At 43.2% G+C, this 252,458-nt stretch overlaps 2 protein-coding genes, 1 non-coding gene and 1 pseudogene across 3 annotated transcripts; 2 read left to right on the forward strand and 2 right to left on the reverse strand.

The window, feature by feature from the left end:
* The first annotated feature begins 6,915 nt into the window (after positions 1-6,915).
* Positions 6,916-17,508, forward strand: bri3 (brain protein I3). The gene is made up of 3 exons (XM_078240621.1): positions 6,916-7,343; positions 7,848-7,980; positions 17,054-17,508. Exons 1-3 carry the CDS (start codon positions 7,205-7,207, stop codon positions 17,184-17,186), a joined length of 405 nt encoding a protein of 134 aa, XP_078096747.1. The 5' UTR covers positions 6,916-7,204; the 3' UTR covers positions 17,187-17,508.
* A 15,557-nt stretch (positions 17,509-33,065) lies between these two features.
* On the reverse strand, positions 33,066-161,555 carry baiap2l1a (BAR/IMD domain containing adaptor protein 2 like 1a). Its single transcript, XM_078240619.1, has 14 exons — positions 161,252-161,555; positions 158,439-158,514; positions 136,844-136,930; positions 111,981-112,042; positions 111,307-111,378; positions 109,287-109,424; positions 100,551-100,703; positions 99,493-99,642; positions 95,089-95,230; positions 93,340-93,538; positions 86,125-86,193; positions 63,847-64,024; positions 42,311-42,351; positions 33,066-39,596 (listed from the first exon to the last, which is right to left on the reverse strand). Exons 1-14 carry the CDS (start codon positions 161,300-161,302, stop codon positions 39,524-39,526), a joined length of 1,491 nt encoding a protein of 496 aa, XP_078096745.1. The 5' UTR covers positions 161,303-161,555; the 3' UTR covers positions 33,066-39,523.
* Positions 161,556-184,674: 23,119 nt separating this feature from the next.
* LOC144510937 (U2 spliceosomal RNA) lies at positions 184,675-184,843 on the forward strand (annotated as a pseudogene).
* Positions 184,844-214,416: 29,573 nt separating this feature from the next.
* Positions 214,417-214,615, reverse strand: LOC144510951 (U2 spliceosomal RNA). Its single transcript, XR_013500717.1, has one exon. It is a non-coding gene; the product is annotated as a U2 spliceosomal RNA (small nuclear RNA).
* Between the last annotated feature and the right edge of the window lie 37,843 nt (positions 214,616-252,458).

Below are 252,458 nucleotides of genomic sequence, written 5' to 3' on the forward strand. Positions count from 1 at the left end.
GGAGAGTCTTTAAATTAAAAAGGGCCCACTCTAAATTGTTCAGCACAAATATTTGAGAGGACAATCTCAAAATGGGACAGAGCCCATTCAAGCAGACCATCTCAATTGGGTGAACTGTCTCTAAATGGGTCAAAGCTCACTCAAGGACCATCACTAAAGGGCCCGTAGCCCACTCTTGTAGAGGGAACATCTCTAAATGGGTCAGAGCCCATTCTTCAGGAAGGACCACTACTAAAATAATCAGAGCCCAATGTTGGGAAGAAACCATCTCTAAACGGATCAGATCCTAGTCTTGGGAAGAGACCATCTCTAAATAAGTCAATTCCCAGTCTTGGGAAGGGACCATCTCTAAATAAGTCAGATCCCAGTCTTGGGAAGGGACCATCTCTAAATAAGTCAGATCCCAGTCTTGGGAAGGAACCATCTCTAAATGAGTCAGATCCCAGTCTTGAGAAGGGACCATCTCTAAATGGGTCAGATCCCAGTCTTGGGAAGGGACCATCTCTAAATGAGTCAGATCCTAGTCTTGGGAAGGGACCATCTCTAAATGAGTCAGATCCCAGTCTTGGGAAGGAACCATCTCTAAATGAGTCAGATCCTAGTCTTGGGAAGGAACCATCTCTAAATGAGTCAGATCCTAGTCTTGGGAAGAGACCATCTCTAAATGAGTCAGATCCCAGTCTTGGGAAGGAACCATCTCTAAATGAGTCAGATCCTAGTCTTGGGAAGGAACCATCTCTAAATGAGTCAGATCCTAGTCTTGGGAAGAGACCATCTCTAAATGAGTCAGATCCCAGTCTTGGGAAGGGACCATCTCTAAATGGATCAAATGCCAGTCTTGGGAAGGGACCATCTCTAAATGAATCAGATCCCTGTCTTGGAAAGGGACCATCTCGAATTAAGTCATATCCCAGTCTTGGGAAGGGACCATCTCTAAATGGATCAAATCCCAGTCTTGGGAAGGGACCGTCTCTAAATGGGTCAGATCCCAGTCAGGGAAGGGACCATCTCTAAATGAGTCGGAACCCAGTCTCGGGAGGGGACCGTCTCTAAGTCGGACCCACTGGCTGAACATGACGCCTCCAGCTCCTAGCCAGCGGCCTGCTGCTGCGGGCTCCGAGCGGCACCGTGTGAAATTCTCACCATTCAAGCCGGACTCGGCTTCCGGAACCTTCTCTCTTGACAACAGCAGCGACGCCACCGAGATCCCGCCCCCCCGGCACACGATTGGCCAACGCCGCTCTGGCGACAGCTCTGACTGGCTGATCAACTGTCAATCATACGTGATGGCTGCGCGCTGACGTCACCGGTGGATCCACGTGCGTCTGCAAGGCCCCGCCCCCAAACAGCTGATGTTGAGGGAGAGACTTCACCATGCAGCCTGAGACAGTACACAGGGACATCACTGATGATGGAGATACTTCACCATGCAGCCTGAGGAAGTGCATAGAGACATCACTTACAACCTGGTCAAATAAAATAATTGGGGAAATGCTTTTAAAATCAAAAGTGACAGAAATTCTACAAAAGAAACAGTGGCATAGACATGCCAACCTCAGCATCTCAAAATTCAAAGACAAATTCTTTAAAATTCAGGAGATTTAGTATAAAAATCACCAGTTGCTTATTGTTTCCAGACATCAACGAATTCAGATCAACAGTTGGTTTATAAACCTCCAATTATTTAATCTCTAACAGGTCAGAGATCTTTACACATACTGGATTATAACATCCGAGAATCATAGAATCTCTACAGTGCAGAAGGAGGCCATTTGGCCTATCGAGCTTGCACCATCAACAATCCTACCCAGGCCCTATTCCCGTAACCCCATTATTCACCCTGCTAATCCCCCTGTCACTAAGTGGCAGTTTAGCATGACCAATCCACCTAACTCGCACATCTTTGGACTGTGGGAGGAAACCGGAGCACCCGGAGGAAACCCACACGGACACGGGGAGAACGTGCAAACTCCGCACAGACAGTGACCCGAAGCGGGAATTGAACCCGGGTTCCTGGTGCTGTGAGGCAGCAATGCTACCCACTGTACCACCAATGAAATGATTTAGTTATATTTTAATGAGATTTTTTAAAAACTGGAAATGCTGGGTGTATGTATGTCCTGATGTCAGATAATTACCATCTCAAACCAGTGAGAATCTAACCATCTCTCCTTGACATTGAATGGCATTACTATCACTAAATCCTCCACTACCAACATCCTTAGGGTTGACAGTGACTGAAAACGTATAAATATGCATATGTATAAATACACATGGCCATTTCAGAGCATGGTACAAAAACAGCAAATGCTGTAAAATCTCCGCAAGTCTGACAGCATCTGTGGGGTGACTCTATCATCCAGACTTGAAATCTTGGGTGAGATTCTCCAGCCTCCCAGCCACGTGTTTTTCGGCAGTGGAAGGAGCCATGCCATTCGCTGGTGGTGGGATTCTCTGGTCCTGCCGCTGTCAATGGGATTTCCCATTGAAGCCACCCCATGGGAAATCCACAGGCGGGGGTGCACTACCGGCAGAACCAGAGAATCCCACCGACATGAACGGCCGGAGAATCCCAGTCATTAGCTCTGTGCTCGCTCCGCAGATGCTATCAGATCTGCAGAGATTTTACAACACTTTCCGTTTTTGTTTCAGATTCCAGCATCCACAGTAATTTGCTTTTATCGGAGTCCGGTACACATGGCAGTGCCCGTAGTGGAGTGAGTGAATGTTTAAGGAGGTGGACGTGGTACCCATCAAGCAGAATGCTTTGCCTTGGAACAGTGCTCATCCAAGTGAAGATTGTTTCATCACACTCGGCACTTGAGCCTTCTCTTTGGGGAATCAGGGCTAAGTTACTCACAGTAGAATTCCCAATCCCTGATCTACTAATGTCATCACTGTATTTTTATGGCTGGTCCAGTTAAGTATTTGGTCATAGATAAGTCCCCAAGATTTTGGTGGTGGGAGATTTGGCAATGGCAATGCCATTGAACATTGAGGAGAGATGTTTTAATACTCTTTTGTTGGAGACTGCAGGGGACTAGTAGCCATACTGATAATCATACTCACTGAAAGCGTTAAAAGATTCAGTTTAGCAGAAAAGTCATACACACTGCTAGCTATGAGTAAGTACTCAAGGGCACAAACTGTAGGCCGTTAATTCTCAGGCAGAAACATCGCGGGTGTCAACACTCATAGACTGTAAAACATTCAATTCGTACAGACAACCAAATGGCCTAAACATAACATAGGGAGGCAACACTGTTCACCGCTTTAACATAGGGTTTGTTTATCTGTCAAACCTCCCCAGCCTGAGAGAATTCAATAAGCATCAGTGGCCTTATATAAGGGGAGGATAATTGATTTCTACAAGTCAGACACAAGTTGTTATGTTAAGGACCAGATAGCATATTCATACCTTTGCACCACTAGTAATAATAAAGTAGATTTGCACATGTTGTGATTGGTTGGTAGTATTCATACCTTATGTACGATGTAAACCTAATCAATAGTTTTGAGTGGATATAGGTAACTTCTATACAAATGTACGTCTCTGATTGGTATATGCTATTTACTTGTATTGAATCTGGAAGTATATCGGGTTGTGTAACTCTGTATCCAGTTCTCTGGACGATGCCACCAGCTGGTGTGTTGGAGCCCTTGCTATAACTGATAAATAAAGGCTGATTTTAAAATTTTGAAATTCTTTATTTGGTTACTTGAGGGGAACAAGGTCTGTAAGCAGCTGGCCATCACAGCACCACAACAGAGACAGTAAAATTCTGTGGCAGAATTGTTACTTTGCTACTCATCAACCCAAGCTTGAACGTTGCCTTGCTGCATGTGGGTATGGACTGCTTCCTTACCTGAGAAGTTTGAATGGAACTGAACACTATAAAATCCTCAGCGAACATCCCTATTCCTAACCTTAAGTTGGAGGGAAACTCATTGTTGAAGGTTGGGTCTAGGACACTGCCCTGAGGAACTCCTGCAGTAATGTCCTGGGGCTGAGATGATTGACCTCAAACAACCAAAGCCATCTTACTTTGTGCTGGGTCTGACTCCAGGCAGTGAAGAGTCTTCCCTGATTCCCATACCTAGAAATAAAACAGATATACTAAAATATTTAAGGTAGTAATATTTGCTGACCAAAAAGCCTTGGCTTACTTTTGACAATCATGTGAATTTTGTGCAGCTTTGTTCCTATTTCCCATGATGTTGGCACACACGTCATTAACCACAATGTAAATGTGGAATTGCAATCGATGTGTCTCTGAGTCTCCTGACTTCTCTGTTACTCTCAATAACTACAAGGCGGACTTAAGCTGCTCGCCTGCTTTGTGACCACATGATGCATTAGATCTGGAATTAATCCTTACTTACGTAGGGTGACAAAAGATTTTGCTGATTATTTTATGTAAATGCAATTAGTTTACTAGTTAATTTTTTTGTATTGTGTCCTCTGCAGTTGCATTGTTCAACAATATTCTTCTTAATTAAAGAAACAAACAAAGCAGATATCAGGGTAAAGTTGAACTGTTTCCAAATACATGGAGCTTTTGTCTCAGACATTAAAAACTAGATCCTAAACATATGTTTTTGGATTTGTCTACAGATTGGACCTTTTTAAAGATGAGCTATTTGTTGCACATAATGTCCCTTTAATATAGTGTGTTGGCGACTTTTTTTTCAAAAAATCTACTTTATTCTTAACAGTTGTAAAAATACCACCAAATTAGGGCAGGAACCAGATTAGCATATTTAAATAAGCACTTAAATATGCTTAATTAATTTGAGACCGGATTTCCCCCGCTCCTGGATCCTTGGGCACAGTGGGAACCCAGCGAGAATCACAGTCTCCACAAACGGAGTCCAGGCATGATGGCCACCCCAGGGGGAGGGTGAGGGGGTGGTTTAGAGGCCATTGAGATCCCCAGGTGATTGGGGACATGACTGGGCAGTGTTCATCTGGGAGTGCCAACCTGGCATGAAAGGAGACGCAATGGGAGGGCCCCAATACCGGCAATCCTTGATGACAAAGCGGGTAGGGAAACATGTTTTCAATTATTTTGGGGAGGATCCCAATGTCCATGGGGGGAGGGAGGGTGGGCCTCAATTTCACTTTAAGATTGGAGTTCGTTTGTGGGCCCCGGCCCTCTCAGAACCGGTGCAAAATCCGTGCACACTCAGGTGTCACTGTGTAGAATTTGAAGTTGGTGAATGGAATGCCAATCAAGGAAGCTGCATTGTCCTGAATGATGTCAAGCCTGAGTGTTGTTGGAGCTGCACACATCTAAACAAGTGCAGCATGTTCCATCACACTTGTGCCTTGTAGCTGGTGAACTGGCTTTGGGGGAATCGGTAGGTGAATCACTTGCCACAGAATTCCCAACCTCTGACCTTCTCTTATAGCCACAGTGTTTATTTAGCTGGTGGAGCTAAGTTTCAGGTCAATGGTGACCCCAAAGATGGGGGAATTCAGTGATGGTAATGGAGGCAGAGTGGTTGGCACTGCTGCTTTACAGTGCTCGGGACCTGGATTCAATTCCGGCCTCGGGTCACTGTCTGTGGAGTTTGCACATTCTCCCCGTGTCTGCGTGGGTTTTCTCTGGGTGCTTTGTTTTCTCCCACACTCCAAAGATGTGCAGGTTAGATTGACTGGCAATGCTAAATTGCCCCTTAGTGTCAGGGGGATTAGCAGGGTAAACATGTGGGGTTACAGGGATGGGTGGGATTTTTGTCGGTACAGGTTCCTTTTGCACTGTCAGGATTCTGTGATAGGTTCTCCATTTTTTGGGAGATGGGTCATTGCCTGGCATTTTTAAAATTCATTCATGGGATGTGGGCGTTGCTGGCTCGGCCGGCATTTATTACCCATCAGAGTCAACCACATTCTCCTGGAGTCAAGTGTAGGCCAGACCAGGTAAGGACGACAAATTTCCTTCCCTAAAGGACATTAATGAACCAGATGGGTTTTTATGGTCATGGTTTCATGGTCATCTTTAGACTTTTAATTCCAGATTTCTATTGGACTCAAATTGAAGTCCAAAGATGTGCAGGTTAGGTTGATTGGCCGTGCTAAATTGCCCCTTAGTGTCAGCAGGATTTGCAGGGTAAATACATGGGGTTACGGGAATAGGGCCTGGATGAGATTGTTGTCGATGCAGATTCAAATGGCCTCCTCCTGCACTGTAAGGATTCTATGATTCACCATCATGGGCGGCACGGTAGCACAGAGTTTAGCACTGCTGCTTCACAGCTCCAGGGACCTGGGTTCGATTCCCGGCTTGGGTCACTGTCTGTGTGGAGTTTGCACATTCTCCTTGTGTCTGCGTGGGTTTCTTCCGGGTGCTCCGGTTTCCTCCCACAGTCCAAAGATGTGCGGGGTTAGGTTGATTGGCCGTGCTAAAATTGCCCTTTAGTGTCCTGAGATGCGCAGGTTAGAGGGATTAGTGGATGAATATGGGGGTAGGGCCTGGGTGGGATTGTGGTCGGTGCAGACCCGATGGGCCAAATGGCCTCTTTCTGCATTGTAGGGTTTCTATGATTTCTATTTGCCATGGCGGGATTGGATCCTGGGTCCCCAGAGTAGTTCTCTGGGTTACTAGTCCAGTAAGAAGTCTCACAACACCAGGTTAAAGTCCAACAGGTTTATTTGGTAGCAAATACCATAAGCTTTCGGAGCTTGCTGCTCCTTCGTCAGATGGAGTGGTCTCTGGAGAGTGCTTACCCCAATCTAACGCCGGCATCTCCACATCATTACTAGTCCAGTGACAATAACACTACCCAACTCCTCCCACTGAATGCTGGGAGAAAGGTCCCCTTTAAGAAAGGAGGTGGAGTTAACGCAGATGTTTATTTAAAGCGACAAGGGAGGCGGCCCCTTTAAAGGGAGTTGCGGAAGTCGCGCTGTTCGGTCATCACATGACACGCGTCTTGTGACTTTGTATCGATTTGGGGAGGGGGGATTTCCCCGGAGTGCGCGCGCTGAGGCCAGTGTAACAAACCCGGGAGACGGGGCGGTGATTCCCCTCCAGGGAGCGGCAGCAGAGGCTCAGTGTGTCCACCCTCCTCCCCCAGCCCAAACTCCCTGCCGCCGGGAACCTCTCCCCCACCCAGAAGCTCCCATCCCTCGCTCCGGGGCTGAGAGCAGCGCTTGCTGCCCGCTGGAGGCTCCGCTTGTTGCTGCTCCCTCTCTCCACCCATGGATAACAAGCCCCTCTTACAGGAGAGGCCGCCCGCGTACGCTGCAGTGCCAGAAGGGGGCTACGACTACGGCCAGACCTACGGGAGCATCCCGCCGCCGGGATACCAGCCACCCCCATACTCTTACCCAGCTTCAGGTGCGGCCTCTCTCTCTCTCTCATATCGTGGGCACATTCACCCTAATACTGGATAGGAGCCCCAGCAGACTAGTGAGGGGAGACTGCAGGGTGGATATGAATTCTCAATTCACCCCACCGAAATATTCTTATAGCATCTGTGCTGAGGGTTTAGTGTTGGTAGTTGCATTTAACAAGGGGCAGGAAAGACGGTTAATGTTGTGTCCAGAAACGGAAGGAAAATGTAATCTTTAAAGCATTTAAGATCATGAAGGTTTCACAAGATTAACTGGGGCTGGTAGTTAATAATGAAACTGGATATTCCTTAATCGTACTATGTAGTTTTGTAATTTAAGTGTTCCAGTGGTTAACACTGAAATGTTGCTTCAATCTCATGGTAATTATTTTAAAGTATTTGCAAGGCAAAGTGTTTTTTGGGGGGGGGGGGGGGGTGAAGGGCTGTAAGGCATTGGCAATATTTCACCCAACAATCTGACAAACTAATGTTCCTTTTGTGTTTTGTAGGGTATGTATCTGCTGCCCCTGCAGGTATCCAGCCCCCTGTCTGCCCAGGGTCAAACTACTCGAGCACTTACACCATTATCCAGCAACCAGCAGCAGCTTCTGTTGTAGTGGTGGGTGGCTGCCCTGCTTGCAGGTAACAAACTTAAAATCAAAGCTGTACTTGTCAACAACAAAAAAGTGCTGAATGAGTTCAACTTTGACCTGCTAAAAGTTGTCAATTTTGTGGTGTTGTCATGTCTTAAAAAGTTATGGTGTTTTTGAACAACTTCCCAACTTATGACCAGTGTAGTACATTTTTCTTAAAATGAGTGTTGCTCTTGTAAAGCGGGAAACCCAGCAGCCAATTTGCTATGAGTGATACAATATTTACTGTCTCTGAAAGTTCCTTGCCTATGGTATTACTTCAGGCCCAGTTTTGAAATTTGTATCTTTCTGGGGGTACATTCCTTTAATTCATTCATGGGATGTGGGCATCACTGGCTAGGCCAACATTTATTGCCCATCCATAAATGCCCTTGAACTGAGTGGCTTCATCTGACTACTTGGCACAGTGGTTAGCACGGCTGCCTCTTGGCACTAGGGACCTGGTTTCGATTCCTGGCTTGGGTCGCTGTCTGTGCTGAGTCTGCACGTTTTCCCTGTGTCTGTGTGGGTTTGCTCTGGTTTCCTTCCACAGTCTGAAAGATTTGCTGGTGAGGTGGATTGGCCATGCTAAATTCTCCTTCAGTGTACCCGAACAGGTGTCAGTGTGGTGACGAGGGAATTTTTACTAATTTCATTGCAGTGTTAACGTAAGCCTACTCATGACACTAAATGAATAAACACGTAGGCCAGACCGGGCAAGGACTTTGAACCAAGTGAGGTTTTTATGACAAATCATCAATGTTTTCCTGGTCATCCTTGGACTTTTAATTCCTGGTTTGTATTGAATTCAAACTTCACCATCTGCTGTGGTGGGATTCCCCGGAACATTACCCGGAATTGTACCACTGCCTTGCTACCCCCTCCGTGATAGTGGATGTACAAATATACAGACCACGCTGTAATCCATTGCCAGCACTCTGTTAAAAGTGGAATTGAAGTGGTTTTATTGTCTGGAGGTTGGTATCTCAAATCTCCAGTGTGGCTAGAGAATGGAATGAGCCCAGTTGTTTAATCTTTTAAAAAAAAAAAATTAACCTCAAATTAGAATTTGAGGTTTCTACTTGCGTGGTGCAAAGTTGGGTTGCTATTTACCAGACTCATGTAGGAACCTGGGCTTTGTTTTTTTTGTTTTCTGCTCCCTTAGGCAGAGAAACCACGACACACCCTCTTTCCATTCTGGTTTCAGATTTAAATTCAACAACAGGCTAGTCTGGAAACTTGACTGTGCTCACCATGTAAATAGAGACTTTTCAATTTAGTTTAGCCCATCTCTGCTTGATGTAGCAGTCTTGGCTTTTCTTTTGGGCTGGTACAACACTGGGAAATCTTAAATGAAATTTTTCTCCAGAGCACAAGAGACAGATTAAACAGATACAGAAGTGCAAAGCCCCTCTGCAGCAGAGCAGGGTTTGACTAAACCTTCCCCTGCAGGAATTGGAAGATTTGTCCTGATGATACATCAGTATGCAACCCATGGGATTATTAATTTAAGTACACTTTTGAGGTTGCTAGCTGTGGCTTCATTATAATAAAGAACCTCAATGTCAAATCATGTTAGATGGATTTACAAATATCATTTATGTTGGCTGGAGCAGTCTCACTACAATTGCAAGTGCCTATACCACTGAGCTAGCATCACAATAGTTATTTTCAAGAAGTCTTGAGGCTAACAAGTCAAAAAATTCCTGTTGTTTTGGACTAATTTGATTCCCTTGGTGTTAATCTTTTGCATAGCCTACTCCCAGTGTACCAATATGTAATCGCTGAGTCCATGTGTATTAATCCTCGCCAAGACATGTTGATCCAGTAAAATTGAGCTTTACCCGAGTGCCCATGATGCAGCTTGGTGGAATCTTCCAACTGCTAATGTTTGGGTGCCAGTTATAGGCCAGATTCCCCTGGTATCTCAGCACACTTACCCAGTGATTTGTACAGATGGGGAAGGCCCCAGATCAGGCCCTTGGGCTTTGTTCAGTTTGTTGGCAATAACCTGAAGTAATTACCCTGCCATTTGGTTCATCATTGGGATGTCTTGGGCAAGTGAGTCTTTTAATGCTTGTATCCTTCTGCATTTCAAATAAGTCAGATTAGTGGAAGCAATTCTTTTTGAGGTAAACTTAAAGAAAATATTTGAACATGTTTATTGACTGATTTTTAGGTGTCAAGGGATTTGCCTGGATGTAGTTGTTCAGGTATTTCTCCAGGGCCGACCTTGTCCATTTCTAATTTCGAGGAATTTGCTCAGTAATGTTAGAGATTTTTGACCCGGGTTCGAATCCCGCCATGGCAGATGGTGGAATTCGAATTCAATAAAAAAATATCTGGAATTAAGAATCCACTGATGGCCATGAAACCATTGTCGATAGTCAGAAAAACCCATCTCGTTCACTAATGTCTTTTAGGGAAGGAAATCTGCTGACCTTATCTAGTCTGGCCTCCATATGACTCCAGAGCCACAGCAACGTGGTTGACTCAACTGCCCCCAGCAATGCGAATGTCCCATGAATGAATTTTAAAAAAGTTTTGAAGATGCATTGTTTTATATGAAGTCTTTGTTTTAAAACTAGAGTTATATAACTACAGCACTTTGCCCCCCTGGACATCTCAATGTGCTTTGCAACCAGTGAAGTTCTTTTTGAAGTGCAGTCACTTTTATAGTGTAGGGGAAAAATGCCAGGAAATTCACACAGCAAGATTCCACAACCAGCCAATTCTTGCACAGCCAGATCCCACAAACAGCAATGTGATCATGACCAGAATATTTTTGTAATGTTAATTGACACTGGAGTAACCAAGGCACAGGAGAACTCCTCAGTTCTTCCAAATTGTGGGATCTTTTGCACATGTCCAAGTGGGCAGACGGTCAGGATTTAATGCCTCATCTGAAAGATAGCATCTTTGACAGAGCAGCACTCTGTGCTACTTTGGAGTGTGGATTCTTCTGCTCAAGCCCAAAGTGAGAAACGTAGAAAATAGAAGCAGGAATAGGCCATTTGACCCTTCGAGCCTGCTCTGTTCATTTTGATCATGGCTGATCATATTCAATATTGTGATTTTTCTCCACCACCCCCCAATCCCTCCATAATTCCTTTAGCCCCAAACTTGAACATCGGGACTCAAGGCGAGTGCGCTGGTATTGGGAGTGAGACTATTCCAGAGTCTGTGAAAAGTAGTAAATTAAATTCTATGAGTTCGGTAATACTCATCGGCCGTGTATGCCAGGGACCAGGGTTGACTCCTGGTCTCAGTTGCTAACCAAGTTAGGTTTCTGTTCATGATCAGTAACTCATGATGCATGGGTGCAGGATGATTAGGATTGGACTTGGTTGTGATATCATTAGGCACCAGCACAGAGCATCACCTTAGGTGTGTGATACATACATGCACGCACGCATACGTATTATTTTTAAATGAGGGTTTCTTCCTCTACCACCCCTTTAGTGCAACTAGACCTGGGTGAAAAACAGTTCTCTTCCACTCCCCTCTAATCCTAGCAGTGAACATTAAATCGCTGCCCCCTAGTTATTTACCTTTCTGCTAAGGGAAATGGGTCCTTCCTATCCACTCTGTCCAGGCCTGTCAATGTTATACAGCTGAATTTAATTTCCTCTTTTTCCAGAGAAAATAACTCCAGTTTATTAAATATCCTAAATTAACAAAGTCTAGTAACGTTCTACAGTCCCAAGTGTGTCTATTGCCGTGCCATAGAACACCACAGGAGGGAGTGTATGTGAAAGGGAAAGGGGTACTGGAGGGGAAGGGGGTGGGGGGGGGGGGGGAGAGGAGAGAGAGACAGAAGAGGGGATGGCAGCATGGGGATGAGATGGAGGCTGCAGACAAGGGACACTTGTATTTAGACCGCATCTTTCACCGCCTTTGGACATGCTGAAACGCTTTTCCAGCTAGTGAAGTACTTTTCAAGCAGTTGTTGACTGCCATTTTTCCTGCATTACAACGATCAGTACACAGCAAGCTCCCACACAGCAATGTGATCATGACCAGGTAATCTGTCTTTGTGGTATTGCCTGAGGGGTTAAATATTTGAATGTGAAAATGGGAGTAAGCCCCTGCTCCTGGGTACTTCCTGAGTTTTTAAATCCAGCTGACAGGACCTTTTATTTAACATTTCACCTGCAGCTCTGACAGTATAGCACTCTCTCAGTACTGCACTGAAGTGTCAAACTGGATTTTAAACCCAGGTCTCGCAGAGTGGGTCTTGAACCTGCAAACCTCTGAGGTGTACATTATCCTCTGGCTGCTGCCACCTGTGCTATAAGAAAGACAATAAATTTTGGCAATTGCAATTTGTTTTTGCTGCTGGGATCAAATCTAGTGAAACTTGGCATGTGGGACATTGTAATGGAGACAGATTTAAGGAAGCTAGTTGTTCCCTAATGAGTGACTTCCTTTTGGATTGTATATGTGAAAGTTGATATTTGAACATGTTGAAGCTGACATCTGTAAAGTGAGGAGTCTGGTTGAGATTTTGACTGTCCACCCTGCAGAATCCAAGGCCCTGTTTCTGAACCTGAGCAGCGTCGAGAGAAGTTATTTTCCAGCTTTCTCTGCTTCAGACATCCTGTTTAATTCTCTGTCCTGCAGTGGCCTCTGACCTCCTGTAATCATTGATTGTTCTCATGAGCTTTACACAATGCCGATTCAGAGCTATTTTTGACTTTCGCATGGACTGACTCACTGTCATGTGTTCTAGATGCCATTTTAGAGATTGCTTTTCCCCAGGGCCTATGATGAGGTTTTGTACAAAAACATCATTCTCCTCACCTTCCTCTTCCCTTTATTCCTTCCTCCATCCATTTGTTTTTCTCCTTTTTTTGCTCTCCTTCATTGTCTCCCCATTTTCTCCTCAGCTCTGCCCCCCCTCCTCTATCCATTTTTCTGTCTTGCCCCTCCCAGCACGACTCGCCACTCCTGTTTTTTTATTCCCTGATCTCTCTCCCTTCCTTGCCCCGCCTCTTCTACTTTCTCACCTGACCCCCACTCTGTTTCTCTCTGCTTTGTTCCTGTGCCCCCCACCTCCCCTTTTGCTTTTTCTCCCATCATCCTGCACCTCTTCTTTCTTTCTATCTCTATCTCTCTCTCTTGTGCCCCTGCCCCTTTTTCCCTTTTGGTGTCACCTTCTGCCTCTCCACCCCCATCTGTTATGCTCTCGTGCCTTTCATTCTCCTGTCCCTGTTCTCTCACCCTCTCCCATCCAACAAAGCACCATTTTTCTCTTCCGTCGCCCTTCTCTCTCCTCCTCCTCGTTTCTTGCTGCCTTTCGCTTCCCTATGCCAACACCCCATTGCACTCATGCTCTCTCGTTCCTCTCTCCTGTCCCTTTCTTGGTCTCTACCACTTCTGCCCCTGCTTTTTTTTCTCTCCCTCCCTGTCCACATTCTCATCCTTGACTGTTGTTGTCCTGGATTCTCTTCTTTGCTTTATTGCTCCCTTGTCTGCAGCCTCCAACTCATCCCCATGCTGCCATCCCCTCTCTTCTATCTCTCTCCCCCTTCCCCTCCAGTACCCCTTTCCCTTTCACATACACTCCCATCTATGCCTCTGGCATGCTTTTTCTCTCTCTCTCCTGTGCTTTGTCCCCTTTTCTGTCTGTCTCTTGTTTTCCTTGCACTCCCTCCCTCTATTTCTCCCCCTCTGCACTGCCCCCACCACAACGTGGTCTTGCTCCCTTCTCCCTCGCATCACTATGCATCCACCCCCCCTCATCCCCCTCCCTACCTGATTTGCTCGCTCGCTTTCACTCTTAATTTTGTGGCCTCCAATAAAGGTTGTGCCAGAAGGAACTTCCTTGTTGATCATCTGACTTCTTGGAAATTGGAGAATTTAAAACTGAAACCTAAAGTCACATGGGCAGTGAGTTCACTGGCTGTGGTGTTTTCCTGCGATTCACTCCCCAAGCTGTGAATAATGTTTGAGTGCTATTATTGGAACTTTTTAAAATCCAAACTTAACTAAACTCAATCAGCACACAACCTGCTTCATAAATAGCTGTGTTAAAATGTTTAATTTTAGCTTCTTGACCAGGAAAAGATGGAAGTTGTTTGCTGTAGAGTCAGTTTTACAGCATCAAATGAGGCCCTTTGGCCCATGTCTGCTGGCCATCAAACGCCTAATCTATTCTAATCCCATTGTCCAACACTTGGCCCTCTATTCTAGAACTGAGCTTGTTTATTGCTGGGTGTGTATCGCTTTGCTTTCCCCGTGTTGTCCACCGTAGTATTCCCCACAGGATTGGTCTAGCTTTGTCTTGTGCGTTTTGTGGATGAATAAGAGGATAAAACCACCCAGGATAACGCACTGCTTTGACTTTAAAGTGTGTTCAATCCCCGTGCTGAAGTATTCAGCCCTTTGCTGTAGCTTCATCGTTTTCTGATTCCTATTTTATTTCTAACGTGTTGAGAAAGCTGTCGCTTAAATTCCTCCTGCAGCTCAGCATTCTAATAAAGCATGTTTCCTGTGTTTGCATGAATGCGACAGCGTTTGCGTGTGGTTCAGTTGTGCGTTTCCTCAAACTTTGTGGTCTGTGAAGTGATGGGTGCTGACCATGAAGATCGAGGGATCAGTGTGTAGCCAGAGCCTTCAGTCTGGCCCAAATCTCGGGGATCGCCAGGTGTCCAGCAACAGTGATTTCTTTAATCCTTAGTGCAGAAGGAGGCCATTTGGCCCATCGTGTGCACACCAACCCTATGAGAGAGAGCACTCTACCTAAGCCCGCTTCCCCCTCCCTATCCCTGTCGGTGCATGTGAGGTGCGGGGTCTGGCTGCGTGCCAGGTCCAATCCTGTGGTGGTATTTTGGCCCAGTTGGGGAGCACATTTTTCCGGGGAGGAAGGTTGTCATCTTATGTCCAATCCCAGGACTTGGGCACATTATGGTTTGTGGATAGAGAGAGAACAGAATTGGGTTTGGCTATGATTCCTTCTGCAGTCAAATAACACATTTACATTGGCACATGATCAGTGTTTGGAAAAAGAGGTAATGCAAAGCAGAACACCTGGGAAATGTGCATTAGGAAGATCCAAGGTTGGCAGGGATGGGTAATACCAGAACATGGATATGCAGTAGCTCCCAAACAATGTGCCGCAGCACAGTGGCGTGAAAACTATTCAAAATTAATTAAATTAAACCTAACCATTGGCTTCAACTCTGGTTGGTGTCTCCGTGACCCGATTAACCTCTAGCCTCCCGTGTGTGCGCTGGCCAGGAAAGCGCAGCACGTGTGCTGTATTGATTTTTAAAAAAATGTTGGTCGCGCCTGACCAGTGGGACTTGGAGCTGACGACAAAGGCACTATGTGCCCGCTCAAGGGTGCAAAAACCCTGGAAGAAGCGGGAGAGACTGAGGTTAGAAAATGGCAAATGCTGTTCTGTAAATCACAATATTGAAACTATGTCAATAACTTGTTTCTAGTAATGTTTAGATATGAGACTAATATTATGCAGAGACGTCTGTGCCACACTTCAGCTTTCTCCCCTTTCTTTTATAATTGTTGCTGCTTTTTTTCTCATTTTTCTACCTGGGTTAGCACTCAAAATATTAAATACAAAAACAAAATACTGCAGACGCTGGAAATCTGACACAAGAAAAGCTGGAAAAACTCTGATAATCAGGCAGCATCTGTGGAGAGAAGCAGTCACGTTCATGTTGATGACCGACCGGTTCAAGATATTAAATCTTGTACGAATTGGATAAACCATTTGTGCAGTGTGTTTTTAATGAAATCAAGGTTCCCTTTTATACAGTTTACATTTATATTGTGTTTACATTTTTCCAAATCAACGGCCCAGGTTTTGTGATGGCCGGGACAGAAGCTATAGCAGTGCCCAGCGTTGTTGTGGTGGAGATTAGGTTTTTGGCATTCACACATGCAGAGCAAAGCATGAAAACCCACGTTTCCAGATTCTCTCTGGATTTTCCATCCGCGTCGCCATTCTCCATGACGGTAAACACAGGCTGGAAATTGCCTCAAGGTATTTTGCTAGATGGCAGTTGGGAGAAAATAGACATGCCTCAGAAGTTTCTTATAGTGTAGAGGTGTGCTGTGTCACAAAAGGCTGGGAACCACTGCTCTACGGGACAGGCAGTGGAGGGCAGGAGAGAATTCAAATCAATGGAGAAATATTGTTCAGAGTGCAGCCAGCCAACCCTCAGCAGGAGGACAGATGATTAGCAACTTGGGTGAGGTGCCCAAGGATGTTGGGTTAGTGATGAGAAACTATTCCTAGGAACAGCCTCTGCGCCTGTCCCACTATTCAAATGGACTGCGGCTGATCTGTCTCCATTTAGCTGTCTTGATTTCTTATACCTCAACATCCTTGCCCAATAAGTTGCTGAGTTTATTTATTTGTCACAAGTAGGCTTACATTAACACTGCAATGAAGTTACTGTGAAAATCCCTTGGTTGCCACACTCCGGCACCTGTTCAGGTACACTGAGGGAGAATTTAGCACAGCCAATGCACCTAACCACGTCTTTCGGACTGAGGGGAAACCGGAGCACCTGGAGGAAACCTGCACAGAGACGGGGAGAACGTGCAGACTCCGCACAGACAGTGACCCAAGCCGGGAATCGAGCCCGGGTCCCTGCCGCTGTGAGGCAGCAGCGCTAACCACTGTGCCACCCTGCATTAAAAATCTGTTAGAAATTGTCAGCTGAGCCTCCAGCCTCAACAGTTTTTGTGGGGAGATGCTCCTCTATCTTTTATGTGAAGGAGTACTTCCTACCATCCTCCCAAACAGCCCAGATCAGTTTTTAAAAATGTTTTTCCCCCTTTGTTCTGGACTGCCTGCATCAGGGTAGATAATTTCTCTTCCTTTACTCTCTCAAATCATTTTAAGTATTGAAACACCTCATTTAGATTACTGATTAATCTTCTACATTCAAGAGACCACACGCTAATCTCCGCAGCCGATACTGCAGATAATAGGATTACATGGAGTATCACTGAAACTGCATCTGTATCACTTGGCATGAATTGATTGATATGGGAGGTGGGGAGGAGGGAGTATTGCCTTTTTAACTGAATGTGTTTGTTTAATCAAACAGGGTTGGCGTTCTGGAAGATGACTTCACTTGCCTGGGAGTGCTGTGTGCAATATTATTCTTTCCGATTGGGATCCTATTTTGCTTGGCACTGCGACAGCGGAGATGCCCAAACTGTGGAGCCAGCTTTGGCTAAAGTGGATCAAAGTGACCAGCCTACCTGTGGCCAAAATTTAAATAATTTTTTTTACTGTAAATTCTCCACCATTGTGTATAAACGACAGATGACTTGCCTCCATTCTGTGATTTAGTTTGCTAGCGATTTGAAATGTGATCTTTAAGAAGACGAGCATGACAATTGAATACTTGCAAGTGACGATAATACTGAACCTCACCCCCCCCGCCCCCCCAACCCCCACGTTATAGTTGAAATGTACAGGCAAAACAAACAGATTCTTCCCTTTACTGATTCCTTGAATTGCAACTGAAAATGCGACAATTAAACTTGCATCCCCATATTACTTGTGTTTTTTTAACTAGTGCCTGGTTGCTGAGCAGAAGTATCATTAACGCATCGGGAAAGCCTTTGCCCACATGAATTGTTGAAATGTTCTCACCACCTTCTATATCTCTACTGGCCGGTACTGAATTGAGCAGTGCAGATGGAGGCCTATCGCCCCCATTGTAGACTAGCTATCCAATTAGCCCCTGTACCCTTCAACAGCCGCAGGTGAGGTGACTGAAGATTGGAGGGTGGCAAATGTGCCTTTGTATAAGAAGGGCTGCAGGAAAATGCCTGGGAACTACAGGCTGGTGAGCCTAACATCTGTATTGGTAAGTTAGGTATTCTGACGGACAGGATCTATAGGCATTTAGAGAGGCAAGGACTGATTAGGAACAGTCAGCATAGCTTTGAGTGGAAAATCATGTCTCTCGAATTTGAGTTTTTTTTGAAAGGGGAACCAAGAAGGTAGATGAGGGCAGTGCAGTTGATGTTGTCTACATGGACTTTAGCAAGGGCTTTGCCATGGTACTGCACGGTAGGTTGTTGCGTAATGTTAAATTTCACAGGATCCAGGATGGGGTAGCCAAATGGATACAAAATTGGCTTGATGAAAGGTGGTAAAGGGTGGCTGAGGGTTGTTTTTCAAACTGGAGGCCTGTGACCAGCCTCGGGGATTGGTGCTGGGTCCACTGTTTGTCATTTTACATTAATGATTTGGGTGAGAATTTAAGGCATGGTTAGCAAGTTTGCAGATGATAGCAAGATTGATGGCATAGTGGACAGTGAAGGAGGTTATCTACGATTGCAACTGGATCTTGATCAATTGGGCCAGTGGGCTGATGAATGGCAGATGGAGTTTAATTTGGATAAATGAGCTGGTGCATTTTGGTAGATCGAAACTGAGTAAGTCCTTCCCTGGTAACAGGACGTTGGGGAGAGTTATAAAAGAGATCTAGGTGTACAAGTTCATAGCTCCTTGAAAGTGGAATCACAGGTGGACAGGGTGGTGAAGAAGGCATTCGGCATGTTTGGTTTCATTGGTCAGAACATTGAATACAGGAGTTGGGATGTCTTGTTGAAGTTGTACAAGACAAAGGTAAGGCCACACTTAGAATACTGTGTACAGTTCCGATCACCCTATTATAGAAAGGATATTATTAAACTAGAAAGTATGCAGAAAATCTTTACCAGGATGATACCAGGACTTGATGGATTGAGTTATAAGGAGAGGCTGGATAGACTGGGACTTTTTTCCCTGGCGCATAGGAGGCTTAGGGGTGATGTCATAGAGGTCTATAAAATAATGAGGGGCATAGATAAGGTAGATAGTCTATCTTTTCCCAAAGATAGGGAAGTCTAAAACTAGAGGGTGTGGGTTCAAGGTGAGGGGAGAGATACAAAAGGGTCCAGAGGGGCAATTTTTTCAGAGGTTGATGACTGTCTGGAACAAGCTGCCAGAGGCAGTAGTAGAGGTGGGTCCAATTGTCTTTTTAAAAAGCATTTAGTTTTGTGGGCAAGATTGGTGTAAAGGGATATGGGCCAAATGCAGGCTATTGGGACTAGCTTAATGGTTTAAAAACTGGACAAGTTGGGCTGAAGGGCCTGTGTCCATGCTGTAAACTTCTGACTCTACCCCTTGTCCTTTCCCAATGGTCTTTTGATTTGATTTATTATTGTCACGTGTTGGGATAGTGAAAAGTATTGTTTCTTGTAGAGACAAAACTCAGTGCTCAGTGTTCATAGGGGAGAAGGAAAGGAGGGTGCAGAATATAGTGTTAGTCATAGCTAAGCTGTAGAGAAAGATCAGCTTAATATGTGGTAGGTCCATTCAAAGGTCTGATGGCAGTAGGGAAGAAACTTGAGTTGGTTGGTATGTGATCTCAGACTTTGTATCTTTTTCTAGGTGGATGAAAGTGGAAGTGTCTGGAGTGTGTGGGATCCTCGATTATGTTGGCTGCTTTTTTGAGGCAGCGGGAAGTGTAGATGGAGTCAATGGATGGGAGGCTGGTTTGCGTGATGGACTGGGCTAAGTTTACAACCTTTTGTAGTTTCTCGCGGTCTTGGACAGAGCAGGAGACATACCAAGCTGTGATGCATTGGGGAAGGATGCTTTCTATGGTGCATCTGTTTTTAAAAAAAAAAAATTGAGTTGCAGCCAACATGTGGAATTTCCTTAGCCTCCTGAGAGTCTTGCAATTTTTCTCCCCATTTGACTATGGATCCAACTCCCTTTTGAAAGTTACAATTGAATCTATTTCCACCACCTTTTTCAGGCAGCACATTTTGTACCACCACAACGTGCTGCATTTATTAATGCTGCACTTTCAGGCTAGTTTTGCCAATTACCTTAATTCAATGTCCTTCCTTTGCAGTCCCTTTTTGTACTCTTATCAAAACCACTCATGTTTTTGAACACCACCTAAATTCTGATGTTCTTTGAGATTTATCAATTTCAAATAACCTAAGAGCGGCCCTTTCCAAAGCTTCAGGCCCATGTCATTCAAATGGGACAATCTTAACAAACAAGAAATGCAAGCTTGAATAGAATGGGGTTTTGTATGCCAGGCCTGGAATGGAATGCAGGACGGTTTCCACAGTTAACTTACCATGTTGTCAATACTGGGTCACTGCATGCTGATTCTGCAGTTATTTCTGTCACAGTTTGCTCAGGTCAAAGTCCATGGGGGCCCATGTTTTCCTCTCCTGATCAGTTATTGAAGCAATTTTCTTTCCAGGCCTTGCTGTGCTTGTCAACCAATGGAAAGGTTGTTCTGTGCAGAATGGATTGATTTTTTTTGCTCTCATGGTATGTTAGTTGGGGGTGTACCTGGAGTTTGGTTTGTACTTGGTGCTTTTGGCAAAAAGCCAAATCACTTTTGTGCACACGATCCTTTGAATAGAAATAGCAAAGGGTGGTTTTCCCTTGCTTGCTTATACTTATCAGGTTGGCACAACTTGTCTGTACCAGCATCTCAAAAAAAGGAGCCTGACAACCATCACTGAACCAAGTGTGAAGTCTGTATATTGTCACCCTTGTATCTGCTACCAAGGAAAGCAGAACAAGCTTCACAGCCTATGTAATGATAAGGCTGTCTTTTTATATATTTCAGTTTCATCTGCCAACTCTACCCTAGCAGAATTTAAATAATTACTTCTGTAGGTTCCCGTCTCCCCTCCTGAGGTTTTTTACATCTGTAAATAGAACTTGTTTGCATAAATTGACAGGAGTAATCCCTGAGCCATTCACTCCATAGTTCCCCTCCCCATCACTTGTGGATTCAAGGAGGGTGAACTGCAACAATTGTCCCTGCGTGGTGCAAACGTAAAACTAGAAAGGTGGCCAAACCATGGCTTACAAGGGAAATTAGAGATAGTATTAGATTCAAGGGAGAGGCACATAAATTGGCCAAGGAAAACAGCAGACCTGAGGTTTTGGAGCAGTTTAGAATTCAGCAAGAGTACCAAGTGTCTGATTAAGAAGGGGAAAATAAGTGAGAGTAAGCTGGCAGGAATGTAAAAACTGACGAAGTTTCTATAGGTATGTGGAGAAAGATTGGTGAAGCCAAATGTTAGGTCCCTTGCAGTCAGAAACAAGGGATTATATAATGGGGAACAAAGAAATGGCTGACTGACTGAATGTGGAGATGCTGGCGTTGGACTGGAGTAAACACAGTAAGAAGTCTTACAACAGGTTAAAGTCCAACAGGTTTATTTGGTAGCAAACGCCACTAGCTTTCGGAGCGCTGCTCCTTTGTCAGGTGAGTGGGAGATCTGCTCATACAGCAAACAGGGCATATAAAGACACAAACTCACATTCGGACATTTGGTGTATGTGCTTGTCTGAGGAGCTAATGGTGCGAAGCTACCATCTGTCGGATTATGACTGAACGCATCTAAGTCAGAATCCTGCTTAAACATGTGTCTTTATATGCCCTGTTTGCTGTTTATGAGCAGATCTCCCGCTTTTGACAAAGTTCCACATAAGAGATTAGCATGTAAAATTAAAGTGCATGGGATGGGGGCAGTGTATTGAGATGGATAGAAAATTGATTGGTAGAAAGGAAAGTGTAGTTTTTTCCAAATGGCAGGCAGTGACTAGGGAGGGTACTATAGGGATCAGTGCTAGGACTCCAGCTATTTGTTATATATATTTTGATTTAGATGAGCAAACTAAATGTAATATCTCTAAATTTGCAGATGAGACAAAGTTGGGTGGGAGGGTGAGCTGTGAGGAGGATGCAGAGATCCTTCAGTGTGATTTGGACAAGTTGAGTGAGTGGGCAAGTGGCAGATACAGTATAATTTGGATAAATCCACTTTGGTAGCCAAAACAGGAGGCAGGTTACTATCTGGCCATAAATTAGGAGAGGGGAATGTGCAAGGAGACATGGGTGTCCTCATACACCAGTTGCTGAAGGTAAGCATGCAGAAGCAGCAGGCAGTCTAAAAGGCAAATGGTATGTTTGCCTTCATAGTGAGAGGATTTGAGTACAGGATTAGGGATGTCTTGCTGCAATTGTACAGGGCCTTGCTGAGGCCACACCTGGAATATTGTGTGCAGTTTTGGTCTCCTGATCTGGAGAAGGATCATCATAGAATAGAATCCCTACAGTGCAGAAGAAACCATTCAGCCCATTAAGTTTGCATCAAATCTCTGACAGTATCTTACCCAGGCCCCCTCCCCTGCTCTATCCCTGTAACCCCATGCATTTACCATGGCTAATCCACCTAACCCACACATCTTTGGACTGTGGGAGAAACAGGAGCATCCAGAGGATGCAGACATGGGGAGAACAGTCACCCAAGGCTGGATCTGAACCCCGGAGCTGTGAGGCAGCAGTGCTGCCCACATGTTGCTCTAGAGGGTGTACAGAAAAGGCTTATCAGACTGATCCCTGGCAAGATTGATCTTTGGAGATAGGATTGTATTCGCTGGAGTTCAGAAGAATGAGGGGGAATCTCATTGAAACCTATAAAATTCTAACCGACCTAGACAGGGTAGATGCAAGAAGGATGTTCCCAATGGTGGAGGTTTCCAAAACGAGGAATTTGACAATAGGAAGGCATACCATACACAGCATTTGCAGCTAAACCTGGAGTATTGTGCACAATTTTGGTCCCCATATTTGAAAGATGTAGTGGCATTGGAGGCAGTTCAGAGGAGGTTCACTGGATTGATTCCAGAGATGAGGGGTTTGTCGTATGAAGAGAGATTGAACCGTTTAGGCCGATACTTTCGAATTTAGAAGAATGAGGGGAGATCAAATTGAGGTATACAAGATGGTAAAAGGTATGGATAAAGTAGATGTGGAGCAGATGCTTCCTCTTTTGGGGCATTCTAGGGCAAAGGGTCATAGTCTTAGGATAAGGGGTAGCAAATTTAAAACCGAGTTGAGGAGTAACTACTTCTCCCAAAGGGTTGTGAATCTGTGGAATTTGCTACCTCAAAGTGCGGTGGATGCTGGGACAGTGAGTAAATTTGAAACAGATTTTTAATTGGTAATGGGTTGAAAGGTTATGGGGAGAAGGCAGGAAAATGTGGATGAGTTGCATATCAGCCATGATCGAATGGCAGAGTGGACTTGATGGGCCGAATGATCTAATTCTGCTCCTATATCTTATGCACTGAGGATGCAGAGTAGACTTGAGGACAGATGAAATTTTTTTTCACTGTGTGGTTAGCCTGTGGAATTCACTGTCACAAAAAGCAGTTGAGGCCAAAACATTGTATGCTTCCAAGTTAAATGTAGCAAAATAGTTGCTGGAAAATCCCAGCAGGTCTGACAGCATCTGTGGAGAGGGAATAGAGCGAATGCTTTGAGTCAGAATGACCCTTAGTCAGATGTAGCACCTGGGACGAATGGGACCAAAGGATATGGGGGGGGGAAATGTGAGATCAGGCGAGTGAGTTGGGTGATCAGCCATGATCGTGATGAATGGTGAAGCAGGCTTGAAGGGCTGAATGGCCTCCTTCTGCTCCTATTTTCTATGTTTCACCCATTTTTAAGCATGTTAGCTGAAACTGTAGAGATGTGAGCAATTTTTGGAGAGGGGCAGAGAAAGTTGGGAGGGTTTGAGGGCAGAAACATGAGATCCTAATCAGCAGACATACTGTTGATTAGGTTTGGCAATTCGCACAGCTGATGGATTAGGCTGTGCACTCTGGGAAATCTGTGCTGAAATCTACATGATATTGACTCGCCTGGTGATTGATTGCAATAGATTTCCCTTCTGTGAAGATGTGATAGCAATAAACATGGCTGAGTTTTCCTGCTTCTGTCCCATCTGCATGGACTTGCTCTGGATCATGGCTTCTGATTTTGCTACTGGTGAAAGGAATCAAGAATTTGATGCAAACTGATTCTTAAGTTGTGATGGTTCAAAATTAGAGGGGCCAATGTTAATGAGGCCCAAATAAGTGAGAGATGAGAAGTACTTCTCTCCCATCTAAAACATTTAATCCCCGCTCAGTAACATCTTCTAAAATAGTGGGGTTATTATCCCATCAGGAACAGGATTTGGGATGAAGGTAGATGGGGAAGTGGTTTAGTGGTATTGTTACGTGACTAGGAATCCAGAGACGCAGAGAACCAGGTTCAAATCCCATTGTGGCATTTGAATTCAATTAAAAATCTGGAATTAAAAGTCTAATGACCATGAAACAATTGTTGATTGTCTGATTCACTAATGTGCTTCAGGAAAGCATCTGGGGACTTGTGCTAAAATTGGGAGACAGTCTGACATTTTCAGGAATCACACCTTACCATCAAGTGGTGGTACGGTGATATACATATAAGAGGAAGTTATCCTGGGAGTCCTCAGCATTGATGCTGAAGTCTCATGGCACCATGGGCCAAACCCACTATGCCAAATGTGGGCAAGGAAACATCCTGCTGATTATCATGTACTGTGCCCCACCAGCTGATGAATCAGTGTTGAATAGTACTTGGAAGAAGCACAAGGTGGCAATGGTACAGAATGTATGCTGGATGGGGGAACTTCAACAGCTATTGCTAAGAATGGCTCAGTAGCACCACTACAGACTGAGCTGCCTGGGTCTGAAAGACACAATCCTGTTGCCATATTGAGGATACCCTCCCTCATGGTGTGTGGCACTACCACTGTGGTAACAGATCTATCAGCAGCACACGAGGGTTGGTGGAGCAGCGAACAGTGTGCTGAAGGCTGGTGGAGGGGAGAAGCAAAGATAAATTGGGCTGGAGCACGGGGCGAGGAGCAATGGTGTTGGAGCCTGGTATCTGAGCAGTGGTGGGGGGCAGGGGAGATGTGCAATCTCCCACTGGGTGGAGGCCAGCGCCTGGACAGAGGAACAATGGCAGGATCCAGTGGCTGGGGAGCAGAGCTATATTGGGAATGTAGTGTTAACATCTTCTAAATAAAGCTCTTCGTTTTGGTTGAACCACCAAGAGCTGCAGACTCAATCTTGAATTCACCACTTAAAAATTTGGCATGTCACCAACTTTTACAGATGCACCATAGAAAGCATTTTCTCTGGTTCTATCACAGTTTGGTATGACTCCAGGTCTGCCCAAGACCGTAAGAAACTACAAAAGGTCATGAATGTAGTCCAATCCATCACGCAAACCAGCCTCCCATCCATTGACTCTGTCTATACATCCTGCTGCCTCGGCAAAGCAGCCGGCATAATTAAGGACCCCACGCATCCCGGACATTCTCTCTTCCACCTTCTTTTATCGGGGAAAAAGATACAAAAGTCTGAGGTCATGTACCAACTAATTCAAGAACAACTTCTTCACTGCTGCCATCAGACTTTTGAATAGACCTACCTTGCATTAAGTTGATCTTCTATAGCTATGACTGTAACACTACATTCTGCGCTCTCATTTCCTTCTCTATGAACAGTATGCTTTGTCTGTGTAGTGCGCAAGAAACAATACTTTTCATTGCGTACTAATACATGTGACAATAATAAATCAAGTCAAATCAAATAAAACTGGTGACAAGGTAGACAAACAGCATTTGTAGGCATCCGAAAAAATTAAAATTGTTGCTACACGAAAGCTGACGACAGGGGAGCTAAACAACTGCTGCAGCCAATGAAGGAACCGAAAAATCTGCTGTGATTGGCAAAAGTCGCAATGGCGAACCAAATTTTCGATGTCTTTGTACCCGGCCACCAGACATAGCTCCTGGCCAACATCTTTATTTTGGTTTGTCCATTATGTGTGCTATCTAGTTCCTGTAATACCACTACCTGAGACCCCAAAAAGCGAGACCTCATCTTCACAAGTGAATTTGTTTTTTCTCAGTTCGTAGGGTTAGAGCTACTCCACTTTTATCATAGTATCAACCGCCGACTTTGGACAGTGTCCCTCTGAATCCAGTTCTTAATATGATTGGATGATATGGCCAAGGTGTCCAGAAATCTTAAAGCTAGGACAATCTACTGTGGCACTCAGGATGGAGCCACAATTCTAAGGAGCGGGAGTTGACTCAAGAGGATCAGCATTGGAAATCAGTCAATGCTGAAAACATCACTATAGGGCAACCAAAAGCAGAACCACCTCGATACTCTGGCCGAAGCAATGAGTGGAATTGATTTATCTTCATGGAGTTGGTGGCTATAAACGTATTGGTGAAACGTTTTCACCCCATGCTGCCAGGTCGCCGCCTTCAATTTGCGAGTATCATTTTTCTGTGTTGTTTAACATCCGGGAAGCGAAAGCGATTGGATAGTTGGTGCTGTCTTCCATTTTGTGCTGGGTGGCACCTATTCCATAGGGCCAAGTTAAGATTATCTGTTTGTCTAGGTCAGAATGAACTAGTAAATTGGGTGATTGTAGAGTCAGCTTAACCCTTTCAAAGGCTGTTTTTGTTGGTCTTCCAGGTGCAAGTGCTGGTGTTTTTTAGGAGATAGTGCAGAGGCGCTAATATTGTTGTTAGATGTGGCATAAATTCATTGTAATAGTTGACCATACCCAGAAAATACTTGAATTCTGCGACATTTATCAGAGTAGGAATGTCCCTGATTGCTTTCACCCCATCTGTTAAATGATGTAGGCCTTTGGTGTCAACTTTGAACCCCAAATATGTGACTTCACTAGCCTGAAAGGTGCATTTGTCCCTTTTCAGTCTTATAACAACAACTCTAAACCTCTTAAGTACTTCCTCCAGGTTGGCCAGCTGCTCTTTCTCTGAAGTGCCCGTCACCAGGATATCGTCCAAATACACCACAACTTTTGGGATTCCTCCATTATTCGTTGGAAAATTGTGTATGCAGACTATATGCCAAAAGGCAACCTTGCATATTGGAAAAGTCACTTGTGTGTGTTGATTGTTGCATATTTTCTGGAGTCTTCGTCTAGCTCAAGTTGTAGGTAAGCATGGCTTAAGTAGAGCTTTGTGTTTGTGAGCCCCCCACCGCTGACTTTGCATAAAGGTCTTCTATCTTAGGTATTGGTTACTTGTTAAGTTGGGCTGCTTGGCTTATGGTGAGTTTGTAATTGCCACAGATCCTGACGGTGCAGTCCGGTTTTCGAACGGAAAGAATGGGGCCTGCCTTTTTGGAGAACTGTACTTACCTTGTAACTCCTAATTTCTCCAAACTTCTCAATTCAGCCTTGACCTTCTGATGTAGAGCATATGGAATGGGCTTAGCTTTAAAAGGTTTAGGTGTGGACTCGGGGTTGCCATAGATTTTGGCCTTCACACCTTGTATCTGACCGAGCTCATTTTGAAAAACGTCTTTGTACTTCCACAGAATTTCTTGAAAAGCGCCATTGGTAATTTAAAAAGTTTCCAGCCAATCTATCTTTATCTGTCATAACCAATGAGGCTGGGCATCTGACCTTCCACAACAATCATGGGTATTTGAGCGAATTGGCGTTGATACAAAACCGGTGCTGTTGTGTTGCTTAATATCTGTAGGATTTCCCCCCTTTTAAGTGGCTACCTTGGCAGCCGTTCTGCTTAGCCTTAGAGGTTGGATTCTTTCGTGTAAGTACTTTAGATCTGTTCAGCCACCACCGTGGCAGAAGCACGTGTGCCAACCTCCATACTCAACAGTTGCCTATTCACCATAAGCACTATTTCAAGGGAGCCGTCTCGATCAACTTAACCATGTTTAACTTAAATCTTGGATTCTTCCTCTGCTTTATTCACTAGAGTCGGGAAAAGATATTGACTATCTACCTTGTCTATGCTCCTCATTATTTTATAGACCTCTATAAGGTCACCCCTCAGCCTCCTACGTTCCAGAGAAAAAAGTCCCAGTCTGTTCAGCTTCTCCTTATAACTCAATCCATCAAGTCCCGGTAGCATCCTAGTAAATCTTTTCTGCACTCTTTCGAGTTTAATAATATCCTTTCTATAATAGGGTGACCAGAATTGCACACAGTATTCCAAGTATGGCCTTACCAATGTCTTGTACAACTTCAACAAGACGTCCCAACTCCTGTATTCAATGTTCTGACCGATGAAACCAAGCATGCCGAATGCCTTCTTCACCATTCTGTCCACCTGTGACTCTACGTTCAAGGAGCTATGAACATGTACCCCTAGATCTCTTTGTTCTGTAACTCTACCATTAACTGAGTAAATCCTGCCCTGGTTCAATCTACCAAAATGCATTACCTCGCATTTGTCTAAATTAAACTCCATCTGCCATTCGTCAGCCCACTGGCCCAATTGATCAAGATCCTGCTGCAATTGGAGATAACCTTCTTCACTGTCCACCATGCCACCAATCTTGGTGTCATCTGCAAACTTACTAACCATGCCCCCCATATTCTCATCCAAATCATTAATATAAATGACAAATAACAGTGGGCCCAGCACTGATCCCTGAGGCACACTGCTGGTCACAGGCCTCCAGTTTGAAAAACAATTCTCTACAACCGCCCGACAGAAGCCAATTTTGTATCCATTTAGATACCTCACCCTGGATCCCGTGAGATTTAACTTTATGCAACAACCTACCATGCGGTACCTTGTCAAAGGCCTTGCTAAAGTCCATGTAGACAACATCAACTGCACTGTCCTCATCTACCTTCTTGGTTACCCCTTCACAAAACTCAATCAAATTTGTGAGACATGATTTTCCACTCACAAAGCTGTGCTGACTGTCCCTAATCAGTCCTTGTATCTCTAAATGCCTGTAGATCCTGTCTCTCAAAATACCTTCCAACAATTTACCCACCACAGATGTGAGGCTATCTGGCCTGTAGTTCCCAGGCTTTTCCCTTTAAACAAGGGCACAACATTTGCCACTCTCCAATCTTCAGGCACCTCACCCGTGACTATCGATGATTCAAATATCTCGGCTAGGGGACCCGCAATTTCCTCCTGAGCCTCCCACCACGTCCTGGGATATACCTCATCAGGTCCCGCAGATTTATCAACCTTGATGCGCTTTAAGACTTCCAGCACCTCCTTCTCTGTAATATGTACACTCCTCAAGACATCAATACTTAATTCCCAAAGTTCCCTAACATCCATGCTTTTCTCAACAGTAAATACTGATGAGAAATATTCATTTAGGATCTCACCCATCTCTTGTGGATCTGCACATAGATTACCTTGTTGATCCTTAAGAGGCCCTACAGTCTCCTGTGTATGTATTTATGTATTTGTAGAAGCTCTTTGGATTCTCCTTTGCCTTATCTGCCAAAACAATTTCGTGTCCCCTTTTTGCCCTCCTGATTTCTCTCTTAACTCTACTCCTGCACCTGCTATACTCTTCAAGAGATTCACTTGATCCCAGCTGCCTATTCACGTCATGTGCCTCTTTCTTCTTTTTGACCAGGGCCTCAATATCCCGAGTCATCCAGGGTTCCTGACTTCTGCCAGCCTTGCCCTTCACTTGAAGAGGAATGTGTTTACCCTGAACCCCGGTTAACACATTTTTGAAAGCGTGCCATTTACCAGACGTCCCTTTTCCTTCCCACAGACTCCCCCAATTAACTTTTCAAAGTTCCTGCCTGATAGCATCAAAATTGGCCTTGCCCCAATTTAGAATATTAACTTTTGGGACAGACCTATCATTCTCCATAGCTATCTTAAAACTAATAGAATTATGGTCACTGGTCCCAAAGTGATATGCAAATATTTAGCACAGCTGCCTCACAACGCCAGGGACACGGGTTCAATTCTGGCCTTGGGTGACTGTCTGTGCGGAGTCTGCACATTCTCCCTGTGTCTGTGTGGGTTTCCTCTGGGTGCTCTGGTTTCCTCCGACACTCCAAAGATGTGCAGGTTAAGTTGATTGGTTACGATAAGTTGCCCCTTAATATCAGGGAGATTAGCAGGGTTGATAGATGAGGTTACCCGGATAGGGCTTGGTTTGGATTGTTGCAGGCTGGATGGGCCAAATGGCCTCCTTCCACATTGTAGGGATTCTATGAAATATACCTCCTGGAGCGAAAAGGTTGGACAAGCCTGATCCAGAAGTACAAGGCCAGCAGACATATGGGAGCAGCACCACCTGGAATTTCTCCTCTACGACCCACACCACCCTGACTTGGAAATAAATATATTGCCGTTCCTTCACTGTTCATAAAAATGCTAGAAACCCTACAGTGCAGAAAGAGGCCAGTTGGTCCACCGAGTCTGCGCCGACCACAATCCCACCTAGGCCCTACCCCCCATATCCCAACATATTTACCCACTAATCCCTCTAACCTACGCATCTCAGGACTCTAAGGGGCAATTTTAGCATAGCCAATCAACCTAACCCACACATCTTTGGACTGTGGGAGGAAACCGGAGCACCCGGAGGAAACCCACGCAGACACGAGGAGAATGTGCAAACGCCACACAGTGACCCAAGCCGGGAATCGAACCCAGGACCCTGGAGCTGTGAAGCAGCAGTGCTAATCACTGTGCTACCATGCCGCCCACTGTTGCTGCACCAAATCCTGAAGCTCACAGGTGGAGAAGGTGGTGAAGGCATATGGCATGCTTGCCTTTATAGGACGGAGCATAGAGTATAAAAGTTGGGGTCTGATGTTGCAGATGTATAGAACGTTGGTTCGGCCGCATTTGGAATACTGCGTCCAGTTCTGGTCGCCACACTACCAGAAGGACGTGGAGGCTTTGGAGAGAGTACAAAGGAGGTTTACCAGGATGTTGCCTGGTATGGAGGGGCTTAGTTATGAGGAGAGATTGGGTAAACTGGGGTTGTTCTCCCTGGAAAGACGGAGGATGAGGGGAGACTTAATAGAGGTGTATAAAATTATGAAAGGCATAGATAGGGTGAACGGTGGGAAGCTTTTCCCCAGGTTGGTGGTGACGTTCACGAGGGGTCATAGGTTCAAGATGAAGGGGGGGGAGGTTTAACACAGATATCAAAAGGACATATTTTACACAGAGGGTGGTGGGGGGCCTGGAATGCGCTGCCAGGCAAGGTGGTGGAGGCAGACACACTGGGAACGTTTAAGACTCATCTAGATAGCCATATGAACGGAGTGGGAATGGAGGGATACAAAAGAACGGTCTAGTTTGGACCAGGGAGCGGCGCGGGCTTGGAGGGCCGAAGGGCCTGTTCCTGTGCTGTATTGTTCTTTGTTCTTGTTCTCCCTCCCGAACAGCAATGGGTGTTCCTACACAACAGGGAATGCAGTGGTTCAAGAAGGCAGCTCACCACTACCTTTTCAAGGGCAATTAGGGAACGGCAATAAATGCTGGCCTAGCCAGTGATGCCCACATCCCCTTAGAAAAGTAATCACAAACTGTGGAACATTGATGTTTTCTAAGGTGTTCTGATCTGGGTAATGTCATGCCAGCAGGAGCAAATGATTTTCAAGACAGCTACATAGGCATTTTTTCACATTTGATTACTTGGCATACGAGAACAATAAGAAACTTTACACAGAACTTTCCTAAGCTTGCCTACTGTATGAAAGGAGAGATTGTGATGTGTCTTTTCCCGCTTTCTTCTGATTTTATTTCAGTAAGACCACCTCCAAGAATTGTCTGTCAGTGAAAGAGCTGAGCACTAACTTCCAGTGCTTAGGGCTCAAAGCTGAAGGTAAGGCCACCCAAGTCAGGAATGCACAAGAGGTCAGAATTAAGTGCTGATACCTTGGAGGGCTGTTTGACGGAAGATTAAAAGTAGGGAAGAGTGAGGCTATGGAGTGATTTGAAACCTATAGATTTTACAATAGGTTTTGGTTAACAAGAACCAATATAGGTCAGTGACCAAAGGGTTGAAGGGTCAACAGCACTTAGTGCAAGTAAAGATATGGGCAGCTGTTTTGGATGACCTCAAGTTTACAGAGGGTAGAATGTGGTAGAGCAGCCAGAAGTATGTTAGGGTAGCCAAGTCCAGAGGTAACAAGGACATAAATGAAGGTTTCAGCAGTAGCTGAGCTGAGATGGTGGCAAAGTTATACAATGTTATAGAGGTAGAGATAGGTGGACTCTGATGGCATGTACAAATGGTTGGGAGTTAATTTCAGGATCAAATATGGCACTGAAGTTGGAAAGTCTGGTTTAGCTTTGGTTGGTTGCCAGGAAGGGAGATGGATTTGACAGTACTGTCCTACCCACCACAGGAATTGTAGCGGGTGGGGGTGGACCATGCAAAGGTTCATTGACCTCAGGTGGGAATTTCCAGTCTTGGGGCGAGCATGGCCAGAAAATCCCACCCAGGATCTTTCTGGTCTGTATGATTCATCTGCTTTCCTCCAATTCTGTCTTGTGCATCCTCAAATTTCATTGCTCCCTCCACTGTTAGCAGCCATATCTTCAGCTGTCTAGCTCTGGAATTCTTGCTGTAAAGCTCTCCTTTAAGATGCTCCTTAAAACCTTTGACCAAACTTTTAGGACAAATCACAAATAGCTCTGTGGTTTGATATTAGTTGTGTGTGCAACAGTTGAAGTGTATTGGATCATTCTTACTATATAAAAGGTGCAATATAAACACAGATCATTAAACTTGCTGGGCCATCACAAGCCTAATGTATGTATATATGTAAACTCTGCTAATTCAGGATAAGTACAAGGGATTGAAGAATAGTGTCTGCTGCTGTGCAGCAAGCCTAGAAATGTCCCAGATACTCAAATTGGGGCATATATATTTATCACTTACGTCTACATGCTGTTGACCCTGCTGCTTGATCAGACTTTAATTGAGTGCTCTAAATATGTCCCAATTGGAACTTTGGGTAAAAGAGAAAGTTCAGTATTTAAAATACAGGGAGAAAGAATTTGGAATAGGACTTGTATTCCTTACAAAACCAAATTAGACCAATTACCTTTCAACAGATGTGAATTACATCTAGCCTGTGACCATTTGGAGTTTAGATTCACTTTCAGTTGTCCTGATTAGCTATACATGGATTAGTGCCCTTGTAAGGCACAACAGCAGCCCCTTATATTGATCCACCAATGTACCTCAGGGTTTAAAGAGAGTTTCACATTTCACATACATTATGCCATGTGCAACTTGGGTGTGCTTGGAGCAGCCACTATGGAACATGGAGGAATTTAATTTCCTTTCATTAAAATTAGCACACAGAATGAAACAAAATCTCATTTTACTTAAAAGTCAGAGTTTATGATTATAAAAACAACACTTAGCCCATACACTTACACCAAGTTATTTTACTTTGTTTTGCAGTAATCAGAAAGTTTTAAAAGTACATAACAGAACAGAGTTAAATTATAAACATCAATTCACTGAAAGGCAGGTTTGAGAAAAAAAGTTTAAACCAGGAACAGGAAGAATTCCCACCAGTCCTGAAAGTACTTTAATACAGAAATACACTTATAATTATGGTTTTATTAAAATAAAAATTGAAGTAATGATTGATTATTGCACTTTATAAGACCTTGGCACCATTTACAGTACATTCTTCAGCATTAGATCACTTCAACCTATACAAATTAGGCAATAACCTTGTAGAATCATATAATCTACAACCTTCTTTGCTGAGTACTTCCCGACTGAGAAGATAAGATTTTAAATCAATAGAGCTTGACATTTTCTCTTCCCTGACCATGACGGAAGTCAGTTTAGACAGGACGAATTGTCTTCTGCTATTTCTTGCATAAATACAGCCTCCTAAAGGAAGATTTATTGATGGATCACCGCATGGAATAAGAAATGTCATCATGGGAGGAAGGAAGAAAGTCTTCTAGCATTGCTCAACTAAAGAAATACTAATCAGAGAGCTTTGTCAATGGCAGTCATGGAGACATGTCCTATGGTGAAAGCAGCTTGCAATTGGTAACCGAAGACCACACTATTTTTTGGTTCTACATTAGTATCACTCCTCTGTCAAACATCAAAAATACATTTCTTTAAAAAAGTATCCATTTTCTATTCATTAAACGGGCATGGCATTCTGTAAATGTGGAATCAATTGTAACTCAATATTGGGTGGGATGTCAAACCATAATTTCACCCAATTCTGTAGATTTCCTGTCCGGTGGCTTTGTTTAACATTAGTCTTGCCATCATTTCTATTTATCTGACTTAGGTTGTCAAAAAGTTCTCATTCTTGAAGTTCGCTCAGAAAAAAAATTAAATTACACACCTCCATTTTATCCTCATTGTCCCAGAGGTAGCAGTTCAGATGATTAGACAATATATATTTAGAAAATGCAAACACCATTAAATGGCAGTAAGCAACTAAGTGTTGAGAAACTACTTCATTTAATACTTCAGAGTCAGGAAATCTCTGGTATCCTGCAAGTAGTCTGGCTAATAGAGTTACAAAAGATTTCTGGTCATAAATACACCTATACTGTACACTCCTTAATCACATAAGTCTATATGTATATTCAGATTGGATTTAATAAGTATTAACACTACTATGCAAAAATACACAATCATAGATGCACACAACAGGTGCAATTTAAGGTTGTAATAACATTTTAACAATAATTGAGATCACTAAATATCTGTACAACTAATTATGCAGTTATCAAAGAAAACTCAATATGTATGCTCAGTTACAAGAATATTTATATATATATATATACACACACATATGTATAAGCATTATATATTCAGCAGCTATTTTTGAATATGAAGTTGAGGGGAAAATAAAAACTGGGTGTTGAAATGAGAGCAGATGACTTTTCCGAAGTTTGACCCATCAAATCAGTCTAAATAAATATGTATTGTGTACTTAAAGCTAGAATTAGTTTTCATGCCAACCCAAGAACTAGTATTTATATAAGTAGCCCAGTGGAGTTTCCTCCCTCATTACTGAGAACCATCATGAACTTATAAATTTCAATTATTAAACATTTTGAATATGGTTGTGTAATCCATATAAAATTGGTATTTCAGGCTATGCATGTTGCCCCGTGTCAAGTTTTAACTGCCCTGTTCTAAGGCGGCTTTATAAATCTGATACTATGTGTGGTTTGTAAATCAGAAGTAGGTACTTTTCACTATCTTACAACACAAATACACTGGAAGCTGAGATTGCTGCATTTGCAATGAACCTAAAAAGAGGGCAATGAACTTATATTAACAGCTGCATTCAGAGCAAGGCCAGGCGAGCAGTTTATGATAGCCCACTAAAATCAGTATTGTAGGAGTCCACGTAGATTACTTTAGCTCCCAATGCTGGTTTTATCCTGATTGTTAAGTAGTTACAGAAACTACAAATCTTTGTAGCTACAGTGAACTCGTGGCTACAGGTCAGTAATTGAATCCTAGTCCCAAATGTCTTCAATAAGCACAATTCAAAGTCAAGGTACTAACTGGACCAGTGCAGCTGATCTGGTTTCCAAGCCTCAAATGCCTGTTAGCAACATGGAGATAATTCACAGTTGCAGATGTTATGCTGACCTCGACTTACAATTTGGTGACTAGAAAAGGGAAATTATACATCGAGTGTCTGAATCAGTTTTCTTTCTCTTCATGGTTGGATTGCTATGGATAGTTCAGCAACTCTATCGCCTATCCTGCTGAAAACAAAGGACATCTTACATTCATTTAATATCCTTCCTGTTCTTAAGATGTCCGAAAGTGTTCTACAGTCCAATAAACTATTTTTGAGGTGTTGTCTTTTAGTCAGACTAAGCAGCTACAGTGAAGTCCCAGTGTTGAATGACCTGTTAAACTATTTTAGATGGTATTGGTACATTCCAAATATTAATTAAATTATTGCTCTGGGATTCCTGCAAAGTATAGAAAAACCGAGGAGCTTTTCATGTCATGTTAAAAATATATGTACATGACTGACCCCAGAATGACATTGTCCACAGAGCTGCTTTTAAATGCAGCACACAGGGGACCGAAAAAAAATAAAGCCCTTTAACACACAACTACTAAAAATATTTAAGAGACTTGACAGGATACTGCTTGAAAAAAATAAGGAATACATACATCAGCTAAACATTGTGCTCAGAGCTGCAGATTTGTACAAATTTCCATAGTGGCATTCACACCATTTGTATTTGTGGAGCTCAAGTTTAATTTTGCTGATAAAAAAAATCTTTAGTTGCCGAACTCCAAAAGTTTTCTTCAGTTTGGGGTTCAATCAGAATTAGCTTCAACAGTCATACAGCTTCATTCAATTGTTGCTGAGTATTTAAAAGGTTAGTCATGCTGTTTCATTAACTCTGCAATGTTGTCACTAGAATGTCAGGAAAATGTGACAGATGAATAAAGTTTTGACAACTCTGTCCACTTGAACTGTGAAACACAAAGCAGTACAATTACAATAGTTAGGAAGACAAGAGAGTGTACTTTTAGCTGTCTGCTACCAAATGAGGTACTGGTACATACAGCCTTGTTGATGACGGGGTAGTTGAGTGGCAATACAAAAGCATATTGTTCAGCATTAAACCATATTACTTAATTGAGATATTTGCCATAGAATATCAATAGCAATACACCAAACTGTATTATGATAAAACTGCACCCAATGCACTTTATACATATTTTGCTGGATTATGGGTGACTGTGAATTACTATTGCGGCCCCTGTTACTTTTTCCTCAAACTCCTGACTGAAGGAATAAACTTGAATTCCAGAATTGTCTCTTTAGTACTGTATTATGGAGCTAAGGATTTAAGCTTCATCCCTTCATTTTAATCACATTTTGAGTATTAAGCAAACACTTTGGTTATTGAGCCACATCACTTCCAGCTCAATGGGTGTTGTGTGCTACATTTCACTTTATTCTCCAAAGGCAGATCAAAGTCTTGAAACAGGATTGATACACTGTACCTTTTTAACAGAGCAGTGCAAAGATGGATAAGGCCGATTCACTCTGCTCCCATTGACCATCTGGGAATATTACCCAGGTTTGTTCTGGAAGCAGAAAGTTTCTATGTTTCTATAGAAGTGCTGCAGTCATCTCAAAAGCAGGGGAAGGAATGCAAAATGGTGATAGAAAACTTGCTGAAATGCATCAAGTGCAGTTTGCCCATCCAAACGTCAAGAGCCAAAATGGAGCAGATCTCATTCCTGGGTCTGAGTTTAACCTTTGGGTTAGATGCTTCAAGTAGAATTAGGTACATGTGAAGGTGATGGCGATCATTACAATTGACATTGGAGCAACAATTCATGAAACAAACAGAATACTGATTCGGTTAATAGGTCAGCTGAAGATAAGTCAGAGGAGGATTTACTGGGAACTGAATGTGCTGCAATCAGAGCCCATCAACTCAGATTACCAGTTGGTCCTCAAGGTTCAAAGAGTACATTCAAACTCCAGATTTGGAGTGGAGTGGGGTGAAATGCAGCAAATAGCCTTAAGGTTCATTTTCAACATCGTGGACTGAGCTGCGAGGGAAGGCCAGTACCACTCGTCCTTAAAGATCCCAATAGAGAAGAGGCCTTACAGAAGCATGAATGATACAAAAAGATAGAAATAATAAATCCAAAAAACTATCACAACATAATGTCCAAAAGATGGCATAGGTTCAAACTTATTAAAAGGCTAATTTAAGGCTGATTTGCCACTTGGAGTATTCAACACGAAGTAGATATCTAGGCAGGAAATGGGGACGTGAAAATTTTTAGTTCCTTTAAGAACTATTTAGATGCAGCTTTTCTTTCTTTAGAGGTGAGCTAAGACTGGGGGGGGGGGGGGGGGGGTGGAATATCTTATTTACCTTGCAAAGTTCATTGTACATCTTGAGACTTTTGAGTTTATGGATGTATATCTCATCTTTCCACCTATGCATTCCTGTCCTCACTGGGTCACTGGCTAAATTTACACTTTTAAATCAACAAAAGGCACATCCTATTTCAATTGCTCCATATTTTACAATAGTTGCATTTTGGCCTGAACGCACAGTATTGATTGTGTTCTTTTCTTTGCCACATTTTCATTGCATCTCTAAAGATGATGGAAGTATTATCATCGGGAACTACCTGTTACATTTTAGGTACCAGACCTATTGTAACCAATAAGGCAAAACACTTCCATGAGTGGAAGAAATGGAAGTGGCAAACACCTACAAAATTGACGTCCAATACTTCTATACCAAGCAGAGGTACACATACATAACCACCATAATTTCAAACTGAGTGCACAAACTCCAGCAAAGCTACAGGGAGTGTAATGTCATACACAAAGTCACAGTAATTGCTTAATCTCTGAAGTGCTGCAGTGGATTTCTTTACTTCTGATTAAAGGCAATGATCAGATTTTCTTATTGGAATCTTGTAGTTTGTTACATGGATTTTATCTGACTACCATTGGGAAATGCTGTATGAATTAAGAACGCAAAACACACATGCACACACAAACAGTACTTTAAAAGATCTCAATGGCACTTTTTATAAATAAAATTAAAAAATCTACAGTATTAACCCATTAAATATAATTTTTCTTCAGATCAACAAAGCTTTGGCCGATACATTTAAATACACCATGAGTGGATCTGCTCAAGTGTTTTGGTTTTAGGAAGAGCTAAATTTGGTTGGGCTGCTACTGCAGGATGTGCATGTAAAAAAAAATCATAAATGGAACAGAAAATGTTGGAAATACACAGCAAGCCCATCAGCATCTATAAAGAGAAAAAGATGGGTCAGTGTTTTGGGTGGCCTGGGCACCACAGTCAGTTCTATATCCAAAATGTCAATCTGAGTCAAAACTGACCAAATCCAAAAATATTGACACTGTTCTTTATCTCTATACAGGTGTTGATGGACCTGTCATCATTTGCTGTAATTATTTTATACTTGCATATTCATAATTACTTAAATTTAAATGGGAGGAGAAAGTGAAGGATCTTCTGAATTTTAGATGTTATGAGTGAAGATGAGTTAATGAAGCCCCCATCAATTTTAAAATGACTCCTGTCAGATGGAAATAAAAGGATTGGGAGGAAGGGGTTAAGAAAAATGGTTTATGGAGGGAGCAAAGATTGGAAAAGAAAGTAAAAAAAAACACACACATATTCATCCCTGAGAGAAGAACTGAATAGGTATAGTCAGTTGACATCTATGTCTATGGCTTCCATTGCTGACATCAAAACAAAATATGTTCTAGTCTATCACTAGTTTCAAAAAACACATGCCAGTGAGTTTGAGGCTTGTTTCTGCAATATCAGTCATAGCCTGCATCTTTTTAAATAAGCAATCTCTGGAGTCATACCTCCCATGTCCAGCGAAACAATGAGCAAGACATTAGTTTATTCTCCCCAAAACAACTGTTTTAACTAAATATTAAACATCAAAGGTGAATAAATTTCTGCTCAAACTATAGTGCACAATCTGGTACATAAATGTCTGATACGTCAGGGTTTTGAAGGCAACAGCATTTCAAACAGTGAACTTGTCCTAACAAAAGTTTCCCCCTCACCCCTTGAAAGATTTAGCGATGAGATCCACTCAATGTCATTCTCTTTCGCCAGTAAGATCTTCTGTCCCACCATCAACTGTGTAAGAGCGCTTTTGCAGTGATTAATTTGGACAATAGCATAGATAACTGACATTAATTGGATAATAAACTGTAGGTATAGCAGTTTGTACAGAAGGCATAATTGCTTATATAACGTTAACTTAGAATGGCATCTGTTGGTTTCAATATTTCATGACTGATACAAGGGCTACAATTATAACTTGTATACTAAATAACTGGTGCTGATCTGTCATTTGTTATCGTTGGTCGGAGCTTTATTGTAGCAAAAGGATTTCCTCCGCTGAAATGGAAGAACAAAGCATTAAAACATTGACATATTACTGACACAACTAAGACAATATTTCACTAAAATCACCAAGGAAACCTTCCTGCAAACATTGTTGTAGTTTTTCCACACAGAACGTACAGTGTGTACTAATGGCATCCTAATATAAAATGATGCACGTTATACAAAAGCACAAAGTAAAGCACAAAAATACAAAGTAAAAACACAAACATATAAAATAAAAACACAAAAATGCAAATATTACGTATTTCTGCATACACTCCACCTGCGTTTTAGGATTATTTTGATATATATGTGCGCGATCTTAGACACTTTTGTGCAGAGTAAGGGAATTGTTGCCTTGAAACAGGATTTCAAAGGGAAGCTTTGTTTCAAGTTGTGAATCTCGTCATTACTGCAATCTTTATTTGTAGATTTAGTCACGTGCATGTGATTTGAAAACTTTATTTTGTTTTCTCATGGGGTGTGGGTATTTATTACCCATTCCTAGTTGAACTTGACGGTGATGGTGTGCTGCTTTCTTGAACTGCTGTAGTGTGTGTTATAGATTCAACCGCAGTGCCATTAGATAGGGTGTTCCAGAATTTAGACTCATTGATGACGAAAGAACAGTGAGTGAGCTCTCAGTGAGAAAGTTGTGCAATTTGGAGGGGAACTTGAAGGTGGTGGTGCTCCCATGTCCTTTATACTATACAGTAGAAGTCGTGGGTGAAGGAGAAGGGAAGTTGTGGTGGGGGGGGGGGGGGGGGTGGGAAAGAGAGAGAAAGAATAGTATTAAATATTAAACTCAGTTTTTAAAAGAAAACAATGCTTTTAAAACATTCCATCAAAATTTGACTTGCCTATGATGCCCACATCCCATGAAAGAATAAAAGTTTCCATTCATATAAATATGTCCAAAGATATGCAGATTTGGTGGATTGGCCATGGGAAAAAAATGTCCCTTTCCCAAGATGTGTAGGTTAGATGGATTAGTCATGGTAAATGTGTAGGGTTATTGGGATAGAGTGGGGGAGAGGGCTTAGATAAAATGCTCTGTCAGAGAGTCAGTGCAGGCATGATGGGCTGAATGGCCTCCTACACTGTAGGGATTCTATGATTTTATGAAATATGAACAAATCTACCAAGCAAGGTTGCAGTAATGACCCAAGATTAAAAGACATTAAACTAAATTTTCCATTGCATTGGTATATACATTTTTTTAAACTTTGCCTAAGATTGCAAATATGTATAAATATACATCAGAGATCTGTTACACTTCTTCTCTGCTCTCTGGTAGAGAGTTGTTCAAGTGTCTTGTGTAGTTCTATTGTCAACAAAATGGACACTGGCTTCAGGCCAGGCAAAGAGTTGATCCGGAGCAAGGCAACACATTATACCATTGAACATGGATTAACAAGGGCATTTTAAAACAAAAGCAAAACACTACAAATGCTAGAAATCCGAAATGAAACAGAAATTGCTGGAAATACTCAGCAGGTCAGGCAGCATCTGTGGAGAGAAACAGAATTCTCCCATTTTGAGACTAAGTGCAGTGGCAGGCAGCCCTGGCAGCACCTGTCCCACTGACCAGAATAGCAGGATCCCGCACCATATTTAGCACTTGGAAGCCAATAAATTATGCACAAAGGAATTCACTCCAACTTGCCTGGCAGGCCAGCAGCTCATTCATCCACCTACCCTCAGCTGGTGGGTTCGAAGGTCCTGGTGCTAAATTTAAATACCAGTCCAATACACTTCTATCATTCTCTCCAGCCCACCTGTTTCCATGCAGGATATCAGCAACCCAAAGGGAAAAGACTTAAGAAATCAGCTCCTTGATTCAACGCCCGCCCCCCCCCCCCCCGCCCCCTCCCCCCCTCACTGCGAGGTGCCCATGCCCCTCTTAGACCTTTACCCACTGCTCTGGTGTCTTCATCCGTCCCCTTCTAGTAAACAATGTGGTATCCCTTTGACTTTTTGACCCCTCGTTTGTGCACTTTTCACGCAGCCTTGTCGGGGACCAACTTCCCTCCCCTTAGTTCTTTCCTCTATCTTCCTTTGTTCATCTTCTTCATCATCTCCTTTGTGTGCTATCATGAACCCTCACCTTACTCCTCTCCCCCACCCCTTACACAGCCCTCCTTCCACATGGCCCCTGTTTTCTTAGTTAGGTACACCCTCCCCTTGGAGGCAGGAATTGCCTGCTCTGGCAGAATGGTGACAGTGCATCAAGAGCAGTGTAGCACTCTGGCAGAAAATTGTAGCACTCTATCCAAACTCTCTGGTAAACTGAGGACTGCCTTGTGTATGCCACTCATCAGCCGATATAAATTCCCACTGGTGCGATGCAAGATTGAAAGGCTTGATGGGAGGCTGGTGGGCAGCTTTTTAACGAGCATCCATGAGATGCAAATTAATGTAAATGGAATTTGCGCCACCTGCCAGTGGGAAGAGCAAACTGCCATTTGGAGAATTGCAATGGGATTTTACGCCAGCAGATTTCTGACTTTTTGGCTCCCGCCAGATTCACTGTGCCCACCCACAACCAAATCTGCTGTGGGCTGGTTGGAGGAATTCCGCCCAATGTTTCAGGTCGATTCATCAGAACCGACGATGGGACTTAAATCTAAAGCTTTAACTGTTTCTCTCCATGGATTCAGCCTGACCTGCCGAGTATTTCCACCATTTTCTGGGAACATTTTATGTTGTAGTAACATATCCCTTACCTGAGGAAAGGTGGTTTCATGATGCCATTCGGCTCTGAACTCTGCAAAAACAAAAAGAAAACGGAAGCTTAATGTTGCATGTCAGCAAATAAAGGGGCGATGGTTTTTAAAAAAAATGATAACTACATGCGCCACATTTACAATCCATGACAACTGACATTGGTAAGCTGCTGCTGCTGAGGCTAAAAGGATGTAAAGTACTTGTATGTAATGTGCTTTGGGACATTTCAAGGTTGTGAATGCAAGTATAATCAAGATTGTAAAATTGGGAACATTGTTTAAATGTTGTTAACACATGAACCTTATCCAGGAGTTACAGCTGTAATTGTTCTCCAACTGACAGTATTAACAATTGACGGGGAACAATTAGACCCTGTGAAATTCAAGCAAACATAGAAAGACTCCATTTAATAGAGTTTTCCGTGACCACTGGATGTTTCAAAGCATTTTACAGCCAATGAAGTACTTTCTGATGTGTAGTCATTGTTGTAATGTAGATAGAAAACTTAGCTTGTCCACTAGCCTTGTGGGTAAATGAACTATTTGCTATGGTACGGAAAAGGAGACCCCCTGTATGTGCTGGTCACAGTCAGGGTAGAAGAAAGAATGCTACAAGTTGTCCTTTTGAATAAGGCAGGAATGTACAAAAGAGTCATATGGACTTGAAATGTTAACTCTCTTTCTCTCTTAAAATATGCTGTCAGAGCTGCTGAGTTTTTCCAGCATGTTCTATTTTTATTTCAGACTTTCAGCATCCGCACTATTTTGTTTTTAAATGTATAAAAGGATGTACAAAATTCCCACTCCTCATCCAGTAACCCTTACCAGAAAGGCTCCAAAATGTACAGCAAGACTGTACCCCAAAATACAACAGCCCGCCAACAATCTCTGCCTGGGCACACATGAAGACTAGCTACCTGGGTGATTTTGTGAACACTTTTGGAAATATATTCAGTAGTTATCAAAAGAGGCAATATGGCAGGCCAGGGTCATGAGGGTGGGATGTGGGCAAGGTTGGGGGCAGGATGGGGGTGCAAATTTATGCACTGGGATTCCACATGTAACCCCTGCAGCTGAATTTATTCTGAAATTGGATTTAAACAGATGGCAATATCATAGATCATTCCATATATCATTGTTCCGATTTACATAACTTATAACCTACCACTATCACTCCCACTGGCAGGCAGCTCCTATTTAACCAAGGTTATTCTAATCTTGAAAAGATAAACAAACTGGAAGAGATATCCAGTGAAATATGTGAATTTCATTAATCAACTGGGCTTGCTCATCTGTTTTTCTTTTTTTAAAAAAAAAGACAGTAGTTTCAGAAGAATTACCAACATATTTCTAATTTTTTTGTTGCTAAATTATCATTGTGGTACCCAGATGTAAATTACTAAAGCTGAGTGTTTGAGGATTAGAATTAATATTACTGGAGGAAACCGTCACCGGGAAACAATAATGGTAATCAAGTTCCCTCAGTCCAAGTCAGATGCCTTAATGATGCCACTGGTATTTGCTGTTTAAACACAAAAAAAATCGAAAAGGATGCCAACTTATAAGGCCTGATTGTTACAACTTACTTTGTTTTAATTTTATTTGGTAGGTAGTGTCTATTTCGGTTAAAGTAGGTCAAATTCATTCCTATGCTGCATGCTCCAGTTAGGAAATATAGAAACAGAAGGCTGCCTAAGGACAGTCCCTCCCCTCCTGCAGTATAGGTTTTAATCACAGGAGGGCAGCATTTAACAGAAGCACCATGTAAATCAGCTTTCTGAAACAAACAGCAACAAATCAACTTCACAGATATTAAAACCTGCTTTTCCACAGCAGCTTGCTATAAGCTTTTACAATTTCCAATTCCTTAATCCTAATCACCACCTCTCCAATCTCTGTACACCTCTAATCTTCACTAGGGCAGTCCCAGGGCTCTCTGCTTCTTCTTTGAATGGAGGTCCAGTCTCCATCTGCCATCACCCTCCTCCTGGCAGAACTTATCTTAGCATTGCACAACTTTCTCTTTTAATTCTCTTTACATCCTTCAAATAAAAGGTATTGCTTTGGAAATCCCCATGGGTCCTAGCCTGTTGTTTTGTGGCTATGTGGAACATTCTTTGTTTCAGACTTACTCCGGCCCTCTTCCTCACCTCTTTTCCCAGCTATTAATGACCATTTCCAAGTCTCGCCCTGAACTGGAAAATTTCATCAACTTTGCTTCCAATTTTCACATTTCTCTCATCTCCACATGGTCCATCTCTGACTTCTCTCTTCTACAACTTCTCAGTTTCCATTTTGGGACAAAGCTTTCAACAGATATTCATTATCAGCTCACAGCTATCTCAACTACACTTCCTCATATCCTGCTTCCTGTAAGGACTCCATTCTATTGAGCTTCTGGTGTGTCACCCTTATTTCTCCCCTACTGTTGTTGACAGGTTCCATTCCCCACATTTCTGCTCTCACCTGCTCCTCTCTCTTCCAGAAACACAATAGGGATCCCCTTGTCCTCACCTTCCAACTCACCAGCATGGGTATACAATAGATCAACCTCCACAAAGATGCCACAACCAAACACATTCCTCTTTAAGGAATCCGAAAGATTAATTCCCTCGTTTACCCCACAATCACCCCATCACTACCTTCTATGCAAGTGCAGGAGTTGCAACACCTGCCTTTTTACCTCTCTTCGCTCTCTTGACAGTCCAAGGTCCCAAACATTCCTTTAAAGTGAAACATCGATTAGCTGTACTTCTTTCAAATTAGTATACCGTACTTGCTGCTTGCAAACACAAGAAATTATTCGGCCCATCATGACTGTGCTGGTCCTGAGGACCTAGTTCTTGTTCCTGTAGTCCCACATTTTTCTCTTTCAGACAGTAACCTAGTTCCCTTTTAAAAGCCTCAATTGACCTTGTCCCACTACGCTCTCAGGCAGCGCATTCCAGATCCTTATCACTTGCTGTATAAAGAGGTTTTTCCTTATGTCGTCATTGCTTTCTTTAAAACCAATTATCTTAAATCTGTGCCCTCTGGTTCTCAATCCTTCCACGAATGCGAACAGTTTCTGTCTATCTGATCTGTCCAGACCACTCATGATATTGAAATCTCTATCGAATCTCCCCTCAACCTTCTCTTCTCCAAGGAGAACAGTCTCAACTTCTCCAAACTACTGATATAACTGAAGTTCCTCATCCCTGAAACCATTCTCATGAATCTTTTCTGCATCCTCTCTAATGCTTCACATCCTTCAGCTGCAGAGTAGAGGGATGGAAGTGAGGTTGAGCATGGTGGTAAGTGTTTAGACTGCAGAGTTTTTTTTAAAAAATGACCTTTTCGCAGTTTGTTTTGCAGCAGGAATCATGCCTTAAAGATCTGTCTGTTAGGCCATGGCCAGCAGTGGAAAGAAAAGTGGGGGCTTAAAGGAGTCTCACAGTTATTAGCACTCAGTCAGACCGCCATAGCAGCCATTGCGGCCTTACAGCTCATGGCTCCAAAATATCATCTCGCGACCTAGTTTTGGAAAAAATGCTCCAAGCCTCTAATTATAAAGTCCAGGATGCTATATATGCCTTACTGACCACTCTCACAACCTGTCCTGCTACCTTCAATTTTATATACATGTATACACCAGATCCTTCTGCCCCTGCCCTTGTAATCTTTTCTACAATGGGGAGAATAAATGCAGCTTAGGTGACTGTTTTGCAGAATACCTCCGTTCATTTCCCAAGCATGACCCTGAGCTTCTGTTCTCCTGTCATTTTAATTTTTCACTTTGCTCTCATCTGTCCTTGGCATCCTACAATGTTCCAATGAAGCTCAACACAAGCAATTGGAATGCACCTCATCTTTTGTGCCAACGTTGTCTACCTGATACGCTGCAGGAAAGGATGTCCCGAGGCATGGTACATTGGGGAGACCATGCAGACGCTACGACAACGGATGAATGACCACTGCTCGACAATCACCAGGCAAGACTGTTCTCTTCCTGTGGGGGAGCACTTCAGCGGTCACGGGCGTTCAGCCTCTGATCTTTGGGTAAGCGTTCTCCAAGGCGGCCTTCACGACACACGACAGCGCAGAGTCGCTGAGCAGAAACTGATAGCCAAGTTCCGCACACATGAGGACGGCCTAAACTAGGATCTTGGGTTTATGTCACACTATCAGTAACCCCCACAGCTTGCCTCCTGGACTTGCAGAATCTCACTGGCTGTCCTGTCTGGAGACAATACACATCTCTTTAACCTGTGCTTAATGCTCCCTCCACTCACATTGTCTGTATCTTTAAGACCTGGTTGGCTGTAGAGATTCGCATTCTAATCAGTATTCTGTCACTTGATTTTGTGTCTCTGTATGCCCTGTTTGAGAGCAGATATCCACTCCGTCTGACGAAGGAGCAGCGCTCCGAAAGCTAATGGCATTTGCTACCAAATAAACCTGTTGGACTTTAACCTGGTGTTGTTAAAACTCTTACTGTGTTTACCCCAGTCCAACGCCGGCATCTCCACATCACCTCATCTTTTGAGCAGGCACTTTACAGTTTTTCCAAATTCAACATTGGGTTCAACAATTACACACTGAATTCTTTGCCTCCATTTTGTTTCCTTCCTCTTAATAATTTTGGTTTTCCTCCCATTTCTCTGCCATTCTCTCCTCCTCAGGATACTTGTCATTTGAAGATTGGAGGTTAGCGAATGTTGTCCCATTGTTTAAGAAGGGGAACAGAGACTTCCCCGGGAATTATAGACCGGTGAGTCTCACTTCTGTTGTCGGCAAGATGTTGGAAAAAATTATAAGGGATAGGATTTATAGTTATTTGGAGAGTAATGAATTGATAGGTGATAGTCAGCATGGTTTTGTGGCAGGTAGGTCGTGCCTTACTAACCTTATTGAGTTTTTTGAGAAAGTGACCAAGGAGGTGGATGGGGGCAAGGCAGTGGACGTGGTATATATGGATTTTAGTAAGGCGTTTGATAAGGTTCACCATGGTAGGCTTCTGCAGAAAATGCAGATGTATGGGATTGGGGGTGATCTAGGAAATTGGATCAGGAATTGGCTAGCGGATAGGAAACAGAGGGTGGTGGTTGATAGTAAATATTCATCATGGAGTGCGGTTACAAGTGGTGTACCTCAGGGATCTGTTTTGGGGCCACTGCTGTTTGTAATATTTATTAATGATCTGGATGAGGGTATAGTTGGGTGGATTAGCAAATTTGCTGATGACACCAAAGTCGGTGGTGTGGTAGACAGTGAGGAAGGGTGTCGTAGTTTGCAGGAAGACTTAGACAGGTTGCAAAGTTGGGCCGAGAGGTGGCGGATGGAGTTTAATGCGGAGAAGTGTGAGGTAATTCACTTTGGTAGGAATAACAGATGTGTTGAGTATAGGGCTAACGGGAGGACTTTGAATAGTGTGGAGGAGCAGAGGGATCTAGGTGTATGTGTGCATAGATCCCTGAAAGTTGGGAATCAAGTAGATAAGGTTGTTAAGAAGGCATATGGTGTCTTGGCGTTTATTGGTAGGGGGATTGAATTTAGGAGTCGTAGCGTTATGTTGCAACTGTACACAACTCTGGTGCGGCCGCACTTGGAGTACTGTGTGCAGTTCTGGTCCCCACATTACAGGAAGGATGTGGAGGCTTTGGAGAGGGTGCAGAGGAGGTTTACCAGGATGTTGCCTGGTATGGAGGGGAGATCCTATGAGGAGAGGCTGAGGGATTTGGGATTGTTTTCGCTGGAAAGGCGGCGGCTAAGAGGGGATCTTATTGAAACATATAAGATGATTAGAGGTTTAGATAGGGTGGATAGTGATAGCCTTTTTCCTCTGATGGAGAAATCCAGCACGAGGGGGCATGGCTTTAAATTGAGGGGGGGTAGTTATAGAACCGATGTCAGGGGTAGGTTCTTTACCCAGAGGGTGGTGAGGGATTGGAATGCCCTGCCAGCATCAGTAGTAAATGCGCCTAGTTTGGGGGCGTTTAAGAGATCCGTAGATAGGTTCATGGACGAAAAGAAATTGGTTTAGGTTGGAGGGTCACAGTTTTTTTTTAACTGGTCGGTGCAACATCGTGGGCCGAAGGGCCTGTTCTGCGCTGTAATGTTCTATGTTCTATGTTCTATGTTCTATTTTTATTACCACTCCCTTTGGCTCTCCACCAGCAAATACTTTATTTAATCTCCCTTGTCCTCCACCCTATCACAGACCATCCCTTTTGCTATTTTTCCACCCTCCCCCTTTCACCGCCAAGGTCAGAGATTTTAAAAATAAACAGGTTATTAACTAAATAAAATCAATAACCTACGAACATAAAAAATCTGAAATACCCTTTCCACGCATTGCTACAGAAGGAACTTCTGTGCTCATGAAGTTCTTTCAAAGGCACAGTTGCACATTGCCCAAATTTATGGCCTGTGCCACATAGAAGGACAAGAGCTGCTGGTGCCTAGGAATACCATCACTTGCGGGTTCCCCTCTAAATCACACATCATCCAGATTTGGACATACAACATGATTCTTTCATGGTCAAAATCCTGAAACTCCCTAAATAACAGCACTGTGGGAGTATCTTCACCTCACTGACTGCAGCAGTTCAAGATGAAGGTCCATCATCAATTTATCAACTGGGGATGGGCAACGAGTGCCAGCCTTGCTAGTGATGTCCATATCCCAAGAATTATTTCAAATAAACCTTGTAGGTTTGCAGCATCATGACCTATGCCACATTTACTAATTTCATATCAGCCTAATAAATAATCCAGACAAATGGTTTCAAAAGACTGTAAATACTTCTTTGCATTTCATAAATGCATAAAATTAAAGTCAAATGTACTAAAACATAAGCACAAAGTAAATTGTAATGGGTCAATGCTGAGAGACAGGCAGGCTGTGAAAATCATCTCATAAAAGTGCTTCTTGTCTAAGATAATTGCCTCAACACTTAATTTCAATATATGGCCTTAAAAAGTATTCTGTGTGTTGGGAAACCAAGATGCCAGAAATTGCCACAAATGAATTAACTGCACGATTCTGAAGCTAATTGGCAAGAGAAAGGAGTGAGAAAGATTACTTATCTTGTAGGATTGCCTTGATCCTCAAACAACAAACATTCTCCACACAATGCTGGAGTGAACTCAACATTCAATTGTTCTGTTGAAACCATATAGTGGGGGACATCTTTAACAATGTTTTCAAAGCCTTTAGTGGATTGGGACCAGGTCTACAAGACTTTGTGGCAAGAGGTTCTGTGGCCCTATCTGTCATCAGCTGCATTGTAAATGGTCCTGACGCTCTAAAGAATGGTACTATTAATGGCCCCCATTCAGCTCATCTGAGTGCCATTCTGATAGATGCTGTTGCAGCTTCAAATGGGAATGATGAGACCCAAAGCCAAGCCAGGTAGTGGTAAAACTCTCGAGTCATGGACCATATGCCCAACTCTGTGACATTCACTGCAGACGTCTGTTGTTGCCATAGACTGAAGCCATGCGTCCTAATGTTTGAACTTGATAAAGGACTCCAGGATTAGGATCCCAATGTTGTCCTTCCCATATCTAAACTGCAGCTGCAATATGACCATTGAATAAACAAAGGAGTGATGTGTGGCAGGTCGATGGAATGGATAATGGAGTGGACATCTGTTGTTCAATTTATCAAGTAGCCCAGCTCAAACTCTCCACAGCTACCAGCAACTAAAAAGTCAAAGACTCGAACCAAAGGTCCACACCAGATACAGGAATGCCAAGTATCAACTTCAAGACTCTTTCACCCCAACGTTGAATCATTTTGGCTCTTTGTCCAAGATATTTGCCAGAGTTTGAATCAATTTAAGGATACCGTTATACAGTGAAGCAAAAAGGGAATATAAAGACTGCATCACTGCACTGGGGGTAATTGTAATCTCACCAGATCAAAATTCACAAAGCAAGGTCTAAAGGATTCCAAAATCTGGACAGAAGAACACCTGCTTGGCAAGTGCAGCAATTGTAGAAGAGCCCATCTTTCAGGCACCCTCGGAGTTACTAGTGTCATCGCTGACTTTTTACGGGCTTATCACAGAAGACTCAGCGCAGGTTATGATAGTTTATTCAAGCATTTGCAGGGAGAGCTGGTTCAACAAGTAGGTGATTTAAACTCTGGTGTTTACAGAAAACTGCATAGCTTTCTACCATGCTTTGCACTTACACAGACATTGTACAAATTTCGATCAGACATTACACACAGATTTTACCAAAAATAGGCACATCTTGTACTAGGCACACATTTACACCTACACCCTCTGCAGAGGCTCCTAGCTTATCTTGGTATTCCTACTGCCCATAGCTCTATCTGGTACTAAGACAATTGTTCTTGCTGTCTGACTCCAGGACTTTGTTATCGCTGAAGGAGTCAGCTAATACAGTCCTTGCGAGATGCTAGGCGCAACTACAGATTCTGCTGATGTGTCTTTAAGTTTTATGAAGGTCAATTGCTGTTAGAATGTGCTTGATACTGACTTTTGCAGCAAAAGGATATGCTGACTCTTTTTAACAGAGATCTGTAACTCTTTTCTATTATTTTATCAATTCTTAAACCTCACTACATAATCATATTCAAATTTCAACCTTAATTATTTCCCCTAACACAGGGGATGCACGTAGGATAGGGCCAAGATGATGTGTTGGGGTGGTAGTGGTAGAGGAAAAAGACAATGGTCTATAGTAAATGAAAAGGGATATGGATGCCTCCCATGACATAAGTGGTCCTTAAAAAGAACCTGCATTTTCCAAACTGAAGCTTCAATGTAAAAGCCATCAAGGAAATGTCCAGATCACAATGGCCAATAACTTCAGTTTTAGGTTGGAAGGCAGGATGGAGTGGGAGTGGGGGGTGGGGCGTTGGAGAAGAGAGAGTAAACAGAAGGGTCTTGTTGTTGATTGCAGATCATAGGTGAAGGCATGCTGAAATTCCTCCATGTTCAGATAGCCTGTCATCACACCCACAAATAAAGAGTAATGAACCAGATAAGGTTCCAGCAGGTAATTTACGTTAATGGAACGATACACCAATATGGCTGACCTTCAGGAAAAGGAAGAAAGGAATGCAAAAAAAACCCAAATAATGCGACATAGAAATATGGTGGCTGATTTTGCAAGAAAATAATTACAATTATTCCTGAAATTAAATTGATGATATGTAAACTATTTATTTTTGGAAGGTACACTAGTTAAAGTTTATCCAAACATGTCTACCAGACTGACTGTGCACTGTTCTTACAAAATTCAGTTAAGACGTAATAACTCTCAGGGAACACGACAATGAATTAGCAAAGTCTTTCAAATGGTGAAAACACAGAATTTAATGACTTAGAGTGATGAGGAACTGGGTGCTTTATTCCTATGGTGCATGCCTTTCTACATTAAACATTAACTAACAGTTTTATAACGTTGAAAAATTTGGTTCTCGTTTCAGACAGTCACCTGTTCATGTCACATGAATCTTCTGTTGGACTGCTAGCTAGTGGCTGTGCCAAGCACTTCTTTTCAATTGCAATAAATCCTTAACGGATTGATAAAATAATTACAGGCAAAGGACATCTTGATCCAAATATCAAGACTCCAAGTTCCCAGCCTAATTGATCACTACAACATATGCAACGGCTCAGTTTTTAAAAATGTGTTTCTAATATCTATTTAAATACTGAATTCTGGATTTGGATGGCCAACATTTACAAAATTATTATATTACAAACAATGCATCTTAAAACAATGCAAGGGTGTTCCCTCTTGCGAGAACAACTCGCGTGTGTAGAGTGATGCTTGTGAACATTTTACAAGTTAAAATTTATATGTTTTATGAAATTTGCATGCTCCAGACGAGTAACGTCGGCACTTGGGAGTATTTCTATTTTGGGTACTCAATGTCAGCATAAAGCATTTCTAGGTCGTACACAGGACAAGTCAACCCCAAGCTCTCTTCTCATAAATATGCTCAACTCAAGGCTCAAAAACGCATTCCTTAAACAAGTGAGAAATTGTGTATCTTACTGCACTAATCATTCTTCTCAGTGAGATTGCAAATCTATGTCAAATTGCATTTGGAGACAACTGATTGCCAACACTTTAATCTACTCACTACTCCAGATTGAAAGCACAGCCACAATTTTATCCATAGTATGTACATAATTTATTTTTGCTAGGTGTACTCAGAAAATTTGTGCAAGGCAAACCTGAATAATTTACACAGAAATTTGTAATGGCAATACTTTAATAGATTTATATGTACTTGTTGAAAAAGTATTCATATCAATACAAATGAAACTAATTCGCTTTCTCTATACTTTCTCCATGTCCCAATGAGTAGCTAAAGTATACAAACCTGTAAGATCCTAATGTTTGGACCCTGGATCTTTGCTGAGTGAAAGCTACAATTGACCTCAGAAGTCTAGGTTGATGGAAATTAAACACTGGGCTGGGGGTGGTGCAAGGAAGGGAGAGGAATTAAAGAGAGGAGAAAAAAACCCCAAAAATAAAATAGTTATCAGATCATCTTCCCAAACAGCCGACTCTCAGCAGTACAGAAGTCTGGGGGAGGTCATTCATCCTTCATTTGATGCAAAGCCCAAAGAATTTAGATGAAAGGTGAAGATTGAGGCCTTGATACATATGGTAGTGTACATTATTCATTATCTGAGAACTGTTAAGCTGAGAACTGTTAAGCTGAGAACAGTATCATTCTTCAATTGGCTACTGGGAAGTTCTACCGACATTACCTCCTTTTCGAAGTCTCAGACCATCAGTTCCCCAACAGCTTAGTGAAGATTGTCATCACTAATCTGCTTTGCTACTAACGTTTTATTTTTCTTTCTGGCACAAAACAGATTGGGGGACAGGTTCTATGCCAGCAACCTGAAACAAGCTCATTGAGAATTATCAGAAGATACTTTTACCGTGCCTATCTTCTGTTCGCTGAAGTTCACAAGATGTTAGTTCAAACTCTGTTTAGAGATTCTTTTCCTAGACTCGTCATTTTTATATGGTTTGAAATTTAAAATCTTGGTGATATTTTCCAAATCAATGGAAAGTATAAGCTGGTGCAGTGTACAACAGGCTGCCTATTCGCTACTACAAGCCTATTTAGGCTGCTGCCAAAGACCAATTTTACTCTCATGTTGTTTGCCATTTCAAAGGATCCTACACTACCATAATTAATCATAACCAGAAGCAGGAGCTTGCCTGAGTGCAAGTGGAAGTTCTATTCTTTATGACAATCGCAGTTAAATTAGGGAGAACTACATCAATTTCCATCACATTCCTTTAGAATAGCATTTGACTTTATCTTGAGACGTCTTATAATTTAGATCAAAATGTGCATTTTTCCAGTTCTACTTTGTAGTACATTACCTTTCAAATGTTTTGTCTATTTTACAGAAACATGCACAACTTGAAAGCTGAAAGTTGATGGGAATGATAGCATATCTAAAGGTGCAGATTAATATTCTGGAAACGCGAGTTCAAATAATAATATGGCAACAGGTAGGCAGGGAATTTTAATTATTAATAAACCTAGATTGTTAATCTTATCAACAATGATCATGAAACCACCAGCCTATCATAAAAACCCACCTGGTTTACTAATGCCATTCAAAGGAGCCCATCCTTAACCAGTCTGGCCTACATGTAGCTCCAGATCTATAGCAATGTGGTTGACTCTGAAATGGCTCAGCAAGTCACTCAGTTGCATCAAACTGCTGCAGAAAGGTTGAAGAATAATAAAACTAGACAAACCACTTAGCAATGATTTAGACACAGGCACGCTGTAAAAGCCTCCTCATTAACATCTGGGAACTGTGTCAAAATTGGGAGAGCTGTCCCAGACTCGTTGAGCCACAATTTGACAACTCACCACTCACCTGAAGAAGGGGCTTAAGGCTCCGAAAGCTTGTGGCTTTTGCTACCAAATAAACCTGTTGGACTTTAACCTGGTGTTGTTAAGCTTACTGTGATGGTATTGACAGGATTGATCACCACATAATCCTTGTGGAAACAAAAACCTGTCTCCCTTCATCATGTTGTACTACCACTGTGCTAAATAGGACAGATTCAGAACTGACGTAGCAACTCAAAACTGTGTATCCATGAGGTATAGTGAGCAATCAGATGATTGTACACTAATTAGTACCATTCTCAATTCTTTAGATAATGAAGCAGTCTTTGCTCACATGCAACAAGACCAGGACAACATTCTAGTTCGGGCTGAAAAGTAACATTTGCATTACAATGTAATGACCATATGAACTAGGAGCAGAAATAAGCCATTCAGCCTCTCGAACCTGCTCCACCATTCGATAAGGTCATGGTTGATCCGATTGTGGCCTCAACTGTGGAGGGGGTGGCATGGTGGCACAGTGGTTAGAACGGTTGCCTCAGTGCCAGGGACCCGGGTTCGATTCCCGGCTTGGGTCGCTGTCTGTGCGGAGTCTGCACGTTCTCCCCATGTTTGCGTGGGTTTCCTCTGGGTGCTCCAGTTTCCTCCCACAGTCTGAAAGACATGCTGGTTAGGTGTATTGGCCATGCTAAAATTCTCCCTCAGGCGCTGGAGTGTGGTGACTAGGGGATTCTCAGTGACTTCATTGCAGTGTTAACGCAAGCCTACTTGTGACACTAATAAATAAACTTAAAAAAAAACTCTACTTCCCTGCCTGCTCCCACTAACTGTCTTGTTAGTCAAAAATCTATCTACCTCTGCCTTAAAAATATCCAACAACTCTACCTCCATGGCTCTCTACAGAAGGGAGTTCCATAGAAATTCTCCCCTTTTCCATCTTAATTGGGAGATGTCTTATTATTAAACTGTGTCCCCTAGTTCTAGTCTTTCCCACAAGGCAAAACATTCTTTCAGCATCCACCATGTCAGGTCCTCTCAGGATCTTAAAAAAAATAATCTCTCATTCTTCTAAACTCCAATAGATACAGGCCCAACCTGTCCAACCTTTCCTCATAAGATAGAGCACCCCATCCCAGGAATCAGCCCACTGAACTTTCTCAGAGTTGATTCTAATGCAATCATATATTTTCTTAAATAAGGAGACCAAAACCGTATCACAGGGAAATCACCGGCCACAGCTGATGCTTTAAATTCAGCCCTGGTACACCATAGGTCCACAACTTTAGCTAATGGGTTTTCACCCGTGGAACTGTTCATGAGTCGACGGCTGTCTCTTTGCTGCAACAGAACATGTAAACCCAACATTACAGTAGCTGACAACAAAAGAGAGTGAGCAACATGGAAAATGGTGCATGTGAAAAGCAGAAGAACTGGTATAACTCCAGTCATAAAGTGAGCAATCAGATGATTGTACACTAATTAGTACCATTCTCAATTCTTTAGATAATGAAGCAGTCTTTGCTCACATGCAACAAGACCAGGACAACATTCTAGTTCGGGCTGAAAAGTAACATTTGCATTACAATGTAATGACCATATGAACTAGGAGCAGAAATAAGCCATTCAGCCTCTCGAAAGTGAGAACCTATAGATCAGTTAGCTTAACATCTGTCATTGGGAAAAAGCTAGAATCTATTATTAAGGAAGTTGACTTTGGGAAAATGCTAGAATCTATTATTAAGGAAGTTATAGCACAGAACTTAGAAAATCCTTTCTCCCTCCTTTCCTGAATTAGGGGTATGCTATTTTCCAATCTGATGTAATCTTTCTAGAATCTAGGGTATTTTACAAAAATACAACCAATGCATCTATGTGTACCATTCACAAGATACAATATTTTTGGCAATGAGTTAGTGATCCATAATAGTAAGAATAGCAGCCGGGTGCCAGAGACTCTGTACACCAGATGGAATAATCAGTACTGAAGAGGGATGAGCATAATTAGTAGCTCATCATGTATATGGGTGGATAGTGTAAATGAAGCAGTTTGAAGTAACCTCCCAGAGTCAAACCACAGTTACTCAAAATAACACGCAAGACCATGCAACCAATATGTGAGACATGGTAGCAGCATTAGTGACACCAATCTAACGAAGGGTTGGTCCCATTGACACAGCACCCATGGCAAGAAAATGGAAGAAAACCTATTAGAAGCAAAAGTCTGAAAATCTATGAGGGAGTCACAAAGGAAAGCAGCAGCCATGTAATCACTGAGCAAGCAGTCAATACCACTACCCAACCCATCTGAAAGCCTCAAGGGCCTGCAGAGAGACCAAAATTGGAAGTCATGAAGAAAAAACTTTCTAAGGTATCGAGCATCAAAGAGCAGAAACCACCAAATAACTTAATTCCTCTAAGCCGTAAAGCCTATTGCTGACAACGTCCATCAGAGGCACAGGGTAGAAGAGATCACCACAAAACTGTCCCAAAAGCTTTCAGTGTCTATTTTACTTTGAAACAGAAGCTCGTTGTCAAGTGATTGCATTGCAGAGATCAAAAACCAGGGGAATCTGTTGAAATTTTTCTTACTGACCTATATAAGTTAGCTAATTATTGCCAGTATGGGGCATTGAAGCACAAACTTGTTCATGACTGTATGTCATCCCAGTCTGCAATGAAGAGCTGTCTGATGTTTTGCAGACAAAAGTTTAACTTACGCTGCATTGATTGGCTCAGTACACTAGGCAGGCTGAACTTGGGAAATCGGCCTCTCATCCATCGACACATCAAGGCTTTAGACACGTCTGACACTTGTTCAGGCTCAAAGACAGTCACCCCACCCATTCAAAAGCTGCCAAAGGATGGGAAACTCTATGGCAGCCACCCTAAGGTGCTTATGTTACAGTGCAAAGCAGCAGCCCAGACAACAAGATTGCCTAGCAGGGGGCAAAGAGTACTTCCAATGCAAGAAGACAGGACACTTCAAGTGGTTCTGTAAATTTAAAAGCTCCACTAAGGGAAGAAAGCAACAGAAAAGATATGACACACAAATCACTCAAAATATTGGGTATAAGCAAACAAATACCATCACAGATTACCTTGGAGAAATAAAGGACCATGAACAAGACTTTTAGTCTGCAAGTTAAAGGTTTTACATTTAAGCTGGATGCTGGAGCTTGTGTTTCAATACTGGCTGATCATTTGGCATGGCGCAACACAATTCCTGTCCAGCTATCAAACATTAATCTCAAGGTCCAGGTGGAACGGATCTGCAAGTAAAAAGCTAGATCATTGCCACCTTTCACCACAAGGGACGACAGATCACAGACATCCTCTATATCTTGCACAATCAAAGCATCTCTTTACTCAGCAGAAATGTATGTATGCAACAGGGAACTCTGCAAAAAGTGGACAATATTCTACAACAGGACAATCGGACTATTTTCCACCAAGAATTCCCCCAACTCTTCAGGGGCTTGGTAAGCTCAAGCATGAATACCATATTACATTGCTTCCAAATGCTACGCTGATATGCCTATTTACACCCAGGATGGTACCATATCCACTGCTCCCAAAGATTAAAGAGAGCCTTGACAGAATGTTACATTGAGGTGTCACAGCACCCATCACAGAGACAACCCAGTGGAGTTCAGGGCTTGTCACAGTCCACAAACTGACTGGTCAGCTTTGGCTTTGCATTGACCTCATTCAATTCAACAAAGCAGTTGTGAGAGAAATCCATCCCATGGTGTCAGTGGATGACAGCTTGGCAAAACTTGCCAACAGCATCCTCTTAACTAAACTTGACCCTAATAGTAGGTTTTGGCAAATATCCCTTGACAAAGAGTCCAGACTGCTAACCTTTATTATGCTGTTCGGTTGCTTCTGTTTTAATCACCTTACTTTTAGGATATCAGCTCCGGAGATATTTCAGCAAACCATGTCCAATATTCTAGAACGCAAACAAGGCATCATTTACCACATAGATGACATCTTTGTCTATGGAGCCACAAGACAAGAGCAAGCCCACAGTGTTCAAAGGTTTTCAAAGCCCTACAAGAGGCAGGTCTCATCTTAAATGCGAATTGTGAATTTGCCAAAAATTTCAAATTTGCCAAAACTATCAAATTCTTGGGGCACATTCAAAGACAGGGCATATAGTAGACTCAAAATAAAAGCCAACAGTGACTTTCCACAGCCTGAGGGTGTTATCAATGTCCAGAGGTTCCTCGAATTGGTCAATCAGGTGACAAATTTATTCAAAGTTTAGCTACCATCACAGAACCTTTAAGAGGTTTTTTACTCATGGGCCAACAGTGAACAGACCAACGCATTTTGGCATATAAACAATATCTATACACTAGCACATTATGATCCAACATCGTCCATAATGGTGCTTGCTGATGCATCCTCATTCAAGTCCAGAAGAATGGCAACATAAAGCTTGTATACTTCACCTCCAGAGCGTCAACAGAAACAAAGCAATGCTATATAACCATAGAGAAGAAAGCTTTGCAGTGATATGGGCAGTGGAGAGATTCTCCAACTACCTGATGGGTTCGTCTTTCTAAACAATTACCTTTCCATAAACAATTAATCACCCTCTTGAATTCCACAGAGATCATTAAAATCCCCCAATGCATCCAAAAGTTCAGGCTTGGTTGATGTGTTACCAACACACATCCTGTGTATATGACAGGGAAATCACCGGCCACAGCTGATGCTTTAAATTCAGCCCTGGTACACCATAGGTCCACAACTTTAGCTAATGGGTTTTCACCTGTGGAACTGTTCATGAGTCGACGGCTGTCTCTTTGCTGCAACAGAACATGTAAACCCAACATTACAGTAGCTGACAACAAAAGAGAGTGAGCAACATGGAAAATGGTGCATGTGAAAAGCAGAAGAACTGGTATAACTCCAGTCATAAAGCAAAGAATATATCCCAAAAGTAATACCAGGTCAGAAAGTCTGGATTTGGGACCATATATCTGAAAGCACAGTCCTCCAAAGAAACGGACATCAGTCTTCCTATCTCATTCAAACACCGGGAGACCCTTTGAGGAAACAAAAATACCCTCTTTGCATTGGTGCTTTTGAGAACGCAGGTATTTCATCACCATGATTTGGAATGAAGGTCTGAAGGATACATTAATCAACCTGCAAAATGCTGACTCATCCACTGACCCAGTTAAAGACCACCATCTCCATCGTTCAAAACAAGATCAAGGAAAGTTGTGAAGACACCACAAAGATTTAACTTGTGAACACTGGTGGGAGATGGTGGTAGGGTAGAGATAATGTAAATAGTTTATTAAAAAAATTAAAGAAGTTGATATTATACTTGGGGGTGATATAGTATAATGGGTTAATTAAATAGTTTTGGTAATTAGTAATGTATATCATGATGTAACAGTGACAGCAGCAGTCGAATGCAAAAGACTCTGTATAGCAGATGGAAAAGTCTGTCCTCAAGGGTGTGCGACTAATTAGCTCATCGTATAAAATAACGTAAAGAAGTTTGTAGTAATCTTCTGGAGTCAGACCACACTTACTCAAGAAAATGTAGACCACACAACCTACATTTAATACATGCAGCAACTTGCCAAGACTCCTATGACAGCAGTTTCCATACCTGTGACCTCTACCACCTAGAAGGACAAGGGCTTAGACACACACTCACTAGCAAATTCCTCTCCAAGCCACATACCATTCTTACTTACAACTATATTACTGTTCCTTCATTGTTGCTGAGTCAAAATCCTGGAACTCCCTCCATAACAGCACCGTGAGCGCAACTACACCATGCAGCAGTTCAATAAGGTGAAGCACCATCACTGAATCATGGGTAATTAGGGATGGACAATAAATGCTGGCCAATAAATGCTGGCCTTGCCAAAATCACTTACATTCCAAGGATTAATAAAAAAAAATAATGAGCTGATGACAAGATAGAAAAGGACTTGGTAACCTTTGATTAAAAACTTTAAAATAAGAAACCCCTTTCTCTGGACGGATATTATTTTTATAAAAATAAAAAATACATTTAGTGTCCTAGTTTGATAATTTTTTGTTTTGAGCAAAATTACATTTTCAATTTGTCCTCTGGATGTAAAAATACCGTAACGCAGTTACTGAAAATAGCACGGGTAATGAGCAGCTGCTGCTTCTAATTATGACACATGAGAATATAAAAGTCATTAAACAGAGCCCAAATATTGTGGTTTTCACACCAATGTGTAAAGGACTTCCTAATGGTCTGTAACTGAGTAATTTTGGCTATAAATATGTCTACCAGCCCTCCAGGCAGGAGCATGATGCAAGCTGACCTGAAGAGGGGCAGAAAATGTAACCTAATCTTTCAAAAGTAAAACCTAGAATCAACTCAGAATTCAGACTAACTAAAACTACTTAGGTGTGAACGGAGAACTACTTTCCGTTTCACTGAAGTCAACTCTTGCTGAAATATTTCACATTTCTAGCTCTGTGTCTTAAAGTTGAAGTTTCATTTATTAGTCACAAGTAAGGCTTACATTAACACTGCAATGAAGTTACTGTGAAATTCCCCTAGTCGTCACAGTCCGGCGCCTGTTCGGGTCAATGCACCTAACCAGCACGTCTTTCAGAATGTGGGAGGAAACTGGAGCACCCGGAGGAAACCCACACAGACATGGGGAGAACGTGCAAACTCTACACAGTGACCGAAGCCGGGAATCGAACCCAGGTCCCTGGCGCTGTGAAGTAGTAGTGCCACTGTGCTACCATGTTTACAAATACTCAGTTGATACTGGAACTGGGCAAGAGCGCAAGAAAAGCCTAATTAATTATAAACACCATACGACCAATGCTACTGAACTGGGATCTGCATTCCACACCATTAAAATGGATGTCCATCTCAATAAACATCTCCCTTTTCACCTCTCCAATAAACTTGCTATACATTCCATAATTTTAAAAATATTTTAATCCTATTTTTATCAGATACTTGTTCATTACGTTTTTAACCTTTCTATCCATTGAATTCTGCACTCTCAAGTATTCCCTTTTTATCAGCATAGAATATATTCTATTTTCTGTAAATATGTTGTCTGTATTTACTGTACAGAAAAGAACAAAACATTCTTTTTACTTGGCCATGCACTAAAGTTTGCCATGAAGTTGATTTTATCATTGTTTAAATTTGGATAATCAGGCGCCAGACACAGTGCTGCAATTTTATGGCACTCCCTTATATGCAAATTACATATTCAACTCAAATATTGGTTTTATAGATTTGTAATGGAAGTTGAAACTCTCAAATGGTCAACTCTGATCTGATGGCCACCAACTTCCTCAGCTTGCAATGTATGAACAAGCGAACATATGAATTAGGAATAGGAGTAGGCCACTCAGCCCTTCAAACCTGCTCTGTCATTCAATAAGACCATGGCTGAACTGATTGTAATCCCAGCTCCACATTCCTGCCTACCCCCAATAACCTTTCACCCCTTGTTAGTTGAGAATCCAGGTTTCAATCAAGTCACCTCTTATCCTTCTAAACTCTAATGGATACAAGACTAACCTGTCCAACCTTTCCTCATAAGACAACTCAGCCATTCTTGGTATTAATCTAGTAAACCTTCTCTGAACAGCTTCTAACGCTTTTACATTGTTCCTTAGAAAAAGAGACCAATACTGTATACGATACGCCAGATGTTGGGGGTGGGGGGGTGGGGGGGGGGTAAATCTTACGAGAAAAATTCTAAGTCCCGAACGAGCATGAAAACAGAAAAGTTTCAGATCTGCTTTTTGGGCGATTCCAAATCTGGTATTTTAGATATCTGCACTCAAGGGCAGAAAAAAACCTCAAAATTCATTTCTCGCCAGTAGGGGGAGGGGGCAGGTCTTAAATCAGCAGAAAGCTGGCTGAGATCAGCAGAGGGCACCATTGCGCACGTGCAGGTCTCTCTGCTCTGAGCAGCCGAGAGACCTGTCACACAGCCTCTGCTGCTGTCAGCTGACCTCCGTGGCCTAAAGCAGGCCTCCCCCCTCCCAGCTATTGTGGGGTCCTGTGACCTATCACAATACACTCCCCACCCAGACAGATTGACCCCTGCAACCCCCCTCCGCCTGGACCGATTGACCCCCGTGGCCCCCACCCGGACAGATGGACCCCAGCAACTCCAACCCCACCCAGACTGATTCCCCTACCCCCACTGATTGCAATGCAGAGTGGCAGTGGTCCCCACTCCCTCCCCCCACTGATTGCAATGCAGAGTGGCAGCGAGTGTCCCCCCCCCCCCTCCCCCGATCTGCTCCCCACCAGTAGGCCCTGCCCCCTCAGGCCTTGCTCCCTTGGCACTGCCTGGTACCCACTGGGAAATGCCAGGGTGCTCAGTGGGCAATGTAGGGTGCCAGGTTGGCACTGCCCATGGGACACCCCCATTGCCCCTGACATCCTGAGGGGTACTCAATGGCTTCCGGTTCTACCGACAAGGCCATTATGTCTGGTGCCCGCTACTGGGGACCAGCTGTGATTCTTGCTGGAGATAACCACAGAGGCAGGTGAGCGCAGACGATTGATTCCCAGGCTCGCTAATCACATGACAAATATTTGTAAATTAAATTGAAATAATTTATTTAGCCTTGTGGCAGAAATGGGTGCAAGGCTGATCACACCAGATATATCTGATGCCGATAAGATCGAGAGAGGCGAGAAATCAGGTGCGAACCTGATTTTCCAGCTCTCTTGCAATCTTACCGGCTTGCCCCACCCAACAGGGCACGATGCTAAGATCTCTCCCGTGGTCTCACCGAGGTCCTGTACAACTGAAGCATAACCTCCCTACTTTTGTAATCAATTTCCCTCACAATAAACAGTAACATTCTATTAGCTTCCCTAATTACTTGTACCCGAATACTAGCCTTTTACAATTCAATCACCAGGACAGTCGGATCCCTCTGCACCTCAGGGCTTTGCAATCTCACACCATTTAGATAATGAGCTTCTTTTTTATTCTCCTTGCCAAAATGGAGAATTACACATTTGCCCACATTGTACTCCATTTGCCAGATTTTTGCCCACTCACTTAACCTATGTCTCTTTGCAGCCTCCTTACATCCTCTTCAAAATTTACTTTCCTATCTATCTTTGTGTCATTAGCAAATTTAACTACCCTACCTTCAGTCCCTTCATCCAAGTCATTTCTATAAATTGTAAAAACATTTGAGGCCCCAGCATTGATCTCTATGGCATACCACTCATCACATCTAGCTAACCAGAAAAAGACCTATTTATTCCAACTCTGTTAGCTAACCAATCTTCAAACCATGCCAATGTTACCCCCTATACCATTACTTTTCTCGCTAACCTTTGATGTGGCACCTTATTAATATGTTGAAAGGATGGGAATTCTGGTCAGTGATGATTTTGTGCTCAAGTCTTTGAGTGGAGCTTGAACTTGCAACTTTCTGACTCAAGAGGCAAGACTGCTACCACTGAGCCATGACCCATAAACAGGAGATTGCTTTTGTTTTCAGCATGGGATTTCAGAGAAATTTGTTTTGCTTTTGTAATACTGGTATACGACAAATGACTTCAAGAAACAAATGACAATAGTTCTGGAAGTAAATGCAATAACAACCTTATAATCATTGTTATTTTGATTGGAACATTTGATCTTTGATGGGTACTTACTGAACTTGTATTGTCTGGTTGGGGTATGATTCCTCTGCCTGGTGCACTGCTGTAAGAGTGGAATGATACTTCTTTGTTGTGATGTTTAACTGGGTCGGAGATGTAATCCGGAGGAGGTAGGACAACATTTGACCTCTCTGCAAGATTCAGAATGCTCATACTCCGCGCTGGAGCTGCACTAAAGCAAAGATAATAAAACAAAAATTACAAAGTGACCATTTCCATTTTTACAGGTGTAGTATACAAAAGCAATAGGGTAGAAAATGTTAAAACAATCAGATTTTACTACTGATCCAATAGTCCAACATGAAAAGTTATAAAGTAATGTATACATGCTACAGAGTTCCCTATCAATCAAATGCAGATCACGTGTTGATTATTTTGATAGTTCTTTTATGTGAATATCCAAGTTCTAACACAGAGTACATCAGCACAGCCAGTCACGGTTATGTAACTTTGTCTTAACTAAATGCTAATTTCATTACTATATTTAGTTTGCGAAGGCCCTGGTGTAATTCCAATAAAAAAATGAACTCTGGCTGTTTGTACTATTTAAACTGCTTTTTGTTGCATTATCCTTTGATTACTGAAATTAATCCCCATGTCACAATCATCATTATGCATTATGAGATAGAACATATACTCAGGTGCATGTTATATGCAAAATGTATGGTACATATATGGGCAAAACTTTGAAAAATAATATTAAACACACTTAAGTCCGGAAACTTATAGAAAGTATTATTTAAATTATTGAAATTTCCAAAGAAGAATTAATTCCTGTAACTCCAAGTTGGAGTCAACTACCCGGGGAGGGTGTCACATTGCTTTGCATGTGACTTTCAATTAGACCTTTGTCACCCAATGTGCTGTCAAATTAAACATTGTTTGCTTAAGTCCCTGAAGGAGGCCACACAAATTATCACAGAAAAAAATGAGACACCAATGATTAACACAGCAACATAATGAAATAGGTTTCTAATAGAATCATATAGCACAAAAGGAGGCCATCCAGCCCATTGTGTGTGCTGGTGATTTGAAAGCACTATCCAATTAGTCCCACTCCCTGTGCTCTTTCCCCATAGCCCTACATTTTTTCTCTTTTCAAGTATATATCCAATTCCCTTTTGAAAGTTACTATTGAAATCTATTTCCACCATTCTTTTAGGCAACACATTCCTAATCATAACTTGTTGCTCCTATTAACAGAACATTTCTAGTTGGGTATCAAGCTGTTGAATCTTCAATGCATCCTTCAGGGAACTGGGTGGCACAAGGACTTAGCTGCTGACCTTTTATCCCTGGAACTGATGGGATTAAAGTCTCCCTTTTCTGCAAGGAATGAGTTTGGGCAGGGTGCCTTTCATAACAAATGGAAAATGTTTATTATATTGGTGCAGTGTGACATAGTTGATCTGAGATTGAGGATGAGCAAATTGCTAAGATTCCATTCCGCATCTGGCTGTGCTATACCTGAGCTGGACTGCTTGATGCTGACGCTGGTGTCTAGCACCTTCTCTCAACTTGAGCACAAGAAATGTCCAAAAAAGAAATAAACTTTCCCAAATCATTGTGTACCAGAAGACATTCACACAAATGGATTGTTTTCTCACAGAAACATATTTCACAGAGAGAGGTGATGTGAAATGAAATGTGTTCCATGACTGCTACAATATGCCTAAATATTGTAAAATTGATTTAAGCTTTCATTGTTAATAGTTAGGGCTCCACAGGATTCCTTAGTATGCTGTAAAGGGATAGACTTTGTGAAGTTATATATCAAGTTACATGGAGTGTTTATCATTGAATCGACGTAACATTCACACCCTACAAGTTCCAGGTGCTGGTTATTCCAAGAGAAAGTCTAACCACTTTTCTTTGACATCCAATGGCATTACCATTGACAAATCTTCCATCATCAACATCCTGGGGTCACAACTGCCCAGGTACCAACCACAAACACTGTGGCAAAAAGGTCAGAGGCTGGCTATTCCGTGCTGAGTAATTCACTTCCCAAATCTCCAAAGCCTGTCCATCACCTACAAGGGCACAAAATCAGTAGTGTGATGGAATACTTTCCATTTGTCTGGATAAGTACATCTCCAATAACACTCAAGAGGCTTGACACCATCCAGGACAAAGCAGCCTATTTGATCGGCACGTCACCCATCATCTTAAATATTTACTTCCTTCACCACTGGTGCACGGTATCTGCAGTGTGTACCATCTGCAAGATGCCACGGCCTCTCTGACAGCACCTCCGAAACCTACCTCCTCTATAGCCCAGAAGGACAAGGGTAACAGGCATTTGGGAACACCAACACCTCAATGTGCTCTTATAGTCAGTGTTCTAATGTGGAAGTATACTGCCATTTCTTTATTGTCACTGGGTGAAAAACTTGAAACTCCCAACCTAGAAGCACATGGAAGTACCTTCATCAGATGGATTCCAGCAGTTCAAGAAGGCAGCACATCACCACCTTCTTCAAGGGCAATAAATGCTGATCTTGCAGTGACACCCACATCCAGTGAATGAATAATAAACAAACTGGTTTATGCTCCACATGAGCCTCTTCCCATCCAACTTCGTCTAACCTTTTTAACTGTTGCTTTTAGGCTGGTAATTACATGTTTGTTCAAGATTACATTTGATTTTTTAGATGACATTAAAAGGCAGGATTATAGTTTTGAGTGATTACAGTGTTATCTGACTTGCTCAAGCATATCGCAGCCTCAATACAATCCTAGCTTCTCTCGCCAAATGTGAAATGCATTCTTCACATCACCCCCACCCTCCAGTCACCACAGAGCTTTCAAGTTGGCACTTAAAATGTAGATTGCATCTTTACATTATACAAGGTTAGAAAATGAAAGCCAATAATTATCTACAATTCCATTGAATTGCAGTTAACAGATTGCAACATAACAATGCAATTGTTTTGATGAATGAAAATAAAGACAAATTAATAGGCAAGCCCTATGTCAGTCAAGATCCACTGAATATAACTTGGAAACAGAGAAAGGGTTAAGATTTCCAAATGTTCAAGAGAAGCATTCCTTTAAAATCGATGTCCTTATTAATTGGAATGAGCTGTATTACCTTATGATGTTTGCGACTCAGGAGATTAAAGCACAGTGATTAATGAAATGCCCTTGACATGATTACTCATATTAAGCCACCTCAGTCAAGCAACACCATTGTTACCAGATCTTTTTGGTTGTATGTCCCAGATTTTCAAACTGAAGTCCTGGGATATTATTTCTGCTGTTGTACATTAATTTTTAAAAATTATGCAAACTACAACAGCTCTGGATAGCTGGGACAATTAGCAGGGTACATCATGGCAACCCAATCTCCTCCCTCTGCTTGTTTTGTGACCCTGTTGAAGATGGAGCAGGGCTCCGAAAGCTAATGGCATTTGCTACCAAATAAACCTGTTGGACTTTAACCTGGTGTTGTTAAAACTCTTAAGATGAACTCAAACATTTCTTATCCTCGTTATGTTAACCCAATACATCATAATAAATAAAAGCTCAAAAACGATTTTTCTTGTCACTGGAGTAGTGGTAAAAACAGAATGTATAATAATGAAATTTCCTTTATCTTCAATGATTGTCAGCATTGAGCTCTCAGGTATAGCTCAGCCAATAAAAGTAAAGACCCTGTCCAATGCGTTGGAAGCTCCAATTTCTTTCCCCCACTGCCCCAGTGTGACATGTCCATTTTCCACACCAGCCATAGGGACTCTGTTAGTGTTGCTCCATAGTGGTTTGGATGGAGAGGAAAAACCTTAACAGCGGTTCTCAGAATTGTTACGGCATAGGAGGCCATTCAGCCCATCATGTCTGCAGCAGTTCTCCAAGGCCAATCTCCTGCTTTCTCCCCATCATCCTTCACCTTCTTTCTTTTTAGATGACAGTCTAATTTCTTTTTGAGTGTTTCAAATGAACCTGCCTCCATCACACTCTCAGGCTTCTTTTCTCCAAGGAAAACAGTCCTAATTTCTTCAATTTACTTTCTTAACTGATGTTCCTCATCCCTAGAACCACTCTCTCCAATGCCTTCACATCTTCCTAAAACTGGGCACAATATTCCAACTGAGGCCAAACTACTGTTGTATACAAATTTAACATAACCTCCTTGTTCTCGTACTCTATGCTCCTATTAATAAAGCCTAGGATACTGTATGCCTTATTAACCATGCTCTCAACTATCCTATTACCTTCAATGACTTATACATGTATACATCCAGGTCCCTCGGCTCCTGCACCCCCATTTAGAGTTGTACCCTTTAATTTACATTGTCTCTCCATATGTTCTCTTTGCCAAAATGTACCATTTCACATTTTTCTGCATTAAACTTCATTCTACCAACTTGTCCATGTCCTTTTGAAGTTCTACACTATCCTTCTCATAATTCACACTGCTTGCAAGTTCCATATCATCTGAAAATGTTGAAATTGTGCCCTGCACACGAACATATGGGACATAAATACATATTAGGAAAAGCAAGGATCTCAACATTGACCCCTGGGGAACTCCACTACAAACCTTCCTCCAGCCTGAAATATATCTATTAACTACAATTCTTGATTTTCTGTCACTCAGCCAATTTTCTACATAACTTCTATCATAAGCATATGTTACCTTGCTCATCTTAATTGCTACCTACTTTGTCATCTGGATTTGTTTGTCCTACTTCTCTCTTTCATAGGAACATAGAAAATAGGAGCAGTAGGCGTTCAGCCCTTTGAGCCTGCTCTGCCATTCAATATGATCATGGCTGATCCTCTATCTCAACACCATACTCCCACGCTTTCACCATACCCCTTGACACATTTACAGTCTAGAAATCTATGTTCTTCTTAAATATATTCAGTATTTTGGTTCCCACTGCCCTCTGTGGTACAGAATTCCATAGGTTCATCACCCTCTGAGTGAAGACTTTTTTCAATTCAGTCTTAAATGCAGGTGGAGAAGGTAGTCAAGAAGGCATACGGCATGCTTGACTTCATCGGCCGGGGTATTGAGTTTAAAAATTGGCAAGTCATGTTGACGCTTTATAGAACCTTAGTGAGGCCGCACTTAGAATATAGTGTTCAATTCTGGTCGCCACACTACCAGAAGGATGTGGAGGCTTTGGAGAGGGTACAGAAAAGATTTACCAGGATGTTGCCTGGTATGGAGGGCATTAGCTTTGAGGAGAGGTTGGAGAAACTTGGTTTGTTCTCATTGGAGCGACGGAGGTTGAGGGGAGACCTGATAGAAGTCTACAAGATTATGAGAGGCATGGACAGAGTGGATAGTCAGAAGCTTTTTCCCAGGGTGGAAGAGTCAATTACTAGGGGGCATAGGTTTAAGGTATGAGGGACAAGTTTTAAAAGAGATGTACGAGGCAGATTTTTTACACAGAGTGGTGGGTGCCTGGAACTCGTTGCCGGGGGAGGTAGTGGAAACGGATACGGCAGTGACTTTTAAGGGGCGTCTTGACAAGTACATGAATGAGATGGGAATAGAGGGATATGGTCCCTGGAAGCGTAGGGGGTTTTAGTTAAGTCGGGCAGCATGGTCGGTGCAGGCTTTGGGGGCCGAAGGGCCTGTTCCCGTGCTGTAATTTTCTTTGTTCTTTAAATGGCCTACTCTGAATCCTGAGACAGTGACTCCTTATTCTAGACCCTTCCCCCAGCCAGAGGAAACAACATCTCTGCATGCAATCTGTCCAACCCTGTAAGAATTTTATACATTTCAATTAATTCTCTCTCATTCTTCTCAAGTCCAGTGAACACAGGCCAGTTGGTCCGATCTCTCCTCATACGACAATCTTGCCATCTCAGAAATCAGTCTGGTGAACCTTCACTGCACTCACTCCTTCTAGGGCAAGTATATAATTTCTTAGATAAGGAGAAAAAAACTATACAGAATACTCCAGGTGTGATCTCACCAATGCCCTGTGCAGCTGCAGCAAGACATCCTTGCTCTTGTACTCAAGTTCTCTTGCAATGAAGGCCAACATAGCATTTGCCTTCTAACTGTTTGCTGCATCTATTTGCTTGGTTTCAGTGAGTGGTTAGCAATGACACCCAGGTCTCTTTATACGTCAACATTTCCTAATCTATGAGTATTTAGATAATATTCTACCATTTTGTTTCTCCGAACGAAGTGGATAACTTCACATTTAATTGCATTTGTTAAGTATTAATCCATTCACCCAACTTGACTAAATCACCTTGAAGCCTCTTACATTCCCACTAAGTTTTGCATAATCAGCAAACTTGGAAATATTACATTTGGCTGCCTCATCCAAATCATTAATGTACATTGTGAATAGCTGGAACCCAAGCACTGATTCCTGCAGGATCTCACCGGTCACCACCTGCCTCTTGGAAAAAGACCTATTTAATCCTGGTGCAACATCGTGGGCCGAAGGGCCTGTTCTGCGCTGTAATGTTCTATGTTCTATGTTCTACTCTGTTTCCTGTCTGCTAAACAATTTTCAACCCATGCCAATATATTACCTTCAACCCATGCATTTTAATTTTGCACACAACCTCTATTGTGGCACTTTATCAAAAGCTTTCTGAAAATCCAAATACATCACATTCACTGTTTCACCCTTATCTATTCTGCTAGTTACGTCCTCAAAAACTTTTGAGTGAACGCACCTTGAACGTGTCCGAACTCTCCTCTTCAGTCCACTGTTCAGCTGCCATTTTTCCTGCCAACTTTTGACTCTAATTTATTTGGCTCATACCTGTTCTTACCCCATTGAAGTTGGATTGCCCTCAGGTAATTATTTTTGCGCTGAATTGTTCTTTTTCCTTTTCCACCATCAGCCTTCTATCCCCTAAATCTTCTCCTATGACACTTGATCCAGTTGGATGACCTCATTCCTAAGAGCCAGGTCTGGTAGTCCTCTCTCATTGGACTGGCAACATATACAGCTGTAGAAATATTTCCTGAACACACCCTAGGAATTCTTGCCCCTCATTGATCTTTACACTCCTACTATCCCAGTCTATATTTGGATAATTAAAGTCCCTCCTTATACCTTCTCAATAATTTTTGCACCACTAATTTTCTTGCAGGTTTGTTCCTCTACATCTTTTCCATTTGTTGGTGGCCTATACATTACATCAAGCAATGTAACTGCATCTTTTTTGTTCCTTAGCTCTAGCCAAACAGATTCTGTTCTTGATCCACCTGGAACATCCTCTCTCTCTAGAACTCCAATAGCCTCCTTAACATCAATAGTACCATTGCATCTATCCCTCTCCCCCTTTCTTTCCTTCCTGAACAATTTGTATCCAGGATTATTTGACACCCAGTCCTTCTCTTTGAGCCAGGTCTCTATTATAGCCTCAAGATCATATTTCCACATGGCAATCTGCATCTGTAACTCACTAATCTTATTTGCATGCTCCATGCAGGCACAGTAACTCTGATTTAGTTATTACCTTCTCCTTTACTCTGAGCCCACCTATTAACTAATTTATTCTAGAATCATCGAATCATCATAGAATCCCTACAGTACAGAAGGAAGCCATTCAACCCATTGAGTCTGTACTGATCACAATTTCACCCAGGCACTATTCCCGTAACCCAACATATTTACCCTGTTAATCCCCCTGATACTAGGGTCAATTCAGCATGGCCAATCAACCTAACCCGCACATCTTTGGTCTGTGGGAGGAAACTGGAGCACCTGGAGGAAACCCATGCAGACACGGGGAGAAAGTGCAAACCAAAACTGTGCACAATACTCCAGGTGTGGCCTCACCAATGCCTTGTTGAACCCGGGTCCCTGGCACTGTGAAGCAGCACAGTGCTAACCACTGTGCCACCATATCGCCCCAAATGATCTAATGCTATCTATTTCTCTCAATATGCTGTACACCTTAGTATTTCTCTCTGACATTATCTCCTGGTTCCCACATGCCTGCCAAGTTATTTAAACCCTCCCGAAAAGCATTGACAAAATGCCCCACAAGGAACTCAGTCCTGGCTCGATTTAGGTGCATTCCATCCAGCCTGTACAGATCCAATGTCCCCCAGAATTAGTCCCAATAGTCACAAACATTTAAAGCCCTCCCCCCGCACCATCTTTCCAGCCACACATTCATCAGTTTTATCTTCCTACTTCTATACTCACTTGTGCATGGTATGGAAGTAATCTGGAGAATACTAGTTTTAAGATCCAGCTTGCTGCTTTCCTGTCTATAAGTTCAGAAGATATAGGAGCAGAATTGGGCTATGCGGCTCATCGAGTCCGCTCCGCCATTCAAATCATGGCTGATATGCTCCTCATCCACATTTTCCTGTCTTCTCCCCATAACACTTCAACCCATTACCAATTAAAAATCTGTCTAACTCCTTCTTAAGTTTACTCACTTTACCAGCATCCATCGCACTTTGGGGTAGCGAATTCCACAGATTCACAACCCTTTGGAAGAAGTAGTTTCTCCTCAACTCTGTTTTAAATTTGCTACTCCTTATCCGAAGGCTATGACCTCTCATCCTAGAATGCCCCACCAGAGGAAGCATCCGCTCCACATCTACTTTATCCATACCTTTTATCATCTTATTATATACTTCAATTTGATCTCCCCTCATTCTTCTAAATTCCAGAGAGTATAGGCCTAAACTATTCAATCTCTCTTCTTACAACAAACCCCTCATCTCTGGAATCAATCTAGTCAACCTCCTCTGAACTGCCTTCAATGCCACTACATCTTTCCTCAAATAAGGGGACCAAAACTGTGCACAATACTCCAGGTGTGGCCTCACCAATGCCTTGTATAGTTGCAGCAATACTTCCTTAGCTTTGTATTCTATTCCTTTAGCTATAACATGCCAAAATGTCTAGCTTCCTAAGCTCTGACTGCAGGACCATATCTTTCTTTCTGCTTATGTTGTTTGTACCAATGTGGACCATGACTGCTGGCTATTCACCCTCCCCTCTCAGGGTGCTCTGCAGCTGCATGGTGCCACCCTTGATTCTGGCCCCTGGCACACAAACCATTCACATCTGCAGTTGCAGACACACCTATTGCCCTTATATTATCCTTGAATCTTAGTAACTCCCCCACACGGAATTCATTGCACGGTTACATGTCGAAAATCATCCCTGAAGTTACCATACATCAGGTTGTTCATATTACTGATGATAGGTGACAACATTGAAGACGGCAGGCTCTGAACCTTAAGGTGGATAAAAACGTTTCACAAGTTATCTGACAAGAGTGGGAAAAAATGGTTAACTGACAACAGGGAGGAAGAGGGCGAGAAAGAGCATTCAGGATTCTGCACATTCACAAATTAAATTGAACACAAATGAAAGGCATTGCCAAAGTATATTCACAGTAAGAAGTTTAACAACACCAGGTTAAAGTCCAACAGGTTTATTTGGTAGCAAAAGCCACACAAGCTTTCGGAGCTGCAAGCCCCTTCTTCAGGTGAGTGGGAATTCTGTTCACAAACAGAGCATATAAAGACACAGACTCAATTTACATGAATAATGGTTGGAATGCGAATACTTACAACTAATCAAGTCTTTAAGAAACAAAACAATGCGAGTGGAGAGAGCATCAAGACAGGCTAAAAAGATGTGTATTGTCTCCAGACAAGACAGCCAGTGAAACTCTGTGGGGGTTACAAGGAGACAATACACATCTTTTTAGCCTGTCTTGATGCTCTCTCCACTCACATTAAGAAACAAAACAATGCGAGTGGAGAGAGCATCAAGACAGGCTAAAAAGATGTGTATTGTCTCCTTGTAACCCCCACAGAGTTTCACTGGCTGTCTTGTCTGGAGACAATACACATCTTTTTAGCCTGTCTTGATGCTCTCTCCACTCGCATTGTTTTGTTTCTTAAAGACTTGATTAGTTGTAAGTATTCGCATTCCAACCATTATTCATGTAAATTGAGTCTGTGTCTTTATATGCTCTGTTTGTGAACAGAATTCCCACTCACCTGAAGAAGGGGCTTGCAGCTCCGAAAGCTTGTGTGGCTTTTGCTACCAAATAAACCTGTTGGACTTTAACCTGGTGTTGTTAAACTTCTTACTGTGTTTACCCCAGTCCAACGCCGGCATCTCCACATCAAGTATATTCAGACAGCTCTTTTCAGTGTGTAACTGCGGGCATGGATTTTTGATGAGACATGCTTACCATTGGTCCCACTGATATACAAATGGTAACTAAGAATTGTCTTTCCAATTACGAGAACAAGGACTATTATTGCAGTGGTTTATGTCTCCAGTAAAACATTACTTGAACTACCCTTTTTAACAAGGGCAATGCAAGACCAGCTACCGGAGTGTCAATCACATGGCAACCATAACAATTCAAAGTGCAAGTGCCTCAAATGCCCAAATTCAAACGAAGAATGCAGCAACCTCAACAATTATGTATTAAAAGTCAAAATTCCTAGCTGAACTTTACATTACACATCACTCCGATTGCATTTAAAAAATGTATTTCAATACAAAAAATTAAATGTTTGCAAAAGTATTATTTGTCATTATGAACCCAAGTAAAGCCACTCACTTGTTTATAAAAAATAAAGCACAGTTGCTTGGTATGCATTCTTATTTGGAAATGTACATCACTCCCATGGACTGGAATTTTTATAACAAAATATTACAACACAATTCCGAGATACTGAAAAAATGTCGAGTCATACTGATAAAGCACTAGATCTTGGAAAACATTATCTTTTAAGTATAAAATTGCATTTTATAAATTTCAAAGATGCCAAAGAAAAATTACATTAAGTTATTTTGAAGGAGCCACATGGAAGAATTATGAAGCTTTTCACTCATCAAACTCACATACTTTAAAGAGGGGCTAGAAATCCACCAAAGGGATGTTGGTGACATCTATGCAGTGACTATTCTACTGTAATAATTGTTTTGGAGAGGGTGCAGGAGAGATTTACCAAAAAGGAACCACGGACGAGACGGTGAGTTGAAATAATCTAGTGAGTTAATGCCGAATGCACAACCAGAAAATGTGTTGGAAGCCGATTCAACGATAATTTTCAAAGAGGATTTGGACATATACTTGAAAAAGAGAATTTTGCAGAGTTAAGGGAAAAGAGCAGGGATTCGAGACTAATTGGGTAGCTCTTGCTCAATAGGTCACATAGCATCTTTTGTGGTGTATTATTCTATACTTGTGCTCATTAGAATGCCAACAAAAATATGGGATGCCAATCCCTTGTGGGTAAAATAGCACAAGAGGCAGGATGAGCCTTTAAGTGGACCTCAACAGGCCCATGGGCGGGCAGCCTCCTAAAACCTGAGACAGGTCAGAGGCAGGCAGTTAGGCAGCAGGAAGGCAGTCCCTCAGAACATTAAACTACATAATGTATTCTATAACAAATTATACACGGTTTATAGTTTCCTCACTGCAGTATTACAGTAAAACATAATTTATAAGGTTCTGAAAACCAACACCCAATCTCATTTTGTGTTAAAAATAGGTGATAACATTCCAGCTAGCTAAAACAGGATTGTGAAATTTAGCATTCGGTTTTATCTAAACTTAAATGAAATAATCTAACTAGGAGTTACAGGTTTGCAAAGATTTCGTAAAAAGGTGTATAACAAAGCAATACCAATTTTACTGTTATTAACTTTTTCTCAAAAGCTGTATGCAAGCTTTAATGATCAAATAATTGTGTTAAAAAAAAACCAACATTGTTTACACTTTGTGCAAGTTTGCTTTATCAAGCTAATTTGGCCAAACTGGCTTGAAGAGATGTAATCAGATTTACTGGAATGTACAATCCAGAGAACATGGGGTTAGATCATTTGTTCCAGCATGACGATATGTCTAAACTCTTTGTAACTGTTGTTTCAGAGACATTCATTTAGTACTTTCAAATTAACCTTTGTCAAGAAAGTTATTGACTATGGACAAGATACAGCTATAACATTACTACTACGAGTGAATCATCATGTCCTATGATGAGAGATTGACTAAAGTGGACCTATATTCCCTAGAGTTTAGAAGAATGAAAAGTGATCTAATTGAAACATACAATTCTTAAGGGACTTGACAGGGTAGATGCTGAGAAATGTTTCCTCTGGCTGGGGAACACAGTGGGGGGCAGTCATTAAGACGAGGAGAAATTTGTGGACTAAAAGGGTTTGAATCTTTGGAATTTTCTACCCAAGAGAGCCATGTGCAAGTTGAGTATATTTAAGACAGAGGCCAGTAGATTTTTGGCTGCACAGGGTCTGAAGAGATATGGGGATAAATTTCTCTATAACATAACTAACTCTTCCTGTCCCAAGCGGCAAGGGACAGACTGCTCCAGAAATTAGATAATGGAATAGGGCATTATCATTCACACAAAATTTGTGGAACAGAGATGGGAGCAGAGGGCATAATCTTCCTGTCTCTTTTGCTTTATAAATTGGATTTTTGAATATGGGGTCTTCAATAACACTTTCACGTTTAGCAATTGCACTATATTCCAGCTTGTTACATAGCTACAAATGTGTGCATAAAGGCTAGCTGAAAAGAAAATCTTTAAAAATCGGATTCCATTTACTAGCCTAGTTGCAATGACAAACTAATATTTCCCTGCGCTTCTCTGAAATAGGGGCACGGGATCTTTTAATTACAGCCACCTGATGAGATAACAGATGGGGGCCTCAGTTTAATGTTTCAATGAAAGACAGCACCTCTGACAATGCCACATTCTCACTAGTATAGCATTCGATTGTTAGCTTGACATTTGTGCTCAAATCCTGCCGTGGGACTTGAACCGACAAGCTATGACTCACAGGTGACAGTATTATCCACAGAGCCTTTGCTGACATACAAAGTTTTTGTTTTTGTAAATTTAAAATGCTTCTATGTAGCGCCTTGGGATATTTCATGTTAAAGGAGCTATAGAAATACAAGTTGTTGTTGTTGCTGTTAGACCTTGTTAGAATTAATTGCAAAAACTTAAATACAAAACTGTAGATATGGCTTTGCCATTTCAGGAACTGGTTTAGCAATCAATTATAAAAGGTAGACATCAGGCATGTAGTGAAACAGGAATAATTAATTTAGTTTATACACCTACAACAGTTTTATACAGTATAATCATATTCATTACCGATGCAATGGATCTGAAAATTGCTGGTTTATACAAAAAGGGAGTCTTGCTGTCGGCTTTCTTTTTAATGTTTAAAGGATTACACAATAATTATGGTCAACAAATGTTTGGGTATGGTGATGAACAATTTTAAAAATATTCATTTATAGGATGTGGGTGTCGCTAGCTAGACCAGTATTTATGCCCATCCCTAGTGGTGGTGAGCTGCCTTCTTGAACCACTGCACTTCCTGAGGTGTAGATAAACCCACAGTGCTGTCAGGGAAGGAGTTCCAGGATTTTTATGCGACAGTGAAGGAACAGCGATATATTTCTAAGTCAGGATGGTGAATCACTTGGAGAGGAACCTGGAGGTGGTGGTATTTGCTGCTCTTGTCCTTCCAGTGATTGTGGGTTTTGTAGGTGCTTCCTGAAGAACCTTGGTGAGTTCCTGCAATGCATCTTGTGAAATGATACGCATGGCTACCAATGTTCGTCTGTCGTGGATGGGTTCAATGTTTGTGGAAGGTGTAGCAATCAAGCAGACTGCTTTGTACTGGATGAAGTCAAGCTTCTTGAGTGTTGTTGGAGCTGCACTCATCCAGACAAGTGGACAATATTCCATTACACTCCTGGCCTGTGCCTTGTAGATGGTGGACAGGCTCTGGGGAGTCAGGAGGCGAGTTACTTGCTGCAGGATTCCTAGCCTTTGACCGGCTCTGGTCGCCATAGTATTTATATGGCTAGACCAGTTCAGTTTCTGGTCAATGGCAACCCCAGGATGCTGATAGTGGGGTATTCAACAATGGTAATACCATTGAATGTCAGGGGATGATGGTTAGATCTTTTCTTGTTGGAGATGGTTATTGCCTGGCACTGTGTGTGGCTTGCCACATGTTAGCCCAAGCCTGGATATTGTCCAGGTCTTGCTGCATTTGCACATGGACTGCTTCAGTATCTGAGTCGCCGCAAATGATGCTGACCATTATGTAGTCATCTATGGACATCCCTACTTCTGACCTTATGATGGAAGGAAAGTCTTTGATGAAGCAGCTGAAGATGGTTGAGCCTAGGCCTGGGCGGCGCGGTAGCACAGTAGTTAGCACTGCTGCTTCACAGCTCCAGGGACCTGGGTTTGATTCCCAGCTTGGGTCACTGTCTGTGTGGAGTTTGCACATTCTCCTCGTGTCTGTGTGGGTTTCCTCCGGGTGCTCCGGTTTCCTCCCACAGTCCAAAGGTGTGCGGGTTAGGTTGATTGGCCATGCTAAAATTGCCCTTAGTGTCCTGGGATGCGTAGGTTAGGGGGATTAGTGGGTAAATATGTAGGGACATGGGGGTAGGGCCTGGGTGGGATTGTGGTCGGTGCAGACTCGATGGGCCGAATGGCCTCTTTCTGTGCTGTAGGGTTTCTAAGATTTATAAGATCTAAGACATTACCCTGAGGAAATCCTGTAGTGATGTTCTGTGGCTGAGATGACTGAACTCCAATCACCACAACCACCTTCCTTTGTATCAGGTACAACTCCAACCAGCAGAGTTTTCCACCTGGATTCCAGTTTTGCAAGGGTCCTTGATGTCATATTTGGTCAATTGCTGCTTTAATGTCAAGGGCAGTCACTCTCACCTCTGGCATTCAGATCTTTCGTCCATGTTTGAACCCAGGCTGTAATCAGGTCAGGAGCTGAGTGATCATGGCAGAACCCAAATTGAGCATTGTGCGCAGGTTATTGCTGACTAACTGTCACTTGATAGTACTGTTGATGACTCCTTTCATCACTTTACTGAAGGTCGAGAGTAGACTGATAGGGCAGTAATTGGCCAGGTTGATTTGTTCTGCTTGTGTACAGGACATACCTGGGCAACTTTCCACATTGCTAGGTAAATGCCAGTGTTGTAGCTATACTGGAACAGCTTAGCTAGGGACACGGTAAGTTCTGGAGCACAAGCCTTCCGTACTACTGCTGGAATATTGTTAGTGCATATAGCCTTTGCAGAATCCAGTGTCTTCAGCTGTTTCTTGATATCACGTGGAATGAATCAAAATGGCTGAAGACTTACATATGTGATGCTAGCGACCTCCGGCGGCACTTCTGGCTGAAGATGTTGCGAATTCTTTAGCCTTATCTTTTGCACTGGTGTGCTAGCCTCCTCCATCATCAAAGATGGGGATACTTGTGCAGCTTCCTCCTCCAGCGAGTTGTTTAATTGTCCACTACTATTCATGGCTGGAAGTGATAGGACTGTAGAGTTTAGATCTGGTCCATTGGTTTTGGGGTCGCTTGGCTCTGTTACTTCCTGCTTGTGCTGTTTGACATGCAAGTCTGAAGCTTCATGAGGTTGACACCTAATATTTAATTATGCTTGGTGCTGCTCCTGGCATGCCATCTTGCATTCTCCATTGAAAGAATAATCCTTCTAACATCAGGGAGAAGCATGAAGAAGCCAATGATACTATATGCACTTCGCTGTCAACAGCAGTTCTGACACTAATGGCAAACATGATGGTGCTGATGAGGGAGAGTTCAGTGTACGGAATGGTAATGTATGTCCCAGTTTGTGACAGCAACATAAATATTTGATGTCAGGGAGGATCATCCTTTTCTTTTTGGCAAAATTAAATTAAGCTGAAGTCCTGCACAGACTAGCGCAACAATTGAAAGTTTCAGTCCCATCAATCTCTAGAGCAACAACTGTGTTTGCATGCATGCAGTTAATAATTCAATTCTTTATGTTTGGGAGTTATTGCACAAATCAACCCGTAATATAAACGGGACAGATTCTGCAGGCACTATAGATGCTCAAATGCACTCATGCTTACCCTTTCACTCTATGCACTGTAGACCTGAGGTCAGTTGCAATGTAAGAGTTTTAACAACACCAGGTTAAAGTCCAACAGGTTTATTTGGTAGCAAATACCATTAGCTTTCGGAGCGCTGCTCCTTCGTCAGATGGAGTGGAAATGTGCTCTCAAACAGTGCACAGAGATACAAAATGACTACCAGTTGCAATGGACAGGGATGCAAGAACTGAAACTCCCATTCCCTTCCCTCACTGTCCATGTTTTTGAAAAAGAAGATGCGCATGTTTTTTAACCTGAGTGTATGGCCAATCTGAGTAACCAGCAGCATGCTTTTCTTCTAAAGATTATTTATTCACATATTCACCCCAAAAGTCTAATGTTACATCACTCATTTTGCACTACCACACTTGAGAAAAAATACCATTAAAGAGAATAGTGCCCTTTTACAAGTCATAAACAAAAGGATAGTTTATAATTTGTATGTATGGCCCGTCTTAGGAAGGACCTGATTGCGGGCCAGATGAAGAACATATTTCGCTCCTAAAGGGTAATCTGGATGAATTCAATAGCTGGATTTCTATATCAGAATTGTAGCAGCAGGATTCCCTGAAAGAGATGGATTTTCAGCAGGTCCCAAATTTAATAGTTTGCCTATCAGGAAGTTAAGTTTTATTTTTAACATAGAAACCCTACAGTGCAGAAAGAAGCCATTTGGCCCATAGAGTCTGCACCGATCACAATCCCACCCAGGCCGTACCCCTATATCCCTACATATTTCCCTGTTAATCCCTCTAACCTACGCATCTCAGGACACGAAGGGGCATTTTTTAGCATGGCCAATCAACCTAACCCGCACACCTTTGGACTGTGGGAGGAAACTGGAGCACCCGGAGGAAACCCATGCAGACACGAGGAGAATGTGCAAACTCCACACAGACAGTGACCCAAGCCGAGAATCGAACCCAGGTCCCTGGAGCTGTGAAGCAGCAGTGCTAACCACTGAGCTACTGTGCCGCCCTTACTTACTTGTAGTTTTAAAGAGGAACAAGCTAGGAAACATTAAGAAATTGCAGTCTCCAGGTTTAAAAGGCAAATATGTTGCTGCCCTGTCTGCTGCTTTTATTTGCAAACTAACTGGATTCTCCCTGGTTTTTGGGGTATTAAAAACAGTTTTGGTCACATGATCAATACTTCTAATGGCCAGCTAGAATGGTCTGAAGTTGGAAGCCACTTGAGAATAGATGGGGGTTATTCACACTTAATTTTAATTGGTTTATCTGCAGCTTCCTTAGTTGAGTTTCATCTTCAGTGACAGGGAATCTGGAAGTCCATTGATTTTGAGTTTTGGATAATTTCACAAATAATAGGTGGTGAGAATTCAGATGCTTTTTGTCTTGGTATGTCCATTCAGGGAGGCCTTGTGGCACAGTGGTAGCGATCTTATCTCTGGGCCTGTAGCTCCAGGTTCAAGTATTACTGCAGGATTTGATGGCCATGGAAGGTATGTGCATAACGTGGCCAAACAGTTTGACGATCATCCTGTAAATCCTTCCAATATGCCTGATGGGAGGTGGTAATGAGCAGGAGAATTTCCTGGTCAAACATAAAGCAGAAGGCAATAGCAAACCACTGCAGTACTTTGCCATGCGTTATCGTGGACCAATCAATTGGAAATCCATGGTTGCCAACACAGTCTTTGGGACATGGTATCTGAATGAGGAGGAAGATATCTGTTCAGGGCACCCCAACCATAGTGAATCAATTAGGAACTTTCCGAAAACACGAGGTAGTTCTGAGTCTATGCGGAAATTGCAAAAATCACTTGACCCTCAGCAGCCATTTAAATGACAATTTTTAAAACAGATGGCAGTTCCAGAAAATTCTATGTGAAATACATTTAAAGTTATGAGTATGTGAAGGATGTGGGGGCTTTGGAGAGGGTACAGAAAAGATTTACCAGAATGTTGCCTGGTATGGAGGGCATTAGCTATGAGGAGAGGGTGGAGAAACTTGGTTTGTTCTCACTGGAGCGACGGAGGTTGAGGGGAGATCTGATAGAAGTCTACAAAATTATGAGGGGCATGGACAGAGTGGATAGTCAGATGCTTTTTCCCAGGGTGGAAGAGTCAATTACTCGGGGGCATAGGTTTAAGGTGCGAGGGGCAAGTTTAAAAAGAGATGTACGAGGCAGATTTTTTACACAGAGTGGTGGGTGCCTGGAACTCGTTGCCGGGGGAGGTAGTGGAAGCGGATACGGTAGTGACTTTTAAGGGGCGTCTTGACAAGTACATGAATGAGATGGGAATAGAGGGATATGGTCCCCGGAAGCGTAGGGGGTTTTAGTTAAGTTGGGCAGCATGATCGGTGCAGGCTTGGGGTGCCGAAGGGCCTGTTCCTGGGCTGTAGTTTTCTTTGTTCTTTATGACAGGCCTTTATTGGCATGACGCCATCCTAAACTCTGCTGTCAGTGTCCTAACTTGCACCATAGCCCTGTTTGCCCATCACCCCTGTGCAGGCTGGCCTACAATGGCTCTCAGTCAAGCAACACCTTGAAATTAAAATTCTAATTTTTATTTTCAAATCCATCCATGGCCTTGTCGATCTTTTTCTCTAATCTCCTTTAGCTCTACAATCCACCCAAACTCTGGCCTCTTGCACATCCTCAACTTTAACTGCTCCATGATTGATGACCATGCTCCACAATGTACGTTAATTGTAATAAGATTAAAGATATAAAGGTGAAGGACATTATATGTGCTCAAGGCACTTAATCAAAGACACTCTTCTGGTACACTGTGTATTGGTTAGGGTGGGAGCAGATATTTGTAACGTTGCATTCTGTAATAATCAAAACATGGTGCCTGGTTTTCCACTTCATCAACTGGCTTCAGAATAAAATAACTCTTTCCATCTTTCTATCCGGTTTTCTTCTTTTAAGGGTTACTCCACAAAAATCTAACTTTTGATCACAGCCCCAATATCTCCTTATGTCGCTCAGTGTCATATCTTGATTTATAATACCCCTGTGAAACACCTTGGCATTCTTATTACGTTAAAAATAGTATGTAAATACGGGTTGCTGTAACTCTGCAATGAAATAACATATTTAGACTACAGAAAATTGTTTTGGGTTTATACAGTGAGATAATTCCAGAACACCAGCAGCAACACAAAAACAACTGTGCAAAATGAAGTAATTTACCTTCATTAGGTCCTCCCTTTTGAGTTGCTCTTGACACATGACACCAATTCCAAAAAAAATAGACACAGCAGAGTTTGTCAAGTGCAAGACCAGCTCTATTCCTTATCTGGTAAATTACAGCCAACATCCATTATTATTGCTCCTATCACCACCTCTACCTCGATACTTTAGTAGTAATCTGGTTTGATAGCTGTGATCATGACTTCAACTTTAAAGCAGCACAATCCTTTATAACAGGCTGATCCTTCAACTCAGTAGCTCGTAACACTGCACAGCCTCAAATGAAATTCACAGCTCCTTAAATCTTCAGCATTGGTACTACGAGACTTTAAATGTCGTACAAATAAACAATTTCCATTTAACTGAAAATCAGACACTTTTTGAATCGTTAATTGATACCAGAGGACTGGAGAATTCCAAATGTTACACCCATGTTCAAAAAAGGTGCAAGGTTAAGCCTAGCAACTATAGGCCAGTTTGGTGGGGAAGCTTTTAGAAGTGAAGGACAAAATTGGGCCAATGCGAGTTAATTAACAAAAGGCAGGATAGATTTTTTAAGGACAAATAGTGTTTAACAAACTTGCTCGAGTGTTTTGAGGGGGTAACAGAGAGGGTAGATCAGGGTAATGTGGTTGATATGGTGTACATGGACTTTCAACATACATCTGACAAAATGTCATAATGTGAGCAAAATTAAAGTTCATGGAATAAAAGGGACAGTAGCAACATGGATACAAAATTAGTTGAGTGACAAAAAACAGAATAGCAGTGAACTGTAGTTTTTTGGACAAGGAGGAAAATAGGATGTCCCAGTGGTCAATGATAGGACCCTTGCTCTGCTTGGTATACATTAGTGACCAAGACTTTAGTGTACAAGGCACAATTTCAAAGCTTGCAGTCAAAACAACTTGCAGGAATATTGTGAACTGTGAGGAGGCCAGTGTTGAAATTCAAAAGGACAGAAATTCAATAGACAGGTTGGTGAAATGGACAGACAAATGGCAGAAGAAATTCAGTGCACAGTAGTGTGAAATTACTTGTTTTGCTAGGAACAATCGGAAGAAATTGTATCAAATATGATACAATTCTAAAGAGAGCACAAGAAGAGTGTCCTGGGTACATATGTGTGCAAATCATTGATGGTGGCAGGGCAGGTTGAGAACACAGTTTGAAAAAAAATATATGCTGGGCTTTGTAAATAGGTGCATAGCGCATAGTTATGAGAAACCTATATAAAACACTGCTCGGCCTCAAGTGGAGGTACTGCGTCCAGTTCTGGGCACCACACTACAGGAAGGTTGTTGAGACTTCAGATAGTGCAGAAAAGATTCATGGGAATGGTTCCAGGGATGAAGAATTTCAGTTACGCCAACTGTTTGGAGAAGCTGGGGCTGTTCTCCTTGGAGAACAGAAAGTTAAGAGGAGATTTGGTAAAGGTATTCAAAATCATGAGGGATCTATGATGGAAGGATTGAGAACCAATGATCTATGATGGAAAGATTGGTCCAAGTACAAGTCAGTGGGACTAGGCACAAAATGGTTCGGCACAGACAAGAAGGGCCAAAAGGCCTGTTTCTGAGCTGTAATTTTCTATGGTTCTAACCAAAAGACAACAATTTAAGTTAGTTGGGAAAAAAATTGTGACATGTAGAAAATCTTTTTTGTGCAGCAAGTAGGATTTGGAATGCACTGTCTGAGTTGGTGGTGGATGTAGATTTAATTGTGACTTTCAAAAGAGAATTAGATCATTATCTGAACAGGACTAATTTTCAGTATCATAGGGAAAAGGTGCACAAATGTTTCCAGAGAAATGCTCTTGCAAATAGCCAGCAAAGATACAATGAGCCAAATGACCTCCTCTGTGCCATAACAATCCTTTGATTATACTATTCTGGACAGCTTTGTTGAAACCTTGATTGTAAAAGATGGACAAATATGACAGCATGTGTTGGTGCTCCATCAACAGATGTTAGCTGACATTTTCAGAGTGGCAGTCCCAGGGGTCAGATGCTGTGTTTCTTAACTATTTGACCAGAATCAATGTGCAACATAAAAAGATAAATATCTTTAATTCAGATATTCAGACCACACACTTGCCTTGCCCTACAGCGGCCAATGGCAAAATAAGAGATCAAAATGTTTCATGGATGTACCAGTCTGCAAACATATTCCAGGTTTCAAGGAAATGGGGAAGTGGTCATTTCCACCAATATCTTTACCATCTTCCTGTTTCTAGCCTTGAAAGGATAAATCCAGCTCTAACAAGGTTGATCGGAAACTCTCGCTATAGGCTGGGACTTGGTTATCCAGGTGAATAACCACTTCTGTGCTCTTCCACTCCACCCAAGTTATGTTGGGTAGTCATAACAACCGAGTAAACTGTGGCTACATCAGTCTGTAACTAGGAGTGAAAAAGGATGCCCACCTCACTTGAGACCAATGTTTACCATCTGAAATAAAGTCTGTTGATACATTTTTCTGAATCAGGAGACCCAAAAAGATAAAATCCCAGGAAGATATTGTGAGTTCAGGATAAACCACACAGAACCTTTGAGTGATTTCCAACATTTGTTAAGGTTGCAAAGGTATACAGAATATACCTTTTTTTATTCTATTCCATGTGTTTCTTCCCTCCACCTAGAAACTGGTGTTTCATTAAGCATGATTACAACTTGAAAAAAAATATTTTAGTACAAAGTGATGTCTCACTCTTGTGGAATGGAGCTTGAAACAACAGCAGATCACAGATTTACAACAGCAACAGGATTGTCAATTCAGAAGTAGGCACTACTATGCACAAGTAGGCACTCCACGTTTCGTTTATAATTACAATTATTACAGCTTCACCATGGTATATTTTAAATAAATATGTTATTTAAATATATTTAAACAGTTCAAAGGGTAAAATGCACTAGACAAATTGGTAGAAATTCCCTACTTTCTACAAGTCCAAGAGGTAATAACGTCACATGATTTTACTGTGTGCTAGTTTTCACAAAAGAGGTGTTGCCAACAAACATCAAACATGAACTGATCAACAAGTTATCAAATCCTTCTGGTTTCACCCAAAAATGCCACAAGGAGCAATTCAAATTTGATTATTAAAGAGAGACACACAAATTTATCACTAATGTAGTGATTGATAGATCTTTGATAATGCAGTTGCTGCAAAATACATTACCTGGGTATAGAAGACGAATCTGGACCTTGTTCCAATGGCCTGGTGTAGGAGGTTGGAAACCAACCTCTCCTGTACAGGAAGTAAAAATATGAGTTGTAATTAAACTAGAACATTAATATTCTGCAAATGTTGCTGACAGATTTGACATTCCTCTGTATAGTTTTCAAGAACAACTTTAGGAGAACTTAAGAACATTATTCATCATTTGAAGATTACGGCATTTAAACACATTCCAAACTGAACTCATCTCTAAATTTTATATATAAAAAAATCTTTACTTTGCTTCAACTAAATTTGGATTGCCAAGACTTAACATATCTAAAATAGTCCACGAATTTACAGGAGGATGGTTTTACAAGTTTGTTTTCCCTTTCTATGCATGTGCTGTTGCTAAATTGCAATAAAAGCGTTCCTTCAGGTAGTAAGTTGCCAAGATTGTCTTAAATGGTGGGAGAAACTCCAACAAATATTTCTACTTATAATGAAGACTCAATGAGTGTTCTTGTGGTCTCTAGGAAGAACTCTAGCTTCTTCCCATTTGCAACCAAACAATTTGATTGCCAGAATTTGACCCATACAAAGAAGAAATTTGAAATTACCCTGGTGTTCATTCCTGCTAATTCAAACTGCTTCAAGTAGAGATGGGGTTATTTTATGCTCTACAGTTAAAGACCAAGGCCATGATATTAATGGGGAGGTGGGAGGGAAAGGGGTTATAGCAGCTGGGAAACTTGGAAATGTAGGTAAACTCAAGAAGATGTACAAAAGATAATCACAACGAGGAAGGGAGGGTGGGTGAGCATCAGATGGTTGGGGTGGAGAGAGAAAGTGTATGGAAGGCAGTCATTGCATTTAAAGTTGTGTTGTCATTTGAGGCACACAGCCTTATTAAAATATGTAAATAATGCACCCGCCTCTGGAGAGCAGGCGGTCTCCATTAAAATTGGAAATGGGTATGCTGGAGTCAAGTTGAGGTCCTGTTTTAGATTTTAAATTCTTAGCCATCACCCATCCCACCCTCTGCCTGTCCTGGGAGTTTAATGTCCATTCCCCAGCACCCCTACAAGTAAACTGGTTCAGAACATAGATTCATGTCTCTGAAATTATACCACTATCATTGCAAAATGAGGCAACAAAACAGTGAATAGCTGTCAGTGAATTACAAAATAAAAATCCAATAGTGGGGAGTTCAAATAACATCAGAAACCACAGCATGATGCTCAAACAGTTCGTTAGTTATCTGGAATTTAAGGACTAGATTATCATTTAGCAAGTTGCTGAATGCCGTCCAGTTTTATAAAATGTGAAGATTATATTCAGTATCCAGAATATTAGTTTAGCAGCCAATCGCTTTGACTTTGCACGTGTTTTGAACATAGCGCGCTGTTAAGCAGATATACTGAAGTGCGATTTTGAATAGCGATCGACAAACAAAAAAAATCACAATCTACATTTTCCTTATACCATCAATTCAGCACACAACAACATGCACCAACAGGACTGCATATACACAATAAGCACCACTGAAGCCCAAAACTTAATATCGAACGGGTTAAAACAGGAACATGACACTCATTTGATCAGTACCGAATTTTTTTTTTTTTGAAGCATGCAAATTTTGTGGTAAATGCTCAGAGGTTCTGCATTCAGAAAATAGATTTGTCATTGTTGCTGTGTCAAAAACCTCTCCACCCAACAGCATTGCAAGAGTACCTTCACCAAATGGACTGCAGTGTTTTAAGGGGGAAGTCTCAGGGTACTAGGGATGGGTAATAAACGTCAGCCTTGCCAACTAAATCCACATTCAGGGATTGAATAATAAAAAAAAGCAACCCAATTACAGAATCACAGAATATTATAGTGCAGAAGAGGCCCTTCGGTCCATCGGGTCTGCACCTGGGAAACTTGGAAATGTAGGTAAACTCAAGAAGATGTACAAAAGATAATCACAGCGAGGAAGGGAGGGTGGGTGAGCATCAGATGGTTGGGGTGGAGAGAGAGAAAGTGTATGGAAGGCAGTCATGCCCTGACCTGCCCACCTAATCCCACTTGCCAGCACTTGGCCCATAGCCTTGAATGTTATGGCGTGCCAAGCACTCATCCAGGTACTTTTTAAAGGATGTGAGGCATCCCGCCTCCACCACCCTCGCAGGTAGTGCATTCCAGACTGTCACCACCCTCTGAGTAAAAAGGTTTTTCCTCAAATCCCCGCTAAACCTCCCACCCCTCACTTTTAAGTGAATTATTTCACTATCCTATTATAAATATCTGAGAAATAACACCTTGAAGTCATAATCCACGTTAGTCTAGAACAAAAAATTGAACCAACTGGCTTACAAAATAACATCATTCTGCATAAAGATACATAATCAATTATAGATAAAGTGGTTAGTGAAACAATAAAAGACCACATACACAATAATGTAAGTAAACTATTATTTTAAAAAAACACTGACGGGCAGAAGGTTATGCATTTAAAATAAGTTTGGTAGATCTCATGTATTATAAATCGTGTTTACTCTTATGCTTCAAGCATGAGAAGTTGTCACAGTAATATATTATTCATTACATTTCCTGTTCATGCTTGATTGTGGTACATCATTAATGACCAAGCCTGAATAGAATGTAGTCTGTTACAGGGCTTCCACCTCAACAAATGTAGTTTTCCAACTACTGCTGTAAATAGTTACAGGCACGTTCGCTTCTATGAAATGGGAAAATTCCATTCTTATTTTTACAGCCTGTGGATACATTCAGTAACCTTGCTGATGCAAATTGACTGCCCTTTTTTATAGTAAAATACAGGAAACTAGAATAGCAATAATAAACTAATTTTAAACTGTAGTTACCTTAATCCATGTTAATCAAGGGCAATTTGCTACTTTATCCATTACCTAAGCATATTAGAATAGTCATAACTAAAGGATGAGGATACTTTGCACTCCAGCAGGCAATCATGAGAAAGATGGTCGCTGTCACCAAGGCTCACCATTGGCAGCTCAAGGGCAATAAAATGCTCGCCTTGTCAGTGACATTCATATGCCAAGAATGAATTTTTTTAAAAATTGCTCCGGTAGCTGGGGGTGGGGGAATATCTCAAACTCTTGTTCACATAGCAAGTTAAAATTCAATGAAGTCAGTCCCCTTACAACTCAACTATAAATATGAAAATTTGAAACAAGTCATAATTACTATGGTTCTATTCAAGATAATTTATTTCATACAAATAGGGTGATATTCAGTGAGGGCGATTCACCAGCCCCTTTAGCCCCAGGCGCAAATCTCGCTGAACCAGTGAATCTGGTGAGAGGCCCAAAATGGGATTTGCACTGGCTGTTAATCAGATTGTGATGCTCCCGGCCCATTCCAGGTTGCGGTGGTCAGGATTTCACTCAGAGCAAGAATCTGATCAGAACTCATTTGTATTCATTTAAACCCTATAAGTCAGATTATAGTAGAATGCAGTGGCCTCCCAGTATACTGTCCTCCCCACCCCACCCCAATGGGAAGTCACCCGGGTGCAAATCATTATAAGTCCTTAAAAGCTGGGACCGGGCTCCATGGACTCCAAGCGGGAGTAAGGAGGCGAGTGTTTGCACACTTACTTCCAGGGTTCCCTTGGGCAAAACAGCTGCTGCTAGGATGCAAGGGAGGGTCCTTAAAGGGAGGTGGAGTTGGGGAAGGGGCTCAGGCTGGAGGGGTTCAGAAAGGGGATCCGGGATGGGGTTGTGTGGCTAGTCTTCTCTCTGTTGCTTTGAAAAGCTTTGAACTATCTCCCAGCATGTCTACTTCAAAGAACTGTCAGCTTGCACATGAACGTCCTTGCTCTGTAGCTTAGAAAAGCTTTGGAGTACTTTGCTCACTTCCCATTTCATGGTCCAGTAACTTTTAGCTCCACACTATTTAAAAGGGCTTAGCTCTGTTTGTTTGCACAAGCACTTCATGGTCCAGTAACTCTGAAGTGCTTCATCTTTTGAGCAGGTGCTCTGTCTGAGGGCATTTTTTAAAGAGTGGCTTAATTTCAAGTCTGAAGTGCTTCCTAGAAAGAGCAGGTGCAATGTCTGACCACATTTTTTAAGAGTGGGTCATTTTCAACCTTTTATGCCTGTACTGGAGATAGTTTTCCACCATAGAAGCAACTGACACAGTTCAGACATCAAAGTCCAAGCGTTTCTCAATGAGGACTTTCTCGCAGTCACTGTTGAATTCTCTGGATGGACATGACCACCACCCCAGGAGGTTGAAGGCCATTGTAGCCCCCAGGGTGGTCAGGGACATGCCTGGACAGTGCCCTGGCACTGATCCCTGCAATCATGGTTGGAATTGTCAGGTGCCAGGGGCAGGGCCTGAAGGGCAGCTCTTGGCAACTTCATAACTCACTTGATGAGGTGGGTGGGTGGGGGGGGGGGGTGTCTTTGCCAGCGAAAAAGGTGGGTGGGAGGGCGGGGGGGGAAGGAGCATTATTCTGTTTAAAAGGCATCCTGGTCTCTGAGGAATCATCCTCTGCGCACATCTCTTTACTGATGGGAGTCACCACAAGCTCCAAAAATGGTCTCAGTGTGGGTGGATTGTGATCGGGATTGTGTTGAGCCACCCGGTGGGAATTGCACCACATTTTCCGCCAGAGACCACAATTAGAAATTTTTTGGGAGAATTGTGCTCAATATTTTATTCATATTTAGGGCCTTACTATACAAGACAAGTGTAATTCATTAGAATTTGTTGCAAGTGAGAATTGTTATGAAGATGACCATTTCATGTGCAAGAACTATTAGAAGAGGTAGAAGGTGCCAAAATTAACAAGAGCGCACATTTCCCATCACTAACAGGAATGTAGAACAGAACACTATTTATACAGTGCTGATTTTTATTTTAAATTACAATTACGTCACATTAAGACTAACATTCCTGGGTTAGCAAAGGCAACAGGAATTTGGGGCACAAGCTGCATTAAGCAACTTTTTGTTCCATTTCCACTCCATCCTACATTAGGCTGTAACTTCCTCAGAGTGGCAGTGGATTGCCATTCCACAGCAACTGCCTTGGCTTGAAATCCAAATCCCCTGCATGGTCCGACTTCCCTGACTCAGGTTGGGTCAGACTGACAGTGAAGCGGCTCAGGGCTCCAGCAACGAGTTGTAAAAGGAGCGCAGCCAAGGAGGACATGCCCCTTTATGGCACTAGGGCTGGAAAAAGGGGGAGGGAGGGTGAGGGTATTGGGTCAGGTAGGGGCAGGTGTGGTGTAGGGGGTCCCCTGGGGAATCAGGGTGTCCCATGCAGAGCTCAGTCTGGGTATTTAAAATAGTTAATCTGGAGTTACAAGTGCCTTTTCCCCTTCTAACTCTTTCAGAGTAACTATGAGCTTAAAATTGGCAGAACCATCCAAAGTTAGTGATTTAAATCACTCTGTCGATGGTTCCCAGCCCAGCACAATTGTCCAGGGCAAGTTAGCCCTTCTGGACAATTGCTAGGGAAACCCTTAAGTGGGAACTTCCAAAAAGGGATTCCCCAGCGTATCTTTGGGGTACACACCAACTATGACTCTGGGAACAAGGAAGTTATGGCCCATTGTGTTTGGATTGAAGTGGCATTGGGAGGGGAAGACAGGCAGACGGGTCTTGTTTCTTTCTCATGGGGAATTCAGAGCATTCCTAGGGGACCAGGACTCCCAGTAATTCCAGCCAGCAGAGCTCCAATATATTCAGTGGAATCTACATCAGCTGAAGGGCATCAATTACCTTTGAAGTGCTGACTTTGAGCTCCCTCCAGAGAATTATTACAAAAACTTGCCCCTAAACCTTGAGTAATTTCTGGGCCTTGGCTTCTTTACTCAAGTGGCTAGGTGGCATTTCAAATACTGCAGAGTCAATGAGGGGGTGCCTCTTCATGTGTTCATACAATGAGCTTCCTACTTCAGTTAGGGAAATTTGAAACTGGGGACATCAATATCAGTACCCATCAGTTGCTGGATCTACTCAGACCACAGATACGGAGCAATTGAATTTAAAGCTAGATTGAAAGTTGGATGAGAACAAGCTTTAGAAATAAATGATTTAAGATCAAAGATATTGTAACTGAGATGGCAATCTACAAAACCTATGCAGTTTTAAAAGTATAGTTGCATTCTTTTCATTGTGCCCTTTAACATGATTTACATATATGTGCTGTAATAATTCAATGAATCAAATGTTTTTCATTAGTTAAGGGTATCGAAGGATAAGATGCTAAGACAGATAGATGGAGTTGAGATACAGGCATGATCTAATTGTATGGCAGAGCAGGCTCAAGGGTGAATCATCTAAAACGAAAAAGACTTCAATTCATATGCAGCTTTTCACGATTACCAGACATTTCAAAGCACTTGTGGCCAATTAATTATTTTTGAACTGTAGTGAGTTTTGTAATGTAGGGAACATGGTAGCCAATCTGTGCACAGCAAGCTCCCACAAACAGCAAAAACCAGCCTTCCATCCATTGACTCTGTCTACACTTCCCACTGCCTCGGCAAAGCAGCCAGCATAATTAAGGACCCCACGCAGCCTGGACATTCTCTCTTCCACCTTCTTCCCTCGGGAAAAAGATACAAAAGTCTGAAGTTCCATACCAACCGACTCAAGAACAGCTTCTTCCCTGCTGCTGTCAGACTTTTGAATGGACTTACCTTGCATTAAGTTGATCTTTCCCTACACCCTAGCTATGACTGTAACACTACATTCTGCACTCTCCCGTTTCCTTCTCCATGAACGGTATGCTTTGTCTGTATGGCGCGCAAGAAACAATACTTTTCACTGTATGCTAATACATGTGACAATAATAAATAAAATAAAATCAAATGTGATGACAATGAGCAATCAGCTTTCGTGATGTTGATTGAGGGATAAATATTGGTCAGGACGCTATGGATAGCTCCTCTGCTTTCTTTGAAATAGTGCCATGGGATCTTCTATGTCCACACAAGAGGGAAGACGGTGCCTCAGCTTAACGTCTCATCTGAAAGAAGACACTCCTGACAAAGTAGTACTCACTCAGCACTGCACTGGAGTGTAAACCCTGTGCTCAGATCCTGGAGTGAGACTTGAACTAGGAACCTAGTGATTCAGTGACATGAGTGCTACCAACTGAGTCATGGCTGAGACCTAGTCTACTTGTGTTCCTAAAATGATACAAGTACAATACTTATTTATTGTGATGATTTCAAAATCAAAGTGGACTCACATTTTGTTCACGTCATGTTCTCCATACAACCAGCCATCTTTTTCCTCTGGTATAAGAAGTGTTAGCACATCACCTTCTGCGAAGCTCAACATATTCTTGTTAGTTCCTGCTGTGTGGGGAAAAATGCTTTTCACCTTTGGCCTCTGAACCATATTTAATCCAGTTGCAACAGAAATGGATCTCGTTAGATTGATGTCCTCTGTGGAAAGGTAAATCATATTTATTACTTCATAATTTTCTTCTCATCGTTCATATTATTTGTCCAGGCTTGCCACAACTACAACACATGCCATATATGAATCCTAAATGAAAGACCAGAAAGTTAAAACCAGTTAAGTACTTTTACTGTATCAAAGTAAAAGTTTATTTATTAGTCACGAGTAGGCTTACATTAACACTGCAATGAAGTTACTGTGAAAATCTCCTAGTTGCCACACTCTGGCATCTGTATGGGTGCACTGAGGGAGAATTTAGCATGGCCAATGCACTTAACCAGCACATCTTTCGGACTTGTAGGAGGAAACCCACGCAGACACAGGGAGAGCATGCAGACTCCGCACAGACAATGACCCAAGCCAGGAATTGAACCCAGGTCCCAGGCGCTGTGAGGCTGCAGTGCTAACCACTATGCCACCCATGTTTAGATTGCAATTTATTCCATTATAATAAATGAAGTCCTAATATTTTTTTTAATAGTTAACAACATAGGAATAAGGAAAGTACAGATTCAGAATCCAAACATTGTCCTACCATAAACACCCACTATCTGTTTAATCCATTTTGAACAGTTTAGGAGTAAGAAAGTGCTATAGTTTTTGACAGACTAATACAGTGGTTCCCAAACTTTTTTCACTGGGCCGCACTTTCAGAATAAAAATTTGCTCATGCCACACCGAATTTTTTATTGATAAGAAATACATTCAAAAACAAAAAAAAAACAACTCCTAGCAGTGCTTGATTCATAACATAGAACACAGCTACTTTATAATATGATCATGGGACATCCAGAAAGTATAAAACAATCACTTTGGAAAAATATCTAATATCTAATCCAGGTTTCTTTGATTGTCCTTAAATCTTCCCGCCACACTTGCCATCCTCTCTTGCCGCACCAGTGTGGTGCGCCGCACCCTTTGGGAACCACTGGACTAATATATCCAGCACACAGCATAAGGAAGTTATTTCTTATGCTATCCTCTTATTTCTTCAGTGCCTAAATATGCCTCCTGGAATTTTCTATGCTGATTTTCTACAAATTATTTCTATTGCCTCCAGCATTATAAAAGTTGGAGTTGCATCCATCCCCTTCAACTTCCATCCACTTCTCCATCAAGAATGAAATTAGCTTCTTCAGTTATGCACGATTGCAGGTGAGAGCAGATTTAATTACAAAAACAGTATTCAAGCGATAATCTCACTTTCCTTTGCTCATTGGCTGAAATAACTTCTATTGGTGCAAAGCCTATTTTTAAACCAAGAAAAAATCAAAAGCTATCATGTTCATTGAACCAGCACATATTCAATTTCTAAAGACCCATCTATCAACATATTTGAAATCACAAAAAAAAATCTCAGTGGTAGTTGGAGGCTGGCAAATAGTGCCTTCTATCATTCCATTGTGACATCGAAAGGCAGTACCACCAGAATGCTTTGCTTGTGTCACTCGTCACACAAATACACGTCACTTGCATTGAGAAAAGATCAAATCAGCTTAAATTTAGCCAACATTTGTTAAATTCCATTCCTTACCTAATACTTCAGTGCTTCTCTCAACAGAGACCATGCGTTGAGCAGTGGGGTTGTTGAACATATCTGGCAGAGGACTTTTCTGAACTCTTCCAGGAGGAGCTGGTGGTATTTTTAAATTATTCTGTAATGCAGGGTCATGTACCTAGGACACCATTTTATCATTATTGATTTGTTCACATACAATGTTTAGAATATTACACTCAAGTAGCTTCTGAGTTACAGTTTCTTTTTTTCAGTTGTGCAGGAAAACAAAGGCCTGATGTACCTCTTGGTAACATTAAATTATGAATCAGTTCACCAGAATGGAAATAAACTAATATGCATCCATACTAAATAAAGGAGATAAACTTAACCTGCATAACCACAGACTCGTCAGCATTGCATTAACAACTGAAAAAAATAATGAAATTAATCATCAGCCATATACATACATATGTGATAAGGGGAGGATACTACCTGACTAGCCTCAGAAAATAAATGAACATGGGTGCACATGAATTTCTGGAAGCCTTAAGGAAGTTCCTTGCAAAAGCCTGAAGGCAGTAGAAATTCAAGGAAAAGCCTAAATGTGGAAGGATTCATGCACAAATGAGTTCCCTAAAATAGGTGAAAGAGGAAAGTTTGGGGTATGGAATAGGTGTGGTGGTTGATTTCAGGGTTTACATCCAGATAGCTGAAGACAGCCAATTTTGGGGTGAAGGGATGGGGATGTACAGGAGATCAAAGTTGAAGTAACAGAGTTCTTAGAGGGTAACAGGATTGAAGAAAGTTGTAGGCCATGGTAAGGCCATGAAGGGATTTACACATAAGGTGGAGTTGTTAAAGGACTGGAAACTAATGTAGTTGAGTGAACACAAAGCTTGAACAGAAATGCTAAAAATATAAAGAAAATCACAAAAGAACAAATAGAACAGGTACAAAGTGTAAAGTACGGAATAGAAAAGGACAGGATTTCTCTCCATGTTTCTGTGATGTTTCAACAGCTATAACTTCTTGTTTACTTTTAGGTCCTTTAATGTTACAGGCAAACAAAACTTTAATAGGAGTTTCCTAAACAACCCATGACTAGCCATTTAAAGACATACCTTCTGTCTTGCAACATTGCCATAGCCTTTTTCATAAATCCTACATCATATAGAACCATCACACTGATGTGCTGCTTCTAACATCCTCTAGAAATGTTTGATCAAATATTTATTTTGAACTAATGTATTCCCTTTAGAATCCTACTAGTCATTCAACTCCATAACCTGCCCTAATTACAGAAAAACACCAGTATCAAATTATGTGCATTTGAATGTTAAGATTTTTTAAGAAGTCCCTTCAACAACGATATTTATTTTGGAACAAACTTTTTCCAAACAAAATTCCTTAAATGGCAGAACCAATTTCCAGCAGAAGACACACCAGTGAAAGCATGCCTTTCAAATCCTAAATGTACATGTGATTACTCAGAAAATAGTACTGAACTAGGCTTCGACCAAAATAATACCTCATCTACAGTTTTGAATTTCAGTTAGAAATCAAAAAATTATTGGTGGAATTTTCTCATTTTTGCATGTTGTGCTGGCTGATGCGAGAAAACAGGCGTGCAGCTCACCAACTACACAGCTGGCTTTTCTCATCAGATAATCCAGCATTTGGTGCAAAGGAAATCTGCAGACATGGCCCATGCCATCATGCTGATGGCTGGAGCTAAAAAATGCTGGTAACATTGGGGATCCCGAATTCAGGGCGCCCTGCTCTCCGATAATAAAAAAAAACTACCCCCACCTACATGGTCTCCCCCCTTCCCAATGGATAAGGGGATAAGGGGAACAACTCCCCAATAGGGTTTACCAGAGGGGCGTCCCCACCACTGCCTCCTAAGGGGTTCTCTTTGCCTGGTTTTAAAAAACCAGTTGTAAACCTCGTCAACATGATAGGGAAGATGTGTGTGTGTGTGTATGTATGTATATAATACATATAGATGTGTGTGTGTATATACACACACACACACACACCTATATGTATTATATACATACATACACACATTATTTATATATACATACACACATACACTACACATATGTGTGTGTGTAGTGTGTGTGTATGTATATATAAATAATGTGTGTGTGTGTGTTTTAATGTTACTATAAATTATTTAAATGAGGTTCCTGACCCTCCTGGCAAAAACCTCATTATGTCATTGGCGGGGTGGGGAAAATCCAAAACAAGATCTTGTCGGTGAGATTCTTATTTTTTGACTCTCGTGGAATTTTGCATCCATGTCGCCATTTGCTCTTGTGGTATGAGTTTGTCTCAATGTCAATGCTCTAAAATGTATTTCTACAGAATTCAAAGTTACTTAAATATGAATTTAAAATTTTTCTCCTATTTAGTACAGCAGTATTTGTGATAGGAGCAAAAATGATCCCAGGTTTGACTCCTCTTTCTGCTGATTTATTTCAGCTCAACAACAGTTTGGATGCTATAAATCAGTCTCAGCACCACTGGCTGAGGAAGGAGAGGAACTACTCCAATCCACCCTGAAAGTACATATATGTGGATGCTGGGCAAGGACACACTGGCTTGTCTATGAATCTCTCAATGATTGAATAGCTTTCCAATACATTTTCCTTCCTGTGGAATAACAACCCCTCAACTTAGGTATGGAGGGCTTCTGACACCCTTGGAGCTGTACTTCAGGGAATGTTAGCATCTTTAGGAGAATTGCGGGGCAAAAATAGGAGGGGGTGGCTGACAGCTTGGTAAACAATGTTTTAAGACTTGATGAAAAATTTTGAAAGCTAATGTCATTGGCATCCTTCCATCTGTGTAAGATGGACACATAGCAAATCAAATCCAATGGGGGGAAACCGTACCTTGGGATGGAATTCTCCCAAGCCCCCACTGGCGTGTTTGATGGCAGGCAGGTGAGAGAATATGTCAAGAGGGCTGGTGCCTATCATGGCAGGTCAGAAAACCTGACAGAGGACAGCATAGTCCTTATTTGCATCCTGTTAATGGGGTTCTCTGCGATGCTGGCAGGAAAAAGAAACTGTGAAACACGTTCATTCAATGTGGCACGCAGATGTCAGGACTCATCTGAACAATGTCTGGGGCTGCCTCTTGAGTTCGGGATGGAAGCATCTCACAACCCAGGAACACCACAGTAGTGGATCGGGATTGCAACTGCAGGTGGATCTTCCAGATCTGGAGACCTGGAGGGGTCCACCTTCCAGCTTCAGAATGTTCCCAGAGATCTATCTTCATTTTTAGGAGGTCTGCCTTCTTTCTTCAATAGTGGGTCAGTAATGTTGGATGCCTTTTTGATATGGCACCTATACGATGGCAGACTACACACCATCCAGGCCTGCCCTGCCACTGAATGTGGCATGAAACACCAGGGCGCATAATTAATGAGATCGGTAACAGAGGATTTGGCGTGTTTTTCCAACATCCTCAGTGGGAAACACGCCATGTTTTTGCCATGGCACAGTCTCAAATTGTAGAATTCCGCCCTTGATGAATCAATTATACATTAACTTGCCAGTAAAAATTGACATATGCAAGTTAATTGTACCTTTTACAATGAGGATGTTTTGAGTACTGTAGATGCAAATATACTCTTTTGTCACTGAAGCCTTCCTACTAATGGTACTTCTTTATGGGTCTTTGTTACTGGTGTCTCCTTTTTGATACTTTTTAAACCCAATTGCTGTTTGTATAGAATTACATGCCAGAAATTCCTGAGTAGAATAAATATTTATATCACATTGCCTTCCCACATACTTTCTTTCTTGTACGTGGATTCGTCAGTGAAGTGTCATTTCATTCTTGGCCATGGTTTGAATTGAATCCACTTCTCTCTCTCAGCTGCATGAGTTTAGTGCTGTTAATTTGGCACTTCAAACCAATTTCCAGTGGGGCAAGCCAGCACAAATTTGCCCACAATTGGTTAAAACAATGGCAGTCTCAGAGAAACCATGAGAAGTGAAGAAATTAACATTGATGCAGTTGGAATTAGATATGAGAATCCTTACCTCACCTTCAAATTTATATAATTTTGCACCATTTTAATCCACACTTACTCCACCCACAGATATACTCTCACTCACTTCCACAACTCCTCCAGCATGATTTTGGTTTCCTGCCCCTCATCACTGGTGATCTTACTTTCTCTTGCATACTGGAACTTCATCCCTAAATAGCTTGCAACAACTCATTCTACTTTCGAAAAGTACTTTTGCTTTACCATACTTTTTTTTTTAAAAAAACCACCCGTAATTCTATCTTCTTTTTTGAGGAACATGGCAAAAGTACAAGAAGTTTTTGCTGTTGAATGCAATCTTATATCCATTGCCGACCAGAGCAGATTTTTGAAATAAATGATTTCTGCCCTCCCCAAAATCAGTCACTCACAGTGTATCGTCCCATCAATGGAGAAGGTTGAGGAGTTCTGGATATATATGATGGGGGGCTGTCATCTTCACCCAAAAACTCTGGCACCTTGGTGGCATCGAAACATTTCTCCTTCCATCGGTTTAGTTTGGCACTTAGTACTTCACTGGTCTAAAAGGAAGAAATATACAATGATTTATGAAATTAAAATTACAATTTTGAAGAATTTTTCAAATCAAGAAGCATAAAGATTCATTCTGCGCGCACATCTTCAGCCACATATTCTAGTTACTGTCTTTTTGGAGAGGGGAATGCAATTTGAATTGTAGATACATGATCATTCAGTTCTATCAGAAGCAACACTTTGGGTACCTTTTCTTTTGCCTGGAAGGCAATCTACCCTTAGACTTTGTAAAACATGAAGTGCAGCTATTTTCAGTTCCATTCAGTATGATGGCTTCAGAGTTTGGTCACAATGTTCACAAAGGAAATTTGGCATGTCAGTTATCACTCTCAGCAACTTTTACAGATGTACCATAGAAAGCATTCTTCCTGGTTGTATCACAGCTTGGTATGGCTCCTGCTTTGCCCAAGACCACAAGAAACTACAAAAATTTGTGAATGTAGCCCAATCCATCATGCAAACCACTCTGACTATGTCTGTACTTCTCGCTGCCTCGGCAAAGCAGCCAGCATAATTAAGGACCCCATGCACCCCGGACATTCTCTCTTCCATCTTCTTCCGTCGAGAAAAAGATACAAAAGTTTGAGATCATGTAGCAACCGACTCAAGAGCAGCTCCTTCCCTGCTGCCCTCAGCCTTTTGAATGGACCTACCTTACGTTAAGTTGATCTTTCTCTACACCCTCGCTATAACTGTAACACTACATTCGGCACTCTCCTTTCCTTCTCTATGAACAGTATGCTCTGTCTGTATAGCGTGCAAGAAACAATACTTTTCACTGTATGCTAATACATGTGACAATTAAAAAATCTAAATTAAAAAAACAAATCAATTTTAATGCATTACCATATATTTCCCCCAATAAGAGCATACTTTCACCAGTTCAATCACAGACCTTTTCATGGTAATTGCTCAGTTCTTGGGAAAAGCTGCAATGTTTGTCCACTAGGAAGCAGAACCGTCTTTTTTCCTCAAGTAAGGCCTCTTTGCAACCTTCAGTAATGAACCGCTGAATATCATTTTCCCTTGTACTGATGGTCGCTAAAAACTGGGAAACAAAATACACATGAATTTTCTGTATTTCATAAACAATAGTAATTTTTAAACAGGTCATACCTATGGAAATTCTGGTAGAAGATCCAGCTTCTATCAAGTTTTTGATAGTATTATAGAAATAATTTGGAGCATTACTTTTAATGCAGACTTTTAAAAAATGCCTGGTGTATTCTCACGAATTAGAAAAGAGATAGCAACTAAAATGATGTTTGCTGATATCAATGGTTGCATTTCAGAAATTAAAGATTTGTTCTAATCAAATTAAAAAGCAACATTAAACGATCAGAAACTGGCCATTTAAAATTGAAGTGCAAACGAGGAGCATGAGAAACAAAAAAATCAAACAGGGCTAATTCGGCGCAGTAATATTACCATTTAGGGACTCAAGATCAGAATAAAGGCAACATGTCATTAAATTTAGAACAGAAATACTCCTCCAGTCACCTCATACATATTTCAACTTTTGTTTATTGTGATTGCAGAAAGATTTTTAACACAGCAGAACCAAATGCTTCTGTAATAAAAATAAACATTTTTGTTCTAGTTGTCAGTGGTATGCTTTCCACACCATATTTTCAAGCATACCAATTGGTAAATGATTTTTACTGCTTACTCCGAAATCCATTAAGAAACAGCTTAAACGCAAGGTGCACACAGCCTAACTGTTTCCTGGTTTTATTTCAAGGACAAACAGATCAGTGAAGCAAACCCGCACCTTCTTTATGATGTGGGTATGTTTCCATAACCTAGAGCTGTCATGTTATGATTAAGCTTACATTTTAGGGGAGAAGGAGATGAAAGGTAAAACATCATTCAAAATAGTCAAAAAACTAAAGAAGAAATGGAATCATGTCTGTAAAAACACAAACTTTGCTTAAAACACAAAGTGCGATAGTGTATACAAATAAACCAAGGATTCAATGTCACCGCACCCCCCCCCCCCCCCCCCCCCCGCCCCCCACAGTGAATTATACAGAGTGCCAATTTCTTGTTCATGACTAAACTAACTGATAAAATCTGGCAGAGTTTGATCTAAGAGCTCGATTAGAGTTCGATCTGACAACAAAATCTGTATTTATTAGCTAAGGAATCGGGCCAAATAAACACATGGGCCAGAATTTTCTGGCCATTCATGCCAAAGGGATTCTCTGGTCCTGCGACAGTGAACGGAGATTTGGTTGAGCGCCACATTCTCCGTCTTGGCTTGCAATGGTGGCGGGGCACGAACAGCCAGAAAATTCTGGCCAAGGATTTCCTCTTTATCTGGAAAAAGCCACTTCCTTGTTGCAAAATAGTAGGGCTGGAATCCAGGTTATTCAGAAGAAATTGATGTTTACACAAACTAGAAACTGTTCAAATTGGAATTGGACCGATAGCCACTGTTTTTTTTTTAAAAAAGGAAAATAGTCAGAAATTTTCAAGGAACTGAAAAGTTTGACAGAACTTTTGCCAGTGTAACAAGTAGCCTCAAAAAGTTGCATTATACAGACTTATTTAACAATGAGTCATATGAGTTTGATTAAGCAACCATAATCATGTTTTAATAACAAAATTAGCGTTTCGTTTTGCTTTTTTATTCAATCTGGAGATGTGGGCGGCACAAGCAAGACAGGCAATTTTTGTCCTCCCTTAATTCCCCATGAGGAAATGTCAATGGCAAACTAGATTTTAACTTTCATTATCATATTAATGGTTTTCATTGGTGAAGGCAACATAGAACTACTAAAATTAAACTGGCATCGTTGACAACCACGTTATGTAGATGAAAAAGTGGCAAGTAAATTCATGCCAAAAAAACTATATTCAATGCAGTCATTGATAATACTGTGCATGTTGGTTAAAGGCATTAAAAAATATATATATTTGCTTAATCTGTGGCAATTTAAGATGTGTTCAACATGGAGAATGATTATTATTTATTATTCTCTCATGATCCGCAAAATCTGAATTTGTAGTTCCTATACCCAAGGTTAAGGTCATTCCTAAATAACAAAAAGAAGAGTCCTAATATCAATTCCTAGGAGATCCTGCCTTATATCTGGCATCAGTTCGAAAAACATCTGTTTACCACAACTTTGTCTCCTAACCCTTAGCCAATTACGTACCCAAGTTACCTTTATCATTTTCATTGTGCATTTCTATTTTCTGAAATTTTCGCATTAACTAACAAACCATAGCTCCCTTACTCGCAATAAACACTCTTTCAGCAGAGCAGGGATGAAATAATTTCCTTCAAATAAGTAACTTGCTCTCACCTACAGAAAAAGGAGGTCATTCAGCAATTTGTGGCAGTTGTACCTCTACAACTGAGTAATGCTCAGTTGTAGAGGTACAAGGCTACTTGTTGCCTTGCTTTCTGCCCCATATCTTGCAATACACATTTCCCATTCTAATAATGGTCTTTAGCTCAATAAACACTTGTGGTAAAGCATCTGACGTTTCAATAACCTCCTTGGGAAAACATTTTTTCTAACTTCCACCTTTATTCTTCTAACAATACTCAGTCTATTGCTAGTCATTCATGAACCAGCAATATTTATTCACTGTTTATCCTCTCAGAATGCTGAAAATATCCATTCTATCATTTGTTTCATATATTCAACACCTTCCAACAATAAAAGCCCTAATTTCTCAAAATGATTACCTCATTCCTGCATCATTCCAGTGAGTCTTCACTGTTCTCTTTCCATGGTTCCATTATCCATCCAATTATGGGATTCCCACAACCTCATGCAACACTCCTCTGTGGTCCAATCTATGTCTTTTACATTTACTGCTTCTAAATCAGGTTGCCTATTCATTGGATACATCATCTTTTTAAAAAATGCTTTTTCATTTCTCTCAGGGGCTTTTTTGGTTATTTGGTTAAGACGGATCAGGAAAAGTCCTTGGTTCAATCCCTAGTAAATACAGAATTGGTGGAACTCAGCAAGGGTATCTCAACCAGCCTCAGCCAGGGCCCTGAGCTAGGAACGGGAATGAAAGTCAGCTCTCTCATTCCTGAACGTCAACCAGAAACCCCTGTTGGAAATGTGCTTGTATGGATATTGTTTAAGGACAAAATAAAACCCAACTGTGATGGCTCCTCTTGCAGTTGAATAACTGCAGCTACTTACTACAACAGTACACCGAAGATAGTCATTTAGGCACAGAATCATAGGGAAGATGGATTCTGGTGGAACTGCATCGAAAAGATTGGTTTGGGGGTGGGAATTTAGTAGAAGGGGAGGACTTTATTGTCAAGCCCTGTATTTACCAAATGTCAGCAATCAGTCAAAGTGTGAAAGAAATAAGAGTGGGGAAGTATTGAAATAGGCCAAAGGGATCCCTTTATAATGTTCATGCTTTTTATAGTTGTGTTGAACCTATTTCCTGAATTGGGAACTATCTTTTTTTCAATCCCTGCAAATTCTCTGCTACACTTAACAAAGAAACAGAAAATGGCAGTGCCTTACACATTGGCCAACTGTACTTAGTAACAGGGCTCCTTCGTTTTAGAGTCTAATTATTTTGTAGGGAGGGGAAATTAATTTCCTGCCTTTTAGCTAAATTCTGCTTTCTGCTGATAACGTACAATTGGTTTATCAAATTCCACTTTATCAACTACAATAATCACAGTCTGAGAAAAAGTCATTTTGCAGTGTAGAAGCAGCTTGACTTTGCATCTAAACATGCTGTGCCTGACCTGGGAATGCTTGGTGCCAGCACTGGTTGCATGAAGAGCAAAGTATTTTGTTACCACCACTCACATCTTTTATATTAATGAACAAAGGAAAAAAACACACAGAAAAAAATGACTTCAACAGCAACTGGCATGTGAAACAGTATCTACACTTCTGAAAAAAGAAAAGGTAATAAATCAAGGAAATCTCTTCAACAACCTAAACAGTATGGGTTCAAATTTACAGTTTCAATTATCATGACTTAGTACAGTCTGAAAGATATATCATTCTGAACAAACTGCAGTCAAGGAATAAAGTCCAATTAATTGTGAAGGAAAGTTCTACTTGAAAAGTGTTAAAAGACAAGTCTCAAGCAGCTCTCAGAATACAAGTCCTTAACTCACATTTTGTGTATGAAGTAAATCCAAGCTCAACTATAGTAAGCACAAGCATTTCAAAGTAATGTATTTCATTATTAACTACAAATTACTGACACATTAATTCCTTCTATCATTCAAATATAGTTAGAAACCATTTATCTTGCTGGAAGTTATGTTTAGCACAACCGCACAGGATGGAAATCACATAGAAACTTCTTTATATTAATTGACCACAAGCACAACTCCTATCAGCTGAGCAGAGAACAATGTTGTCCAATAAATTGGCCACCAGTGGCTGTTTGGGAATTCAAATGTGGCTAATTTTATTTCTGGTTAGCAAATAAAAAATGAATAATAAACAGTGTAGTCAAATTGCTTGCACAGCATATATACTTTAACCTTTTTTGTGCATTTGTTTGCTGGCAAAATGGCAAGACAAAAAGGGCAGCGTGTGTATGTTTTTTAATCATTGGTTACTTGGTACACGTTTAAGCAAATATACAGGTGCAAAATCTATTTATATGTAATGTGTGACAGCAAAGTAATAAAAATACTCGTCAACCTGATGAAACTACAACACAGGACTACTTGCATGCCAAACAGCAGAAGCAGCAAGCAATAGACAGAGCTCAATGATCTCACAATAAGCAGATCAGATGTAAGCTTTGCGGTCCTGCCACATCCAGTTGTGACTGGTGGTGGACAATTAGACAACAGACAGATGGAGGAGGCTTCACAAATATCCCCCATCCTCAATGATTGAGGAGCCCAGCACATCAGTGCAAAAGACAAGGTTTTGAAGGTGGTTGAAATGATGGTTGAAACACAGACATAAAATACCAATAGCACCATGATAATGGAGGAAGCCAAAGTCCCTCCCTAACTGAAGGAAACCAGAAGGATTTTTTTGAAAACAACATAAACTGGATGGGGTAGTTTTGAAAATAAAAGATAAGCAAGCTGCAACTGATGGAAATCAGCAAGAAACCAACAAGAACTTGAATGTATATATGACTTTAAATTTAAAGAAATACTCCGAGTCACTTCATAAAGAACAAGAAAAACTTTAAATCTAACATGTAGGATGCAGGGAACCTGTGTCGGTCAGTGAAGACGTGGCTGAGATGGTCAACTGGATCTTTGGGTAGGATTGAATACATGGAGCAGATATTTGAGTTGCAGTTTATGGATGGTACGAAATCCCCAGTGAGAACATTTGTTGAGGTTGGAGGTAATAAATCAATGATGTTTTCAGCAAAGGAGTGCCTGAAGTAGGAACTGAAGTGGACTATGTTGTGAAGGGGGAATAGGACATGGGATTTAATATTCGCTTTAAATAGAACACCATGATTATGAACCATGTTGATTAGCTGAAGCATGTCAGAGGATAGGAAGGAATTACCAACAAGGGAGAAAGAGTACATTTATAAAAAATAGTTTAATTACTCTTTAACATATTTGATTTCCTCAATATATATGCCTGGTTACGTGGAATCCATAGAATCCCTACAATACAGAAGGAGGCCATTCGGCCCATCGAGTCTGTACAAACTACATCCCACCCAGGCCCTATTCCTGTAACCCCACACATTTACCCTGCTAATCCCCTGATACTAGGGTCAATTTAGCACGGCCAATCCACCTAACCTGCACATCTTTGGACTGTGGGAGGAAACTGGAGCACCCGGAAGAAACCCACGCAGACATGGGGAGAAAGTGCAAACTCCAAATAGACTGTGACCAGAGGCCGGAATTGATTTGATTTATTATCACCACATGTATTAGTATACAGTGAAAAATATTGTTTCTTGCATGCTATACAGACAAATCATACCGTTCATAGAGAAGGAAACGAGAGAGTGCAGATTGTTGTTACAATCATAGCTAGGGAGTAGAAAAAGATCAACTTAATGTAGGTAGGTCCATTCATAAGTCTGATGGCAGCAGGGAAGAAGCTGTTCTTGACTTGATTGGTACATGACCTCAGACTTTTGTATCTTTTTCCTGACGGAAGAAGGTGGAAGAAAGAATGTCAGAGGTGCGTGGGGTGCTTAATTATGCTGGCTGCTTTGCCGAGGCAGTGGGAAGTATAGACAGAGTCAATTGATGGGAGGCTGGTTTGTGTGATGGATTGGGCTACATTTATGACCTTTTGTAGTTTCTTGAAGTCTTGGACAGAGCAGGAGCCATGCCAAGCTGTGATACAACCATAAATAATGCTTTCTATGGTGCATCTGTAAAAGTTGGCGGGAATCGTAGCTGACATGCCAGATTTCCTTAGTCTTCTGAGAAAGTAGAGGCGTTGGTGGGCTTTCTTAACTATAGTGTTGGCTTGGGGGGGGGGGGGGGGGTTTGTGGGTGACCTGGACACCCAAAAACATGAAGCTTTCGACCATTTCTATTTCGTCCCCATTGATGTAGACAGGGTTTTCCACTACGCTTCCTGAAGTTGATGACAATCTCCTTCGTTTTGTTGACATTGAGAGAGAGATCATTGTTGTAGCACCAGTTCACCAGATTCGCCATCTCATTCCAGTACTCTGTCTCATCAATGTTGGCGATCTGACCCACTACCACTGTGAAGCAGCAGTGCTAATCACTGTTCACCGTGCCGCCCAGTAAAGTTACAGTGCATGTTCTACTCCTGATTGCCAGCTGGTGAAGGAAGAATCCAAAGCCTGTCTTTTCTTGGGATAGATTTATCCAGAGTGAAACATACCACGTATATATCACCTGACTCCACTTAACATGTGTGTTAGTAAGTGTCTCTTTATATGTACTCAGGTAACCATCCAATTAATGCCCTTCATCTGAAAGTACTTAACCTCAACCGATACAATAAAAAAATGCATTTCTGTTAAATAATTTATCTAATGACTCAACTGATTACGAGGACAAATTGATCAGTACATAAGACCACAAAATCCTTGATGTGTACTGCTGTTTCTATGAGCCCTGATACGTACTGCTATGTTGAGGTGCATTGCTGAGCACTCTCATGCATGTTGAAGAAACAGAGCTGAACCTCCATTCGCCAATGTTAGCACTTGTATTTTGCTTTATTCATTGTTCTTATCTCAAAACTTCTACTTTGAGCGAAACAATGAGATGTTTTCCCCCAGGTGATTGGAAGCACTCAGCTGCAGTTCCCAATGCCACACTCATTAGGAATCTCTTTACATCAGTAGTGGGATGCTTTTGCTGGTAGTTCCTGACATTTTACCAAATTAGCTGAAGTGAATGGTGGGATCTCGTTTACCCAAATTTGGTAAATTCTGTTACATTTATTTTGGGTTGTTACTGACTGTGACAGAATCATACACAAGGTATGGCAGTAAAATCACCCACTAATAATATAAAAGCAGCTCTGAAATCATCCTTTGGATGTAGTTATACTCATTTGGGAACAATTGACAACTCATCAACAATGCACTGCCCTTCTAAGGGCTGAACTGTGCAGATGAACAATATTACAAGTCAAACAAAAATAGAAAATGATGGAAATGCTCAGCAGGTCAGATAGCACCTGTAGAGAGGAAGGTAGTGTGGACGTTCAGGTGTATGGAACATAGGAACAGTGTCAGCCATTCAACCACTCAAGCATGTCCCATCATTCAATGAGATCATGTCTGATCAGGTTTCTAACAAAAGGTCATCAATCCAAAATGTTAACCCGCATCTTCCCTTCTCTACAGATGCTGCCTTAACACAGAATTTTCAAATATTATTGGTTTATAATTTCATATTTCCATTATTTTACTTAATGTTACAAATCAGACAGCTGTTCTTCAACATAGAAGAGTTGCCACTTGAATGATCATGACAAACAAGCTGCATTAGTTACCATAAACAATTGTAATTGTGTAGTTTCTGGTTCCCGAAAGTAGATTTTGATTGTCAAAGTAGGTTATTAGTACAGATGATAGTCAGTAGGATTCCTCTGTACCACTGCAATACAAAATTAACACCTTTTCTTCCTGTGTAGTAGAAATATTGGCATATTCTTTAATATCTATCTCTGAAAAAAATATAGATGCTGCTAGTTTTACTGCACAGCCTGAATTGTATGGTCCCTCCAGTGGGAGCCGGCAGCAATTTTATGGTGGGGTGGGCACGGCCTCGCTGACTGCCATGGGCGAGCCCTGCGCAATCTGAAAAATTCAAGCCCATGTTTTAGATTATAGTAGATCAGCCATTTGCTGATGCCCACACTGATTCTTAACAAGTGGCCACCTCCTTGCTTCTTTACCTCAAGAGCACTGAAATCAAATTTACATGTTCACATCATTGGCCATGCTAAATATGAACTGCACATGATTTTCAGATAAACATACGTGAAAGATTTTTCAGTGAAGCACTCAATTCTGTAAAAAAAAAGTATTAGCTATGAGCCAAAGAAGTACACCTCTCACCAGCAAACCATCGGCATACTGTAGAAGGATTAACAGGTTAAGTTCTGTATATTGAAAGAGAAAAATGACAGCAATGGGATAGGAATTGTCAGTTTACACAGAATAATAAGCTAATACCTACCTCCATTTCTTTATTTTCATATTTGTATGCATTTTTTGTTCCTTGACTTTTCCTTCGAAGCTTTTTGAGTTCTGCTTGAGACTTTTCAAGGGAATCCAATTTAGTTCTATGTTCTGTTTGGTACTTTTTAAGAGTTGCCTGCAAACAAAATTTCATCAGTGTGTTAATCTGTAGTTTTTTGGACTCTCAAAAAACTTCAGTTCAGTAGGCAATCTTGCAGAGTAATAGCAGAGAATTCTGCTTGGTTGAAGACTTTACAGGGATTCAAACCTCGGAACCTAACTTTGGCTCAATTCACAAATGCAGAAATTCAGATAAGCATCATAGCTATCTTATAGCTATTTCGTTATGCATTCTTAGTCTTTGTTATTCTGCCTTTTCAATATTAAAATAACAACTTGCAGTAAGTCCAGTTCATCTATCACTCTGTCTGTCCTCACGGATTTGCATTCACTTCCAATGCCTCCATTTCGAATTTTACAACCTTGTTTGTAAGCCCCTCCATGGTCTTGCATCTCCCTATCTTTTTAACCCCCATCAGTCCCACAACTCTCAGGTATCTGCACTCCTATAATTCTGCCTCTTGATCCTACCCTATTTTAATTGCTCCACCAAGGGTAGCCGTGTCTTCAGCTGCCGTGTCTTGAAGCTCTGGAACTCTGAAGGCAGTATTTTCTGACACCCCTCAAACCTTGACGCATGTTTTGCAGTGGCAGAGGCAGCCCACCATTAGCCAGCAGCAGGATCTTCTGATCAATAGGGTTTCCCATTGCTTGCGCTCTCCACCACCAGGGAACTTATGCTGGGAAGCCACTGTCAGCAGGACTGGAAGTTCCCACCAGCGGGAACAGCCGCAAAATCCCACCTTATATCACCCCAAGCCCCTCTACCTTTTTTTTGTGCCTTTAAAGTACTCCTTAAAAACCTACCACTGTGTTCATGCTTCAATCATCTGCTCTAATTTTTTTTATGCATCTCAGTATCAAATTCTACTTTATGAAACTTCTGTGAAATGTCTTGGGTATTCTATTATGTTAAAAATGTTATTTGATACAAGTTGTCATTGCTGATTTTTTTGGGGTTAAAAGAGATGAATATGGGCTATAGGAAATCCTCCATTTTTTGTTGTCCCAGTTCTTCTTGCAAGTTCAAATACCTTAAAATCCAAAGAAAAACCAACCCCTAAAATCCAAAATTATAGACAAACACATTTGTCCTATAATGTTAGCTGATCAAGCCAACAAATTTTCTGCTGGATATATTTCTATTAAGTAAAATGTGCTTTGCCAAGCTTTATTGGGTGTTCTTTCCTCTGGCAGGGATGTTTAGAGCAAGAGATCATATTTCAGGATACGGGGTAGGCCATATGAGACTAAAATGAGGAGAAACTCTTCACTCAGAAGATGGTGAACATGTGGAATTCTTTCTCACAGGAGGCTGTGGAAAACAAGTCACTGAATATATTTAAGAAGGAAATAGATAGATTGCTAGAGCATAAGAATGTGGTGTTGAATTAGAAGATCAGCCATGATCATATTGAATAACGGAGCAGGCTCGAAGGACCAAATGGCCTGCTCCTATTTTATATGCTTCTATATTATGACAGCCTTGTCCTCTATGTTAAGAATTCTTGAGCTTTTATTATCCAACATGCTTGAACATTTATTATCCAACAGATTCTTCAGTTATTGGCTTGTTGAAGTGGTTAATTATTTGCTCAGGGAAATAACTGCTGTCACTTTAGAATTATCTGTAAAATTGCTGCTTGCTTACATTATGTGTTGACACACCATTAATATTTGAAACCTAAAAATAGTTGGGTGAGATTGAAGAAAGGATATATCTTTTTGGTGGCACAAGATCAAAAACATATTGAATGAATATTCAGTACTTGAGAAAGTTGAAGGATTTTTTTTTAAGCATTAAGGTTACATTTGTACTTTGCAACAGAAGTGACAATTGCCAGTAATCATAACTTTGTACAAGTTACAGTTGTAGAATGAAAACATTAGATACCTACATTCATGTATTTCACATCTTGATCAGTCTTTTTCTCCAATTCACTTATGATATCTTTGTGAAATTTCCTAAACTTGAAGGTGAAAAAAAAAGTTTTAATGAGAAACCACATCTGCAATAAAGAGAACAGTGAACTAACAGTCGTAAAATAATACATGTCTTAATATAATCTTCTCTCAAACCCAGTTACCATTGATTTTCCACCCAATGGGTTGGGCAGCAGGTGACACTCACGCAAATTCGCAAACTGTTCTGGGCAAAACGTGAAGGAATGTCAATTTCTCAGCAGTTTGGTTTGGAGCAGCTGTTCCATAGGTGAAGAGAACAAATTGATTCCCTTACACTGTTTAGAGCTCTCTTGAGCCCCTGAATTCTCTGTTCAAAGGGTTCCTTTGACATCACTTTGTAATTGGACAACAAAAGATCGATTAGTGGCTTAGATTAATCATTTTTTACTTTTCAAATGCCTTGTGTTAACTAAATAACCTACAATTAAGTTGCTGAGATCAAGAACTCAGATCTGAGAATTTTCATGCAGCAGAACCAGGCTATTGCAGTTTAACTTATAAAAGTATAGTAATCATGAAGGATAAGCTTCAATTGCAAGACAAAAGTAAAGCTATTTAAAACTATTTCAAAGATTGCAAAAATAATTTTAAAAATATATATACATACATTATCTTCCATGTCTATGTTGATTTTCCTGTGTACGTCAGAAATCTCCATGAGGACTTGTCCTGTGGGGACAATTGAAAATTAAGTTCAAGAAGCTGCTTTTTTTTTTCATTTGCACACAGTATTCCCCATTGTAAATGTTCTTGAATTTCAAGTCCATCATTGTTGTTGAAAGCAGAGATAGTTACTTCTTGGCCTCCATCAACTGGATCATTCAACAACAACTACCAGGAACTGCTTAAGAAAGTCAATCCACATTTGCCACTCCGCATCTATCTTTCCCATTTGAAAGGAGTTACAGGTTATATACTTAGTCTGGCTGAGATTAAGAACTGACCAGAGCAGTCAAGCTTGTCAGAAAATGCTGGTTCAGCCTGTAGGCTTGATTTTTAAGCCCTTTGGGGAAGACAGGTGTCAAAAATAGCACAGCTGACTGACCTTAGCTACCTCCAGCCCCCAGGCTATTTTGCTGAGGTAGAATTGGAGGTGGGGACGATTGGTGATGGGCAGCTGATCCACCTCATTAAGGACCACTTCATGCCAATTAAAGGAAGACAACTTGGATTTTCCAGTTGGTCTACAGATTCCCACAGGCAGTGGATGCTGGTTTTGTGCTCAAGGTGACCTCCCAGTGGTCGACAAGCTTAGAGCCATTGCCTGCCTGCGTGAAAAAGCCATTTTTAATTTAAGGCATCTCCATTTTGGAAAACATCCTCCCTCACTTATCTTCCATCACAGCCTGCTACTTTCAACTGAAAGGTCTCTGATTGGCCCTCCAGCTTTGACAGCCAGATTGCTGTCCCTAATTGGAAGAGTCTGCCCTCCAGCTGCTCAGGGGAAAACCACATTGAATGACTATTTCCCCACATGTTGTAGGCTTCTGACCCTTATTTGAGTCAAACAAGGGGATTCAGAAAAAAGCCCGCAGATAAAATCCTGCCCAGTATTAATGCTCTGCCAGTCTATCCAAACGATTGTGTACATGATGATCTGAGAATATTGCCACAATTTGGAAAGAGTAGTCCCAATCAAGAGGCTTCATTTTAAATGAGGTTTTAGAACATAGAACATAGAACATAGAACAGTACAGCACAGAACAGGCCCTTCGGCCCACGATGTTGTGCCGACCTTCATCTGAAACCAAGATCAAGCTATCCCACTCCCTACCATCCTGGTGTGCTCCATGTGCCTATCCAATAACTGCTTAAATGTTCCTAAAGTGTCTGACTCCACTATCACTGCAGGCAGTCCATTCCACACCCCAACCACTCTCTGCGTGAAGAACCTACCTCTGATATTCTTCCTATATCTCCCACCATGAACCCTATAGTTATGCCCCCTTGTGATAGCTCCATCCACCCGAGGAAATAGTCTTTGAACGTTCACTCGATCTATCCCCTTCATCATTTTATAAACCTCTATTAAGTCTCCCCTCAATCTCCTCCGCTCCAGAGAGAACAGCCCCAGCTCCCTCAACCTTTCCTCATAAGACCGACACTCCAAACCAGGCAGCATCTTGGTAAATCTCCTCTGCACTCTTTCCAGCGCTTCCACATCCTTCTTATAGTGAGGTGACCAGAACTGCACGCAATATTCCAAATGCGGTCTCACCAAGGTCCTGTACAGTTGCAGCCTGTCTTTGGCTCTTGAGGCAAACATAGGGCAAAGGGCATAAATGTATTTGCAACTAGCTGCAATTCGTTGTCCGAGGGTTTGTGTAACAGCTTTAGTAGTATGGCCAGATCCTGAAGGAATTTGTTTGAGGCAAAGTTTACCTCTGTTGTTGGAAAGAAATAATCTGGCCTCAATTGATGAACTGGCTTCACATAGTAATTTCTCTTCACTCAAGAATTCAAATCTGGCCGTGGTGAAAATCAAGAATTCCAGGCATTTTACCAAACTGAAATGTATTGATAAGTTATGCAGGATTTCAGAGGGACAGATCAGCGAAGGTAATTTTTTTGCTTCTGTTTTTTAGTCAGCCTAAACAATATGTCTTAAAAACCAGTACAGATTTCAACAAAACTTAGCAGACAGATAAGACCTAAGAACTGATTATTTTTGGTGAAAACATGGTTCTGGGTCCTGGAGTTTATTAACATTGGGAGATGGGACAAATTGATTAAGAATGTTCTGGATATTTAGAATGTTGTTGATTGGTTCAGAGTGTTGTGGATTGTCTCAGCTGCTCTGGTAAAATTTGTCAAAATGTAAGCAGAGCTTTCAAAGCAGGTTGTTAGATATGGATTGACCTGAAGCCTCCTCAGTGAAGTGGAAAAACTTAATAAAAATATATATTTTTTAAAGATTTGTAGTTACAGTGAATCAACCAGGCAGAGAAAAACATCAAGGAAAAGCTGCATAGTTGTAATAAGTGAGTTAACACAGTGTGGCAGAGGTATGGGTTCTTCACTTGTCATCTGTCACTGTTCATCAGAAGATGTATTTTCCCAATCTCCATGCAAAGTCCAACTCTTCCCTCTATTCAACATGGGTGAGTTAAAATAGATAATGTAGTGTGTGCTGAAGTTGTGATGTTGGCTAGAAAGACCTAGTGCTCTTTCCTGAAGTCTACTTATCCAGCCTCCCCATACTCCGGTATCAGGCCCTCCAAGGTAGCAAGAACCATGGACAAATACTTTTCTCTGATTTAGCCCCTAGAGCTTCACATTATGGAACAAACCAACCCTGTAAGATATCTACTTATGGAATTGGAATCTTGAATAACTCCCAGGCTTAGGCAAACCTAAGCAATTCCACCAAGGTAGCTCGAGTCTCCAGAGTTTGCCATTCCCTGTATGTACTAACAAGAGAAAATTTCAACATCCCGATATGCAGTGTGAAGTATTTAGCATCAAAACTGTACAGCAATTTCATTAATGTATGAATTAATATGGCTAAAGATTTTTTCCCCCAGGCTGCAATCTTCTGCGAATTATGTCACATGCATACAAGAAGTTAGAGGTTCACAAGACACTCCCTGATGCAATCTTCCCTATTTGCCTAGCAACAAATCAGGACTGTTTCGTAAACATCAATGTTTGTCCACTGAGCAAAAACTCAGGAGCTCCAATGGTAAAAGTTGTCAGGTGAGTGGATGTAGCAACAGTGAAACATAGCTATTGTACGCATCTATGATTACTCATAAATGATTAATGCAACATCACGGTGAAAGGAAAATCTAAAAGGAGTATTATTTGTTCAATAAATTCCCTTAATGCTTACCAGGGGAAAAAATACAAATTTTCAATTAGATTTTAAAAATAGGTGAATTTTACCATCTCCACAGTAATGTGCCAAGACAAAGGCTCTTGTTTCCAGGCACACCCTCCTGGTATTTACTCAATGTTAAGTGCACCAACGTCACTACTATTACTGCAATCAATGAGACAGTTTTAAGATATGTGCAATGCCTCCCTTTGGTGGTGAGTCAAAGTTAGGCAAGGCCTGTCTCCATTCAGAGGAGAATATTGACCTTTTAAAAAACCTGTTGACTATTTCTACATCTTTTTTCCTGTTTTAGACAGTAAAACATTTTCTTATAATTTTTATTTTGTACCAATGCCACGACATAACATAGAAACATAGAAACCCTACAGTGCAGAAGGAGGCCATTCGGCCCATCAAGTCTGCACCGACCACAATCCCACCCATGCCCCACCCCCACATATTTTACCCGCTAATCCCTCTAACCTACGCATCCCAGGACTCTAAGGGGCAATTTTTAACCTGGCCAATCAACCTAACCCGCACATCTTTGGACTGTGGGAGGAAACCGGAGCACCCAGAGGAAACCCACGCAGACACGAGGAGAATGTGCAAACTCCACACAGACAGTGACCCGAGCCAGGAATTGAACCCGGGGGAGCTGTGAAGCAGCAGTGCTAACCACTGTGCTACCGTGCCGCCCAACATGCCGACATGTTGCCTTCTGTATTTCTTAACCTATTTAAAAATATTGGTATCCAAAACCATCAATTTCAACAATTTATGAACAAAAAAATGTTTAGGGACAGGTTATCTGCATTTCAGCCTAAAGGAATTGGAAGAACTAGGAAAATATAAGCATTTCCCAATTGTATTTAGCAGCCTCAGCCAATTACAACAGAAATTCTCCAATTATTTATGGCACTGCTATTAAACACTGAAGGAATATTAAAGGGTAACTTTAATTGCATATTTTGTATTCTGCATTGTATTCTATTTTTAAAGATAAATTAGACCTTTCATGATCTCAGATCAGTGCAAAGTGCTTTACGGGGAACAAAATACTTCTGGATTATAGTCACTGCTCTAATTTAGGAATATGGAGATGAATTTGTGCACTGAATGTTCCCATAAGTAGCAATATGATAATAATGAGATAATCTGCTTTTAATGATGTTGATTAAGTGCTAAATATTGTTCAGAACACATGGGATAATTCCCCTGATCTTCTTTGAAATAGTGTGTGGAATCTTTTACACCCACCAGAGAGGGCAGACTATTTCTTGATTTAACATCTTATCCAAAAGATTGCCTCTCTGACAATGCAGCACTCCCTCAGTATGACACTGAGTGTGTCAGTCTAGACGTTTGTGCTGAAATCTCTGGGTTGGATTTAAATCTACTATCTTCGGATTCAGAGGAGAGTGCGCTACCCACTAGCCTATGGCTGATAAAATTGCTAATCTCTTGTTTGACCGTTCTCAGAAACAATTTTTTCTAGAACTCCTGAAATTAGTCGTCAAAAAGAAAAACAACTGCATTTATAAGTAAAAATACAAAGCTTTATGTTATACCAGAAGTGTTTATAGTGAGCCACTAATATTAGCAGCGTGGGGTTTTGTGGCAGTGCCTGAAGCTGCGTGCCTAATTGTTTTACCAGCTGCTATTTTCACCAATGTTTCAGTATTTGAATGAGCATGCATATTGATTCTGATGTGTCAGATTTGCACCAAAGAACAAAAAAATGAAAAAGACTAAGCCAGTTAAGAGGGTTGATGCATAAAGTTATAAAGATCATTGTTTAATAATACAAATCCTTAAATAGAAAATATAATTCTTTTCACAATGAAAATTTTCCTCTTCAGTTAGATAATCTATAGATAAGCAGAAGTTTTGAAGTCATTACTATCAATGTTTTGAAGTCATTACTTTTTAACATGATAGTTTTAGACCACCCTACACAAACAGTTGTAAATTTTAAACTCCTACTCATGGTTTCAAAGTAGTCCCATTGTGTAACTGCATTCCTAAAAGGTGTGATTCAAAAACACTCAGTTGACAAGCAGAGGGATTGGCTTCTGTCAATGTTTAGGATTTGCTTTCACGATACCATAATTTTGTAAAAAATTAGCGTTTTTGTGTGGGGGGGAAAGAAGAGGGAAGAGGAAGAAGAGGATAACTCTTTAAATATCAATTAAGTTAATCATCACAAGTAATCTTTCCAGCCAGTCACAAAGCTAACTAAAAAACCTTGTGCTGGGTTACTTGCTTTGTCATTCCTACAAATAACAAGTAGATTGATTTCAATATTTAATATTTTATATTTTGGGGGGATAAAATGGAAGGCACCAATTAGGTGTTAAAGTATACTCTGGAATAATGAATCACAATAACGCTATTATTTAATACTATCACACAAAGATGATCAGGAGAGAGAGAAAAAGTAGGTTTTCTCTGATGTCTAAATATTATAAGTTCCAACAAATAACATATTCCTACGCTCCACCTTAATAATGCAATAAAAGTGGTCCAACTATAAACGATCACCACCTGGGAAATGTGCTTTAACTTAAATTTGAAATGAGGATACCTTTTGATAAATATTTGAAAGAAGTTGCCATCAAAAGGTCTTATCCAGGATTGAAAAAAAATTCTCTTTTGTATTTGAACGTCAATATTACTAAATGAAAAAAAGTGAAAGTCCTGTGTGCCTATTACCTGTGCTTGCTGACCTACACTGGCAAATAGTTGAACAACATATTTTAAATTTTCATCCTTGTTTTTGAATTCCTCCATGTTCTCACCCCTTCCCATATCTGGTCCTATAATCCTCCAAGATACCTGTGCTCCGCTAATTCTGACCTTTTTAGTCAAATGTAATTGCTCCACCACTGAAGGCTGTGTCTACATTTGAATACTCTCCCTACACCTCTCTGCCTCCATACCTTGCTTTCCTTCTTTAAGGCACACCTTAAAACCTTCCCTTTGGTCAAACTTTATCACCTGACCTAATATCTCTAACTGTCACTAGGTCAAAATCCTGGGAACTCCTTTCCTAACAGCTTTATAGTTGTACCAACACCAAATGGTCTGCAATGATTCAAGAAGGTGCTGTGAAGCACCTTGGGATGTTTTACTACGTTAAAGGTGCTATAAAAATATTCAAGAAGAGAAACATGTTTGATGATACCCTGCTGTGTGCCACAGGAAAGATCATTTTGCAAGGATCCTCCTCAATTGCCCCTTCCAGAGTCACAGTGCAGCTTTTGCCCATCAAGAGGCACCACAACTGCATGATAAATCCAAGAAAAATACAAAGGGACAGCACCAATTGTTGTACATGGCCTTTTACAACCTAACTGAAGCCTTTGCCTTGTCAACTACGAAGTCCTACGTGGTTGTTCTCAGAAATTTGTCACCATCCTCTGCCTGCTTGACTTTAACATGCAAGTCGTGATTCTCATCCACAGAACCAACATAGACCCAACCTCAGAGAAGACTGGGGTCAAACAAGACTGTCACTGCACCAACCCACTTCTCTATCTTCCTCGCTGCAATACTGCACCTCACATAAAATTACTCATGGGCCTGGAGATAATTTACAGAACAGATGGGAAACTGTTCAACTTACCCAGTCTTCAATCCAAAAGCAAATCATTCCAATTTCAGTCAGTGAGCTCCAAAATGCAGATGACAGTTGCGTATGCACTCACTCAGAAAGTGACCTCTAGGTCATTGTCAACTCCTCCAAAACATATGAGGAAACTGGCCTTTCGCTGAACACCTGGAAAACTTCACTGGGTGGGACATGTTGCTCATATGCCTGAAACCGGACTTCTGAAGCTACTGCTCTATCTCTACTGCTCTCCCAGGAGGAGTCTTCTGCCTACCACATTTTAAATGAGAAATAAAGTTATATTGCTTGGACAAAACAAATGACATAACTTTCATAAAGAACTTTTGAATTGTGGACATCTTCAAAGCTTCTTGAAGAGGCCAAGCATCCCCATAGATGCATGGGTGTTCCTGGCTTGTAACCGCCCAAACGGAAAAGGTTCAATCAGGAAGGCACCAAACACATTGACAGACTTTGTCGGGAACATGCAGAGCCGAAATTAAGGCATTGGATAGGGTGCACAAACCTCTCAGAAACTCATCTACCTGATCCTCCAAGCACCACCTGCCCCAAGTGACAGTGTCTGCAAATGGCGTTTTGGACTTATTAGCCATCTTGGAATCCACTGAACCAGGGTGGAAACAGTCATTTTTGATCCCAAGGGACCTCCTAAGAAGATGGATATAAATATAAGTTGTCGCTTGTTTCAAGTTTAAACCTTCAGGACTTCTGAATCACAGTGACATTTTAAATGAGAATAAAGTTATATTGCTTGGACAAAACAAATGACATAACTTTCATAAAGAAGTTTTGAATTGTGGACATTTAATCTTTAAAGGGTAGCTTGTTTGCTGGATAAATAAGCCTTTTAAAAATCTGCAGATTTCACAAGGGTATGCTGACCTAGTAATCATGCAACAGAAATTAAGTAATTCCTATTATTAGGAACCCCTACTCAAATAAACTCTGATCATATCCTGCAAGTAGAGGGAGTAACTTTATGGAATGAGCACAGTAAATCTCCAGTGAGATTATACATTGAAGAAAAATCAAACTATAGAAGTTAGATCATTGGTAACATACGGAACACCAAGCAGTAACAACATACAGAAATAAACACAGGTTTACAATCCATGGAAATTTGACTGAACAATCTTTGATAGTAACAGCAAGATTGTTCCTACGCCGGGCATATTTTACCAATAAGATGTTTTGTTGATAATTGAATATAGAGTAACACTATCACCCTATCCCTAGCCTTTAGGTTGATTCCTGTTAAGGAAATGAAAGATAATACTACATGGCTAACTGGCTAGCATGGACAAATCAGCTTCCTGATCCATAAGGAAATAAACCAGTCACGCAGGTTTAACTCCTGGACTCCATCCAGATCCAATAGAGGCCACTTGACTATTAGTGAGCAATACCACAAATAATTTAAGAACTCAAAACTATCCAAAGAGGTCTTTATTGTGCATAATTTGGCAGTGAAGTATGAAAATAATATTTCAACAAACAATTCAGGAATGATTGATCTAATTATTTTGTATATAGTAGTTGTTTTCATCACTATCTAGGGCTGAACAACAAATGCCAAGTGCTTATAAATTAGATTTAAATTTATTTTCAAAACAACTGAACTACAAGAGAAGTGTAAATGAGCTAATGCTATCCCAATTATGTAGTTTCATAAAGGGAATACTCCGCCTACAACAATAACAATAACTTACCTGTGGTTGTAGTCTTGAGTTGAATACTATGAAAATACATTGTTGCAAATTTTGGAAGGAGCTGGGAGTGCGAGCCTGAGAAATCTGGTAAAATAATTTAAGTTTTGATTGCAGCAAAGCTCAGTGCACAACTACTTGGTGTTTTGTCTGTCTTGGTTCAATGCTAGCATGCCACTTCTGAATCAGAGGGTCAAAGGTTTATGCCCCTCACCAGATACTGGACAACAAAATCCAATTGTGTACAATCAAGTCCCACAAACAGCAATGAGATACATGAACATATAATCTCTTTTTAGCGGTCTTGGTTGAATGGTAAATATTGGCCAGGGCACCAGCAGAATATCACTGCTCATCTCGAATTGTGTTATGGGACTTTTTAATGTTTACTTGAGCAGGCAAGGTCTTGGTTTAATGCTTCATCTGAAAGACAACATTCCCAACAATAGAACACTCCGCAGTATTGCACTGAAGTGCAACTGGATAATATATTGAATATTCTGAAAATGGATGCTGAGCACATGACCTTCAGACTCATATGTCAGAAATATACAGTGGGCCTGTCAATGCAGGTTGAATATTTGGGTGAATCTTTCTTCAAAAAAAATTATTTATTTTTATGTTGGATAGCCATAATTTTTGTTTTAATAAACTTACTTTGTGATCATCAAGACGAGGATGAAAAAAGATCAGTTGAAAAATCTACCCAATTATTCATGTCCCTCAGCAGATTGCATAAATTGGGTAGAGCCCATAATGTAGGATGTGGATGTGTTCTGAGAGAGGAACCTATTTTCCAATTAAATATGCTCACAATAACAGCAAAAACATCACAGGCTTTTACTTTCAGATTTTCATGCTCCCCTGTGTAATTTCTTTACTATCTTCAAAGTATAACCAAGATTTCATATATAAAAATTCCTTTGCACATGCTCAAGAACACCACACCACAAATTGAAACTTTATATATGTGGCCTGCGGTGCCATGGTACATAACTAGATTGATGACAAAGGCAGAAAGTTGAACAGCAGGCACTAAGGACTATGGGCTAATAAGGAGAGTAAGAAGTTTAACAACACCAGGTTAAAGTCCAACAGGTTTATTTGGTAGCAAAAGCCACACAAGCTTTCGGAGCTCTGAGCCCCTTCTTCAGGTGAGTGGGAATTCTGTTCACAAACAGAGCATATAAAGACACAGACTCAATTTACATGAATAATGGTTGGAATGCGAATACTTACAACTAATCAAGTCTTTAAGAAACAAAACAATGTGAGTGGAGAGAGCATCAAGACAGGCTAAAAAGATGTGTATTGTCTCCAGACAAGACAGCCAGTGAAACTCTGTGGGGGTTACAGATAGTGTGACATGAACCCAATATCCCGGTTGAGGCCGTCCTCGTGTGTGCAGAACTTGGCTATCAGTTTTCGGGTAAGCGTTCTCCAAGGCGGCCTTCGCGACACACGACGGCGCAGAGTCGCTGAGCTCTCTTGGGGTTCAGAGAGTATTATTTTTGAAATATTACTGTGGAATAACTGGAAGTTGCTTATGTTTGTCTGAAAACATATAATGGATCAGAAACAGAAATACAAACATGCATGGTTGCAGCCAGCAATTTAATTGAGAAGTTTAAATGCTGTAAACACCTAGAGCGAAATTCAGTTTATAAGTCATTTGGACCATGAGATTAAATTACAACCTTGAAACATTCCCTGCCATTATCATTCATATGAGCTTCGACTACACGAGGGACTTTATTCCATCACTTTTCCTGCTAGCACCAAGATTGTCAGTGTCCGCTATGTCCTTGATGTGCAATGAAGCTCACACAAGATTAATAAATGTGACACAACCACTGAAGGCTTGAAAGTTATCTGCAGTGGATTACTCGGCAATTCTGTGTCCAACATGTGTCACATAGTAATAAATAGTGAATTGTGTTCTCAAAGAACTAAGCAGCCTAATTATATAGAATAGAAAAAAACTGGCTTTCGACCATCAAAATCTAAACACTAAACATTTGCAATTGTGACAAGAAAATATCCCTGTTAGAGCATGAAAGTAGCGTGGAGCGAGAAAGACTGTTTATAATAAGATATGTCATTTCACAGACATCATACTTTTAGTTCCACTATGAACTCTACTGGACCCACTTGCATCGAATATATAACACACATACAGGCCATTCAGCCTGATTACTCTTGTTCAGTGAATTATATTCCACATTTAAGAGGGAGTCTCCTCCCATTCAAATCTACCTCACCTCAGCCATTCAGCATTTCCTTCTACCATCTTTTATCTCAGGTACTTGTGTAGTCCTTTGACACATGCAATGTATTTGCCTGAACCATTTCCTGTGGCAGTGAATACCATATTTTAACCACTGATTAATCTCCTGGAGGAAAGTTTCTGTGAGTTCTGCTCCTGGATTCCTCCCACAAAGGGAAATATACCAAGGCGCACCAAAACCCCAAAATAAATAAACTTTGTATCGTCATTATCTATCCTACATAGCCTTCAATAGAAATATTCCATAACCTTAGCTCAGGAACCATGATGAATCACATGCCTTTTCATAAAATGTTAACAGTATCAAAGCAGGCCATTTCACCTAATAGGTCTGACCAGGTGTTTTTCCTCCATGAATCACTAATTCTAATCCCTTTCTCTCCTGCCTGTTCCCATCTTATTGGCAGAGTATATCATAGACTAATTACCAAAATAATTTTCTCTTTCCTCTCCTTCAATTCTTTTTGCAATCTGCTTTGGGTTAATGTCTATATTGTCTAATTGTTGCATTACACATTAATCAGGGATAATTGGAGGCACAACATCGATAATAACTAGATGCTGTTCAACTAATATAGCAGGTGCTAATTAGAAAATAAATTCAATCCTATTTAAATAAAGGATTGGAAGTATATGAAAACATATACTTAAACATATACTGCACGGTAGCACAGTGGTTAGCACTGCTGCTTCACAGCTCCAGGGACCTGGGTTCGATTCCCAGCTTGGGTCACTGTCTGTGTGGAGTTTGCACATTCTCCTCGTGTCTGCGTGGGTTTCCTCCGGGTGCTCTGGTTTCCTCCCACAGTCCAAAGATGTGCGGGTTAGGTTGATTGGCCATGCTAAAATTGTCCCTTAGTGTCCTGGGATGCGTAGATTAGAGGGATTAGCGGGTAAAATCTGTAGGGATATGGGGGTAGGGCCTGGGTGGGATTGTGGTCGGTGCAGACTCGATGGGCCGAATGGCCTCTTTCTGTACTGTTGGGTTTCTATGATTCTATGATCCCTCTGCACATGTTTAAAACATTTGTTGTAATTTACTGAACATAAAACAAAAGCTAAAAAAGCAGTATCATTGATGCTGTTTTTAATGTGCACACAATGTAGTTCAACAAATGCAATATAAACTTTGTCTTTAAAATTGGTCCAACTTTTTCTTCAAAAGCAAAAGCTACTAGAACCTTCCAGTAGTTCTGTTTAATTATAAATTTTGCATCCTATGAAACTAGGTACAATATGCATGTTCAAACAAAATAATCCAAATTTAATTAACAGCATCAGTTCTGGATAAAAAAAAACTGGAGTCAGGAATTCATTGCAACGATGATTAGTGACAAATGCCACAAATTACACCATTGTGCCCCTCAGTGCTTCAGTGACAAGTTCATTTTTAAGTTTTATTTATTAGTCACAAGTAGGCTTACATTCACACTGCAATGAAGTTACTATGAAAATCCCCTAGTCGCCACACTCCAGTACGCTGAAGGAGAGTTTAACATGGCCACCTAACCTGCACATCTTTGGACTATGGGGGGAAACAGGAGCACCCAGAGGAAACCCACACAGATACGGGGAGAATGTGCAAATTCCACACGATGACCCAAGCCGGGAATCGAACCCGGGTCCCTGGCGCTGAGACAGCAGTGCTAACCACTGTGCCACCGTGCCGCCCAATATTGCAATTTGCTGGTCAAGATAACTTCAATGTGCTGCAGTAAACGTAACAGCAACTCAAGGTGGTACAAAAAACATATCCCTGAAATACTGGGAAAAGCATTGAGTATTGCCTCCTAAAACAGCTCACGGCAAATTTCAGCCATTGTACACCAATGGGCTGGAAACTGTAAATCCCCTCAGACTATATACCTGACATGTATATTGTAAATATCAAAGGTACTGAAATTATATTGAGGCACCTCAGAGTGAGACATGCGGAATGGAGAAAAGTTGAATGTTATTGCACTCTGTAATATTAAATTTGAAATGTTTAGATTGCATTTACACAAATTTTATGATTAAAGTATAAATTTTGGAAAATATGGTAGCAAAGGAAATGCTTTCTGTAACATATTTAAAATTGTTACCCGAAAAATAGCAATGCAATGCATATTTTAAAAGCAATGTCACAGAATTTGTTACAAAACAATCTTGCATGGTTTTAGCAGCATGTGCAGGTCATGATGCTTTATTGTAAACAAGTGAAATGTAGGCACAGAAATCAATGCAGCTGCTAATCCCTCTTAACACAGTATAAATATTAAATAATTTAACAACAAACAATAACATTGCAATGAAGTGATGTAACAACTAATTTATTAATTTAAGAAAGTGTTGAGCATTTTGTTGGGCTACTATTTGTAATTAGCAGTGTTAAAGTAATGTCACCCGGTCCCATGACAGCTTATACTAACTGAAATCCCAAGTGAGCCTGTTCAAACCTGAGCTGTTCCATAATGTAAACAGCAGTCAGCACAGGGTTTCCACCCGCCCCCCCCCCCCCCCCCCCCCGACCTGTGGCTCTGGAAGATAAATAATTGTTTTTTTAAAGCAGTGCCTTTAGTCCAAATCAATGGATCACAAGTACGGGTCTTAATATTTGAACCAGTTTATTCAAATTAAGGTTCATTTGCATTATTAATACACTGTGTTTATGACTTTGCCTATTCTTGTGATTATACCAAAAACATTGAGTCCTTTCATGAGATTCATTAATCATCTAATACAGTGCAATGATGACACTAACATTCATTCAACAAACTTGAACTGGAGTTGAGTACTGTACCTGGTACAGAGGGATCTGGGGGTTCATCTTTGAGGATGACAGGATTGAGAGAGTAGTTAGCAAAGCATTTGAGATTTAGGTTTCATTAAAAACTATAGAGTATAAACGCAAGAAGGTTATGCTGAACCTATTTAGGCCATAACTACAGTGGTTTGTCCAGTTTTGGTCACCACAGGTTAGAAGGATCAGAGAGTCCTTGAGGGTACAGAAAGAGATTTACCAGAATAGTTTCAGGGATTTGGAAATTTTGAGGTGTACAAAGTTATGACAGGTTTAGATAAAGCAGACAAAGTTGTTCCAATTGGCTGATAGTACAAGGAAAAGGCAACAGAGATTTAAAGTTTTGGGCAAGAAATGCAGGAGGATATGTGAGGAAATACTTTATGCAGAAAGTGTTAGTGGCTTGCAGCCTCACAGTGATGGTGGCGAAAGGAGAGATGATCAATGATTTCAAAAGGAAATAATCTTGCAGGGGATAGAGTATTGGAATGGAACTGACTGCATTGTACTGCAGAGAGCCAGCAAGGACTGGATGGGCCAAATGGCCTCCTTCTGGGCCATAATGACTGATTTTAGTGGGAAGCAGAACTATGATAATTAGCAGTTCAACTGTATTGTCAAGAATCTGTGAAGCAATGCAAAATTCCCCAACTGTGACGTGATGTATGTAGTGCCATAATTTTCTCAAATTTCAGAACCATAATTATGCTGAGCACCATAGACAAAACATTAACATGGTACAATTTTATGGCAAATTCACAATGTTTTGTCTATCATAGTTTTGCTTCCTTTTTTTGTTTCGGTTAAGACCATAATTTTGCAAGTTGAGAAACTTCAATTACTGAAGAAATGAGAAAAGAAGAAATGGCAGGTGATTTTATAAATGCATTAGGAGTTTTAATTTTTGATCACAATCCAGGAGTTGGGGCGGTGTGTGTAGATACATGGACATCGAGGGAACGTAACTGTAATTTTGGCTTGTGATGTCTCTATAAAAATCTGCTTTCATCAAATATTTTAGTTGTGTATTGCTTCTCCCCCGCAATCACAGGCCCTCTTCTCTCTCCGCTTCCCCCTTACAGATACCACTCCCACCCCCTCTCACAGGCCCCACTCGCTCCCCTGCCCTCCCCCACCCTCGCAGCACCCGCTCCCCCACCCCCTCCTCGCTCTCTCAATTGCTCACCCTCAGTCCCTCACAGGCCCCACTCTGACCATCGTTCCTTCTCTGTGCTCATCCTGATTGATACAACTTAAGTTTTGTGCTGTTTCCAACTCGTCCAATCTGAGGCTGGATTCTGAAGAAGCCAACTGCTGATTGGATGATCTGCAGATGACATGAAACTCAAACTCGGCCTGGCCTGACGTAGAACCCCTGGGGAGGCTTCTGCGGAATCAGAGTGGGAGTCCCAGATGTACATCATCATTATGATGCGGAAATTTGAAGTGTGAGTGACCTACAATAAAGAGTTCAGGGCATTGTATGGATTTGCCCACACCACCAGTTCACCAAGCCAATAGTAAGGTTGAAAAAGGAATATGTACAGAAAAATCATTGCTGAAGAAGAACAAGAACATCAACTTGCACCTCTGAACTTTCAACTCAACTCTAAAATGGTTTAGCACTATGTGAACCCCTGAGAACTTAACTCTGCTCTCCCACACACACACACTCATGGCACAAGTGCAAGCTGATGACTTCGAAAAAATGAGGGGGAAAGAGGATAAGTATCATTCCAGTCAGATGTGCAATCATGACAAACATCACAAAGCACACAACCTGCAAGATCTATCATCAGGAGAGTTAGTTTGGATCAGAGACCAATCTCGTTATGGACAGTGGTTGAACAGATGCAACATCCAGTCACACTTCTTTCAAACTGAAAACATTACGGTGAGACAGAACAGATGTGCAGTATTTGCCCTACAGTGTCGAAGCAGTCACCTCCCCCAACCAAAAAGACCAGAGATGCTATGTTCTTCAAGAGATCCAAATTGGTGAGCACAAGTCTTCTACAAATGCTCCTTCTGCTCAGCAGAGCCCAAGAGATCGCATGCAGGATTCAAATCCCCAATCTCTTGTAAGGGAGCTGAAGATCTGTTCGGATAGACGAATGAAACTGTCTGAGACACAGAATAGGTCTTAGGAAGCGATGTAATGTCTCATGATCTGGCCATCTTTTGTATAGCCTCATTGTAAGATGCTGCTTTCTGTAAGATGTATTCCAATAAAGTTAATGTTTTCCTTACCTCAACAGGCTCTATAAATAATGGGTGGGATTCTCTCCAAACAAATTCTAAGTTCCGAATTCACGTAAAAACTGGAGTAAATCCCACTGTTTTTTTCAGCGGGATTTTCAAAATGAACCTCCTACACTCTGTGCACTGCAGAGTGTACGAGCGTGAATCTCATTAAAAATCTGTGGGCAGGGCCTATTCCTGCTGGAGAGAATCATAGAATTCTACAGTGCAGCATGAGGCCATTCAACCTATTGAGCCTGCACCTGCAACAATCCCATCCAGGCTCTATCCCCATGACCACACCTATCTACCCTGCTAATCCCCCTGACATTAAGGGGCAATTTACCTTGGCCAGTCCACCTAACTCGCACATCTTTGAACTGTGGGAGAGAACCAAAGCACCTAGAGGAAACCCACGCAGACACAGGGAGAATGCATGAACTCCACACAGTGGCCAGAATGGAACCCTGTGAGGCAGCAATGCTAACCACTATGCCGTCCAGAGAGAGAGGCCAGCAGCAGAGTCATAGAGGTTTACAGCATGGAAACAGGCCCTGCGGCCCAACTTGTCCATGCCGCCCTTTTTAAAAAAAAAACCCTAAGCTAGTCCCAATTGCCCGCATTTGGCCCATACCCCTCTATACCCATCTTACCCATGAAACTGTCTAAATGCTTTATGAAAGACAAACTTGTACCTGCCTCTACTATCTCTGGCAGCTTGTTCCAGACACTCACCACCCTCTGTGTGAAAAAAATTGCTCCTCTGGACCCTTTTGTATCTCTCCCCTCTTACCTTAAACCTATGCCCTCTAGTTTTAGACTCCCCTACCTTTGGGAAAAGATATTGACTATCTAGTTGATCTATGTCCCTCATTATTTGATAGGCTGAGCGGGCCACTGCGCATGTGCTGATCTGTCAGTGCCGAGAGCGATGCATGCGCAGTATTCCTACACTACCAGCCTCCCGATCGCTGGCCAGCCCTGTGACCCTTCCATTGCTGCCCCACCGATTCCCCCATGGCCCGATCGCTTGCCTCCTGGATGAATGTGGGCCAGCCTGAGACTGCCCCCCCCCCTGATTTCTCTCCCCTCCCCCCCCCGCCCCCCACAACTGGCAGACTCGACCTCCATCCCCGTAACCCAGCCCCCTTGGCAGACCGACCCCACCCCCACCCTGACGTACAGCCCTGATCATTGGCCTCCCTCCCTCCCGCTGTCACACAGCCCAAGTGCAGAGTGGCAGCGGGACCCCTCCACCAATCTCCCCACAGAGACCACACCCCATCATGCCCCACCCCCCCTCTTAGCACTGCCTGTGCCTGGTGAGCAGTGCCAAGATGCCCCTGGGCATTTACACTTTGCCCCTTGGACAGTGCCAGGGGGCCTGGCTGGCACTGCCCAGGGAGCACCCCCTCTTTAAGCCCAACCTTCTAGGGGCCTCCATGGCCTGTCTTCACTCCAGTGGGGTCGGGCCGCTAGTTCCCTGCTAGCAGGGAGTTGTAAACTCTGGCGCAGAGCTGACAACGCCAGAAATCCGGCGGACAGAGACGTGTGGAGGCTGTGGCATCCAGCGGGAAGCCTGCTACAAGGTCTCCACTCGAGTCTCCCGGTCCGCTGTGCTGAATCATCTCCATTATGTTCACCCAATGAGTCCAAGAATTTATACTATAGCGTCACTTCAAACCAATAAGATTGCAAATCATTGGCAACCAAAGATTGCCAGCCGATCACTTGATGATCTGTTGAAGATCAGCTACCAGCATATCAAGGTTTCTATCATTATGTTTCCTAAGGTGAATGCTGCTGCTATTGTGCTCATACCTTGGCATTCCCATTTCAAACCAGTGCATCTACTGATTCAACATACACAGCATCATGAGATTGCGCTACTTTATATTTAAAAGGATAATTATCACTTAGAGTAGTTTGTAAACCCTGGGTGGGTTGGCTGGCAGGAAGAGTAGGTAAGTCAACTGGAAGTTGCAGTGGGAGGCCTGCAGTCCATTGTAACAGCTAGGCCTCACTTAGATGCATTGTGCCCAAATGGGCATCCAGAATTAGCTTGTTAGGTTTGGACCTAGCTAGCAGCAAACCTCTCAATGCAGCGGTGGGTTTGGAAACACAGAAGTGGGGTTGGGGGTTACTGGCTCGAGCAGTTTTGTAGAGTCTAAAAGATAATTCCTTCAAATATTCTTCACAAAAATAAGACTGACAACCAGAAGTGTGGGTGGGAACTCTGCTTCTGGTTTGAGTGTTTCTGCTGGGCAGTATATTCGTGATGGATGCTCTGTCCTGTAGGCCATAAAAATGTACTTTCCACAAAATACTCGATTAACATAGAGTCATAGAGATTTACAGCATGGAAACAGGCCTTAGGGCCCAACTTGTCCATGCCGCCCTTTTTTTTAAACCCCTAAGCTTATCCCAATTGCCCACACTTGGCCCATATCCCTCTATACCCATCTTACCCATGTAACTATCTAAATGCTTTTTAAAAGACAAAATTGTACCCACCTCTACTACTTGTTCCAGACACTCACCAGCCCCTCTAGACACTTTTTTATCTCTCCCCTCTCACCTTAAACCTATGCCCTCTAGTTTTAGACTCCCCTAACTTTGGGAAAAGATATTCACGATCTAGCTGATCTGTGCCTCTTATTATTAACATAATTAATATAAATTCATAAAGCTCCTATGAGTGTCACCCGGACACCTCAGCCAACCAGCTTTAAGATAGTTGTAGGATGAGAAATGAATAAATGGACTGCTTTGACTTCCATGAAACATTAACTCTTTTCTCTCACCACAGATGCTGCCTGGCCTGCTGGGTGTTTCCAACACTTTACTTTTAATTTCAAATTTATAGCATCTACAGCATTTTGCTTTTGCTGCTTTGATTTCAGTTCCCCTACTGCCTGGAATACCCCAGGCCAGAGAGATAAAAATCACCTCTAAAGTTTTGTTGTAGATTTATAGCCAGCAGGGAAGCTGATCCTAATGGGACTAGGGTGTAGTTTATTTCAGCATTTCCTTATGTCCAGTTCTCTCATCCGGTCATGGACACTACCCAGCAGTTTCTCATTGCACTCCCCCACTAATTTTCTTGCTAGACTCTCTTTCTCTTCTGATGATGGTAACATGCAAGGCTCTAGTTCCAATGATGTTGGCAGCCCTTCACACAAATAACACCTACAAGCAGTTCAGGAAGTGGACATAGGCCAGCTATTCACTACTAGAAGCATCACAAATGAATCAAATCTTAATTTGACCCAGTACTCAAAAAAAAAAACTGAAGTCGGAATTTCTGGATAGCAGTCAAAAATAAAACCTCACCCCATAATGTTCATGCGGAGATCGTTTTTTTCAGTGGTGAACATATATTTTACCCAGGACCTTATTTTCTGCACAACTTACTAAGAACATAAGAACATAAGAAATAGGAGCAGGAGTAGGCCATCTAGTCCCTCGAGCCTGCCCCGCCATTCAACAAGATCATGGCTGATCTGACGTGGATCAGTACCACTTACCCGCCTGATCCCCATAACCCTTAATTCCCTTACCGATCAGGAATCCATCCATCCGCGCTTTAAACATATTCAGCGAGGTAGCCTCCACCACCTCAGTGGGCAGAGAATTCCAGAGATTCACCACCCTCTGGGAGAAGAAGTTCCTCCTCAACTCTGTCTTAAACCGACCCCCCTTTATTTTGAGGCTGTGTCCTCTAGTTTTAACTTCCTTACTAAGTGGAAAGAATCTCTCCGCCTCCACCCTATCCAGCCCCCGCATTATCTTATAAGTCTCCATAAGATCCCCCCTCATCCTTCTAAACTCCAACGAGTACAAACCCAATCTCCGCAGCCTCTCCTCATAATCCAAACCCCTCATCTCCGGTATCAACCTGGTGAACCTTCTCTGCACTCCCTCCAATGCCAATATATCCTTCCTCATATAAGGGGACCAATACTGCACACAGTATTCCAGCTGCGGCCTCACCAATGCCCTGTACAGGTGCATCAAGACATCCCTGCTTTTATATTCTATCCCCCTCGCAATATAGGCCAACATCCCATTTGCCTTCTTGATCACCTGTTGTACCTGCAGACTGGGCTTTTGCGTCTCATGCACAAGGACCCCCAGGTCCCTTTGCATGGTAGCATGTTTTAATTTGTTTCCATTGAGATAGTAATCCCATTTGTTATTATTTCCTCCAAAGTGTATAACCTCGCATTTATCAACGTTATACTCCATTTGCCATATCCTCGCCCACTCACTCAGCCTGTCCAAATCTCTCTGCAGATCTTCTCCGTCCTCCACACGATTCACTTTTCCACTTATCTTTGTGTCGTCTGCAAACTTCGTTACCCTACACTACCAAACAATGCACAGGCATGATGGTATCATTCTATTCCTTGATAAACTAAGCCATGACTTTATTCGTGAAACAATAATGGGAGCATTATATAAAAAAAAAGAATAATTTCCTATTTTCTCATCAACTACCCCTTGTCTTCCTTCAGCGGAAAATCGATTAATGTTGATCCCACCTCCATAAAACTGCATACATCTCAGCTGTCATTCGAATCAGAAAAACGAGCATGTAGAAATACAAAGTTCAGACTACACCTGTCCATCTAGGCTGACATTTCAATACAGTGGTGAGCAAGTGCTGTACTGTCGAAGGTGCTACCTTTTGGCTAAGACATTTAACCCAGGTTCCATCCATCTTCTCAGGAAAAGTTCCCATCGTATTTTTTGAAGAAGGGCAGGCTATCATGACCAAAATTTAACTCTGAACTGACACTATTAAAAATGACAACATTTTCTGATCACATATCCTGTTGTTTGTCAGATCTTGCCATGCATAAATTAGTTGCCGCATATTTCAACATTGCGTCAGTGACTACACTTCGAGAATATTTATTTGTAAAGTTATTTGGGAAATCATAAATGAAAGGTATTAAATAAACGCAAAGTCTTTGGCTGCAGACAATTTTACCTTTTGACACGGGTATTTGAGGCCAGTCATCTCAGCTGTAGTACATTGCTGCAGGAGTTCCTCGGGTAATGTCCTAGGCCGAACCATCTTCAACTGTTTCATCAGTAACCACCATATGTTCATCATATGTTCACTGATTGCACAGGATTCAGTACCATTTGTGACTTGGATACCGAAGCAATGTATCCTTCTGCAGCAAGACTTGGACAACATTCAAGCTTGGGCTGCTAAGTGGCCAATAACATTGCCTGGCACTTGTGTGGCATGAATGACCATCTCCCCATGACATTCAATGGTATTACCACTGTTGGATGTCCCACTATCAAAATCCTGAGGTTACCATTGACCAGAAACCTAACTAGATCAATCAGATAAATACTATTGTCATGCCCAGTACCATATGTCATATTATAAACTTTCAGACGATACATTTAAAAATTGGACACAAAACTGTTAAGATCGCTGCTGCAGATCATGTGACTTTTAGCATTTGGAGTCCAAACAGTATAAATCTCTGGTACATACCTAATTAAGTATGGACATCGGTGAAGGTAACTCAACCATTTGTGGGATTCACACATTTCATTGTTTAAAGATGGGCCATCACCTAAAGATGGAGTTTCAAGACTGCCTTTCTCCATGTTTCATACTGGGCAAGAGCGAAGATCAAAGCTGAAAGGCTACGATCAACTTCCCATTGTATCACAAGCCCACCCCCACCCAAACTGAACTGGGTGAGCCTCAGAGGTGTTAACCCAGCAGTCATGTGATTGGAGCTGGTTTCAAAGAACAGTACAGCACAGGAACTGACCCTTCAACCCTCCAAGTCTGTGCGACACAGATGCCTCCCTAATTTAATATTTTCTTGCCTCTCTGTGGTCCATGTCCCTCTATTCCCTGCCTATTCATGTATCCATCCAGATGCCTCTTGAACATTGTTATAGAATCTGCTTCCACCACCTCCTCTGGCAGCACGTTCTAGGCATTTGCCATCTGGTGTGTAAAAAACTTGTCCCTGACATCTCTTTTAAACTTTCCCCCTCTCACTTTCAACCCATGCTCCCTTTTTTTTTTAATACAGGGACATACCTGTCCTGAATTGTTAACAACTGACTTTTAAAAGACTCCCACATATTGGATGTGGATTTACCCTCAAACAGCCGCCTGAAGCAATCATGGACCTAAGGATCTCTATTCTCCAGACCTTTGTGATTAATCTGAGCCTTGGATAAGTCCAAATTGATTTGGAAGAGTGGATTTCTGATCCATGATTAAAATTTTCAAATTGTAGGTTCGGCATCAAGAGGTTTCTGAAAATCCAAGATGGAGTCACTGTACCTTCCTTCACAAAGGATTTTCCCACGCATGCTGTTTTTGTTGGGCTCCCGGAGTAACGGCATTCATGGTCTCAGCTTTTAAATGTTTTCAACAATAGCTGCCTGGATTGCTTGGTTAGTTTTTCCTCTTTAGTTCAATGTTCTCGGGCATTTGAAGTGCCAAATTCTGTCTTTTGCTGTATTTTTAAAGCTGCCTATTCAGTCGTGATTATTTTAAAATTATTTTTCTTAGTTTGGAGGGAGCTCAGCCACCACGCATTCAGACGCTGATTTGGGAATTGGTTGTATTAGACTGTGATTCGCTGGCAATTTCTGACCACTGTAGTATTGAACGTTCTTTTCCAGGGTGTGTGTTGTCCAGGGATTTTACATTTCTATCTCACCACTTATGGTCTGTTGACTCTGCACACTCTGGGTATTGAACCTGGACTTCTACAGGATTCAATGAAATCTTCTGCTGTAGTGGGGAATTTAATTTTTCCTTCAGCTTCCAAGCCTTTCTTTGGAGCTTCTGTATCTTCACTTCTTAAGCTTTTCTTCAGGTCAGAATGCCACTTTGATTATTTTTTTCTTCAGTCTTCTAGCATTTTATTTACTTTCTGTAGTCTCTACTTGGTTTTCAGTTGTTCCATTCCCTGCCACCATATTACAAGGTGCTGGACAGTTCAGTATGTCTTAAAGTATTTGTAGTCTTAGGTAGTTCAACAGCAAGTATTTATTAACTATTGGAAACTATTTGTAGGTATGGTACAGGTCCAAGCCAGGAGCTGTCTCCATGCTTGCTTCTACACGTGGCTCATTACAACGACCCTTAGGTCCAGGTCATGTGTTCTTTTACTCAGTCCCATGTTAACCATTTGCTACCAGTCCCTTATACTACATGTATGACTCCAATCATTGGAAAGTTTTCCCCCCAATTCCCATTAAATTCAGTTTCATGAAGTTTCCAACATGCCACACTGGTGAAACACTGTCTTTATGTCTAGGGCAATTACTTTCATCTCACCTGTAAATTCAGCTCTTTTATCCATGCTTAGAAGGCGGCTGTAATGAGATCAGGAACCAAATGCCCCTGGGGAACTTCACTGAACACTGGTGACAGCTTATTGCTGTACAAGTGCTGACACCTTCCACCACTTTGCTGATGACTGAGAGCAGACTGATGAGGTGGCAACAGGCTAGATTGGAATTCACAGAATCATTATAATGCAGAAGGATGCCAATTGGCCTATCATGTCTGCACCAGCTCTCTAAACGATCATGAATTAGAGCCATTTCCCAGCCTTTTCTCCATCACACATTGTCTTGCTTTGTGATTGGACATATGTGAGCAACTTTCCGCATTGTTGGGTAGATGCTAGTGTTGTAGCTGCCCCAGTATAGCTTGGATGTGGTGCCTTTGTAATAAAAAAAATTGGTGCATCACTGGAAATAAATTTTCTCCTTTTTAAATCTAATCAGCAAACCGATAAATAGGAAAGGAATTGGGATTCTACCCATTGTGGGCATTTGCATTTAATGCATGGGGAAAGACTAGCCATCTGCAGTCCTGCAAGAGCTAGGGGAGATGAACTCCAGTCAGCATGGCGGGCTATCAGTAGATCTATATCCACTTTTATATTCTTTGCTGTCATCTAGCTGGATTTCTTGCAGAAGAGGATGATGAAGCAAAAGTAAATAAAATGGTGTAGAGAGAATGAAGCACAGAGCATACAAAAGTGCAAGAGAGATCGATTTCACTGTTGTAGAATTCACAAACCAACTAAAATTCACTGTGTGGCTTGTAGGTGACCACTTGGAATAGATAATGGAAAATTGGAGACAAGAGGCAAGAATCTGTGCCTTCAGGAGCAAAAGGGAAGGGTAGGAAATTGGCAAAATAGAATCAGCTTTTTCGAAGTTATATTACGTAAATTTTAATAGTTCTTGGTCTGCATTGATGTCTCCTTATTCAGAGTTTTTTTAAACTGATAAAAATAGTGAACAAAAATCAGGATTGCCTATCTGTACTTGAATACTTATATCTATTGATTTTAACCAGAACTGGAAGATTTCAACTAACCCTGTCTACTGCTAAATACATTTGCAGCTAGATGAACCATCAAAGCCAACTACATCATAAAGCCATCCATAAAAAAAATGTTTCAACAAGTAAACATTTAATTGCAATTTAAAAGACTATGAACACATCATAACCCTTACCCTAAAACAATCTTGTGTGTAATACTGACTCTTGTTCCGCACTACAAGCACTCCAGTGGAAAGTGTGCTATATACTACATTGCTTACTTTTTCAAGCTACTGTGATGTTAGTATGCAATCATGTTTTTGAAGTTTGATAAAGATTAGAAATGGTGATTGAAGAACTTAATTAATTTGAAGAACAGAACTCAATAACCGAGGCAACATTCCTTCCCTAACCTATACCACAAAGCTGAAATTAACTGGTTGTTCATCACAACGTTATTTGAAGGATCCGTTAAAACGGTCTTTGGGTTTACCTGCATCATAGCACTTTCATTTTAAAGTAAATTGACTTTACATGAAACACCAACATGTTTCTGACATAAGATACGTTATAAACAAAACTCATTATTGTAGGTCCCAGCAAAGAAAGTTTATATGTGAACTGAAATACAAAATGTATCCATTGGTTCACATGCATCTTACCTAGCTCTTTGGAGACCGGTGACTGAGAACTCAACTCTCCCAATTTTGAAATGCCATCGAAGTATATCTTGCCTGCAGCCACCATAGCTGTTAAAGTAAGCAGAAAATAATATTTGGACAAAGTGTAGTTACTTATTTAAAACACAGCCAGTTACAATATTCTTTTGTTCCAAGAGAAAACACCAAGTACCTGTGAATCAAAACTGGAATTGTAACAAATAAAGACCGCTACTCTATCGAGGTAGCTCATTTTGTAAAATTATTGCATCTGCTACGGTTACTGGTGACACATTTTACACCATTTTCTACCTTGCCGCATTCCAAGCGTAAAGTTGCAAGTGAATCAAGGTTGCAAGTGAAAGTTGCTCAAAATGGATAACAAAACCAGCTCTGATGACCAGTTTAGAATATGAATAAAAAATAAGCATTTCACTGGAGCTGCTTGTGTGTGTTACAAATTTTTGTTGTGCTTTTATGAGTTTTTCTGAAGGCTTTTGGTCATTGGCCCTAATATCTCCATATATGGCTCAGTAAAGTTTTATTCAGTAATGCTCCAGCTTAGTGCTTTGGGATGTTTTAGGTGAAAAGTGACATAGTTGCTGTAGTATCATAGTTGCATTATTTGCATTTTTTCTTTTTGTACCTAAATAATAGTATGGTACATTATCAACTCAAGAATCAGAGTTTCAAAGGTTTTGTTTTCCGAGTTCAAAGTTTAAATGTTTTCTTGAATGATTGCTGTTCAGTAGTAATAGAAAACCAGTTAATGCAATATTTTAAACTAAAACTAAAATGTCTTCTTTTTTAAAAATTATGCAATTATCACCCTTTCCAATCACACAAATTAATAATGTAACACACCCATCAGATTATCTGGAAGTAAAATGAAACATAAATTGATAAAGATCAGTGCAAATTCCTTTGATCAGGGCATGTTCCCATTAAATCCATTCAGCAACTTATTTTAAGAAATGCAGAAAGGAAGTGTCAGATTTTATGGGCTGGGTCCCTTTTTAGGCCGACTGGGACTATAATAATTATTGTCCAAGAATTTATAAGAGTTTAAACAAGAGTTTGTAATGATGTGGTGTAATCTGGAGGCTGAAGACTTAATTGGGCAGTTTCCCTATGGACTAATAATATTGGTAAGTATTATGAAAGAAATTTAAATTTAAACCTTTCTAAAAATTTCAATCCTTAAAGTGTGCCATGTTTATTTAAATTAACCGCAGTTTTCTAATTTTGTCCAACAATGACAGTATTAAACCTAGTTGGAAATTCTTTAAAACTCTTTCCCTAGGTTTCTACTGCAGCCCAATTATAACTGGGGAGGGACCTTTCAAACATTAGCAAGATAAACTCCTTAAAACAAGTACAAGAATGAAAATTTCTCCCTTGGCAACAACCGGACCAGGGAGAATAGTTTACATCTCCTTCAACCATGTGAAATGTTAGCTTCTTTCAAGTACAACCAAATAGGATCACATATTCCTTGAACCGATAGCTGCACGGTTTCAATGCTGCGTAGAAGTCCATTTCTTATGAGGAAAGGTTGAGGGAGCTAGGGCTGTTCTCTCTGGAGCAGAGGAGGCTGAGGGGAGACTTAATAGAGGTTTATAAAATGATGAAGGGGATAGATAGAGTGAACGTTCAAAGACTATTTCCTCGGGTGGATGGAGCTATTACAAGGGGGCATAACTATAGGGTTCGTGGTGGGAGATACAGGAAGGATATCAGAGGTAGGTTCTTCACGCAGAGAGTGGTTGGGGTGTGGAATGGACTGCCTGCAGTGATAGTGGAGTCAGACACTTTAGGAACATTTAAGCGGTTATTGGATAGGCACATGGAGCACACCAGGATGATAGGGAGTGGGATAGCTTGATCTTGGTTTCAGATAAAGCTCGGCACAACATCGTGGGCCGAAGGGCCTGTTCTGTGCTGTACTGTTCTATGTTCTATGTTCTGTTTTCAGGAGTAGAGTACATCATCTATTTGATGTTAAGGATCCTATCTGGCACCTTCAATGGAAGGGGGAAATGAATCAACAACATAACCACTTGCAGCTTTCTGCAAGGAATCTGGACGAGCCCACATTTACATCCAAGTTACAGTTACTCTATTTGTAATTTTTATGCTGGAAATTACATCTGGTAAGCTGCCTCTATCTCCTTTGGAACATGAAATATTTTCAGATCCTGTGACTCCAGCCAGTACAGTAGCCCAGTCTGAGTGAACAAATGACCAATCTCCATGATTTTCTGGGTGCAATTACACTGCGAGTTTTATGTTGATGCGAAGCGGTCTCAGGTTTGTATCAATGCTAAACCTGTACTAAGTAAATTGGGTGTTAAAGCTTGAACTGACACTGAAATGAAAATCTAAAGAGTCTCATTTCATTTTGTTCCAGTATGAGTCAAGGCCTGGCTCTTGATTCAAACTAAGTTTATATTATAACTGTAAAACTGATGCAAAGTAAAACCGCCACAGTTGTAGCATAAATGCACCATTGATAACCTTCCAATTCAGTACTAAAATCCAGTCTAAGTCACTAGAACTGGAATGAAACCACAATTACCAAAGAGAAGTTTTTCACTCTATGTAAATATAATTAAATTTGTCATGGAAGCAAGGCAACGCTGTATGATCTACTTTTTTTCTTAATAAAATGCCACCATTCTGTCAAAATTCACAAAATCAAGTTCAGTCCCAGATAATTTACTGAGTTAAAACACATTACATTAATAAATTTTAGTTAACCCAGATTTTCAAGATTTGAGAATAAATACATGTTAGGCTATTCGTACTGACCATCTGCCAAAACAAAGTCTTCTCAAAGAACTATAATATTTTGATCATATAAATACCTTGGTCAGGCCTCAAAATATCTCAGATTTCAGATGGGTAAAAGCCTCTGAGAATCCACTCTATCAGTACCCCTCAACATCTTATACACCTCTATCAGGTCACCTCTCATCCTTCGCCTCTCCAAGGAGAAAAGATCTAGCTCTCTCAACCTATCCTCATAAGGCATGCCACCTAATCCAGGCAACATCCTTGTAAATCTCCTCTGCACCCTTTCTATGGCTTCCACATCCTTTCTGTAATGAGGCGACCAGAACTGGGCACAGTACTCCAAGTACTCAGATTTGGTCTCTCCTCATAGGAAGGTAGAAAATAGGAGCAAGAGGAAGCCATTCAACCCTTTGAGCCTGCTCCACCATCCATAACCTGATCCAGCCTCTCCCCTATATCCTTTGATTCCCTTTGCCCCAAGTGCTATATCTGTTTCTTCAAAGCATATAATGTTTTGGCCTCAACTACTTTCTGTGATAGTGAACTCCACAGGCTGCCCACTCTCCAGGTGAAGAAATTTCTCCTCATCTCCATCTAAACGGCCTACCCTGTATCCTCAGACTGTGACCCCTAGTTCTGGGCACCATTGGAAACATCCTTCTTGCTGCTACGTTGTCTAGTCCTGTTAGAATTTGATAGGTTTCTACGAGACTCCCGTCATTCTTTTGAGCTCCAGCCAGTACAATCTTAACCGACTCAATCTCTCCTCAAACGTCAGTCCAACCATTGCAGGAATCAGTCGGGTAAAGCTTCTCTGAACTCCCTCTAGAGCAAGAACATCCTTCCTCAGATAAGACGACCAAAACTGCACACAATATTCCAGGTCAGGCCTCATCAAGGCCCTGTATAATTGCAGCAAGGCATGCCTACTCCTGCAATTGAATCCTCTCACTATGAAAGCCAACATCTTATTTGCCTTTTTACTGTCTGCTGCATCTGCATGCTTACCTTCAGGACACCCAGATCTCATTGCACATTTCCTTCTCCTAATTTATGGCCATTTTAGTTTAAACCCTCTCTACCACTCTAGCAAATACTCCCCTTAGGACATCCGTCCCGGTCCTGCCCAGGTGTAATCCGTTCAGTTTGTACTGGCCCCACCTCCCCCAGAACCGATCCCAATGCCCTAGGAATCTGAAATCCTCCCCCTCACACCATCTCTTCAGACACGTATTCATCTGATGTATCCTGCTATTTCTACTCTAGCACTAGGACTAGGACTAGCACTAACACTGGTAGTAATCCTGAAATCACTATCTTTGAGGTCTGGTGATTAATAGCCAGCCAGGCTTTGGAAAACTATACATTGGGGGGCCACAAAATTCATTCCCAATTTGAGACATCAGGGACTCCAAACTTCAGAGAAACAGACTTCGGGGGTGATCTGATCAAGGTTTCCAAGAATTTGAAGGAAATAAATTATGTTTGAGTAAGAAAGAAAGCATGTATCGCGTTTTTCTCAGCTAGTGGATATCTTAAAGTGCTTTACAGTCAAAGGTAATCACCTTTGAAATGTAGGAAATGCAGCTGTCAACTTGTACACAGAAAGCTTTCACAATAGTATTGTGATAATAACAGATAATCTGTTTTAGTGATATTAATTGGGAGATAGATATTGGTCAGGACACCAGGAATAATTCCCCTGCTCTCCTTCAAAATCACATCTTGGGATCTTTTATGCCACCTCAGGGAACAGACAGGCCTTCAGTTTAATATCTGAACGGAAAGACAGCACTTTCAGTGAGGGAGTGTATTAAACACTCCCTCAGTATGGCATTGAACTGTCAGCCTAAACTTCAGTGCTCAAGTTCTGGAATAGGACTTGAACCCACAATGTTGTGTCAGAGGCAAAAGTGCCATCAACTGAGCTAAAGGTAAATAGTTTGCTCCAGCTGAATAAGTTAGGGATGACCAGGGGTCACAATTTGAAGTTAAAGTCAGATTCTAGATTAGACACCAGGAGGTGTTTTCCCAAAAAATAGTGGACCTCTGGAACAGGCTGCTAGCTTTTGTGACAGACACTGAATAGCTGAATTCAATCAAGTGAGAATTGGACCTGCTCCTAGCTGGGGCAAAGATCACCTTGTATTAAAGGTCAATACTGCATAGCATTATCTCTACGAGTGTGATCTCTTTGGCAAGGTTTGATCGCTTAAGCAGTATTTTCCCAGATTTCACCCCACCCACCACCACATAGGCCTGGGTTCTTAAATTTTGTTTTTCACCACTCCCAGGAGATCACATGATTGTGGTTGGAATGGGAGTATATATTGTGATGGACGATGCATCACAATGTGGCAAATTAAGAATGTCAGAAAATGTAAAATTATCGTTATTGGTAGGAATTGGCATTTTATCTAAATGCTGAGAGACTGCACAACTTGAGATGCCAAGGGATTGGGTGGCCTAGTGCATGAATCACAAAAGGCTAGGACGTAGGTACAGCAAAGAATTAAGAAAGCTAATAGAATCTTATTTTGTGTGTGGGGAATGTAATACAAAAGAAAGAAGGTTATGCTTCAGTTATACAGGGCATTAATTAGACTATATCTGAAGCACTGTGAGCAGTATTGGTCTCCTTATTTACAGAAGTAATTCCTGGAATGGGCAGGTTGTCTTATGAGGAAAGGTTGGACCAGCTAGGCTTGTATTCACTGGAGTTTAGAGGAGTAAAAGATGATTTGTTTAAAGCATATAAGATCCTGAGGGGTCTTGGCAGAATGGTTGTGGAAAGGATATTTCTTCTTGTGGAAGAATCTAGACCACCGTTTAAAAGCAAAGGGGCACCCACTTAAAACAGAGCAGAGGAGAATTTTTTACTCTTCGAGGGTCGTGAGTCTTTGGAACTCTTTTCCTCAAAAGGTGGTAGAAGCAGTCTTTGAATATTTTTAAGGCAAAGGTAGATAGATTCTTGAGAAGCAAGGGGGTGAAGAAAGGCGAGAACATGGAATTGAGGTTACAATCAGATCAGCCATAATTTTATTGAATGGCACAGGAGGCGAGAGGCCAAGAGCTTACTCCTGATCAGTAGGTGCGTATATGTGTGTGGGACAGGCTGAATGAATCAGTGGATCTTTTTCTGCCAGTCATAGTTTGTCTGCTTATAAAATGGGATAAAAAGGCCAAACTGCTTTAGTTACCTTGAAACTCAAAGGATAGAATCCCAAACTAGGTAAGAACATAAATGCACACTGAATTAAAAAATGTTTCTTGGATAGGATTTCCCAACTGACTAAATCCAAGTAGAGTTATGATATCATATGTGAAGATAATCCAGATAGATATACACAAAATAATAGATGCTGTTGTATAAATTCAATGCATACATCGTCCTGCAGTCTTTGTACAGGCAATACACTGTTAAATAGTGCAGTTACATGTATACACAACCAAGAGCATTTCTCACATGCATCTCTAATTCACTGGCCACCTGAATGGAGAGGCTGTGTTATTCCTTTCAGATTTAAAAAAAATCATGGGTGTGGGCATTACTGGCAAGTCCAGCATTTGTTGCCTGTTCCATAATCACCCTTGAACTAAATGTAGGAAACTGTGCAGGAATGATGAACACAGACTAGGATTACACAATCAACAACAGTAAATTTTACATTGGATATTGGACACGGTGATGCAAATTACTAGGGTAGAAGATACTCTGTATGCATAAGGATATGCAACAGGAAATGCAAATGACAACATTTAGTAATACCAAAATAAGTGAATCAGATAGAGATGTGGGGTGAAATTTTCTGAAAGTCAATTTTGGTGCAAACATCACCAAAGAGTCAGTGTGCTGGCAGGAGACAGATAGGAGTCAGACATAAGCAGTATCTGAAGAGAATCACAGACCATTCCTCACTGCAGTCATCATCATCCTCCTGCATCAACCAGCTAGCAGGCACTTAAGGACTCCATGTCCCTGCCCTAGCACCTTGATATTTGGTATGTCGGCCAACTTCGTGTGTTCGGGGGTGGTGGGGGGGGTCATGCTGCTGGACAGTGAGCCAGCCCTCTTCCATGAAGCGGGACATGATGAGCCTCCTGCCCATGCATGCGCTCGCCTCTGCCTGACCTGAATTCTCTGGTTCTCCTCATCCGAGGACACTTGTTGCTCCTAGAGGTCTTCCTCGGGAAGGTCATCACCCTGCTACAGAGACAGCTTGTGTAGCACACATCAGATTATGACAATGCAGGAGATCCTCTGAGGGCTGTATTGCAAGGCCCCACCAGACCTGTCAAGGTAGCAGAACCACATCTTTAACAGGCTGATGCACTGCTCAATGACAGATTGGGTTGCACTGAACCTTATTGTACCTCACCTCTGCTGCAGTCAGTGCCCTCCAAAGTGGCATCATCAGCCACAATCTGAGGGCATATCCCTTGTCCCTAATGAGCCATCCCTGAAGCCTGGATGCCCCTTTAAAATTCCAGGGAACTAACTGAAGATGTAGATAGAATATAGAACATAACAGCGCAGTACAGGCCCTTCGGCCCTCGATGTTGCGCCGACCAGTGGAACCAATCTAAAGCCCCTCTAATCTACTCTATTCCAATAACATCCATATGTTTATCCAATAACCATTTGAATGCTCTTAATGTTGACGAGTCCACTACTGCTACAGGCAGGGCATTCCACACCCTTACTACTCTCTGAGTAAAGAACCTACCTCTAACATCTGTCCTATATATCTCTCCCCCCCAATTTAAAGCTATGTCCCCTCGTGCTAGCCATCACCATCCGAGGAAAAAGGCTCTCACTATCCACTCTATCTAATCCTCTGATCATCTTGTATGCCTCTATTAAGTCACCTCTTAACCTTCGTGCATGCTTCCTGGAAAACAGTCACACCAGCGGCACATCAAGGGCGCGTGACCCCCTTGATGTCACGGGGCAAGGACAGTGACATGGGTGCAGTCAATCGCCCCATGTACCTGTGACAGATCAGGTATGTTCCCAAAGCCTGTAGCCCTTTCGTCTTGCTGGGTCTGGTCAGGTCAAATGTATCTACTTCAGATTCCTAGCATGAAGTGAATCCATGACTTCACAATGCACTTATGAACAGATGCCTGTGATATTCCACACAAGTCACTCGTGGAGCCCTGGAAGAACCCATTGTGTAGTGGTTTAGGGCTGCCGTGACCTTCATGGCTACAGAGTGTGGGTCTCCTCTGCCGCCATGTAAGGTAGAGTGTTCGAAGGCACATGTTGTCTGACAGCTCCACGAAGGACACAAATCCTGTAGACCCTTGCTCTCCCTCATGCCCCCTGCACAGCTGGTGTGGCCTCTGGCCTGAGACTGTCCTGTGACCTCTTGGTCTCCTTCTGCAGGGTCTTCCCTCGGTGCTGTCGCACACTGCTGCTGGAATCTGTGTTCTTTCAGAGCAATTATTAGTAGGTTGGCCAACTCCACTGGCTCTATTCTGATATCAATCGGATTCTTGTGAGGAGAGAACGAGAAGGAGGGAGAGGGAGCGAGAGAAAGAGTGAGGGAGAGAGAGCCCCAGCCTATTGCCTTACTCACTTAGACTTGCCTTAAGCCTCCCATCAGGTGCTCCCCTCCCTTAGCTTCTGGGGGTGTTGACAGAAGGGTTCTATGCTCGCTCATCCTGAATGACCAGGGTCAACTGGATGGTGATGTCCACCTTGGGGGCTATTGGATCCGGATTGGCAGGAACTGGAGTTCCAGCAATGAAATGAGCACAGTGTTCTCAATCCCATGCAACCAAGCGTTAAATCCTGAACCTCAAGTATTCTTCTCACATTTGACTCAGACTGTGGGCAGCTGACATTGCTCAGGGTTAACTCTTGCTGCTAATTAGTGTGACTGGCATGAATCCAGAAATGTTTGAGGGCACAATTGCATTACATTTCAAGGAGAGGCAGAGCTAATAGGCACCCTATTTATTCAGGCTGCATCATTCAGAGATCGCGTTGCTGTCATGCCTCAACACTTAAACCAACACAATTGCTGCTCCAGAGGTTAAGAAACCTCCCCCCCCAGAGGGTGTGCATCATGTTGCCCTCTATTTTGCGGTCTCATCCACTCAGCCCATTAAGCCCAGATCCTCAACTCTCATCACACCCTGCTCACCACCTCATGTGCCCTGCAGCCACCCCTACCTGATACTCCCATGTCATAGACTGCAAATTTACACAGCACTAAAAACTCACAAGCAACGCAGACAGCAGACTTACACGGTACTAAAAGCTCACTTAAAAAACTCAGACAGCGGACTTCAGGAGCACCCACACCAACTGTGATCCCCACACTGCCTCACAAATGCAGCATTATGCCCCAAAAGCTGCACTCCGCTTCCTCTCACACCCCCTGACTCCCCTCTCCAAAGTAAGGAATCTAACAACACCAGGTTAAAGTCCAACAGGTTTATTTGGTAGCGAACACCACTAGCTTTCGGAGCGCTGCTCCTTCGTCAGATGGAGTGGAAATTTGCTCTCAAACAGGGCACAGAGACACAAAATTAAGTTACAAAATATTGACTAGAATGCTATGCCCTCTATTTAGTATTCTGTAACTTGATTTTGTGTCTCTGTGCCCTGTTTGAGAGCAGATTTCCACTCCATCTGACGAAGGAGCAGCGCTCTGAAAGCTAGTGGCGTTCGCTAACAAATAAACCTGTTGGACTTTAACCTGGTGTTGTTAGATTCCTTACTGTGTTTACCCCAGTCCAACACCGACATTTCCACATCATGACTCCCCTCTCCAGAGTCATGACCCCATCCCCTCAAAAGACCTCTGACCGCTCCCTCTTCGGAGCTCGCCAGTGGGCACTGTCTCGTTGGACTTCCTGGTGCTCAGTGGAGACAGTGCTGCTCACCATCTTCCTCCCTCAGAAGTCATGGTGCCTGGTTCCCATTTTTAAAAGGAGAAATTTGCGCCAGTGCGATGTTAAGCCTGGTGGGTGGGCGGATTTGATGAGGGCTGAAGATGTGAAGTTAACCATACTAAGTACATGGTAATGGATTCAAATTCATGTAAATCAAGTTCGCACCCTTCCTGGGTGTGAACCTCATCTCATCATCAGGGACGGTCCAGGAAGATCATGCTCAGAAATCTCACTAGCGCAAATCACATTTTTAGCCTCTCACGAGATGGAGCAGTCATGATGGAATTTGCTCCCGCAGCTAACGTGGCCGCTAAATCTTGTCCACGATTTCTGTGTCACAATTTACTGAACTTTTATAACAAGAGAAATTCCATTTGACCACTTCCAAAATGCAGCCTAGCTCATTAATTGAATTTACTAGTACTGGTACCACTATGATTAGCTTCTTTGTTGGAACAATTGTTCATTGTTACCTCACCCTGTTCACTGGAATGACTCAATCCAAACTAATGTTACAAGACAGTCCGGAAAAGAATTCAGATTCTTTGTCTCTTCAGATACCATGCCCCAAGAAGGTGTTGGTGACCATGGACTTCATGTGTAAGGTCATGGTTATGCTTGGCAAGGTACTGCAGTGCTTTGCCATTGCTTTCTGCAGATTCTGGCTGATCAAAAGATTCTCCTACTCTTACTCCATGCTACACACATATTAGGAGGATTTACAGGTTGATAATTAACATGTTTGGCCACATTATGAATGCAGTCTCTTTTGCAATCAATTTCTGCAGTGAGCCTCGAATCCGGAGCTTCTGGCTCTGAGGTAGGGATGCTACTCGCAGCACCACAAGACCCTCAGAATTCTGATTAACTAGATTAAATATTACCAATCGAAAAGACGGAAAATTATTACACAAGTCCCAAGTACTGTTTAAATCCAAGTGATAAGATTATCTGCAAATGCATGTCCACTTTTATTAAACTTTAATAGTTTTGAATAAAAATTATTACACCAATGCAGACATGCCAAATTGATTTTATGATTTTTCCAGGACAATAAGGACTTCTGTTCCTGTTTTCCCTCAGTATTTAAAACTGGGGACACACAATATGCACTGGGGAACATATTGCCTCAAATAAATAGATTATAAGATTATGAGGGACATGGACAGAGTGGATAAGGAGCAGCTGTTCCCCTTAGCCGAAGAGTCAGTCATGAGGGGACATAGGTTCAAGGTGAGGGGCAGGAGATTTAGGGAAGATGTGAGGGAAATCCTTTTTACCCAGAGGGTGGTGATGGTCTGGAATGCCCTGCCTGGCAGGGTGGTAGAGAAAGGTTGCCTCACATCCTTTAAAAAGTATCTGGATGAGCACTTGGCACATCGCAACATTCAGATGGGATTAGGTGGGAGTTCAGGTGTTTCTAATGTGTCAGTGCAGACTTGATGGACCAAAAGGCCTCTTCTGCGCTGTATGAATCTATGATATGATAATATGAAAGAGCTATTTTTAGCATTTTATGGTTGTTTCACCGTCATTAAAACCAAGAAAACTGCCCTGATGTAGTGATGGTATGAAAAATCATTGAAATGCAAATGGATGCAACGTAGTTCAGCATCATATTTCTTTCTGTACCAATTTTGTGTGCAAACTTAATTTACAGGTAGACAAAAAAACTTATGTAAACAACAACTTCTGCAACAAGGCCAGCGTTTTACTGTAATACCACCAGGACGTAGGAACATAAGTAGTAGAGCATGTGACACCATTATTACTTAGCAGTTGAGTACAATGTTCTAATTCATAAGGAACTGATGTACACAAATTATAAAGTCACAAATACAAACAATATAGGCAATACATGTTCGTATTATTTAATATTTTGTTCACGTGGTAAAATTGCTAAAACTATTTTAAGCAGGGATTATAAATCCACGCAAGGTTGGCTAGTGACATTGAACAAAAGAATGCCGATGCTATTCATTCATAATTCTACATAAATTATTTTTGAATTAGCTCCTCCAGTTGTGATTCCCTCTTTAAATGGAAATTTAATCAGTGGAATCAACTGCTAGCATGTGCAGGTTCTTAAAAGAAGTGGCTGTAGAGGCATGCATTATAATCTTCCAAAATTCCTTAGATTCTGGAAATGTTCCAGTGGTTTGGAAAATAGCAAATGTAACACATTTATTCAAGAAAGGAAGGAGACAAAACGCAGGATGTATAAACCAGTTAGATTGACATCTGTCATAGGGAAAGTGCAAAACTCCATTATTAAGGTTACAGCAGGATATTTAGAAAATCATAATGGAATCAGGCAGAGTCAACATGGTTTTGTGAAAGGGGAATTGTGTTTAACCATTTTATTAAAGTTCTTTGAGGAAGTAATAAGCAGGGTGGATAAAGGGACACCTGTAGATGTACTTGGATTTCCAAAACACATTTGATAAGCTGCCACACAAAGAGATCAGTCCTGAAATGGATGAATTTTCTCACCCACCTGAACAGAGCATCAATCACCAGTTTGATACAGCTGTGTGCAGCTGACTGGGAGACATCACAAAGATCACCATCTGACCCCTGGAAAGATCTGGAGGCATAACTGTTAAAGGTGACAGTGACCTTGACAGCCATGGGCATAGGGCATCCATCCAATTATCCAGCACATGGATGCGAGAGCTTCCCTTGAAAGCTGGATCAGCTGAGATGCAAATGGGACTGATCCGTGCACTGAGGGTAACAATTCTCAGATGTCATCAGACTGAAATGTTCTGAAAATGCTAGACAAGATGCCCAAACCTCCAAAGAAAACTGTGAAAATGTTCATAATACTCCAACCTGGACACTCACCAAATGTTCAATTTTCTTCCCAACTCAGCCTGCCTTTGCTCCTGCCCCATGGATGACAAAATGGCAAAAGCGGTTTGTCTGCCTGCCCATGTTGTCTGCGCGCTAACCTAAAACTTGCACAGGCAGCATAATATTCTGGTCAATTACACTTTTGATGCTCAAAATGAGCTTCCCAATTGATGGCGGGCACGCACCCGATTCAGGCTAGCGCCCGATGTCTTATCACATGATTTCAAATGCACATCCACTTGGGCAGCGTAAAATTCTGCACATGATGTAGGGATAACAGATTAGCATAGATAAAGAATTGGTGAGCTAACAGGAAAGTTGGGATAAATGGGTATTTTTTTGAATTGAAAATTTTAACAGGTGAAGTGTCACAGGGATCAGTGTTTGGGGCTCCACAATTTATAATCTGTATCAATGACTTGGATGAAGGAACCAAATATATTAGTAGTATAAAGGAGGTAAAGATTCTATAATGGGACAGAGATATAGGAGAGAGGGGCAAAACTGAACTTGTGTATTCGTGTCTGTAAACAGAGTTTTTTTTTTGTTTTAAAGAATAGAATATGGTGCTTATTCCAAAACTCCTTTGTTTGTGTAGCTAATTCTTAAAATGACTCTCGGCAAACTCCCTTAGTATTAAATCAGAAGTTTAGTTTATTCACACATTCAAACCGGAAGAGAGGTGGGTGGTGATTGCAATATCACACACATAAAATTACAGACTAAGAGGATAGGAAGGAGGTGTTTTACAATTATGGATAACAGTAAAAAGAACCACAGAAATAGTTTTCAGTGCATGTGATTGCCAGAGTTCAGAATGTCCAAATCCAGATGGGGTTCCATCATGGAGAAGTTCCAGTTCAGGCAGGTTTCAAGCTGAAGGCAGAAGTGCAGGATTCCTCCAAAGATGATTGGGATGCAGTGAAATGAGATTGATATTCTGGGATTTGGTCTGCTTGGCAGGCAGTGGCTTCCATATGAACAGGCTTAGAGGAGAGCTTGTTGCAGACTGCTTAGCCAGCTTGGGGTCTGTTGTTGTATTTTTGCAGGTTGGAGTTAAATCAGTACACTTCAGTCCTGCTTCTGAGTTCTCAACAGTTTATGGAGATTTCAAAATGGTCACGAGTCATGTGACTTCCTTTCTCCGCAGTGATTTCATAAAAGGTTGTTTACCTGATGTCTGGATCTGGCCTTTGTTTGGTAACTTAGATGTCCCAGTTATTAGCCTCCGAGTCATTATCCACACTGATGACACTGATCCTGATAGCTATTGTCTTAGTAGACCCTTGGACTCTGCTAGAGGGGTGAGCTTATAAAGATGCAAAAGACTCCCTTTTCCCTTTAATAGTTCCTTTTGGAAATGAGCCTCAACAGTCCATGTGTGAAATTCCATGAGAAACAATATGTCAGGGCATGTTTCCAATGCAAGCTATATATTGCCTTAGTGTTCACCTTACAAATCCAGACATCAAGTGACTTGTGGCAACCATCTTTTGGTTCAGAAAAGTTCATTTTTAGATGAGAAAAAAAACAATAAAGTTCTATTTACATTGTTTATGATTGCTGTCATGTCTTAAGGACATGTCAACAGGAAGAATAGAAAACAGTTTACTACTTATTTGGAGAGATTGCAAAACCTGATAACACAGAGGGATCCAGGTGTCCTGGTACATTTAATTCACAAAAAGTTAGCATGCAGGTACAATAAATGATTAAGAAGGTAAGTGGAGTCCGTGTTTATTGCAAGGGGAATAGAATATAAAAGTAGGTAAGTTTTACTGCAGCTGCAGAGAGCCTGGGTGAGACCACATCTGGAATACTGTGCCCAATTTTGGACCCTTTATTTAAGAAAGAACATAATTACATTAACAGTTCAGAGAAGGTTCACTGGACTCATTCCTGGAAGAAGTTACCTTATGAAGAAAGGTTGAACTGGGTAGACCTATATCCAGTGGAGTTTAGGAACCTGAGAGATTTTGTTGAAACAAAGAAAATCCTGAGAAAATTTGATGGGATGGATGCCAGGCAGGTGTTTCCTTTTATGGCAAAGACTAGAACTCAGGTGACACTTAAAAATAAGAAATCTTAAGATGGAGATGAGAAAATACTTTTCCTCTTAGGAGGTTGTTAGTCTGTGGAACTTACTTCCCAAAAAACAGAGGAGGCTGGGTCATTGAATTTATTCAAGGCTGGGTTAGACAGACTTTTGATAGAGAAGGGCGGGGGGGGGGGGGGGGGTGGGGGCAGCAGACAGAAAGTTGTCTTGTGGAGTTGAGACCACAATTAAATCAGTCACCATATAGAAAGTTGGAAAAGACACACAGGACCGAATGGCCTGCTCCTACTCCCAAGTCCTGTTCCAATGCATGTTTTTTCCATGCATGTTGGCTTCAAGTATGGTGCAGGGAACTCAGTTATTTTGTTGCTGCATCACAAAATGTAAATATCACATTTATCAGTTAAATCTTTTATTTGAGCTCTATCTCCTCTTTTGAGCATACTGGATGATATTAGGTCATGGTTTTACTGAAACCAACCATCCTCAAGTGCCACCGCCCACATGCCCATTCCTTCACATGCAAGCCTCAATTGAACATGCTGGCAAGCTTTTGGATTTCAGCCTAAACCTGTCCCTAGTCAACACATACTCGAAGTTGCAGCTTTGAAACATCACTGCCTTTTAATTGTAGTAGTCAATGAAGTAACTACTGAATTTCTCACTATTTGACTAGAGAACTGCTAATGGGATTGACCTATGTATCAGCCTGCTAACAGATCTAATGCTACAGTTTTGACGTGCAATTTTAGCAGTGACAATTCTAACATAAGGAATAGTCTGGTAAATTTTTCAGACATATAAATCAACCTGGAAAGTAGCACACAGTTTTTAATTAGAGCTAAGGAACTTAGAGAAAAACAAGAATGATGAGAGAAGAAAAGAGCACTGAAGAAATAAAAGGCACAAAGTCATAAATTAAGTGAGGGAATAAAGACATGCCATTCAGGCATAAAAAATAGCTGAGCTAATAGGTGTTAGAGCAAGATCATTGGCCACGAATTAGGCTACTGTAAATAACAGTATATGTAGCTATTTCTGATGCTTTTCAAAAACCTAAATAGCCATTTCCCCATCTGTAGAATATCTAGGAGCACTTCAGGTTTTTTGTACGAATATAAATCAATACCTTCTAAAAAGCAAAATATTGTGAATAATATTATTTCTGCTGAAATTATCTCAGTTGTCCATTTCATCCTAAATTATTTTAAAAGCAAATTTTTCATTTACTCGTCAGATTTGCTCCACTTTCATTCCTCACCCTCTTAGTTTTCCCAGGTTCATAGACAATTTAGCCAATATCATACAGCCCATCAAGCCTGCACTGACAACAATCTCACCCAGGCCCTAACCCCGCAAACCCACGCAGTGACCCTGCTAATCGCCTGGACACACCAAGGGGCAATTTACCATGGCCAATCCAGCTAACCTGCACAACTTTGGACAATATGTCTACCTTAAATTATTTCAGTACATGTAATACTTTTTTGAATTTGATTTTGTGAAAGAGTGTGAAGTTCTTCCTTCGACACACACAATTGACAGAGGGATAAGCTGGTTGTTTTCTATCTTGGAAAACATTTCAAGAATCTTATATTTATTATGGTACTTTCCCTTTGCAGCTGATGATTTTCTAATGCATTCATTGTGTCAAGTCACTTATACAATGCTTAGGCTCCAAATTTAATTAGGTTTTTAAGCAGCTTTTCTGGACCTCAATTACTAGTCTTGGTAAGCAAACATTTTCCCTTAGCATACTTTAATTTTAGCTACACTGGTAGGAAAGCCAGTGGGAAATATGAAAAATTTAAATTTAGCCTGCTTGACACTGCACCATTGAAAGTGTGCTATGGGAAATTTTTCACAAGATCTAAAGATTCAGCATTCAAAATAATTTATGAAGGTCAATAAAAGAGCAATATTTTAATTTGAACATAGATGCACACTTCATTGTAGTCTGAAGGACAAGGGAGGCATGGTGGCACAGTGGTTAGCACTGCTGCCTCACAGCGCCAGGGACCCAGGTTCAATTCCGGTCTTGGGTGACTGCCTGTGTGGAGTTTGCACATTCTCCCCATTACCTGCCTGGGCTTCGTCTGGGTGCTCCAGTTTCCCCTCTCACTCCAAAGATGTGTGGGTTAGGTTGATTGGCTATGTTAATTTGCCTCTTAGTGTCAGGGGGATTAGAAGGGCAAATACGTGTGGTTATGAGATAGGATTGGATAGTTGTCGATGCAGACTCGATGGGCCAAATGGCCTCCTTCTGCACTGTAGGGATTCTATGAATATTCTCCGAATCACGTAAATACCTGTCCAGTATTATATTACATTTGACTGCAATTATCCAATTCCCGCACAGTGAAAAGTAGCATTAAGACCATCTAACATTGCTGTTCCAGATTTGTTCATTGTCTATGGGTATTCTGGAATGCAGTGCAATCAGGAACAGGAACAGATTAAATGCACAGGTCACTTCAGCTCAGGTAGAGCAACACAAAGACAACCACTAAGTTGACTAAAGAAAATTGCCATGGAGTAACATGATTGGGAAGACAATGCTATTCATATAGCATCTTTCATGCCTCCTTCTGCACTGTCGGGATGCTATGATTCAGGACCTCAGACATCGTTAAACACTTTACAGCCAATGACATCTTATTGAGGTGTAGTCATGCCTGGGAATCATATGTTCACAGACATGTGCATACACACAACCCAACACAGGAGGTATGGATTTGGCACTAGTCATTTATTTGCCACTACAACAGTGAGATAATAAAACTCTTGGAGATTATGCAAAGAATGCCCCAATATGTGACTCAATTTAGTATGAATAACCTTTGTCCTTGCCCTTTACCCATTAAAGAATCAAAGATGGACATCTGCCATAATATTAAGAGTAATATCCTCAGAACTAAATCAAAAATTGATCCAAAACCCCAGAAACCATTCCAAATCACCAAGCTTTTATTATTCTATGTTCTATTAGTGGTCCAACTAAAAATATGCACACGCATCTTCAAACTCAATTTTTGAAGAGGTAATCACATTTTTAAAACCAATTCACCCCCAAACAAGGAAGTTCTGGCAATTTATTAGTCAAAATTGGTAAAATAAATATTTTAATTGTCATTACTGATAGATTGGTAAACACTGAGATAAATGAAATTAAATGATAGAGTTTCTGACAGGGAGGGGAGGAGTCAGAATGAGGGGAAAGAGTATATCAACATGCAAGGGAAAACAAATGAAGATGAAAGGGCAGAAAACAGTTGCTGAAAGTTGTCCCATTGCCTACTACACATGAACGAACATTCTGGAAAATATCTCTCCACAGGTTGTCCCCCACAACTGTGGAATAAATGCTGCTCCACCATACTAGGCAATACAATTTCAGAGAACTATTAATTGATGGTCACTACCATGGAGTCAGATTTATTTTCATGGGGTCATTTTTAGTTGTTATTCGGGAAGTTAAGTTTAAAGATAAAATAATTAGATAGCAGACGACAATAAGTTCTTCATTCCCGACTACATTTGAACAGAAGTATATTTGATTTTTTTTAAAAGGAGGAAAGGAAGGAAAAGCATGTACGTTTATTTATATAAACTGACCATCCAATTTCTCAAATTCATTACAAGGCATACCACAGTGTCTACTGAAACTATTTCCATGCTATCCACTTTCCTCTAAATAAGCTCTTTTTTGTGCAGTCCCCTAATGTAACTGTCATCTCCCTCAGCCTTTTCTCCCAACCAAAATGTACAACACGTTTATTGTTGTCCTCATGTAAAGGGAATGTCTTGGACCAGTTTATCATAGAATACCTACAGTGCAGGAGGTGACCATTCGGCCCATTGAGCCTGCACTGACAACAATTCCACCTAGGCCCTATCGCCGTAACCCCAACGTATTTACCCTGCTACTTTCCCTGACACCAAGAGGCAATTTATCTTGGCCAATCAACCTAACCCGCACATCTTTGGAGTGTGGGAGGAAACTGGAGCACCCGGAGGAAACTCACACAGACAGAGGGAGAACATGCAAACTCCACACAGACAGTGACCCAAAACTGGAATTGAACCTGGGTCCCTGGCGCTGAGAGGCAGCAGTGCTAACCACTGTGCCACCATGCCACCCTGAATGGTGAAAGAACATTGGACTTGAAGCAGGTGGGTGAAAGAAACAAAGTGAAAATGAGTTTGGGTGTCGAGCTGAAAGGAGGAATGTAAAGAGGCCTTTTAAAGCACAGAGAAGTAAACAGAAATGATCAGAGGAGGCGTACTAGGGAGTAAATAGCATAATTGCTAAAATAACAAATGTGAAGTAGAATAAAGATACATGTTTGCTGTTAAATTAACAGATGGAGGACAGTTTACCACCTGGTTTCCGAATGATATTCTTGTTTATGAATTCCCCCACAGCCTCTTCGCATCCTGTCTCTCATCTTCCTCCAGCCCGAAAACACTCCAAGATTCCAACCTCTTGTCCATCATTGATTTTAATTCCTCCATCGTTGTCAGTTGTGCCTTCATCTGCCTAGGCCCTTAAGCCCAAGAATTCCCTTCTTAAACCTCCCCATATTGCTTTCCTCTTTAAAACTTAGATCTGACTAAGCTTTTAGCCATTTGCCCCAATACCTCCATTTGAGGCTTGGTTCTACCATAAAGTGCCCTTGGACATTTTATCACATTACTGATGCTACACAAATACAAGTTTTCATTTCACTTCTGAAGTTGACTGTTTATTGGTTGCACGTTGCCCAGTTTATCCTAGTTGTGCGAATAAAAGTTGAAGTCCACAGCAGGGCAATCTTTTAAGGATAGGCTGACCATAAAAGTGATAGTTAGTAAACTTTGGCTTGCCTAAAAATCTTTTGCTCAGAAGGAACTTTGTTGGTTCAAGGTGAGCATGCTGAGCAGCAAAACATTATAAAGGTATTCAAGCCAAAATCTTAAAATACAGTAAATCGTGACAAAAGCGATTCAATCGACAAAAGCTCCTACAAAAACTTAACAAAATTGATGTCTGTAAACATGTATACAGGAGATAATATAAGATGAAATGACAAGTTTGATTATATTTACTGCATCCAATAATAATGTGCAGAAAGATAATTTAGTGCAACAGTAAAACTAGAGGCCCATCCATACCAGCAATTCCAACAGGCATTTAAGAATTATACCCTGAATTTCTGTACAAGCTAACACTAATCCTAACTAGAGTAATCTCCACATAAAACAAGCATCCCTGCAGGTTATATGGTACCATGGAAAATAACTCCGTTTTCTGCTAGGGAAACTTTAAAAAAAAACTATGCTTAGCCTCAGCGACTATGCTTTCTCCCAGGTCCCGCTTCACCCCGCTGATCGCTTTTTATCCATGTTTCTACAATTTCTGGTATTCACGTCTGTAGACCCTTTCTTCCTACAGGATTGCCCCCATTCTTAATTTATTTGCTGGCACGAAACTCCCAGGTCCCAAAAAAGTGACAGTGTGGGAGGAGTGAGGTGTGTAACAAGCTCAAGAGACCGGCACAGATCACTCCATTATTCTGACCGTTACGACACTTAAAATCTTTTGGGGAGAGTTCCACCCTGTGTGTCAATAAAACTGTCTAACGCAAAATAATGTGGATTTTTCCATGTTTATGTTTGGTTGATTGAAGACTTGCATCAAAATAACTTTTCCTGTGAACACATATTCTTCCTATCTCTTTATGGAACAAATTCTCCTCCTCATTATGCTGACCTGCTGGTCTGCAACAAATCCAAAGTACTATGTCTATCCAGGGTAATTTGCCGTATAACTTTCTCATCCTCACAAAATTAACTTACTTCATTTCCCAGGCATCCTTGACATTTAGGAATGCATGATCTCCTTTTTTGGTCCACTCTTCTCTTTTTTATACAGTTGAACATTATATTCATTTTCATCCATCGAATTTAGCCATGTTTCTGCTATTTCTACCGCATTCCCTCCTATTGCTTTTAACATTCCTGTATGTACACTACTATAAAATTATCACCTTTCAAGTTCCCTCAAGTTTGGCCAATCTTGGTTTCTGATCCATATATCTCTCTGTATCTATACCTATGAGTTTACTACCTTTTACCTAGTGTTGTGTTTCATTTGGGATCCTGCTTCCTAACTCCTCTAGCCACCCCTCATCCACCTCCGACCTGTCTATTTTAGCTAATTTTCTATTGGGATCCCCTTGTTCCTTGAAATTTATTTTAGTCTTTACTTGATTTAATTGTAACCTGTTTCTGCTTTACAAGCCATTTTTATTTTGGATGGATTCCCAGTTAATTCTGAAAGTAACAATGCTGTTCTCACATCACACTGCCAACCATATTGATTATTTCCTCAATTCTTCAGTGAGTTCCCCATCTTTCCTTAATACCAATAAACATCTTTGTGCCTTAAGAGGCTTGGCTCTACGTGGCTATTATTTCGTCCTAGGTGATTGCAGTACCATAGAACACATTTCACTATTATTTTGTTTATTAAAATACACATATCTACAAAAGCATGGCATTTGATTCTGTGCAAACATTTTCAGTTTTAACATTTGATGCATTTTTCACAAAAATGGCATCAAAGCTCAAGGTCACCACAGATATTATTGGTGACATATTTACTTTGAGATATCAATAAACTTGTAAACCAAGATCTTCGTTCACTAGCAAAGCAAAAATGTCTAATAACATTTATGTTCACATGCCTACACTTTCAAAAGTTTCAAAAATGCAGTTTGGAAAGAATGAACAACAGTGTTTTCTAGAGCATTATGTTTACTTGGCAGTATCACTATTCTGTCTGCATTATCTGTGGGAATATCACTGCCTGAAGCCGGTAAGCAGTGCTTGGAACTGGAGGCTCCTCCTTGTAGTGGCAGGAACCTTAAGCATAAAATGCAGTAAACAGCACACCTTAATGAACCACCAAATGTTCAGCAAATATTTGAATTGAATACTTACCACTAACAGCTTTTTCATAATTTTTGCCCAAATTTACGAGATTCCGTAATCCTGGATTAAACTGTTCCATTACAGTCTGAAGAAAAACCAACAAGAATTTAAAGTAGAACTTAATTGTATTACGTTCACTATTTTTATAACAGCAGAGCCCCTTGAAATGATGGGTGAGATTATTTGCATGACTTTGACCTATATCATGAATTTGAATCTGAAAGAAACTTGGATTTACAAATGGGAACAATTCCAGAAGCATTGCTAAATGACCCATGCACATATGAAAATGTAAACAAGATTGAGCACCTGTATTCCAGTTATAAGCACAGGTGACGCTTTGCAGTTTTCTGTAGTGGCAGCCAAAATTGCATTACCAAAGTAAAATGTCACCAAACAATTTTTTGGTACTGTAGTTACAAAGTTTAACCATTTTGAAGAAACATTTGCCACAGTGATTTCAAAGTGCTTGACACATTGTATCAACACAATTTTAATCCTTTAATGTCCCTAAATAAAAGTAGCCAAGAGGAAGAAACCTATAGGCCGACATATGCTGCCCACAAAGAATACCACAATGCATATTTTATTACGAGTTTCTCAATGAATCCTATAGTGACCTCAATCTGCTTTACTGGCATGCTGGTTGTAATTAATGCGCCATAAATAACAAGATAGAACTGATATATATTTAAAAAAACAGTATTCCACTCTTTTGGATATCTACAGGACATATACCCCCAAACTTTTAAATGTCAGTTTCTGCCAGAAGAAATAAAAGAGCAATTCAATGTTGCAAACTCTAGGCAGTGCCATTTAGTAAAAAAAAAGACAGGGTTCAATTGAGACTGCACCAGTTTCCATGGTTTGATCTCCCTATCAATTCTCTTAGGCATCAATCATTTAGGCAATTTCCAGGTTGCTATTGAAATTGGGTTGGTTGGGGGCGTGGGGAAAACTAATCCCCTGAATCAAAGAATCATAAGAGTTTTACAGCATGGAAAGAGGCCCTTTGTGTCCATGCCAGCCATCAAGCACCTATCTATTCTAATCCTATTTTCCAGCATTTGGCCCATAGCCTTATATGCTCTGGCATTTCAAATATTGTGAGGGTTCCCACCTGAAGAATCTGATTCTTCAGTTATTGCTATTTTCTAAGAAACATGAAGGGCAAATTGTTGTACTATTTTTAAGTAGAGTTGTTCCCTAGAATAATAGCAGATCCTAATCAAACAAAACTTTTTGTTTGGCTATTATTTCAACACATCAAGTCATGTGCTTCATTAATGTCAGGTGTCAGCTATCGCTCCTGGGTTATCACTCCTCTTCACAATTATACCACACATTTCCCAAGCCATCATTAACTTACAATGTACATAAACAATAACTCTGCAGTGGCTCCTGTAAATAGGCTCCTATGTAGTCTACTTCATTAATTACAGCATATAATTGCAAGCTGGCTGAAACAATTTCTAACTGGAAAGTAACTGCTCCTCCCAGTATTTCAGGTCTACTCCTCATCAATTTGGCATGCACCAATTGGTATCATTGCTGTACATCAGAACACTATTTTCAATAAAATAGGTTTTCACAATGTCCTTTTGGCATACTGGACAGCTCCAGTATGTTGTGTCAATACACTACAGTACACTATTTACAAAGCAGGCTGCTGACATCAAATCAGCTGATTGCAAAACTTCACCCCTAACATACATAGTAATGGCAATAGACAGATCTCTGCGTCCTTGGAGAGATTATCTATCTCCACATCGAGATTATCTATGCCAAATATGTGACCCTTTTGTAGTTCAGGACAGAATACAGCGTCCTGGAATATTGAAAAACAGGTATGCACAAACATCAAAACTGCATGGCATAATTGTTTGTTTAGTTTCCAGCTCCACCTTCCCTCTAAACTTAGTGACAGCAGAATAACCTTTTCAGAGGTCTGCCTAGATTGCCGTGCTGAGTTTTAATGCAAGGAAATTGTGATTCTCATTACGAATAGACAATCAGGAGGTAAATTTATGTACACAAATGTCTGATTAGTTCATCTAAACGTGGTCTTCACAGATAATTTATTGATTTATTACAAATTCAGCGATACGTACAAAGCATTTGGATGACAATGAAATTGAGAAAGTAGCGAATTATACTATTTGATATTGACTTCTGCAGATTTTTTGGGGAGGGGATTACTTTCTGTAAAAGGAAATAAAGATCCATTTCTCATGAAAAGTATCGATCTAAACAATTTCAAAATCTGTCAGGGTTTTATTGTGCCCGCTAGAAGATTGCCCTTGATAAGCTTTAAGAAAAAAAAACGGCCACATAATAAGCCCCACTTGCTGTTTCTCCACGTCTGCAGGACACACCCAGCTGAAAAGGTGACTGAACAGGTAGGTGCAGCGCTCCTCGCAGGACGGAAGATACCCACCCAGCCCTCGGTGATCTTTCATCAGTGTCTCCAACAACAAAATAGGAAATCACATTGAGCAATCCTGATGAGTAACGAAAGCGAGGGTTGCCTTTCTATTAGGCGGCGTTAAATTGTGGGCACTCTCGCCACCTTAAATCATTTAAACAAATAACTTTTTTTTTCTGTCGTTCACAAAGTTGTCCTTTGTTATGAATCGCTGGAGGAGCCCAGTGGCAGACCCTCTCCCCCACCCTCACCCTCCCACACACCTGGAGCCTTTACCTGGAGCTCACCTGATACAGGTAAAAGACATGGAGCGACGCCCGGCTGGTGCTAGTTTTAAAAACAGGTAACATTTAAGTGTTATTTTTTTAAAAAGTACTTCATCTGATCCTCTTCTCACCTTATAGGTGCTCTCCGTGAGCCTGTTGATATCCTCCGCTTTGCGAGACATGGTTTCCCCTGGCAACGACCCCCTCAGAAATGTTTTTAAAATAAAAAATTTTTTTTAAGAAGACAAAAATCTCCAGCTGGTATTTTCTACGCGAGAGAGTGGGGTTGGTTTGAGAATGATTTGAATTTCCTTTCCTCCAGTTATCGGGCTGAGGTAAATGCTTCGCCGGCTCCAGCCGTCGCCCTGCTCCCGCTCGAGCTCCTGTCAAACTTCGGCCCCGCTCTGTCCCGGTGACGTCACCGGTTGCGACCCCGCCCACGGCCCTCACCGCGCAGGCGTCATTCTCCGCCCCGCCCCCAGCAGGATTCTGGCCCCGCCCCCAGCAGGATTCTGGCCCCGCCCCCAGCAGGATTCTGGCCCCGCCCCCAGCAGTAATCTGGCCCCGCCCCCAGCAGTAATCTGGCCCCGCCCCTCCCACTGTGCAGGCGTCACTCATGATGTGGAAATGCCGGCGTTGGGCTGGGGCAAACACAGTAAGAAGTTTAACAACACCAGGTTAAAGTCCAACAGGTTTATTTGGTAGCAAAAGCCACAAGCTTTTGGAGTGCTGCTCCTTTGTCAGGTGAGTGGGAATTCTGTTCACAAACAGGGCATATAAAGACACAAACTCAATTTACAGAATAATGGTTGGAATGCAAATACTTACAGCTAATCAAGTCTTAAAGGTACAAACAATGTGAGTGGAGAGAGCACCAAGACAGGTCAAATGTTTGTACCTTTAAGACTTGATTAGCTGTAAGTATTTGCATTCCAACCATTATTCTGTAAATTGAGTTTGTGTCTTTAAATGCCCTGTTCGTGAACAGAACTCCCACTCACCTGAAGAAGGAGCTTAAGGCTCCGAAAGCTTGTGGCTTTTGCTACCAAATAAACCTGTTGGACTTTAACCTGGTGTTGTTAAACTTCTTAGAGGTGTCACTCTCCAGCCCCCTTCCTGCGCGCAGGCGCACAACTCGCCCTACTCGCAATGCTGCTTGGGAATTGTAGTTCTTTGTTCTCTTCACATTTGACCCCCCCCCCCCCAACTGACTCTCCCCTCCTGCCATCAGACTTTTGAATGGATCTACTACACATTAAGCTGATCTTTCTCTACACTCTAGCTATGACTGTAACACTATGGCTGGAATTTTACCATCCCGCCCGCCACGGGATCGGAGCAGGCAAGGGACGGACCATGAAGAGGTCCGTTGACGTCGGGCAGGATTTTGCGACTTCGAGACGAGCAAGGCCATAAAATCCCGTCCCATATTCTGCACCCTCCTTTCCTCCCCTACATACTCTATGAACAGTATATTTTGTCTGTATAGTGCGCAACAAACAATACTTTTCGCTGTATCTCAATACATGTGACAATAAATCAAATCATTGCCCAACAATCCTCCTCCTTCAGGTACTCCACCCTAAGAGGCGTCAGTGACCATGGACTTCCATTGGAATGGTCCATGAAAAAGTTTATTAGTCACAAGTAGGCTTACATTCACACTGCAATGAAGTTACTGTGAAAATCCCCTAGTCACCACACTCCAATACTTGTTTGGGTACACTAAGGGAGAATTTAACATGGTCAATCCACCTAACCTGCACATCTTTGGACTGTGGGAGGAAACCAGAGCACCCGGAGGAAACCCATGCAGGCATGGGGAGAATGTGCAGACTTCACACAGACAGTGACCCAAGCCGGGAGTCAAACCTGGGTCCCTGGCGCTGTGACGCAGCAGTGCTAACCACTGTGCTACCGTGCCACCCCATGCTTGTGACCAGGAAACTCTCCCACTCTTTATTGAATTGATTGATTTGATTTATTATTGTCACATGTACTGGTATATCGTGAAAAGTATTTTTTTGTTTCATAACAACTTGCTGTATAAAAGACACTGTATGAATGTAAACTCACATTTGTTCCCAATTTCAGTCTTGTGAATTTCCCAATAGTGAATAATATTTCACAGTTGCTTGTTACATGCCTTGTAGCTTAGACACAGGAACGTGTTTACTCTTTTCCAAATAAAAAGCAGAAAAGCCTGGAAATATTGAGCAGTCTGGCAGCATCTGTGGAAAGAAAAACAGCATTAACCTTTCGGGTTGACGGCCTTACATATTTTTATCAATGAAGATGTTTGAATTATCGATTATAATCACTAAACTGTAAAATTTAAAGGGGCATGAACACTAAATTTTAGATATCCAAGTTTATCTCTGTTGTAATGGAAGAAATCCACTGTCGATCTTTGTATCCACCAGATATGAAACGCCTCAAGTTGACCACATCCTCTTTTGGTCAGTGGGTGACAACAGTTTGCACAGAAGGAGAACAGAATAGAATATAAAGGTGAGGAAGTATTGTTGCAACTATACAAGGGATTGGTAAGACCGCACCTGGAGTATTGTGCACAGTTTTGGTCCCCTTATTTGAGGAAAGATGTAGTGGCATTGGAGGCAGTTCAGAGGAGATTCACTAGATTGATTCCAGACATGAGAGATTTGTCATATGAGGAGAGATTGAACAGTTTAGGCCTATATTCTCTGGAATTTAGAAGAATGAGGGGAGATCAAATTGAGGTAAACAAGATGATAAAAGGTATGGATAAAGTAGACGTGGAGCAGATGCTTCCGCTGGTGGGGCATTCTAGGATGAGAGGTCATAGTCTTAAGATAAGGGGTAGCAAATTTAAAACAGAATTGAGGAGAAACTACTTGTCCCAAAAGGTTGTGAATCTGTGGAATTCGCTACCCCAAAGTGCGGTGGATGCTGGGACTGTGGGTAAATTTAAGGAAGAATTAGACAGATTTTTAATTGGTAATGGGTTGAAGGGTTATGGGGAGAAGGCAGGAAAATGGGGATGAGGAGCATATCAGCCATGATCGGATGGTGGAGCAGACTCGATGGGCCGAATGACCTAAATCTGCTCCTATATCTTATGAACTTATGACATTTGACCCATATTATTGATACCAGCATTTTGAAAGAGCTACCCAACTGTTCCCACTCCATTAAGCTGTCAGCCATAGCCTTTCAAATTTTCACCCTTGAGTACTTATCAATATATATGCAACAACAACTTGCATTTGTATAGCACCTTCAACAAAGTAAAACTTTTCTAGGTGTTACACTGGAGTTTTATCAGAATCACAAAAGGAGACATTAGGAAAGGTGACCAAAACCTGATCAAACAGGTAGAATTTAAAGAATATCTTAAAGGGAAGAGAGAGAGAGAGAGGTGGAGAGGTTTGCGAAAGGAATTCCAGAGTTCAGGGCCGAGACAGCTGAAGGCGCGGCTGTCAATGGTGGAGCGATTAAAATTGGGGATATGCGAGGGATCAGAATAGGAAGAGTGTTGATATCTGGCAGGTTTGTAGACCTGGAGGAATCACTGAAATAGGAGGGAAGAGGTCATGGCAGGTTTTGAAAAGAAGGATTAGAGTGTAAAAATTGCCAAATATGGGCCTGTGTAGGTCAGTGAGCAGAAGGTGATGTGTGAATGAAACCTAGTGAGAGTTAGGATACAGTTTTAGATGAGTTCACATGATTGGACGGCAATGTATGGGAGACTGGCCAGGAGACCAATAGTCAAGAGGTAACAGTGCCATGAATGAGGGTTTCAGCAGTAGATGAGTTGGGGTGGGATGGGGGGAGATGGGCAATGTACCATGGGTGGAAATAGTGATATTTGGTCAGAAGCCCATCTCAGGGTCAAATATGACAATGAGCTTTCAAGTAGTCTGGTTTGATTTCAGACTGTTACCAAGGAGTGGAATGGTTATCGGGAACTAGGGAATGGAACGGGGACCAAACAGAATGGTTTCAGTCTTTCCACCGTTCAGTTGGAGGAAATTTTATGTTCATCCATTACTGGATGCGGGTCAAGTAGCATGACGAAGTAGAACCAGTGGGAGTGGCAAGGTGGGGAGATGGTGGCATCATGTTAATGTCATCCAGTAGGCCCAGGTTAATGCACTGAGGGCATGGGTTCAAATCCCATCACGGCAGCTGGTGGAATTTCAATTCAATTAATAAAATCTGGAATTGAAAACTGGTCTCAGTGATAGTAGTCATGGTAACTATCATGAACTGTTGTAAAAACCCATTTGGTTCACTAGTATGCTTTTAAGAAGGAAGTCTACTGTCCTTGCCTGCTCTGGCCTATAAGACTCCACTTCAGACCCACACCCATAACAGTGGGGTTGACTATTGAATGCCCTCTGAAATGGTCTCACAATCCACTCAGTTCAAGGGTAATTAGGGACGGGCAACAAATGCAGGCCTTGCCGGTGATGACAACGGCCTATGAAATAATTCTCAAAAAGAACTAGATGTTGTCAGTGTATGTGTGGAACCTGAAGCTGTGTTTATCAGATTATGTCGTTAAACAGATAGCACTGGCACTGAGTCATTTAAGAAGATATTAGGATAGTTCTGGTGAAAAGGCTGGGTGTTAAACAGCACCTTGAAGGAGGGAGAAAGGTTTAGGGAGGGAATTCTAGAGTTGAGTGCACAGCCACTAATGCTGGAGTGATTAAAATTGGGGGATACAAGAAGCAGAATCAGAGGGGTGCAGAGACCTCGGAAGTATTTGAAATCAATGTTCTGCAAAGTTAAAACTCCAGGTGCATATTCTTTTCTGACAATGGCCCAATCCACCACGCAAACCAGCCTCCCTTCCATTAACTCTGTCTACACTTCCCGCTCCCTCGGCAAAGCAGCCAGTATAATTAAGGAGCCCACACACCCCGGACATTCTTCTTCCGTCGGGAAAAGGATACAAAAGTCTGAGGTCACCTACCAACCGACTCGAGAACAGCTTCTTCCCTGCTGCCGTCAGAATTCTGAATGGACCTACCTTGCATTAAGTTAACCTTTCTCCACACCCTAGCCATGATTGTAACACTACATTCTGCACTCTCCCCTTTCTTTCTCTATGAATGGTATGCTTTCTCTGTATAGCGCGCAAGAAACAATACTTTTCACTGTATGCGAATACATGTGACAATAATAAATAAAATAAAAGGGCTAACACCTGAAACGTTGACTCATCTGTTTTCTCCACAGGCCCTTACTCAACATGCTGCATTTTTTTATTTCTGTTTCGGATTTCCAGCATTTGGATTTTATTAAGTCTAGTTTGTGGTTTTATTTTACCTTATTACAGGGATGGGCTTTCCATTACGGGAAACTGCTTCCATTTATATCTGTCTTAGCGCCTTCAAAGAACAATTCTGCCTGTGCTCCAATTGTAAATCTTTAAAATGTTTCTTTTCAGCCATTATGCCAAATATAATATTTTGCCTTCAAAGGGAGATGAATGTTGTTAAACTTGTTAGATTATATTTAATTATAGGGAGACAGATTAGGAAAATTAGTCTAAAATTTGGAAAATATCTCTACTGAGTAACCGGGGACAATAGACGGATAGGTTGTGCGTGAGCAAGGCCAGCAAGGGGTATGCTTCAAAAAAGTGGTTGAGTTACAGGTCAGCCATGGTCCTATTGCAAAATGGAACAGGCTCAAAGGGCTGAATAGCCTTCTCCTGTTCCTATGAGAACTTTGATATTGACATTTTAAATAGCTGCACCAATTATCGACGTAAGCACATTGGAATGGGTGGCATGATATTAAAAAAGGCTACAATTGGGGTGACCTTAATTTATAAGGCAGAGTTCCATGTTAAATTTCATTTGTATTCCATTTATCCGCTCTCTTTATATAGGGTGACTGCTTTGCCGCGTTTCCAGCGCTATTTGATTTGTCCCGAATCCACGTTCGTTCATTTTTTGAGGGGTTGGTGTTTGTGGGGTTGGAGAGGGTGGGGTGATGGTGAGCACTGTAGCACTGTACATTGTCCTTACCTCCCCCAGTAGAAGTGTACAGAGCAGTTGGTGATCGTTTAATTATTCCATGTAGAATGATGCAACACAGAATGAGGCCATTTGGCCCATTGCCCCGGTGCCAGCTCTTAAGAGCTATCCAGCTAGTCCCATTTTCCTCCTACTCTTTCTCAATAGTACTACAAATGTTTCCCTTTTCCATTGTTCATCCAACTCCCTTTTGAACATCACCATTGAATCTGCTTTCAGTGCCCTTTCGGGCAGTGCATTCCAGGTCACAGTAACTCATTGTGCAAAAAATAAAATGCACCTGAGGTTGTAAATGTAAAATATTATACACCAAACCTTCCATCTTCACCACCTATAACAACATGGACAGCAGGCTCATGGGAACACCACCAATTGCAGGTGCCCCCCTGAGCCACACACCATCCTGATTTGGAACTGTATCATCGGTTCCTTCACTATTACTGGGACAAAATCCTGGAAAGCTTTCCCTAACAGCACTGAAGGTGCACCTACACCACATTGATTATGGGTGGCACAATGGTTAGCACTGCTGCCTCACAGCGCCAGGGACCTGGGTTTGATTCCTGGCTTGGGTCACTGTCTGTGTGGAGTTTGCACGTTCTCCCCGTGTCTGTGTGGGTTTCCTCCGGCTGCTCCGCTTTCCTCCCACAGTCCGAAGATATGCAGGTTAGGTGGATTGGCCACACTAAATTGCCGCTTAGTGTCAGGGGAACTAGCTAGGGTAAATGCATAGGGTTATGGGGATAGGGCCTGGGTGGGATTGTGGTTGGTGCAGACTCGATGGGCTGAATGGCCTTCAGAACTGTAGGATCCAAGATTCTTCTATGACATGGACAGCTACGACCGAAGAAGGCGGCTCACCACCAACTTTTCAAGGGTAATTAAGAAAGGGCAATAAGTGGCCTGGCCAGCGATGCCCACATTCTATGAAGGGAATTAAAATAATTAACCCCATCAAAAACAGACGATCTGGCCATTTATCTCCTTGCTGTATGTGCGCAAACTGGCTGTCACCCTTAACATTGACTACTTCAATTGCCCTTCATTGGTTGTAGAGCACTTTGGGATGTTATGAGGTTGTGACAGAAGCTATTGAAATGGAAGTTCTTTATATCTGTAAGTTGTAAGCTTTCTGAAACTGAATCCCAGCAGCTGCATTTCGAATGTATTACTCTAGCCGACCAAAGGAGAACCACAGGGCAAAGCCTGGAATGCCAAACGTCATGAAGATTGAAAAAGGCAAGAGGTGAGGCAAATCAGCAAGTGTCAATTAGATGACGCCAGGGTTGACTTCTGAAGGCTGCAGGAGGATTGCAACTCACTCCATATCAAAGAGCATGTGGTACAAACGTCTGAACAAACTGGAAAATCCACATCAAGTTGGGTCAACAATACAACTATAGACGTCACATAGCCATGTGACTCTCAGGCCCTCCAGAACAGCAAGCTACACCTATACTCAACACAAAATAATCCAAACATATTTCCATATAATGCGCCTTGACTTTGCCCAGGCGTGTGTGCAGCTGTGTTTCGTTTATCTGCATTCATGGCAGATGTGGCCAGTCACCAAAGCAAACCTTCAACCAACAGACTACTGGATCCTCTTAAGTATAAGCTTTCCTGTTACTCCCCCATATCCCGAGAAATTTCAGATGACAAAGATTGAAATACAGATCTTGTGTCTGGTGTATTTCCATTGCACATCACGCATGGTTGCTGATGCAAAAAAGTATTTCATTAAAAAGACGGAAATCAAACTATTTCATGACGGGGTCTTGTCAGCAATATCATATTCATGCAAACCAACCTGGCACCTGAAATTTGCGAGTGATTTTCTGAGTTGTAATTGATCCCAGCAATTTACAAGCATACAAAACGTAAGCCATCAGAGCGGGAGGAGGCCATTTGAGCCTTCTCTGCCATTCACCAAAGTCATGGCTGATCTTTTATCCCCAACTCCATCTTCTTGCCTTATCCTTATATTGTTTCATTCCTTTTGTATCCAAAAATCTATCAAACACTCATGAATGTACCCGACGACCAAGCTTCTGCACTTCTCTGGGATACAATATTTCATGGATTGGTGACCCATCGAGCGAAGGTGTTTCTTCTCATCTCAGTCCTAAATAGCTGACCTCTTATTCTGAAACTATGATCCCTAGTTCTAGACTCTATATACAACCATATGTACAAGTTTCTTCAATGACCTACATTCTGAGAGTGGGATTTACTGGGGCAGGCCTGGCAAACAGCAACATATCACACTCCTGCTCCCAATACTGGAATACTGGAATACTGTGTGCAGTGTTGGTCCCCTTATTTGTGGAAGGATATATTGGCCTTGGAGGGAGTGCAGAGAAGGTTCACCAGGTTGATACCAGAGATGAGGGGTGTTGATTATGAGGAGAGACTGAGCAGATTGGGTTTGTATTCGTTGGAATTTAGAAGGCTGAGGGGGGATCTTATAGAGACCTATAAGATAATGAAGGGGCTGGATAGGGTAGAGATGGAGAGATTCTTTCCACTTAGAAAGGAAACTAGAACTAGAGGGCACAGCCTCAAAATAAAGGGGGGTCAGTTTAGGACAGAGTTGAGGAGGAACTTCTTCTCTCAGAGGGTGGTCAATCTCTGGAATTCTCTGCCCACTGAAGTGGTGGAGGCTACCTCGTTGAATATGTTTAAATCACGGATAGATGGATTCCTGATCGGTAAGGGAATTAGGGGTTATAGGGATCAGGCGGGTAAGTGGAACTGATCCACTTCAGATCAGCCATGATCTTATTGAATGGCGGGGCAGGCTCGAGGGGCTAGATGGCCTACTCCTGCTCCTATTTCTTATGTTCTTAATCCCAGATGACCTGTGAACACCAATACCTGGAAATCTGCCAAGAGGAAAAACTTGCAGTCCTATCGTGCATTTTGCAATATTAGCAGGTTATATTGCACATTTCACAATAACAGCACGTCCCAAAGCATTTTACAACCAATTAAGCACTTTGAAGTGTAGTGTAGTAATGTAAAGTATAGAAATGTAATCAAAAGAAATGCTGGGAACAGAGAGGTCAGAATGGGAATGAGGCGGAGAATTAAAATGATATGTGATAAATGAGAAACCCGGTGTGGTGATTTGTGGTAATTGTCTTTTAAGGGTAAGACAGCAAAAGGTCACCAAGCTTTTGGTCATAGAGTCATAGAGGTTTACAGCATGGAAACAGACCCTTCGGCCCAACTTGTCCATGCCGCCCAGTTTTTACCACTGAGCTAGTCCCAATTGCCCGGGTTTGGCCCCTGTCCCTTTTACCAATGGGTCTAATGGGTACATTGGGATACAGTGAAAAGTATTGTTTCTTGCAAGCTGTTACAGACAAAACATACCGTTCAGAGTACAAAGTGAAGAAGAAAAGGAGAGAGTGCAGAATAGTGTTAGTTACTGATAGGGCGATGAGAAAGATCAGCTTAATGTGTGATAGGACCATTTAAAATTCTGACAGCAGCAGGGAAGAAGCTCTTCTTGAGTCTGTTGATATGTGATCTCAGACTTTTATATCCTTTTCCCAATGGAGGAGAGTAGGTCCTGGGTGCGTGGAGTCCTTAATTATGCTGGCTGCTTTTCCGAGGCAGCAGGAAGTGTAGATGGAGTCAATAGACGGGAAGTTGGTTGACGTGATGACTGAACTACGTTCACAATCCTTTGTTTCTTGCAGTCTTGGTCCGGAAAGAATGCTTTCTATGGTGCATCTGTAGAATTTGGAGAGAGTCATAGCTGACATGCCAAATTTCCTTAGTCTTCTAAGAAAGTAGAGGCGTTAGTGGGCTTTCTTAACTATAGCATCGGCATGGAGGGACCAGGACAGGTTGTTGATGATCTGAACACCTAGGAACTTGAAGCTCTCGAACCATCTCCACATCATCACCTTTGATGTAGACAGGGGCAGGTCCTCAACTGGGACTCAGAATGGGGTAAGAGTTTTAACAACACCAGGTTAAAGTCCAACAGGTTTATTTGGTAGCAAATGCCATTAGCTTACGAAGGAGCAGTGCTCCGAAAGTTAATGGCATTTGCTACCAAATAAACCTGTTGGACTTTAACCTGGTGTTGTTAAAACTCTTACTGTGTTTACCCCAGTCCAACGCCGGCATCTCCACATCATGACTCAGAATGGGGACAGGAAACATGTAGGGAGCTAGGTGCAGCCATGAAGCTGCTGTTTTCTTATTAATAAATTATTTTTGTATTCACAAATAAAGTCTGTGAAGATGCATCATTGCACTCGTGGTCACACTTTGGGACTTGGAGATACGACCACAACTTCAGTTACGTATCATCGTCTTGACAGAGAAACTAGATATACAGGAAAATCTCAATCACTGTAAGATTGCTTTTAGTTTCAAATTATTGCTTAGACTTATCTTAAATTATGACATGGTTTATTGCCATGATATATCTCAATGAGCGACCTTTTCTTTTTATCTGACGGATTTATAACACTACCAATCAGAAAAATATTTCTTCTTCCTTAATCCATGTCATTGTTTTACCATTTAATATTCTCCTCAGTCCCCTAGCTCAGGTCTGTCAAAGGTCTGTATAGTAATAAGGAAGTCCTGATAGTGATCTGAACAATAAATCTTACTGGAATTTTAAAGATTAAAATGTAACCACACCCCAATGTTTTCTTTATCCAGTTTCGTTCTCCAGTATGGTCATGTAGGACGTCGATAGCAATGCAAATCATTGAATTCCCTCCCTTAATTTCCTCTTCTGACCATAGCTTTCTGGCAGCCACAGCTCAATGGGTAGCACTCTCAACCCAACCAGTCAGAAGGTTCTGGCTTCAAACCCCACTCTGAAAACCTGAGCAGAAAATCTAGCTTGATGCTTCAGCGCAGGTACTGAGGGAGTGCAGCTTTGGCAAAGGGTCACCTGGACTCGAAAAGCCAGCTCTTTTCTCTCCTTACAGATGCTGCCAGACCTGCTGAGATTTTCCAGCATTTTCTCTTTTTGGTTACTGAGGGAGTCCAGGATTGATGTAAAAAGACATGCCCGTGACAAGATCCGTGGCAGTATTGTGAAGAGCAGCAGAGTTCTCCCTGGTCGATATTTACCTCTGGAAAAACATCACAAAAATAGACGTCATTCATTGCATATTGCTGTTTTGGGGATCTTGCTGGTGCAAACTGGCAACCAAGTTCCCCACTTGTTCCACACAGCGTCCACATTTAAATAGCACCTCATTTGGTTGTAAAGTAGTTTGAGACATCATGAAGGTGTGAAGGGCACTATAGAAATGTAAGTGATTTGTTATTTATTCGCTTGTATTTTATCCTTGATTTGTAGTTGAGCGGGAGGGTGGGGGGTGGATGGGGGTGGGGGTTGGGGGGAGGATGGGGGTGGGGGGAGGATGGGGGTTGGCGGGGAGGATGGGGATGGAGGTTGGGGGGAGGATGGGGTTGGGGGGAGGATGGGGGTTGGGGGGGATGGGGGTTGGGGGGGAGGATGGGCATGGAGGTTGGGGAGAATGGGGGTGGGGGTTGGGGAGGATGGGGTGGGGTGGGTGTTGGGGGGAGGATGGGGATGAGGGTTGGGGAGGATGGAATGGGGGTTGGGTTGAGGAGGATGGGGGTGGGGGTTGGGGGAGGATGGGGATTGGGGAAGATGGGGTGGAGGTTGGGCAAAGGGTGGGGGTTGGGGGAAGGATGGGGCTGGGGATTGGGTGGAGGATGGGGGTGGAGGGATGGGGAGATTGGGGGAAGGGTGGGGGGATGGGGGAGATTGGGGGAAGGGTGGGGGGAGAATGGAGTGGGGGTTGGGGGGAGAGTGGGGGTTGGAGGTGGGGGGAGGGTGGTGGTTGGGGAAAGGGCAGGGGTTGGGGAGGATAGGAATGGGGGTGGGGGAGGGTGGGGGTTGGGGAGAGGCTGGGGGTGGGGGTTTGCTGAGGATGGGGGGAGGATGGGGTGGGGGAGGATGGGTCTGGGGGCTCGGGTATGTTGGTGGGTGCATGGTGGTGTCTAAAAGTCAAGTGAGAAAGTTGTTTCATGTTTTTGTCAATCCTCACTCAATATGTACAACTTTTTAATGAAAGTTGTGGGAACAGCCAGTGTAAACGTTAGGATTACTTCATTGTCTATGGGTTATAGATATCAGAGGAGTTCAGAAATATACTTCTGAACAATCCTAGCTTGGTGGAATGCTGAGCGAGTTTGTGAACAGGTCCATCTATTCTGATTTGAGCTGCATTCGCAAACAAGGGTGAAAGTGCTCATCTCAAAACGTATGGGCGGCACAGTGGCAAGCGCTGCTGCCTCACAGCTCCAAGGACCCGGGTTCAATTCCTGGCTTGGGTCACTGTCTGTGCGGAGCTTGCACATTCTCCCCGTGTCTGCGTGGGTTTCCTCCGGGTGCTCCGGTTTCCTCCCACAGTCCGAAAGACGTGCTGGTTAGGTGCATTGGCCGTGCTAAATTCTCCCTCAGTGTACCCGAAGACAGGCGACTAGGGGATTTTCACAGTAACTTGATTGCAGTGTTAATGTAAGTCCACTTGTGACACTAGTAAGTAAACTTTAACTTTAATTCTACTTTCTCTCCTCTGTTGAAAATGCCGAGTGACGGTTTCAGTGGCTGGCAGGGAGCCCAGGCGTTTGCACAGATAATCTGTGGGATCTTGCTGTGCACTGAATTGCCAGTTGGTGCCCTTGGTGGATGAGACACTTGCTGACAGCTAGGTTTTTGCACGCTTGCCTCCAATCAGCAGGCACTGCTTTCTGCTCAGTGCATTTTCCCCTCACATGTTGCCTTCTCTTTCAAATACAAATCCCTAGTAACATCTTTCAAATTGTTTCATTAATTTGTTTTAATGAAATAATTACCACGCCATCTTTGTTCTACCTTTAGGGGAAATAGATACAATTTAATAGATGATAAAGACATCAGTCCTAATTTACAATAAATTAGAAAGTATACATTTTACACAGCAGTGCCAGGCAGGCAAAAAATACTGACTGCTAATGCATCACACAGATGGAGCCTTCAGATTTCGCTCTGTTAAGTTTTGTTAAATTCACTGATCTGAGTCCAGTTTAATCCTACTATTAGTGGGCAGCAAATTGGGCCAATTATTGAGTGCAGTGAATTGCACACTTTGCTGCCATCTGGTGGCCTGTGTATATTCTGAATGCACTCACTCAGTGTCCCAGTTTTTAACATCAGAGAAAGAACCTGCGTTTATGAAGCATCTTTCACGGTGTCCCAAATCATTCTACAGCCAATGACACACTTTTCGAAGTGCTGCTACATTGTTATGTGGGCAGCGTGGTGGCACAGTGCTGCCTCATAGCATCAGGGACCTGGGTTCGATTCCCGGTTTGGGTCACTGTCTGTGCGGAGTCTGCACATTCTCCCCGTGCCTGCGAGGGTTTCCTCCGGGTGCTCTAGCTTCCTCTCACTTTCTGAAAGACGCGCTGATTAGGTGCATTGGCCATGCTAAATTCTCCCTCAGTGTACCCAAATAGGCATGAGAGTGTGAGGACTAGGGGATTTTCACAGTAACTTCATTACAGTGTTAATGTAAGCCTACTTGTGACAGTAATAAATAACGTTTAAACTTTAGAAACACAGCAGCCAATTGGCCGAAAAACAGAAATGTAACAATGATCACATCATTTGTTTAAGGCGTAGGCTGAGGGATAAATATCATTGGCCAGAATATTAGGGAAAAGTCTTCAGTTTTCCTTCAGAATGGTGCCCTATGTTCATTCACATCCAGCTGAGGGAGCAGGCAGGACCTTGGTTTGACATTGCATCTGAGGGTGGTGCCCCTGACAGTGCAGCACTCCCTGGAGCACACGGAATGCCAGCCTGGATTTTTACTGGAGTGGGGCTCAAATCCATGACCCAACGACTGATAGGTGGGCATGCAACACGCTGAGCCACGGCTGACATGAGTAGTGGGTGATCGGTGGGATTGGACATGCTCTGTGGCGCTTCAAACATCCCCAAAGGTTTTCCCCAGGAAGAGGGGATATCATTAATCGGAGCAGCATGCCTGTCCAAATTCATATCCGACGCAGATAAATGGGAATTCGAATCAGGGAGGAAGCAATCAGGATTGTTATCCCCCGTTGTTTGTGGAATGTTTGTATCCAGTTGGTGAAATGTTGTGCCTGTGCCCCCTGGGGCCTGAAGCCTCATCATGCAGCAACACACTGCACATGTGGCAGCCGGTTCAGTGGGAAAAAATGGTCGAGAGCTTCAGGTTTTTAGGTGTCCAGATCACCAACGACCTGTCCTGCCTCCCCCTCCCCATGCCGACACTATAGTTAAGAAAGCTCGCCAACGCCTCTACTTTCTCAGAAGAGTAAGGAAATTTGGTATGTCTACGACTCTCACCAACTTCTACAGATGCACCATAGAAAGCATTCTTTCTGGTTGTATCACAGCTTGGTATGGCTCCTGCTCTATCCAAGAAACTACAAAGGATCATGAACGAAGCCCAGTCTATCACTCAAACCAACCTCCCACCTACTGACACTGTCTACACTTCCCGCTGCCTCAGAAAAACAGCCAGCATAATTAAGGACCCCACGGACTCCGGACATACTCCCTTCCACCTTCTTCCATTGGGAAAAAGATACAAAAGTCTGAGGACACATACCAACCGACTCAAGAACAGCTTCTTCCCTGCTGCTGCCAGACTTTCAGTGGACCTACTTCGCTTTAAGTTGATCTTTCTCTACACCCTAGCTATGACTGTAACACTACATTCTGCACTCTCTCGTTTCTTTCTCTATGAACAGTATGCTTTGTCTGTATAGTGCACTGTTGTACCTGTTAATTCTCAGATACTTTCGACCAGCTTGCTTACTACAAGGTTTTTCCCCGGTGCCCTTATTTGCAAGATGGACAAAGGACAAACACAAGTAAAGGTTCGACAAGTTTATTAATAATAACACTATTAACCCTTAAATTACCCACATAAAACAAGAGGATACCCCAGATTCAAGTATACTACCCGCAAGATGGTTTGGTTAAACTGCAGGCTTGATTCTTTGAGTCCCTCTGGTCCATTGTCACGAAGGTGAGTCTCGATGGCAGCTTCTTCCTTCCTTCCTTCTCTGGTCAGTCTTCCGGATGGTCAAGTTCACCTCCTCCGTCAAGTCTTCGCTGCTGGTCTGTCTGAAAATGTGTTCCTTTATCCCCCTGGCTGCTTGCCTTTCATGATGTGGAGATGCCGGCGTTGGACTGGGGTAAACACAGTAAGAAGTTTAACAACACCAGGTTAAAGTCCAACAGGTTTATTTGGTAGCAAAAGCCACACAAGCTTTCGGAGCTCCAAGCCCCTTCTTCAGGTGAGTCAAGGGGCTTGGAGCCCCTTCGGGCTCCAGTCCAACGCCGGCATCTCCACATCGTGGTTCCAATACCCAGTGGGTTTCTTGATGTCTGCCTGACAGGACACCAGGGTCCGCCCCCCAGGTGTCCATCTCCATGTTGTTGCTACATGTAACTGCAGGAACTTTCGGTGACAGAAAGTCTGGTCCGATCTGGGCTTCTAACAATAGGCTGGTGTATTTCAATGGGGTGCGATGATCTCCTGCTAAGTATCAGTAGAGTGCAACGACCTTTGATGGGTGGTTGATGGGTCAGGCACAGACATGTTTGTGTATTTGTACAATTGGCCTGCCTGAGGTTTGACTGTGTTTGATTTCAATATGCCCAATTCTTTAATTTAGGATATCCAATTTTATCAGCTTTAAAACTAGACCCTTTTTATATCACCACAGCACAAGAAACAATACTTTTCACTGTATACTAATACATGTGACAATAATAAATCAAATCAAATCAAAACATTCGCTTGTCAGCAGGCTTGTAAGCGGGTGGTGGCCATCCCACTGGGTTTCTGTCTGCCCTGCTCTCTCCACAATTTTACACCCATGTCTCACACCCTTGCCCCAATTGAGGCCCTTAAGTGACTAACAGCAGCCATCTTTTAACACAGGCACCCTGCTCCCATGTCCACCCATCATCCCCCCACCCCCCTTCCGCCAGCCCTGAAGGGACTGGCCCCTGCAGGTACTCCCTTCCCCTTACTGACCTCTCCATCAACACCCCCGGTCCTTCTGCCCACTCCACCTGGACCTCAGCTCCCTACCCCAGTCTGAGACCCCCCAAAACTTACCTGGTCCTAGACTTCCAAAACTTAGCCCTAGTCCTGTTCGCTGTAGGAACTAGAAGACTGCTGACCAATCACACTCCATCCAAGTCAGGGCAGAGGCCCTGTCTCCAGCCAATTAATGCGTGTTGGAGTGTTAAATGGCTGTGTGGCAAGCAGTAACTGAGGGGATGAGTTATCCACCAACACTTCAGATGGCAGGAAGGCAAATTCTGCCATCTTAAAATCCAGGTCAGTGCCTAATAAAGTATCACTTGTCCAGGGTTTCTCTCCTGTTTCCTTGGTCAATGCAGCAACACATAAGCCAAAAGTGTTCAGCATTCTCTGCTTTTCTGAATGGGGTAAGGCAAGCCTAGGATAGCTGAATGCTCATTAAACCTGGAGCTGTGGTCAGGGCTTATGGTCTGCCTCAACATTCCCAAGCCGAGGAAGGCAAATACGTGACGCAGGATTCCAGTGGTATAACTAATGTGAGGATGCGTGCTTGTGTGTGTGGCAGAGGCGTGGTCCTGTGAGTATATGTGTGTATATGGACATGTGTGTGTACAGGCATGTGTGTGTATGGGCACGTGTGTCTGTGTAGATGGGTGTGAGTGCGTGACAATGTGGGTGTGTAGATGTGTATGAATGTGTGTGACTATGCATATGATTGTGTGTCAGACTGTGTTGGTGTGAGTGTGTGAATGTTGGTGTGTGTAGCTGGTGAAGGGATGAATTTACAATGTAACACACCGTATCTAGGTACAAGACCCTAACAAATGGGGGGTGGTGGGGGGGGGGGAGCGCCAGGCTGTTGGAGTGGTGGGAAGGGGTCACTTGTTGTCAGGTACCCAGCACCTAATCGAGGGGTGCAGCCTCGGGAAGGGTGGACGACGCTGAAAGCTCCCCTGTGACCACCACGCCGCAATCCCTTACTGCCTCCACTCTCCAGTGGCCTGGGGTCCCTTCTTGATCCTGGATCTTCGGTGGGTTCATTGCTGGCAGCTCCCACCTCTCCTGCTGGTGCTGCTTCCAGCATTGGCCTCTGATTAATGGGCAGCTCATCTGCCCCTGGGGTCGCCCCTGGGGATGGTGTGCTGCCCGCCACTTTATGGTGGGTCCTCCTTCCCCAAAATGGAAGTGACACAGGCTCTGAATGACTCTCCAACAGACCCCCATCACCTGCTAATACTGCCCAATGTGTGTTGGGTGTTTTGTGGGATGTGTGCGCGATTATGGTGGGTTTTCTCAGACTGACCTCCTGAATTGACAGTCCTCTCTCTGATTGCTATTTTATTGGAGGAGTGAGTTTGTTTAACACTAGTGTCAAAATAGCATATCAGAATATTAACACATGTCCACTGGCACATCAACATTCTAAAAGGTATGAATCTCTCATGCTATTTGTAATTGTAGTGTGGTGAACCATTGTTGGTTCCCACCAGGTAGTGCTGAGCCATGGTCTGGCCAGTACTATGAGTCTGTAGATATGTTACTGTTGGGGTTAAGGTTGGGCTGTTCCACCTGTTAATATAGTCCTATGGTACACCCCAGTTGGCTCCGCCTCCTGGGAGAGGTATAAAGGTCACTGCTCTGCCTGGTGACCCTTTAGTCTGGGATTGTATATAGTAGCTCTGTTATTGTTGGCAATAAAAACCTTTATTTCCGGAGTACATCCTGCCTCCCGTGTGATTTATTGCGCATCAATTTTATTGCCAACAAGTAAATTCTTTTTTTTTGAAAAAAAACCAAAAGAAAACATGGAGCAAATGCTTAAACCCGAACGGCTTACGTTGGACCCACGTGCGGCGGGAGCATCGAACACTTTCGACCACTGGTTGAAGTGTTTCCAAGATTACCTCGACGCCTCCACAGCGGTCACCGACGACGCCGACAGACTCCGGGTCCTCCATGCGAGGTTAAGCGACGCTGTATACCTAGCGATCCGTGGGGCCACCGACTACAAAGGGGCCCTCGAGCTTCTCAAAAAGCGATACAACAAACCGCCGAATGAGATCCATGCTTGACACCTTCTAGCCACTCGACGGCGGCAGCCCGGCGAAACGACGAAACAGTACGCGTGCGAACCTCAGCAGCTAGCCAGAGCCTGCAACTGCAAGTCGGTGTCGGCAGCCCAGTACATGAACGACCTAGTTCGAGAAGCGTTCGTGGCGGGAATCGGCTCGTCGTACATCCGCCTTCGGCTGTTGGAGCAAGGTAACCTCGATCTCACTAAAACCATAGAGTTAGCTGACGCTCTAGAAACGGCCTCCAAAAGTCTGGCGATGTACCCCGACGACCGCGTGGAGACAGTGTGGCAGGGGCAGCCACAGACTCCACTTTATTCAGCGGGACCGAAAAACTGCGCGATTGCGTTTCCAGCCTCGGACCTGACGACGGCAGCATCTCCAGGTGGCCCGCGGTGTTACTTCTGTGGGGGGGTGAAACACCCTCGGCAGCGATGTCCAGCTAAAGCGGTGTTGTGCTCCGCCTGCGGCAAGAAGGGACATTATTCCAAAGTATGCCGGACCAAACCTCCATCCAGAAACAGCAGTGCGGCGTGTGACTCCCCGGAGCCGGCCTCCTTGTCTTCTGCATCTTCAAGGTCTTCTACCACGTGCGATTCCAGGACGTCGCCATTCCGAACGACGGAGTCGCAAGACACGTGTGACCTGCAGGGGCAGCAGGTTTTGGCGCCATCGTCCACGTGCGACCTATGGGGGCAGCCATTTTGGTCAGCACCGACCGCGAATGACCAGCAGGGGTCGTCATCAACCATCTCAGCTGCCTGCAGTTGCACCCACGAACCAATGGTGGCGTCGATCATCCTGGACCAGGCCAAGCCTCACAGACTCGACAAGTCCATGATGGACATACAGGTAAATAGACGCCAGATTTATTGTTTGTTTGACAGTGGGAGCACGGAGAGCTTCATTCACCCTGACACCGTGAAGCGGTGTGGTCTCCAGATTCGGACTGTCAAGCAGACAATTTCGATGGCGTCAAGGTCCCGGTCTGTCACCGTGCTAGGGAGCTGCGTGGTCAATCTGACGGTGCAGGGCACGGTGTACGAGAACTTCAGGCTCCTTGTGTTACCGCACCTTTGCGCGCCGATACTCCTAGGACTAGATTTTATGGTCCACCTGAAGAGTGTAACCCTGCAGTACGATGGGCCACTCCCTCCGCTTTCAGTGGGAGACCCGCAGCCTCTAAATTGCCCCACACGCTCCACATGTAGTCTCTCAACGCTCAGGATTACCACACCCTCCCTATTCCAGAATCTCGTGCCAGGCTGCAAGCCCATCGCAACAAAGAGCAGGCGTTACAGCGCTGAGGATCGGATCTTCATTCGATCTGAAGTTCAGCGGCTCCTCAAGGAAGGGATCATCCAACCTAGCGCTAGTCCTTGGAGAGCGCAAGTCATGGTGGTTAAGAATGGGAACAAACCCCGGATGGTCATAGACTATAGTCAGACCATTAACATACACGCAGCTGGATGCGTATCCCCTCCCGCGCATATCTGACATGGTCAACCAGATTGCGCAGTACCGGGTGTTCTCCACCATCGACTTAAAATCTGCTTATTACCAGCTCCTTATTCGCCCAGAGGACTGACAATACACGGCCTTTGAGGCGGATGGTCGCCTGTACCATTTTTTATGTCCTTTTGGTGTCACGAATGGGGTCTCGGTCTTCCAGCGTGCTATGGACCGAATGGTGGACCAGAACGGGCTGCGGGCTACCTTCCCGTACCTGGATAACGTCACCATCTGCGGCCATGACCAGCAGGACCACGATGCTAACCTTCTTAGATTCTTACGCACTGCATCTCGCCTGAATCTGACCTACAACAGGGAGAAGTGTGTATTTCGCACGCGCCGCCTAGCTATCCTCGGATACGTGGTGGAAAACAGGGTCCTTGGCCCTGATCCAGACCATATGCGTCCCCTCCTCGAACTCCCCCTGCCCACTAGCATCAAAGCACTGAGAAGATGTTTAGGCTTCTTCTCATACTACGCACAGTGGGTTCCCAATTACGCGGACAAAGCCTGTCTGCTCATCAAGTCTACCTCCTTTCCCCTAACAACAGAGGCTCGCTTAGCCTTTGCAGGAATAAAAGCCGACATCGCGAAAGCCACGATGCATGCTATCGATGAGTCCATCCCCTTCCAGGTGGAGAGTGATGCATCTGATTTCGCCCTGGCCGCCACACTTAACCAGGCGGGCAGGCCCGTCGCCTTTTTCTCTCGCACCCTTCAAGGCCCTGAAATTTGACATTCGGCGGTGGAAAAGGAGGCCCAGGCCATTGTGGAGGCCGTTCGGCATTGGCACCATTACTTGGCGGGAAAACGGTTCACTCTGCTCACGGACCAGCGGTCCGTGGCGTTCATGTTCAACAACACGTTACGGGGTAAGATCAAGAATGATAAAATCTTGAGGTGGAGAATCGAACTCTCCACCTACAATTATGATATCATGTACCGTCCAGGGAAGCTCAACGAGCCCTCGGACGCCCTGTCGCGTGGAACATGCGCTAGTGTGCAGGAGAATCGATTACAGGCTCTCCACAATGACCTCTGCCATCCGGGGGTCACTCGGCTCTTCCACTTCATAAAGGCCCGGAATCTACCCTACTCGGTGGAGGATGTCAGGTCCATAACCAGAAGCTGCCGGGTATGCGCGGAATGCAAACCGCACTTCTACTGACCTGATAGGGCACACCTCATTAAGGCCACTCGTCCCTTTGAAAGACTGAGTGTGGACTTTAAGGGCCCCCTTCGCTCGACAGATCGGAACGTGTACTTCCTCAATGTGGTTGATGAGTACTCACGATTCCCTTTTGTCATTCCCTGTTCTGATATGACCGCTGCCACGGTTATCAAGGCATTTCGTGATCTTTTCACCCTGTTCGGTTACCCCTGTTATATCCACAGCGATAGGGGCTCGTCGTTCATGAGCGACGACTTGAGGCAATACCTGCTCTCATATGGGATTGCCTCTAGTAGAACCACGAGCTACAACCCACGGGGTAACGGACAGGTTGAACGAGAGAATGCTACAGTCTGGAAGGCTGTCTTACTGGCGTTGAGGTCTAAAGGTCTTCCAGTCTCCAGTTGGCAAGAGGTACTCCCTGATGCACTCCACTCCATACGCTCACTCCTGTGTACGGCAACCAACGCTACTCCTCATGAGAGAATGTTTTCATTCCCTAGGAAGTCTTCCTCTGGGACCTCATTACCGTCTTGGTTGACGGACTCAGGACCTGTCCTCCTGCGGCGGCATGTTAGGACCCGCAAGTCCGACCCTTTGGTTGAACAGGTCCATCTCCTCCATGCCAACCCTCAGTATGCCTACGTGGCATATCCTGACGGGTGAGAGGACACGGTCTCGATTCGAGATCTGGCGCCAGCAGGGGGCTTGGAAACCTCTGTCGCTCCCACACCCCCTGTTAGGGACCCCCCAAACATTATTTCCCCTCCTGACACGGCGTGGGCAGTATCGGGACCACCACTTAACCCTCTTACTCCCGTGTACAGCTTGCCTGAGTCCAGGAGATGGTCGCCACTTCAAGGCGTGCCCGAGTTCAGCGGATTGTCACCACCTCGTGGTCTACCGGCCCGTGAGGCACTGGAGGAGTCGCTGGACACCGCCTTGAAGAGAACGTCACCGCGATTGCCTGAACTGGTGTCATCGCCGGTGTTGAGGAGGTCACAGCGATGGTGCGGTCCCCCAGACCGTTTGAACTTATAGACAGATGAACAATTGTTCTGTGTTTTGTACCCCGCCGGCCTTTGTTTTCAAAGGAGGGGTGAATGTGGTGAACCATTGTTGGTTCCCACCAGGTAGTGCTGAGCCATGGTCTGGCCAGTACTATGAGTCTGTAGATATGTTACTGTTGGGGTTAGGGTTGGGCTGTTCTACCTGTTAATATAGTCCTATGGTACACCCCAGTTGGCTCCGCCTCCTGGGAGAGGTATAAAGGTCACTGCTCTGCCTGGTGACCCTTTAGTCTGGGATTGTATATTGTAAATAGTAGCTCTGTTATTGTTGGCAATAAAAGCCTTTATTTCCCGAGTACATCCTGCCTCCCGTGTGATTTATCGGGCATCATGTCGTAAGAAGTTTAACAACACCAGGTTAAAGTCCAACAGGTTTATTTGGTAGCAAAAGCCACACAAGCTTTCGGAGCTCCAAGCCCCTTCTTCAGGTGAGTGGGAATTCTGTTCACAAACAGAGCATATAAAGACACAAACTCAATTTACATGAATAATGGTTGGAATGCGAATACTTACAACTAATCAAGTCTTTAAGAAACAAAACAACGTGAGTGGAGAGAGCATCAAGACAGGCTAAAAAGATGTGTATTGTCTCCAGACAAGACAGCCAGTGAAATTCTGCAGGTCCAGGCAACTGTGGGGGTTACAAATAGTGTGACATGAACCCAATATCCCGGTTGAGGCCGTCCTCGTGTGTGCGGAACTTGGCTATCAGTTTCTGCTCAGCGACTCTGCGCCGTCGTGTGTCGCGAAGGCCGCCTTGGAGAACGCTTACCCGAATATCAGAGGCCGAATGCCCGTGACTGCTGAAGTGTTCCCCAACAGGAAGAGAACAGTCTTGCCTGGTGATTGTCGAGTGGTGTTCATTCATCCATTGTCGCAGCGTCTGCATAGTTTCCCCAATGTACCATGCCTCGGGACATCCTTTCCTGCAGCGTATCAGGTAGACAACGTTGCAAGAGTATGTACCGTGTACCTGGTGGATGGTGTTCTCACGTGAGATGATGGCATCTGTGTCGATGATCCGGCACGTCTTGCAAAGGTTGCTGTGGCAGGGTTGTGTGGTGTCGTGGTCATTGTTCTCCTGAAGGCTGGGTAGTTTGCTGCGGACAATGGTCTGTTTGAGGTTGTGCGGTTGTTTGAAGGCAAGAAGTGGGGGTGTGGGGATGGCCTTAGCGAGATGTTCGTCTTCATCAATGACATGTTGAAGGCTCCGGAGGAGATGCCGTAGCTTCTCCGCTCCGGGGAAGTACTGGACGACAAAGGGTACTCTGTCCACTGTGTCCCGTGTTTGTCTTCTGAGGAGGCCGGTGCGGTTTTTCGCTGTGGCGCGTTGGAACTGTTGATCAATGAGTCGAGCGCCATATCCTGTTCTTAAATTTGTAATTTGTACACAATTTGTAATTGTGCCAGCAGAGGGCAGTTGACTCCACCAGAAGATACCACACCACTACTAAACAGTGTGCTCTGTGACACTGATATTACCATTAAATTAAAGTGGTAAAGTCCTGCCTTTTGCCACTTCCTTGTTCCTTTACCCGGGCTATAGCCTTTATACACCTCACCGCCCATTGTGTAAGCAACTGTTTGCTTATCTTCTCGGCCTTCTGGCTAAGATCAAGTGTAGTATCTGGTCCCACACTTGATAGAAGTCAATGAGGTTTCACTGAAGCTTCATTTGAAGCAATTTTTAAAAACACCATCTAAGCCTTTTGGCTAAGATGATGCTCAGATCTGGCACTAGAGGGGGTGTAATGACTGCTCCTATCAGTTTGGATCTTGCTGATCGAGTCCAAGACAGGAAATGGGGAGCCTGTCTTGTCAGCTTGGATCTGTAATGTCTCCCTTATAGGGATTTTAATTGGACCAGTTTGGTTTTTGATTGGATATAACTAAAAAAAAACTGTTTGCTTATCTGAGTTTACGAACCCCTCTTTCCTCTTTCCTAGACATAATGAAGCTGAGAGATCTGGACACATTTTAATGGGGAATGTGGTGTTGAGGTGTCTGGAAGCTGTTTCCTTCCATTAGTTTGTGCTTTAGTCATTTTATTCTCTCTCTTTTTAAGCATCTTTCCAGCAGGCATGATAAGTTGTGGCTGAAGTGCGGCCCGAACTGAGAGATTAATCTGGAAATGTCCGACCCTCTCGGTCTGGAGCTGCAATAACAGCTTCGTTCAATTTTGAAATGTTCATTGATTTTTGTCTGCCGGTTTTGAGGTGATTTGTGTTTTTTTTCCTGAAATGTGGATTGTCTTTCTTAAAAATGTTGAATATAAGTCTTGAAGTTTGTTTATTAGTGTCTCAAGTATGCTTACATTAACACCGCAATGAAGTTACTGCGAAAATCCCCTAGTTGCCACACTCCGGTGCCTGTTTGGGTACACTAAGGGTCAATTTAGCATGGCCAATGCACCTAATCAGCGCATCATCAGGGCACCCAGAGGGGAAACTCGCAGACGCGGGGAGAACATGCAGACTCCACACAGACAGTGACCCAAGCCGGGAATCGAACCTGTGTCCCTGGTGCTGTGAGGCAGCAGTGCCAACCACGGTGCCACTGTGTCACCCGGTCTTGTATTGCTCAGAGGCACCCCCTGTCTGTCTTGTTCAGGTACCACAATTTGCTGTAGATTAACTTCACAAACCAATGCTGCCCTCCCACTGCTGGGACCTATCTAATTCATCCCCATTGAAAGGCATGCTTATCGTTTGCGGTATTGTCCTTTGTGAGGTTTCCCGGGAACATAACCTCGATGAATGGCGGGACTTTTACTGTAACATGTTTTTTATTCATTCATGTGACGTGGTCATTGTTGGCTGGCCAGCATTTATTGCCCATCCCTAGTTGCCCGAGGCCAGTTGAGAGTAGAACATTGGATACAGGAGTTGGGACGTCTTGTTGAAGTTGTACAAGACATTGGTAAGGCCACATTTGGAATACTGTGTACAGTTCTGGTCACCCTATTATAGAAAGGATATTATTAAACTAGAAAGAGTGCAGGAAAGATACTAGGATGCTACCGGGACTTGATGGCTTGAGGCTGGATAGACTGGGACTTTTTTCCATGGAGCATAGGAGACATAGGGGTGATCTTATAGAGGTCTTATGGAGGTCTATAAAATAATGAGGGGCATAGATAGTCAACATCTTTTCCCAAAGGTAGGGGTGTCTAAAACTGGAGGGCATAGGTTTAGGGTGAGAGGGGAGAAATATAAAAGGGTTCGGAGGGGCAATGTTTTCACACAGAGGGTGGTGAGTTTCTGGAACAAGCTGCCAGAGGTAGTAGTAGAGGCGGGTACAATTTTGTCTTTTAAAAAGCATTTAGACAATTACATGGGTAAGATGGGTATAGAGGGATATGGGCCAAGCGGGGGCAATTGGGATTAACTTAGTCATTAAAAAAAAGGGTGACATGGACAAGTTGGTATGGAGAGCCTGTTTCCATGCTGTAAACCTCTATGACTCTATGAGAGTCAACCACGTTGCTGTGGCTCGGGAGTCACATGTAGGCCAGACCAGGTAAGGACAGCAGATTTCCTTCTCTAAAGGACATTAGTGAACCAGGTGGGTTTTTCTGACAATCAACAATGGTTTCATGGTCATCAGTAGATTTTTAGTTCTAGATTTTTTTCACTGAATTCAAATTCCACCATCTGCTGTGGGGGGATTCAAACCCGGGTCCCCAGAACATTATATTTAGATGAAAAGTTTAACTTTTCAGACAGTTTCCAAAACATGTGGGCACCCCTCGTTGCAGAGTGGCAGTTTTAAATGTGAAGAAGTTACCTAACTTCTCATCTCTTTAATTCTTTCATTTTAATAGATTAAATTCATCAGCAAAAGAATCGGTCAGATTGGAAGACTGTGCCATTTGACCTGCGGGTGAGGGTTGAAGACAGCAGTATTTGCTGGGAAAGTTGTCATCACACCTTCACTGCGAGGTTGAAATCCTACAACTCATTCCCAGCATGGTGGCACAGTGGTTAGCACTGCTGCCTCACAGTGCCAGGGACCTGGGTTCGATTCCTGGCTTGGGTCACTGTCTGTGCGGAGTCTGCACGTTCTCCCCGTGTCTGCATGGGTTTCCTCCGGGTGCTCCGGTATCCTCCCACAGTCTGAAAGATGTGCTGGTTAGGTGCATTGGCCATGCTAAATTCTCCCTCAGTGTACCCGAACAGGCGCCAGAGTGTGGTGACGAGGGGATTTTCACAGTAACTTCATTGCCGTGTGAACGTAAGCCTAATTGTGACACTAATAAATAAACTAAAAACAAACAGCACTGTGGAATGTGGGAAGCACAGAGTGAGTGAATCCAAGACAGAGTGCTTCGAGGCACGAGTGCTAACTTGGGAATTTAGTTAGAGTCATAGAGGTTTACAGCATGGAAACAGGCTTTTCGGCCCAACTTGTCCATGCCACCCTTATTTTTTAAAAACCCCTAAGCGAATCCCAATTGCCCGCATTTGGCCCATATCCCTCTATACCCATCGTACCCATGGAACTATCTAAATGCTTTTTAAAAGATAAAATTGTACCCACCTCTACTACTATCTCTGGCAGCTTGTTCCAGACACTCACCACCCTCTGTGTGAAAAAATTGCCCTTCTGGACACTTTTGTATCTCTCCCCTCTCACCTTAAATCTATGCCCTCTAGTTTTAGACTCCCCTACCTTTGGGAAAAGATATTGACTATTTAGCTGATCTGTGCCCCTCATTATTTTTTAGACCTCTATAAGATCACTCTACGCTCTATCACCCTATCACCCTAAGCCTCCTACGCTCCAGAGAAAAAGGTCCCAGTCTATCCAGCTTCTCCTTATAACTCAATCCATCAAGTCCCGGTAGCATCCTAGTAAATCTTTTCTGCACTCTTTCTAGTTTAATAATATCCTTTCTACAATACGGTGACCAGAATTGCACACAGTATTCCAAGTGCGGCCTTACCAATGTCTTGTACAACTTCAACAAGACATTCCAACTCCTATATTCAATGTTCTGACCGATGAAACCAAGCATGCCGAATGCCTTTTTCACCACTCTGTCCACCTGTGACTCCACTTTCAAGGAGATATGAACATGTACCCCTAGATCTCTTTGTTCTGTAACTCTCCCCAACGCCCTACCATTAACTGGGTAAGTCCTGCCCTGGTTCAATCTACCAAAATGCATCACATCGCATTTGTCTAAATTAAACTCCATCTGCCACTCGTCAGCCCACTGGCCCAATTGATCAAGATCCCGTTGCAATTGGAGATAACTTTCTTCACTGTCCACTATGCCACCAATCTTAGTGTCATCCGCAAACTTACTAACCATGCCCCCTATATTCTCATCCAAATCATTAATACAGATGAAAAATAACAGTGGACCCAGCACTGATCCCTGAGGCACACCGCTGGTCACAGGCCTCCAGTTTGAAAAATAATTCTCTACAACCACCCTCTGGCTTCTGTCAAGGAGACAGTGTGAGGATTTCTCTTGTAATTTTTCCTCGATCTATAATTTAGATCAGCCGTCATACACTGACTTAACTTTAAAACTGCAAGCTAGTTAAGAAGCCCTGTTAACTAGAAACTACCTGACAGTGGTAGTTATCTGTCAATCAACTGAAAGTGAATAAGTGTAACTATAACAGGAAGCTGATTTAACATTTGCAACTTGGTGTGAGCCATCTGCTCCCTATAAAAGAAGACAAGTCTTACAGTGCACAGAGTGAGCTGGGAACAGAGTGCTTTGAGGTACAAGTGCTTACTTGGGAATTTGGCATAGAGTGAAAAGGAAGGGCCGCTTTTTATATCTTTTTCAGCCTCCAATAGTTACTGGGTGTTCAAAGGCATTAATTAGATGAATAGGTGGGTGATTGGTTAATGATTTTTTAAGATTTTATACTTCTAAATGGGGCAGTAGTTTAAACTGGTCATGGAGAGATGTAAATATTGCATTAAATTTATAACCTAACTAGTTAAGCTACTTTATATAACACCAGATACCATTTTAGTGATATTCCTAAACTTTAAACCTAAGCAATCAAATAATACACAATAAAGATGGCAGGGCAGGTGATCTGTTGCATCCATAGCACAGTGGGTGTTGGTGATCTACGTTGGCCATATCTACAGGAAGTGTCTACAGTTCAAGGAACTTGGGCTCTGTGTTGGTGAACTGGAGTCCAACCTTTGGACTCTGTGATGCATCTGGGAGGAGGAAAGTTACCTCGACAGTTTGTTCCAGAGGGTAATCACAACATTTAGGCTAGGTATTTCTGTTTTGGTCTATGTTCAGGGACAGGTGACTGCAAGTAAGGCACATGGAGGGACCCAGAGGTAGCAATGGAGGAACATCAGCCCACGCAATTGTCCAGCAGATTTGATGTTCTGGCAGCTTGTGTGGACAAGGCCAAGGATTGCAGGGAGGATAAGCAAACTGACTATGGATCCATTCAAGTGAGGGGGGGTGCATAAAAGAATGTAGGATTGTGGTAGTGGATAGTACAGTTAGGAGGATAGACACCGTTCATTGCAATCCAGTGCGAGAGTCCCAAGGGCTATGTTGCCTGCCCCATGCCAGTGTTCAGGACCTCACCTCTGAGCTGGAGAGGAAGTGGGAGCGGGAGGAGAATGATCTAATTGTCATGGTCCATGTGGAAACCAATGACATAGGTAGGATTAAGAAAGAGATTCTATTGAGGGGGTATGAGCAGTTTGGAGCTAAATTAGCAAGTAGAACCCCAAAGGTAATAATCTCTGGATTACGAACTGAATCACATGCAAATTGGTGTTGGGTAAATAAGATCAGAGAGTTGAATGTGTAGTGCAAAGATTGGCGTGAGAGAAATGGGTTTCGATTCATGGGGCACAGACACCGGTACTGGGGAAAGAGGGAGCTGCGCTGTTGGGATGGCTTTCACCTGAACCATGCTGGGGCCAGTATCTTGGTGAGTCATATGACTGGGGCTTGCGAGTGCTTTAAACCAAATAGCAGAGGGGAGGGTTCATGTGAGGGAGATTTGGAAATTTAAAGAGAAAGGACAAGGCAATAACGCAGGGTAGTGATCCGAACATATGAACAGATAAATTATGAGCAGGAGTAGGCCTTTTGACCTCTGGGGCCTGCTCAGCCACCCAGTAAGGTCATGGCAGATCTGATTGTGGCCTCAACTCTGTCCACCCCATATAATCTTTGACTTCCTTGTCAATCGAGAATCTAGCTTTAAAAATATTCAATTACCCAGCCATTGCTGTTCTCTGGGGAAGAAAACTCCACAGATTAACAACCCTCATGGAAAACAAAATCCTCCTGGTACGGTGGCTCAGTGGTTAGCACTGCTGCCTCAGAGCGCCAGGGACTGGGTTCGATTCCGGCCTTGGGTGACTGTCTGGGTGGAGTTTGCACATTTTCTCCGTGTCTGCATGGGTTTCCTTCAGGTGCTCGGGCTTTCTCCCACAGTCCAAAGATGTGCAGGTTAGGTGGATTGAGCTTGGTAAATTGTCCCTTAGTGTTGGGTAGATTAGCCACAGTAAAGTGCGGAGTTACGAGGACAGGCAGGGGTGGGACTGGTAAAGGTGCTCTGTTGGCGAGTCAGTGCAGACTCGATGGGCCAAATGACCTCCTTCTGCACTGATTCTGTTCCTCATCCCCATCCTAAATGGAAGACCCATTATTTTTAAACTGTGTCCCTCAGTTCTAGTCTGTCCTATTAGGGTAATCATCCTCTCAGCATCCACCCTGTCAAATCCCCTTAGAATCTATATATTTCAATACTTCTCACTCCTCTAAACTCCAATAGATATAGACAGGCCCAACCTATTGTCATTTCCTCATAAGATGATTCCCCCCATCCTAGGAATATTGTTAATGGCAAGCAGAGTGTGACAACAAGGGACAGAACGTACAAGCCTAATAGTGCCATTAGAGTGGGAAGAAATGGCTTTAAGCTAACAAAAGGGAAGGATGGTTTGGGTGAAGAGAGATGTCGAAGTGCAAAGGTAAAAGTTGAGGCAATAGTAAAGAATACAAGCTGAGTGGGACAGGAAAGGGCAGACAGTTTAATAGCAACAGTGCATCAGAGAGTAAGGTCCTCGCATGGGATAGTTGAAAAGAAAGTTGAAGTCCCTTGATATGAATATGCAGGGCATCCGCAATAAGATAAATGAACTAGAAGTGCCAATAGAGACAAATGGTTTAGATCTCATCATGGTTACAAGGTGACCAAGGTTGGGAAATTAGTCTCTGATTTGATTTGATTTATTATTGTCACATGTATTAACATACAGTGAAAAGTATTATTTCTTGCGCGCTATACAGACAAAACATACCGTTCATAGAGAAGGAAACGAGAGAATGCAGAATGTAGTGTTACAGTCATAGCTAGGGTGTAGAGAAAGATCAACTTAATGCAAGGTAAGTCCATTCAAAAGTCTGATGGCAGCAGGGAAGAAGCTGTTCTTGAGTCGGTTGGTACGTGACCTCAGACTTTTGTATTTTTTTCCCGACAGAAGAAGGTGGAAGAGAGAATGTCTGGGGTGCGTGGGGTCCTTGATTATGCTGGCTGCTTTTCCGAGACAGCGGGAAATGTAGACAGAGTCAATGGATGGGAGGCTGGATTGGGCTACATTCACGACCTTTTGTAGTTCCTTGCGGTCTTGGGCAGAGTCTTCCAGGGTATAGAATATTTCCAAAAGATAGGCAGAATGGAAAAGGTGGGGGGGGGGGGGGGGGGGGGGGGGGGTATCCCTAAGAATAAAGGATGATTATAAGGATATTAATGAGAAAGGATCTTAGCTCAGAAAGTCAGGAAATAGTATCAGTATGAGTGAAAGTTAGGAATAGCAAGGGTTAGAAAACACTGGTGGGTATAGTTATAGGCCCCCTAACAGTAGGTGTGTTGCTGGACAGAGCATTTAGCAAGAAATTATTTGAGCTTTTAACAAAGGTGAAATTATAGCTGTGGGGGACTTTAATCTTCATTGAGACTTGACCAATCAAATTGGAAAAAGTGGTCTGGAAGATGAGTTTGTAGAATGATTTTATGACAGTTTTCTGGAGAAATATGTTGTGGAATTAATTAGGGATGAAATATTTTAGACCTCGTATCGTGCTGTGCAGCAGGGTTAATTAACAATATCATCGTGAAAGACCACAATACAACTGAATTCGACACTGAAGTTTGAAAATGGCGACATACTCTGATCACAAACAGGAACATTAAACAAAGCCAGTGACACAGTTCTGAGGGGAGAGCTGGCTATGGTTGATTGGGAAAACAGATTTAAAGGCAAGGCAATGAATAAACATTTAAAGAAACAATTAGAAATGTTTGACAAAGAAACGTTTAATTGAAAAACAAAAACTCAGGGAGAAATATCCATCGGTGTGAATGCTGATGTTCAGAGAGACCTGGGTATACTTGCATGCAGGTACAGCGAGCAATTAGGAAAGCAAATGATCTGTTGGCCTTTATTGCAAGAAGATTGAAGTACACAAGTAAGGAGGTCTTGCTACAATTCAATGGATTTTGGTGAAACCTTGAATACTGTGTGCAGTCTTGGTCTCCATATTTAAGGCAGGAGATACTTGTATTAAGTACATTGGATTGCAGTGGTTTACAAAGGTGGCTATCACTACTTTTTCAAGGGCAATTAAGGATGGCAATAATATTTTTTTCATTCGTTCATGGGATGCAGGTATCGCTGGCAAGACCAGCATTTATTGCCCAAACCAAATTACCCTTGAGAGGGTGGAGGTGAGCTTCTTAAACCATTGCAGTCCAAGTGTTGTAGGAACACTCAAAGGGCCTTGACAGCAATACCTGCATCCCATGAATGAATAATAATAAAGAAACAAACTAATGATATTGTAAATACTTTGGAGAAGAGTTGGATGAGTGGCAGAGTTAACCAATTCCATTACTTGAGAATCACCATTCTGAAGTGAGTATTTCACCAAGTTTATTTGATCTATTTCATTTTCTGTTGCCATTTAGCTGGTTTTATAAAGGGAATAATTCCATCACTTTAGAGTCTATGAGAAGCTGTGACACTCCTGTGATCCATGAGATATAGGGTTAAAGTCCTCACAGTTACTCTCAGCCTCGCAATGAGAGGCCTGGAGTGCAGCAATTATGGCACTGCGGTATAGCAATTATCAAACCATCCAAAAATGTCAGTGATGAGAAAGCAGGTTGATCTGGTCCTGGATATGAGATTAATTGTCTCAAACTTTCACTCACTCTGCCCTTTCCACTCTTTCCTCCTCCCTCCCTCTTTCTTCCTTTCTTCTATTTCAACTCTCTCTCTGTCTTCCTCTCCCTCCAAAAATCTCTTCTCCTTGTCCCTCCCCTTCTCTTTCTATTTATCTTCTTCACAGTTTTCTTCTCTCTCCCTCTCTGTGAATCTCTCTGTCTCTATCTCTTTCTTTCTCCACTTCTCTCTTTCCAATCTCTCTTCCCTTCTCACCCTCTTTCTACTTATTTTTCTCACTGCTTCCCCCCCTCCCTCAGTTGATCTCTCTCTCAGTGTCCCTATCTCTTGCCTTCTCTCTGTCTCTGCAACTTTCTGTCTCTCACTTCTCACTGCTTCCCTCTGTCTCTCTCTCTCTCTCTCTCTCTGTCTATCTCTCTCTCTCACCCAGTGTCCCTATCTCTTTTACTCTCTCTCCCTGCCTCTATCACTTTATGTCTCCCCTCACCCCCATCCCTCCTCAGCTCCCCTGTATCCCGCTCTGTTCTCTCACAGACACTGTCCTTTTCTTGTCACATCACGCTTTGAGAACACAGGCAGGAGGCTCTGTTCTGCAAATTCCCAACACGGGTACCTTTCCAGAGCTACACCATAGAAACATAGAAAAACTACAGCACAATACAGGCCCTTCAGCCCACAAAGTTGTGCCGAACATGTCCCTACCTTAGCGATTACTAGGCTTACCTATAACCCTCTATCTTACTAAACATCTATCTTACCAACCATCTTACCATGGTGCCTCCAACACAGGAAATTGCATGGAAATAGATGGCAGCCATTTTGCCCACCCGGCCTACTCTCCAATTTCATTACTAGCTCTATCCTTAAACAACAGGTCCCATTTCAGGGGTTTGAGCACAAAATCCAGACTCACAATCCCGGTGCCGAGGGAGTGCGAAACTGTTGGAGGAGCCATTTTCTGGATGAGACGTTAAATCGAGGTCCCGTCTGCCTCCTCAGGAGAACATAAAGGTGGCTAATCCAAAGACCTCCTTACAGTAGAATGTAGAAATGATGGAATAAAAACGGAAAATGTTGGAAATACTGAGCAGGTCTGGGAGCATCTGTGGCAAGAGGAACAGAGTTAACGTTTCAGATCAGTGACCTTTTGTCAGAAGGTCGTTGACCTTTCATAAAAGAATGGTTTGCTTTTTTTAACCATTTTCTCAATCTGCTCTGCCGCCTTCAATGACTTGCGCACATGTACCCCCAGGACCCCTGTTCCTGTACCTCCTTTAGAATTTTATATGGCGCCTCTTTATCCTTCTTTACCAACAGGAATAATTTCACTCTCCCCCGCATTATATTTAATCTGCCACTTTATGTTCTTCCTTGTAAAAACCTGCGTTATGCACTGAGCTCCTTTGCTGGGCTTTTAGAAATGCACATCAAAGCCATCAGAAAGAAGACTGAGTCCGGGGGCCATTTTTAACTGAGCGACAGCGAGGAGGATGAAGCCATTTTAAGTTAATTTGACATAACCGCATGGAGCTCAGCCCAATGTCAGGCGTTCCGGAGGCTGCCAGCTCAATGTCAGGTGCCTGGCTGGTCAGTAGCAAGGAAGTCTGAGAAGACAAGGGTAGGGAAGACGTATGGAGAGAAATCCTTCCCTTGATCATTTTCGAGGGGGTCAGAAACAATGACTGACGTCCAAAGTAAAAAGCAATAATAGACAAGGACACTCATCTGATTTCTTTTAAAAAGAAACATTATGAGAAACCACTGAATGATGAGTTGAGAACGAGGGAACTACGGGTAGGATGTGATCTGTACGCTAAAGTCTCACATTTGAGTGTCAAGGTGAGAAATGTTCCTACAGTTGCAGAAATGGTGACGTAAAAGCTAATTCCAATTCGAGCAAAGCTTATTACATTTTGACACTTCCTGCAGATTGGGTAAATTGATTCTGGCTGGGGTGTTGGAAGATCACAGCGCCCGCAAGCTCTCTATTATGAGGAACACGAGTGTAACAGGAAGTAAGACATACAGATGTGTCAGCTTTGCTGATTGTCATTTGCAGTAATGACCCTGCAGTTGGTTTTCTCATATACTGGCGTGATATCGTAGCAAAGGACATTATAAGTAGCTGTCATGGACTTAACAACAAAAAAAAAACATGCCCTACCTTCATGAATCATGCTTTCAGAGAAAACACAAGCACTAATTTTGTAGTTTAGGCAGAAAATCTTTGAATTTGTGTAGATGGCTTCCTCAGAGTGTTCTCAGCTTAAATAGCCATTCATTGAATTGAAGGCAGAGGTTTAGTCTAGTGCAGCTGCGAAAAGTGAGCAGGTAAGGAATTGGCAACATGCTCTGCGCTCCATCTCATTTTCTATTTATTTGTAACGTAGAAGGAGGCCATTCAGCCCACTGTGTCAATGCCGACTCTCTGAAAGAGCTGCCTGACTTAGTACTACACCCCAGCTTTTTCCTTATAGCTCTGCAAATTTATTCTCTTCAAAAACATGTCCAGTTGCCTTGGAAGCTACATTAAGAGAATACAGAAAGAAATTGGCCCATGGTGTGAATTTGCCATCAGCATGTTTCCCTTGACCTAGCTTCACTCCCAAAGAGGTAGATTTTATGTTGGTGTGATAATGTAAAAGGGATGACGCTGAGTTGGTTGCTTACTTCACATTAATTCCCATTTTCATTTCCATTCAAGTCATTTAAAGTGTGTTGGGATCGGTTAGCGCAGTGTGTTGCTAAGAACATGAGTAGCACAAGTTCAATTCCTTTATCAACTGAGGTAGTTCTTGTGATCTGCCTCTACTACCAGCCCTATTGCGATATCATGGCATCATCGAGCCATGATTAGCAATCCTCAAACATGATGCTGCATTGAAGAGCGGGAGAGATAGTGTGCTGCAAACTCACCAATTTGTTCAATGCTGAGATCCACCCAAGTGGAGTGTGTTCACAGAATTGAGAGCGTAGTGGGAGATCCTGTTCTAGGTCTAGTGACAGTTCTCGCAGAACTAAACAGTCCAATGACAATCGATCCATGCTGGTTGCATGGACATTCTTTATCGTCTTGGTCTTGAACACAGTATTACTGGCTGACACTCCAGTGCAGTATGGGAGGAGTGCTGCACTGTCTGAAGAGCCGTCTTCCAGATGAGACATTAAACAAAGACCCCCTCAGGTGAACATAAAGGATTTCGCGGCACTGTTTTAAAGAAGAGCAGGGGGGTTATCCCTGGTGTCCCGGCCAATGTTTATCCCTCAACACCACAAAAACAGATGATCTGTTCATTATTATGTTGCTGTTTGTGGGAGCTTACTGTGTACAAAATGGCTGCTGTGCTTTCTACATTATGACAGTGACTACACTTCATTATATTGCATTGTTTGTGAGGGATTTTGGAATGTCCTGAAATAGTGAAAGGTGCTATATAAGTTCATAAGATATAGAAGCAGAATTAGGCCATTCGGCCCATCGAGCCTGTTTCGCCATTTGATCAGGGCTGATATGCTCCTCATCCCCTGCTCTCTCCCCATAACCCTTCAACCCCTTACCAATTAAAAATCTGTCTAACTCCTCCTTAAATTTACTCACTGTCCCAGCATCCACCGCACTTTGGGGTAGCGAATTCCACAGATTCACAACCCTTTGGGAGAAGTAGTTTTTCCTCGACTCTGTTTTAAATTTGCTACCCCTTATCCCATCTCGTCCTAGAATGCCCCACAAGAGGAAGCGTCCGCTCCACGTCTACTTTATCCATACCTTTTATCATCTTGTGTACCTCAATTTGATCTCCCCTCATTCTTCTAAATTCCAGAGAGTATCGGCCTAAACTGTTCAATCTCTCTTCATACGACAAACGCCTCATCTCTGGAATCAACCTAGTGAACATCAGATAAAATCAGATCTTTCCTTTTTGAATGTTTGGCTGGAAAGTGATTATCAGCAGGAGAGGGAATTGGTGAATGGGAAGGGTGGATGGGCTGAGTCACGTCAAAGCAGGATCTTGCCCTGGAATGAAAAGCTTTATTTGAACCATCTGTTAATTCGCTGCAGCGAATGGAGAAAATATTCAGAAGCTAAAATGGAATGAGAAATACATTTGGCTCTCACTTGACTGTCGAATTAGCTCTGAGTATTCCAGAGTTTGTTGGATTAGTCAGTGCAAGTCTTACTAATTAGGCCTTTTAAAGTTGAAATTATTTAAAGGATGAAGGGATGGCACTTCACACTTTAAATTAGTCCTCTTATAAACATATTCCCTCTTAAGGCAAACAGCAGATCATGGATTACACTTGGAACATTGTGAGGTCATAAAAGTTATTATTTAAATGTAGGCCTTAACTGGTGCAAATTTCATGTCAGGGTAACCCATTTAAAATGATACCAGTTGACCAATCTCGGCCAATTCTTGAGCGCTTTCAACAATTTATGGTGCCTAGCTTGTGTTGGGCAGGCGAACATGAGAGTTGGTGGGTAGATAAAGTAGAAAGTTTATGGTTAGATGAGAAAGAATGGGTGAAAACTGAATAAGGTATCTGAACTCATGCCCAAACCTCTATAAAAGAAGTAAGGACTGGAAAAAGTGAAGAGGAGATTCAAATTCATGAAGGGTTTTAATAGATTAAATAGGATGAAGCTGTTTCCAGTGGCAGGTTGGTCAGTAACCAGAGGACTCGGAATTAGGGTGATTGGCACAAGATCCAGCGGTGACATGAGGAAAACATTGTTTTTTACTCTGTTAGTTTTAATGATCTGGAGTGCCCTGCTCGAAAGAGCAGTGGAAGCAGATTCAATAGTAACTCTCAAAAGGGAATTGGATAAATAATTGAAGGCAAAAGAATTCACAGGATGATGGGGAAAGAACAAGGAGGAAGTGAGGTGAATGGAATATTTCTACCAATGAGGCACAGGTAAAATGGATTGAATGGCCTCTTTCTATCATTCTATGAAATAGTGAAAATCACTTTTAATGAAGAAAAACAAATGATAAACATGAATTAATAAAACAAGTAGAAAATAAGTCTAGATGCAGTAAGAGTTTGAGAAGGAACAGAGTTCAGAAGTTTATACAATGAATGCCTGGCCTATGCCCTCCCTTCCCCTTCCTACCATCTAACTGGAGAATTGATATTCTACACCAGTCTGTTCCAACAAACCGTAACACTCGTGTTCAACAGACTGTGAAAATCAATGTGATCTCAACTGATCATTGTACTTCTTTCTGAAGAGGTCGAGGAAGACAAGACTTGAAAGAACAGGTTTAATGTGCGCTTCATCTTAGTACATCTGTTGGTAAAGGCTCTTCAGGCACTTTCGTTATGTCGAAGGAACTATATAAATATAAGTTATTGGTGGCTCAGTTTACAGCATTCTTGAGTCTTGGTCAGAAGGATGTGTATTCATAGTCCCACTTCAAAAATCCGAGCACAAATTCTCAGTTGGCCCGTTAGTGTCAACCATTATCTTGCAATTGTGTCTTTGTCTATAGATGCCATGTTTGTGAAACCTACCTCTCCACTCACCTGATGAAGGAGCAGCGCTCCGGAAGCTCGTGATTCCAAATAAACCTGTTGGACTTTAACTTGGTGTTGTGAGACTTCTTACTGTGCCCACCCCAGTCCAACGCCGGCATCTCTACATCATGTCACTTTTAGTGCACTACAACCGAAAGCACCTTACTGATTGCAAAATCCTTTGGCAAGTTCTGAGGTTCTGAAAAGTCGTACATAAACACAAATATTTCCTTCAATACATTTATCCAGTTTAATTCAGAATTTCATAATCCATCTTTGTATGTTCGAGAATAATTGAGACACATGATGTCATTCAGTTATCTGGAAACCTCATCTTCCATTGGAAATCATCCCATCAAATCCAATCTTGGAAGATGCCTTGTTACCCGTCAAACCAACAACACGTGTCAGAATTTGACGTCTCTGCAAAAATATCAAAGCAGGTTGAGATGATAGCACAAAAGAAAGAGTATACTTTTGGAAAATGAAACAGAATGTCATTTTAATAGTAGACTTATTGGTTGGAATTTTCCAGAAGGAACTATATAAATATAAGTTGTTGGTGGCTCAGTCGGCATGGCAGGGCCAATAAGCCAATTAAATCTTTATTCAGATTGGTGGGACTGGAAGATCCTGCCAGGGGAACGGGCTGGAAAATTCAGGCCATCATCGTGATATTGAATGGGGGAAGCAGATGGCATGCGCTCATTATAGGCTGATAGGCTGGAAGTGTGCCATATTGGTAAAGGCCATAAAATTGCTATGCAGTGACAAGGCATTAGAACCTATGCATGTGTAAATTCACCTTTCAGATGCAATATTAACAGGACATGGGTGGTGTCCCCTTGCTCCTCTTAAACGAATGCCATGGGATTTATTACATCCACCAGAGAGAGCAGATGGGATCTGGGTTTATCTTCATTCTACAGAGCATCAGTTATCAATCATTATGAACCTTGGGAAATGTAATATTGGTCTTGGAAAAGTAATAGAACAAAAAATGACCAGAAGGATACCAGGGCTTAAAGGGTCAAACTCTGAGGACAGGTTGCATATTGCTCATATTCCCTTGGGAGATTAAAGGTTAACTGATTCAGGTGGTTAAGATGATTAAAGAAACTGATAGGGCAACTGTTTTGTCTAGTGGCAGAATTCTGTGGCGGGGTACACAACCTTAAGTTTGGAATTACATCATTCAGGAAACACTTTTCCACATGAAGGGTGGAATTTTCCCATCCTGCCCACTGTGGGAATCGGAGTGGGTGGGACACGGACCATGCAAAGATCCGTTGACCTCGGGTGAGATTATCTGACCTTGGGGTGAGTGCGGCTGGCAAGTCCTGCCCTCAATGTTGTGGAAGCCTGTGACTCCCTCCATCACAAAGCTGTGGAGTCGGACGGCAATTGGAACTTCATAGCCTGATGTGGTTAGTTTTATTTTGGCTAAGGGTATCAAGGAATATGAAATTAAGGCAAGTCATTGGAATTTAGCGACAGATTGTCTGTGGTTGAATTGAATAGTTGTCCAGGTTCGAGATGCTGAATTACCTGCTACTATATGGCCATTTACTCAATCTCCTGACTGAAGCTCACCAATTTGTAACATCTGAGAGATTGAGAATCACAACTTCACCACAAATCCAACAGCTTTATTACCAAAAATGTAAATTTGAAAGCAATACAGAGTGATTTAAATAATGCAGTTACCATCCTCCCCTCATTAACATAGAACATAGAACATAGAACATTACAGCGCAGAACAGGCCCTTCGGCCCACGATGTTGCACCGACCAGTTAAAAAAAAACTGTGACCCTCCAACCTAAACCAATTTCTTTTCGTCCATGAACCTATCTACGGATCTCTTAAACGCCCCCAAACTAGGCGCATTTACAACTGATGCTGGCAGGGCATTCCAATCCCTCACCACCCTCTGGGTAAAGAACCTACCCCTGACATCGGTTCTATAACTACCCCCCCTCAATTTAAAGCCATGCCCCCTCGTGCTGGATTTCTCCATCAGAGGAAAAAGGCTATCACTATCCACCCTATCTAAACCTCTAATCATCTTATATGTTTCAATAAGATCCCCTCTTAGCCGCCGCCTTTCCAGCGAAAACAATCCCAAATCCCTCAGCCTCTCCTCATAGGATCTCCCCTCCATACCAGGCAACATCCTGGTAAACCTCCTCTGCACCCTCTCCAAAGCCTCCACATCCTTCCTGTAATGTGGGGACCAGAACTGCACACAGTACTCCAAGTGCGGCCGCACCAGAGTTGTGTACAGTTGCAACATAACGCTACGACTCCTAAATTCAATCCCCCTACCAATAAACGCCAAGACACCATATGCCTTCTTAACAACCTTATCTACTTGATTCCCAACTTTCAGGGATCTATGCACACATACACCTAGATCCCTCTGCTCCTCCACACTATTCAAAGTCCTCCCGTTAGCCCTATACTCAACACATCTGTTATTCCTACCAAAGTGAATTACCTCACACTTCTCCGCATTAAACTCCATCCGCCACCTCTCGGCCCAACTTTGCAACCTGTCTAAGTCTTCCTGCAAACTACGACACCCTTCCTCACTGTCTACCACACCACCGACTTTAGTCAGGATCGATTGGCTGTAGGCCAATTTGATGTGATCTGACTAGGATTAATCTGATTCTAGTGTGGCTTCTGTTGATAGCCTCGCTCCCGATGCTTGAAGGGTTAGGTGAAGCTTCACAATTACGAGATCATTAAACGTAACAGGTTAGGGGTGAGATGCCAGCAAAAGTGAATGAGGTGATGGGCAAGCAGGATGTAGTGCAGGAAAAGGTCAGAGTGGCAGGACTTTGAACAACTGGGGATCGTGGAGACAGAAGAATGGGAGATCAGTACAGAAGGAGTTGTGGAATTGAGTTTAGAATTGACAAGAGGCATGGGTCAAGGGTTTCAATAGCAGTCAGTCTAATATAAAAAAGCTGTTCATATCACAATCTCATATCAGAAAACCTGGATGTGACATGAATCAGTGCATCAGTATATGACAATGGTCGTCTCCATGACAACCGTGTTTCGGAAATACTGTGAAGTGGCTGATTGATGCCGGGGTTAGATACCAGCGTTTCTCTGCTGGAACCTGGGGAGTATTCCATCTCAGATAGAGGATTAAGCACTTCAAGTGAGAAATTAGCAAAGGTCAACAAGGAAAGGGTGATGGGGGAAAACAGGAAAAGTTGGAACTCATGAAGGTGGTAAGATTGGAGACAAGAAAGGAGGGTGTTGGGATATTTAGGATGTTGTCAAGAAGTTGTGAGAAAAATGAATATGAAGGAATCTAATAAATAGGAATTGGTTAAGGAGACAGAAGAACTGAAGTCTTTGATCAGCCTAGCAACACTATCAACATATTTTTATCTATGCAAAGTGATTAACCATAGTGTTTCAGGAATTAATGCACAAATAATAAAGTTCAAAAGAGAAGATGAGAGTGAATTTCACACTTGGGTTCTAAAAGGATGATCTCATGCAAGAAATTTCATTAAGAGGGAGCTCCCACCCTCGCTCTCTCTTCCCCTCCCTCCCTTGCTCTCTCTTCCCCTCCCTCCCTTGCTCTCTCTTCCCCTCCCTCCCTCCCTCGCTCTCTCTTCCCCTCCCTTCCTTGCTCTCTCTTCCCCTCCCTCCCTTGCTCTCTCTTCCCCTCCCTCCCTCCCTCGCTCTCTCTTCCCTCCCTCCCTCGCTGTCTCTTCCCCTCCCTCCCTTGCTCTCTCTTGCCCACCCTCGCTCTCTCTTGCCCACTCTCTCACTGTCTTGTCACCCCTCGCTCTCCCTTTCCTCCCTCTGACCCACCCTTTCCTCTCTCTCGCCCACCTTCGCTCTCTCTCTTCCACTCCATCGCTCTCTCTTGCCCACCCTCACTCTCCCTTGCCCACCCTCGCTCTCCCTTGCCCACCTTTTCCTCTCGCTTGCACACCCCTTCTCTCTCTCTTGCCCTCTCTCACTCTCTTACCGCCCCTCGCTCTTTCTTGCCTACCCTTCCCTCTCTCTTGCCCACCCTCGCTCTCTTTTGCCCACCCTTACCTCTCTCTTGCCCACCCTTCCCTCTCTCTTGCCCACCCTTCCCTCTCTCTTGCCCACCCTCGCTCTCTCTTGCCCACCCTTCCCTCTCTCTTGCCCACCCTTCCCTCTCGCTTGCCCACCCTTCCCTCTCTCTTGCCCACCCTTCCCTCTCTCTTGCCCACCCTTCCCTCTCTGCTTCACCTACTTTTGTCCTCTTTCCTTCTCCTCCAGTCTAGTCTGTAGGCCTCGGCGCCCCGCTGAGCAGTGTCTAGGTGCCAGATGAGGATACATTTAGTGGGGTCTGGAGCTTTGATGCTGCTTCTAAGACCAAATGCAGGCCCCCATTTGCTTTCTATATTCTGATACCAGCTTGGCAACTGGATGTCCTTGTCAATGGGAAGTTATTGGATTTATTGCTTGTTAAAGAAAAAAGCTGTCATCTGGGAGAGTGAAATTAGAGATGATTTGATACGCCGAGGTTTCTGTTTGTGGGATAGTTCAATAAGACTGATATGAATAATTTATCAAGGGATCTTTTCATCGCTCTACATGCTGAATCCCACCCTCAGCTTTCAGCAGTTGTATAAAGACTGTCAGTGTTTGTAACCTTTCCTGTTACATGTTGTGCTGATGCCAAAACACTCACTGGAGTGCTGGGCATTGACCTTTTCAAGGTAGACAGAAGCAATTCATTAATGAAATAAGGCCAGGATGAGCGGAGTCCTCGAATGCTTTTAAAGCTATTCTTCAGCCTGCATTGAAAAATATAATAGGGAAAAGATGCACAAAGGATGTGTTAAAAGCCACAGAGGGAGATAAGTGCTTGAAGAATGTAATGAGCTTGGCACCAGCCCTGTCATACACGCTGAAGCAGACACACACACACACAGTTAGCCGAGGCCCAGGCAGAAGTTTCCAGCAGGTCTTAACCAAAGGGAAGCTATTTCCAGGGACGGACGGGAAATGTTAGTGGATTTCCCATATTTAAGTCTCAACCGAAAGGTCATTAGTCCCGCAACAATAACATCCACGTGATTCAGGCCCAAGTGGTTTTAAGCAACAGGCTTTAATATACATTGGCGAATAACACTACTGATTTAGACACAGCTGCTCTACAACGATATGTTAAATGGCAAGCAATTAATATAACATGCTAATCAGACCAGTCAGCTTTGTGGATGGATTTCCGGAGTCCCGAGCGCACTTTCCCTTGGAGAGGAAAATGACCCTTCACTATTCGGTTACCTTCAGCTGCATCTTCTGACAGCACTTGCAAAGATGCCCGTTTGCTGAGGGCCCATATTAAGATGTCTGCCCCATTTCTAATTCTTCAGCCTTGGACTTTGTCTTGCAGGCTTTGTTTTTGCTACTTTACAGGTGTAGGCCAGGTTGCCGACCGCACGCTGCCTCATGTGTGGTGTCTCCGAAACTGTCCCTTTATCTCTGTTTGGGCTAACTCTGAACCTGCGTTTCTCATTCTCTGGTTGGAATTCTCCGATGTCGTACTCCCCACCGCCACCGCCAGGGAGAACGGAGAACTTAGCGCCCAGCCAAAACTCCATTCACAGCACGGGATCTGAGAATCCCGGCCTCTGGCACTGTAGTTAGCACTGCTGCCTCGCAGCGTCAGGGACCCGGGTTCGATTCCCAGCTTGGGTCACTGTCTGAGTGGAGTCTGCGCATTCTCCCTATGTCTGTGTGGGTTTCCTCTGGGTGCTCCGGTTTCCTCCCACAGTCTGAAAATTTGTTGGTTAGGTGCATTGGCCATGCTAAATTCTCCCTCAGTGTACCCAAACAGACGCCGGCGTGTGGCGACTAGGGAATTCTCACAGTAACTCCATTGCAGTGTTAATGTAAGCCTACTTGTGACACTAATAAATAAATAAACTTCATGTTTAATTTTGCAAACTGTCTTTGTTCACTCATTCCTTCACTTTCCTCCTCTGGCAAAGGCTTGCCGGGATACTATGGCCATTTAAGCCATTTAAAAATATTCTAACACAAACATTTTAGAACCTTTAAGGTGCAATGTAAATGCAAGTTGTTGTTGATGGGTGTGCAGGGTTGGGAGGGGCATGCAGAACCATTGTCATCGGGTAAATCCATTTCATTTAACCTACATTTAAAGCTACAATCACAAACTATAATAATCCTATAAACCACAAGATACAACCCTAACACATAGTAACCTTATAAACCTCACAACTGGCAACAACTACTGATGCTGAATCTTTGTAAATCCTGTAGGCAGCCCACATCTAGTGACTGATCCGAATACTGACACCAGCTCTGAGGGTGTAACGTCACAGATACATGGTGTATGTGACAGGAGATACTTTTTATTCCACACATTTTCAACAGCTTTACTACTCTAGAGAATATCTTCTTGGCAGAACAGGATAACAAAAGGTTGCATTACCATCACAAATACTCCTGAAGAAAAGCGATATTGTCTGATTAATGTGGAACCGAGAAAAGAAAACAGATAAAGCGGCTTGGACAAATGTTCTGCTGCTGAGAGATTTTTTGTCACGATTAGTTATTGTCTTTAATGTCAGCGAACATAACCTGTTAAATTTTGCATTGAGAACTCCCTCGAACATTCTGTGAGTAACTGCTGATGAATTAAACCATGGAGATAAAGCGAGAACCTGCTGTTACATTGTGGCCGGAATTCTCCGGCCGTTCTCACCCCCGCCGCTGCTGCCAGAGAGGACGGAGAAATTGGCGCTCAGCCAAATCTCCGTTGACTGCAGCGGGACGGGAGAATCCCATTGGCACGAATGGCTGGAGAATCCTGCCCAGTGCCTTCCACAACATCTGGATTCTTTACAGCTAATGAATTACTTTTTAAAGTGTAATCAGTGCTGTGATGCAGGATTTGCGATGGCCAATTTGTGCACAGGGAGATCCCACACACAGAAATGTGATAATGGCCAGGCCACTTCATTTTAAGAAGTCTCACAACACCAAGTTAAAGTCCAACAGGTTTATTTGGTATCGTGAGTTCTCGCTCCTTCATCAGGTGAGTGAATGAAGCGCTGCTCCTTCGTCACTCATAAGAACATAAGAACATAAGAAATAGGAGCAGGAGTAGGCCATCTAGCCCCTCGAGCCTGCCCCGCCATTCAATAAGATCATGGCTGATCTGACGTGGATCAGTACCACTTACCCGCCTGATCCCCATAACCCTTAATTCCCTTACCGATCAGGAATCCATCCATCCACTCACCTGATAAAGGAGCCACTCTCCGAAAGCTCGTGATACCAAATAAACCTGTTGGACTTTAACCTGGTGCTGTGAGACTTCTTACTGTGCCCACCCCAGTCCAACGCCGGCACCTCCACATCACTTCATTTTAGGTATTGGTTGAGGGATAAATATTGACGGGGCATCCAAGAGAATTGAAATAGTGCCGTGAAGTCTTTTGCATCCACTTGGTAGAAACAGGCAAAGCTTCGGTTTAATGTCTCATGAAAGATCGCATCTCAGTACTGCACAGGGCGTCTCAGCCTGTGTTTATTGCTCAAGTTTCTGTGGTGGGATTTGAACCCACAAGCTTCCAGCTCAGAAGCCAGATTGTCCGGCTCAGTTGCACAGACGCGATATACAGGGATAAACTTAAACATTGATCCGATAACATAAGACTATTAGAAATAGGAACAGGAGTAGGCTGTTTGGCTTCTTGAGCCTCTCTGCCATTCAATATGGATCATGGCTGATCCAACATTACTCATTGCCACTTTCCTTTTCTTTCCCCATAACCCTTGATTCCCTTACTGATCAAAAATCTATCTATCTCAGCTTTGAATATACACAATGACTCTAATCCCCACAGCTCTCTGTGGCAAGGAGTTCCAAAGCCTCACAACCCTCTGAGGCTAGAAATTCCTCCTCACCACAGTCTGAAATTGGCACCCTTTATTCTGACACTTTGCCCTCTGCTCCTAGACTCCCCTGTGAGGGGGAACATCCTCTCAGCATTTACCTTGTCAAGCCCCTTAAGAATCCTATAGGTTTCAATGAGATCACCTCTCATTCCTCTAAATTCCAATGAGTAGAGTCCCAACCTGTTTAACCTTTCCTCATAAGACAATCCCTCCACACCGGGGATCATCCCAGTAAACCTTCTCTGAACTGCCTCCAATAAAATAATATCTTTCCTTAAACAAGGGGACCAAAACTGCTCACAGAACTCCAGATGTGGTCTCACCAGTACCTTGTACAGTTGCAGCAAGACTTCCCTATTCATACTCCAACCCCCTTGAAATAAGGGCCAACATTCCATTAGCCTTCCTGATTACCTGTGTGCTAGCTTTCTGTGTCTCATGCACAAGTACCCCCAAGTCCCTTTGTGTTGCAGCTTTCTGCAGTTTTTTCTCCCTTTAAATAATACTGTTCTTTTGTTCTCCCTTCCAAAATGGACAACTTCCATTTTCCCCCATTTGCCAACATTTTGCCCACTTACTTAACCTATCAAGATTTCTTCGTAAACTGTTTCTATCCCTCCTGCAACTTACCTTTCCACCTATTGGTACACCTACATCATTACACACAAACCGGGTATTCATGAATTATTGTACACACATTGGATGCACAAAGATCATTGTGCATAGTTTTGGATTATAGGCACCCAGTGGTCACTGCTTGCTCATTAAGGGCCATTGCGAGCAATCACTAATACTGAAAATTGATAGTTTACAGAAATCAAGTTAATTACTTTAATATGAGTTTCTATAAGATGCATTTCAGTGCAGAGATTTGATGGGTGGCAAACAGATAGGGGAGCAGTTCTTAAACTGCACTACAACGTTGACCCTCAATCAGAAGTGACAGTGGTGTGACTAAATCTGAGTGTGGGAAAGGTTTGTCACTGTGTTGAAGATAGTGATGTATTGACTATTTGAATGGAGGGATCTAGTTATCATTTGCCGAGTGTCATCCCGCATCAACTCAACATGTTTCTTGACATCAATCATGTTGAAATGTTGCGTTGCAAGTGCAATCATATCAGAATTTTCATTATTGGTGCAATCAGTTTTAGACACTTGTTGAGCTTATCTTTTGTCGTTCTTTTCACTGCTTTGATGATATAGATAAACAGGCATCCACTGATTTATCTGTAACCAATGTATCCCGAAAGGATGATGCTAACCTGTATTATGTAAAAGGCTATATTATGCATGTGAGAGTTTTCAAAGGACTCTTTAGGCTTCTCTTCATCCAATAGAATAAATACCAGCTGGCAGTTTATTGCTTAGTGATGTGCTTGGCACTATTTTGTGGTTTTGGTTCCCATTCTTTTGTGATTAGATTCAAATCACTAGAGATGTGAGCAAGTAATTCATAGCCATTGGCAGTCAGGATTCAATGAAAGCCTGGTTCTAGGGCCAGAGTCATCTCTTCTCCAATATATTAAACAATAGTTTGCATTTATATAGATTATAGAGACTTTAACTTCATAAAACTTGCTCAAGTGCCTTACTGGAATGAAAATAAGTCAGAAATTTACACTGAGATACATAAAGGGATGTTATCAAGCCATAGAGTCATAGATCTGTACATCACGGAAACAGGCCCTTTGGCCCAACTCATCCATGCCGACCAGGTTTCCTAAACCCATTTGCCTGCGTTTGGCCCTAATTCCTCTCAACCTCTCCAATCCATGTGCCTGTCCAAATGTCTTTTAAATGTTGTAATCGTACCCACCTCTACCAACTCCTCTGGCATCTCATTCCATTACCGCCTCAGGTCCCTTTTAAATCTTTCTCCTCTCACCTTAAACCTATGCCCTCTAATTTCAGACTCCCCTACCCTGGGGAAAAAACCTTGGCTATTCACCTTATCTATGCCGTTCATGATTTTATAAACCTCTATAAAGACATCCCCCATCCTCCTACGCTCCAGGGAGAAAAGTCCCAGCCAATCCAGCCTCTCCTTATAATCAAGTCTTCCAGTCTTGGTAACATCCTTGTAAATCTTTATCGCCCCCTTTCCAGTTTGATAACATCTTTTCTATAGCAGGGCAACCAGAATTGTACGCAGTACTCCTAATGTGGCTTTACCAATGTCTTGTACAGTTGTAACATAATATCCTAACTTCTGTACTCAATGCTCTGACCAATGAAGGCAAGTGTGCCAATGCCTTCTTCATCACCCTGTCCAGGACAGGTGACCAAAACTAGGTCAAAGAGGTAGGTTTTAAGGAGCATCTGAAAGCAAGAGACAGGGACATGGAGAGAGAGAAAGGTTTACAGAAGAAATTCCAGATATTAGATCCTAGACAGCTGACGTCATGATTGATGATGGTAGGGAGCAGGAGAGTCTGGAAGAGGCCACAGCAAACTTCTAGCAACCTGGAACATTGTATGGGCAGAATTGGTGGAGAAACTCTACAGTGTAGAAGAAAGCCATTCAGCCCATCAGGTCTGCACTGACTCTCTGACAGAGCATCTTACCCAGGCCTTCTCCCTGTCCCCGTAACCCCACACATTTACCATGGATAATCCATATAACCCACACATCTTGGGACACTGAGGAGAAATTTAGCATGGCCAATCCACCTAACCCGCACAATTTTGGACTGTGAGAGGAAACAAAAGCACCCAGAGGAAACCCATGCAGACACGGGGAGAACGTGCAAACTCCAAACAGACAGTGGCCCAAAGTCAGAATTGAACCCGGATCCCTGGCGCTGTGAGCCAGCGGTGCTAACCACTGTGCCACCGTGCCGCCCATATGTTGAAGCATTTATCTCAAAATCAGGAGAAGACAAAAACACAGACTCTCTGAGGTGGAAGGATCTCTGCTGGATGTCACCTGAAACACCGAGCGGCGAGGAAAGGTCAAAGGCTTTTGTGCATTGTGTAATCTGCTAAAATTCAAAACAAACCGTGGCAGGGTGCAGCTTGTCCCTTAGAGAGACTTTCAGATACAAAATGCGATCACTGTAAATAATTGCAGAGGACGGAAATCTGAAACTCAGCCCCTTATCTCCTCTCGTAATGGGTTAGACTGAGAGAAAGCCTTCTGAATGAATTCTAAAAGCACTGCAGCAAGAGCAATTTATTTTCCAACTTCTCTGATCTATGTATTGCAGTGTGTGTCGCATTTTTATGTGGAATGTGACTTCATTAGGGCTTTGAAAAGCCTGAAGCCTCATTGCTGCACTGTTCCATTTTCTGCGATTGATCTCAATACTGTTTATTTCAGGCGGAAGATCAGGAAAATCCTCCACTAATTATACGATGGCAGGCGGAGAGCTCTCAAATGCTTCAGAAGCTTCACATTCTTGCTAATTTATGCAATGCGTCAGCCTCAGCTTAGTGGGCAGCACTCTTACCTCTGACTCAGAAGGTTGTCAGTTCAAGTCCCACTCTAGTCACTTGAGCCCACAATCCAGGCTGACAGCTCGAGCACTGCTCTGCTGTTCGGTTGAGGTGTTAAACTGAGTCCCCTTTCATGTCGATGTAAAATGTTCCATGATAATGCCTGGAAGAAGTGGAGGGGAGATGCTTCTCGTGTCCCAAGGTGTTATTTATCCCTCAAAGAACATCGCTAAATAATAGTTTGTCTGAGTATTAATCATATTGCTGGTTGTGGGAGCTTGCTGTGCACAAATTGGCTGCCGTTTTTCATGCATCATAATAGTGATTAAAACTCGCATAGTATCACATTGGCTGTAACGTGTTGAGGTTGTGAAAGGGGCAGCACGGTGGCAGAGTGGTTAGCACTGCTGCCTCACAGTGCCAGAGACCTGGATTCAATTCCAGCCTCGGGTCACTATCTGTGTGGAGTCTGCACGCTCTCCCTGTGTCTGCGTGGGTTTCCTCCGGATGCTCCGGTTTCCTCCCACAGTCCGAAAGATGTGTGGGTTATGTGGATTGGCCAGGGTAAATTGCCGCTTAGCGTCCCAAGATGTGTAGGTTAGGTGGACTAGCCATGTGTGGGGTTACAGGGATAGGCTAGGAGAGAGGGCCTTGATAATATACTCTGTCAGAGAGTTGGTGCAGACCAGATGGGCCGAATGGCCTCTTCTGCATTGTAGAGATTCTATGAGGTCCTACAAAATGCAAGTTCCTTTTCTAATCACTGCAGGTATAGTTGGTCAAAATACCTAATTTACTCTTTTTAAAGTATTTCTATTTCTTCTCAGAGCACAGACTCTGTTCCGAGTTAATACCTGAATCAAGCCATTACCTCAAGAAAAATCTAGTTATGAGCAATTATGCTCACAATCAGTGAAGGAGTTGATCCTAATTATATTTTAACACACAGAAAAGTGTGAAGTAGACGATAATGTAGTTTGCAAAATTGAATGTGAGAGTCTAAGAAAGGTTCTGAGGGAGAAAGAGAATCGTAGAATGGTCACAGTGCAGAAGGAGGCCATTTGGCCTGTTGTGTCTGTGCTGGCTCTCTGTGCGAGCAACTCAACCAGTCTCACTCCTTCACCTTTGCCCCATTGCTGTGCAGATTTTTTTTTCTCTTCAGGTGTCCTTCCAATTCCCTTTTGGAAATCACGATTGAGCCCCTTCACTCTCAGGCAGTGCATTCCAGACCCCAACCATTTCACAGCTCACAAAAAGCTTTTCCTCATGCTACTATTGGCTCTTTTGGCAAACACCTTGGGGACAACTGTGAGCCCTTATAATCTGTCAGTGTAAACAGCAATGCGGGCCCAAAATCCCGCGAGAGTCGGGAGACGAGATTCTCGCCGGCGAGATTCTGTTTCCCTATTTTCTACACTCCAAACCCGTGACGTAACGAGGTTCTCCCCCCAGAAAGGGCGGGGAACTTATAGGTTCATAAGATATGGGAGCACAATTAGGCCATTTGGCCCATTGAGTCTGCCCCGTCATTCGATCATGGCTGATATGCTCCTCATCCCTATTTTCCTGCCTTCTCCCCATAACCCTTCAACCCATTACCAATTAAAAATCTGTCTAACTCCTCCTTAAATTTACTCATTGTCCCAACATCCATCGCACTTTGGGCTCGCGAATTCCGCAGATTCACAACCCTATGGGAGAAATAGTTTCTCCTCAACTCCATTTTAAATTTGCTACCCCTTATCCTAATTTTAATAAATTTAAATGTCATTATAGGGCTTCCCCGTAATATGTTCCCCCCCATGAATATTCATTTCTTGCCGACATGACATCACATTGGTGAGGTTGCAGGTTTTTTAAAATTGAAGCAATTGAGGGTGCCAAGGTAAGTATTGCCCCCAGGGGGAGAGGGTTGTGTCTGGGCAGTGCCCTGGCACTGCTCCCTGGCAATGCCAACCTGACAATAGTGCCCCAATGCTTGTGGGGGAAGGGGAGTTCATCCCAATACTTGTTGGGGTGGGGGGGTTTCGCCCCAATGTTTGTGGTGCGAGGGATCCCCCATGTCCGTGGATTAGTGGGGGGAGTTTATTTTTATCACAGATCAGGGCGCCCTATAAACAGACCTCTGTGGAGCTGGTGTTGCCAACACTATCAGGCCCTGCCCCACCAAAGTGATGGCGAAAACTATGCCCACAGATTTTCTTTGTTCAGAGTGTACTAAAATCTAGGAGTGTAAACTCGGCTGTGCAACAAGAGAACTGCAGCCTGGTTTTCTCACCTCAGCCAACACCCGATGAACAGAAAGGATGATTCTGCCCCTCACATCTGTGCTCTTGATTCTCCTCCTCTCTGCCAATGGGAACAATTCCTCCTTGTCTGCTCTGTCCTGACCGCTCAAGACTTTGAATTCCACAATCGAATTTCCTCTCAACATTCTCTTCAGTATTGTTCTTGTACATGAAGCAACAGACGGTGGGACAACACAGTGGCACAGAGGTTAGCACTGCTGTCTCATAGTGCCAGGGACCCAGGTTCAATTCCGGCCCCGGGTCACTGTCCGTGTGGAGTTTGCACTTCTCCCCGTGCGTTTCCTCTGGATGCTCCGGTTTCCTCCCACAGTCCAAAAGATGAATTGGTTAGATTGATTGGCCAAGCTAAATTGACCCTAGTATCAGGGGATTAGCTAGGGTAAATGTGCGGGGTTACGGGACTAGGGCCTGGGTATGATTGTGGTTGGTACAGACTCAATGGGCCGATTGGCCTCCATCTGTACTGTAGGGATTCTATGGACTTAAGTTGACATCTCTGGCTGGCGGCAATGCTGGAAGGTTTGTCATATGGCCATCCAGCTCTGATATTTTTATGAGCAATAAGTGAAACGTTTTGAAAGAGAATGTGAAAAGTGCACCTTTTTGAAAGCCTGTTCTGAATTTCCTCCTCATGGCACAGTTCAGATTTAATTCCTGGAGACCCCGGGAAAATCCCAGAGGTTTTCCATCCCAACAGACCAGCAGATTATGCAATAACAGTTTGAAGTTGAAATGTGCCCACGCACAGAAATTTTAAGTGGATTATTTTTGATGATGGAGAGGAGGGGAGAGGGCTGGGTTCAGAGGGAACGGGAAAGACACCAACAACAGTCAAAAACTAAAGAAAGACTTACTTTTCTATCGCACCCTTTCATGACTTCAGGAAACCCAATATGCTTTACAGCCAATGAAGTACTTTTTTGAAGTGTATTCCCTGTGGTAATGTAGGAAACAACCGCACAACCTCAAACAGACCATTGTCCACAGCAAACTACCCAGCCTTCAGGAGAACAGTGACCACGATACCACACAACCCTGCCACAACAAGCTCTGCAAGACGTGCCGGATCATCGACACGGATGCCATCATCTCACGTGGGAACACCATCCACCAGGTACACGGTACATACACTTGCAATTCGGCCAACGTTGTCTACCTGATATGCTGCGGGAAAGGATGTTCCGAGGCATGGTACATTGGGGAGACCATGCAGATGCTACAACAACGGATGAATGAACACCGCTCGACAATCACCAGGCAAGAGTGTTCTCTTCCTGCTGGGGAACACTTCAGCGGTCACGGGCATTCGGCCTCTGATCTTCGGGTAGGCGTTCTCCAAGGCGGCCTTTACGACACATGACAACGCAGAGTCACTGAGCAGAGACTGATAACCAAATTCCGCACACATGAGAACAGCCTCAACTGGGATCTTGGGTTTATGTCACACTATCTGTAACCCCCACGACTTGCCTGAGCTTACAAAATCTCACTAAATGTCCTGGCGGGAGACAATACACATCTCTTTGACCTGTGCTTAACCCTCTCTCCACTCACATTGTCTGTACCTTTAAGACTTGATTACCTGTAAAGACTCGCATTCCAACCATTATTTTGTAAATTGAGTTTGTGTCTTTATATGGCCTGTTTGTGAACAGAACTCCCACTCACCTGATGAAGGGGTAGCACTCCGAAAGATAGTGGCTTGTGCTTGGTGTTGTGAGACTTCTTACTGTAATGTAGGAAACGCAGCAGCCAATTTACATACAGCAAGTTACCACAAACAGTAATGTGAAAATGTCCTTGTAATCTAATTTTTTTTTGTTTATATCCAACTCAATCCAAAGTCTAATTCAAAGTCTCAGCAAGTGAGACATTCCAGATCCAATCTGACAAGACAGGCTCACCACTTCCTGTCTTGAGCTTGATCTACATGAACCAAGCTGATTGGAACAGACATTGTACCTTCTCCAAGACTTGATCTCATTTGCATCTTAGCCAAAAGGCCTAGATGCTACTTTAAAAAATTGCTTCAAATGAAGCCTCAGTGTAATCTCATGACTTCAACCAAGTGCAGGATGCTAAAACTACACTTGATCTTAGCCAAAAGGCCAAGAAGCGATTGTGATGATGGTTGAGGGACAAATATTGATCAGGACACCAGGGATAGCTCCACTGCACTCCTTTGAAAGACTGCCCATGTGACCTTTCACATCCACGTGAGGGAGCTGATGGAACCTCGCTTTAACACCTCATCCAAAAGATGAAATGAGACCAAACTTGAAGTTTAAAAACCTGCAATTTGCAGCACGAGGAACTGACTTAGGAAGATCAAGGAGACAGGGCAGTGCAGAGTGTGACTTGTGTCGGAAACCTGTCAGATTTACATCTGGAAAACATAGAAATATAGAAGATAGGAGCAGGAGGAGGCCATTCTCCCCTTCGAGCCTGCTCCGCCATTCATCATGATCATGGCTGATCGTCCAACTCAATAGCCAACATTGTCTACCTGATACGCTGCAGGAAAGGATGTCCCGAGGCATGGTACACTGGCGAGACCATGCAGATGCTACGACAACGGATGAATAGACACCGCTTGACAATCACCAGGCAGGAGTGTTCCCTTCCTGTCGGGGAACACTTCAGCAGTCAAGGGCATTCAGCCTCTGATCTTCGGGTAAGTGCTCTCCAAGGTGGCCTTCAAGACACACAACAACGCAGAATCGCCGAGCAGAAACTGATAGCCAAGTTCCGCACTCATGAGGACAGCCTCAACCGGGATCTTGGGTTCATGTCACACTATCTGTAACCCACACGACTTGCCTGGGCTTGCAAAATCTCACTAACTGTCCTGGCTTGAGACAATTCACACCTCATTAACCTGTGCTTAACCCTCTCTTCACTTGCATTGTCTGCACCTGTAAAGACTTGATTACCTGTTAAGACTCGCATTCCAACCATTATCTTGTAATTGAGTTTGTGTCTATATATGCCCTGTTTGTGAAACAAATCCTGCACTCACCTGATGAAGGAGAAGCGCTCCGAAAGCTCGTGCTATCAAATAAACCTGTTGGACTTTAACCTGGTGTTGTGAGACTACTTACTGTCAACAGCTTAATCTTGCTTTCTCCCCATAACCTTTGATCCCATTTGCCCCAAGTACTATATCTAGCCACCTCTTGAATACACTCTATGTTTTGGCATCAACTACTTCCTGTGGTAGTGAATTCCACAGGCTCACCACTCATTGGTGAAGAAATGTCTCCTCATCTCCATGCTAAATGGTCTACCCTGAATCCTCAGACTGTGACCCCTGGTTCTGGACTCCCCCACCCTTGGGAACATCCTCCCTGCATCTACCCTGTCTCGTCCTGTTCATTTATCTGAACTCCAGCAAAAACAATCCTAACCTAGTCAATCTCTCCTCATACATCAGTCCCACCATCCCTGGAATCAGCCTGAAGACCTGGGCCTGACTGGGAACCAGGGTTTGTTTCCATCAAATCAGCCCTCAATTGGTTCATCCTCGGGAAATTTGCCGACTCTGAATTATGGAGCTGGCCCACAGACAAGTTTCAAATAGAATAGAATCCCTACAATGAAGAAGGAGGCCATTTGGCCCATTGAGTCTGCACTGACTCTGACAGAGAATCTTACCCACGCTCTCTCCCCAGCCCTATCCCTGTTCCCCCACACATCTTGGGACACTAAGGGGCATTTTGTTTTAACCATGGTCAATCCGCTTAACCTGCATATTTTGGACTGTGGAAGGAAACCAGAGTAGCCGGCGGAAACCCATGCAGACACGAAGAGAACGTACAAACTCCGTACAGTCACCCGAGGCCAGAATTGAATTCGGGTCCCTAGCGTTGTGAGGCAGCAGTGTTAACCACTGTTTGGCGGTTGGGAACTGGAAAAGATGAATGGGAACAGGGGGAAAGGGAGGTTAATAGGAGGGAGGGGAAACTGAATGGGCTGGGAGTAAGATGAACAAGATGGTGGGTGAGGTGAGTGGGATGGAGGGATGCTGAGGTGGGATGAGGGGGATGATGGCGAGAGAGCAGGCTGGTGATGATGTACATCACAGTTGTGCAGCCAGAAGGAGCATCCTGTAGTATTAGTGTACTTAGGCTAATGTGTGGGACTGTGTAGAAAGCACCTCCCATAATGATGAGGTGAGAGAACACATAATTAGAAGAGGGAGAATGTTATAAAGTTTATTTATTTATTAGTCACAAGTAGGCTTACATTCACACTGTAATGAAGTTACTGTGAAAATCCTCTAGTTGCCACACTCCGGCACCTGTTTGGATACACTGAGGGAGAATTTAGCATGGCCAATGCACCTCACCAGCCCATCATGGCTTCTGCAGTGTAGCACCTAGTCATGGATGTACATCGTTCAGTGGGATAAAATAAACCAGTAGTGTTGGAACTTACCAATGTTCAGGAATCATTCTGAAGCTAGACTAACCAATATACAACATGGTGGCAGTGGTGATGGACCCCAACACGCTGAAAATTCAACTTGAAAGAAAATTAGACGTCGGACTTGTAAAAGTGCCGCCAAAACTACAGAACTCTGTGACACACAACTGAAGAATACCAGCGCTGTTCCAAAGTCAAACTGTAGACACAAAGAGCCAAAAAATCAACTTTCAAACTCATTCAGGGCTGTAGCACAGCATCCTGGTGATCTATGAAGCAAATCCCAATCCAGCGATTGTAGACTTTGAGTTGGAGACCCAAACAAAGATTGTGGAGCAACCCTCAAAAGGGGTAAAAGAAATTTGATTTTAATGGGGCACTGGGTAAACCAGATCCCAAGCAAGGGCAGGTTACAGAAAACCCATCAGTGCGGGTCTGAGGTCGGTGCCATTCCACATGGTGATCATGAGGCAGCATTAGAGAAAGAAAAATATGACTGCAAATCCTCGCTGCTCCAGGGAAAGGGAGTGGAGAGATCATTGAAATAACATAAAGCCAAGCAGTTTGTAACAGCAAGAAATAAATACCAAGCCTAGCTGAGAGGTCCCCCAGTGAGAGACAGTGACAGTGATTGTATGTTCTGGAATGCAGCTATATATGTCAATGGACATGTCACCAACTTTAAACTAGATACTGTGTAATGGTTTTACCAGATGACAAACCATGGTTACCAACACATTCCCTGCAGCCAATGGAAACCCAGCTATACAGTCCAGGAGGGATTGAACTAAAAGTTACAGGTCACACTCCGATACAAGGGAAAGCAGTGATTGGAGACATTACTGACCTGACCTTACTGCCCGCACTGCTGGTCGATCAGCCTGGTGAGCCAGGGAGAGGTCAAAAAGCTGGTTCACACTGGGCACCAAACGCCATCTTCCCAGCCCTGTTTTGCCAGTGGGATTGGCTTCACGCCCAGAAAGGGCACAAAGTCAATTTAAATATTAATGCCATGCTTTGCATGATATTAGCAGGGCCGGCACGGTCTTTTCCTGCCTCTCGGATGTTTTGCCTCTTATCGGCAAGAGGTCTCTCTATCAAGAATCACTCATGGTCCCCACCAATTCATGGCCACGCCAGGAGGATTGGAGGCTATTGAAGCTCCCGGGTGGTTGTGGGCATGGCTGGGCATTGCCAGCCTGGCACTGCCTACTGGGCAGCCTGGCAGTGCCCACCAGGCACAATAACTGTGCCAGGGCCGTGCCAAAGGGATGGGGTGTGAGTTGGGGTGGGGCGTGAGTGGGGCTGGTGCTATGACAGGGGAAGCAAGGGAGGGGGAGCTCTGCATGGGGGTATACAATGGGAGGATCCCATGTGGTAAGCGAACACATGATTAGGAGAGGAGAGCGAGAATGTTCATGGCTTCAGCAGCGTAGCAGCTAGTCATGGATAGATGTACATCATTGAGTTGTATAAAATAAGCCAGTTATTGTTTGAACATACCAATGTCTCAGCAATCATTCTAAAGCTGGACTAACCAAGGAAACAGCACATTTCTGCGGGATTGAAATGGGCAATAGGTGGGAAGTGTATCTCTCTGTAGAGATTTTGAGGTGGGAAGGTGGACAGATTGAGAGATAAGGGGGAGAGGAAAGGCAGGTGGGTGGTGTTGAGATCTGTGAAAAAAGATTGAGTGTGTTGGTCCTGTCCATGTGTTCCCATTCCGGAAAATGCTTGGCCTGGAAATTAGTAGCTGAAAATAAGTTGTGAAGAGGGCATAAGGAGTCTTCTAAGGGATATAGACAGGTTATCCTACGAGGAAAGGTTGGTTAAGCTGAACCTATATCCATTGGCATTTAGAAGAGTGAGAGGTGACCTATCGAAACATATAAGATGCTCAGGGGACATGACAGAGTGGATGCTGAAAGGATGTTTTCCCTTGTGGGAGAGACTAGAACCAGGGGCCACAGTTTCAAAATAAGGGGTCTCCCATTTAAGACGGAGATGAGAAGAATTTTTTTCTCTCTGAGGGTTGTGAATCTTTGGAACTCTCTTTCCCACAGAGTGATGGCAGCAGGGTCAATGAATATTTTTAATACTGAGATTGGTAGATTCTTGACTAAACGAGGGAATCACAAGGCTATTGGGAGTAGGCCAATGTGGAGTTGAAACGACAAGCAAATCAACCATGATCTTAATGAATGGCAGAGCAGACTCGAGGGGCTGAATGGTCTACTCCTGCTCTTAAATCTTATGTTCATATGGTCCTATTCTGAATTGGGATGTGATCCCGGCAATGCCACTGCGGCACGGTAGCACAGTGGTTAGCACTGCTGCTTCACAGCTCCAGGGACCTGGGTTCGATTCCCGGCTTGGGTCACTGTCTGTGTGGAGTTTGCACATTCTCCCCGTGTCTGCGTGGGTTTCCTCTGGGTGCTCCGGTTTCCTCCCACAGTCCAAAGATGTGCGGGTTAGGTTGATTGGCCATGCTAAAAATTGTCCTTAGTGTCCTGAGATGCGTAGGTTAGAGGGATTAGTGGGTAAATATGTGGGGGTAGGGCCTGGGTGGGATTGTGGTCAGTGCAGACTCGATGGGCCGAATGGCCTCTTTCTGTACTGTCGGGTTTCTATGAAAGCATTATTATCGAACTAGTAGAGAGGTCAGCAGCTGCCTCAGAGGTAATTCATAGACGATTCGAGAGAGCAAAGTCAACCACTTGGCAAAGTGACTGAGGCCCTCAGGTGGGTCTGGGGCTAGGGGTAGGTGGTTGGTAGCAGGGTTAGTGTTTTTTACTGGAAGCCTGGAGCTCTCCTGCTCCTCCTCGCCTCACATTTAATGATCAGCCATGATCATAATGAATGGCGGCGCAGGATCGAAGGGCCGAATGGCCTCCTCCTGCTTCTAGTTTCTATGTTTCTTATCTTTTTCTTTGGTGGCGGCCTCTAGTGGTCCATATTAAACTACAGATTAGTCTGCTGCTATTCCTGAAGGAGCAGCGCTTCGAAAGCTAGTGGCTTTTGCTAACAAATAAACCTGTTGGAGTTTAACCTGGTGTTGTGAGACTTCTTACTGTGTTTACCCCAGTCCAACGCCGGCATCTCCACATCATGGCTATTCCTGTATGCAGTGGATCCAACTTTATTTCTGCTTTGGGTCCAAGAGCCCTATGATAAACATACTGAAGGGTTCAAATGCCTGGGACACTTCTACAGTGCTCAAACCAATGTGGTTTCCGCTGTGTTTCTGGTGCTGTTCAGGCATAGGGGATTCGCACCCTAAACAGGATCTTTTTAACTGATATCCCGTCTGAAAAACGTGCACAATGAGAACCAGTTGCGCCCCCTCTCTGTCAAAATGTCTACACAGGAGCACTGACAGAAATGTGCTGTGCAATGCTTTGTCCCGTTGCAGGGAATCTTTATTTCAGGCTCCTTACTTGGGATTGCTGAAGATTCCAATAAATTTATTTCTGACTCTACAGTTTCTTTGTTTGGTTTGTACTTGGCTGACAGATGAGCAATTCAACTCCGCTAACTCAGCAGCGAACGTCAGGACAACTCTCCAAAAATTGAACCAATTTGATAAGAAAAAGGAAGACTGGCATTTGTGTGGTGCCTTTCGCAACATCAGGAGGTCCCAAAGCGATTTACATCCAATAAAGTACTTTTACAATTGACTAACCTACTAGGCCACTTCAGAAGGCAATTGTGAGTCAACCAGGTTAATGTGGGACTGGAGTCACATGTAGGACAGACCGGATAAGGATGGCAGATTCCTTTTCCTAAATTACACTGGATTACTGTTCTAACAATCTAACAGCTATTACCGCTGATGTACGATGTGATTGTCTTGTAAATTCAGCCAATTCCCAATGATTTTCTTGCTAGAGAAATGCGAGCTTAACAAATGCGAGGTTATTCACTTTGGAAGAAATAATAGCAAATTGGATTATTTTCTAAATGGAAAGAAATTACAACATGCTGCTATGCAGAGGGACCTGGGGATCCTTGTGCATGAGACACAAAAACCCAGTCTGCAGGTGCAACAGGTGATCAAGAAGGCAAATGGGATGTTGGCCTATATCGCAAGGGGAATAGAATATAAAAGCAGAGATGTCTTGCTGCATCTGTACAGGGCATTGGTGAGGCCGCAGCTGGAATACTGTGTGCAGTATTGGTCCCCTTATTTGCGGAAGGATATATTGGCCTTGGAGGGAGTGCAGAGAAGGTTCACCAGGTTGATACCAGAGATGAGGGGTGTTGACTATGAGGAGAGACTGAGCAGATTGGGTTTGTATTCGTTGGAATTTAGAAGGCTGAGGGGGGATCTTATAGAGACCTATAAGATAATGAAGGGGCTGGATAAGGTAGAGATGGAGAGATTCTTTCCACTTAGAAAGGAAACTAGAACTAGAGGGCACAGCCTCAAAATAAAGGGGGGTCAGTTTAGGACAGAGTTGAGGAGGAACTTCTTCTCTCAGAGGGTGGTGAATCTCTGGAGTTCTCTGCCCACTGAAGTGGTGGAGGCTACCTTGCTGAATATGTTTAAATCACGGATAGATGGATTCCTGATTGGTAAGGGAATTAGGGGTTATAGGGATCAGGCGGGTAAGTGGAACTGATCCACTTCAGATCAGCCATGATCTTATTGAATGGCGGGGCAGGCTCGAGGGGCTAGATGGCCTACTCCTGCTCCTATTTCTTATGTTCTTATGTTCTTAGAGCTGGGTAAGTTTTCCATAACATTTTTATTCCCCCTCCCTGTATGGTTTTCTGCCGTTAGACTAGGATGTGAGGAATAAAGATTAATTAAGACATTTATATCCATTCCAAGCAGGCCAACTCATTAGAAATCACCAAAAGCGACATGACAGAGTTACAGTTACAGCGATCAGTGGCTCTTAGATATTAGAAGGCGACAGTTAATTTCACTTGAAAATGTTAAGGAGACACGACCTCCTAAATAAATACATTCAATGTCGGGTACTCTTAGCGTTAAACCCCTGTAAGAGGATTGGATTGGATGTGATACCTTAAAAACATTGTAACACTGCCGGTAACTCCTGGGTTGGATGTTAAATGGGGTTAGAGCTAATTTGTTTGCCAGGGGTTAAGAAAGTACACTGTATCGAATTAGGGTAAAGAGAGAACAAGGTCTTAACTGTATATCACAGTTAAGGTAAAACAAAACTAAGCACTAAGGGATGGGGGTGGGGTGGTACTAAGGATGGGGGGTTGGTGGGGGTTGGGTGGTGGTGCAGGAGGTAGATAGGTGATTAGATTTTCTCTGCTGTGTCCATCCATTCTTTATAATCAGAATGGGCCACACACAACACAGCGGTCAGCTTTTTGCTGTTTTCTCTCCCTATTAATATATTAAAAAATGTGTGATTGGGCACTAACCTATGTGGCTGCTATGATGGGCAGCACTGTGGCACAGTGGTTAGCACCGCTGCCTCACAGCGCCAGGGACCCGAGTTCGATTCCCGGTTTGGGTCACCGTCTGTGTGGAGTTAGCACATTCTCCCCATGTCTGCGTGGGGTGATCCGGTATCCTCCCACAGTCCAAAGATGTGTTAGGGTGGATTGGCCGTGCTAAATTGCCCCTTAGTGTCAGGGGGACTAGCTAGGGTAAATGCATGAGGTTACGGGAATAGGGCCTGGGTGGGATTGTGGTCGGTGCAAAAAGATGGGCCGAATGGCCTCCTTCTGCACCCTCTAGGATGCTATGATTCTATGATCTATGTTCCACTGCCGAGATACCCACACACAGAATCCTTAAGAAGGGTTTCGAGCACAAGCTGGAAGCTTGTCTTTCTCTAGAGAACTGTGCTACAAACAGATTTGTGCGTGTGGTGCTTTTTTGAGTTTATAATTTACTCTTTTTTTTGCCTCTTGACACAGTTCCCACAGCTCCGTAAACAAAAAAAAAAGCAGCATCTGCCAAATCAATTGACTTCCAGCTCAAGGTTAAGGAAATATAAACCTATATCTGCACCCTGCCATTTTCATTTTGATCAGTGAATTTGAGTATTAAATTAAAGGAGCTCTCCGAATGCTTAAGGTTACTATGAATAATACAGCATCCTTAAAATGAGATGAGGAAGGCATAAGAGCAAGTGCAACAAATCAGCTTATCGCTCACTCATTGTTTGCAGGCTTTGCAAGTGCAGATTCCTGGCAAGAATATTATTATCCGAATGAAAATTAAAATAGTCAAGTTAGCATTTCCTCCAGGCTATCAAATACCGTAGTCAAATCTGTAGCGGTCACCTTTGCCAACACAGAGCAGATACGCAGAGATAGGTAAAGATGATCACCACTTACTGACACAGCAGTGGTTTTGGCTAGAAATTTTAATTGGGCTAATATTGCATTATTATGCTCTATTGTCAGATAAGTTCAGAAGGTGGATGATAGACCTCTAACCAGAGGCAAACAATGAATTATTATTCTGTCTTTATAGCGCTGTAGCAACCGAGTTGGAAAACCAGATGGCAGAGAAATATTCTTCTCGTATCTCAGAAATCTAGGTCAGAAGAGTGCAAAACTTTCAGTGGGGCCGTTTCACTATCAGCAGGAGTCCAGTATGAACGGAATGCAACAATGAAAGCCTTCACAATAACAAATACAGATTAAGCAGCAGCTCTTGAGTAAGAAAGAACTAACATTCGCAGAGTACTTTCCGTGACCTCAGAACCACCCAAAGCCAATGAAGTACTTATATTGAAATGTTATAATGTAGGAAATGCAGCGGCCAATTTGCAATTTAAGGGGAGGCGGTGACACCATGGTATTGTCGCCGGACTAGTAATCCAGAGACCCAGGATAACGCTCTAGGGACCCAGGTTCGAATCCCGCCACGGCAGGTGGTGAAATTTGCATTCAATAAAATATATCAAATTAAACGTCTAATGATGACCATGAAACCATTGTCGATTGTCAGAGGGGAACTCACTTGTGCATAATTAATGAGTTTCCAAGCACCGAATCTGACTGCTATTCCAGTCAGCAGGACAGGTGCTGCTGGAGCTGTCCACCATTGCACTTAATCTCAAAATAGGAGTATTCTGCCCTTGAAGTGCTGCAAACTGTAGGGCTGCGGACCAAGAGCTGGAGAGTGAGATTAGGCAGGGTAGCTCTTTGCAGCCAGCACAGACATGATGCTTAGAATTTTACAGTCTTGTCAGCCACGGGAATTGGAGTGGGCGAGGGGTGGACCATGGGAAGGTCCATTGACCTCAGGCGGGATTTTACGGTTTCGGGACGAGTGAGGCCATAAAATCCCGCCCGAGTGGAATGGCCTCCTACTGTGCCGTCCATTTGTAATGTTCTATGATTGGTTGAAGGGACACTGTTTTTTGTTCCTCAGATCTTATTGGCTGAAGAACCATAGAACCCCTAAGTGCAGAAAGAGGCCATTTGGCCCATCGAGCCTGCACCGACAACAATCCCACCCAGGCCCTACCCCCATATCCCTACATATTTACCTGCTAATCCCTCCAACTCTCATATTTACCCGCTAATCCCTCTAATCTATACATCCCAGGACACTAAGGGGCAATTTAGCTTGGCCAATAAACCTTACCTGCACATCTTTGGACTGTGGGAGAAAACCGGAGCACCCGGAGGAAACCCACGCAGACACGGGGAGAATGTGCAGACTCCACACAGACAGTGACCCGAGCCGGGAATCGAACCCAGGTCCCTGGCGCTGTGAAGCAGCAGTGCTAACCACTATGCTACCGTGCCGCCCATGCTACTGTGCCGCCCAGAAGGAGCAGTATTCACTCATTCTTCGATCTGATTGGTCAAAGGGACTCTCAGATTATCTATTCTTGTATCCTCACAGATATGAGTGTTGCAATAACTAAAATTTTCTATGTGTGTGCGCGTACGCACCATTCATTTATTAATATAGTTTGGGAACATAGCAGACACGAAAGTGCTTAACAGAAATTTAATCTGACAGGGTTTGTGAAGCCTGAATGGCTTTTCTAAATGTGGAATTCCAATTTTATTGTGGGTTGTGTTGCATTGTGTCAAAGCAATAAATCAAACAAGCAATCTGTGAATTGGAGTCTCTAACCTTTCTGATTCTGTACGTTTTTAGCCAAGCATGGCACAAAACCTTCTTTAAATTTCTGTCTTTGCAGACGCAACGCATGATATGATACTGAACCATGCAGTTTGATCCCAGTGCATGCTGAGAAACGCCGACTGCCTAGCAATTCAAAGAGTATAGCATCCTCACCCTTTCTCCTCCTCCCACAGTCAGTCTGAGGCTTGCGCACACAAATTCAGATTGATGCTCCCACTGTGGTCCTGAGGGAATGCTGCACAGTTGGAGATGCCATCTTTGTCACGAGGTTCTGCCCACCTTCTCAGGTGGATGTGAAATATGCCGTGGCACTATACCCAAGAAGAGACGGAGAGTTCTTCATAGTCCCGGCCAATATCTATCCCTCAACCAACACCACTGAAGCAGATGGCCTGGCCATTATTACTGTTTCTGAGAGCTTGCTGTGTGCAAATTGGCTACTGCATTTCCTATATTGCACGAGGGACTATAGGGACTATATAGGGACTATGGGGACTATATAGGGACTATATATAGGGACTATACATTGCACTAGGGACTATGGGCGGTACAGTAGCACAGTGGTTAGCACTGCTGCTTCACAGCACTAGGGACCTGGGTTCGATTCCCGGCTTGGGTCACTGTCTGTGTGGAGTTTGCACGTTCTCCCTGTGCCTGCGTGGGTTTCCTCCGGGTGCTCCGGTTTCCTCCCACAGTCCAAAGATGTGCGGGTTAGGTTGATTGGCCATGCTAAAATTGCCCCTTAGTGTCCTGAGATGCGTAGGTTAGAGGGATTAGTGGGTAAAATATGTAGGGATATGGGGGTAGGGCCTGGGTGGGATTGTGGTCGGTGCAGACTTGATGGGCCGAATGGCCTCTTTCTGTACTGTAGGGTTTCTATGATTCTATGACTTCAAGGATGCCCAGTTGATTGCAAAGTGCCCTGAGATATCCTGTGGTTGTGAAAGGTGTTACATAAATATGAGTCCTTTCTATTTTTATGATGTGCCCCTGCCACTCGAGGACACACTCCAACCTGACAACCCAGGCTAATTTATACCCTCCGGTCGAGATAGCAGAGGCTGAGCAGTGCTCCAAATCCCTCCCCACCACTAACGAATACAAATAAATTTGGACTCAGCTCTGCACATTGCACCTGCCCTTCTACACTTCCCCTCAGTTAGCTGATCGCACCTTCAGCAATGATTTTACTGCAAGTTATTGCAGTGCCTTCAGGCTAGGCTAGGGAGAGTTAAAAAAATAATCAGGCAGAGTTCCGCTCCCAATAACTGACTAATCCTGGAAAGCGTGAAGGACATGTTTGCGGTGTTCAGATCTCTATGGAAGGAACATACGAAATCGAAAGCAGGAGTAGGAGAGCCAGGGTATATAGAAACATTTTATTTAATATCTCCTCACAGGACAACTGTCTCATCCCAGGAATCAACCTAGTGGAACTTTGTTGCATCTCCTCTAAGGAAAATATATCCTTTTTGTAGATAAGGAGATCAAAAAGACTTGATTTGAGTCTATCTGGCAACAGTTGCCTTATTACAACTCTTCAATATAGTAAACTCTTCAAAAGGTAACCATTACATTTATTAGCGTGGCTAATATGTATTCTCCAGGTTTTTTTCCAAGGAGGTTTTGAGTGAAATGAAGAATTCTGTTTTCTGATTAAACCAAATTGCTAAACAGAATGAGTTTAAATCAGAGTGAAGCAAAGCATCAGCCCTAAAATGGGTTAATGGTCTCCAAAGTTCTATCAAACTCAAGTTTAACAGTAAATTGTGGGAAATTGAAATTGGTTCTATGCTGTATTGTTAAATGGCCAATAGCAAGTTGACAGCTTATTTTACATGCTGCTCACCTGTGTTTTATTTTCATTGTATTTTAAGGTGTTACAAATCTTTTTAAGGTGTCTTTGATACGTAAAAGAACCATAAAACCATAGAGACCCTACAGTGCAGAAGGAGGCCATTCGGCGTACCTTGAGAACATAAAGGTTGGGATAAGCAATGGCCATTTGTCTAATCAAGCTTGCACCTTTCATACACAGCCTTGTTTTCCTCTTATGGATTCTAAAGCAGCGTCTCCAATACAGTGAAGGGAACTGAATATATACTTGAAAAGAAAATGATTGCAGGGCTGTCGGAAAAGGGCAGGAGCATGGGATTAACTGGATAGCTCTTTCAAAGAGCAGGCACAGACATGATAAGCAGAATGACCTCTTTATGTATTCACCTGCCACCACATCACAGAATTATAGAACAATGCAGCCATTTGGCCCATCATGCCTGTGCTGGCTCTTCGAAAGAGCTATCCAATGAGTTCCACTACCCTGCTCATCCCCCATAGTTCTGCAAATCTTTCCCTTTCAAGCATTTATCCAATTCCATTTCAGATTGATGGGCTTGAATAAGGTTAAATCTTGGACAGCAACCTTTCAGACAATGGTGCACTGCTTACATAGCCCAATTTATTGTGTTATACACCTGGATTTTCCAGCCATGCTCACCCCGAAACCGGAAAATCCCACTCGAGGTCCACAGACCTTTGCATGGTTTGCGTCCCGCCTGCTATGATTCCCGTGGTGGGCAGGACGGGAAAATTCCACCCATGGAGTCACACAGCACAGAAACAGGCCCTTTGGCCCACCATGTCTATGTCGAAAATACCCAATCTATACTGATCCCATTGTTGTTAACCCCAGTGTAGAAAACAGATTCTTACCAGTGTGTTGGAACATGAGGATGACATGTGTGACACAAGTTATTTACAGGCTGGTTGGCACAGTTTACCAATGGGACAGAGTGCACAGTGGTATCTTAGCAACGCACACCAGCTGGTATCCCCAGTGAGCACCATTGCTGAGGAAACCAGCAGGAGGAGGCCTAATTAGTCAGTAAGCAAACGGTGTGCAAAAACAAATATTGGGATTGGCTACTCATTAATTCCTAGTAAGTCTCACCCAGAAGACAAAAGATTTAAAACATTGTGACATGACATAATGATACTTCTTTGACTGCCCCATCCTCACCTCAACTTACCCATTTCTCCACTTAGTAACCAAACTTTCAAACAGAAAAACATAAGTTAACATTCTAAAGACATTTGCCAACAACAATACCTTGCATTGACAGAGTGTCTTTAACGTCGCTTTACAAGAGCATTTTTGGACAAAATTTGACATTGAACATCTATACTCATCTTACCCATGTAGCTATCTAAATGCTTTTTAAAAGACAAAATTGTACCCGCCTCTACTACTGCCTCTGGCAGCTCATTCCAGACACTCACCACCCTCTGAGTGAAAACACTGCCCCTCTGGACCCTTATATATCTCTCCCCTCTCACCTTAAACCTATGTCCTCTAGTTTTAAGACAGATAGATCAAAGCTTGATCAAAGAGGTGGGTTTGAAGGAGTATCTTCAAGAGAGGACAAGAGGCAGAGAGGTTTAGATGGGATGGGGGGGGGGGAGTTCCAGATTTTAGAATCTTGTCAGCTGAGCGTTCAGCTGCCAGTGGTAGAGCAATAAAAAAGGGGAAGCTCCAGAAAAAGCAAATTCATGACTATTAGCAAACAGAAGCAACAGCAACTTGGATCACATGTGGTGCCTTTGTCTTTGAGGTTGTGCCAAGGCATTGTAAATAGAGAAAGGAGAAAAAGGCAAATAAAACAGATGGAGGAACAAACATTCAGCTGTAATACAAGAATTCGGAGCAATCAATTCCATCAGCAGTAGCTCACTGGGTGGCACCCTTGCCACTGCGTCACAGGCTCCAGGTTCAAATCCCACTCCAGAGACATGAGCACAAAAATTGAGACTTGTCACTCCAGTGAAGTACTGGGGGAGTGCTGAACTAACCAAAGTGCTGTCTTTTGGATGCTATGACTCTGTCATTTAGGATTGTATTCACTGGGGTTTAGAAGAGTGAGAGGGGATCTCATAGAAACTTATAAAATTCTAACAGGGTTAATCAGGGTAGATTCAGAAAGAATGTTCCCGATGGTGGGGCAGTCCAGAACTAGGGGGTCATAGGTTGAGGGTAAGGGGTAAACCTTTTAGAGGAGGTGAGGAGAAATTTCTTCACCCAGAGAGTGGTGAATCTGTGGAATTCACCACCACAGAAAGTAGTTGAGGTCAAAACATTGTGTGATTTCAAGGAGAAATTAGATATTGCTCTTGGGGCTAAAGGGATCAAGGAATATGGGGGGAGGTGTGATCAGGGTTTTGAATTTGATGATCAGCCACGATCAAAATGAATGGGGGAGCAGACTCAAAGGGCCGAGTGGCCTACTCCTGCTTCTAGTTTGTACGATAATCCAAGGCCCTGTCTGCTCTCCAAGGTGGCCATAAAAGATTTCAAGGCCCATACCTATTCTTCAAAGAACATATTTAAATCAAATTTTCTGGTCATTATCACATTGCTGTTTGTGGGAGCTTGCAGTGTGCAAATTGGCTGCTGCCTTTCCTACGTTTAGAATCATAGAATCCCACGGTGCAGAAGGAGGCCATTCGGACAGCAACCCGAGGCCAGAATCGAACCCGGGTCCCTGGAGCTGTGAGGCAGCAGTGCTAACCACTGTGCCACCGTGCTGGCCATTTCAGATAGTGATAATATTTCAAAAAGTACTCCATTGGCTTTGGAAGGTCTCGATATTGTGAAATGTGGAGATAAATTCAAATCTTTCCTTTTTGAAAGTCTGGCTGGAAAGTGGTTATCAGCAGGAGAGGGAATTGGTGAATGGGGAGGGTGGATAGGCTGAGTCACGTCAAAACAGGATCTTGCCCTGAAATGAAAAGCTTTATTTGAACCATCTGTTAATTCGCTGCAGCGAATGGAGAAAATATTCAGAAGCTAAAATGGAATGAGAAATACATTTGGCTCTCACTTGACTGTCGAATTAGCTTTGAGTATTCCAGAGTTTGCTGGATTAGTCGGTGCAGTCTTACTGATTAGGCCTTTTAGAGTTGAAGCTATTGAATGGATGCAGGGATGGTACTTCACATTTTAAATTAGATATTTTAATGAACACCTTTTCCCTCAAGGCTAAGAGCAGAAAATGGACTACAAGTTAATGACAAAGGCCAATAATGAAGCAACATGCTCCCTGAAAGATGGCCAGGAACAGTAAAAAGATGAGTAAAAAGCCATATGCTTTAGAAGCATGTTCAATAATCCCACTGGAATTCCCTTATCCATAAGGAAAGGCATTCGAATTCAGACTCATTGAATCAAAGAATGATTTAACACTGACGTATTCCAGATCATAACAGTCAAAACAAAATCCATATATTGGCCGGAATTCTCCCAAAAAAATTCTAAGTGTCAACTTCGCGTGAAAACGGGAGTAATTCACACTGGTCTTTTTTAGTGGGAGTTCAGAGAAGAATCTCTCACAGTCTATTCACTGCAGAGTGCACTAGCGTGTATATCATTATAAAGCTGCAGGCGGGGCCTATTCCCGCTGGAGAGGCCGACTGCATAGTGCTGAGCAGGCCACTGCGCATGTGCCAATCTGTCAGGGCTAAGATCAGCCCATGTGCAGTGCCCCTGCACTACCGGCCTCCCAATTGCTGGCCAGCTCAATCGCTGGCCGGCCCCACGATCCCCACATTGTCGGCTCTCCGAGCCCCCAACATGGTCCAAACGCCGGCCCCTGACCATTCCCAGGCCAGCCCCAAACCCCGCCTCCCGGACGGCCCCAATCTCCAGCCCTCGTACCCTCCTGACAGTTACTACCCCGCAGCACTGAACCACGACCTCTGCAGTGCAGACCCCCCCCAGCAGGCTAACCACACCCCCCCATCCTCCCCAGCCAGCCCCGATTGCTGGGCTCCCTCTTTCCCCCACCAATCCTGTCTGCAGAGTGGCAGCGGGACCCCCCCCGCCCCCCCCCCCCCCCCCCCCCCCACCGATCACCCCACCAGGCCCCGCCCCCATTAGGCACCGCCCCCATAGGCCCCGGCCCATCAGGCCCCATCCCACAGGCCCCACCCCCATAGACTCCACCCCTTTAGCACTGCCTCATGCTCGATGGGCAGTGCCAAGGTGCCTCCTGGGCATTGGCACTTTGCCCCTTGGGCTGTGCTGGGGGACCAGGCTGGCACTGCCAGGGTGCCAATGCCCTGGAGGCACCCCTCACGGCTACCCGACGCACTGGGGAGGGCCATGATTGTTCTCCCTTCACTCCAATGGGGGTTGGGCTGCCAGCTCCCTGAAAGTGGGGAGCTACTGTAATCCCTGCTGGAGTGAACTGCTCTGGCGGTGGGGGGAAGATGCTAGCAGGCCCGGAGATTTCAGTCCCGGGCCCACTCATCTCATTTAAATGACATTCAAATGGATATGTTAATGATTGCCGCATCTCCCCGCTGGTTTCCAGCGCGTAGCTGATGCCGCTGGAAATCCGGTGCTGGGAGACGCTATCATGGTGGGAACACATGTGCGAACCCCGCAAATCGGCCAATGCAAGAATCTCCCGGCCCGTGGCACTAAAGAATTACCGCAGCGGGATGGGAGAATCATGGCCATCACTTCTGGGCCTTTTGCCAATTGCCTAACATCTGCGTCCCCAGATCTTTCTGCCACTAGAGACAGTTTCTTTGTATTTACTTTATCAAAGCCATTCATTCATTGAACAGTGGCACAGCGATTAGCACTGCTGCCTCACAGCGTCAAGGACCCAGGTTCGATTCTCAGCTACTTGTGACACTAATGAACAAATAATTGTCTGTATCAAATCTTCTCTTAAAAGTTTCTGCTGTAAGGAGACAAAACCCAACTTCTCCAGCCTCCTTGATAGTTTAGGTTTCTTACATCTGGAACCACTCTAGTAATTCTCTTCCACACTCTCTCTAAGCGCTTGACAGCTTTTCTGAAGTATGGCACCCAGAACTGAAGGCAATACTCCAGCTGAGGCCTAATCAGTGTTTTGGAAAACTGTAACTCTCACAGTTACTGATTCTGTGGGACTTGCAAATGTGTGGGCTTTTTTCCAGCCTTTATCTTAATTCTCTGAATCGCTACACCTCTGGCATCTTAAATGATCAGTGTTGCATGCTCAAAACACGAGGAATTAATTTACAACAATACTGGTTTCTCAGTTACTTACAGTCCACACAGCTTCATACAAAGGTGCGGGACACAGCTCGGATTGCACATTCCTTATAATCAACATCTAGATTCATGAAGGAAGGAACCTGCACATTTCACAAGCTCAGGAAGTCCCAAAAACCTTTCTGGCCAATGGACTTCTTTTGAAGTGTAGTCACTGTTATAATGACTATAACCACCCCACCCCACTCCCACCCCACCACACCCACTTCTAGAATGAAAATCCAAAGGTTTGGGGCACTTTCTCCCAATCAGGTTTTCCGAGTCGGGAAATATTCCTAACTCAGGAGTAAAAATTTGGCTCAGAGTTAAGATTACGCCTCTGGTGGCACGGTGGCACAGTGGTTAGCAGTGGTGCCTCACGGCGCCAACAGTGCTAATCACTGTGCCGCCCTAATGCCTCTGTGAAAGGCCTTAGGATATTTTATTATATTAAGGGTCTATTATAAGTACAAATTGTTGTCTTTGTCGAGACAGAAATGTTCATCACATTGAAAATAAACACTTGGATTTTGCACTTAATCTGCAGTCTATGGACCAAGAGCTGGAAGATGGGATTAGATTGGGTAACTCTTTCTCAACCAGCACAGACAAATTGACGGAATGGCCTCCTTCTGCGCCACAGAACTTCCTATGTTTGCATTGTTAAAGACATTTAGTTATAGACACACCTATTACATTCATATACGTCCAAACCGAACAAACACATTTCCAGTCTGCACCTAGATACATGAGAACAGTTAATGCCCATTGCCTGAATACAATCAAGCACCCAATTAATAACAGGAGGTTGATAGGATACTAATTGCCTAGGTTAAATTTGGAGGCGGCATGGTGGCACAGTGGTTAGCACTGCTGCCTCACAGCGCCAGGAACCCGGGTTTGATTCCTGGCTTGGGTCGCTGTCTGTGCGGAGTCTGCACGTTCTCCCCGTGTCTGCATGGATTTCCTCCGGGTGCTCCGATTTCCTCCCACAGTCCAAAGACATGCTGGTTAAGTGCATTGGCCATGCTAAATTCTCCCTCAATGTGCCCGAACAGGCGCCAGAGTGTGGCGACTAGGGGATTTTCACAGTAACTTCATTGCAGTATTAATGTAAGCCTACTTGTGACACTAATAAATTAACCTAAACTTAAACTTAACAGAGCAGCACTCTCTGAGTAATGCACTGGAGTGTCAGCCTGCATTGTGTACTCACATCCCTGGGACATGACCTGAACTCACAACACTCTGGCTGAGGGATGGGATCCAAGCCTTGCATGTCTAAGTTAAGTGAATGCTACCTGTCTTAATAGGGCCATCTCACTGGATACAGACCTTCGATGAAGTGAAATTAAATTATTTCTTTTAGTTTTTCCAAAGGGAGATCCAGATTCAGACAGGAGCTGATTAAACGGATTGGGGTCAGATGGATCTTAGTATATCATATTCTCTGATAAGTCACAGGTAATGGAACAGAGATTGCACTAAGTAATGACTGGGGGATCAGCCCTCCTGCACAAATCAGATCAGGAGATGAGGTATTTGCAGATGTATTTCTGCTACACCTGGCCCCAGTATTAACTGCAGGAAACATAATCCTGCTGTATGATGTGGCTGGCAAAGCTTCAGATCCATTGATAGAGCAATGTGGGAAGCATCCATTCATAGGGCAGAGGTTTCCAGACTTAGACCATTTTCCGGACCAAATCCTTTCATAGCAGGAGCTATGGTTCAATCTTCTAGAAGGTGGACATTAGGATCATTCCTCTGGGATTGCCATTCTATTACATGCAGCAGGTGGCCTGAGGAGGCGGGAAGAGGATTCAGAATGCTTCATTGCAAGGGTAGCACGGTGGCATAGTGGTTAGTACTGCTGCCTCACAGTGTCAGGGACCTGGGTTCAATTCCAGCTTTAGGTGACTGTTAGTGTAGAGTTTGCATGTTCTCCCCGTGTCTGCTTGGGTTTCCTCTGGGTGCTTCATTTTCCTCTCACTCTCCAAAGACATTTGTTTTGATTTATTATTGTCACATGTATTAGTAAACAGTGAAAAATAATGTTTCTTGCGCGCTATACAGACAAAGCATACCGTTCATAGAGAAGGAAAGGTGAGAGTGCAGAATGTAGTGTTACAGTTGTAGCTCGGGTGTAGAGAAAGATCAACTTAATATGAGGTAGGTCCATTCAAATGTCTGATGGCAGCAGGGAAGAAGCTGTTCTTGAGTCAGTTGGTACGTGACCTCAGAATTTTGTATCTTTTTCCTGACAGAAGAAGGTGGAAGAGAGAATGTCTGGGGGTGCGTGGGGTTCTTGATTATGCTGGCTGCTTTTCCGAGGCAGCAGAAAGTATAGACAGAGTCAATGGATGGGAGACTGCTTTGCGTGATGGACTGGGCTTTGTTGATGACCCTTTATAGTTTCTTGCGGTCTTGTGCAGAGCAGGAGCCATACCAAGCTGTGATACAGCTAGAAAAAATGCTTTCTATGGTGCATCTGTAAAAATTGGTGAGAGTTGTAGTGGACATAGAGGCGTTGGTGGCCTTCATAGGATAGGTGGATTGGCCATGCTAAACAGCCCCTTACTGTCCCAAGATGTGTAAATTAGATGGATTAGCCATGTTTAATGTGTGGGATTATGGGGATAGAGTGGGAGACAGGACTTGGGTAAGGTACTCTGTCAGAGAGAGTTGATGCAGACTTGATGAGCCGAATGGCCTCCTTCTGCACTGTAGGAATTCTATGATTCTATGACCAGCTATCTTCACCCCGCTTGCAGTGAGAGGGACACTGAGGGAGAGGCAGCAGGAGAGGGAGAGACACAATGGAGGTGCCATTATCCTGATGTAAGCGGCCGCCATTGCGTCACCTGCTCCCACCCCTAGCACTATCAGAGAGATTTGTCTCCAGGAGCTCCACAGACAATGGCAAGTCTCTGTCAACAGAAACCATTAGCCTGGCCATATTTTGATATCAAAGATTAGGAAGCCTGGAACTCCAATGCTGCTCTGACCTCCCATTATACAGCCGCATCCTCTGAGCTGTTGAAATACTGACATAGCTCAGGGACCATGTGAAACTAGAAAAACTGCAGGGTTTTGAAATCCATCATTTCAGGAAGATGCCCACATGATGAACTTTGTCCAGATATAAAATCCAGGAGCCGGGAGCTGCAGAAAAACTCTGTGAGCTTGTGGACAATTGCAGTTAATCGCCTAATTATCCATCTCCCTGATGGTGGGCTGCTGCCATCAAGCTTAGCCTGAGGGGTCTGCGACTCACAGCCTGAAAGGGTGTTGGAGTATTTATACTCAGCCCCCACCGATTCCACATCAACATGCTTTCCCTCAGAAACATTGTCCAAAAACATATCACTCTGCACATGCACGTGAATGACACCCAGCTCTACACCATCACCACTTCTCTCGACCTTCTCACTGTCTAAGTTCCATAGAATACCTACAGCGCATTTAGAGGTCATTGAGTCTGCACCGACACTCTGAGAGAGCATCTAACCCAGCATTCCCGCCCACCCCCCCCCGATCCCTGTAATGCTGTGCAGTAGGCTAATCCACCTAACCTATACATCTTTGGACACTAAGGGGCAATTTAGCACGGCCAATCCATCCAAACTGCACATCTTTGGACTGTGGGAAGAAACCGGAGCACCGGGAGGAAACCCACGCAGACACGGGGAGAATGTGTAAACTCCACACAGTCACCAAAGGCTGGAATTGAACTCGGGTCCCTGGCGCTGTGAGTTAGCAGTTATTAGTGTACTTATTCAACATCCCTAATTGAATGAGCAGAAATCTCCTCCAATTAAATATTGGGAACACTGAAGCCATTGTCGTTGATCCCCACCACAAATTTTATATTCTAGCCCCTGGATTCTGTCCCTTTCCCTGGCAACTGATTCTTTCCGACCTCAGTGTCATATATTTGACACTGAGATGAGCTTAAAGCTACAGATCTGTGCCATCACGAAGACTGCCTATTTGCACTTCTGTAACATTGCCCGATTCTGCCACTGTCCCTGCTCTTCTGCTGCTGAACCTCTCATCCATTACCTCCAAACTTGAAACATAGAAAATAGGAAGAGTTGGCCCTTTGAGCCTGCTCCACAATGCAATATGATCATGGCTGATCCTCTATCACAACACCATACTCCAGTGCTCTCTCCATACTCCTTCATGCCCTTAGTATCTAGAAGTTCATCTATTTTCTATCTCTTTGAGCAATGTTTTTGGTGATCTGTCCTAACATCTCCTTATGTGGCTCAGTGTCATATTTTGTTTCAAGTCTTTTTAAGTTTATTTATTAGTGTCACAAGTAGGCTTACGTTAACACTGCAATGAAGTTACTGTGAAAACCCCTTACTTGCCACACATCGGCGCCTGTTTGAGTACACTGAGGGAGAATTTAGCATGGTCAATGCACCTAACCAGCACGTCTTTCGGACTGTGGGAGGAAACTGGAGCATCCGGAGGAAACCCACGCGGACATGGGGAGAATGTGCAGACTCTGCAGACAGTGACCCAAGCATGGAATCGAACCCGGGTCCCTGGCACTGTGAGGCAGCAGAGCTAACTACTGTGCCGCCTTAACATCTCTGTGAAAGGCCTTGGGATATTTTATTGTATCAAGGATGCATTATAAGTACAAATTGTTGTCTTTGCTGAGACAGAAACGTTCATCATATTAAAAATAAACAATTGGATTTTGCACTTAATCTGCAGTCTATGGACCAAGAGCTGGAAGATGGGATTAGATTGGGTAACTCTTTCTCAACCAGCACAGATACAATTGACAGAATGGCCTCCTTCTGCGCCACAGAACTTCCTATGTTTACATTGTTAAAGACATTTATTTATAGACACACTTATTAAATTCATATACCTCCAAACCGGACAAACACATTTCCAGTCTGCACCTAGATACATGAGAAAAGTTAATGCCCATTGCCTGAATACAATCAAACACCCGATTAATAACAGGAGGTTGATGGGATAGTAACTGCCTAGATTAAATTCGGAGGCAGCATGGTGACACAATGGTTAGCACTGCTGCCTCACAGTGTCAGGGACCTGGGTTCGATTCCGGCCTTGGGTCACTGTCTGTGTGGAGTTTAGATCATAAGACATTGAAGCAGAATTAGGCCACTCGGCCCATTGAGTTTGCTCCGCCATTCAATCATGGCTGATATTTTTCTTATTCCCATTCTCCTGCCTTTTCCTCATAACCCCTGATCCTCTTATTAATCAAAAACCTATCCATCTCTGTCTTAAAGACACTCAATGACCTGGCTTCCACAGCCTTTTGTGGCAGAGTTCCACAGATTTACCACTCTCTGGCTGAAGAAATTCCTCCTCATCTCTGTTTTAAAGGATCATCCCTTTAGCCTGTTGTTCTGTCCTCTGGTTCTACTTTTTCCTACTGGTGGAAACATCCTCTCCACGTCCACTCTATCCAGGCCTTGCAGCATCTTGTAAGTTTCAAAAAGATCCCCCCTCATCCTTCTAAGCTCCAATGAGTACAGACCCAGAGTCCTCAACCGTTCCTCATACGACAAGCTCTTCAATCTAGGGATCATTCTTGTGAACCTCCTCTGGACACTTTCCAAGGCCAGCACATCCTTCCTTAGACACGGGGCCCAAAGCTGCTCACAATACTCCAAATGGGGTCTGACCAGTTCTCCCCGTGTCTGCATGGGTTTCCTCTGGGTGCTCTGGTTTCCTCCCGCAGTCCGAAAGACGTGCTGGTTAGGTGCATTGGCCATGCTAAATTCTCCCTCAGTGTATGCGAACAAGCTCCAGAGTGTGGAGACTGGGGGATTTTCACAGTAACTTCATTGCAGTGTTAATGTAAGTCTACTTGTGACACTAATAAATAAAAACTTTTTAAAAAATGGATTTGCTCTTCTTCAGGTGACTGGGGGATAACCTTGCAACCTCTCACCTTATCAGATAGGTGCTAATGTCTCAGCTATATTGGGATAGCTTGGTAAAGGTGTCAACATTGGTCCAGCACTACAGCTTAGCCCTTGACCAAGTCATCAGATGTCTATTTGTCCTGAAGTATGGACAAGCCTCTTCAGTACAGGATGGGAGGAAATTGGAAGGCCACAGATGAGATGCAATTTCATTGATGTGATTGTTTTTGGACAGATTTATCAGGGAGAAGAAACAGCCTCTGGTTAGTGAGTAAGGAGAAGTCATGTCTCACCTGGAAAATAATGAAAGTGAACTAAATCTAACGCAGACAGTATGATGATACTAACCTGTAACAAATCCACTTTTCAAACATTGGGCTGCCTTACTGGAAAAACTTCTCGCTTCTCACCAGCTATATCAAGTCAATTAGAAGCGCATTATCTTTTATGAGTGTACCAATTCATTCTATTAACATTGATTTCTTTCTTTCCTGGTTTCTGCACATACCCAGCATGAGTTTAAAATGATAGATAGCTTTCATACTAATGAACATGATGCTTCCATTAATTGTCCTGAACCTCCAATGTCCAATTATATTTCACAGTATTTTCAGATCTCAAGAATTTTAAATCAGCCGTGCTCGTTGCTTATACGTGAAAAATGTGAATAGTCCATTTGAACGATTAGTGTCACGGTGGCACAATGGTTAGCACTGCTGCCTCACAGTGCCAGTGACCTGGGTTCGATTCCCGGCTTGGGTCACTATCTGTGCGGAGTCTGCACGCTCTCCCCATGTCTGCATGGGTTTCCACCGGGTGCTCCGGTTTCCTTCCACAATCGGAAAGTTGTGCTGGTTAGGTGTATTGGCCATGCTAAATTCTCCCTCAGTGTACCCGAACAGGTGCCAGAGTGCAGCGACTAGTGGATTTTCACAGTAACCTCATTGCAATGTTAATGTAAGCTTACTTGTGACACTAATAAATAAACTTTGACGTTATTAAAACTCAATAAGCATTATCAAATAAAATCAGAAATGCTGGAAATATTCAGCTGGTCCGGCAGCATCTGTAGAGAGAGAAACGGAGTTAATCGGTTGGATCATTCCCCCAGCCTGGGCTGGGAACGAAAGTGTGCTGGTACAAAATGTTGCACCATTGCCCTGCGTGCTGCTTCTCTGGCTCCATCCTACCCCTATTTCTTGGAGTTGGAATGGGGTCCGGCAGGGCTAACAGCCAATTGAGGTAGTTAAGGGCCTGTTAAGGCAACTGACTGGGGTTTTCTAGATGCCCTCCAGATTCCTGGATGCAATGGAATGCAGTTCAGCTCTCTGGCCCCAGACCAGGTGGCCAGCTCCCCAGTTAGGCCTGGAGGCTTATACTGCCTGCCTGAGGGCAACAATAGTCACAGGCGACCCTGCGGAGGCCCCCATCCCTCCTGCCCCTCGCATCAGTGGTCCATCTACATAGTCTATTTTTGAAGCTTTTAAAAGTTGGCAATAGGGTACCGCCACTTTGAACAAATCTCCCTTAGTTTGGGTGGCACAGTGGCGCAATGGTTGGGTGGCACAGTGGCACTGCTGCCTCACAGCGCCAGGGACCTGGATTCGATTCCCTGCTTGGGTCACTGTCTGTGTGGAGTCTGCATATTGTCCTCGTGTCGCGTGGGTTTCCCCCGGGTGCTCCGGCTTCCTCCGACAGTCCAAAAGACGTGCTGGTTAGGTGCATTGGCCGTGCTAAATTCTCCCTCAGTGTACCCGAACAGGCGCCGGAGTGTGGCGACTGGGGGATTTTCACAGTGAATAAACTTTAAAAAAAAGCTTTAAAACTTACCTGGTCTAGTATCAAACAGAGAGACCTCTGATTGGCCCTGCAGCTTTGAGAGCTCGCCCACTGTCCTGGCAGGGGTGAAATCATGATCAAGTAGGTAGTTCGCCCGGGCTAGGGATAGAGTCAATGATCAGGCTAACCCGCTAAGGTTCAACTGAGGTGTCGCCTGATGCAATTTTGCAAAGCCATCTCGGTGTTTGGGCTAAGATGAAGTGTCAGATCAAGCCCAAGATGATTCAGCTTGTCAGCTTGGATATCGCTTGTCCCTCTCGTGGGCACCATGAATTATTCTGTTTGAATTTTTTTTTTGGATCGAATGAAAATTTAAAATAAAGTTCGCCCGGGTGTCCTTAAATGAACAGCGAGCCCACTCCATGGCCATTAATTGGCTGCCCTGGGAAAAACCATACTCAGTGACTGTTTCTCACACACTGTGCACTCCTGACCCACATTTGAGAAACACAGTGGGGTTCTGAAGCCTGTGGGGATTATCTTGCCCGGTGTTACAGGTTTGTGACCTTTCATCAGAACAAGACTCTGAAGACTTTTCCAGCATGTTCTGATTTTCTATCAGATTTCCAGCAGTATTTTGCTTTTGTGTCAGTGTGAGTAAGGGCGGACAATTTATCAATTGTTATGGATAGCTTCCAAGCCAACCATTTAAAAGTTACTGAATGCTATGCCTTAGATAACTTGTGTTTGTCAGCCCGTTCTGGTCCCTATTAAACAGCCAACTGGCTCTGTCTATCTCGTTGGAATGTTGGTGCAAATTAAGACTAATCATAGAAATCATAGAAACCCTATAGTACAGAAAGAGGCCATTCGGCCCATCGAGTCTGCACCGACCACAATCCCACCCAGGCCCTACCCCCATATCCCACCCACTAATCCCTCTAACCTATGCATCTCAGGACACTAAGGGGCAATTTTAGCATGGCTAATCAACCTAACCCGCACATCTTTGGACTGTGGGAGGAAACTGGAGCACCCGGAGGAAACCCACGCAGATACGAGGAGAATGTGCAAACTCCACACAGACAGTGACCCAAGCCGGGAATCGAATCCAGGTCCCTGGAGCTGTGAAGCAGCAGTGCTAACCACTGTGCTACCGTGCCGCCCAGCTAACATGGCAATGATCACTGTGCTACCGTGCCGCCCAGCTAACATGGCAATGATCACTGTGCTACCGTGCCGCCCAGCTAACATGGCAATGATCACTGTACTAATGTGCCGCCCAGCTAACATGGCAATGATCACTGTGCTACCGTGCCGCCCAGCTAACATGGCAATGATCACTGTACTAATGTGCCATCCAGCTAACATGGCTTATCAAAATAAAAGCAAATTACTGCGAATGCTGGAATCTGAAAATGCTGGAAAATCTCAGCAGGTCTGGCAGCATCTGTAAGGAGTGAAAAGAGCTGATGTTTCGAGTCCAGACGAGCCTTTGTCAAAGCTGACACTAATAAATAAACTTTAATGTTATTAAAAGTCAATAAGCTGGGGTGGCACGGTGGCACAGTGGTTATCGCTGCTGCCTCACAGCGCTAGGGACCCGGGTTCAATTCCTGGCTTGGGTCACTGTCTGTGTGGAGTTTGCACCTTCTCCCCGTGTCTGCGTGGGTTTCCTCCGTGTGCTCTGGTTTCCCCCCACAGTCCAAAAATGTGCGGGTTAGGTGGATTGGCCACGCTAAATTGACCCTTAGTGTCAGGGGGACGAGCTAGGGTAAATGCGCGGGGTTATGGGGATAGGGCCTGGGTGGGACTGTGGTTGGTGTAGACTCGATGGGCCGAATGGCCTCCTTCTGCACTGTAGGATTCTATGAAGTCTATTTTCCAGCATTTTCAACATGGCTTATCTTCTACTTACATTAGTGTTCCACACCCCTGTGTTTGTGTAACTTGACTCAAAGAACATCAAGAACAGCAGAACATAAAATAAAATCAGCTACATTATTTATGCAACGTTTTAGCATTGTTTGTGGTTCAGGGGTTTGCTTATTAATGACTTGAACTGCTTGTCAATTCTGAATAACGTGTGCATGTCAAACCTACTAAACTGACAAATATCAGCTGGCAGTCTCTCAAGAGGTAAGCTGATGGGGTAGGTTTTCTGACTGGTCTTTGCTGGTGGTAAGTGAGAGGGGAAGAGAACTGCGGGGCAGCATGGTGGCACAGTGGTTAGCACTGCAGCCTCACAGCGCCAGGGAAGCTGGGTTCGATTCCCACTTGGGTCACTGTCTGTGCAGAGTCTGCACTTTCTCCTCTTGTCTGCGTGGGTTTCCTCCAGGTGCTCCAGTTTCCTCCCACAGTCCAAAGATGTGCGGGTTAGGTGGATCGGCCATGCTAAATTTCCCCTTAGTGTCAGAGGGACTAGCTAAGGGAAATGCATGGGGTTATGGGGATAGGGCCTGGGTGGGATTGTGGTCGGTGCAGACCCGATGGGCCAAGTGGCTTCCTTCTGCACTGTAGGGATTCTATAAAGATTAGGACTTGTTGAACTTCTTGGGTGTATATTATGCCTGTACTCCAGCAAGTTATATAGGAGCTTTCATACTCTGTGCTGCAGTGGTTACGACAATGCAATCTTCTGTGGGTGGAATAGCGGAGTGGAACTTAGCTTCACCTAACCATCTACATAAGCAGGGGTGAGGGGATTTAAAACCTCCTTGGATCATTTACCCAGCAGAAAAGATGCCCAGATCCTGCTGCTTCTGATTTTAACAGATATTTTTGCCTTCGTGGGTTTCCTCCGGGTGCTCCAGTTTCCTCCCACAGTCCAAAAATGTCAGGTTAGGCGAATTGGCCGTGCGAGATTTCCCCTTAGTGTCAGGGGGATTAGCAGGGTAAATACCTGGGGTTATGAGGATAGGGCCTGCGTGGGATTGCTATCGATGCAGTTTCGATGGGCTGAATGGCCTCCTTTTGTACTGTAGGGTTTCTATGATTCTGGAAAGGTGGATAAACCATCCGCCCAATTCCATAGGATCATGTACGTGAAGCTTGCGGGAGAATCTAATACTGTGCATGAGGGAGCTAGGAATAGATGGATATGTTGATCGAAAGAGAGAAAGAAAGGCTTGTGTTGACATAATTATCATTCACGGCCTCCGACCAGCTCAGAACATTTCACAGATAATGAAGAACTTTGGGAAGTGCGCTTATTGTTCTAATGTCAGATATACACCAGCCAATGTTGCGCATAGCAAGGTCCCACAAGCAGCAATGTGACAAATGATAGAGATTTGCTTTATTTTGCGGTAACAATTGGCCAAGGCACTGGGGAGAACAGAGAACAAAGAACAAAGAAAAGCACAGCACAGGAACAGGCCCTTGGGCCCTCCAAGTCTGCGCCGATCATGGTGTCTGCCTAAACTAAAACCGTATGCACTTACGGAGTCCGTATCCTTCCATTCCCATCCTATTCATGTATTTGTCTGGTTGCCCCTTAAATGCAGCTATCGTACCTGCTCCCAAAGAAGTCCCATGTTTTTCTCCAAAATGGTGCCATAGCAATTTAACATCCTTTCAAGAGGTTCTCAGTTTAGCATCTCACCTGACAGATAGTGGGGGGAATTTCCCCGTCCCGCCCACCATGGGAACCGTAGCGGGTGGGGGGTGGGCAGACCATGCAAAGCTCCATGACCTTGGGTGGGATATTCCAGTTTTGGGGCGAGTGCGGCTGGAAAATCCGGCCCATAGAACATAGAACATAGAACATTACAGCGCAGAACAGGCCCTTCGGCCCACGATGTTGCACCGACCAGTTAAAAAAAAACTGTGACCCTCCAACCTAAACCAATTTCTTTTCGTCCATGAACCTATCTACGGATCTCTTAAACGCCCCCAAACTAGGCGCATTTACTACTGATGCTGGCAGGGCATTCCAATCCCTCACCACCCTCTGGGTAAAGAACCTACCCCTGACATCGGTTCTATAACTACCCCCCCTCAATTTAAAGCCATGCCCCCTCGTGCTGGATTTCTCCATCAGAGGAAAAAGGCTATCACTATCCACCCTATCTAAACCTCTAATCATCTTATATGTTTCAATAAGATCCCCTCTTAGCCGCCGCCTTTCCAGCGAAAACAATCCCAAATCCCTCAGCCTCTCCTCATAGGATCTCCCCTCCATACCAGGCAACATCCTGGTAAACCTCCTCTGCACCCTCTCCAAAGCCTCCACATCCTTCCTGTAATGTGGGGACCAGAACTGCACACAGTACTCCAAGTGCGGCCGCACCAGAGTTGTGTACAGTTGCAACATAACGCTACGACTCCTAAATTCAATCCCCCTACCAATAAACGCCAAGACACCATATGCCTTCTTAACAACCTTATCTACTTGATTCCCAACTTTCAGGGATCTATGCACACATACACCTAGATCCCTCTGCTCCTCCACACTATTCAAAGTCCTCCCGTTAGCCCTATACTCAACACATCTGTTATTCCTACCAAAGTGAATTACCTCACACTTCTCCGCATTAAACTCCATCCGCCACCTCTCGGCCCAACTTTGCAACCTGTCTAAGTCTTCCTGCAAACTACGACACCCTTCCTCACTGTCTACCACACCACCGACTTTGGTGTCATCAGCAAATTTGCTAATCCACCCAACTATACCCTCATCCAGATCATTAATAAATATTACAAACAGCAGTGGCCCCAAAACAGATCCCTGAGGTACACCACTTGTAACCGCACTCCATGATGAATATTTACTATCAACCACCACCCTCTGTTTCCTATCCGCTAGCCAATTCCTGATCCAATTTCCTAGATCACCCCCAATCCCATACATCTGCATTTTCTGCAGAAGCCTACCATGGTGAACCTTATCAAACGCCTTACTAAAATCCATATATACCACGTCCACTGCCTTGCCCCCATCCACCTCCTTGGTCACTTTCTCAAAAAACTCAATAAGGTTAGTAAGGCACGACCTACCTGCCACAAAACCATGCTGACTATCACCTATCAATTCATTACTCTCCAAATAACTATAAATCCTATCCCTTATAATTTTTTCCAACATCTTGCCGACAACAGAAGTGAGACTCACCGGTCTATAATTCCCGGGGAAGTCTCTGTTCCCCTTCTTAAACAATGGGACAACATTCGCTAACCTCCAATCTTCTGGTACTATACCAGAGGCCAACGACGACCTGAAGATCAGAGCCAGAGGCTCTGCAATCACTTCTCTTGCCTCCCAGAGAATCCTTGGATAAATCCCATCCGGACCAGGGGATTTATCTATTTTCAGACCCTCCAGAATATCCTGCACATCCTCCTTATCAACTGTAATACTGTCTATTCTACTCCCTTGCAACCCAGTGTCCTCCTCAGCTATATTCATGTCCCCTTGCGTGAACACCGAAGAGAAATATTGGTTCAATGCTTCACCAATCTCCTCCGGTTCCACACATAACTTCCCTCTGCCATCTATAACTGGCCCTAAACTTGCCCTAACCAACCTTCTGTTCTTGACATACCTATAGAACGCCTTAGGATTCTCTTTAACCCTATCCGCCAAAGTCTTCTCATGTCCCCTTTTAGCCCTTCTAAGCTCGCTCTTCAACTCCCTCTTAGCCAATCTAAAGCTTTCTAGTGCACTACCCGAGTGCTCACGTCTCATCCGAACATAAGCCTCCTTTTTCTTTTTAACCAACAAAGAAACTTTTTTGGTGCACCACGGTTCCCTAGCCCTACCAATTCCTCCTTGCCTGACAGGGACATACCTATCACAGACTCGCAGTAGCTGCTCCTTGAAAAAACTCCACATGTCGGACGTTCCCAGTCCCTGTAATCTCCTAGTCCAACCTATGTTTCCTAATTCTCTCCTAATAGCCTCATAATTACCCTTCCCCCAGCTAAAACCACTGGCCCGAGGTTCATGCCTATCCCTTTCCATCACTAAGGTGAACGTAACCGAATTGTGGTCACTATCACCAAAATGCACACCAACTTCCAAGTCTAGCACCTGGTCTGGCTCATTTCCCAGCACCAGATCCAATATAGCCTCACCTCTAGTTGGCCTGTCTACATACTGAGTCAAAAAACCTTCCTGCACGCTTTGAACAAAAACTGACCCCTCTAACGAGCTAGAGCTATAACAATTCCAGTCAATATTAGTCAAGTTAAAATCCCCCATAACAATTGCCCTATTACTTTCACTCCTAAGCAGGATTGACTCCGCAATCCTTTCCTCAACCTCTCTAGAACTTTTAGGAGGTCTATAAAAGACTCCCAACAGGGTGACCTCTCCTATTTCTAATCTCCGCCCATACTACCTCAACAGATAAGTCCTCATCAAACCTCCTCTCTGACACTGTGATACAATCTCTGACCAATAATGCTACCCCTCCCCCTCTTCTACCTCCTTCCCTACTTCGACTAAAACATTTGAACCCCGGGACCTGCAGCATCCATTCCTGCCCCTGCTCTATCCATGTCTCTGAAATAGCCACAACATCGAAGTCCCAGGTACTGACAGTGCAGAATCTCTGACAGTGCAGCACCCGAATGTCGGCTTAGATTTTGTGCTCCAGTCCCTGGAGTGGGACATTCAGAGTCAGAGGTGAGGATGCCAACCATTGAACCAAGCCTGAAAACATGGCATGAAGGAGCGAGGTGGGAAGACAAGAGGTGAGATGTGAGAAGTAGGATGGGGAAAGGTTGGTATGTAACATAAGCACCAGCAGAGACCTGTTGGGCTGAATGGTCTGTTTCAGTGCTGTGAATTTCTATGTAAGAGAAATTGATAAATTGACAGGGCGGCATGGTGGCACAGTGGTTAGCACTGCTGCCTCACAGCACCAGGGACATGGGTTCAATTCCTGGCTTGCGTCACTGTCTGTGCGGAGTTTGCACGTTCTCCCGTGTCTATATGGGTTTCCTCCGGGTGCTCCGGTTTCCTCCCACAGTCCAAAGATGTGCGGGTTAGGTGCATTGGCCATGCTAAATTGTCCCTTAGTGTCCCGGGATGCGTAGATTAGAGGTGTTAGCTTGGTTACAGGGATAGGGCCTAGGTAGGATTGTTGTCGATGCAGACTCGATGGGCTGAATGGCCTCTTTCTGCACTGTAGGGATTCTATGATTCTATGATACATTTTTAAAATGTTGTAGGAATCGCGTCAATAGTGTGGCAAGTCAAGTGATATCCCCTGCTGTGTTGCAGATATCTAGCCTTGAGCTAAAAACTCTGTATCTTCGACAGTTCACCTGCACTCCGCAGTACCTTTCATCTTATTCTGATTTTCTCGACGCTCACTCTTCTCAGACACGTACTTTGTTTTCCTGCAGCTGATGCACAATCATTATCCAATCCTTACTTGAAAATAAGATTCAAGGTGGGGGGGGGGGGGGGGGGGGCATCTGTTTCATTTCGGTGCCAGAGGGACTTTACAATAACCACTGTCCAAAGAATGGCTTCTGATAACCTTCAGAGAGAGGGAGGAGGAGAGGGGGAGGGGAAGGAGGGGAGATAAAAGGGAGAGGGAGGAGAGGAGGGGAGGGGGAGGGGAGGAGAGGGAGGAAAGGAGGGGGAGGGGAGGAGGGGTAGGAGAGGAGGGGGGAGGAGAGGGAAGAAAGGAGGGGGAGGGGAGGAGGGGTAGGAGAGGAGGGGGAGGGGGTGATGCGCGATATAACACACGAGAGGCTGGATGTACTCGGGAAATAAAGGCTTTTATTGCCAACAATAACAGAGCTACCATATACAGTATACGATCCCAGACTAAAGGGTCACCAGGCAGAGCAGTGACCTTTATACCTCTCCCAGGAGGCGGAGCCAACTGGGGTGTACCATAGGACTATATTAACAGGTAGAACAGCCCAACCCTAACCCCAACAGTAACATATCTACAGACTCATAGTACTGGCCAGACCATGGCTCAGCACTCCTGGTGAGAACCAACAATGGTTCACCACATTCACCCCTCCTTTGAAAACAAAGGCCAGCGGGGTACAAAACACAGAACAATTGTTCATCTGTCTATAAGTTCAAACGGTCTGGGGGACCGCACCGTCGCTGTGACCTCCTCAACACCGGCGATGACACCGGTTCAGGCAATCGCGGTGATGTTCTCTCCAAGGCGGTGTCCAGCGACTCCTCCAGTGCCTCACGGGCCGGTAGACCCCGAGGTGGTGACAATCCGCTGAACTCGGGCACGCCTTGAAGTGGCGACCATCTCCTGGACTCAGGCAAGCTGTACACGGGAGTAAGAGGGTTAAGTGGTGGTCCCGATACTGCCCGCGCCGTGTCAGGAGGGGAAATAATGGTTGGGGGGTCCCGAACAGGAGGTGTGGGAGCGACAGGGGTTTCCAAGCCCCCTGCTGGCGCCAGATCTCGAATCGAGACCTTGTCCTCTCGCCCGTCAGGATATGCCACGTAGGCATACTGAGGGTTGGCGTGGAGGAGATGGACCTGTTCAACCAAAGGGTCGGACTTGCGGGTCCTAACATGCCGCCGCAGGAGGACAGGTCCTGAGTACGTCAACCAAGACGGTAATGAGGTCCCAGAGGAAGACTTCCTAGGGAATGAAAACATTCTCTCATGAGGAGTAGCGTTGGTTGCCGTACACAGGAGTGAGCGTATGGAGTGGAGTGCATCAGGGAGTACCTCTTGCCAACGGGAGACTGGAAGACCTTTAGACCTCAACGCCAGTAAGACAGCCTTCCAGACTGTAGCATTCTCTTGTTCGACCTGTCCGTTACCCTTTGGGTTGTAACTCGTGGTTCTACTAGAGGCAATCCCATATGAGAGCAGGTATTGCCTCAAGTCATCGCTCATGAACGGCGAGCCCCTATCGCTGTGGATATAACAGGGGTAACCGAACAGGGTGAAAAGATCACGAAATGCCTTGATAACCGTGGCAGCGGTCATATCAGAACAGGGAATGACAAAAGGGAATCGTGAGTACTCATCAACCACATTGAGGAAGTACACGTTCCGATCTGTCGAGGGAAGGAGGCCCTTAAAGTCCACACTCAGTCTTTCGAAGGGACGAGTGGCCTTAATGAGGTGTGCCCTGTCAGGTCGGTAGAAGTGCGGTTTGCATTCCGCGCATACCCGGCAGCTTCTGGTTATGGACCTGACATCCTCCACCGAGTAGGGTAGATTCCGGGCCTTTATGAAGTGGAAGAGCCAAGTGACCCCCGGATGGCAGAGGTCATTGTGGAGAGCCTGCAATCGGTTCTCCTGCACACTAGCGCATGTTCCACGCGACAGGGCGTCCGAGGGCTCGTTGAGCTTCCCTGGACGGTACATGATATCAGAATTGTAGGTGGAGAGTTCGATTCTCCACCTCAAGATTTTATCATTCTTGATCTTACCCCGTAACGTGTTGTTGAACATGAACGCCATGGACCGCTGGTCCATGAGCAGAGTGAACCGTTTTCCCGCCAAGTAATGGCGCCAATGCCGAACGGCCTCCACAATGGCCTGGGCCTCCTTTTCAACCGCCGAATGTCGAATTTCAGGGCCTTGGAGGGTGCGAGAGAAAAAGGCGACGGGCCTGCCCGCCTGGTTAAGTGTGGCGGCCAGGGCGAAATCAGATGCATCACTCTTCACCTGGAAGGGGAGAGACAGTGAGGGAGGAGAGGGGGGGAGAGACAGTGAGGAAGGAGAGGGGGGGGAGAGACAGTGAGGGAGGAGAGGGGGGGAGAGACAGTGAGGGAGGAGAGAGGGGGAAAGACAGTGAGGGAGGAGGGGGGGGAGAGACAGTGAGGGAGGAGAGGGGGGGAGAGACAGTGAGGGAGGAGAGAGGGGGAGAGACAGTGAGGGAGGAGAGAGGGGGAAAGACAGTGAGGGAGGAGGGGGGGGAGAGACAGTGAGGGAGGAGAGAGGGGGAAAGACAGTGAGGGAGGAGGGGGGGGAGAGACAGTGAGGGAGGAGGGGGGGAGAGACAGTGAGGGAGGAGAGAGTGGGGGAAAGGCAGTGAGGGAGGAGAGAGGGTGAAAGACAGTGAGGGAGGAGAGGGGGGAGAGACAGTGAGGGAGGAGAGGGGGGGGAGAGACAGTGAGGGAGGAGAGGGGGGGAGAGACAGTGAGGGAGGAGAGGGGGGAGAGACAGTGAGGGAGGAGAGGGGGGTGAGAGACAGTGAGGGAGGAGAGGGGGGGAGAGACAGTGAGGGAGGAGAGGGGGGGAGAGACAGAGAGGGAGGAGAGAGTGGGGGAAAGACAGTGAGGGAGGAGAGAGGGGGAGAGACAGTGAGGGAGGAGAGGGGGGGGGAGAGACAGTGAGGGAGGAGAGGGGGGGAGAGACGGTGAGGAAGGAGAGGGAGGAGAGACAGTGAGGGAGGAGAGGGGGGGGAGAGACAGTGAGGGAGGAGAGGGGGGGAGAGACAGTGAGGGAGGAGAGAGTGGGTGAGACAGTGAGGGAGGAGAGAGAGGGGAGAGACAGTGAGGGAGGAGAGAGTGGGTGAGACAGTGAGGGAGGAGAGAGAGGGGAGAGACAGTGAGGGAGGAGAGAGTGGGTGAGACAGTGAGGGAGGAGAGAGAGGGGAGAGACAGTGAGGGAGGAGAGAGTGGGTGAGACAGTGAGGGAGGAGAGAGAGGGGAGAGACAGTGAGGGAGAAGAGAGAGGGGGAGAGACAGTGAGGGAGGAGAGAGAGGGGAGAGACAGTGAGGGAGGAGAGGGGGGGAGAGACAGTGAGGGAGGAGAGAGAGGGGTGAGACAGTGAGGGAGGAGAGAGGGGGAGAGACAGTGAGGGAGGAGAGGGAGGAGAGACAGTGAGGGAGGAGAGGGGGGAGAGACAGTGAGGGAGGAGAGAGGAGGGGGTGAGACAGTGAGGGAGGAGAGAGAGGGGAGCGTGGAAAGGAGGTGAGGGAGGATAACAGGAGAGAGGGAAGAGCAGGAGAAGGAGTGGAGGAGGAGACAGCGAGGAAAGAGAGAGGAGGATAGAGAGTGAGGACGGAGAGAGTGAGGAAAGACTGTGATGAAGGAGAGGAGAGAGCAGAAGAGGAGGTGAGGAGAAGCAGTGAGGGAGGAGAGAGAGGGGAGAGAGTGTTCAGACCTCCCACCAAATAATGTACAATAATGAGGAGTGGATGTTGTCAAGTCTCCTGTTTTACCAAGTGTTTATTACTTGCCTGCACTAATGTTGCACACAAGTTGGAAAGCCCCCTTGACCTGTATCTGTTAAAAAGAATTAACTTTGCAATTTGAAATCAAACAGCGTACAATTCCCTGGTCAGACTGATATCCACCCAAGCACTGGGGCATTTATCCTGGGGTGCTGATTGGGCAAAAGGCCTTTCTGCTGGGCAAATACGTCCTACCAATGAGAAAATGGAATTTCTAACTTCACTTCAATAAACTTCCCCATTCTAATCTGACAGGGACAGGAGCCACGAGTGGGGATGAGGGAAGGCTGTGGGCAAGCACTAGCCTGGCTCCTTGTGCTTACAACTGTGTCCCAAGCAAGTTAGGAAATTACAGAGGTGGAAGTAGATGGTCTATGTGATGGAGAGGTTGGTGCTCACCTCTGGGTCAAATAGGACATTTTGTGGTTCTGTGTGGTTCACTCCCAGGTTGTTGATGACTGTGGTTTTGAAGGGTAGGGTTACAGTACTTGAGGAGTGGTGACCACTTACAATGCCATATATCAGGGGAGAGACAGTGAGGGAGGAGAGAGTGGGTGAGACAGTGAGGGAGGAGAGAGAGGGGAGAGACAGTGAGGGAGAAGAGAGAGGGGGAGAGACAGTGAGGGAGGAGAGGGGGGGAGAGACAGTGAGGGAGGAGAGAGAGGGGAGAGACAGTGAGGGAGGAAGGAGTGTCAGGTGGCCAGTTGGTGAATGACTTGGTGGGGTATTTGCAGGTGGTAGTGTTCCCATGTGTCTGCTGCCCTTGTCCTTCTCGGTGATAGAGGTCATATGTTGGAAGGTGCTGTTGAAGGAACCTTGATGAGTGACTGCAGTGTATCTTGTAAATTGTACCGCTGTGCGTTAGTGGGGTGAATACTAAATGTGTTGGATGTGTTCTGATCAAATGAGCTGCTCTTGGACTGTGTCAAGTTTTTTGAGCTGCACTTTTAAGCTAACTATGGAGAATGATAGGTCTGGCCCAAAAGTTAAAATTTTAAATTGGGGCAAGGCCAAATTTGATGGTATTAGACAGGAACTTTCAAAAGTTGATAGGGGGAGTCTGTTGGCAGGCAAATGGACATCTGATAAGGCTTTCAAAAGTGTGTTAACCATCCAGGGTTCCCTGCTCCTACCAGCCTTGCCCTTGCCCTTACCCTGAAGGGTAAGAACATTCCTCTTAGAATGAAGGGCAAGGCTGGTAGGAGCAGGGAACCCTGGATGATTTGGGATATTGAGGCCCTGGTCAAGAAGAAGAAGGAGACCTATGACATGCATAGGCAGCTGGGATCAAGTGGATCTCTTGAAGAGTATAAGGGTACAGGAGTAGAGTTAAGAGAGAAATCAGGAGGGCAAAAAGAGATTGCTTTGGAAGATAAGGCAAAGAATAATCCAAAGAACCTCCACAAATACATTAAGGTCAAAAGAGTAACTAGGGAGAGAGTAGGCCTCTTGAGGATCAACAAGGTCATCTATGTGCGGATCCACAAGAAATGGGTGAGATCCTAAATAAATATTTC

Source organism: Mustelus asterias, chromosome 23, assembly GCF_964213995.1.
Source record: "Mustelus asterias chromosome 23, sMusAst1.hap1.1, whole genome shotgun sequence".
In the NCBI taxonomy this organism is placed as follows: Eukaryota; Metazoa; Chordata; class Chondrichthyes; order Carcharhiniformes; family Triakidae; genus Mustelus; species Mustelus asterias.

Bases quoted from the DNA above. Each gene is read 5' to 3' on its own strand.
- baiap2l1a (XM_078240619.1), bottom strand. From the start codon at position 161,302: ATGTCTCGCAAAGCGGAGGATATCAACAGGCTCACGGAGAGCACCTAT. The intron at 136,931-158,438 runs GTAAGTATTCAA...TTACTTTAACAG, and splicing joins TTATGAAAAAGCTGTTAGTG to CTATGGTGGCTGCAGGCAAG. The intron at 109,425-111,306 runs GTAGGTATCTAA...TTTTGTTTGCAG, and splicing joins AAGATGTGAAATACATGAAT to GCAACTCTTAAAAAGTACCA.
- bri3 (XM_078240621.1), top strand. From the start codon at position 7,205: ATGGATAACAAGCCCCTCTTACAGGAGAGGCCGCCCGCGTACGCTGCA. The intron at 7,344-7,847 runs GTGCGGCCTCTC...TGTGTTTTGTAG, and splicing joins ATACTCTTACCCAGCTTCAG to GGTATGTATCTGCTGCCCCT. The intron at 7,981-17,053 runs GTAACAAACTTA...TTAATCAAACAG, and splicing joins GGTGGCTGCCCTGCTTGCAG to GGTTGGCGTTCTGGAAGATG.